Below are 268636 nucleotides of genomic sequence, written 5' to 3'. Positions count from 1 at the left end.
CATTTTATTCGTGCAGGATTCGCTATAATGAAACATCAATTTTAGCTCCTCATTAACTGACCACTACGATTAATATGATATCTGAAACATCACTCCAAATATACCGTATAATTTGGCGAGCCGAAGCGTACGTGACTACATAAAAACCTCTACGGACTCCCGGTACGTCATCAGACTGGAAGAAAGTGTTGCTAAAAATTTCATAATAACCGAGGTGAATATTACGAAACAAATCCGAATCTTTCCGACACTGAGTTCAACTTGGAAGCTCACTGTGGAACCAATTATTTAGGGGGTTAGAATTTGACACGGTGAAAATTTCAAAAATAAACGCTCGAATAAGTCGGGTGGAACTAACCTACGACAATTCATCGCGCTCTTGTCACGATCGGTTTCACGGAGAATCCACTGTGTTACGTGCCGCGAATATACAACGAAGCGAAATCGTCATTTCCTCCATACCTCTTCCTTTTCCTCATTTTTACTGCAATATAGTTTTCTAAGTATAACCGACCTAACCACTCGACGATATCAACAATAATCACGCTCGATGCGTCGCACAGAAAGAGAGAGGTTAGGTGTTTCACAATGCCTCGAGCAGACGTAACGCGCGGTTCGTCATCAATCTCAATTAAAATAATCGTCACTTTATTCTTATCGTCAAATCATTTAATTCTAATTTTAGAAAACGAGTTTCCAGTACCTTGTATCGACGTTTTTTTTCCACTGCTCGGCTAACAGAAAAATGCAACGAGCACACTGCGCATGCATTCGCGCGCCAAATTTATTCATTTATTGGCGCGATCTGCTTTTTTTTTGTCACGGACTTGTCGATGCAACACTACTAATCGTTATTTATTTTTGGGTACTTGACAATCGTTAACGTTTATTTGTATAGATCGTATCAACTGCAAAATCGGAAAAAGTACTGCAATACCTCTTTAGAAATAGATATTTTGAAGTCGCTGCTCGAGTTGTTCGAGTACATATAGGGATGGTGCAGATTCGATGGTCGAAAGTACTCGTGGCGCCTCTAATGTCATAAATTATAAGTTTTTGGGGGTAGCACTTTCAATCACTTTCAATACTTTGATGGAAATACAATCATAATAATGTAATATATATATATAATAATACAATGATAAAAGACCCCCAAAAACTTTCACTTTTCATCTCTATAGTGGCGCGGTAGTCTACTTGCACCATCCCTGTAGCGTGCCTGTAGCTATATGGCCATTGCCCTTTATGATCATAAATCTCAAAGAACCAATGCGTTTGTGAGTGAAAATGTTTTAAAAAAATTCCCTCGACCATTATTATACATAGTTTGGTTTTACTTACCGGTCTGATGTTTGGGATCGAAAAACTTTGCCAATATAATCGTACGGTCGATTCGAACGAACGCTTCATCCGTCCAGTTAGCGTGGTAGTTAGTTTGGGACTGTTGAGTGTTGAGATTTAATGTTAAGAACAATTAATATGCCATCTGGTGTTGGGTTATCAAGGTTATCAACTTAAATTGTGAGTGCACACGGAACACGGACAACTAACACACTCAGTAACTCACATGTCACTCGTAGATGTATCAAAACACTATCGCACCTCGCACCCCTCTCACCCAAGCGCACCCTTTTGCCGCCATTTTCAATTCAGTTACGCCGCCATGACAGATCCCAATCAACAATTTGAGTTTTTAGTAGATACTCTTCAAAACGTACTTTGAAATATTCCGAAATTTCTGTCGTACGATTTTTTCGTAATATTATGACAGTTTTATAACATCTCCGTTCCCATTTCTTCCCAAATTCTCAACTATAGGTAAATCCAATGAAACGTGATGCGGACGTATATACACGAATAATAAATGCATGATCAATAAATTGAAATAAATTATCCCCACGTGTTTGCGGAAACGGTTAAAAATAGATTATTTGAATGAAAAGATTCATCGAGTAAAACGAATAGAAAAAGCATACGTTTAATCGAACTACGTCAGAATTTGCACTAATCGTAATGCGCAAGATGTGTGCGAGACGTTTTCCCGTTCACCGTTCGAAACTGTACTTGCTCGATGTGACGAGAGGAAACGGGTATACTTTGACGTAAAAAGTCGAATGAAAAAAAAAACCACAACAAAGAAAAAAAGGTGAAAAACGCTATCGCGATACGCGAAGATGAGACAAAAAAGATACGTCGGGAATCACTATTCCGTTTATGTGTTCCCTATGCTCGCGCAAGTCAAATCTCGATGAATTATTGGAACGGAGACACGGACGTAAGTATGTATATAGTTTTGAAACGACGCGAAGGCACGCGTCTCCCACCTAGACACTCCTCTCATTCCCACGTGCCAACGAGGATAAAAATCTCATCAAGTCAGACGAATGCACGAGTCTCGTTCTCTCTCTCTCTCTCTCTTCTGTAGTTTCGCCGGTGATCAAGACGTATCTCTTTTGGATAAGACGAAAGACGTCATTCGAGCGAGGCCTAACGTTCTTCTTTCGCTCGTCATTATATTGCTGCCTTTTGCAGCAAATTGAAAAAAAAAAAATATATGAACGAATAAAATAAAACGATAACTCGCGAATTGGCCATCGTACGTATGTACATGACACTTACAAATGGGCGAAACTATTTTTGTCCCAACCAGTCTCAAGGGCGTTCGCTTACCTATACTACATTAACTTCGCCAAAAATTCATCATGGAGTCAACTCGTGTCGAGGAAAATACGAACAACCATTTCTAAAACAATGGAATTCCCTGTGAAATTATTAGAATCGTGTTTCATACTACCTAAACTTCGACACACGTTTCTGAACGATCGAGAAAAATAATGATACTGCCGCGTTCTTTAAACGCAGAGATCTCAAAACGCTTGACAATTTTCGAGGAAAGCTCTTGATTTACCATTCGATATCGGATTTTTTCTATGCAACCATCCCCACTATTCTCCCGTTCCTTTTTCCTATAGTCTCAGACTGGATTTACCTGTAGGAAAAGTGTCGTTTTGCTGTGGGAAATCCGAGTAGAGGGCATCGTAAAACGGTTCACTCGTGTGAGCTTCATTCTCCTTGTACTTTTGCTCTTTCGAGATGTTTGAATTTCGGTACTCCTCAGAGTCTGACGTACTTTTTGTTTTACGTATTCAAACGAAAAATGTGTGCGTGTATTTAGAACGATTTTCATGGAAAAACTTAGCTCGTACTCGAGGCCAATCAAAGTCCAACTTTCAAAATAGTAATGAGAAAGGGGAACGACCGTCATTGAATTCGGACATCGTTGAACTCCATTCATTCGCATTCATATAAAAACCATTGTTTTATCGAACTAAGCAAATAAACTCGTCGTACACTTCGGTGTGCGTTCTTATATCAAATTTATCTTTAAATCGTAATTATTATTAAAATTATATAATTCTTTTGCATCGTCGCATAATAAAAATATATCGTTGATAAATTTGCTCAAGGCACAATTTCATTGTACGAACAATCACTTATTGCATCTGCGATTGATGAAATATTATCAATTTCTGTTTTATAAATATCAGTTATTTCGTAGGGCTTACGTTTTTTCCAAATATCGTCTCAGAAGAGAAAGTAACGCGAAATGATTATTTTGTTTCCCTACGATGTCGTTGAAATTCCTTTCATCCGTGGTGCGGGTACGTCGACTTCGATAATAGCTCCCAATTTAGAGTGGTAAACTCCCACTCGCTCTCAATCTCAGCATACGTATAACTTTTATGGCTCATCTTCCGGTTCGTAAAATCGAATTGTCGCGTTCAAACAGCGGTCGCAAGTTTGTCTTTTCGCGATTCCATCCCTTCGATCAATCCGGTCAATAAATCTTCCATTTCGGTGGCCGCGCGTTTCAGTTCGCAGTTGTCATCCGCACTGAAAGACTCTGCATTTTTTTTTGTAATGGAAAAAAAACGTTAATCGTCTGAGAAAGTACTAAAATGATTTTTGCAAGACATTGAGAATGAAGGTTGGTGTATTTGACAAAAAACAATGAACTTTTGGGGAAAAATTGCATTTGTTAATACGATCGGTCCCCGGAGCCAACGCTTTCCGCCGGCCAATGGAAAAGTCCATCGGAATCTGCTCCGTCACGAAAGTGCCAATCGCGAACGAGGTTTTTTGAGTCTTTCGCAAATCATATTTGATAACGTACCTTCAAGCAAACAATCGTTGGCAACCATGTGCTGAAGTCGGTTGAGTATGTCGTTCAAATCGCCCTGTATATTTTGTAGACTACTGTGCTGCGAATGTTTGTCAGGGCGTTGCAACGAGGAGGGTGTATTATCGCGGAGTATACCGTTCGGTGAAATCGACACAACGTGGGAAGCATCAACATTTTCGACGGATTTTGGAGCATATTTGCTTTTGGCATTTGTTCCACCGTTGGAATTTAGCCATTGCGAGAAACCACTTTCCCCGTGGCTCAAGCTCGTTCTGTTGCCGCCTGTAGAACAAGAAATTATACGTTTCCGATGAATAATCTTTTGACTTCAATTCTAAAGGAGGAAAAAGAATGTTGGTACATCGAAACTGCAGCCCTTCGTACACCGACGAAGCACAAACTTTATTCACGAGTTTAAGCGCACAGTTTTACCTCCGATCCACGTGCTGAGATCGATCCGTGAATTATCGGAGATTCTCGTGCCGACGGGACTCGCGTAAGTTGCTTCTGACTGTGAAAGATTCTCGTTTTGGGATTCGTATTTTTCCCGAATCGTCGAATCATTCTTTCGCGAAATATTATCCTCTTGAGATTCGTCGCAACTTTGACGGACTATCGGGCTGAGTTCGAACTCGAGCATTGGCACACCTTGGAACCTCGAAGCCAATGGATTCACCATCGGCGTACTCTGCACGCGATTCGCCATCTGGCAAGTCGTATTGGTGAAGAGGTACTTCTGTAAAAATGAAAGATTCGTTAACGGCGAGGTTGCAATTTTTAAGTCTTTTTTCAAATAATACAACAACTATATCGATTGCCTTCAATATTTTCAAACGTTGCAATTGAGATTCGATGCTGGAACGATGACGCTGAAGACGCTCAGCTCTACTGCCGCAAATTTCCATCAACTCGAGCTGCAGTTGTCGGTTTTCTTCTTCCAAGTGATTTATGATGCTCTGCAATTCTTTTTGCGGGTCGTTCAATACTTTTCTTCGTACTGTGCTCCTCAAGGACATTGTGTCGAGTGCCTGAGCCTCGTCGCTATTGTGATCCACGAAAAGCGGAAAGGGAACGCAAAACAAACGTGAAAAGGAGTGTCAGAAGAAGGCAGACGAAGAAAGAAGGATAGAAGGACGATAAATATACTTGGATTAGTCATGACATTTTTGTGTATTAAAAAAAACTCGGTTGATCAATTGAATGACGTACTGAATCGCATTCGGAGGCGGTTCGTCGAGATGCATCGCTACGGTCTGCGTCGGACACAGCCTCAGTTTGTTTCGTATCAATTCTATTATAAGTTTCGTCACTTCTCGGCTTGACGTCTATCAGAAATCGAAAAAAGAACCTTTTATTTTTCGAGCTTTTTACATTCTCCTGTGTACTGCTGATATTTTGAGAATATTCTCGTCTCACCTTGGCGCAATATTCTCTAACCGGATGCTTCAATTTGTGTTTGCTCGAAGTTTTACCCAGGAAAAAGCATGCCTGACACTGATGATAGCGCGCGCATCGCAAACACGAAAATCGAGGACCGTGGACTGGAGTCGTTTTACAGGATGAACACTTTATGTTGTGGATTGCTGAAATTCAAGTATGTTTCACCATTCAAGCGTGTCACACCGAGAATGATAACCCAAGTTTGGATTGCGGCTTCCACAATACGTTTCTATACTTCCGTCCCATTTCGGAAACGCCAAATCTTTGAATACTTTTCTATTGCACAATTCCCGAATTTTTTTATGGTCAAGTAGCGTCGAGTTATTAGAGGGAATAGACTCACTGTGTTCCGCAGACTTCATGCGATTGAACGTTGAAATCCATGTGAGTAAAGGTGGATCTTGCATAATCCAGGTTGCGAATTCAACTTCGCTCACACCGAGCGAGCCTCGAGACTAAAAATGAAAAAAACGATTTACGAATACTGCGTTTTGAAGAGAGCAGCAACGTTTCTTCCGAGATTTTTTCTTTTGACTTGTTGATAATGTTGAATGAATTTGATGGAGACCTCAATAAAACAACTGTCGATGCTCGATTGAACGATATGACTCCCATAAGCCACGCTTTCGCCAAGCATCTCGGTGACCTTGCAAATGTTCATCAACAGTGTGTGCAAAGCTGCTTTCGATAAACAGGCGTTATGATCGGCCAACAGTTGATAAAAGTACTCGTATTTGTCCTGCAGTTTGCCACAGCTCATAAGCGTCAATGCGACTTTTACCGAAAACACCAGAACTTTGCCCTTGCGTTCACTAAAAAAAAAAAGCATTGTTTCGTCATTTAAATATTCGTATAAATGTATGACAAAATTGTTGTTACTCTAAGAAATGTTGATCAAGGAAGAAGAATATTTGAAGAATAGAATGTGCTCACGATTTGGACACTGGAGAGATCAGAACAGCATGGCCTCAGGAATCGAAATATTCATTTTTGTTTAATTTTTTCAGGAAATTTTGAATCTTTCCAATCGGTTATTGCATTGTGCAATCGTAAACTCGGTACAGGAAAAAGATTTATTTACGATTTCCTTCGATTAATAACAACGTCGGAAATAGACAACGTATACGAATTTTCTGAATAAGAGTCAGGATGAAATGAAACCTACCTGTCAAATGTATTGAGGATATAATGGACAGCCAATTTCGTAGCGTGATTTACGTCAAAATCGACTTCTGCCTCTTTGTGGGCGGCAAAGTAAATGTCCGAAATGACGTCCTCGATCTCAGTCTCGTCGAGAGTTACCGAATTTTCGGTAAACGACAGTCTATGACGTTCGAAAACGCCCACAATCAATTTCAGTTGTACGTATTTCACTAGAAACAATAACGATCTAACTCTCAAAACTGTTCAAATGTCGAAGCGCATCGTTATGTTGACTTTGGATTCATCAAACACTTTTCTCCAGGGAAATATCCAGCAATAATGTTTGGAGTACAAATTTTGTCTCAATCAATTAACTTTTGGATTATAATGAAAAATATTCCCTGCGACATCTATACTTATTGTCCACGTATTTCAAGGCAACGGCTGAGAACTTTGAAATAATTGTCATAACGACATAAACATACAAATTTCAGTGGTCATCAATTTTTTTTAATGTGTTCTTTCTAAATATCACAACGATGGGATAAAATAATTTGTCTAAGAGCAATAATATTTCTGGAAGTACTGGAAATTAAGACGATAAATATTCATATTCATTAGTCCTTAAATTCCTATGTCTCAAATTCACTTAACATATTCCAACTTCCACTGTAAAAAATAGGGAAACCATAAAAGTATGCAGAAACGAGTAGCAACGTTGAATAAACAATTAATGACGATAGGAATTTTCTGTTACAAGTTTAATCGACGAATGTTTGAAGCCAGAAAAGCCGAGGTTACTTTTTTATTTGCATGAATGTAGTAAAGAATTTTTTTGAAAGAATGGGAAATTGGTAGTTTCATAATTTCTGCCAATACTCACTGTACAATTCTCTATGCAAAATTTGCATTTTTGCAGCAGTTCTGTAAGACGCATATCGAATGGGATTGCACTCTTCGATCGCCCTCATGATATTTTTCATGGCTGGATTTTCGCACTGGGATTGTTTCATTGTTTGACTGAAAAAAAATAATAATTTTAGAAAGAAAATTTTCCGAGTAATGGAGTATGGAAAAACATGACAAAAAAAAATAATAGAAAGTATAATGAAACTGAGAATTACTTGGTATAATAGGACCCTTGCGTATCGGGCCCAGATTGGCTCATCCATTCGTTTGTGCACTCTAAAAAAAAACACTTTTGTATACAATCTACAAAACTAAATATTCACCCTGAGTGAACTCGGAAAAAAAGAATTCACCTTGTGTCATAGTGGATCGTTCTTCGACCGATGAATTTTATAATATTTAGTAATAAAATTCAAAATTAATGAAAAGCGTCCATTTTACAGTGTGGAGGGGGAATAAATTGGCGATTCGACGAGAAGTTCGAGGACCGAATATATCCACGATTTTTGGTTATTCCCATTGGTTAGTGGGCTTAAATTTAAGACCCAACTATGGCCGACGTATGACTCGTTTTTCCGCCAAGATTGGCGCACGGTTACGAAAAATAAACATTTTTTCGTTTATTGTTACGCCTAAATTTCCCAACAAAACTCCGGTGAGTAAGCGTCCTTTCGAATGTCGATCACGTACATTTATTATTCTGTCCGACGGACGTACGTACCCCCTGTCACGGTGGCCGAACACACTGCTCACACCCCAAGATGCCCCACTCACAATCGGTCCCCACAAGTCCCTCGAGTCTTTTACACGCGATCGAATGGGAACCGCCGTGTGGTCGGGGCATCGTTCCAACAGGTGTAACGGTAAACACCATATGCCTCTACTATACCTATGGATTACTACACTATCGTGTATTGTTCGAAGAACACTATAGACCGAAGTCTTCGTAGCTTTCCCATCGTCTTTTCCTCCCTACTACAAGACCCGGGACGACTCAAGTTTTTTCCCCATCCGCTTTCTCTTTCTTTCTCGCTCTATCGATTTCTCCATGAAAGTGAAAAATTTAAAACGTACTTTTTCATAGTTAGAAAATCTTTTTTATCTGTGTATTAAAAAAATCGTTTCAAATAAATTTTCTTTTCATTTTAACGATTATATCGCACTGATGCCTGGCGCTAGTGTCGCAATGGTCGGCCCCCCCAGATTTCATATACACACGCATGAAACATGTGCATTTCGAATTAAATATAATATTTAGACAAAATTTCTCAAGAACGTAGAGAAATTCTAGCCCAAATTCCCAAAATTTCGGGTGTAACGAAAATCGAAAAATTTCGTAACACTTCATTGTTCATCTTTCAACCCCGGTTTTGTATTTTGTGAGAATTCCGTTCCCTGCTGTGTGAACATAAAAGATCGTTTTGGTTTAAATCGATCAAAATTAACATTTGATCCAAAATTGATGAGGAAATAATGAAAATTTAGTCAGGTGATGTTTCTAATTTTATTGATCAATCAACTCCGTTCGGTTCGACGATTTCGTAAAGAGACAGATGCTGAAACTTGAGAACCTCGAGGCCCCAACTGGTCCAATTAGGCAATAAATACCGTGCAAATATTTCCAAACATTTCGGATTCGCCACCAAATATGGTCTCATGATTTCTACAAAGGACAAAAATAAACGAGAACATGATTAGCATTCAAATCAACAATTTTACTAACAGGAATGTTTGGTGGTAAATGCAGACCAAATCGACAGGGTGACATTATGACGGTTAAGGTAACTACTACTGTACTGCATGCTAGTCAAATGGGTGCTAAATTTTCAAAACACTTTTATACCAAGTAAACGTACCGATTAAACGCATTATTAGTGGATTTGTATTACAGCATATTTTATTAACATGTAAAAATATGAAAAACGATAGTTTTACAAAACAATCAACTGATAAATGCAAATTTCCACGATGACACGTTTTCTTGCAATGACTGATTTTATTGCAACAAGTCTCATTTTATTCCTTAACTGATTTTCTACGAATTCACCGTGTAGTTTTTTTTTTAACTTAATCGTTTCACTGTTGCAGCTAATTGTTCATTAAGCGAAGAAACTTTTTCATTTATAATTTCTGAAGGAATGAATTTAAAGAAAAAATCTACGTGGTGAATTCGTAGAGGATCAGCTGAGTTATAAAATGAGACTTAGTGCAATAAAATCGGTTAAAAAATACAGATAATTCTTTGAAAAATACCTGTGAAAATGTGTTGTCATGGAAATTTGCATTTATCAGTTGATAGTTTTGCAAAACTATCATTTTTAATATTTTTTCACGTTAATAAAATATACATGAATGCATATCTATTAACAGTAAATTTAATCGATTCGATAAAATTGGTCTAAAAGCGTTTTGAAAATTTAGCACTCATTTGACTAGCATGCACTGCAGGAGTTACCTTAAACCCAAACAAATCCCCTTCGGTCGTAGGAGCAAAAAAATCATTTCAATATAATTTACACTTACCGTTTATCGGCGGTTTGTGAGAGTGCACGCAACTCGGAACGCTGACAATTAATTTTTTATCAGGAATTTTTGTTTCGTTTCCTAAAATTTTTCGTCCGAAGATCAAAATTTCATAGGGCTGTTTTTCGTTCGTGAAGTTGAACTCACAAACCGTATTTCCCGACTGGGTCACCTTGACAAATATATACCGTTACATACAATCGGAGGAGGGTTTTACATACTATGAGGAAAATATCATCATGAATCATTGCGCTACTCAAAGAATCACTGATCTGTGAAATGAGATTATAACTCACTTTGACCCAGTACCACTTTCCTACGTATACAATTCCCCACGCTGGAAACATCTCATTGAGAATACTGTTTAAATGACTCGGGGCGTTTGTACACCACACAGCGACTATTCCATTTTTTCCTAGCAAATTTTCAATTGGCATTTTTTCCAATTCTTCGTTGTACATCATGCTGTAACTGATGAAACCATTAGAACGTTTTAATCCAATGTATTTCTAACATTAAAATGGTTCAGAAAAACTAAGTTTGATAACCGGTTCAAAAATGATTTCTATTGATGCTGATTTTCATTGTTTTTCATAGTTTTGAATTCCTGTAACGATATCGGTTTTTGTATAAAAACGTGCATAAAGATCGTGATCTTCTTTCTAACGTTCAATGATGTTTGAATGAATGTAAAAAGAAAGCAAGGATTAAAATTAAATTTATATTTCGTATCAACCATCAAACTTAACGCTTTGTCCTAAGATTTGATTGAGAAACAACGAGGCTCTTCATAATTATTTTTGGCAAATTCAAAAAATAGATAAAAGAAATAATTACTTAAATGCTTGCACAGTTTTACCTGGATTCAACAAACTTTTCCTTTTTCCTACGTACGAATTTGTTCCACCATGGAGGATCCATCAATATAAAATCATATTGCTGCTCACAGCCAAGCTTCTCGAATATATCTTTCACGTCGTATGCATAAAAAAAACTTCTTTTGGGAAACACGAATTTCTGATTCCCTGTCTGAACCACGATTGGGTTTTCATTGTCATTGGCTCCATGAAAATTTCCTAATTGAAGCAAAGCACTGCCCGAATAAAAATTGTCTGACACAGTCCGTGCCACTTGATTGTTGTCATATGTGTCGCCTGGATTGAAAACATTTTGCGCAGCAACTAAACATCTCATGCGCATAAATGCATCTCTGACGAAATTCACCTGAAAGTCGCGAAAGTGATTCATTGACATCAGGATAAAATTCTTTCATAATTTACCTGATCCAGATCCTCGGAGGAATTTACCAACTTTTTTCTCTTTTTCACTCTCCCACGCAGTGCACCGTTTTCCGATTTAGCAACTTGATTGTTTCTCAAAAACTGCGAGTTTATAGCAAAAAATCTTTCATCGAATTTCAAATTGCAGGCTTTATCAATATTTATGACATTTTTGTAAATTTCGTTCAAGTATTGAAGATGCGAAAGAATCCATCCATCCTCCGTGCTTAGCAAGATACTCATGTCTCTTTACAACACACTCGTTTTGCCGATTTAATTGACAAAACGTAAACAAGTGAATGAACGATGCCAGATGCCCAGACCGATACTGCCGATACCACAATAAAAATAAGTAAAAATGATTCTTTACTGCGATTTTGTTTACGAAAACAAAACTTTCGGTTTCACCGCAGAAAAGAATAAGCTTCACCCGCCGTACTTTCCAATTATATTACCAATCGTAGGTAACAAGCGACTATCGATAAATTGAAAATGTTCAAGTGCGCGTTCAGCCGCGAGATCCCAGCTCCAGTAATTTCTTCGTTTCATTTTAAAAGTTTCCGACTTCATAGGATTTTCTCAAGTAGAACAATGCCATGGGCAATAAAAATCGATTGTCAAAGCTTGAATTTTATTTATCAACGATTCGTTGTTCATGTGGAGGATAAAATTTTTAGAGGAATAGCTCTTACTATTCGATGATCTTGGTCACAAATCTTTTGATTTACCGAAAAAAATGCTTCTGCATAAGTCAAAACATTTGTCTATTAACTTTTAAATCAGAAAAAAAATAAAGACTTCCGATTGAAATATCACGTGTAGTGACAGGAACAATTTTTGTTGTTTGTATATTTTATAGGCGATTTTCTGTCATCCGCGATTGAGAAATAAATTAAACTAACCAAAAAGTCGATATTTAAAAAATATTTGATGTAACGTATAACGTACAACGGAATTCAAAAAATATCAGAAAAATGTATACATTCTGCGAACGAACAGCCCATATACATATTATATACCGATTACGATCTGCGAAGATTCCTGAAGAGTGAGCACAAGTGTACGTAGTCATGCGGCGAGGAGAAGAGAAAGAAGGACAGGGAGAAGGTTAAGCGATGTTCCAGGCCTTCAGGCACAAGGCACAACAGTGAACAGTCTCGCAACAGCGACGTTGCGGGTCCGTCGGAAGCCCAACGAGTTTTTTTTCTCTAGTCTCCGATCGACACGTACGCAAGGATTCTGTATAATTCTCAACCTCGATTCGGCTCTTCTCATTCGAACTCTTGATTCTACGTGAAGGTTTGTTGATAGATAAAATATTCTTTTTCATTTTTTACCGGAATTTTTTGCGTAATGTTTATCGCGAGAAATGATCGTTGTAATGACCGATCGTAAAATTAAAAACGCCCACCGAAGAATGTTTTTGCAGCTATCTTTTCGAAAGTACTATTCAAAAAAATGAGCTTTCCACTATCTTTGATCCACCAAAAAAATATCAGTAATTCACGCATTTGAAAAAGTGTGGACAAATTTTTACAATAGCACAAAAAAAGGTATGTCGAGGACTCCACGACTTTACCGTTACCTTCTGCGGTCCGTGAAGCCAAAGACTCGTCACCGCGTGTGCCTTATTATTTTCATTCCTGAAGCTTATAACCCGCTCGTTTCACGTCTATACTTCTAAGCGTTGGTATAAAAGTTTCCCGACTCGACTCGAGTTCATTCAACGACCTTGCCGTTTCAGCGTTTGACAATAAATATTCATTGATTCGTAAAAAAAATTTCGTAAGCCTCAAAGCCCGATCATCTCGCGTTTCACGGAACTTAGCTTACTACTTTTTAAAATACTTTTACAACACGCGCTCTATTAGCGTTGTGCAATCATCGGTTTCCGAGAAATCTTTGAATTTCTGGAAACTTATTATTCGGTATTCAAAAAAAATCGCGAGTCGCAGGATTATTGAAGTTATTTATTTCTTAGTGACAGAAACTATTTTTTTCTTCTTGAAATTGCACAGCAGAGAATAAAAAAAAAAAAAGGGAAAAATGGCCGAGTGCCCGAAAACCGTGTTCGTAACCGGCGGAGCCGGTTACATAGGCAGTCACTGCGTCATCGAGCTCCTTCAATCCGGCTACGAGGTAGTAGCGATTGACAACTTCGCAAACAGTGTTTCCGGAGACGACGGCCAATCGGTGGCTCTCTTGAGAGTCGAAAAAATCACGGGAAAAAAAGTGCCGTTTTACAATTGCGATCTTACCGACCGCGATGAGCTCGAAAGAGTTTTTAACAAGGTAAGACTGACTGATAAATTCAATTGTAAGTTTTAAATCGTGAATTTACTTGAAATACAAATGATTTTAGCACAAAATCGACTGCGTCATCCATTTCGCGGCTATCAAAGCTGTCGGAGAGTCGATGCAAGTTCCTCTTCACTATTACCGTAACAACATCATAGGCGCCATCAATTTACTCGAGGTAACAACTCATTTACGCGTAATCAATGACGAAACAACCCACAAATTCCTCATTTATTGTTATTTTTGCTCTGAAAGGTCATGAAAGCCGCCCAATGCTTTCAATTCGTATTCAGCAGTTCGTGCACAGTTTACGGTGAGCCCGAGAATCTCCCGATCGCCGAAGACCATCCGGTTGGTAACATAACTAACGTTTATGGCAGAACAAAGTATTTTATTGAGGAGATGTTGACGGACATCTCGAGAGCGGAAAAAATGTGGAACATCATATTTTTGAGATACTTCAATCCCGTTGGTGCTCATCCGAGTGGTTTGATAGGCGAAGACCCAACGAAAGCCTACACAAATCTCATGCCCTACATCGCTCAAGTAGCACTGAGAAGGAAACCAGAGCTCGTGATATTCGGCGGAGATTATCCGACCGAAGACGGCACGGGTATGCAATCGCAATTGTGCACGCAGCATTGGACAAAAATTCAATACGATAAAGATCATTTTTTTGCCCAGGCATTCGCGACTACATTCACGTGATGGATTTGGCAACCGGGCACGTCGCGGCATTGGCTGCCTTGCGAAAACAACACTCTAGACTCAAAGTCTACAATTTGGGCACAGGGAAAGGCGTATCCGTCCTTCAGCTGGTGAAAACTTTCGAAAAAGTTACGGGTACGAAGGTCCCTTACGTAGTGCGGGAGAGACGAGAAGGTGACATCGTATCGATGTACGCGAATGCGGAATTGGCCGCGAAGGAACTCGGCTGGTCAGCCAAATGCACCGTCGAACAAATGTGTAAGGATCGACGGAAACTCTCCTCGAAATTCTGCCGAAATTTCTGAAATCTGAAAAAAAAACGTTTCATTCTCACTGAAAGATGTTCACTGAATCTCGAAAAAAAAATTCAAACTATTCATTGTTCTCACTTAACGATTTGAACATCTTTTAACAGGTGAAGATTTTTGGAGGTGGCAGACGATGAATCCGAATGGTTACCGCGTGTCTACTAACGGCGATGCGAACCACGATTGAGCAACAAATAACACAGTATTTTATATAACCGATTTGTCAGTACCGTGACCAAAGCCCACACTATTTTGTAAAGATTAAAATATCGTCAAACTCACATACATAAACTCAACAAGTGGACTGGGCCTGAAGTCCTCCCTTAGGGGCTCGCTATTCCACTGCTCGGAAGTTGTATTGTCTGCGGGGAATGTTTTCAATCGTCCAGTAATTAAAGGAACAAATAAATACACATAAAAGAAAATAGAAATCACTTCACACTGCTGTTTGATGTGAATTTCCTAGTTTTATTGAGTCGTGAGCGTTTGCACGAGTTTACGTAACAGATCTTTTTGCTCTGTATCCAAATACGGCCAGAGTTCGCCCTCCAGTTCTAAAAGAGCTTGAATATCGTGCGACTGACATGCGAGCACCAGGGATTGGAGTAACAAAAATTCGTCCTCGCACATATTGGCACCTGCAACAAAATCAGTTTTTTTTTATTGGATATGGAAATTTAATAGAGTCAATATTTGCTTCCTTGGCTCCAGACTCATCGGATAGTATTGTTTTCTGAATGTGAATAGAATCAAAAAGGAACCAAATCTTTTGCTTGAAATACAAAATTCTTGAATTTGAATTACCAACGCTCGAACTTTCTTCAACCCACGCGTATTTTTCGAGAACTTCACCCAACGAAGCCGGTAATCTTTGGGGCGTTGGTTGAAGAATCAGGAGCAAAAGCACCCGATCAACTTCATATTTGTGTAAAATTTTTCGGTAATTTCCTGTTTTGGTACAGGCAACATTGGCCTCAATCAAGTCGACTAATTCTGTGATGACGCTTAATGCCGCACCGTAATCAGCTTGTTTAGTGTAAAAGGTTGCCAGTTTTCCTATTGCCAGTGTCGTCGGTAATATGCTGATCGACTTTCGCAGCTGTTGAGCTCCGGCTGGTGTCGGACCAATCGCTGAGGCTAATTCTATCACAGTACCAGCCGATATCATTCCAAATCCGTGATCGCTCTGAACAGAGGCCACTGAATGACCAAAACAACTGACAGCTGCCTATGCTCATGGGAAAAAAAATGTATTCACTCCAAAAAAGAACTTTATTTTGAAACGTAGAATTTTGACTGATCTTCGAGTACCGATTTGAAAGATAAGCACACATTGTTATTTTCAGATCCATACAAATGTGTCGGTATAGAAAAACCGTACCTGCAAGTTCTCTTGACCAACCGAGGGACATCCTATTCTGTTATTTTTCTCTTCAGCTGTTAGAAATTGTCTCCCGGCTTTCATTAATTCGTTTATTTCAGCTGATGTATTTCCCAGAGTACGGTAACAGCGAGCAACTGCTAGCCAACTTAAACCGGCATACTGCCATAGTTCCTCCTGTTCGCATTGTATGGCAAGCACAGCTGTAACATGTGACATTGAATATTTTTTATTGAAAATAAAATTTGAATCTAAGAAATACTTTTAAAAATTAGAAACAAGTGAAGACCGAATTTTAGAGATCAATCACTGTTCTGGTCTGCAATTCTGTAAAAACGGAATAATTTCGGAAACGTAGGCAGAATTGAAAGTGAGAAGATTCAAATTATGTAGTTGTTTAAATTTTTTTCATATAATCAAAAATGATATTCACCAAACTGTTCAGCAGCTTCAGCTACATTAGGTTTTCTCAAGAACCGTCTGAAAAAATGATGAGCAAAAAAACGAGTCGATTATTATTTGTATAACCAACAAATCGAGATTTTTATTTTTATAAAATTACTTTTTGAGTTTGTTACTTATGACGTGATATTTAGCCAAGAATTCATTCGATTCTCTAGTATCCGATACGTTGTGATCACCCAATGAAATCGGATCCATCTTCAAATGAATTTTAAAGTTAGAATTAAACTTTTGATTATTTTCCCGACATCTTTTCCGAACTGACGTCGCACGTATCGAATCCCAAGAATATTTTCATTATTGTCAAAAGTCAAACACTCCCACTCTCCATCAACACATTTTATAAAGTAAGCGAAGTTATTGATCGTTTGACAAACATGTTAATATTTGGCACTAATTTGATGGTGGTTCATGGTGCACTGTTTGAGTCAGTAACGCAGAAAAGAAAAGATTAATTATAAACAATAGAAATAATTATAGGTTAGGTTAGTGTTTTTCTGCGTGTCTATAACTATATATATGGCACCGCCAGCAGTGCCAGTTGCCGACGGTCAATCTTAACGAAATTTATCCAACGGCCGCAACAGAGTGCAGCATAAGACCGACAAAATTCTATTTGATCGTTATAGTAAGTACAAAACATTTAACATAAAACACTTTCAAACAGTTTTGATTGACTTGATGAATGAAATAAAAATAACATGACAATGAACAATGAAGAAACAAATGAAAAAAAAATCATAATGGTAATTATTATTTTTTTTACAACCTTACAAATCTATTTTACTATACTCAGGCTTTACATAATTCTTTCTCTATTATTACGATCCCCGATATTTGAAGCTAAAATAAATCATGAACGATTTCTTGAAAACAATTCCTTCAAATCTGATATGAGGAATTTTAATATATTTGATAATAAACGTCAGAAATTAGTTGATTAGAAAAATCATTCGGCCAAGTTCTCGGAGGTGTAAGTTGCTTATTTTTTCGCACGAGGTTTTCGCGTGAGCATGCGCACTGTTCCATAAATAAAGATATATGTCATAGGATGTCACGAGTCGTGAGTGCTAAAAATTCATCGTGTGGTACTTACTACATACTAAATTAATTATAATTTTAAATAAAAAAGAAAGACGAGTATTTCGATTATAAAATCATCCATACGGATTCTCGAGTCATCAGAGAGTCTCGTGACTCCGTAATCCAAGTTTCACAAGGGATTGTATCTATGTATTAGAATATTTCTTAATGAGATGAAAATTTGTTGTATCCCGGCAATATGTTTGAGAAGGTTAGCAATAATTCTGCGACACCTCCGCCCTCTAGCCGGGTTCTCCCTCAAATCCCACCCTGTATGTATGCGTGCGTTTTATCATCAATACTGCTCGATCCAAAACTCAAATAACATTTCCAATTTACAGTGTGAACGTGAATACTTCATTGAATTTGTTGGTTGACACCTATCCTTTTCTTCACAGATTGAACAAACCCACAATATTCAATCGACTTTTCATCACAATTTTATAGAAAAAATTTACTTTTTTCGATGATTGCACTACGAGATTCGTATCATATATCCAGCAGTTATTTTAAATCGAAATATATGATAAATAAAATGATATTCTAGATTGAAAAAATATAAGGTTTGAATCTGTTGAGGTTCCTAAAAATATTGGATAATTTTATCGGTGCGTACACAGTTTGAAAAAAAAATGATTGAATTCGGAACGAGAAAATCGAACATATATTTTATATCACCTTCTATGGGATATATATCTATACAAGTGAGGCGGTATCTCGCACGAGGTATGTAGCAGACACGAGCATTTGCCCGAGTCTGGTTCACGCTCAGTTCACGTCCGACCGTCCTTCGGCCGCGGTTCGACACGACAGTGCGTGTCGGTTATCCCTTTCGTCCATCCATTTCCCTCATGGTTCATAGTCACAGCCAGTGGCAAAATTTCCACTGACTGTAACGAAACTTTGAACTACAAGTTTCGAAAAAAAGTTAAGAGAAAAAATATTAGTTAACACGAATGAATAATCATTATGGCTTTACGTGGCAAAATATCAATTGTGTTTGTTATCACCGCGAGTGTTTTAATGTTTCGTGCTGATGCCAGATCATGGGGTAAGTTGAATGAAAATAAAGGAAAAACATTTGGTAGATTTTCCTGGATACTATATTATATATTATAAGACCGGCGGCGCATTCGTACGTGCGGCACATCGATGTGGAACATACACACTAGCTTGAAATACGATGCGCTCGTGGTATCGCTCCATTCAGCCAGTTCTTCGTGTCACGTACGCCACGATACCACATGAAATTTCCTTATTTTCTGTTTACTTTTCCGATCGATGAATGTATTAAATCTTACTTGTGATGAATGAAAAAAATCTCACCGAATCCTTCACTCCCCGTTATGCTTATCATTTCTCGTTTATTCAACACGAAAATAAACGTATTTTACGTAACTAATGTCAATGCATCGCAGAGGTGACCGCCAAAAGAGACGCGCGCGCGTGCGCTCCCACGTTTTCTCCCTGTGTGCGTTGTGTACCCGCGTAACTTTGACTACAATCTCATTTTTTTGCGATTTTTAACTTTCCCTCGAAGCATTTATTGAACTAATTAAAGCTTTAACCTAAAAAATTTTTTTCACCGGCCAATCTTTCTCACCATTTTTTTCCGTTTTATCATCAATTCTATCATTTTTTTTCTTCCTACTCAATCGTTCAGGGAGGCTTTTTCAGCGTTCAATCTTCTATTACGTATGCACTCGCTCAATCTCTATTATTCTATATCGATGACATAATTCTCATTCGTTGCATAAACCGATTAACGAAATATGCTAAATTCGTTAATATTCGGCATAATGCATCGGGATTAATAGGACTTTTTTGTCATTGATATCCGCTGGTACTTTTTTCGATGGCTCGTCGTTGATGAGTCGGAAAAAATGTTCATCTCTCAAGTCCAAAAAAAGTCATGACCGAAGCTCAGCAAAATCGCTCGAAGAAAAAAGTTTTCTCGGCTTTCCAGAATTCCGTTGTTGCGGTGATACTCGATCCACGAACATTCTAAAAACACGACGCTGAAGTTTCCAACGTTGGAGTTCAACGAAATGAACGAAAAAAACGTTTTTAATTCACTAATTATTTATTTCACGAATCGTTGGTGCAGCTTGAAAAACTACGAATCGCAAATTTGGCAGGGAACAAAATAGGAGAATTACTGGAATTATTGGAGAGTTTTTTTCGATCATTTCGTTGGACTCCAACGTTGGAAACTTCAGCGTCATCTAAAAACATTCGTGACATGCTGAGCTTGCACCAAAAAAATTTCAATTCGCTGCCTTCTTCAAGCTGATTTTCTACTGCAAATATTTAACCGTCAATAAATCACTAAAGTTTCTAAATATTAGTATATTTCATTATGTAAATATTAATATATTTCTATTCTAATTCATCAATATTTCAAATCGTTCAAATTTTGCTTGGACAACAATGAAAGAATGGGCTGAACGGCGAAGAAAAATGAATCCTTCGCATCGTGACGAGCGAGCTGTAACATTTTGAGAAACGATGTTCGACAGAACACGGCGCATACATAACCCGAGACAATAATATTCGTCAATCATATATATGTTTTGCGTTTTTCGTGAAAATCAATATTGTGAGAAACTGGATAAATAAGATGACGCTGAAGTTTCCAACGTTGGAGTCCAACGAAATGATCGAAAAAAACTCTCCAATAATTCCAGTAATTCTCCTATTTTGTTCCCTGCCAAATTTGCGATTCGTAGTTTTTCAAGCTGCACCAACGATTCGTGAAATAAATAATTGGTGAATTAAAAACATTTTTTTCGTTCATTTCGTTGGACTCCAACGTTGGAAACTTCAGCGTCGTTAAATAAGATGCGACAGTGTTCCTGTCACAGTCTATGTACAAACGTTTACGAACATTTATTTGAAGTTTGTACAAAAAATACCTTTACCGATCTAAAAAAACGATCTAAAAAAATTCTCCGAAAATTCCAGTAATTCTCCAAGTTCGTTTCCTGTCGAATTTCCAATTCGTAGTTTTTCAACCTCCACTGATACTTCGTGAAATAAAAAATTAGTCAATTGAAAATGTTTTTTCCCTCATTTCGTTGGACTCCAACGTTGCAAACTTCAGCATTGTTACAAAAGGTGCAAATTGGTGATGAAAAATGGTTAATTCGACGAAAAAAACGGGGACGAAATAAAGCGATTGGAATTTTGATTTTTCAATATATTTCTTTCCTTCTGTCAACGTTCCGCTACTATATAAGAACGTTACGAGGTTTGAGAGCTGGTGTCGTATGTCCCGCTCGTTTTATTGGCCCGCGATCATCTTTCGTTGCTGCGTAAACTAAAAAAGAGGCGAGATACGAAATAAAGATCTCAGTGTTAAATGGAATGGAAGTTTAGCGCTACCCGTTTTTCCGAGGTGAAAGTCTGTCGCTGCATAAAACATTCGAGGTGAAGAGGGTCGAGGATGAAGCACGTCGCATTCGCGCGTAATTCATTTCAGAACGTGTGATTTTGCTTCCTCGTCCAACGATCTTGTTTTGTTTTCGTCACCCTCCCCCCTCCCTCTTTCCCTCCCTCGCGCCTACAGCTACACAGCGGCGGCGTCCAGTAACTTCTCTTTCCGTGAGTCACAGCATACCGTAAAAACACCGTTCGTTCCTGTATACGAAATATTTTATTTCTAGAAGTTTTGAAAGGCGAAATTGAACGAGAGAATCATCGAACCCTATCGAATCGCTCGCAATTGCGAAATACACTTGACTCTAATCTTTAGTGCTCTTGTCAGTTGTACAGACGTAAATATAACTATTGACGATATAATTCTGTGCGGAGAAGAAACTTTGTTCGTGATAACTACAAATTGGTTTATCGTCGAACGGACGGGGAGAGAGCGAGCGAGAGAGACTCGTGCGAAAAAATTGAAAAACTGCTCGACCGTGTTTACTCGATGCAGATCTGGTAAGGCGCACATCATTTTTTGCGTAATATCACGTTAACGGTCTCATGCACTTGATAAAAAGGTCAACTTTCGGAAAAGTACGTCTCGTCGCGGATTCGAGTATTGAAAAAATACGAATACAGATAATCGAACTCTGGGAATAACGTAAAAGCCAATTTTCCTCATAACATGTTTACTAAATGAAATCGTCATTTTCACACTCGCCATCAGATTACAAAACGTGCTTTATCGAGACTCTCGCTATCGTGGCCATATTTGCTCACGATTTTTTGTACCGATAATAAATTCGTTTTTTTTCAATCTGACCCTTCCGATAAAAATAAACATTCGAGCGGTGATTACGCAGGATATTTTCTTCGTTTTCTCTCTTCGTAACTTGACCTTTCTATCCTTAAGGAAACGTGCGCAGAGAGTCGCTTACCGCAGTGCGCGTATTTAAAAATACACATTTTTAAACGCATCTGGATTGAAGTGACAAAACCTTAAGTAATAGAAAATGAACTTTGATTTATGTTCGACTCGTCAAACAGTCACGGTTTCGCGGTAACGATTTAACTCGTTTATTTTTCTTCGATACAATCCTCGCCATTGAATCGAGTTGCCGCGAGACGCGATGAAAATTATCAATTTTACGACGAATATCGGAATTGGATAATCAACGTTCCTCGAGATTCTTTCGAAATCGCGATGTACTAATAGTCGGCGAATGATCTTGCAATTTTCATCGTACAAAATGGATTCTCGCCTCGAGAATAATCTTAAATTCATGACTTTTTTATCCTCTGCTTACAGCACTTTGTGAAGTGTCAAAAAAAACGTTGAAAAGATTCGTCGAAGGTATCGCTGTTTTGGGTTCCAGTTAAAATATCGTGTAACGCGGGCTCGCCCACATAAATGTCATTTGCGTCGTCGATTTCCTTCCAAACTTATCGACTACATTCCGTCGTGTCCGAATAAATCCACGAATAAATAAAAGTTTTAAAAGATTATTGATTTACAGATTTGGCGGTGACGATCGGCAAGGAAGTTCAATTTTTCGGAAACAATGGGACCCCGACAGGCCACTTTGGGAATCGTGACGCCATCGATCTCGGTGGAATCGCTTACGACGATTCGTCAAGATTAATGTTCCTGAGTGACACTAGGAATGTGAATTTAACGATATTCACTAAAAAACTGACTGCTGATACGGACTTCGAGACAAGGACGCTGCACACGCGTGAGTTTGAAAAATTCAACGCCATAAAACTGACGGAAAAATTGTTTTTTCGCTCATTTCGTTAATAAAATCGTTGAACAAACGCTTTTTCAGGAGAAAATAGAACATCGATCATCGGAATGGTTTACGATAAAACAACGGAAAATTTGTTTTGGACGGACACGAAAGAACAGGCTGTAATGAGCATGCACGCATCGTCGAATGGATCGAGCCCGAGGGACCCGATCACTGTTCTCAAATTACCGGACAAATTACCACGTGGGATATCCTTGGACGTGTGCAACCGGTCAGTGACACGAATTTTGACTGTCCATCAAAAATGATCAAATTCCATTCAAATTCGAGCTCCCGCACAAAATTTTGATGACAAAAGAATTTTTATGTGATTCGCCTCATTTCCCATTGCTTCGCACTCGATTGAGTTATTTTTATTATTGAATGCGCGGAATCGTATGTGGACGAGAGGAAAATGCAGTTTTTTTTTCCACAAGAACGATAAAAATACGAGCATCCCCATGAAATTAATCGATCGAATGAGTTTTAAAATTGCCTCCTTTTTTTGGGATGTTCCAGACGTCTGTATTGGGCGAACAGCAACATGTCACATCCCAGCATAGAGAGTTCGAACCTGGACGGGAGCAACGCGACGATAGTCGTAAGCAAAAATCTGTACGAGCCGTTGGGAGTTACGGTGGATCATTGGACTGGAAAATTATATTGGATCGATGACGAAGAAGGTGTTTATTACAAAATCGAGAGGAGCAATTTGGACGGGAGTGAACGTGAAATTTTGGTTTACGGACGACACCAGCAACCTTATGACTTGGCGGTGGACCGCGATAAAATTTATTGGACGGATTGGACGTACAGAGCCATTTGGAGTATAAAGAAAAATCCTCACCCCAGTGAACTCCCGAGCGTTTGGGCTTCTTTTCATGCCTTCCATCGAGATGCCGATCCAAAGTGTATCATCGCACGCGACAATCTTGGCCCCATCAATTGTGCTGCCATGCGAAACGAACAGATTAATATTGTTTCGAGTTTGTCCAATTTCGCAGGACAAGAAAACGACAACCTCATCACGAGCACCGAGGAAGTTGACGCTATCAAAGAGTCCGCCTTCAAATGTCTCAACGACGGTGTGCATGATTCCGCTGTTGACAAATGCAACTGCAAACCTGGGTAATTTCCCGCGAGCAAACAAAAATATTACTGTAGGATTATTAGTGGTTATCGTGTGATTTGTTTAAAAAAAAAAAAAAGAAGTTGAATGTCAGCTTGAATGACGAAAAAAGACGTGTCAATTGAAATTATGTTCTGATTCTTTTATATTTTAAGTTCATAAAGAATTATTAATTGTTTTCTTTTTTTGTAACACTCTTTTTGCATTACAGTTTTGACGGTTTGTACTGCGAGAGATCAATGTGCCATAACTATTGCCTCCACGGTGAATGTTTCATAACTTCGAACGGTCAGCCACGCTGCAAATGCGGGCCATCGTTCCAGGGCCCGCGATGCGAGCAAAATGTGTGCCTCGGTCATTGTCTAAACGATGGTTATTGTTCGATTAAAAATGGGGAGCCGTATTGTACTTGTAAAAATTCGAGAGGTCCACGTTGCGAGCAAGTGCACGACGTTGATGAAATTTGTTCGATATTTTGTCTGAGTGGGCTCACTTCGTTGAGCACCATCGATACAAGTTTGTGCAGGTAAGTTTCATTCTCGTCGAACGAAAAATTCGTTCCAGCGATGTACAACTTTGACACGGCTTCATTGATGTATCGTGAATTTTTCGTTCAAATTTTTTACAGCTGCGCGAATGAGACCCAAAACTTAGGGGAATTGAGCACCTACGCCGATAAACTCTGGTGCAAAACGGTGATACTCGGACTATCGACCCTGTCGGGTTTGCTTTTCGTACTGGTCGGGATACTTAGCTTTTATGTACATAAATTCAGACACCAACGACGAATAAGGAAGCACATCGTCGTTAACAAGGCGAGCACGCCTCTTACTGCTCGGCCTCAAATAGCGGGTGATCAATGTGAGATTATGATTGAGAATTGTTGCAACATGAACATTTGTGAAACGGTGAGTAGCTTTTAAATAGATGAACACAAACAGTGTTGAAAATTTCGATTTTCCTGTTTAGACTAAGAGGAAATATGAATATTGTTTTTTTTTTTCATCTATTGCAGCCGTGCTTCGAACCGAAACTGCGAAATACCGACTCCCGAATTCGTAAGAAGGACGAAAAGAACTCTCTGCTGGACAATATGGAGGGAAACTCCTGCTAGCACGAGTCAAATCTTCGTCGAAGAAAATGACGAAAGTCGTTGGGACTTAAACTGGGTGGTTTGGCAGGGAAGCTTTTCTTATGATTCGAGGTCAAGTAGTAACTCGAATCAAGAAAAGAGACACTAGTATTATTGTTAAGTTTGATGGTTATTACGCCAGCGATGAGTGAGGTGAGCGTCCAGTTCACCGAACAAAAATCGTACACACTCTCACACACACACATACACACACACACACTTTTCTATTGCGAAAAAAGAGAGAGAAGATGTAAAAATCGATTGAAAGAACAGCAGTTTCAGGACCAACTTAAGCTTCAGATCCTGAGTGCTGTTTTATTAAAGTCGAAATATGGGCATCGTTCGAAATGGGATCACGAAAAAGTAATCAATTATTTTTGTAGCAGCTTAAAAAAAGGAATCGCACAAGCGGCGAATATTTCGAATAATTGTTCTTTCATAAAGAATATAAATATTTTTTCATCGAATTTTTTTACTCGTTTCTCTATTGAACTATCTCGAAAAGTATTTATTTGGCCTTTCGAGCGATGTTTGTGTTCCAAAAAGTCTTTAAATCGTTTATCGAGCTTCTCGAGTTGTGCCTAATTGTAAAACATTGTTTTTTTTTTTCGTTCTGTTAATCGTGGAAGCTTCGGAATTTTTACGGTTAATGGGCCAATCGTAGAGCAAATTACGCCGTTCATTCGGCCAGTGAGTAGTTGCACAGGCTCTCTATGAATTTAAACATGTAAATCAATCGTGTTCAAGTCCAGGTATGCATACGAACGTACGTTATCTGATCGTCGCTCGCTCTGACTCAAACACATTGGTTTTCATATTCGATTGGTCATTATCTTTTTCTTCGTTGTTAAGATTTAATCTGAAGCGTCCTATTTTTGTTGCCAAAGAGTACACGATATAACATGAGACCGATCATTTTCTTTTTTTTTTTACTTCACCATTCGCTGTAAGTAGATAACATTTTACCCCATTTATTTGTTGTTTTTTTTTTATCGTCGTATAAGTTAGCGTATGAATTGCGAAACATCCAAAATCGAAAATGGTGACGAAGATTTCGAGACAGCGCAATTTCCATTTTGAATCGTATATCGATCATCGATTAGCGAAAAAAAAACTTTATTCTTCACTTCATATGAACTTCCGTTAAACATATCCAACACGACTTTTGAGCCCGGCTAATTAGAGGCTCACACGCAACGCCCATGAAAATACACATCCCCGATTGCTGCGCTGATTTTATTAGTCCTCGTTAACGAAAATAACTGAAGATCGTTCAGCTCGTACATTCCTAACTGTAAATGGAGTTTTTCATCGAAATATTCCAACATTCTTGGGCTTGGGGATAGAATATTATTTCGGGTAGATTCCAGAAATTGAAAAATTCATTAAAAAACTAAGCGCAAATTATTTATCAGCTTTGCAAAATCATTTTTTTCAAATGCCTTTAATCCTTCGAATCGAATCGATGTCGTAACTAGGAATGCACGAGCCGAAACTCTTCGGTTTTCAACGTCTTCGGGACAAAATCGAGGGACAAAAAATGCTTCACTAAACTATACCTAAATACTGAAAATAATTGAATTGCGTCAAATTAGCAATGCAATAAAATGCCGTGAACGAAAAACTCCGATTTTATTGTACATAGAAAAATTTCATCATTCGTCCAACTTTGTATTCTTGTTTGCATTCATTCGCGACGTTTTATTCAGTGGTGATTTGACGTTTGAATTAAAATTCGAGAAGATTATGTACTTGATAAAAGACCGAAAAAAGTGGCGCAATCCCTTGGTAACTTAATGCATTACAATTGGTAGCCAAGAAAAAGTACGAAATAGTAAACTCCACACGGAAAACAGGGAGATGATGACCTTAAATATCGAATCTCTTGGATATGGAAAGAAAAGAAAAAAAAACAAAACAAAACAAGTTGTGTAAAGTGATATAAAAAGGAAAAAACGACTTCAAGGTTTTACAATTCCCATGTATTATGCGTTATTCCTGTACATAGACTATTAAATGAGATAGTGTTTTATTTCTATAGTAGTGTGTAAGGTCATCATGGTAATAAGTTCCGCAGGTTGTTGATCAATTGCAGCTCGTAACACGAAAACAGGGAGAAAAACAAAGTGGATTGATTTTTTAAGTAGTTCAGCTGAAGGATCAATTGTCGAAGATGAACTGTAGGGTTTGATATGCACCAAAGCAGTTAGTAGTATATATAAATATGTAGAGAAAATGAGAAAAAAAGAAAAGAAAAAAAAATCATGCGAGCCCACAGGACAAATACTAAGGATGAAAATCTGGCCTAACGACAGAGTAAGGTGAAAATGAAACTTGCGAATGAGCGCGATGGAGGTGATCAAGACGAAAATAGGACTACGCTCGGTTCTCAAGTTTAACGAAACATTTTTTCCTCGGTGTAATCTGAGAACTAACCAACGACTGCCTTTTTCGAGAGTTCAGCACTGAGCTAAAGGCACACGCTAGCAAATAAAAATGCAGTTCGTTCGGAAATCATGCTTGAACGATTGTTTCTTTTATATTTTTTATTGTCCTCGCTTTGTGTCGGAAAAAAATTCACAAAGATAGGCGCCCCCCTTCGACGTAGTGCGTATAACGAATACGTAATGATAAATTATCATGGAAAACTAATAATCTGTACCAACACACAAGATGAAAGACTTAAAAACGCGCTTTTGCACCCGAAAAAGTGTACCGGATTATTCATTTCTAATATTGTATAAAGTTTTTTGCTATAGATTATTATTATTGATATATATATACGGGAGAAAAAATTAATGGAAAATACCCTTCTCCCACACACTCATCCGCAGAGACGAGATAGTGGATTTATGGTGAAAGGGGTATAGTCCCAAAAAATACAAAAAAAACCAAAACAAAAAATGTCTAAAAACAAAGATTAATCTTGTAATCGGTATATTCGTCGAAAGTGATGAAGCTCGCTGTTTCGCCGAGCATAAAGTGCATTTCGAATACACCGATCTTAAGAATATTCGGTACTTATAAACAAATATATATATAAATATACTTGGGTACATGCAGATATATGCATGTATGTGAATTTACAAACGGACTTGGTACTATAACGTACTGTTCTTGGACGAGTAGTACATGCAGCCAAAAAAACAAACGAAATATATATAAATAAATATAATATCGAGGTGTACTTCCCAGGTAGAAAGTTCAATTCAATTGTTTTCCTGACTTTTTTTTCCCCACCAAAAAAACTCGCACACTTGACTCTGCTGTCGAGTGCGGGATTGAAAACTTGCGGTAATGCATCTGACATACCTCATTCGAGTAGAATTACAATGGATGATATCGTAAATGAAGAACAACTAGTATCAAATTTAATGCAATGTTTATCTGACCTCACACGAACGAATGAATAAAGATGATGTACATTGTATATGATTATCAAATAAAATGGGTCTATATCTTATTAATACATCGGTTTTTTCTTACTATCAATCATATTTCATCTTCGAAACCGGAAAAAACACAAAGGATCCTTGTGAAAATATCGAAGTTAGGAGTGGAATTAGAGCGAAGTTATTATAACGAAGAAAAATTCAACGCTGGCCTCGAGTTCCCACTAATTATCCGCTGCCAATTGCCCCTCCGGTAGTACCACCTTCTCGCCTGGCTTGAACGCTGGCATTCCGAGATACGGACAACTCGCACAGCGGAATGCATCTCCAAGGTAACACTGAAAATTGAGATCGTCGTGACTCGGATACTCTGCGGATTGACCGTTGATTCATTTAGACAGTGATAATCGCGAATCGACATTCTTATCAAGAGCGAACAACCGAATATTAGCATTGGTAAAAAACTGCTTATGATGAAAAGGTTCTGAAAAATTTGCGATTTTTGATAATAATTCTCTTATCCAAAAAACGAAAACCTAGCTTTCAATGATTCACGAACGTCCACGATGACGAGAAATAAATTAAATAAATTTAAATAAATTTTTTATATCGTGTAACTCACGTTTCCACATGATGAATTAGCGGTTTTCGGTTGTGGCTTTCCTCCGTTCAATTCTTCAGCTAATCCGCACGAGCAATCCTTACATGCTTTGCGTTTCCCTGTTGTACCGCACACTGGAATTTTTAACATTAAAAAATTATTGTTTTTGCTAATGGCTAATCGTACGTAGAATAAGAATCAAATTCATTTCCGCGAAATTCCTACTAAGTTTGTTTGTTGTACCCATTTTCAATTCAGAACAGCAACTGGAGTTTTTGTAAAGACTGTAAAACTTGTTGCACCGACTTTACTGAAATGTTTTAGTTGAAAAGAAAACGTACCCAAAAATTTGCCTTGCTCCGCCTTATTTTGACTTTCAGTACATGGAATGATATTATTTTTTGTCTTCCATGAATGCCGATTGCAATTGTACTCAAAAACCTATTTCAGTGAATAATTTTACGAATGTCTGAGACTAGCGATTCAAGTGGATATTTCAAAATTTATGATGTGGCCAAAACATGCATTGGACAAAGATAAATGACTTGGCCAAAATAGAGTGTCTAAAAGCTGTACCCATGCGAGGGTGTACATTGTGAAAATATATTTTCATATTCAAGAAATTCATATTGTTTGAAGTAATTTCCAAAAACGTGTGCATCGCTTTATTTTTTATTCGCTCATTGTTATCGTACCTCTTAGAGAAGCTGCTTCAGGTCTCACTATATCATCTTCTTCCAATAGATTGTCCTCGTCTATCAGATCATCCTCCACTACATCATCAATTTTCCAAACATTCGAAGCTGGTTGGGCAAGGTTCAATTTAACTGACGAGCCAATCTGTAATTTTTCATTCATCAAATCTTCAATTTTATTATCAAAAATCCCAAGAATATTGGATAAATGAATTTCAAAATTTATCACAAAAATTATCATTTTCCTTTTAATTCAGGATACATCAAAGGGTTGGATTAAAAGTAAAGAAGTCAAAATATTAAGGAACAAACCTCAAAGTTAGGTTTCTCAGCGATTATTGTACAAACTCCATCAAGCGGTTGTGGAAAAAGGCCCTCAGTTTTCATGTTCGAAGGAATTGCTTTGGAAGTTGTGCTTTTAATACTGAAACCACCTAATTTCAATTTCGAAATAGAGCTCCCAAACAAGTTGCTAGAGTCATCTTTTTTTCCAAGATCTATTGCTTGATAAAGAACAAGTGCACCTCCTGGTTTTAATATTTTTAACACCTCCGAGACATAATCATCAACATTTGTGAAAGAAAATACTGTATCCAGAGACGATGACTTGAGATTTCCTGAAACATAGTTTGACAAATGACAGTGCAAAATCAAAATAATTACAAGTGCAAATTACCAATACAGTCGCGACTGCTAAAATGTTAAGAGGTTAAAATGAGACAAAGTTAATCGAAATGGAAAATATTCAACTGGCAATCTGAAGCACACTTATATTGATTGAATTCTGAATAATATTTTCACGATCTCAATTACTAAATACCATTTTTAAATTCCGAAGGCCTCACGATTGTAATACGATCAGCTGATCCAATGATGTGGCTAACCTCGTCGAGGAAATCTTTCAGATCGACACTGCTGTTCAAAATGATAGCAACACTATCATCTTTTTTTAATAAATTAATCATATTTGAAAAAATTTTATTATCAATGCTGCTCGAACCAAATGTTTCAACTGTTGAAATTTCGATTTTGGTTAGTTGCACGGAATTGCGTCAGTACGGAATCAGTGATGAATGCGTATTCAAACATCAAATATAAACTGTAAACAAATATGGAGGAGCGGCCAAGAAGTTTCCAAAGGAAGCCGTGGCGCTATGATCAACTGGAAAATGTATTACTGCTTTCTTGAATGACGGAGACAAAAATCGAAATTCAAAAGACTCGAAATTTATTATTTCGAATTCGTCTTTACGTATTTTTCTATATATGTAATAGAATAAAAATCTGAACTTGTTGAAAATGTCAATTCAATAGTTTATTTTGCATTATATTTTTTTCTTTTCTAGTGCACAATCGACGAATCTTTTTTCGTTTTTTCTTCACGTTTTCGGTTGGGCAGTATCACGGTGTTTTATACAAAATCTTAAACTGTTGTTGGAAAGTTGAAACATAAAATATGAAAATATTAATCAGCCTCATTGTCGTATAAAATAATTTAATGTTACATCAATCGTCACGAGTAAGTCTGTACAATTAGGACGAAAGTCCTATTAGGACGAAGAAGCCTTAAGTATATTGATACATCGTTGTTTCCTTTAAGAATTGATGAATGCATTGTCGTATCGTTTTGGTATTCTTCGAACACAAAAATAAATGCCAACGGCGAGCATCAGCAGCACAGGTAAACCAAGTCCAATAGCCATTATCATTATGACCAAATAGGAAAACTGTTCGGCTGGAGGAGTTCCATAGCCAACCAGGAAAGTCCTTGAGAAATAAAAGCAATGAAAAAACATCATTAGCTTTACTTCTGAGAAGGTAATTTTCAATTTTCCCTTCAAGATTTTGGATTATTTCTAATAAACGCTTGTTGCATCTGAATCGTTCAGTAAAAATACAATTTTTTTGGGTTTTATACTCTGAAAATTTCAAGCAAACTTACCATGTTGAATAATTGTTTTTTTTATAAAATCCGTCGCCCTTCATTCCAAGGGATACGTTCATTTTTTCAACTAACAACTGTTCTATTCTTTTTCCGTAATAAGCATGCAGAAGAGAATTTTTAGCAACATTTGCTTTCTTGGTGATGTTGACTAGTAAATAATTCACAATTTCGGTAGACTCGCTCACGTCGCGAGAAGGTCCAGTATAAGAAACCGGTCTCCACTGTAAGTATGCTGAGCTCTGCTCCCCGTTTGGTAACTTAACCAGTGGTGTTCGCAGCTCGATAACCTTTGATGAAATAAAATATTTATTATGAATTCTGACATCAGCACGAAAACCAAATCAGTCTAAAAAAATCCTGATTACCTCAAATATTCCTGGTGTATGTTCGTCGTCCAAGCTTTTTTTAGCATCGACAAACATTCCTGTACGAGTTTCACTTTCACTGACAAGAAGCAGTTCCATAGCGAATCTGCTACTCGTAAACGAGGAATTTGTCTGCAGATTGTTCAATACTATATCAATTTGAGTTGAGTTTTCGGAATGTAACATGTGCGGCATAACATCTGAATGGTCCAGTGTACAAAATCCATTCAGCTGAAAAAAAAGATGAATTTATGAAAAAGATGGTATATATATTAAATAAATCAAGCAAAGGTAATAAAAAATTGTTCACCATTATCTGCACATCGCCTTGTCTTTTTGTATGTGCAAAGAAATCATTGTAGTCATTGCCGTTCATTAGTAACTCAACAAAGTTTGTGTTATTCGATACACCATTGCGAATCCAATTGAACATTTTTGTATCCAAAACATTAATGTTAGCATCATTCATGGTACCCAGTACACCAGTATCATTGACATCGTTGAATTCATAAAACTAAAATTGTTCATAGAAACATGAGTAAATGAATATGGAGAGTAATTGAATGTACGCAAAATGTCAATTATCACATAATACTTCACGAGAATAGTAGAACAAAATTTGTTCTACGAGAATATCTAACGACTCAAACCTTTTGTAAAACAACTCCAAATGTATACTGTGGCTCTTCCGTAAATTGAATTGAATTTGGTTGATTCAAAAGATACTCGTTCCAATTGACGTTCAACTGAGTGGACGGAGATGTTACGGCTAGTAGAAGAGAAGGATTGCCAAAAAAGTCCCATATGTAGTGCAAAGTGTCAGTAGAACCTTCAGCTCGTAAATAAACTGTTGTCACATTTTCCACTATACAAAGATCATTGCATCCAGGGTTGAGAAAAGTTTTCAACTGCAACAATTAATGATCAGCTCTTTATAGATCAATTGATTGAGATTTTTTTCATTAATTTGTTTTCTAAGTGGTTTTCCTACTGACATATAAATTATTCTATTCAAAAGTTTATTATATCATTGGAAAGCCTTCTTTACAATGAAATTGGACAATTGAATAGCATTTACGAAATCAGGGAATTAAATCTCCAACGAAAAAAGAACCATTTGAAAAATTTGAAATTTAATAGCAAAAAGTCACAAGACCAGCATTCAACATCATATATAGTAACAGAAAGGAAAAGCTTCTTCCAAAACCATTCTAAAAATTGCTGATTTTATGACCACTGAAAAAATGTTTGGCATCAAAATAGTAAATTCTGAATTGATATTTTCCCACTTGGCCTTGTCCAATTTCCCGATTGGACTTTTGCCTTTGCCTCGTGGCCTACTGAAGCATGTGTCATTTTCAAACTCTTATCAGGAGAAGCAAAGAGGAAAAAAAAGTGATGGAGCGTGCGACGACGTCCGCGGTTGTCATGGAAACTGAAGGAATCTTTGTGTAATGCTACACAAAGAGTTGACGAAAAGAATAGGCATCATGAGATATCACTTGAATAACAAGTTTTGTAAATGACAGCGATTTATGGTGTTAAGGGGGTTACGTGATAAAATTTTTTCATCTAGAATTAAACAAAATTGCTGATGGCGGAAAACACATACACGTCGCAGCTGCTGACTTTGGACGAGCATCAAGTTACAGGGGGCGTTATGCATTTTAATTTTTTCGAATGATATTAAATTTCACAAAATGCACGTACATTTTTACGATAATTTTTTTTTTCAAAGTTGGTTAAAAATTTTAAAAAACCGTCCATTTCGTGACGTATGAGGTTATCTCCGCTTGTTTATACAAGCAACGCAGATTTAACATATTTTTGACGTACCGTTCTTTGCGTCGCACAGCAGCTACTTATCAATATTAATATAAGGCACAAATTATTTGAAGGAAACATTTTTCCGGTATATTTCTTTATATTTCTGAAATATTTACAATTAACACGAGTAACTATACGACATTGTTAACGTATCAATAACGAATCACAGCTGATTGTGAGAAGCAGAGCAGGCTAAGCACGACTCGCACGAATTCTATAGCCTCGCTAACTACCAACAAAGACATTTCCCCTTCCGAAGTTCCGAACCACTACACGCCTTTCTCCCACCAAGTAGCTAAGCCGTACTAAGGTATATGAATAGCCAGGACCGCCAGGACTAACCCAGAGTGATTTACGTACGTTAATTTCTGTTTTACGATTGTTATCGGTGCTCCTTACAATCTACTTAATATTTGATTGTCAACGACAAATAAAGGTGGTCCAAGAACAATGCAACATTTGTCAACGATTCTTTCGAATAATTTTATTATGTACGAAATTTCCGCGAAACTCGGCTAAGAATAGTTTCATACAAATTTCGGGACTATGACCGTGAGAGTCAATTTTTAAAAATACATTCAAAAGTTCAATTTTGAGAATAGGGATGTTCTTCAAAATTGTATGCATTTGCAATAGAAGTTAATTTATTTTTCGTACCAAAAAAAAGTCTAATCATATGAGAGTAATTGTCAAAGATGAGATTCTTGTCGAATTGTAGGATTTGACAATCTTGGTCCTACAAATTATTTGGCCACTTTAGATGTGTAGTTCTTAGAAAGAAGAAATATTAACGAAACAGGTGATTTATTTCTGTAATTGAATTTATCAAAACAAAACGGACATTCAGGAATTTTGTCAAAAACATTTAATTCAATTAATTTTTTTTTGTAGATACAAACGTTTTTGAGAGCTTAGAGTATTTCATAATCGTAATTAAAAAAAAGGTTTAATCTATAATGTACGTTCTCTCACGATTAATTCACCTCTGTCACTCACATTCGCTTCACTCTCTTAAATAAGTCCTATAAATAATTGTATATAAACACATTTCAGTCGTCTGAGCCTACTGATCTCTTGGCTTTCCTCTGTCTGGGACTTTGTTTTGGCGTTCTGGGCGATTTGTCTGCAATGATAAAATTTGCAAATCGTAATTATTAGTCAAAAATGGCGTATAAATGCAGAAATTGAATAAAAACTTTATTTTTACTCACTGAGTCTGTTGAGCGTATCTTTTGGTAACCAATCAAAATCAACGTTATTAGGATTGGAAGTGCCCATTTCGACGGGTGCTTTCCTCGACGAGGAGGATCGGGATTTTCGTCCAAGAGAAGACAGCAGTTGCTGGCCACAAACAAGAGTCAGGATGACACAAGCAGCGAGGAAAACGTACAAAAATACCGTTTCACCGTCGAGACCTTCGTCCAACTCGACGACTTGGACAGTTTCATTAAACACAGCTTCGCTGAAGGTCAAACCATTCTGAAAATGAACGAATTTACATTGTCAGTCAAATGCTAAACACAAAGAGAAATTGTGTCGACGAAATTAGGATCCAATTTAAAAGGAAATGTTACTCACTGCGTCTCTGTAATTAAGATTGACGTTCAGTCCAAATGGACGTCCTGCAAATGTTTCAGACGGGATGAACGAATATGCCAATGTGGCTTCGTGATTAGGCTTTACAACTTTGTTCACAGCAAGAGTTGAGAAATTCTGTATGTAGAAATTGAAATCCATCGAATAACGGAAAGATGCATCTAACGTTTCTAGGATAAAGTCAGTTTTTCCCTTGTTCATGAAACCAACCAGAATCTCGACCCAATTACCAGCTGGCAATTCTGAAAAATGACAATGTATTCATGATTAATTTTGAATTATTCATTTTAGTTCCAAATTTTTTTAAAACTCCTAACTTTATCATCCAATCGACGACTCTAAGAGTTTAGAATATTTTGTTGTTTCTCATTGTTGTCTGTCATCTATAAAGATATTTGTCAAATATTCTATTGCAAAATTCTTTCACATAACAGCGAGTTCAAATGTTTCTGGTAAAAAGTTCTTGATCTGAAAAAATACCACAAATTGCTTTTTTTTTCACATTTAAAGAATTCTATACACTTCAGGATTTGACAAAAATGTTACAATTTCTTCTTTGACTTTAAAAAAAAATTCAAATAAAAGTTGATTTACATCCAGGAAATCTCAAAGTTGAATATTAAAGATATTTATTAGTATTTTTCTTAAAAAATTGAATATTTACCAAGGGTGGATAACGCCTGATGGATCGGTTTAGTAAAGAGAATCGTTGTATCTGCATCTGCAGATGCGGTTACTGTTTCCTCTTCCAGTTCATCCTCGGACAGAACGCTAGCCTCTTCTCCGTCAACATCATTTATGTCATCACCAATTTCCTCATCCTGTGCATATGCAGCTCCTACAAGACAATGAAATTTTCTTGAATTGAAATGTGTCTTCAAATTGACTAAGCAAAATGGTTTGAATGATTACTGTCGACTGTGGTATGGACAAATCTGGCATTGCTTTTAGTGACTGTTCGGGCTGAACGATTCCGAAAAAATAATTTTAAAAGGAGGGTGAAAGAGTGAAAACTTGTAGGACGGAAGGAAAAAGGTTTTTCAACACAAATTCATTCATAACTTGATCTACTTCGAGCATGCTTAATCCGGTTTGCAGGTCTCCATACTTGGCATATTTGAATCGTAAAATAATGTCTATCACAAATTTTCAAATAATCGATGTTGTTTTACCGTGATTGACGAACGAGAGCAGCGCCGGTACAACCAGAAGAATAAATAAACCGAAGTATTTCATTTTAAATGGATTAAGTAAGCTAGAATCTCACAGTGAAATCGGTCTTAAAAAGACACAGCGAGAGTTTGTCCGTTAGGATGAGATCGAATGAAGTGAAATGCGCTTATGATCCACTGCCGCAACAAACTATAATACAAGAACGCGAACTGCCTTCAACTGAGCATACCGTTGGCAAACTGGCGTTACATTCTAACTTGCTACGTGGAAGGACGGTGCGGCAGTAGTCGTCAAATCGACAACGTGGAACAGCAGAGAAATAAGTCTATGAATACTTTTTCGAATGCAACATAGATACGACGATTCATCGAAGAAAATGTGGTATGATTTTTTATCTTCTTAGTGATACGAATATTTGCTCAAAGAGGGCAACACATTTTTTTCCTGTAGTGTGAGAGAAATATTCTCAAAACCTTTTTTTTCAATGAAAAAAAATGTTTACTTTATCACTATTTTTATTTGAATGTTTACTGATAGTTATAAAATTGTTAAAATATGTTAAAAACTCTATGCATTATTTTCCACGAATCATGGTTTTTTTTAGTAATTACGTAAATATAAACGAGATACCAGCAACTGAGCTATACCACCAACTGGAAAGTTTCGGTATAGTGTGTCAGATTTCAGATTTAAAAATTGTTGTATAAAAAACGTATTTTTGAAGATCCGAAAACACTTTTCATATATCAAAAATCAAGAGTATATTTAAAAATCTGCTGCCAGTATCGCAAGTATACGTGCTCTTGGTGATGGAACACAGCATTGTTAGCAAAGCTGTGTTCGACTGTTGATCGAAGTAATGATCGACTGAGAACTTTCAAAGCGGTTATTGTAGTTAGTTCAAAAAACACCACCAGGTTTTCGACCATTTCCGACGAAATTCAATCATTCTTCGTGTCTTGTTGTTTCTGTCGGAACAGCATCTGTCAAAGTTACTTCAGAAGCTTCGGAAAAATATATACAACGCCAAAATATTAATGTAGTTTTCCGCATTTGACGAATGTGTAAATGGAATAATATAAAATTATAATATAAATCTTTGTGGTACGAAATAGACGTATCGTCCGTTAGTATAAGAAATGTATAAGGGAAGAATGAAACTTAACCTAACATATTAAAAAAAAAAATCAATCCTCCGTAACGTTGCAGAAAAGCAGGCACAAAAAAGCTCGGCCGTAAAAATGGATTTCGAGGATGACTTTTTCTTTGAGGAGGACAAAATGTTTGTTGTTAAGATATTCTCAAATTAATATGTTCAACGTATCGTCCGTTTTTCTGTTTTACAGTCTCGATGTGCTTTATTTTTATTGTTCCGTGCATGCTTCACTCGTGTCTCTCGTTGCACAACAGTCTGACGGATAATAAAATTCTTTCGTCGGATAACGAATCGTCTATGAACTTGTTAGAATTTTCCAACAACGAGATTTCTCGTACGACAACTGAGACGCCTTCCGCCAGTGTGGAACTTCACCAGCTAGCAATGATGGAAGACCGCATGTACGCATGATCAACTTTTCATTACATTTCACAAGTTTTTTTTATTCCATATCATTCTTCCTCTTTTGCTTTATGCAAATTTGTCAATGTTTTGCGCCTCTTGGAAATGCAGACCGGATGTAAGTCTTGTCGCGCAGGAACAAATCACAACTGCACCAAAACAAAATATACAACAAATGTGAGTTTCATCTATAGCTCACTCCGTCTTCTGAAATCCAGAAACAATAGCAAACCAGAAATAATATTTTTTATATCTGTAGATTAGAAAAAGGTAATATTCGTGGATTTTCAAATTTATTGCTGCTGGTAGAAGGTAAATCTAGTTACATGGATAATTTTTCTACGTATCCAAACATTGGATCTTAATGTTTATTATTTTATGCATAACTTTTCCATATTTCATTGACTGTTTTTGTTTGTTCTCCACTGTATACTGACCAACAGTAAATGTGCTTTGAAAAAATTGTGCAAATCGTTTTTTGTTTTATTTTCACGATATCTTCAACTTCATTTTTATCCCAATTTAATCCTTTTGTTTCTTGTGCTTGACTGTATTCGATGTTTTGTTAAAGTTTAAGTGAATTTCTGATTCCAGCGTATGGTAGTTTTGGGTTCAAATAAACCACAGAGAAATCATTTCTGAAATAAGATTTCAAAAATATTCAAGAAATGGTGTCATATTTTCTTTGCGATAAATGTATTTCCAAAATTTGTTTGGTCTCTAATCAGGGGGATGACGATCACGTCTGGGAACGTGGTGGTCAAGAAAGATAGTAGCAACCTGATCGGAATAAGTATCGGTGGCGGTGCGCCCTATTGTCCGTGTCTCTACATAGTACAAGTATTCGACAACACACCAGCTGCTGTCGAAGGAACTTTGCAATCGGGTGATGAGCTTGTGGCTGTTAACGGAGCCTCGGTTCGTGGCAAGACGAAGGTTGAAGTGGCAAAAATGATACAAGCTTGCGAATCACAGGTCAGCATTAATTACAACAAACTCCATGCTGATCCACGACAGGGGAAAACTCTGGATATTGCTCTAAAAAAGGTGTAAAAGTCTTCCAATATTCAAACCTTTGCTGAATTCATAGTGAGTCATCTTTTGAAATGTTATTGTTGCAATAATAATATTGCAGGTGAAGCATCGATTGGTCGAGGGAATGGGGAGTGCTACTGCAGATGCGCTTGGATTGTCACGAGCTATTCTTTGCAACGATGCACTTGTCCAACGACTAATGGCACTTCAGCGTACTGAAAATTTGTACAGGGGTCTCGTGGCTCACGCAAAATCAACGTTGCACGCCTTTTTTGATCTCACCCAAATATACAAGGGTAAGCATATACCTTTTAGAAATTGACATGAAAATGATCGAAAATCTGTCTGTAACGTTTAACAATTGGTTGTGCAGTATTCGGGGACGCATTTGCGTCGATAGGAGTTCGGGAGCCACAGCCACGAGCGAGCGAGGCATTTCGTCAATTTGGTGAGCAACACCGACAAATGGAAAAGTATGGAGTAGTGATGTTGAAAGCGTTGAAGCCAATTCTTAGTGACCTTGGAACTTACCTGCACAAAGCGATACCAGACACTCGTTTGACCATAAGCAAATACGCTGATGCTAAATTCGAGTATTTATCGTACTGTCTCAAGGTCAAAGAGCTCGACGATGAGGAGCAGAGTTACGCGACGCTCCAGGAGCCTCTTTATCGAGTAGAAACCGGAAATTACGAGTATCGTCTTATCTTGCGTTGTAGACAAGAGGCGAGAGCCAAATTTGCCAAATTACGTTCAGACGTGTTAGTCAAACTCGAGTTACTCGACAATAAACACGTCCAAGACGTTGTGTGGCAACTGCAAAAATTCGCTTCTGGTCTGGCCAAATATTATGCTGACACAAGAGACCTCTTGGCTCAAAATACCTTGTTTCCTGTCGAAGTCGATCTTTCGCAAACTGCTTTTCAATACAAAACACCGGGACTTCCCTTGACCGAGGACGGCAACGACGATAATGATGACGTTTATTACACCGATGAAAAACCCAAAGAAACTGAAGACAATCTCTTACTCGATACCAAAGAAAATCCACCCTTGATACCCCAGCTCGTTGACCTGCAATGATCTTTTCTCATCAACGAACAAATCCATCCTGCATAAGCACGAGATCAAACCATCCTCAAGCATACCAAGGTTGATATCATATTTTCTATGCTCCTTGAGACACACTATTCAATAAGGTATTTTACATTAAAATAAAACAACAACAACAACAACAGAAAAAACAATTATGCTAAGTGAAAAAAACGGAAAATCGATCACGTCATTTTGGTGCCAATCAAAAAATGTTCATAAACTTCGAGTCGTCGCTCTGGCTAAACTTTACACTTTTCATGCTAGACAAACTTCCCGAGAAATCATGTTCAAAACATATATCGTTTTTTCATAGTGCTTTGAAATTTTTTTTTATTTTGCCATTGTTCAATAATATAGAATCGACGAACAAGACTATTTCGACTGAAAAATTATGAGCATTTTTTGAGGATGTGAGAAAAATATTGTCTTGCGATATCGAATGGTTGCATAATGCATTTTACAGAATCACAAAAAAGAAAAGATTTTTCAATGCTTGAACTAGACTCGTGATCGAAGTTGAACTAAGAAGAAAGAATAGTCTCAATATTGGGATAAAATATCTCGATATATTTTTCCAAGAGTATCCCTGATCTCGTATAATATTTAAACAAGTACGATTATCCTTGCATAAAAACAAAAATGTTTAGTACGAAACATTCTATATACCAAAGATGAAAACAAAGATTAATATATATTATATCATTATTATTGTCGTTATTAATATTCAATGCGTTGCATTTTACCTCGAATTAATTATGGCATTTATTTGTATGGAAGAATCATATTAAATATAAAATATTGTTAATAAAACATGATTTTACAATATTTTTTTTTTCACTCTCGATAACCTCGTATTCTCACCATTCACTTTTTTTACCTTCAGCTTGTCGCGTAATTCCACATTGCGATGCATGCACTGTAATGTAATATAAGCGTGCCAGCTTTATCCTCGGGCAATTTGATTTCGCAACTATGCGAAATCCAATTTTTCCATTTTTATTTATTTATTTTTTATTTTTATTTATTTATTTTATTTTAATATAGGATTCTTCACTCGTAAAACTACGCGTATTGACAAAAGATTGAACTTCTCGATACCAAAAAAAACGTATCGAGCGGCCTAAAATTTTAAGGCTCTTTTCAATTCCACACTCTCTCTCTCTCTCTCTTTCCCTTTGTTTATATCTAACAAAATACGATCACACGCAAATCGAACTACACGGAAGACGAAACGTTCGAGCGTTTGCTTACATTCCTCGATATTTTTCCCTGCGTGTTCAACTGACGGAGTATCATCGACGCGATGTCATTCGAAATAATTCAACGACATATTCGAATCGACGTAACCGCCGCTTCAGGCCAAAATTATTTCTTTAAAAGCTTCCAGAAACCAAAAAAAGATGAAATAATTCTCGAGATAAATAAAAGTATTTTCACAAAGGAATCCCTGAATTGGTGTTTCAAAGAAAAATGAATAAAAGATTGAAAAACAATTATGAAAATGTACAGCATCGAGAGCGAGCGAGAGCGATTGCGTCTCCCAATGGAGTGTCAATACGCATGTCCGGTGGCGACAGTTCGCGGGTCGAATGTGAAGTGAATTTGGAGATACACGCGCGGAGTTTGCCTACGTGTATATACATATATATATATATATATACATTCGAGCGAGCCGTACACTTTACTCACCAGGTAAAAATACAGTGAAAGCTTTCGTAACTGCGGTATAAACGTTGATGTTCCATGTGGTATTAATTTGTTAACTAATTAATTCTTCGATCGATATTAATCAATGTTAAAAATGATATAAAATAAATTGAGAAGTTTTAGGGTGATGTCACGATACTAAATATTTATCACGTTTACTAACAGAATTTCAGTTCTTAAGTATAGAAAGTGATGTTTTGTGGTATCCAATTGCTACGAAGCTCCCACTGTATTCATATCGTATATATACGGGACCTCGGAGTCGGGCGGCAAAGGCGCATGCATACCATATATATGTACGCTCGTATATACAACACAACATTGGCTATAGACGGTAGATTGCGTTGGTGCCTGGTCACGTCGGGTCAAAACGCTGCTAGAGCCCGCGGTGTATAGATAGTATAGAGAGAATCGAGGAGAGCTCCGGGCTGCTCTCGCTCTTCTCACACATCGTTTTCTTCTTCGAACAATAGAATCTATATAAATATATCTGTAAGTGTACATATTTCCAAACTAATAAAAAATTTAAAAAAAACGTGCAACGAGATAGTGAAATCGGATGAAGAAAAAACAGAATAAAATCGGTATTCGCGCGTACACATCGTTGGTCCATGGGATTTTCGTGACGTTCGCCTCTCGTCGCATACTTGCAGCCAAAGTTCAACCAGGTATTTTATCACTCAATTTATTTATCACGTGTCCCGCGTTCCTCCTTGTTCACTTATTTATCCACGCATTCAAACTTTATCAAAAGAGAGTTGCATATTGGAAGGAGCACACATGAGATCATTTTTTTTACACATCTGAACATTAGTTGGTCTGTCACTGCGAAAAATTCTAAAATATCACTCGCAACTGAAACTTTTTTCCAAATTCCGATACGATGGATCCAAAAATGAATTTCATTTATGTTCAATATTTCTATTCCAATATTTTCTCTGTATAACGGACAAATTTGATGATCATTTTATCTATGTTTGTTTGAAAAAAAAAAAAACAAAAAAACAAAAAAAAAATCGAATTTTTCATGAAAATTCAAATAAAGCGAATGTATTGAAATTTCATAAATTATTTTAATAGAAACGGTTCAACGTTCACGATATAAAATTCGTTTATAACGCACTCGCACGACAGATACAACGGACTCGCGGCAGGATCGTATACATTTTTCTTTTCACTTCGCCCGAGACTTCGTAATCTAATAATAACTTGGTTGTGACATTGTCCTCGGTAAGATAACATGTTTTGCGAGTCTCGCTGTTTTTTTGCCGATGAACGCGATCGCAGCTATTCCCGTTGCACGCATTGTGAATATTTTGCGCGGGAATAAGCCAGACGTGTTCCGGAACGGCGGGTAAATAACCTATAAAGAGGCACCCAGAAGCACCGGAAGGTCTCGAGGACTATTTGCACGGAAACACTAAAATTGGATACAAAAGGCGTGAAAACGTTCAATTGTACGCTAGTTATTGCATCAAAAAAGCGAAGGTTTTGACGTAACGCGCACGCTCGCGATACAGGAAATAAGTATTTCTGAACAAGATCGCGCATGAGGTAACGAACGTTGCAGGAACGCTCGATAGTTATTTAAACTTCCCATTAACGTTCGTTCAACGACTAGCATTATTGAAAAATACTCATTATAGAAAACAAAAAAAAACTTTGAATACTTTTTATTCAAACGGTGGGTTGAAATTTATTCGCGTAAATTATTCTCAGTCGTGTTTTCAATTTTTTCAACAAAATCCGATAACCGAGGATTTTGATTCGCTTGCCGAAATAAGCGAAACGTAGAAATTTCGTGGGAAAAACGACTCTTTGTATATTCTCGTGTAGAACAAGGATACTAAAAAAACAGTGTGCGAGCTAAATTCATCCTTCGAATAAGAAAACGAGTAATTCCGAAAATATAAAACTCTTGTCAAAATAAAATAAATAGGAAAAACAGAAGAGTGCATAATTTCTTGTTTTACGCTGGACTGGTTTGGCTCAAAGCTTTTTGGATGCACCGATGCACACGGAGAATGTATTTTTATACGTTTTTCTTGACGCGGGGCTGAATTCGTGTTATGACGTCACTCTTTTTTTCAACGAGAGAAAAATATTATTCGAGCAAGACCAATAAAAGCAGGCATTTTAGCCTTCATTCTTGAAAATGAGAGGATCGTAAATAATGTACCTCGCGAAACGTAAAATTCTCGAAAAAACGCTCGTTTCGTCTTCGAAGACCACTCACGCGCTGCACGTACCAACGAACAAAGCTGGTAAACAGGAATTTTATGATGCATGTCGAGCTCGTAGGGCCTGTGACGTTTCTGAGGTAGTAAATATTATAAAGCTTGTTTACCGAGGGAGGAGAGCCGTCCAAATCAGGGCCAGTCGATTTTTTTTTTATCAGTTCCGTTCCTGCGGGTTCTTTGTTCGACTCGAATCGACGTGTGAGGCGCGAAGAGCCACGTCTCATTTTTTGTTTATTTTCATATTCCCATACGTCTCTTCATATTTATCTCTCCAGTATTTTCGTTTCAACCAACGATACTATTCTCGCTACTGTTTTATGTGTAAAGCATTCCATTTTCTTATTGTCTCTCTCACCTCTTCGTCCGTTTGCCTCGTTTCCATCACTTTTCTCTCTCTCTCTCTCTCCCTTTCTGTCTCGATCTCTCTTCGTTCGCCTCCGTCTCCGTCTCTTTTTCTCCCTTCTTCTCATACACGCAGCTATAAACGACACTAATAATTGATAATATTATCGATCCAGCAGGCTTGTGGACGCTTCGCTATCTCCACCGAGTGCTTGTGCTGTGTTATGACTGTACAAACGTTGATGCCCTTGTTTCAGAAATGTTCGTGTTCCTTCTTGCCCTCGCATCAGGCAAGAAAGGGTCATCGCTGCATGTTCCTTTCCGAAGCAAATATTCATTATGATTCAACTTTGTGACGCTTCCAAATCACTGTGTTATTCACTTATTCATGATGCCATCGATCTTTTTTGTGTATACACTCGAATATTCATTCTGCTCAAACGACGAATGTCCCACTTGTTGTTAATTCTCGAAAGGTCATTGGCAACTAAAAACATGGAACGACAGTTGGAAGACAGTCGCTCAAATAATATTATTTTCCCCCTTTTTTCAGAGGGATTCGTCATTTTTGTTTATTCGAGAACTTTGTGAAGAGTTTGCGGATATATGAACTTCCGAAAGCTGATAATCAAATTGCGAGCTGAAATTTTTTCATCAGCTGGCCGAAGTACACCCAAGAGTTTGATCGAGCATTAATTGAGCGGTTTAAAAAATCCTCTGAGCTGTCACTTTTGTCCTCGCTAATGCGATTCTAGTTCTCTATAAAACGCATATTTAATGCTCGACCCAATCCCTTCCGTTGTTGCGGCCTTATTTTTGCATTTCATTAGACTCGATCGACTTTTTTCATTCGATCTATACATTTGAAAGCTGAGAAGTACAAAACCATTGTTCGGTGTGACGTGTCGTTCAATAATCTGCGCACGAACACGAGAGGATGAGTTATCGTGGAATTAAGTTCGTGGAGTTAAGTATAAAACAATACGAATTCGCAGTCTTCTCGTTCCTCGCGCGCCCGCATACACGCTTCAAAACAAACCTCAAACTTTCCCCCCTCGAGTCCGAGGAGCCTGAAATTTTCGTAGTTTTCGTTATTTTACTTTTTTTTTTACCCAGGTGGTACAAATAAGCGAGAAATTTCGACTCCCGAGTTTTAACAGATTGCTCGGAACGTTCGCCGTTAACTCCACGAAATTTTGTGATTTCCGAGAAAAAATTATCGATAATACGCTCGAACGAAAATTCGTCCTACCGCGCGAAAGAGGCCGAAAGATAAAAGTACGACGAAGGGGGGGGGGGGGGGGACAACGTGATTCGAACAGTCGCTGTATCAACATGTATGTATCGAAAAACACACAGGAATGTGTGTTCCGTGCGCACGTGTCGATTTCTTCGAAACTCATGCAGTTCTCGTTATCTCCATTGTAATATGGTGACGAGCCGCGCCTCTTTTCTCGCGTATGAACACACCGAATGTTCGGTTAATCCTCGATTTTTACACCTTCGTCAAACACACTTTTCTAGTTTTATGTTATTTTTTCCCCGGGGACATTGCTCGGAGAAAAATTTCTAAGAAAACCGATCGCGCCGATCGATTGGTTGGTCACGCTCGGCACGGTTCGAGGAAACTTGAGACGATTTTGTGAATTTCTCGGACTTCAAATCCATTCCAGTCGGTTCGTATTCGCAATCTTTTAAAAAGTTTTTAATTTCCTGCACACGCGTTTTTTTTTTTTTTTTTTTTTTTTCAATTTTCTTCGTATTTTCGCACGTGACGTGGTGTTCTGTCGAAATGTAAAAATGAGACTAAAAATTGAAATGGAAAAAATACATTCGTGGACTCGAATGATCCGGGCTGACGATAAAACTTGATTCGGTATTATTTGTGTCGAAAAATCCAGCCAACTTGGCAGCGCTTTCTTCCATCCGTCCTCGAGAATAGACGCGACCTTTTTTTTCATCATTTTTTTCGTGGCTTTTTCATAATACAGGTTTTTACGGTTGCATTTAATGACGATGAAATGAGAAATAAAAATATAATTTTGTACGTCGTAATAAGAGGACGGGTAATCATCAATACACATTTACACCTTTTACGCGTTTCTATTTTGTCTTTCGTTTGAACGCGTGACTCAAGCGTTCGCGGTGCTGGAAAGCGATTCACGTTTCGCGTTTCGTCATATCACCCATGACGTATTTCTTTTTTTCCTTCGAAACAGAAGGAAATTACTCGATAATGGAAAATTTCTTGGAATGCCCGAATTTGAAAATAGCTCCCGAGGCATTTCGTCCGTTTCTTCGTGTCGTAAAAAGTCGCATCGAAATTTTGAAAATCGTCGGTTGCAAAGAAAAAACGTTGAGTTTCAGCGACATCGCCGATGTCTTCAGGAATTTCTTTCCACTCGTTTCTAAATAACATCGCGGCTAGACACGTTGGCCTTCGAACTCTGCAAGTCCCACGCGTATACGTTCCAACTGGAAGTGTACAATCTCGCGAGAAGAGCTAGAGAAACCGGATCATCGCGTAAATATTTATCAGCGTTTTATTGAATCGATTGACCAAAAGAAAATTCGCGATTAACCAAAAATTTCTTGTTCGTGGTTCAAATTATGATGAGCGAATAGAGCATTTCAGTTTTTCTAAGTAAATAGGGAATTTCGTTTGGCCTGAAATCCTCCTCATAAAGCGTGGCCAAAGTTTAAACCCGAGCAACATGAAGGTCAACCGTTCCCACACCAATTGAAACTTCCGACCGTCGAAACATGAGCAATAAAAACATACGCATAAGCAATCCGTCACACGACAAAGTATTAGCTGTACACTTTTGTTATGGATAATTCACAACTCGAGTAGACGAGCCTCCAAGTGCTTGAATTCAAGGGTATAATAATCACGTTAAAATGACGCTGTCACTGTCAATTTGAGGATATCGCATTTGTCTCCCGAGCAGTATTCTGCTGTTTCGTATTACAGAAGTTCGAGCAGTAAAGTGCACCAGGGAGCAGAGACACAAAGAATTATCGCGTAAACGAGGCCTGTCAGTCGAACTTTACGTTTGAAAGCCTTGGCCGCTTTTAATACTTACGAATTTTTTCCGATGTTTTTTCTACACGAGAAAAATGGAGATACGCATTCGGACATTTTTTCCATCTGTCATGACCATTCGATCGGGGCAGCCACTTTGGTGAAAAAAACGCAAATTCCCCTCACTGGGATCTTTTGTCATTGAAATTTATTTACCCTCGGCAAAATAATTCAAGTTTCCTGTTGAAAAATAATCTTGTACCTTTTCCGAGCCAGATAAATGATGAATTCACTTTGTGCGCTGAGTGTAAACGGGGAATCGAAGAACTATTTACAATCAGCGACAGCGGCGAGTTTTGGTACTAAACAAGATATGGCGGAAGCGGAGCGAAGAAGTACGGCTCGGAAGAAAATCGTTCATTCATTTTCCCAGTTAATCGTATTTGTCAAGTTTTGTTATATAAAAGACTGGAATTCTGCAAAAAGATTTATGAAAGAGAAGGTGTATACGTGTCGGCAGTAATTCCCTGTACAAACTGCTAAAAGGATTATAACTTTCAATGTCACGGTATGCGACACGATGGTGCGATACTTGAGTTCGGTAAAAGAAAAAAAACGAGACACGCTAAGGTTGATAGTGCAAACGCGGTGCATTGGTACAGCGATCGTCCAATAATTCAAACGGATTTTTTTCCGAAGCCCCTCGCGGTAATCGTGCCGTGCCCTCGTGTATATCGTTCGGTTTGAAGAAAAAATGGGGCTTCCGGCTTAATGCGCGTAATGTATTATAGATTCCGTGACATGAGAGAACCATATTAGAGGGTATCGAAGCAGCCCACGACCTTATTATTGCAATTCACGCGACAGAAAACGAATGAGAAAGAACGATCCTCGCATTCGTATAAACTCCGAGAATTCAACTTTAAGCTAGTTCCCTCACAGCTTAATCCTCAAAATTTAATCACGAAAAGAATAAGATTTAAAATTCCCGGAATAACCTTCGCGCATGCGATGGGAGTAGTGAAAAGTAGCGCCTGCGCCTTCATTTCACATAAACAAAAAAACATGTCGGTACTGCACGCTTTCCGTTGTGTGGAACATGGAACGAGCAGCAGAGGACGGAGGGTTCAGCTTCGCGGGCTCAGCGCAACAAGAGAGCGGAGCTTGACCGCGATACTCGCTTGACGTGCCACTTTGCGTGTCATTTTATTCATTCAATTATTCCTAATGCATCACTTTTTCGCTAAGCCTCAACGTTATCGTCGTAAAAATCGAATCAGATAGTGTACTCGCGAGTTCAAAAGTTTCTCGAGTAAACAAAGAAACACAAGGAGAGTAGGCGCTTGGAACGTTGTCAAGCGGTGTTATATATATATTTACGAAGATTTTCGCGGTGGCGGGAGGGGAGGAGAAGTGACACACTGACTGGAACGCCGTCAGCCGATGTCTATATGTTCCGGACCACTGCAAAGGCCAATATTGCGCGGTAACCAGTTTTCGAGCACTATTTTCGATTGTTGTTATTATTATCGTGGAAAGTCGGGCGAGAAAGTTATTGATTTCCGGCCTTTTTTTTATTCGTGAGGGTACGTTTTATTTACGAGAAGTAATTTTTTACAAATTTTATTGCACAAGGACAAAAGAACGTTGAATTTTTATTGCGTTACAAGGAGCCTGTCCACGCGCAATCATCGCGAACAGCTGATCTTTCTCGGTCCTCGTAAACATTTTGTCCGGGATTGTTTTTTTTATTTTTATTTAAAAAAATTTTTTTTTAAACTAAGAAGTGCGACGATGTTATGAATATTAACTTCTTGGAATACGGATTGACAAGTTCTTTGACCGTATCCGTGTTTCTCGAAATAATTCAACATTTTTCATCGCTGAACGGGATTTAAAAATTTATGGAAGTATTATATTTTCGTTTCCCAGATATTAAAAAACATGAATGAATTCAATGAGGACTGTAGAATATTAATGAATCTGCTTCTCGTTTCATTTAATCGCACACAAAATACCAATAAAATGGAGGAAAATCTTGCATATAAATTCATGGAACTTCGAATCAATCAAATTGTTAATGTTAAGTTAGAATATGCAGTGCGATAATCGAGGGGAACGGTGATGATTTCAAACAATTTAATTTTAAGAGATTTTCCCGTTTTTTGTTGTGAAAAATTATAATTATTGCGGTGGAATATTATCTAAAATAAATATTTTATGTATTTTTCTTCCTGGACCATCTTTTTTCAATATTTCCACCATTAGATAATGCAATATCGAATATTTCGACAAAAGTATTTACTCCATTGTATCACGTTCCCAAAACGGAAAAATCATAATTGGAATTGGAAAACAAGCACAATTTCATTTTCAGTTTTCGTGTGGATACTCGTGTCCGTTGATTGACTATATATCGTGCAATAAATGAAAGTTTGGCAATAATCAATGTGGCACATGTCCCACACTAGATGGCGGTACTTTAAAGCAGCAGCGGCGGGGCGGAGGGGGGGGGGGGGGGGGGCGCGAGAGGAACAGCTGATTTTACATATGGCGCGTGACAGTTCGTCGCTGCGAGGTTAGGCCGAGCGCCCTGCTTTTCGAGTCGAATACAAACGTGCTTTACCATTCTTTCAACAGTGCAAAAAAAAGTAAAGCAATTTTTTTCTATCAATTATTAAGGTTTTTGAATAATTTATATTAATTTGTCGTAAATTTTGGGCTCCAAAGACATCTCGATAAGTCAAAAGCGATATCTTCCTTAACATTGATTTTGGCGCATACAATTTTTTTCGATCGTAAAGTTCCAGACATGTCACTTGGTTTTATGCCAATAATCCAGTGAATCCGGGTAGCAATTTGGAGAAGTTTTTCAAGACAATCGATCCCTTCAGAATGTTTTATAATGTATGAAAAAAAAGTAAACATGCCATGACAAAATATCATTTTTAATCATAATTACTTTGTAGAGGCACCTGAGAAGAGTTTTTGTTGATATCTACTTTGAATTCCCTTGTTTATAATTATTTTTTTCCTAGAGTCAACTCTCTTTTGCTCTCTTTGAGTTGTCGTTCCTCAAATAATATTTGATGGCGTTTATAGTCGTCCAAGGTTTAATGATCAATTTTTACAAATCGTTCTTTCAGCTGAATGAGGCTGATGGAACCCTTGGGTATAGCCCCGGAACTAGTCGAGTTAAGGACACTCACAAGATGGGCAGACGTGCCTGTTCAGCATCGCTACACCGATTACTCAACTTCCCTGGGAGAATTAACGCCCCATGCAGACTGCCCGTTTCCTTGTCGGTCTGCGATCAATCACAAGATTGCATTATGGTGAATCAACTTTTATGATTTGCAAGCCATTCTTTTCTTCTATTATATTAAAAAATTCTTCATCCCATTTTTTTTCTCTATCGATAAACATTTCTACAATTTTTCCAGGACCGGCGACATATCGGTTCTACAAGTAGACGCTGTGGTAAATCCTACGAGCGAAACTATGGATGACAATAGTCTCACGTGCCAAAGAATATTTTCGCGTGCTGGACCAGCTCTTAATCTCGAAATCGATATCGAAATTAAAGGTAACATTTCATTCCCTATCCTTTAGGTTTCCGTGAAATGATTTTTAAATAATTCACAAACTGATGATTTCTTAGCTGATAATGAAAAATATCATGACTTGTGATTCATAATTATTCAAAAATCTCTACTTTTTCTTCACAAATTACTCAAAAAACATTTTGCGAACTGTGCTCATCGCTAAATATTTTTTTGTATATTTTAACCATTAAATTCATGCCAAGTTGCTGTTTTCATTTACAGAATGCAGAACCGGCGAAGTTAGGGTAACGCAGGGCCATAATTTACCTGCTCGTTACATCATTCATACAGTTGGGCCCATTTACAATATAAAGTATCAAACTGCAGCTCAAAATACGTTACATTGTTGCTACAGGTACGTAATTCGGTACCTAGTCTCAATACTCTCTATCAAAATTAATCCTCAACCTGGATTTACATAATCCGTTCAATTGGAAATGATATTTTTTCACAGAAACGTGCTCCAGAAAGCCAGGGAACTCGGACTTCGCAGTATTGCTTTGCCTGTGATTAATTCTGTTCGTCGAAATTATCCACCTGATGCTGGGGCCCATATAGCACTCCGTAAGCATATTTTTCCACTCAATTTTATTACATTCCCCCAAAATGAATGCATTCGAGGACTCATTGGAATCCTGTACCCACAGGAGCTGAGATTTTCTTACAGTGTTTGAAAAGTTATAGTAATGATATTTACCATTGATGGGGTTGTGAAAATAATATGGTTCCAGGTGTTTTCACATAAATCTTTTTCGGTACTATATTCGTATTCGTTAACGTTACTAGAAAATGAAGAGATTTCAATAGTTTTCATTACTTTTTCTCTGTAAAACATAAACCTGACCATAAAACGCCCCGAATTGCTCGTTTTTTTTTAAATTATTGAATCATTTATCGTGCCAACCTTGACAAACATATTTCATTGGTCTTGTAAATGACGGCAGAGGTCGTATTGCATTTGTCGTAAGAACAATTCGGATGGATTGGACAATAACTTTTCCTTTCGAAGAAAAATCTACTGATTGTTCGGAGTCGATATTTCGTTGCATTCTTTTTGTCGTTTATAATTTTTTCTTTACTATTTGTACATTGCTGAGATTCGCAATATTATTTCTATGGGATTAAGGAAGATCATGCGTTACTTGTGATTCAAAAGAGCAACTGAACTTTTTTACTCTTTTGATGATCAAAGAAACGATTAAAATTTATTCTCGCAATTATTAAAATAATGTGTAACTTATTTGTTGAAATTTAGAAATTTTTAATATCAAGCAAAATGTGACAACAGTCATTTTCTACTTATATGCGTATGCTACATCTATATTTTAAATCAGCTGGCTCATGGTGTTCTCAAACCTTCCACCGTTTATGTCGTTATTGCTCGTTAACCTTAATCAACTAAGTGTTTTTCTTTTTCCATTTCCATTTCCCTAAACACATTATATTTTCTTATTCTCGTTTTTGGTTCTTTAAAGTTGGGAGAATCTAATTTCATTAAATCGAAATCGTTGCACAGGGCGAATGTGCCTGCCATAAGAGCCTATGTATAAGGCTTCAAAAAATATGATTTTCGTTAATTGTTTTCTCGACAACTGTACGGTAGATTCTATGATAATTCCGGGAATAGATGCCCGGTGTATATTTCTAGCGTATTCCCAAATTTCTACTCTTTAAGTTGGAATTTTCATTTTTTATTAGATTCGCGTGATCCACCTTAATGAATGTACGAGATTTCTATGAATGAAATAATTTCAAATGGCGAATTACGAAGCTTTTGTTTTCCCATTGATCAGGAACGGTTCGGAGATTTTTGGAGCAGTACAGCGACTCGATCAGTTGCGTTGTTTTCGCTCTGGAGCCCTGTGATCTCGGTATATACCAAGTTTTATTGCCGCTGTATTTTCCACGAACAATGGAGGAGCAGGAAAACGCTTGTTGGCAATTGCCAAGCGACGTCGGCGGTGCAGACGGGGAGCCGCTTTTGCCCGATCGGCAAATTAGAATAATCGACAATCCGCAGCATGCGTTACACGGTAAGCGTATTGGGGAGTCAATGTCAATATTGAATTCGATGGAAAAATTCATAGAAAACAATAAGAAACTATTCGATCGCTTACGTTTTTTTCAACGATCCATTTTTTTTCGACTTTCCACATTTTTTCATCCCCCTTCAATCGTTTTTTTTTCATCGCTTGTATAGGAGACGAAACCGTTGAACTTTCAGGACAGTTGGATACCGCGATCAACGTCGGCGAGCACGCCTTCACTCAGATGCAAGGCGATTTGGATCGGCAAAGACTTTTAGGAGAGAGACCTCTCAGCGATCCTCTTGCAGACATTATGCTCAAACAAATGCAGCAAAAAGAACGGTGAGTTTACGAAAACGAAAAGACGCGAAAAGAGCATCCAGGGATTTGAAAACTTCTCGAATTCACGAATTCTTTCGATGCTGCATGGAACATATTCGATCTTGGCGTTGGGTCACACTGTTCCGATCCCATTTATATATTATTAAAATTCTGCAGCGAACTAAAATATAAATTTACAAAAGTCAATTCAAACGTAACGTTTTTTAAAGGCGGATCAGAATTGGATGCTTTTTATGAAGAAAAACAAAAACATTTTTGTCGCGTATAATTTTCCAAGTAATTTCATTCGTTTCCTTTTCCATTCGTTCGTTACACTGAAACATGAATATTTTTTAGATTGTTTTTTTTTTTTTTTTTTTTATTTCTAATTTTCGTTAAGCACGAAAGGTGAGTCTCATTAGAAACGTTGCACGGGATTTTTCGAGTCGCAATTCCGTTTTGAATTTGAGCTTACGAGGCTCGAGTCGATCCCTGTCGTGACATCTCGTATATTTATAGCAAGTGGGTTAAAACAAATAAAAGATTAATGCTAAATTGAGTTAACGCGGAATGTTGATGCTCTAATTGAGTAAACGATTCGCGTCCCAGCCTACGCAGATGGAACGGAATGACGTGGGAACGGGATTTAGATAATTTCGCAGTCACTTTCAATAGCGATTTCCAGTCATCATTCGGAGAAACGTTTTCATGAAGCCGTGCTCCGATTCCGCTCAGTGATTCAATTTACGTCAATCATTTTTGTAACATGCACAATCTCGTTCATAATGATGTTTCTGTTCAATTATCTCACTAATGAGATAATTGAATATTTAATAGAATGTCGTGTTCGGAATTTAGTACTTTCATGGAGAAACAATTGGATTTCTCTCCTAGGACGACAGCCCCAATTTCTTAGTGATGAAACTCCTTTTTGCTTTCTTTTTTCCAAAGTTTTTTCGAGTTTTCAGCATCGAATACACTCTGATTAGGACTCCATCATACGTCGATCATTTTGTTATGGAAAAACGAAGAGAGTCCTTCAGAATCAAACGTTTTTATTAAGTTCGAGGAACGCTCTGAAGATTGAGGTCGTTTTTGGTCATATTGAAAGGTTTTTCATTTGAAAAAAAACTTAGAATCTTCGAACTTGTGAAAAAAATGGTTCATCAGTGTAGAACTTTAAAATGATTTGGTTTTTTTGTAAAAACGCGTGTTAAAGTCGAAAATTTTGATCAATTTCTCCAGCTGTTATTCCTATAAAATTTTCCACCCACGAATGCATAGTGGCAGCATCCTTAAAATTCTTGCTAAATAAATAAGGAATGGTCGATGGAAAATCGTTTGAACTCGGCAATTTTTATATAACCAGTAAAAGCTGATGACGATTCAGAATCTTCAGTCCCAATGGGCTGATTGGCATAAAATCCAAATGAAAATCGGACTCGGAATCATTCAATCCCATTTAATTGGCATCCAGAATCATACTTTGATCACATTCGATGAATCCCAGTCCCGAAATACTCTCGATCGTAATTTCTTCGCAATGCCAAAACGAAGAGAGTGAAGAGTTTGATGGGCATCGGTCGAGATGGACTTCGTACAGTTCTGGCTTCTGCTGAATTAAAATCTAAGTATAAACTGGCCTGATTATAAATAAAACTTTGTCAATCGCTCGCGTGTCGTAAATCCGGCGAGGATTCGATGAAATATTATGATGAAAAACGTAATAAACAAACGAAGAATTGAATCTAGAATACGATCGACGTCGCGATTCGGAATCCGTGGATCGAGCTATTTTCACCTCGCTGAAAAAACAAAGCAGTCGGACGAAGACCTTAAGGCGTATAAATAAAGAAAAATATGAAAAAAGCAATAATAATCGCGGCGCGTAACACGCGTTTGCCATGTGACGCACGTTCCCCGATAATCTTGGAGTTGGTTGGTCGGGGGATCGACGCAAGCGCGCTTGGCTAAGTTGCGCGCCCTTTCCCCAAACAACGAGAAACCGCGACGACTGCTAGCCACGGGGCGACGAGGTGAATTTTCACGACCGTCGCTGCTGCCGGAGCCGCTAAACGAGCGAGAGTTGTGCGCGCTCTGCTTCTGACATCGGGGATCCGCGGGTACGGCTTTTGAAGCTCGTCAAAAGTAGCGGCGTAGTTCGTTCCGACAGAGCCATCGACGAGTGTGCTCCATTGCAAATAAATCGCTCGAATCGATTTCTCGGGCTGTCGATTCCGGAGATTCGGTGCGGCGACGAAAGCTCTAGAAATTATATTTTTTCTCCGAACCCCCATTTTCATCGCGAGTTTCCTCTTCGAAAAACTCTAAAATCTCTCATTCGCATGTGAGAAGAAAAGTGCAATTTTTCAACACTCGGAAGTCGACGTAGAATCGCGACCGCTCCCCGTTCGCGTTAAAAACAACCCGAATAAGGGTTCGCCTTCGTTCTCCCGCGGTCCTCCAAATCCGGGGGTCAAAGTTACTCCAATTTCTTTGGAAACGCGAAAAAAAGTGACGATCGAAAAAATCTGAATAAATCCTTAAAAATCATAGTCCGAGGGCTGTCACATCGGGCAAGGGACAACGAAAAGAAATGGTGGTGATGATCGACATGATGGACGTGCGCATCATGGACGAGGATGACGACGAGGACCGGTGGGTTGAATCGCCGATTAGAAAAACTGTTATTATATACATTTGTAAGCTCGTACATGTGTAGTGCACAATTTGCACACGGCTCGAGCAGAGGCGTTGTTCATTAAGCGAGTCCTAATCAATGAACGCGAATTGTTTAAGATCGATGGAAAAATTGACTAGCCTATGTTCGTCAAAAAATATGTTTTTTCGTACATTTCAAACTCAGATTGTTTGACCGAACGATCATCCCGTTTTCTCACTCGAATTAACATGAATTGAAGTGAAACGTGGATTTTTCTAGACTCTCCAAGTTTAACGAAATTTGGGGAAGAAAAATGGAAGGAACGAGCTCGAGTCGTCACAGCTGGAACTTTGTTTTGTTTATTTTTGTCCCCGTGATCGAGACGACCTTTGAGGCCAATGCTTTTACGACTGAGAGAGCGAGGAATTAGGGGAAATGCTCGCCGGAGGTCACGTCCTCTGTTTGACAAAGTCGACGTACCTAATAACTCGAAGCTTTTAGACTTATAGCTAATTCAGGCTCTTAGCTCCCTCATATCCGAGCCGCACGGTTCTCAGAGCAAAACGAATATGCGCTTTTCGAGCCGGTGCAAGAAAAAATCCTCCAAACCTTCGTCGTATGCGCGACGGCTTCATAATTCGCGTACTTGACCCAAAAAGATGTTCACTCGAGTACGTGCGTCGTGGGTGATGAGGGCGAACGTGCTTTTCATTTCCTTATTCTCACGCTGATCGATCCCACCGACACGCTTACCTCGTAGGCTTGTGGCAACAATCACGACGAAACTTTGTTACAGATCGATCGATATCGAAGTTGCGCCATCGCAGTTTTGCATTATGAACTTGGCGAATTTTGCTTTTCCGTCCGAACGCGAGTGAGAAGGCTCGGTTCGATTGGGAGTTTGTAAACTTCGATAATCCGACGCTCGACGTAAGGTGGAAACGTTTAAACAGAAAAATGAAACTTCTACGTCGCAACTTCGATGCGCACTGATTTTCGAACAAATGACCATTCGAAGTTTTTTCTAACTCGGGCAAAGTTTCACTCACTTCAACGAGGTCAAATTCAACGGAATACTCGCTTCAATCATTTCATACACTTGCCGAAAGAAGGGGAGGGTGTAGTGAGAGGCGACTGAGGAAAAAGAGCAAAGCCTCTTAAGGTCACAGCCCTGTCTCGTGTAACCCCAATATCTCAAATCTTCGATTCGCTTTTTGAGGACAAGGATACCCACGTGCTCCGTCGTTCCTCTCCAATCAGCCGATTCGTTTCTTCGCTCGTCCTATATTCACAACACTTTTTCAGGAGACTCACAAAACTACCAGAATTTATATTTTTAATCGTGAAATACAGCTTTTTCGATTGTAACGATTCAACGGATTTTTCGGATCATTCCCACTCGGTTTTTCCTCACTCGTTAAAGTGCAATTCGCAAATGATCTTTTGTTCTTCGTTCCTGGGAAGAAACTTATGAGCTACCACGAGGAGTGGACTCTCTTCACTGCCTCAAGCGTCTCGGCATATAATAAATGTGCATGAAACAAGATCGAGGACATTTGACGAGAGAGTGCTAAAAAAAAGCGAGACGACAAAAGCAACGAGTCGGGTAATTGTCCTCCTTCCGGTCAAGGTCGAGATCTCGTGCTCGAGACCGTTATCGGAACGAGTTGTCGACAGTCCTCGCGAGTCTGAATAACAATGATGGATGAATTTGCATCTCAACGCGTGGATTCGATTAACAAGTCATTCGCGACGCCCTTAAAATATTTCTCCCAATGTCCAGCTAAGATGTTTCAATAAAAAAACTTGCGACAGATCGATCAATCGTGCATTTGCATTACTAGTTTCAACTTTTTCATTCCGTTTCTCATTAAAAATCGTAATAATTCAATGTCGTCACAAATGTACTGTAACGTTGTGGAATACAACGTTACGAGGACGAGAACGTAACGTCACAAGTACAAAAAATAATGAAGAAAGCTAACTGTCAATTGTGAGAAAACGTGTTTATTTATTCGTTCTCTTTTTTCTTAGGTACGAGAGGTTATTGAGAAGAGCAAAAACGGAAGATCTGACGGAGGTTTCCGGGATCGGTTGTCTGTATCAGAGTGGTGTGGATCGACAGGGTCGGCCGGTAGTCGTGTTCGTTGGAAAGTGGTTTCCGGCCACAAAAATCAATCTGGACAAGGTGGAGTATTCTCATTTTCAAATCCCAGCACGCGGATACAAGATGCGAAGAAAAATTATAAACATATTCAACAAACACGAACGAGAAAGCGGAGGGCGGAAAACAAAATTTAGCCGCAGTCAGAGAAAGAAAATTCGACGAATGGAGAGGGAGAAGAGAGAGAAAGAAACGGAGGGCGAGAGAGAGAGAGAGAGAGAGAGAGAGAGAGAGAGAGAGAGAGAAGGAAAGAAAAAAGTAAAATGGAAGAGGACATTTTGTATCACGTCGATGACGTAGAGTTTGCTTGTTGGTATAGGCTCGTAGAATGAGGTGAATCTGCAGTTGCGCCAAAGAAGATCGATATTCAACTTGGTACAGAAATAGAGAAGGAAACGAGCACTCGGTCTACCACATCATCATCTCCTGTCTGCTCTTCTTACACATTGTCACTATTTTCAAATCGTTGGAATTCGCATTAAAATCTTTCTTTTTTGCCATTTTATTACGGGAATAATGGGAAGAAATATTGGAAAAATTTTATTAGTAGTTTCGTCAGTCGTGATGCATCAAGCTCGCTGATCAATTCCAGTGGAAAATTGCTTTATTATATGCATTGATCGTGATTCTCGCACACGATTGAATTTATCGTGTTATCTCGATGAGAAAATAATCAGCGAGACTCGATGACAAGGAGTAAATAAGCGTAATTTTCATCCGCGCCTTATCGAGGTTTGTTTTGTAATGATTATTTTTTGAATGTGTCGAGTTCGATTCCGTTGAGAAAAATATGTCGAAACGTTGGAAACGCAAGCGTGAAAATACAAACGAGTTGAATCGCTTCTCATCGTCTCGTTCCGTCGTCTATCTCGTTCGCGTTTAATGGTAATGACTCTGGAGTATAATTAAACTCGCGGAGTTTGTACAACGCGATAACCCCGCACCAAGGACGCCCCACGTGCTCATTATTATATACACCGAGTAACACGATCAAATCTCGCTCAACCTATTCTTTTTCTCATGTCTCGTTTTGCATAATTATGTTTCGCATGTACCTGCGTCGACACTTTATCTCCGCGTATAATGTATCATGTGAAAACAAAATCAATAACGCGAAGAATGAAACTTTAAGCAAAGCCATCATTTTTTTTATCTGCTCAATCGTTGACTCGTTGAGGTCGGTAATGCAAGCTCGAATCGCTTCAATTGTTGAGAAGCTACAAATTTGTTTCTTGTCTTTTCCGTAGACAGAAGGCTTCGATCCGGTCCCACATTTTTCAGGGATCTTTCGAATTTCCGAAATGAAAGTATGTTCAAATCGTCCTTAAAAACTGCTTAACATGGGGCTATCTCTACCTTCGTCCGATAGGATTTCCTCCCTTTAAACACCTCCCTTCCTTCCCGTCATTGAAGTAAGCTAGGAGAAAGTGGGTTATCGTCTCATGCTCTCGGGCAAAGCTCGTCTAGTCCGTTCGTCGCTGTTTCTCCCCACACGTTCGAGGACACGCGAGCTTCGGAATCCCTTCGTCCTTCCATGGATCGATCTTGTTACTACAGAAACGCGCGAGTATGTGGTGTCGGTGTCTCGACGACCCCATTCCCTTTCATTTCTGGCTGATTCATCGATCATAATAAAATAATGGAGGTAGCCATGGACGCAAAAATCATTGTAAAAACTCTGAATCGTGTTTTCTTTATTTTGCTACTTTTTACGAAGTCCGTCACTTGAAATTTCTGTTTTCACACTAATGACATTCGTATTTATTTACAGGCCTTACTCTACTTGATACAATTGCTGGATCCGATCGTCAAAGGTGATTACGTAATCGCTTATTTCCACACCCAGACGACCAGCAATAATTATCCTAGCCTTCAATGGTTGCGCGAAGTTTACAACGTGCTTCCATACAAGTAAGTTACCTCAATCATACAAAGTTTACATTGTAAAGAGAAAAGCACGTAAGACACGATACTGCTGATTGTAAGAAGCTTTACTTTCTCGATTTCGAGTTTGTCACGTGTGCTCTTCATGACTCTTCGTGCATGAAATTGGCAACAATCGTGAGCACGAAACTTGGAAAATAACCGAAGCTGCTTGATTTATGAAACTTTGAGTTAAAATTTTATGTATTTTTTCTTTTACATACCTGTAGATCGAAAAAATAGTCTCGTTCGATAAATGATTTTGTGATGACGATCATTGTTGCCGAAAACTCAAATCTGCTGCATTTTCCCCTGTAAATTTCACATTTCGATCGTAACGAAAAGCTTTGGGATGTGATCATGAGTGCCATCGAGATATTTTGGCATGCTCGTTTCAAGCTGTCATCAGAAGCATTCGAATCGCTCTCGATTGAGCGATGAGCGATTTCACGAAATAACACATCATTTGCCTAATTTGCCATTTAAAAATCATCTTAGTGCAAGCTTAAAGAATAGAAGATATTCAGCTGACCATGCATTCGCTATTTCATTTTCAGATATAAGAAGCACCTCAAGCATTTCTACATTATTCATCCCACTTTTTGGACCAAGGTTGGTATAGTTTTCGTAATTTTTTCTTCTAATTATTCTCAACGCAAAATTGCATTTTAAACACGTTTTTCCAAGAACTCGTTATCTTTATTATCTTCTGATCTTTCCTCTTTTTTTACACGAATCCGCTTGTTTTCTTATCCGATCTAATCCAACAATTGCGAGTGTCTGTTCTCGTGTTTCAAAGGCCATGATAACTGACCAGTACAATGAAATATTAATTACGAAGAACATGTTCTATTTTTTTCGCTTTTGAACGACGAGTTCTTAAAATATATCATCAGCCACGAATTCGGCAGTTTTCACGTAGACCTTTGCTGACTCCACTTTAATTTTATCCTCATTTTTTTTGTTCAACATCTCAGCTCGCTCAGATTCAGTGTCTCGATGTGATGAGATTTCCTACGGTTAAATACGTTAATCAAATAGCTTTACAAGCGACTCCGTTAATTTATTCACGAATAATATATTATTTTCTTGATTCGGTCTCCAGCCTTGATACGTTCGTGAGCAAGTGGCTCATATTCAGATAAATTCGTCTTGCAATTGCCCGGGGTATTTGGTTTAATGACGGAAATCAAAGTCAATATTTTCATTACAAATTAAATAACTCCCGTGTTTTCCTTATCTGTCGTCTCTTGTCGGTCCAAGACAGTTCTTACGTTATTTCAAGTATTCGTTTATCGTGATAAGGAAATAAAAAGACCGAGAATTCATCCGGTACACGATGATTTTGAAAATTCCACCAATTTTCTGCAATGCCTAATAATCGAGGCTTCAATTATTACAACCACTTTTCACAGTCTCTGCAATTTTTTTGTTGTTATAGATGATGACGTGGTGGTTCACCACTTTTATGGCACCTGCGATCAAGCAAAAGTTTCACAATCTACCGGGAGTCGAGTACCTTTACGAGATCATGTCGCCCGAACAACTGGAGATTCCTGCTTACATCACGGAGTACGATATGACGGTAAAATCGTTTTTTTCCCAAATTTGATTCGTCGGTGCTCATGCAACACGAGACATCAGCAGTCAAATTTACATTTTGTTCTTTCCCATGTCTAACTGTTTTTCGTTTTTGTTTCAGATAAATGGTACGAGGTATTATCAGCCTGAACAGAGTGTAGGTGAGCCGTTGACGTAACTATCGAGATTAAACGACGTAGAGCCGGGATCGCTGGAAAAGCAAACCCGGAATATCCCGTGGATCATCGTCTCCATTCTCCTGTCCTTGTTTCGTCTGCGCTCGCCGATTCCCGGTGTCTTTGAAACATCGAAAAACAACGAGCCTCCTCGAGTTTCAGCGGTTGATATATCGTACGTACAGTACGAAAATGAAATGAAATCATCATCGCCAAAAAGAATGAATATCTCGCCAGATTGTAGATTCGACAGCAACGATAAATCCGTCGATTGAAGGTCCATCGGTTCGACACCATCAATGATCCTCCATCGTTGACTATAGTCGATTTCTTCACTGTTTCATTTGTTATTAACTTCAAATGCGTAAGAACAAATTCAAGCGCAGATATTTTTCGTCACTTTCGAACTTTCGAATCGAAACGTGGTGTGAAGACGTTTTCTAAAATTGCGACGTAGTTCTTGACAATTCAGAAACTGACATTAAACGAAATCAAATGCCGGTAATTTTTGATTCCATGGAAACTTTTGAGAACATTTTACGGGTATCAAAACGAAAATATCTGAAAAATGTGAGATCAATTGATGTCAAGCGAATCGACGCTCTTCACGAAGTAGCGAAAAGTATTCTGCGCTCGAGATCGGCCAAGCCGAAAAAAGGGAAGAAAAACAATTGTAACACGATTAGGAGAGCAAAATGAGCTTGAGAGGACAACAGAGGACGGTTACAAAAACTTGTCACGCATCGTGACGAGAAAAGTGGGAGGATTTCATAGTGGATCACGTTGTTAATCAACTAATCACGTTTTTGAAGATAAAAAGCCAGCACGAGAGGAATCTTATGAGAGAATATCGCGTGATTGTATCGCGCTTTTTCTACGCGACACATTAACAATGAATAAACGACTGCCATACATCGGTGATCATGAACAATATTCGTGATTCGCGTCAAATAGGAAACAAAGCGAAAGAACAAACCAACAAATTCAAATATATTAACACAAAGAAGTAACGTTTGTGTGTGTGTAACTCCATATTCCAGTCCAATTGGGAACTCTGACGCTTCGAGACTTCGAGTATCAGGAATTGGTCGGATCACACTAAGGAGAAAGAAAAGAAAAATTGATATAAATTCCGATTGGATATTTCGAATTTCCATGAGTGGTAGAGTGTGCTTATTTCCCAGCGTTATTAAAAACTCGTCAAAATCGCACGTTTTCTAAACGTTGACAAGTATCGTAATCGTTTTTCTTGTTATTTTTTAACGATGATTAGCGCAAGAAAAATTGCTAACGGAGTACTGGGAGTAGAAGAGATTCAAATTTGAATATATAATATAAATATATACATAGATATATATACATAAAACCTAAAACCCCTGAAATGTCCGGCATAAAAGCGTTTGTGAGGTGCCGATTGATCCGTGTTACAGAGAGCCGTCTTTACGATTACTGTACATCGTCGATATTTTAATATTTGAAATTTGCTAAGATAGAAAGAGAGAGAGAGAGAAAGAGAGATTTTGCTGGTCGCGTGATTCTTATAAAAAGATCAAAAAACATGAAGAATCAATTTGTTGAGAACAAATTTATAACAGTGGATATAATTCAGTCTCGTAGTCAACTCGGAAAAATCCGGAAGGACAGCTCCTAGAAAAAGTCAAGTGAATTCGATTTTTATGTAAAAAAAAGACATATTTGAAAAACGCAACTGGTGGAATGTGACCCCGTGTAGATGAGGCATCGTACGTTCTCGAGACTCTCGGATAGACGAACCTCGTCGAATTTGGAGCATTGCAATTTTGGCAATGAGAGAGACTCCCCAAAGTTTATTTAAATTGTACAATTTTTATTCACCCATCGACGAATCTTGAATTATTTTTCTATTATTTTATCATCTTGACTTGCAGTTTTTCTCAAATGCATACATTAATCATGAGTGTTGTATTTTTTACTTATTTTTCGCATGCGAATAATATCGGCTGCGACGTGTTCGGTCTAATAAATGTACAGTTCATACAGCAAGCTAGTAATCGACTTACAAATACATTGCCTACTTTTTAGGGTTTCTTACACTCTCATACTTTTATGTCCATCCGTCTATCAATCTGTCCTACAAGATTTATGAGCTCTAATCCTGGAGATGGACACAATGAAAAATGAACAAAAAGAAAGCTTGAAACAGCATTTCCTTAGTTTTTAAGAGCAGGAAAATAATAATAACCCTAAAAACTCTGTCGCCCTCTTCCTCCTCAATTTTTTAAATGATTTGATGAAGAATCGAAGATAATTCACCAATAAGTTATTTATTTCGTTAAAGAACGTTTTCTAATGGGGAAAGCAAAAGATTTGTGAATCAATCGAGTAAAGTTCGTTTTGGATAGATCACGGGGACAAAAAGCCGTAACATTATCATCTCAAAATGCTATGAAGCCGTTGAATATTTTTCGTATGAAAATAACTGAGCTAAAACAATCTCTAACGTTGCCAAAGTTACAAATGATCGTTAGAAATGAAGATAGAAGAAAATTAGTCGCGCTTAAGTCCAAAGCCAGCGACTATCCGAGACGCTCGTTGGTTCGTAACCCAAAATTAGGCTTTAAAATTCGTAGGTTAGGTGAAGCAATAAGAAATGTGAAGAGTTTTGCGCCACCACTTATTCTTAGAGGCTGCGCCGTTGTTGAACATTTTTGATCAAGCGAATGAGGAGGAAAAAAAGAAGAAGAAAAAGATGGAGGGAAAACTCGAGCGATAGTGTGGCCATAGTCGTCGGAGATGTGCGAGTAAATAAATGAATAAATATATATGTATACACAAATGTGCTTGAAAATGCATGAATACATATATATTTATAAATAAGAGAAAAAGTAATAGAAAAAGTAAAGAAACCTCATGACGGTCCGACAATCAATCGCGGCGCTACTTACCGATTAATTCATAATTATTATATTTTATCATTGCCGACGAGACCGAGAAATTTGTGCCGAATGAAAACGGCGTTTTCGCGCTTCGCGCCAATGTCTAATTACGCGAAAAGAAATTCGTTGAGTAGAAAATTGCGCTCCTGTCGAAGAAACAGACAAACAAATAATAATAAAATTAGTCGATCGATGTACTACGCGTACCTTTTTAGCACGCATCTTTAAGGTCCCTCCCGCCCCCTTCGTGTCTTAGAGAATCTTCGCGATAAAGTAAGATCGTCGAGAGAGAAAGAGTGAGAGAGAGAGAGAGCGCAGTGAAAAATCGATCGACTGTTTAAAACGAACAAACCAAATTATGGAACAAAGTAAAAGTCAATAACATCGTGAATTTTCAGTCAGTCTCGTTTCCCGAGACACGCGTCGCGTAAGATTGTAATATTTCAAATAATCATCATGATCGTTGCAAACATCGTAGTTATTATCACATTTCGATTATTTATCGATGAGCGTCCTACGCTGACCTAATTCTCCGGTTATTAAAACCAATTTATTATTATCGCTGTATTTATTATTTTATAGAAGTAACATTCGTCACGCCGCTTCACATGCTCACAAACGAACCAACTAAACATCCCGCATCTTCATGGTCTCAAAATCTCACATATTCGCGTTTTATTTAATGATAATTTTATTATTCCTACTATTATCACAGTTATTCTTACTGTGTTATTTTATAAATCGCGAGTGGTAGATCATCCTCGATTCGTCCCATATTTCTTCACATTCAACAGCCCCATTTATAGACGTTAAAGCATCGCGAACGTTCCCATTTCTTTTTTTTCCTACGGCAAAGACATTTTGACGTTATTCGATGGAAAAAGAATTTAAAGAGAGAGAATAGGAGAGCGAATGTGTGGAAGAGTGACACAGAGTATAAGAGAGATATTGTTAACTCTCTCATATTGTTGTTATTCTATTATACATATTAGATAGAGAGCGGTTATTGATTGATATGATTATTAAAGACACCATTACCTTATACCAACGACTCGAATCTTTATTTTTGCCCTGAAATCCTGCTCGATTTTCCAATCTCGATTTTGCAAGTTTTCGATGAATTGCTAACACGATTTTTTGAAAATCTTTCAGTTCGATCTTTTTTTCATTCCATGCTTACCTTTCGTCGTGTTCGTTTGACCGTTCAGCCGAAAACTGCGCTTTGGTTTTCAATAAAAATATCGAATATGGACGGATTTTAGTTGTGAACAAATAAATTTCAATTCATCTCAATGTTTTGTCTAACGCGCTACGAGACTTTTCTTGTTTTTCGATCTCCCTGTAAGTTCCCTCCGTTTCGGGGATATTTCCCAGCCCATTTAATTTTCAAACTAGCGTCCATGCGGGAATTCAACTATTGGGGGGCAATAAAACTTCCTTATCGGAGGCACACACTTTCGGCTGAAAACGTGGTGATAAGAAATATTTCGGCGAGAGAATCACACGCCCGATGGCGCCTACGCCTATGTGTTATTACCGAATGTGTGTTCTGTCGCTTTTTTAATCTCGTATGCAGCATTTTTGAGGTACCGGTTGTAAAAATAAATCTATCGAAGTTTATTTCTCTGTCAGTTGGCTCGACGGGTGCACCGTTTGAGCTAAGAGCTCTTTACCAAACTCCAAACTCGTTTGATCCAATTTCGATTGTTCTGTGTGCTTAAGTGTATCGCCATACCGCACAAGTGTTTTTCTGCTCGCTTCTCTCGACGTGTAGAAAGTGGTGTGTTATTCAACTATCGAGTGTTTTATTCCTTCAAGTAATATAATTTCAAAATTTTGGTGGTTCGAATCGTTCCTTGAAAAATTTTCCAAACTTTCAATCTTTTTTACAATTCCATTCAGTTTCATCGAGAATAATGTCTTCCGGAAACCCATTCGAAGATCTCTCTCATTTTTATCCGTGCCTCTGTGAGCGTTCGATCTTTTTCCTAATAATGTTGCATTAAATCGCTTTTTTTTCCATTATTGTCGCGCGAACCCCTCATTCGAGATTTGATCATTAAAATAAAATCGATCGTCCGATTCGAAGAAAATACGAAGAAAGCGTGGGAAAAAAATTGGGCAAAATAATGAGCAAATTCGCCGGCTGTCCGCACCGTGATTATTCGCATTATTGAAAAAGTCATTTGTCACTTTGTGAGAAGAATAACGTCGAGAGTCTTGACCGATAAGATTGTTTATCTCGACAACCGGCAGGACTTTGAGGCGTTACAAAGTGCGATTTATTTCCTCTCGCACCAACTATACAAACGTAAGGTTGAGGAGATTCACCTTGAGAATCGTGAGTCCGAGTAACTTGACATAGCTAACGAGGAATTTTATTATTGCGAAGATTGTTCAGCTCGAGAGCGAATATTTGCATTCGGAGCGACGCTGTTGCAGAGAATTTTCATAAACGCTATGATTGCTCAGGCTGCGAAGAAACGTGAAAGAATACGCAGTCCCGTTTGACCTTCCGTTGCAAGAAATTCGAACTAATCCGTACGATTTTCGTCCGAAGATTGTAATTTTTCATCACTGCAAGTTTCGGAAGGGTCAGAAACGATTGACAACAATCCTCCGATTATTTACTTTTCCGTACGACTATTTCGTCGCGATTCCTCGCAATATTATTAGAATTTTAATAAATCTTCATCAACAATGATAAAACGATGTTGAGCAATCGTTCGAAACATTTTCGCCTAACCAGAGTGGAAAAATGGAATTCGACAAAAGTTTGGAAGGAAAAGTCATTTTTGACTTTTTCCTTCCGACCGAGTTCCTTCGAGTCGTGATCTACGTGCCAGCCAGCTCTTCTTGCCCAATCGATACATTCATTAGAGCCCATCAAATCGACATTATTTCAATAAAGAAGAATAACGAGCAGAAAAGTGATTTTTGCTGTTGGACTGTCGTCGTCGGGATTTCTAGTACTATTGTTATTATTCATTGAGCATCAACACACAAACGTGCGATGAGTAATGGTAGTAATAATAACGAAACGTGGTACGCGCGCATACGAGCGTACGACTATGATTCGTTCAGTCATATCTCGACGTACCGAATGATCTCACGTTTTTTCAACTTCTTTCAACGAGCTCATTTTTTCGACGTCTTTTCGAACACTTTGCAGTGTGCGTCGGCTATTCGTAGAGTCGGTATTTCGAAACGTTTTTGCTCCAGCGTTCGTCCGGGCGTTGGAAGAAAAAAATCGTCAAAATAGATCGTGGATATAAAAACACGTGTGTCGTCGCGGAGCAGCGGAGTATTTACGTTCGCTCGCTTGTGCGTTTTCTAGCGTCAGTGGAAGTGCCTCGGAAAAAATCGTAGCGCTCGGAGTTCTTCACGTCACATCGTTCCGCTGCGTTTTATCGAGGCGTTCAGCCCACGACGAATCATCGATCATGCAGAGTACGAAACGGGCGTTGAAAATTTTCCACTATTCTTTCGGGAACGTCGCAACTCGATTTCGGTTTTCTCGATATTTTCCTTCGCTTCTTCATATTCTGTTGGCGAGACAAGCAAAGTTCTTGTCTTCCTCTCATTCTGGTGAAACGAGCACGCTTCTTTCTTTCATGAAATATGCCTCGATAGAGCGGAGCACGTCGTCGCACGTCAAATTGTTCTTTTATTCCAACTTTACTTTGTGTGGCTTTTCATCACAATCAAGTTCGGAATAAAATTTCTTTGTACGCGATAAAAAAAAAAAAAAAAAAAGCCATTGGGTCGTCGATTTTACTGAAGTTTAAAATCACCTGGTCGATTTCCATTAAATTTGAAAAAACGCATAATTTTGAAGGCATCTTCCGAATTTTCTGCTTCCTCTGAGTTATGGAAATATCGTTGTAGGCCCCGATGCGACGTGGTTCGAGATGGAGTTATTCGGTGTGAAATTCGCACCGCTGAGAGTCCCGATCGAGAGGAGACTGCAGACTTTCGCGGCTGCTGCATGGATCTGCATTCTCACGACTGGCGGCCCGATCGGATACCTCATCACGGCTTATATTCTTATTTTCACAAAATGGCTGCGCTACATTATGCTTATTTACCTGATTTGGGTTTACTACGATCGCGACACTTGTCGAAGGGGCGGAAGAGGGTAAATTGACGTTTCTGATTGATCCTCTCGCAGGCTGTTTCTCCATTGGCACTCGAAGTATCTTTGATTCGTACGTTGTTGAAGGAAAGCGTGGACCAACTGGATGAGGAATTGTGCCTGGTGGCGTTATTACTGCTCGTACTTTCCCATAAAATTGGTCAAGACGGCGGACCTGGATCCAGCCCGAAATTACCTTTTCTGTGCATTTCCTCACGGGATTTTGTCGACCGGAGCTTTCGGGGCTTTCGCGACTGACATTCTAGGCTTCGACGAACTGTTTCCGGGCATGGAGTCGCGGCTGGTCACTCTGGACCTGCATTTCCACGTGCCCTTGTTCCGCGAGTTTGTCTACAGCCTCGGTAAGATTTGACTGACATTGTCGACGGTCCCTGGTATACGAAAAAGGCTTTTTCGCATCGATTGGTTGTGCAGGAGTTTGCAGCTCGAGTGCCGAGAGTCTGAATTACCTGCTGAGCGATCGGAAGACCTCGCCGGTCGACGTCAATTCTTTGGAGGGCGAAGACAAGAAGAGCACCGGGAAAGCAGTCGTCTTGATCGTCGGGGGCGCGGCCGAGTCTCTCAGATGCAAACCGGGACGTTACAACATCATTTTACGGAGACGCAAAGGCTTCGTGAGAATCGCACTGAAAAATGGGTCCGTCCTTGTCCGCAGGCATTCGAACAAATTCGGCCAGAATTCCCTGCAAGTTCTCTCGTTCGTTATTATTTTTTTTTTTTTTACAGATCTCCGATGATTCCTGTCATTTCGTTTGGAGAAACCGATCTCTACGATCAAATCGTCGCGGCCGAAGGATCGATTCTGTCCAGGACACAGCAATTGTTCCGAAAAGTAACCGGAATCGCACCGGTGCTCGCTATCGGACGGGGATTCTTTCAATACACCTTCGGCGTCGTACCGAAAAGAAAACCGGTCACAGTAGTCGGTCAGTTTTCTGCTCCCTCGTCTCCTCACTCCTCGCATTTCATTTCTCCTCCTCAATTGTTCATACAAGTTTAATTATTCGCATTTTTTCCCAGTTGGTTCTCCAATGGAAGTGCCCAAAATTCCGGAACCGACGACCGAACAGATCGAAGAATATCATACGAAGTTCAAAAATAAACTGATCGACTTCTTTGAGACTGAAAAGTACAACTACATCGCAGACCCAGAAGGCATTTCTTTGACAATCGAATGAGACTCAAGTTTTCTGAATAGAGCAAAAATCCTTCTCCGAGGCAATTTTACTTCGACGGAGAGAAAAACTGTCCATGAACGAATCGGAGTCGACAGCTCTTGGAATTCAGCCCCAAAGAACGAGCGAGAGACAGCTAGAGAAGAAGGAGAAGGCGAGAGAGAGAGAGAGAGAGTTATCAAAAGACTTGAGTTTTCTAACTTTCTATTAAGGGCGGGATAAAGTCAATTCGGTGAAAAAAAACTTTAAGAATTTTTTTAGACGCTACAGATAATAGCAAATCTATTTTACTGATTGTGACACAATAATACAATATTTGAACAAGATTTCCTGAATTTGTAAAACTCGAATATCAATAGTTAACTCCATCGTAGCAGAGGCACTTCGGAAAAAAGTTGCCCACCGGTGAACAGTGTAAATCGCAATCTACTGGACCGATCCTTTTGAAATTTTTCATGGTACTTTCTTACACAATTGACCAGGTATCTGCGAGAGCTTTTTTCCGATTTTTCATAATTATTAATTTTACATTGAAAAATAGGCTCATTTTTTAGGCGAAAATCAGTGTTTTCACTTCTAAGTTTCACAAAAAATGCGAAACATCGAGGGAAAAAATCCTCTCGTAGATACCTGGTCAATTGTGCAAGGAAGACCATGCCAAATTTGAAAAGGATCGGTCGAGTAGATTTCGATTTACACTTTTCATCGATCGACAACTTTTTTCTCAAGTGCCCCTGAAGATTTGCTACCATCGAGTTAATCATTGATGTTCAGGTTTTCAATGATGCGACAATCCATAAAATTGATTTGCGTCTACACCTGTAGCGTCTAAAAAAAATTCTTAAAATTGAGTCTTTTTTCCCACCGAATAAGCGTTACCCCGCCCTTAAGTATACAGAAACCCGCCGAAAACGAGGATCCTGAAAGATCGTCGGGAGTCACTGTAAATAATTTCCACATCGAATTTCTCGAAACTGCAGCTCAAAGTAAACTGTTACGCTTATAATTAGAAAAGACCTTTATTAATTTTTTTGTCGTTGCGACAATGTTTTCATGTATCTTTAGCTTCGATTGTTTGGAATCAAACGTCCATAGAATTTTTTCCTTATCTCGTAGCCACAATGATAAAAACAACGCAGTTGCGGTAATCATGTTCGAGTGAAAAGTGAAAAATAAGTTAATTCTCTATTGCATCGATTGACAGTTTGGCCATCAGTAACAGACCCACCGAAGCAGCAGTCCCGAGGCACCAGAAACTCGTACGCAAAACCTGAACAACGACAAAAAAACTCATGAAATTTTCAAACGCGATTGATTTCCCGGCTACAAAATAGTCCAGTACGAAATCATCGGCGATTATTTTTAAACCTGAAAATCATTTGCAATGACTGATCGTTGTTAGAGCGATTCTAATGTTGAAACTGCCACAAAAGGAAAATGAGTTTATCGAACCTTGTCCTGCCACTGCTTGTTGGCGATGCAGTCGCGGAATCCCATACGAGAAAAGTGGATCGTGTTGTAGAGAGGTACCCATCCTTTCGGCCAGAGAGCGTGTAAAAAGGTGTCGATGCCTCGACGCAGCATGAACGTTTTTCGTGTTACGAGATCTCGCATCTGGAAAAGCAATATGAGGATCATCGACAGAAAGTTCATTTAATGAATTTCAAATTCGTCGGAGGGTTCATTACTTCGATGTAATTGTACATGGCCAAGTCGCATATGGCATGTGCATCCTCGCACCGAAGTTTCGAGAACTCAGGAAGGACTTTCTCAGGGTCGGAATCGTATTTTTGCATTAGGTCATCCAGCAGAAGAACGTCTTCGAACGCCTGTTGCAGAACGAACGATTATTTCACGACTCGAAATAAAATTTTCATGAAATATATTGAAGTATTTGGGTGGCTGATTCGGCAAAATGATTTCGTTAAGCAAGACAATTTCGGGTGTTACAACAAAACAAATTTATGCTGAAATGTTACTTTGATGAAGCGGTTGAAATTTTGGTACTCGGACGAAAATTTAGTGCTGCAAAGTAAAAGAATATTTCAATATTTCAAAAAAATCTGGTTTTTCGGGGATCCTTTTTTATTGAGATCGAACGAATGGGTGTTCGTCTTCGGATTTATGGAGACTCCGCAACGTCACTGACCGCGTTCATCCCTTGGGCGTAAAAGGGCACCATGGCATGGGCAGCATCTCCCAAAATCAGAGCTTTCGCGCCGGCGTTGTACGGCTGGCACTGCGAGCAAAAAAATCTGTAATCGCCGGTGTTCGAATCATGATGATAAAAAAAAAGAAGGAAATTTAAAGTTGTTTGATAAAATGTGCAATCAGGTGATCGTGAAACGATATTTACTTTGACGGAAATCAGCGTCTTAGGCTTCGTGGCGAAAAAATTTTCGATAAGAGCCTGCTCGCCTCCTATCAGAGGGAGTGCGTCCAAAAACTCTTTCTTAAAAAATTGGACGAGCTTTTCGGGCGTATCGAGACCGTTGAGAATATCGAGAGGCGCAAATATATTTCCGGTGAAAGTAAAGTCGTCGTTGGGCAGAGCGATCATCATGAAGGAGCCACGTGGCCAGATGTGGAGATGATTGTTGCTCATCGCAAACTATACTCGATTGCGAACAAAAACATTGTTGACGTCATTAAAAAGCAAATTTCAATAAATCCCGAAAAGTCGCGTGTATGATTCGATTTTTGTGAAATTGTCTTCAGGCAAAAGTTCTCCGATCTTTCTTACAAAATTATGTTGTTTCGTCATCGATAAGACGCGACAAAAAGAAAACAGTTCGGAACGATTTTAATGGTTTTTTTTCTTGATGTATAAACACGCTTGATGCTTCTTCCATGGCGACTGACCTCCTGACCCTTCTCGGGATGAAGATCGTCGATAAATTTGGCTGGTATCGTAATTTCAACGTAACCGTGCTCGATGTAAGTTTGGGAAAAATTGAATCCCGCTCTCTTCATCATCGCTTTTCGCACTGCGGAATAGGCTCCGTCAGCACCGATTATGAGTTCGGCTTCGACGTCGATTGTCTCATTAGTGTTAGTGCTATCGCATAGAATTTCATGAAAATTAATCACGTGACGACTTGTCGAGTTCGAGTCGTATTTAAAAACCTCGGAAATATCAGAATTCTTTTTGACTTACTCAACAAATTTCAACTTTCCATTATCGAGGTCTGCATCCACCAACTTCTTGTTGAAATGAAGATCTACGCACGGGTATTCGTCAGCGCCTGTTCTTCGAGTAAAACGGAATCGCAAAATAGGTTTAATTATGCAAATGTAGACTTTGAATTATTCAATACTTCTTGGCCTGTAATTAAACGCCGCTCTCACAAAGCGTTTTCTACACGAGTTTCTGGTCGTAACGAGATACGTTTACAGGGCTCGTAAGCCTTTTTCGCCTCGAAGGCACCGAGCCATTGAAAAGCTTCTGACTTTTTGTCTGCACACTCATTGATAATATTATTTTTACTTTATTGTGAATGAAATCAATAAAAATGAGGCTCTTTTAGAAATTTTGATTCCCGTGTGACAACTTAACGGAGGTAAAAAACGAGATCAAATGGAAAAAAAAAAAAAAAAAAATTGTAAACGAGACTCACCATTCAACAGAACTTGGTTCATGTACTTTCGGCTGACGGAATAAATGCACTGCAGAAACGATTGTTTTTCAAATAAAAAAAAATTAAAATAAAATTAAAAGTATTGTCAATAAAATACTAATTTCCATAGTTTTCACCAACGTTATTTCCAATTTTATCGTAAATCATTTCGCTCAATTTGCCATTGCGATCGTGCAGCATACGGCCTCGCATTGCTATTCCATGGTGATTAACGAGGGTGTCCTCAAGATCAACGAGACGAAGGGCTTCGCGACCGCGCATCGAAAGGGCGAGATCGATGCTCTGTCCTCGAGACTCCTCCACGCGAATGTCTTCGGTATTGAGAAACAAAAATGATTATAAGCTCGCTGACCGCATTGTTTCTTCAAATATTTTTCTGTCGAAATGTTGGAGAAATTGAGCTTTTATACGCACCAGAACGATACTCGTAAACGCGAACACGGTGACCTCGCCTCGTTAGAGCACACGCGGCCAAGCTGCCCGCCTCGTTTCAAACAAAATTTCAACTCGATTATTTTTCATAGTGAAAAATGAAAAAGTGACAAACACGGCGTTTGGAATCATCCGGAAATGAAAAATTTTATTGCGCCAGACGAGACCGAAGCAAAATTCCATTTCGACGTAAAACTATTCTAGCTCAAAATATTTCAATGATTATTTTCAAAATTATGTTTTTTTTTTTTTTTTTTTTTTTTTTTCAATTTATTGAGAATTTTCAGTGCAACCAGCGTAAAAATCCCGTGACGAATCATCGATCGATTCGACATCTTTTTTTGCACCACGGACGAATTTTCGTTAAAATAAACACTGCCCAAGGCCTATGGAGTTTCGAATATTTACCAAGCCACCTCCGACAATCACTATGTCAAGTACTCTCGGTTCTTTTCCCATCGTGTCTCGTCGAATACTGAATATTTCACCGACAAGCCCATTTCGATTGACCGGTCGTATGGTAAGATAAGACGCAGCGAGAGAAACTGAGAGCCCCCAACAACGTATAGGGTTTCGCATGGCGCTGGATCGCTCGAGGAATTCATTATTATTCGAATTATAACTCAGACATGAATGTTTACGCTTTTTTTTTCAGATCTATGCCGAATCGAGTCTGCCTCTTTTTTGAGACGGTCGAAGAGTCTTGATTCCTACACTTTTTCATTGTCGCGGTTTATGAACGAATTTGGGTTGATGGAATGAAAATATTGTTCTCCAAACATTTCATTTGAGAGCTCGAAATGGAATCGAAGAGACGAAAAAGTCTACGAACAAGTGCAACATCGAAAAATGTATAATAATCATTTTATTTTATGATCAATGGTCGATCGTCAGCACTGTTTCGTTATTCAAGTAAGCCTCACGATAACGTGTATTTGTTATCGAAATCGTTGACATCAGGGAAGAGAATTACGAAAATTTCTTAAGATAGTCAGTGCCGAGGTTTCTTATCGTTCGCTCTGTTTCGAGGCTAACATCTGAACTTGTTATCAAATGTGCGAACCACAGAGACACGCGAATTTCGTTTGGTCCTACCAAAGTCAGCATTTACTTTTGCATCAATGATATTGTACATTCAATTGGAAAATTATACATATTACGAGACGCTTCCGCGATATTTATAACGCAAGTAACGGGAGTTAGCCATTTCTATAAAACTCTCCTCTTCCCTTCCACGTTTCGAATTCAACGACCAATTGAATAAAAAAAATTAGTAGCAGCTTAAAAATAGATCAATCGATCTTCTTAGGACTGCAAAATGCGTTCTTTATTTATTTAGGGGTCATTTCGTCGACGTTTTTCGTCGATTATTATTCATTCAGATTTTTTTTTGCTAAACAATATGAAACTTTCGAGTTTCAATTCTGGATATAGGAATATGAGCAAAAATAATCCATCAGCATAGTAATAAAACTTGATATTAAACAATACACATGAGAGAAAGAGGTCGACACGAGGCCCTTTGTCGTTAGAGTTAGTCACTTTTTCGACCACTGCAACGCTCAGTTAATCGATAGATCTCTTAGAGTAAAGTTCATTGAATAAAATATATAATTGCTCTGCTTAAACTTTCTGCCATTTATTTCGAAACCTGCTTCCATAATCCAATACTGGATAGAGAAAGAAAAAACATTTCTATTCGTGTTGAGAAATTACATAATTTTCGTTTGTGCACTACGACCAAAACATTTATTATATTAACTTTTCATAGTATTTTTCATATGTCTCAATTTAGATTCGCACCTGCGTCATTCGATAACGAACATTCAATGAAACAAATGATGGAAGTAAAATATCAATTTTCTGTCGAATAAAGGTTCCTCGGAGTGTTGGTGTTCCTCGGAGAGACCGAGGAACACCATAATCCCGAAACTCGTCCACAGTACCTGAAAAAAAAAAAAAAAAAAAAAAAAACAAGCTTGATAACAGCTCTACCAGACGATAATTACAAAAATTTTCGTAAATAACTGAGGCAAGATTTTCATTCGTTTAACCTTTTTTTGCCACTGGTCTTCAGCGAGACAGTCACGGATACGTGTCCGAGAAAAATGAATTCCGTTGTAGATAGGGACCCATTTTTTCGGCCACAAACCGCTCAAAAAATTGTCGATTTGATAACGTAACATTGATAGTCCGCTTGTAAGTTTCAGTAACTGTAAAATTATGAATCACCGTTTTACAAATAAGTAACAAAACCTGTGACGAAAACGGTTTCAAACTATTCCAATTGTTACTCTTGGCGCTCATTACAAAAAGATGGTTGCGCATAGCCAAGTCAGTTAAAAGATGACAATCGTCGCACCGTGTCTTGGAAAAATCAGGAAGAACCTTCTCCGGATCGGAATCGTATTTTTCCATGAGATCATCCAACAACAGAACGTCTTCGAAACCCTGTTGCAGAATGAGCGAATGTATTTTGCCAGGTTTTTTCTCAATTTTTTTCAATTAACCAAATGTTTTTTCGAGTCTAGTAAAAAACAAGTTATAAAAATTTGTTTTTTTTCTCATTTTGTCCCCATAGAATAACAAAATTGCTTTTTTGCAATTTTCAAGTAAATTATCGCTTCGACAGAAGTGCAATAATAAGTTTTAAGGCTCAAGGAATAACGGTCTCCGAGGCTACTAACCGAGTTCATTCCTTGGGCGTAAAATGGCACCATGGCATGGGCAGCATCGCCTAAAATGAGAGTTTTGGAGCCTATGTGATAGGGCTTGCACTAGGAGCGAAAAATAAATTGTGTTAGTTATGTTCAGGCAAATTGAGTGAATAATAATTCTTACGTGAAAGTTATTTAAAAAAAAAGGAATAAGATGAATTTGGGAGGTTGTATACCTTGAATGAAACGAGTCTCTGTTTCTTCATGGCGGATAAATCGTCCATGAAAACTTGTTGGAGATTCAAAAGGGGAACGATGTCTGGAAATTCGGTCTCGAAAAACGCGATGAGCTTCGTGGGCGTATCGAAACCACGGAGTAAATTTATCGGTGCGCAAACAAATTTGCAGTAAAGGTGAAATCGTCGTTGAACAGAACCATTAGCAAGAAATTATCACACGTCCACACATGAAGATATTCTTTGTTAAGCACATGCTGTATTCGGGTTGATGAAGAACACGAGAAAATGGGTGGTCGTTAATGATAAGCGCTTTTCATTCGGGCCATTTTCTATTATATATTCTTTCGTAGTAACTGACCTTCTGGCTGAATTCGGGATAAGCTTCGTCGATGAACCGTGCTGGTATGTTCATTTGAAACCACCCGTTGTCGATGCACGTTTGGGAAAAATTAAAACCTGATTTCTTCATCATTGTTTTTCTCACTGTCGAGAAAGCACCGTCCGCACCGATTATGAGTTCCGCTTGGACGTCGGATATTTCACGAGTGTCAGTGCTGTTTCAATGAACTGCACCAATGTTTATAGCTCGTCGCCGGAATGTAGCTCAAAATCGTCTCTCAAATAATATCATTATGAGAAAGACTCGAGGCTTTTTAAAAAGAATCTCCACTCACTCGAGAATCTTCAATTTCCCATTATCCATGTCCAATTCAATCAGTTTTTTTCTTGAAGCTAAGTTCCACGCGCGGTTCTTCGTCCGCGGCTGTTTTGCAATCGCAAAACAACTTTAGTTTTCATATAGTTACTTGAATCATTGCTTGCCAAATAATTGAAGAAAATGAATCATAAGTTCTATGCACACTTTGTATTCAAGAGCACATTTTTTTCGTGCATTCGATATTCGACCAGATACAGAATGTGTTTCTAGGAAATTTGAAAGTCCGTAAGAGCTATTTTTTCGTATCCGTACGGAGCATATTATACGATGTACGAAAAGGCTTCGCGAGAACCCCTGCCCTGTAATTGAATCCCAGGATTACGGGACCGTGGCATTTGCTGCTATACGAGCTTCTCGTTGAAACTGAATACGTTTACAGAGTGCACGAACTCTGCAACGAAGCCTACGAGATATTACAATATAAGGTGTGCAAGTAGAAACTCGGCTTTAAGTTGGTTACATAAAACAAAATATTTGAACACATCCAGTTCGTCCGCCATTTCGGATATGTGTATCGTGGCCATTGCACTAGTTATATCAGTCGTTTTCAAGCAGTCATTTCCTGTGTATACATTGTGACGTGACATTTTGCCCCCCACTCGTACGGATTGTGTCGACCAGTGGACCGGGTTTACGGCCCATTCCGACGACCTTTCGACTCGTCGGGTGTTGGTCGGAACCGGAATTTAATTTTGAGAAACCGCCTACATTACCGATCTGAGAGATTTTAGTTATCTTTAGCTACCATTCACCTGCGTGGCAGGAAGAGAGAGAATTTTGTTGTCTATTTTGAGTTTAATTTGACGTTTATGTTTACAGTAAAAGTTTCGTTGTCGTTTTGGGATGTTTGCGGTGTCGCTTCCGCTGCTGGCGTTGCGAATCGTCTTTTATTGTGACGATGCTTTGCTGTTGCTCGACCCGATCTCGTTCGCGAGAAGCACCCTCCCACACCGTCTTCGAGTAACGAGTATCATTCTCGACCAGCGGACGGCTGAGAGGACACGTCGGCATAGGCCACTCGTTGAACGCCGCCCGTGCCGTGGGATTCGGGGGAGTTATCTGGAGCCAAAAGGTGCTGTATTGCCTGGTGGTTTTTGTCGTGGGCCCACCACGGCTTCTAGACGTCCGAAGTCGCGAGGGAGGCCTCCCCTCGGTCTTTCAGAGCTGCCCGCCGGATCCCCGAGAGGAAAGGCACCCGAATCACGGTAGCCCAGTCGGGAGGAATGTTTCGAGTGGACGGGAGAGGCGAGAGCAACAGGAAGGTAAATTATCGACGTGTCGCGCTTCGTAATTTGAATTCCCGCGAAAGCGTGGACTATAAGCCCGTGCTCTAGTTCACGCCTAGCGGGTAAGCGCTGCGGTTCGTGGGCCTAGTGGTGGGGATGGCGCCGAACACGGTGATTCCTTTTCGCTAAAATACACGCGGCTAAGCTACCCACCTAATGTTTTTTCAAAAAATCAACTCAATCATTATTTTTCGCGCGCATGGGTCAATCGTTTCGATTGAAAAATGACTGTTCGTCGCTCATGAAGTATTGTGTATTTACCAAGCGGCCTCCAACAATCACGATGCCAAGCACTCTCGGTTCTTTCGTCATTTTGTCCTGTCAAGCACGCAATTTTCCAGCAACAAATCCTCTTCGGTTCTCTCTTTCCCCGGACGTGTAAAGTGGTATGCGAAGAAGAAAAGTCGCGAACCATGTATGCAAGCAGGTTCTCGCAGCAATCGACACTACGCTTTACGTTAGATAATAACAGTGCGTTAAGGAGTTTCGGTACAGAAGTCAAAATATTAAGAAATTTATCAAATTTGGTGATAATGTTCTTCAACATCAAGTGCGAAAACACAAATTTTTTCAAAATTTTCTTCTACTTAGATATCGAGTAATTACGCATTAAAGCAGATTTCTTATGCCCGGAATATGTATGGAAACGCTATGCTTATACACGTAAACTTTAGTGATCAATTACTCGATAACTGTGTAGAAGAAAAATCTTAAAAAATTTGTATTGGCAAATTTGGCACTAAAGAATATGTTCACCAAATTTTATAAAATTCTAAACTTTTTGAAATTTTTTATGCTTTTAGCATGGTTTAGCATGGCAACATTGTATCGCCTGTACCGAAACTCCTTAAGATAGCTAACGCCGTATCTCTTACCAATCTTCTTACGATATGCAAAGACATTTAAATTTGGCATTTGTGTATGAGTTGTCTTTCGTGACGATAGTACCTTAACGAAGCTCATTCCCAAACACAGAAATGGCTAAGGGGTGTTGGTTTGTTTAAGGAGGGTGGCTAGCGAGGATACAATGTTGCCATGCTAAACCATGTTAAATACATTAAAAATTTCAAAATGATAAGAATTTAATAAAATTTGATGAACATATTCTTTAGTGCCAAATTTGACAATACAAATTTTTCAAGATTTTTCTTCTGTACAGTTATCGAGTAATTGATCACTAAAGTTTACGTGTATAAGCATAGCGTTTCCATACATATTCCGGGCATAAGAAATCTGCTTTAATGCGTAATTACTCGATAACTAAGTAGAAGAAAATTTTGAAAAAATTTGTGTTTTCGCACTTGATGTTGAAGAACATTATCACCAAATTTGATTAATTTTTTATCATTTTGACGAATGTAGCCACCCTCCTTAAATTCGAAACAGCATGACACTTCGCAGCCCCCGGAATCTGGCCTTGGACAGCTCAAAGAATGGTCGTTCAATGGCTCGACTTGTTTTTTTTTTTTTTTTTTTCTTCTTTTCATGTACGGTGCTCCTATCGGCTTGATCCGAAAGTATATTTTTATCAAAAGCCGTTCACATATTCTCTGTTTCGACATTGAATATCGGTTCGAGATGGATAAAGTACTGGAAAACTGCCAGAATGGACACTCGAGACCGCGACACTGTTGAGACTACGCTTTTTTCTTAATTTTACGTCTCTCCATAGATATAGGTACCTGTACTAAGTTACAGCCCTCGTAATCCATGTATACGCTCCCATAAACCGAACGTTACTTTGAATAATACACAAGCTGAACGAATTGAATCATCGAGTAGAGCAGACTTGGAATCGTTTGAGCGAGAATATCCGAAGAGTTGACTCGTCAGCCCTGAAAAATTCACGGATTCGATACGATCGCGAGTACTTTCGACGGAGGACCGCGGCCTCGATCTTTCACGCGGATCACGAATCCGTCTGGAAAGACGAGCAATATTTTTGGGGGTTTTCCAGTAAAAATCTCGCCAGTGTGGCTTTTTCTGAGTAATTCTTTTCGAGCTTTTCATGCAACGAATCTAAAGACTTATTCGCTCTCTGTCGCAGCCACATTGAAATTGAGTGTGCCTCCACGTTGCGCAATCTTCTTTTTTAACCTGCTCGCGTGATCCGGCGAATAATGATTTTCGACAGAAATAGTTGATACTTTGATTTCTAACTTTCCAACGTGTCCTGTTCCCGAGCCCGTTCCCGTGCTCCACGGCACCTTCCCGGCGGACCATTCGCAGGAAGCCTGCCGAAAAGACTGCTGCATGTTTTTCAGCTAAAACGGAGTTGATCAGCGGCATCAGGAACTCCGAAGATTCGTTTTTCTCCTGGCAACTGATCAGAGCTTGAGAGACGGAGAAGGTCGAAGCCTGTCGACGACTGTCCGTTCAAAACCAATGGAGCAGGTAATTATCAAGGTGAAAATTATCATCGACGTTGCTGGATAAAAGACGGGGTAGTTTGGACTCGGTGTTCGCTCGCGGGGCCCGAAGATCTCGAAGCTCGTCGGGTCTCGTCGCATCTCCTTCGGTCTCTCCATCTCGAGCTTTTTTTGCCGAAAGTGCGTGCCCGTGTGTGCGCGTGTCGGTGGAGAGGTTACATCTATCTACGATTACGGACAGACGTTGGTGTGTCGGACGTGGAAAATCAAAAATAACCGTGGCAGTTAGTGCGGCGATGTCGACGACGAACGACGGTTCGACTCGGTGCCGGGAATGTTGGACGGTTAAGAACGGGAATAAACGTGGTGTAATCTCGTGTTTAAAGATGCCCCGATTCTCGCGTATACTGTTAATTGGTTTTCTCGTATTAATAACGGCCAGTTGTTACGGTGGTTACGGTGACGCGGCTGCGAGAACTCGTGCCGATGACGCTAGTGCTAGCCGTGCCGGTTCATCATCATCCTCATCATCGTCGAGCGGAGGTGCACCATCGTCGAGGAGCACAGGGGCATCGGCGGGTGCTCATCATCATCATGGCAAAGAGGCCGAGCCCGTGATCGAAGAAGTCAATGCCAAGCAACTCGAACGCTTGCTCAACGAGAAGGACTTTGTTGCTGTTTATTGGTGTAAGTCCCGATAATAAAACTCTCGTCGAACGATTCGCGAGATATTCGAAGCTGCGAGGCTAGAAGCCCGGAGCGAGCGGTCTTTTAGAGCGGGCAACGCGATTTCTTTGATCGCGCGCGCGCGCGCGCGCGGCGGCGCGATCACACCGAGTGCGACAATAACCGCGAGCTCCGAAAAAAAGCTACTTGTACCGAGCGATTCAAAACTTTTCTCATTTATTTTCTCTTCATTTATCATTCCTCGTGTTTCAAGTACGAACAAGTTCTTCCCCCTCGATCAACTTCTCCGGAGAATAATCGAACATTTCGCTCCCTCGAACGCTTCTTGGACGGTCCCGGAAGGTGCTGGAAACTCTCCAGCATCTCTTTAATTTTTTTCTACTTTCTCATCCGTAATAATGCCCGAGGTTTTCGCAGACACGGTTCATCCATGCTAGTATATCTGTATGATATTTTCGATGACGTAGGATCGTTCTATATACAAGTGCGTGAAGAAGTTAACGCGCTTGGATTACCAACACGTGATGCTGGCAAACGTGAGAGGGAGAGGGTGGTCGTTATTGCGTAATCGGCAGACGAGGACAAACTCTGTTCTCTTCTCGCGAGCGCGGGTAGAGCTTTTCACACCACCATACGGGGGCTGAGAAGAGAGCTTTTGCGTGACGAGTCGATGCCCGACGAACGAGAACCGAATACCCCAAGTTTTTCAGGACGTACAACCGCCTACAGGCTCATTCAAAAACTGATGAATGCTTATTTCCAATTTTCTCGACCCCTTTTCTTCGTAATCGAAGAAATCCTCAGTCTCGTTCACCCATACGATAAACACGTGTGAATGACATGAAAATCAACAATAATAATAATAATAATGCTTTTGCAAGACGCGAGCATCATCTATTTTTTGTTCGTTGGACAAAATTGTCTCAATCTACGCCTGACGTCGATATCAGTTTTACCAAAAACTATATCGATGTTGGTGCAGGGAAAATTCATCCTTTGTAAACGCCATCGAATGTAATAAATTTATACAAAAAGCTTTAACTTCTGACGCATCGTGTAATTTACAGAGTGAAAGATAAATTCAAGATTGCGGCAGTTCTTCCTATATTTGTAGAAATATCTTTCGGATTTAGTACTTTTTGGATGGAACTGTAGACTTGAAACATTCCGAATCACGCTATAGAGCTCCTTTAGTCATGCTGTTACGTTGGAATATTCTGATGTTGTTTAAACTACTGCACTATGAAATCGGATGTTGATGCAACTCCGTCCGTCTGCCTCAATATAATCACTGAATCTCCGGCATAAATAAGCTCTCTCGACTTTGTCGTTTTCTGTGACGAATGTCACGTTCTCGAAAAATTCGTTAGTCGTTATTTTTCCTAGAGAATTTCCCGTGCACGGATTCGAGGAGCTTGAAAAATTGAATATGCCCCGGCGTGGAGAGTCGAAAAGCTTGAGGTTTCGATCGTTTTATAACAGTTGATTTTCGGAGGGCATGAAAACAAATAATTGAACACGATTCGCACGTAAAAGGCATACTGCATTTGCCGTTTCTCCGACGCCATTCGACCGCAATCTTAATAGGTTAATGGGAATTGACAGAGACACGACCCTGAACTCGGATGGTCAAGTTAAAGCGCCCGCTTCCCGTAAAATGTGGGCGCAGTACCACGTAGCACAAACGGGGTCTCCCGGACCCCAACGATCTCGAATTCTCTCGTTCCGATGAACTTATGAAACTTTGGAATACCGGCTGGAAACTGTGCCTCCGTCGAATAGTTAATCGTCGGCAGAAGTTCTGCTGGAAAAACTGGGGCAGAATATTTCGCAAAAGTGGTTCGTTCCAAGGGTCTCGCGGAGTCACAAGCTCCGAAAAATCATCTCTCGCCCGCCGCCGCTGCTTTTCGAAACATTCGGTCCAAGAGGCACTCACCAAAAGTGAGAATGTTGACACAATTTATTTGGAGAATGAGAAAACACCGGAGCCGAAGAACGGAAGAGGACTTCCGGCTTATCCGCAAACGAGTTATGCTACGATTTTTGTGATCGGGGGAGAGAAAGGGTCGAGGTCCCTCAAGGCCGATGTGTCGCTGCATCGACGAGCGAAAAAAAAACGGAGCGAGCAAATATCGCAAAGCCTCGATGACTCTTCACCTCGGATGAAAAATCATTGGTCGTCGAGTAAATTTCAATTTAGACACTACGAGGCGAAGGTGGATGACGGGAGAAGGGGTTAAAGAAATAAGAGAATGAGAGAAAAGAGATTCGGATGAGAGAGCTTCGCGAGTGAGCGCGCGTGTGCATGTGTTAGAAAGAGATTCGGGCGCAACGGTGTGGCGGCCGCAAGGCCGGCCGACCAGGAGGTAGCCGTCGATCGCGACGGCGCTCCCTCGGTGGCCTGTAACGCTTTTAGAATACGTACCAAGTTATTTTGGCACAGTTGCGCGCGCGTCGCCCCGTTCCTGCTTTTTGCCTCTTTTGCTGTATGCTGCCCAGCGCGGCAAGACGACCAAGCCATGAGTTCTTACGCTTTCGCATCGACGGCTCCACGATCTTTTATATCTATTGAAAGAAGCCTGGGAACACCCACAGAAAGCATCACAGCCGGTTCAAGTACGGTTCGTTATCAAAGTCGACGATGAGACGCAAAAATCTATTCTAACGAATGATTCCGGTGACGAGAGATCCGGCCTTGTGCAGTATTCATAAATGTTCGCGTTTTCAGTACGAAAAAGCGGCGATTCATCGATCCAGGTATCAAGGACGCGCGTCACGTTCTCCGGACACATTAACAATCGCACTGAGCGCAGCCTCGACGTTTGTCAAATATCGATGATTTCGTCGGCGTGAAAAAAATCGAGACGAAATGTCCACGCCAATGGTATTTTGCTCTCGCGAAGCTCGTCAGACCGCGTTGGAACGTTGGATGATCGAGTCAGATCGACGGAAAGGGAGAACAAATTGATCACGCGAAACTAGAACGCGTGCGAATAAATACGAGTAAACGAGTTGGCACGACGAGGCATATAATTAAACACATTTTCTATAAAAGAGAAAATCTCGTTTAGGAAAAAAGCTCTTTCGAAAGTAAAAGGCTCCCCTGTAGCTGTACGTATTTATTAATATATACAGATATATTTTAATGCGAAATGCACTTGAGGTTCCGTGGTGCTCAGCGTTAGATGTTCGCCGAGCTCGCTGGTCGATACTATTTCCAGAGTCGAGCTTCTTCTTCTTCTTCTTCTTCTTCTTCTTCTTCTTCTTCTTCTTCTTCTTCTTCTTCCGCAGCCTCTCGTGTAAATTAGCCAGTCGTTGCGTATACAGTATAGTATATAAATGAATATATATCTATATATCAGCTGGTGTGGCCCCTTCCCACAATGTTATATATACGTATTTAGATAGGAACACTTTTCTCATTCTTGCAGCAACGTCATAGGGGACGTCATCCACGGAACTTTTCCCGATATATATTTGACGTAGAGAAAAAAAACGTTGCCGAAACGCTGAGGCTGAAAAAAATGGTTGAAAGATAAAAACGGACGAGCCTCAGGTGTCTCGAATTTCGATCTCGGCGTCTAAAAATCCGGCGATCACCAATTTTTCATGTGATCCATAGCTGTTTTTCTTTTTTTTTTTTTTTTTTTTTTTATGATCTTTTCGAATTTTCGTTGTCGTCGGAGGGAAGAATTACGGTTGTTAAAAGTCTCGCGTTACTCTGTACGGGTACCGGGAGAGTCGAGCTCGCACGAGCGACGTTACACGGACATCACAGTATAAGTGAAGAAAATATACGACAGAGAGCTTTTTCGTGCTCGCGTGTGGGAGCTCGAGAGCACGAGCAAATGCTAAAACTGTTGTGTGCCAGAGTGGGCTACCAGCAGCAGCTACCAAAACGACTCTTTTATTTCTCTCGATTTTCTGTGTTTTCTTTTCCCTCGAGTATATCATTCGTTCAATTGAATCGCCACTGCAACGACTCTATTGCGATCAGCGTCAATGGAAAAGGGGCAGCTGATTGAGAAATCGAGGTAGATTTGTGGGACGTTGATTCGAAGCATCAGCCCAATATCGTGGATAACATTCGTCTTTGTTGAGGAACATTCGTCCAATTGAATTGATTTTTCTGTTTTTTTTCTTCATACTCTCGTTTTATTTTCTGATAAATTACGCCGGGATTTTCATGATTTCCCATTCGATCTCATAACATTGCACAGAATCATAACAATGCGCTATTGCGCGCTCATCTCAGACTCGCGATGGCCACATCGCCGTGAGAAAAGCCAGCGAGCTTTAAACTGCGTAAGCTCGCGATTTGGGACATTGCGTGGGTGGTTCGGGTATCGCGTCGGTACGTTATAACGAACCTGCGAGCGAACATATCTATCACTCTACGTTATACGAAGATATAAGCGTGCATGTCTGTGGCATAAGACCGAGTGAATAGAAGCATCGGACTACGAAGCTGGCAGTCGCTCTCCGTTGGAAAATGCATTCGTGCGTGCATCGATGATACTTTGCCCTCGGGGAGGAGACGTATAATTGCTCGGTTGGCATTAATTATACTCAAGAGAGAAAGACCAAGAGAAAAGCGTCCGGATAGTTTTCGCGGTCAAAGCCAGCGGAGCCTCGATGAATACAACTTGATGCCAGCCGAGAATTTTTCGTGTAAATACAAGTGAAATCGAGCGACTGCTCTTCGCAGGGAGGGAAAATGAATAGAAAATTGATAATTATATTTTCCCCTTTCTTTCCTGACGATCATTCGACAATTTATTCTCAGCGTAATCACACTTTTGTACGCACTCGCGGATTCGTTGGCTCATACCACATTTCACTGGGGCACCTGACAATTGTACCCTCGTTTACACACGCTCGCGATCTGCATAAATTCCGTAGCGTATAAGGTCTCGTAATCGCTGTGGCTGACCGAATCCCAATGATTTCATCGCCACGTCTCGCACACACGTCCGAGGTGATCTTCGTGCGGGGGAGTCGCTCGACGAGGCGAGCTTGCTCCCGTATCCGCCAGTTTCGACATATACGCGTCACAATTTTCGGGTAGAGTGGCCAACAAAAAGAAGCTGAAGAAACGAGCTCGCGGGGCTTTGCGCGAGCACAAAAAAACTCGAATAAGACCCGGTCAGTCAATGCCGTTTAATGACGAGGAACGGAGCACGAATGGATGATCGCGCAGGGGGTTGTCGCGTTCCTTGATACCGAGGTCCGAATATTCCATCAGAATCGCTGATAAATATATATACAACAGTAATGACTTTTAGGTTTACGAATTTATTAAGAATAATAACCTTGAGTTTAACGAATTATACGAAAAGGTAGCGACCCTGATCGACTTTCTCAACTCGTTTCGTTACGAACCATCATCGAAAAATCATTGATTGTGTGTTTGAACGGAAAATTGTTGAAACATGTCTTTTTTTTCATGTTTGGAATCGCTTCTATAGAGATTTTGATCCGTAAAAATTTGAGGGACCGAAGAAACATTTTTCTCCATCGTAAAGTCGTAACAATAAATAGCCTCGAGTGTGCTGGATATCAAGCCTGAGGCATGTGAATAAATGATTCACGATGATCAGATGTGACGAGGGCCGGGATCCACGGATTTCGACTTTTTTTTTAGCCCTCGCAGTTTTATATTTTTCACAAGTTCGAGATGCGTTGTCTGTCCCCGCGTATTTTCAACGCCGGGAGGTTTCGCTTTTTTTTATCTCTTCGCTCTATTCTCGGGGTTCGAATCGCCTAAAACGGTGGCAACGGGCGGCGACACGAACAGAGAGAACATTCGAATTGTTGTTTCTTCCTCGGTTTCGAGGCCGTGAAAAACACACGATTTTCTGCTCTTTTTTATGCTCAACTTCGAGTTTTATTTAATCATTATTGTTTATTAGCTGAGTGAAAATAAAAATGGATAATGCTAGAGCAGGGAAAAAGCAGCATTTCGCTAAAAAGTCTCGAGGATAAATTCCCGTTGAACGAGAAGCTGAAGAAGAGGATTGACGACTCCAGTAGGCCTTCAATCGTCAGGCGTATAAATATATGGAAAGCCAGCGTAGCCCTGAAGCCTAAGAGCTTTTCCCAAATCCACCGCCCACCTCTACATTCTTACGCTCACACTCCTGAAGGCATTTGGAAGACACGGATTCGTTACTGATCTCTAAACTTGTCCCCCTTGTCACAATACCGAAAATTCCCCATGGATAATCGAAAGCTCCAAGAGCTTCGTGTGAAATCTTTATTTCTGTAGAACAACAAGATTTTTGACAGCTATGCAAATAGTTTGTAATGAAACTTCAATATTGCAACAAAAATGCGAACAATAGGAGAGCGCAGCGCCATCGAATTCGTCACCTTCCAATTACTGCCGCTTCTTTTCTGCATAATAACTATCAACGCGTACTTTGCAAACCACACGGGGCTGTTTGAATCGCACTATATTTTGGTATTTCTCGTCACCCCGTCGACTAATTAGATCACGCGGTCTGGTGCGTACACGTCATTCCGAAAAGCCCTCTCGTCTCTAGCGGCGAATAAAGGTCACTGTAATTCACCGAGAGAGAGAGAAAATGGTAAATGGATGTGGGAAATGAGCACAAATTTTCCAAAGCAATGATATTTTTTCAGAGAATTTCGAATTCCCTTTTTCCTCATGATACACAACCTTTTATAAATCTTTTTTAAACATTCACGTTTACATGTTTAACAAGTTACATGTAAACGTGTTTAAACAGCAGTACGATGGAATCGTGAGTAATCTGCTCGCAAAAATATGCTCCCCGTTTATTTACTAATTCCACGTTTTATCGTTCTCTAGCGCACGTGACTTTGGAACTGGAAAACAGCACTTGTATAATTTCACATCATAGACATAGATTTCACATAATTTACAGCCACGTGTGACTCGTGTTCATTAGTGTCACTACGAAAAATAATTGCTGAGGCTTTTTCTTTTAGCGATTGGCAAAAGAATTTATTTCGGACGTGATAAAAGGAGCTCCCGATCGTTAGGTTACCGAGGACCGCGATCGGGAGCAGATCAAAAGCGCTTTCATACTGATTGCTGATTCGGTTTTACAGACGCGAGGAGCTGCACAACATGCGACAAGGTCTTGGCCGAGCTCGAGAAGATCGACGACGATACGGACACTTTTGGAGTCGACTTTGTCAAGATCAACGACAAGAGGCTGGCCAAGCAATATGGGATTAAAAATTTTCCTGCACTCACGTATTTCCGGGAGAAAGAACCGATCATCTATGACGGTGAGATATACAGTCGAGTGAACGATTCTCGATCGTCTTCGTATATCCTTATTCGTTATTCCATCGCGGTAACTTGAAATCTTGAAGGTGAAATTGTGTCACAGTTACGAGACGAGAAAATATACACGATTTTTTTCAAATTTTTTTATTCTCGTACCTTTGTTTGTTTTTCTCCCACACGCGAGTCAACGAATAACATAGGGTCTTGTTGATGAGAATCGCGGGGGCGGTTGGACCAAGTGCGCCAAAAACTTTTATTGGAATCGCGCCGAAACTTACGACCTTGCCAGAGCAATGAGAAAAGCTCGAGGTTCAGGCAATAGCATTTGACCCACAATTCCCTCTCCATTTTGCTGCGTAATCTTCGTTTACTCTCCCATATTCTGTGCACCATATTACAACGAAAAATCGACTCCAATTTTAAAAAATGTTTCTCAATTCATTTATTTAATATATTTTACGTTCTTTTTTATAAATGAATTCCGAAGATTTCTCAGTCCTGTTCAACTCGTTCCGGTTAATTCGTTCGTGTCTTTTTTGTTTCTCCTCTCGAGTTTCTAAAACCGCAGAAGCAGGACGAACCCACCACTCGCTTATTCGTTCACAACATGCCAGTAGCGTTCTCGTCATTCTGTAATTTGTAACACGACCCAACGATGCACATGCGAATATTTCCTCACACATTCGCACATGCAAACAGGATCGTGCAGTATATAACATGAGTTGATGATATTTGTGGGATGTATAAAGTTTCAATGAAACAATTCAGGTGACCTGATGGACGAGGAGAACGTACTGGAGTTCTTAACGAGTCTTGAGGCGATGGACCTGCCCGATCGAATCGAAGAAGTCAACTCGAAAATGATCGACAAAATCGTCGAAGATACAGAATTCGTAGCAGTTCTTTTCTGTAAGTCGTGCAAATCGTTTAGTCGCTAGGATCGTCAAAAGAACGATCCAACGAACGATAATAACAGCAGCATCGCTAATCGGCATTGAACTATATCAAGACTTAAAAATTTAACAATTATCATACAAATTTTAAATATTTAATGACTATTCGATACATTTTTCCATTCACTTTGCTCGTTCGATAAACGCGCAGATAATTTTTTGTTATTTATCGTGCAATTATTGATTTGCTAGATAACTCAATTAATAAATCGTATGAAAACGCTGAAGTTTCATAAGAAAATGAGCGAAAAGATCAATGAAAATGAAAAATAGCTGCAGTATGAATAATTTTAAAGAGTTTTACGGTTCGTAACGCTGCCTAAACGTTTGTTAACTAATAGTGAGGTTCTTTCCAGGTACTTTCTCTCTCTCTCTCTCTCTCTCTCTCTCTCTCTTCCTCCTCCTTTGTCTTTCTTCTCTTGTCTCTTTGTTCTTTATTTTTTTGTTTGTTTCAATCAACAACGTCAAGAGACACGGGACGATAATTTGTAAATGTTGTAAATATCAGTGTAAATGTAAAGTGTTTTAACGTCTGCGTGATAATTTTACGTTGGGCAAATGTTGATTTGTATATTTGCATTTATATGGATATTGCTCAGGATTATGCTCAAGATATGTGGATATTGATCATGATTTTCATGATTTATGCTGGCGTCGAGCAGAGTCTGTGTGATTCATATTCCCGAGAGTGGTATACGTATATGTGCAAATATATATGCAGAACATCACATGTTGTGTTTCTTGGCCAAATGTATGAGCAACATCAGAAGGTTTGATGACCGAAGCCTCGTCCGTGTAGCCATGTAAATTTTTTTTGTGCAAAAATACCTTTTCAAGTGATCGTGAACGAAAAAGATGATACAAACTGTCAGCCCCATCGATTAAACGGTACAAATGACTTGACACAATTTTAGTCACATTTTTCTTCCATTATTTCGAAAATGGCTCGAGCCAATTCTCGTTGCACTCGGAAAAGAAAGCAGCTGATGCAACGGATTTTCGGTTGGATCGAAAATATCGTAGGGAATGAGATGAAATTCGTTGGACGAAAAACAAAAACTTGGCTGACTCGAGCCCCCAGTTTGCAATCGTTGAATCAATCAAACTTCGGTTGGACCAAAAAATTGAATATTCCAGCTACGATTTGTTGATCCAACAACAAAAATTTGCTTTCTCGACAGAGTTTCTCTTCTCAGTGCAGAGTCTACATATTTGATGTGTCGCACCCAGGTGCTCGCCTGCCTGACGCACACTTAAACAAATGCGTAAATAATGATGATAATCGTATTAATAATAACTTGTATCTAATATAGGTGAAACCTTTTTTTTTGTGTGTGTTGGTGTGGATAGGTCCGAACACGGAGCGGTGTACTGGCGCCGGCTCTAGTAAGTACACTCTTACGTCAAATCAAGAACCGCCCTTTTCTAAGCATTTGCAACTTCTTTATTATTATTTTTTTCTTCGCCATTTAATAAGCCGATTTTCAATTTTTCTTCATAGATTCACTTTTTTCTAGATACTATTTTGTAGAAATATTCTTCATCACGAGTGAACGCTGCCCAGTAGAAACAGACGCCCTTTCTCATCCCCAATTCATGGCTCGAACAATCTTCACACTTTTAGTGTCGTATCAAGATATACATGAATTCGAATTTTTTAACTTTTCGATCATTCTTCGAGGTTCGAAATCGAAGATTAACGCTTGGAATCGCTTGCTCAAGAACGTCTCATAGTTTTTTTTTTTTTCAATCGGAGTACTTTTCTGCTGTCAGTAGACGCGACCCTAATCACTTTAACTTCAACATCACTCATCACTACTATTCAGAAACAATAACTTAGCTGCATGATTCGCGTGATAACGATGATTTGTGAAGCTAATCGTGTGTCAACATTGTCAAGTGTTTATTTAGCTTTATTCGTGAAAGCAACTGGAGCTTTGAACTTGGCTGAGATTCGATTTGCGAATAAAATAGTCATTTTGACCGTGACGCCTTTTTCTGCACCGTCAGAAATGAGGATAGGTCTGTAAATGAATCGCGAACTTCGAGGAAAAGCGAAGGCGATTAAAAACCAAAGATTTGACGTTCATTATCGAACGCACAGCTAAAGCTTTTCATTGCTTTCAAATGGGACAGACAAACCGGACTGCAAAAAGTGTGCGAGGGCGCTTCAGGAGCTGGAAAACATCGATGACGAAGCTGATCAACTTGGCATCGGTTTTGTGAAAATTGCCGACGAGGAACTCGCCGAGGAATATAATCTCGGGCCTCTTCCAGCCCTCGTGTATTATCGTCACCAAATTCCAATCATTTACGAGCGTAAGCACACTCTTAGCGATCTTATTTTTCGTATAAATTTATCATTCGTTAAATAAATATTACTCGACAGACGAATTGAGCAAAGAAGAGGACGTCCTGGAGTGGTTGGTCTCGAACAAAAGTACCGGCGACGAGGAGGACGTGATCGAAGATGTGACGGCCAAGACTCTCAACACCCTGATCGGCAACATGGACAATCTCGTTGTACTTTTCTGTACGCAATAAGTCGTTGAAAGATTCTTGTGACTATTCCGTATCCAGCCATTCGCGATAATGAGTTCATTTAAATTGAATGTTGTTAAACAATGCACAGACGATCACGGCGATGACGACTCGATGCAGGTTCTCAACGAGCTCGAGAAGATCGACGACGATTGCGACAAGCACGGAATACAATTCGTGAAGATCGACGACGAAAAAGCAGCCAAAGATTTTGGCATCGATTCCATACCCGCAATAGTTTATTTCGAAAAACAAATACCCAACGTTTACGACGGTAGGCATTTTTTCATACAATTGCGAAAAGTGTGAAGAAAATAATAAACCTTTGAACGGTACTTCGGAAGCGATCTGTTGATTATTCGGGCATTGCGATGTCGATGCATTTCAAAAAGTCAGTCATTAGAATTTATTTTTTTTGGGAAACAGGCGACATCGAGAACGAGGATGAAATCCTGGAATGGTTGCTGGCTCAACTGGAGAAGGATGAGATCGAAGATGTCACGGATGAGATGCTTGACCGTCTTGTCAAAGAAGGAAAAACCATAGCAGTACTTTTCTGTAAGCAATTTCATCATTATTCTAAAGCCATAGAGTAAAATTGATCGCTTTGCTTTCAATAATGGAAAATTACCCGACGATTCAGACGACAACAACGACCGAAAATCTCAGAGGGTGCTCAACGAGCTTGAGAACATTGACGACGAATGCGATCAGCTTGGCGTCATTTTCGTGAAAATCGACAACGCCGAAGAAGCCAAGGAATACGGTATCGAGAAAATGCCTAATTTGATATACTTCGAGAAAGGTATACCAACCCTCTACGAGGGCAATCTCGAGGACGAAGAAAAGGTTCTCAAGTGGCTTGAGCAGCAGCAAAAAAGCGATCAAATCGAAGACATTACCGATGAAATGTTGGACATGGTTATCGAGAAAATGCCCTACGTGGCTGTACTGTTTTGTGAGTATTTTGTTTTTATGCAAAAACCACATTCAAATTAACTGAAATCGTTTGAAATCTTGATTTCTTTTTTCAGACGACAAGAAGCAGAAAAAAAGTCAAAAGATTCTTTCTGAACTGGAAAATATCGACGACGATTGCGATCAGCACGACATCGCGTTCGTCAAGATCGACGACGAAGAGGAAGCAAAGGAGTATGGAATCGACGATTTACCAACGTTGGTATTCTTCGAGCGTGGAATACCACACATTTATGATGGTAATTACAAGTTTTCAGTGTCCCAATAACCCGGAAATCTGCATGCTTCAATCTTTCATGGGACAAAGTTTGTTCGAAGGTTTGAGTGACTCGCTAGAGTTGCTGAAAGCTCATCGAAAGCTGATAATCGTTTTTGCAAGCAATCTTCATTCCCTCGATGCTCTCAGTTTGTCCATTTTTACAATTGTTTCTGTGTCTCGAGAAAAATTGACACAAGCACAATGAAATCATTTGGAAACTCGTGATAATATTCATAACCCTCATTCTTCAGGCGACTTAATCAACGAAGATCAGTTACTCGGTTGGCTACTGCATCAGAAAAAACATCGAGAAATTCCGGAAGTGACGGACGAGATGATGGAAAAATTGATCGAGAAAAGCCAATATCTCGCTGTACTGTTTTGTAAGTAATCCAATGTAAGTCCCTTCGACAAGGTTACTCATACAAAAAGAGGAATGATTTAATGATCCAGGACACCGCATATTTTCATTTACAATTGTAGTCTCGAAAGTAAATTATTCAGCAATTATAGATCGAATTATTTGGTGGACCGATCAAGAACAAAATTAACGATTAAATTATAATTTGCTGCATTATGCGCAGGGTTTTTCCACTTTGAAATCTCTCATCGATTGAATAATAAAAATTCATTGAAATTACAGACGACAAAGAGGACAAACAGAACATGAGAATTCTCAATGAATTGGAGAACATCGATGACGATCTCGAGAAAGAAAACATCGTAATGATTCGACTGGACAACACGGCCGAGGCGAAGGATTACGGCATCGATCACTTGCCCACTCTCGTCTATTTCGAGGACAAAATACCCGCGATCTACGAGGGCGATTTACTCAACGAGGACGAAGTTCTCGAGTGGCTGATCGAGCAGAAAAATTCTGCTACCATCGAGGAAGTGACGGACGAAATTCTGTCTGGTCTGATCGACGAGCACGAATACGTCGTCGTGTATTTCAGTAAGTTTTTTTTTCAACCATGCTTTTCCAGCGATTGCCAAGTTTCTCTATACTTACTTTGGAATCGAACGATTGAAAATTCTTCGTATTCCTTCGACATTGCCAAAAATAAAGCGCTCTTTGCTCCAACTCCATTCAGGTGGCCGCTGTGAGGAAGGTGACGAGTGCGAAACTGTTTTGAAAGAGTTGGAGAACATCGACGACGAGCTTGACGAGACTGGAATAATATTCGTGACGACGGAAGACAACGGTATCGCGAAGAAACACGGAATCAAGAATTTCCCTACCCTCGCGTTCTTCCGCAACAAGGAACCACTGATTTACAAAGGCGACGTGGAGGACGAGGACGAGGTTCTCTCCTGGCTGACGGACGAGAACACTCTCGAGATACCCGGAAAAATCGAGGAGGTTAACGCGAGAATGTTGGAAAATATTTTGGACGAGAACGACCACGTGGTTGTGTTTTTCTGTGAGTAAAACGAATAAGATTCTCAGTGACGTCGGTCTCTCACTGTTGGCTAAATCGCTTGCGACCTGATGATTCCCAGACAAGGAGGGTGACAAGAAGAGTCAAAAGATTCTTCAAGAACTGGAGAACATCGACGACGAGTGCGAAGAGAAGGACATCGATTTCGTGAAAATTTCGGACGATGGAATCGAGAAGGAGTACGATCTCCCGGGGCTCCCAGCGCTCGCTTTCTACCGGCACAAATTCCGCAACATCTACACCGGCGACATGATGCACGAGGACGCGATTCTCGATTGGGTGCTCGAGCTTCGTCGTTCGACGCCGGATGTCATCGAGAGCGTCGACCGGAAAACGCTGCAGGTTCTCATCAACGACGTCGAACATCTTGCCGTATTTTTCTGTGAGTTTTACAAAAGAAAATCTTCCTTCCTTTTTATTCGACCAAAAAATAGAACGATCGAAAATGAGAAAGTCGATTGTGATCCCACTCCTCTGCTCTCGCGGCATGCGAACAAACGGTAAAAACAATTTGATTTTGCACAGACGCCGACGACGAGAAATGCGACACGTGTCGTGAGATTCTCGAGGAATTAGAAACGATCGACGACGACACGGACAAGCACGGTATACAATTCGTTAAATCCAACGATGCGAAGCTCGCCGCTGAAATCGGAATCTTCTCATTCCCGGCTCTTGTCTATTACGAGACCGGTGTCCCCATCATGTATGACGGTAAGAGTCTCGATATTTTCACACACCATTCGTACCGCATTTGCTTCGTTAAATCGTCTATTCATTGCCACAATGAGAGTGTACACCGATCGATGGATAATGAAGGAGTAGAGCTTTAAACGATTTGTTTTTATTGAAATTATCGATCACTCTAGTGTTTCGAGTCAGCTAATTTTTCGTCATTTTTTCATGAGCCCGGAAACGGGAGCATCCCAGAATGCCCCTCGTCTCTCAACATCTTTAATCGATGAAAAAACTTGTTTGATGTACATGAAATGGACAATTCGATGATTTAAAAAGTTCAAACTATCAGTCGGTGATTGTTTCTTCATCTTTTCCAATCGCAAATAATGTATCTTTGCCACTGAGATGGTTCGTCATATGCTATATATATGTGTGCGTGTATCTGACTTTTGTAGGTAATCTTAAGAACGAGGACAAAGTTCTGGAATGGCTAATCGAACAGAAAAGTAAGGAAACATCTAGAATGATGATAATTATAACGGGTGTACTGTTCTTTGTGACTTTAATATCAATCGTGACTGAAAGAACGCCCGCGTACCACAAGTACCAACGAGCACGCGCCGTCGCGATCGTGCCCACGAGTCCGCGATCGATTTGATTTTCATTTGAGTCTGTTCTTTTCTCTTTATTGGCGGAGCAAACAAATTTGCAAATTCGTTATTTATCTGAGCCTAGAAATACTGCACTCTTTTACTCGCTCGCAGCACTAACTTTTCGTTTGATTAACGCGTCGACGATCCGTGAAGAAGAAATCGCGTCTAGAATCGTTCCGAATACGGCCAGATATTTCGATGGGAATTTTGAATTATTTTCCGGTTGTTTTTATCGAAACATTTGTCTATCGATTATTCCCAGCATTTAAAAATTGGTCAATGTTCCTAAATAACCGACATACGCAGCTCATGAGCTGGACAAATGAAATGAGTTGACTTTGAGATACGAGATCGCGGAGATGATTTGACGCGCGGAGCACACACCGATCTTCTCGACGACTCGACTAACCCCAAAAGTCAGCCCAGGTAGCGTTCTCCAGAATACCATAATTTTCCCAAGTCCCGTGTCATTTCTTTCTTAATCGTTCTATTTTTCATTCACTATTTGTCGTGTCGTATTCATTAACCCGCACTCATCTGCATCGTCGTTTTTATTTCATAAAATTATTCCAACTGGTCGCCGCCGAACTGTGAACGTACGATCGGGAGAACCGTTTTTCTCTAATAACGATGAATCGGATTTCCGGTTTGCCTTGAGAATAATAAACTATTTTTATTATTGATTCAACAATTAAAAATTACCGGGTGCAACATTTTTTTCCTCCCGCTCCTTTTTTTGCTGATCAATTTTTTGAATCGAGAACTGGATCGAGGACTGGAAAAAATGAGATTGACAAAATTTGTAATTCGACGGAACTGTCCATCCCATGTGTCAGGCTCAAAAAGAATAGTGAAAATTCTGTTATATCTATATGTGCACAAGTGAATGTAAACGTGACGGATAGCGAGAAAAGGAAGCTCCGCGCGGTGTTGTCTTTCGAGCAGGGCGATGAAGCTCATCGATCAACTCAGAGGCAAAAGGGGCCCACGTTGCGTACGTCCACTTAATCAAGTTAAACGCGTGTAAAACGTCGCGTACAAATTACTTCGACGTCGCGACGCGTTTTCGAGCTTTTGCCATCACTCGCTATCTCTATCTCTCTCGATCTCTCTTTCTCCTCTTTGTCGCTCATTCACTCTCTTGATCTCCTCACCGCCCGAAACAAAACTCATCTCTATTCCATCTCTCGCATGTCTAACACGTTGTCTGCGACAGCTCACGGAACAAGCTTGGCTCGAACTTCTTATATTCGCCATAATTAATAATATACTCGTTAATTTTTTTTTTTATAATAATAATCATAATAATAGTAATATATAATAAATGAGAACGATAGGCACACCTCCAGGCGGCATTTTGGAATCGTCTTAATTATTACACTCTCGGAAAACTATAATTTCGCGCAACATTCGAAGAAATAATAGAAAACGTCCAAATTTTCGTAAAATTAGTATCAAAACATTATGTATTAATAAAATATCATATATATATACATACATACATACATTTATATATGTAAATATATATAATATTTTATTACGAACAGATCACCTGTTAATCATACCGAGTGTCTCTACATACCGTGTATGATGACGACTGCTACTCTTGATACAGGTAATGATGATGATGACGATGAAGATGATGATAATGATAATGATAATGATGATGATGATGATGATGATGATGATGATGATGATGATGATGATGGAGATGAAGATGATGATGAAGATGATGATGATGATGATGATGATGATGATGATGATGATGATGATGATGATGATGAAGATGATAATGATGATGACGATGATGATGATGATGATGATGATGATGATGATGACGATGATGATGATGATGATGATGATGACGATGATGATGATGATGATGATGATGATGATGATGATGATGATGATGATGATGATGACGATGATGATGATGATGATGACGATGATGATGGTGATGATGATGATGATGATGATGATGATGATGATGATGATGATGATGATGATGATGATGATGATGATGATGATGATGATGATGATGATGATGATGATGATGATGATGATGATGATGATGATGATGATGATGATGATGATGATGATGATGATGATGATGATAATGGTGGTGGTGGTGGTGGTGGTAGCAACTTCAAAAATGATAACAAAGCCTTGAAGAAAATTCTCCACAAAGGTAAAAGTGCATCAACGTCTTAACGAGACCCAGGAGGACGGGAATTAAACAATACGAGATAAAACAAAAAAGACGCTAATACGTACGCAAACTAAGGAAAAGAAAGAAACAAAAAATAGCAAGAGTCCAGTGAATCTGTACAATCTGAATGACCATGTGATAACAAATGTCCGGGAGAATGAAAATGGAACGAAAGAGATAACGAGATGTTAAAATATCGCAGAGAGATCGTTGGTGGATGTAGGTATATCCAATATTAGAGAGTTCCAAGATCAACGGGTTCGAGGCATTTGATTTTTTTATTGGTTTTATCAGTGAACGGATTTTCGTCGCGATTTTAACACGTATCAATCATAAATATATATTTATATCAATAGATTTGTATATTTATGTTTATTTACGTGTATTGTATTTATTTCAAATTGCGTGGAATTGGTAGTGAAGTTCGTGAGCAATACCCCACTTAGTGCACATACCGATTAGATACACGCTTCGTTCTCCGTTTTAGTATGCTAGACGATACTTCTAGTATAAACGCGCTCTCGGATTGGCGGCTGGACTGGAGGGCGTACCGCATGAAAATTTCTATTAAAAACCGTTTATTTTTCTTTTTTTTTCTTCTCCCGCTGAATCTATCTTCCGTGTTTTTTGATTTTTTCTTTTTTTTACTTCTCCATATACTCGAGGTGAAATGATACACGACGAAATTATAGCGCTAGCGGGAAAACAATTATTTTTTGCACAATCGCGATGCTTCGGAAGGGATGAGGATTTTCGTGGCTCTCCAACTCGATCCCATCATGAATTTACATGGACATGAACTTTCTCCCACTCACGGTGGACTATTCTTCGAAGGATAACTGTTCTAGAAATCTGATGAGCATGGAGTCTCGAAAAAAAAATTCTGCCAAGAAAAAAATGGTTCGAAGAAAAAATCAACTTCAACGGAGAGGAATTTTTCCACGAGCTTCCTGGTTGACGACGATTAATAAAACGGCACCGACCTCCGTAACGTGTTAATTGTCGATCGATTTTGTATCGTTTTGCCTCGATAAGAGATTTTCTGCAACCCAGTGATTTCACGCCCTAACTCTCGCTTCTAATTCTTTGAGACGTTTTTTTCTTCGTTCTCGTTCCGTCGTTATCCCCGCCTTCTTTTCAATCTCGATCCGTTTTTTTAACGATATTTTTCCTTCTCCGACTAGAGATATGAAATTAGAGATAAAAAAGATCGCGCGGCTGTGTCGCGGATACACATTTTACAGCTTGCTATTGTCGTCACTCACGGACCGCGTTATGCAACTTTACTATCATTCGGTGACGAGATACGATCACTTTTACGATAACCAAAAGTTACGGAACGAAAGTATTTGAGATAAATAGTATCTAACACGATTCGGGCAACGAGATAAATGAATTTCATACGAATGAAGTTTTGCATCGTAAGCTTCGTTGTTGTTCAGCATGAACCGAGAAAATATGTTTTTCATCAAATTTCATTAACTCAGACGGTTTCGTTGATTCGGTTAATTCAACAGAAGAACGCTCGGAACCAGCATGTTTCCGATCAACAACGTTAGGAACTTTATTCGAGAAATTAATTTTTCTCGGTGCCTCGCGGTTAGCATAATCCAAAAGACCATTCGACCCAAGCTTTCTCAAAAACTGCCAAACTGAATTTTCCACGTGAATTAGTCTCTGAAGATCGACAAATACTTGAAAGTCAGCCTAGATTATAGCTTATCGTATTGTTGCTTGAGAAAACTTGAATCGAAACGTTGCAGTTGATTCCCCTTAAAAATGCACGTTTGAATTTTGTGGCCACTGAGGCATTGAAGTTAACTGATTCTGTAGTTCGGGCACGTTTTGAGTTTTTCATTCTCCAACTCTCTCTCTCTCTCTCTCTATCTCTCTATATATATATCTCTCTCTCTTTCTAAAAACTCGGTGAAAATTAGCCTTTTTTCGTCTCAATATTTGGTCTCGGTTAACGGTCAGAGTGACGCTCAAAATGTGGATTAAAATGGAGGGCTGTCGATAATTATTGATAAAAATTCAAAAACAAAAGAAACTTTTTCCACAGAAACGGAGAATAAATTGAATGAAATGTATCGGAAAAGTACTTTCGATCCTGCTGCATAGAATGCTGGCACTGTGATAATAAAAGAGAATCGGAGTATTGAACAAACGAAAAGAAGCGAAAAAGGGCTAATTAGCTGAATGAAAACGAAGAGAAAAAAGCAACAATAATTTTCCCGGATCCCATGTGCGCCTTAACTCGTGCGAGAATCAGCCAAAGTCCAAAAATTAAAAACAACAAAAACAAATTAAAAAAAAAAAAAAACAAAAAAAAAACAAACAAACCAAAAACAAAAACCAAAGAAATAAAAAATACGAAAAATCATAATAAATTGTTATCTGACACGTTGTGTATTTGCTTACCGCAGGCGACGGCTGTTTCTACATCGGGATGGGTGGTAAAAGCGCGAAACCCACGGTTCCCTCCTATGAGCCCTACCAGTGCTGTCCCGCGAAGCCGAACCAAGCAACGAGGGTTGCCAAAGTCAGCCGTGTAACGGCATCGCAAAAGGGTGCAACGGGAGGTGGAAAATTGAGCAACAGCGGTGTAACCTCCAAGTTAAGTACGAGCAAGTCAAACCTCGGAAAAGCATCGTCGGCTAAGACGACATCGAGCTCGTCGAACTTAGTGCCGGCGCTCAAACCGATAAACAAGCTAACGGCTAAGGACAGCAAAAAGATCGCTTCGGTCGTGGACACGAACGGCGTTGGGGGCAAAACGGTAGGGAACAAGGCGAACACCAACACGGCGAACAAAGCCAACAACAACCCTGTTAAATCGTCCAAGGGCAAGAAGGGATTTTTCGGAAGCGGTAAATATTCTCTAACAATAGCAGAAAACGAGAGCGCGCGCGCGAGAGAGAGAGAGAGAGAGAGAGAGAGAATGAAAGAGAAAGCTTTATGAATCCGAGAGACAAACACTTTTATCAATTAAACGCAAACGATGTTTGAAAGAAAATCACTGTGGGACCGACGAGCGGAGAATATTTTGTTCGACGAACAAGAATTTAAGACGGTAGAGAAAACGAAACGAAACTATTGAGACTGAAATAACGAGCGACGATCGTGAGAACGAGCCAATTCAATGACTATCTTCGTCGTTGCGTCATCTCCGTTGTATCGTACTTGCAGTGATTTCGGAACGAACGGAAAGTATGAAAGGCTGAGCGAAAGGGAGCGAAAGAAAGAGAGATGGAGAGAGAGAGAGCGAGAGGGAGGCTGTGCTAGAAAAGTCAATAGAATGTTGGAGAGCGAGTGGAAATTGAAATGCCCTTCGCGATTGTCGGGTGTTGCAGTTGTCGCCGGGATTCCGTACCTAATGAAGGTCTAATTAGCGACGACGATCGATCAACGGATCGTCGGGTCGTGCGACAACCTACGACCGAAGAGGGGTCGCGAGAACTCACGACGTAACACACAAACCCTCCGAACACACGACACTCATGAAAATCTTCTTTTCTATCTGTGTCGACTCGAGGAAGCGTTACTTATTAGGTCTACGAAAAATAAGAAAGTAAAAAATGCGTCGTCATCACCATCGTTGAACAAACAGCAAAGGGGAAAAAACTTTTTAAAAATTTTATACTTTTTTCTTCTGTCATCGTCGTAGCCATCGTTCTCAAAAAAAGCTCCGCGTCCTTTGATCTCGGACGCCCAAACTACTAATTTTAATGACGTTATCACATCTTCGAACACAAGGGAAACGCGTTCACGATTCATTGAAGAAGCTTTAGTCATTTATTTTTATCCTTTATTTATTTATTCAAATATTTATTTATTTATTTAAATATTTATTTATTTATTCATGTTTACGAAATGGTGTGTTTAAAGATACCGAGATTTTTTAAACGCACATGTGTATAAAGAGATATATTTATTATGTATTTATGATCTTCTTCTCATCCGCGCGTCTCCCTGACGAAAAAAAAAAAAAAAAAAAAAAAAAAAACACTTGCATGCCGATTTACAACTTACTATTGCATTTTTTTATGCCTGTCTTAAAGCAAAAAGCATAATTATTCATTTGCAATTATAACGCCGCATATAAAACTTACTGTTGCATTTGTCACGCCTATAATTTAAAAAAAATCACGAATAAACGTTGAACTGCAACATCATCGATCCAAATGTCGTAGTTTATACGCGTTATATTTTAGCAACTTTTAGCAACAACAGTCGTGTTAACTGCGGGGAACTTGGTCAGGAAAATAAATTCATCTATTTTCGAGTTTCGCGACGGAAAAATGGTCGGCTATTTTATCGCGACTAGTTTTCACATTGTTTAAAGCAGGAGTTCAAACACATTAGAAACATGATTGAATTGAAAGAGTAAAAACCAAAGTTTATTGGAGACTTTGCAGAAAAAAAGAAAGGGAAAGAGCTACTCTCTACTTTTTTCGAAAGAAAAAAAAACGTTGTTGAAATAATGAAAAAATCAACGGAAATGTGACTCGTTGATGAGTATTGTTTGAATATATTTTTTGTTGAAATGAGCGAATGATCGAACGGTCAATCGATCGATCGAGTGCAGATGATTGATTGATTGATCGGTGATCCATTGGATAAAATCGTCTGGTACGTAACACGAGAAAACCTTTGATTCATTGTGCCACGTTTGTCCCTGCGAATGCGGCAAAAAATGTACGATTCATTTGTTTCTCAATTAAGGTGTCTCGCAAAACCGCATTTCCGTTTTAGCATTTTTTTTCTCGTCCGCGTGTTTCGTGCCAGGCTGCAATCGTCCGATTCCTCTCTATTATACCCTCTGTCTTCAGCGCGTTTAGCTCTTACACGAAAGAAAATGCGATCTTAGAATTAAGGGTGGATACTAATGCCGGTTGCTTTAGGCATGTTTATCATCGTCATTACTAACTCGTTGTTTCTTCTGTCACTCATTTTCGCTATCAAGTCTGTGAGGAATGATTTTCTCGTTCTCTCATTCTCACCCCCTTCAATCTCTCTCTCTCTCTCTCTCTCTCTCTCTCTCTCTCTCTCTCTCTCCCTGCTGTCAATTAAAATCTGTTTCCGTCTCTAAACTTCATCATGATGAAAATAATACTTTTGTTCTTCTCGCCTCGTTCATTCTCACTAAGGAGCGTACATATTATTTCAGAAAAGCCTCTAATGCCAGCGCCATAAGACGTGCCCCCCAGGCATATAATGAAAACGAAAAAAAGCAAACGCGAAGTAAAGAAAAACCTGAATGTTTAGCTCTCCTAATCCCAGTTTAGGGACGATTAGACGAACTACGTTTATTCTCATCTCGTAATCGTATAACTCATTCATTTCGGGCACGATCGCACGCTTCATTAAAATAAGGCGAAAAGATGTAAGACTCTCACTCCGATATTTATTTGCGAGTGTTCAACGAATCTTCTCGTCCGTTGTACAACTCATTTTCATTGCAAATGCAAATGTATTCATGCACTCGATATATTATTCATGTACAGTGATGTAGAGCAATCTCATGTACGGATAAGAAAACAAAAACGCCAACATTACGATGAAATAAATATATGTTTCCTACTATTCTATCATTCTTTATGCTCCCCCAATCCAATCGGCGTGTAATATCATCAACGAGACAATTTCCCACGAACAATTATATTTGGAGAACGATCATCGAAGCACCGTTTATCTCGATACGATCGTTCGATGCGATTCCTCGAGTAACCGTAAACACGTTTTCATCATTACCAAAGAAACCGACACACACACACGTTTTAATATCATCGTGCTACGATAAACAGAGTGGGAAGTTGAGTTTTAACAGGGTCGTTTACCGGAAACGAGCGCACCCGGACGATTTCATTTTTTGCAGGGGTACGTACCAGAAACGTCAAAATAATTCTACTTGCCTTACTCGTAGCCATTCCAGAACGGTCCCGCCGCCAATATTTCAACAGTGTGGTATCTCAAACGAATATTTTATATATGTATATAATGATGGTAATGTCATCACTGCGGTTTGTACATATCACGTTATTAATCATCATCCTCGGGATCGGACCATGAGAAATCAGCATTTTTATTTTGTACCGTTTACACAAAACAAATGTCAAATTTACGGTCAGCGCAACGACGCTGACGTCGACATTTACATACTTTTGGCCACGAATTGGCGTCGAGACCGTGATTCTCGAAGCTTTTGTAGCTAAGAAAATTACTTAATTGAACATACACTCGATTAATTACAGCCGAAACTAATCGATTGATCGATTAATTAAATTTCTTATAGATTAATGTGCTAACTAATTGTATATACGAAGGCGTAAACAAACTGATAATTAACAGCACGACCTAGAATCGAATCTGATTCGAGTATACAGATAAAAAATATCGAACCTCGCCTGAGCTATGAACTTTCCATCGAAAAGACACCTACTCTTGTATGCGCGTCTGCTAATGATTTTCTTTCCTTTTCATGTCCATCGAAAAACAGGAAATTTACTGGACGAGACCGAAGTCCTCGACTGGATGGTCAAGCAGAGGAATGACGCGAGCATCGAGAAAATCGATCGCGAACTTCTCCTCAAGTACATCGAGACCAAGGAATTTTTGGCTGTTATTTTCTGTGAGTGCTTAAAAAGAAACCGAAAGAGTGGACTCGAAGGTAAAAACCTGGGAATTGGAGTAACATTGCGCAACGACGATTTCAGACAAGGAGGAAGATCCCGAGAGCCCGCGAATCATTCGTCATATCGAGCTCATCGACGACGAGGCTTCCGAGTACGGAATAAAAATCGTTCAAATAAGCGATCGTTTGATGGCGAAGAAGTACGGATTCAGAAATCCACCGGGTATAACGTACTTTCGTAAGGGAAAGTACATAAATTACGACGGTGATATCGACGACGAGGAAGAGATTTTGGACTGGTTAACGAACCCGGAGAACATGGAACTGACCGATCACATAGAGCGTATAAACCGTAAAATGTTTCACAAGATTCGTCAAACCTCGGACTACGTGGCGGTATTTTTCTGTGAGTCTTGCCTAAAGAAATCGCATTTAATGCGGCATTTTTTATACGAAGTATCCGTAAGTAATTAACATGAGGGGGGATTTGATGCTCGCCGTTAGACAGCAAAGATTGTAAGCAGTGCAGTCGCGTCTTGTCGGAAATCGAGCACATCGACGACGAGGCCGACGGGGCTGGCATCAATTTCGTCAAAATCGATGACAAACAATTGGCCAAGGATTACGGAGTCTTCGCGCTTCCGGCGATACTCTTTTTCCGCATGGGCTCCAAAGAGCCGGTCATATACGCAGGTGAATGGTAGTCATCGATCGACAAACCAATGGCTCTTCTGTTTGCTTTATAAACTCGCAATACCCGAGTCGATTCACCGTTTACGCCAATTTTATTTCAAATAACTGTCCCCTTCCTCCTCAGGAGATCTTTACGACGAGGACCAAATTCTCCAGTGGCTGATGACCCAGAAGGATCCATCGGGCGATATGATCGAGGCCCTCGAGGGCGAGGAACTTCTCCACCTTATTCGAGAATCCAAAGGACTCGCCGTTTATTTCTGTAAGTTTTTTATCCTACTTGAAATTTCTGTCGAAGCGATCCGTCCCCGTTCGTTCCGCCGTCGTTGTAATTCGAGTCGTAAAAAAAATGTATTTCATGTAAATTTGTGTTAGCCGATCAATTTTAGGGGCGTTCCGATGCTTTCGGATGAGATTTTTTGCGGTAGGCGGCGTTCGTTAGTTCGATGAAGTTTGGGATTAGGAATCCTCAATGAATGAGAATAATTGAAGAGTTATCGGTGATTAATTTCATTTGGAAATAAAACGTAATTAGAGCGCTTTTGCTTGCCGCATGGTCCTGCTGACAAAATCGGTGTAAAAAATGGAATTCCTATTTTTCTTCGGTCAAAACTCCTCGTCGAAAATTTTCCTTCTTCACTCTCGACCCTCCCGATTCGTTTCTCCCTGCCTTTCCTTCTGCCCAATTACAAGAATTCCAATAATAATAGCGTAAAATAATGTTAATAAGGTTTTTCATTAATTTTCCGATCTCTCGTCCATGTTGACGTTGAAACTAATACTGCCGTAGGGAACAGAACGCTTTGCGACATGTGCCAATCGAAATCGTATCGCAAGCAGATGCGACACAAGCAGGAACAGAAGATGGCAGCGGAAGGAGAAGCGGCTGAAGAAGGCGACGGTACCATTGACAAAAAAGCACTAATCATTGAGAAAAAAGAATTTTTTTATGAACGAAAACCCCGTGGCTGTTTCCAGCAACCCCGAATTATCACTGTGCAGCTTTTTCCTCTATCGTCGCATTCCATTTTTCTCTCACTCACCCAACCTTTGCGCAGCGCTTTATTGCCGAGCACGCTTTACAAGAGAAACATATAATTCAAAATTTTCCATCAAGTCTTTGTTCGCTATTCTCAAACAGCCACGAACAGCCGTACCATGGGACACTGAGGTTCTTCAGCAGCTTCCGGACACGCACGAGACAAATCATATTCTCACTTCACTATTTCTCTTCGCCCTCTCTCTCTCTCTCTCTCTCTCTCTCTCTGTTTCTCTAATTAATGCAAGCAAAACGGCACTAAGAAATAACTTGATCGACTGGCTCCACGGGACGCTTTATCGATTCGTCAAAACTCCTTTCTATTCTTCTATTTTTGTCTACCGAAATATTCCTTCTCAATGATTCATCATTCGGATCTAAAAAAATTCTGAAAAATCGTAATCAGGATGGAAAGGTATATAAAAATTCAATTGGTCTCCGGAGCAAAGCGGAAGCACTATATTTTCGTGCTTTTATTATTTCTCATCAACTAAAAATATCCATTAAATTTGAGTTTCTTTCAGCAAGAAAGTCGAAATTCGACGAAGAATGAGCGAGGTGAGCGTTGATTACAGACGGGCAAATCGGAATAAACAAGACACTTGCGGCTATCGATTTGATTTTCCCTCTTATTTGACAGTGTTGTCGCACCAGTGTACGCGTTTGTTGTTTGGTCTCTCAATACTTATCCAGGCAGGAGACACACACGCACACACACGCGAATGCGTAGCGTAGCGTACGCTTTTTTGTCTTGGCTATATTTATCTCGTTTCCACGATTTATCGTTCATGATTTACAATCCCAAAAAGTGTTTTTCTTCTTCTACTTTTCATCTGTTGGCCCTATTTTTTGTCCGTCTCACTTCTCCCTATTTGTCGCTCGACGACTCGCTCTCTGATTTACGAGCTTTTTCACAGACAGCGACGAGTGCGAACAGTGCGCCGGTATCCTCGAGGAACTGGAGAACATCGACGACGACTGTGATCGACACGGCATCACCTTCGTCAAAACGCAGGTTCGTAAATGCGGAGTTGAAGAAAATGGTTTTTTTTTTATTGAAAAAATCGAGCCAATGGGCGCCGAGTCACGGCAAGCGATGACCCCCGTCTCTTACTCAGGATTACAAAATCGCGGAGGATTACGGAGTTACCGATTTCCCGGTTCTCGTTTATTTCGAAGAGCAAACACCCAACATTTTCGAAGGCGAATTATCCGAGGAGGAGGAAGTGCTGCAATGGCTGATTACCCAGAAAACGGAGGACCGTATCGAGCTCATTTCTCGAGTGATGCTCGAGTCTTCGGTCGAGGATACGCAATATCTCGCGGTCTATTTTTGTAAGTACTCGAACGAATTTTCCGGGCAGTATACTCGGGCGAATAAAAACATTCGACGTTTCATAATCGTTCGCTGTTTGCAGACAAACAAAATTGCCACATTTGCGACGAGCTGCTAGAGGGCCTCGAGAGAATCGACGACGAGTGTGACGTCTTCGGAATTCACATGGTCAAGATCAAGGATCCGCAGCTCGCGAAGAGATACTCGATAAAAACCTTCCCGGCCCTCGTTTATTTCAGGAACGGGAATCCTCTGCTGTTCGAGGGTAAGTTTCCGGAGATATAATATTATGAGATCGATCGATGCACGAATTGGTTCGTAAACGGTGGTTATTCGTTGACGCAGGAGACATTCAGAACGAAGAATCCGTTCTCGAGTGGCTGATCGACGACGACAACCGCGAATTGGCCGACGAGATCGAGTCGGTGAACGACCGGATGCTGGAAAGGCTCCTCGACGAGTCGCCATTCCTCGCTGTTTTTTTCTGTAAGTTGAGCAACTTTGGAATCATTTTTCATTCGGATTCGGACAGCGCTTTCGCGCGGGGAAAGAGAGTGAAAAGGTCATTTCGACGCTTTCAGATGACGAAGATTGTTCCGATTGCAACGAGATAATGGAAGCCCTCGAAAAGATCGACGGAGAGGCCGATCTCTTCGGCATCGATTTCGTCAAAATCTCGAGCCCCGAGTACGCTGAAAAATATGGAATAATCAACGTACCGTCGTTGACTTATTTCCGGAAGAAGACTCCGCTCATATACGACGGTGATTTGACGCAGGAAGACAAAATCCTCCAATGGCTCACGTCTCAAGATGTTTTTGAAATAAAAAACGAGATTGAAGAGGTCAACAAAAAAATGCTCGACAAATTGCTCGACGAGAATGAATTCGTCACCGTTTTTTTCTGTGAGTTCCAGCCCCAAAAACGCTCCAAGCAAACCTTCGTTTTCTTCGGGCTCTCACTCCTTTTTTTTACTTTATCACAGACGAGCACGATAACAAAGAGAGCGAGGAGGTAAGCCAACATCTGGAAAACATCGACGGAGAAACCGACAATCTCGATATCACTTTTGTCAAAATGGCCGATCCTCGGTACGCGAGGAAATGGGGAGTCACCAAATTACCTGCGATCGTTTATTTCCGCAAACGATTCCCCAGTATTTATCGAGGTGAGCTCAACTTCTTTTAACTTTTCTTATCCAGCGCTTTTTCGTCAGAGCTGCACAGCGTAAAAGCTTTCCACAACATTGAAATATATTTTACCTTTAAATTTCTTTCTTTTTTTCTTTCTTTCAAGGTGATTTGCACAAGGAGGAAGAAGTATTGGAATGGTTGCGAAAAAACAGGTTCCGTCAGCCGGAGCTTAATATCTACATGTACATGCTGATCGCGATAACAATATTGTTTTTGATGTACACGGGTTTCCTGCTATCGTGTTTCCGTTCGGATCCAGCCCCAGCACCGGCGCCGCATCCGAAGCAGGCGTGAAAATTTAAAATAATCGAGGAAAAAAAGTAAAAACAACAACAACAACAACAACAAAAGATTCACACAGACCCACACACATGACCGATTTACGGGCTAAAAAGCAAGCTAACAAACACGATCGCTGATAAAATAAACCGAGTGACTCTCTGTTTCGGAAAATTGAAGAATTTTGTTATGTTGCAGGGGGGGGGGGGGGAGGGCGTCGTTGAAAGAAGAGTCGAAAAACTTTGGATATTCGATAAGCTGAAAGTAGATTTTTGAAAAATCCTGATCAACCGACGAACATCAGTCTCAGCTCGTATCCGACGAGAGAAAGCGTCGCGATCGCGCGTTCCAGTAGCGTGGGAAACGTTCGAAAATGAGGAAAAATAAATAATCGTATTGATGGCAAAGCCGTTAATTGACCAAAGTGGCCATAGCACGTGGTCTCTTGTATACACTTGTGCGTCTAATATTAAGGTGGACTACAGTCTCGAACATCGACTCTCGTTGTCTGTTCTTTATTTCTTTTGTTTCTTTCCTTATTTTTCCTTTTTTAAGTAACGAATTCTTAGAGTATTAACGAATGGGACGAAAATTGTGTACAATGACGTATCAAAGAGGCGAACGAAGCCTTCAAAATTGGAGTTTAAGCGCGCCGAGCACCCGGGCCACATTTGTTTCTTCCTACGCTTCGCAATAGCCACGATTCCTTGTTACAAAAACTTGGGCACGAATTATCATCTCGAACACGAATCAAAATTGCAGGATTTTCAACATTTTAAAAATTTCTCTCTTCATTGTTAGCAATTTTTTGCAAAAATAGAGTAAAGCCTCAATTTCACGTTATACGTCCGATCGTTTTAATGCTAAATAATACACATTTTACATTAATATTCATAATAATATAAAATAATATTAATAATGATAATAATAATATTAAAATCAATAGAAATAACGTTGAAAAATCTCAAAGGTCCTTTCTTTCCAAGGATCCACGATATTCCACGCGCTCATTGCCTCGCGGAGTGCTGCGATGCAGTGTTCCTCGAGAGCACGACGAGATAGAGCAAATAAAAGGACGATCGAAATCATCAGAATAAAAATGTGATGAAACGATCAGATTGGAGGATATGGAAAACTGGAAATAAAAAATTGCGTTGGAAATTCTTTCTCCGATACTTATCTTTGGAATACACGTAGCGAAAAAATAGACGAGTAAACAGAATTGCTCTGATGCGTGGAACGAGATTGACCCGATGAAACGTCGACGACACGGACTCGTTATTAAGGCATAAACTGGATGGATAGCTCGACCAAAAATTATATCTGCATGATTGGAATTTCCGTACTTCGTGATGCAACAAAAATCTGAAAGAATTCATCGACATTTGGAAAGCTATGAACAACAATTATCAATAATAATATTGCCCAAAAGTTTGTAACAAATTGTTTAAACAATTAATTATTCAATCATTTTGAGGTGACCTATTGTTTTTTTTTACGAATCAAATGTGTGTATTTTTCCGAATGCTCGCATGAATTTTTTCAGAATTTTCGTGGATCTTTGAAATTTCTTGAAAAAATTTGAATTTTGAATATGTTTTAGAAAACATATTTACCATCAGTTTTGAAAAGTCTCAAGGTTATTGGATCAAAAATGTACAAATAGAGCCACTTGAAAAATTTAAAAAAGGGAATTTCAAAAATCCACGAAAATTTTGAAAAAAATCATGAGCCTTCAGAAAAATGGGCACATTCGATTCGTAAAAGAAAAACAAGGGTTTACTGTAAAATTGTAGAAAAATTATTTATTTAAATAATTTATTAATAACTTTTGGGCAATATTATTATTGATAATTGAAGTGCATAACTTTCCAAATGTTGCTGAATTTTTTCAAATTTTTATTGCATCACGAAGTACGGAAATTCCGATCAGGTACAATTTATCGGCTGGGCTATCCATCCTGTAATATACCTTAAACCGAGTTGTGCCGGAACCAAAATCCATACACATTGTAGAATAATGTGTGCTTGCTTTTTCCTCAAAGCACACACACGTATTTATTATATAATTATCGATAATACAAATATATATATTAATATATATACATATACTTCATACATTATAAATATACATTCATTTATAAATTCACTTTATTTTTCTTGGTGTAACACTCTAAGATTACCTCCATAATAATAAGCCCTCAAGCTGCACACCCATTTCTAGTTCTGTTTCTAAACGCTTTCGTACACGCAGAAAGAAAATTCCAGTAAAAACTACCATGGTGCCATAGGATCCCATAACTTAATTTTATTAATTCTTACGAACATACACGGTAACTTTTTGTGAAGCAAGAACTCGATGAAAATTGATGTGTGGTGCCAGAGCAAATGTATCAGTACACATGTGCACCGATGTATTATCGTAAAAGCGCGAAAAATCGATGCTTGTGTTCGAGTTCCTCAAATTTGATTATGTTCAACTGTAAATTTCGATTGTGAAAACAGCACTAACCATAAAAAAGCGACGTTAATTATTCTACTCAACAGTTCATCATCGAGTCAACATAAATTTTACAAAATGTTTCCTCGGTGAAGTACGTACGAAAAAATAGCACAGTTTAAACCTTTGTCAGAACAATATACGCAATTTAAAAGTTTTTATTCGGAGTGGACTTAGAAATTACAATGTTTTTGGTAAAAATCTCCAAAATGGGCGATATAGAAGCTAACGCTATGGAGTTATAGTAATTTTTACAATTTTCTTTCTCCGTGTGAATGTGCCAGCGCGAATGGAATTCTACTATGTGCCATAGCAAATTTTCAAACATTTCGGCGGATCGACGACACTTGTATTCGAGTTCTTGGAATTTTACTACGCTCAACTGTAAAATAAGCAATGCAGAAATTTTCATTTGGAAATGACAAGAAAATTACAACGTTTTTGATCAAATCCTCCAAAATGGGCGATATAGTAGAACCACAGCATTATGACGGCGTAGTAATTCTTACTATTTTTTTCTCTCCGTGTAGTTAAACTTTGTCGAATTTTGACTAATGATTTTCGAACCTCATGATGTTTTCAAATGATCGTTGTTGAAGCAACTTTTTGACATTCGGAAAGATCGAGAAATGTTCTCTCATGTTTGAACTTGAAGATGTCATCGTTGGAAGACCATTCGATTTATCGGAAAAAATGAAACTCAACGTCCAGGGTCCCCGCTGTGGTTTCAAGGACACCCTATAGAAAGTTCATTCACATTTGGTCTGTGTTTACTTGAATTTGATCTGGAGAGCAATCGAGTTTGAACGCGCGGATGGAGTGTTGAGCTCGTGAAATTATTCCAGGCGCTTGCGCACACCAAAACCCCGAAGAAGTCGTTGAGCGCGATGGGAGATGCACGCAGAAATTCGCCCACATTTATCAGTAGACTTTGCTCTTGTAACGCTGTCGGAGCGGAGGCAGTTTTTCATTGTTTTATTCCCCGATTCCGAGCCCTCGATAGAACACCGAAGAATTTCCATTTGTTCAGGAATTTTTTGCTTCTTGAGATTTTGCGAGCTCTTCAATCCACCGTGGTTACGTTTTGCGTGCGAATAAAAGAGCAGTCATGAAGATCGCTATCGTCGGTGGTGGTGCGGTTGGAATAACGACTGCGTTGCAGTTGAAAGATGAATTTAGGAATTCTGACATCACGGTACACGCCGCGAGCTTCGATGACACTACCAGTCACGTGGCTGCTGGCATTTTCAGGGTCGGTACTTCGTACTCCGGACCTACTGAGGAATTAACGAGGTTTTGTATTACAACGTTTTCTAAAGATAATTAATCAGACTTCAAATCAAAAGTTAAATTGAAAATTATTCATCGACTTTGATCAAACGCTGATTTCGATGACAACTGTAGGAATTTGATAATAAAGTTCGTTTGGAATGAAGGAAAGGCTAAAAACAACTGATTTCTCGTTCAGAACATGGATCAATGATTCGTGGAAGTACTACGACGAAATTCGAAAATCGAGAGAATCAGCGAAAGCCGGTATCGCAAACATGTCTTGTTACATGTTCGCCAATTCCCGGCCACAGGCGGTCAGAGTGAGTGACAATTAATTCAATCGGCGTATGTCATTTTGTTGTTTACTCACTCTCGAACAAGGTCAACGCAGTTTGTTTAAACTACAAACGTTTTTCCCACCAGAACGACTGGATGGAACGACTCTTTCCAGTCTACAGGCTCATTGATGAAACAGAATTCAAGATCGTTGGCGGCGAATGGAAATACGGAGCTTACTTCGAGACCATGATAACGAGATGCGAGTCTTTTTTGCCCTGGGCTAGAAACAAGTCGGTTCGAAACTCAATTTTTCTCATGGAAAACTCTAAATTTTAGTCAAACTGAAAAATAGTTGTCTGAGCCGTGCTCGAACACGCTTTTTTTCAAGGCTCCAAGAAAAGGGCGTGAAATTTGTCGAAAAAGAAATACAATCGTTCGGGGAACTGAGCGACAGTCACAATTTGATAATGAACTGCACTGGGCTTGCCTCGAGAGAACTGTGCAACGACAAACGCGTCGTTCCGATTCGAGGCCAAATTACCAGGGTTCGAATTCCATTAGTTTTGTTAAAGTTTAAATATTTTCAAGAGCAAAATTGACAGAAGTATTTCAGATCAGAGCGCCCTGGATAAAAACCGCCTTCTACGGAGAATTGGACACTTATATTGTGCCAGCATTAGACGGCAGCGTGATTCTCGGTGGGTCCCGAGGGTACGATTCGAACAATAAAGAAGTGTGCTCGTACGAGGCAGCAGCGATTTACGACAGAAGCGTTAAGCTTCTACCCTCGATTAAAAAAGCTCCAATTCTGGGTCACTCGGTGGGTTTGAGACCGCACAGAGAAAATAACGTGAGAGTCGAAATGGAAAAAATGACAAAGGGAAACTCCAATTGCACGGTATATGATGAAATTTCGATGTTCCCGTTCTCTCGTTTGGTATATCAAACTGAGATTCGTTTTCCGCTTTCAGATTGTCCATAATTACGGTCATGGCGGGTATGGCGTTTGCACGGCACCGGGAACCGCGAAGTTCGCAATCAGTCTCGCGAAATCGGCTCACACGGCATCCGGCTCTAAATTGTAACAGAAAATAAATAAATTTATCGTTCTTTCGAGTTAGATGACCGACGAATAATAACTAAATTCGGAATTACTTGCTAGCAAAATCAGCTGGTTTTTAAAAATATTTTCAAACGAAAATATGTTTTTTGAAGATTGAGTATTTTTTGTTTAGTATCAAAATACATGTTTTATTGACGAATTAACACGAGACAGTAATACAACACGAACTAATACTGCACGGCGTTGTAAGATTATTTCATTTTTAACGTCGTTTCGTTTCTGTCCATTTCACCGATTAGTTGAGTCGACAAAAAATTGCCCGGAAATGTGGCATTTCCGTAAGTCGTAATTTCTTCTATTTTTCTTTTTGTTTTGTGTCTTGGTTTCTTAAGTTCTTTGCTGAAATCTTACTCGAAACGGAGCGGAATGAGCGCTCATTCATTTCTTTCCCAGTTTAACATTCTTCCGGGGTGGAGCGCCCCAGCGCAAAGCAGTACTGTCGACCGTCAATCGTGGCCTTTTAAACTGATTGCTTTTTATATGCTCGTCGACGAGTTTCGGTGTTACGCATATAACGTGCTGTCCTTTCCAATATTTCACCATGTTCATGCTTTGCAGCGTGGATATTATATCCGTTTGAGAAATGCTGGTCATTTGACTGTAATTGTTCGTAAAAGAATCGTGAGTCCCACGTTTCGCAGAAGGAAAATCTTTCCACATTCATTTTTCAACCATAATTACCTGAGATCTTTGATACTGAGAGTGCCCCTGAAATCTCGAAGAATCTCGAGGAGTATCCAACTCCAGTAACTTCTGTAAGACAATTTACCAAGATCGCTCAAGGGTTTTTCGGGGCTTCCAACTGTTTGTTCGATTCGACTCAGTTCGTAGCTGAAAGCAATGAGGAGTTTTCCATATCCCTGACGTTGGAAAGGCGGCAGTGTCAGGATGCAGGCGACGTTATTCCCATCCGGAGATTCTTTTTCCTAAGCGAAAATGCATAAAAATGAAAATGAAAACGGCTCCGATAGCTCATCGAACAAGAATCTCTTTGTCATCGTTTTTTTGTGTGTCATATATTGATGCAGAATTTGATATTATGATTAATCAGAGCTCTTACTTTCGAGAAATAGCCAACCACATGTGCACCGTGCTTGTCAACCTCGCATAAAATGTAAAACAAGAATGGCTCAACGTCAAAATACAGGGTTTTGTGATCGAGAAACAACTTTGCCAATAAACACAAATTTTGACAATAAATTTTGTGCTCTCTGCCATCCACTTCCCAAATACTCAGTGTTCCTTTTCGATATATTTCTTTACCAACTGGTTGTCGATGCGTGCACTCGCTCTGAAAAGAATAATCGTCACAACTCAGCGCTTTGAGTTCTTGGCACTAATTTATTTCTTTTTGCTTATAATCTGTAGATGGATTAATTTAACAATGACTCACCATGTGATATCTGTACGTTTTTTCCAGCCTCATATATTTCAAGCAGTATTCACAAATCCAAAGCTTCGGCTGTTTGCCATATTCCTCTGGATAAGGGCTGAAGTACCAAGTGTCTATTTCGTACCTTCCTACGAAAAAACTTTGACACTCGTGAAATTCATTTTTCGAGTATCACTCGTGAAAAATCAAAAATATCATCACACTTACCTATTTGTATTCTGTCGATGTATTTGACTTTTGTGATGGCTTCGTGTTCTTTTTCAAGGGCTGCCGTTGTGGGATCCATCTCGGCGTAAGTCTAGAAATTTTTCATCTCAGTTCAGTTGATGCTGTTGTATTTTGCGTTATTTTTTCAGTGATCTTCAATGGAGGACGAACCTTTTGTATGTGATTTATTTCGTCGTGTCTTCTTTTCTGATTTCTCGTTATTTTTCTGTCTGAAGAGTCAGCGAGCAAATCGCTCGCCGGTCGTTCGCTAGTCTTCCAGCTGCGATCACTCATGTCAAATCTACTTGACATTATTCTGTCTCTCGGTACCCATTCGTCCAGTCTTCTATTGTGTCCTTCATAGTGAACATAGTACTCGTAATGACTCTCAGCCTCATTGTATCTGGTCTGTATTATTTCTGCCGGATCTGGAATGAACATGGTATTTTGACAGATTAAAATCTGAAAAATATTAAACACTTGGAAAAATTTACATTCTGCATTCTTCCGTTTTATCTATGAAAAAGACGGATTGATTTTCAATTTTTTGGATTGATGTCAATTCATCATAATTATATGCGTGTTATGAAACGTTTTAATTTGATGGGACTCTAATTAGAAATTTACAAAATAGTTTCTAGAATATTTCTAATGTATTTATTGCTATTGTAAATGCTAATTAATATGGAAAGGTAAAAACTTAAATAAAAAAAAAATATGATTGGTGATAAAATTGTAAGAAAAAATGACGTATCGTTGACTCATGCGAATAGAATCATGAAATAAGACGATTTGAATTTGGTACGTGAGTCACAAATCGTATAACCTTGATCAGTGATTGGAGCCGATCGTACGACGGAGATTACCGAAGGTACTGTCGCCACTCATACCGGATGCGCTTTGAAGAGCGAAATAGATAGGATGCGGATTGTCGGCAATACTTACGCCAGGAATCGTCCGATCTTCGGACAAGATAGTGCTCGCCTATGTCAAGAGGTAACTCTTCGAGGCTGTCTGCATCATCTCCGGAGCCTTTTCCACCATTCGACAACGTACTATCGCGCTTTTCTTGTTTCACCATCGTATCTTTAGCTCCGGTTGTACAACTCTCTTTGGCTCGTTGCTCGACTTCCGCCATTTTGTCCCAGCAATCGCGCGCGACTGCGTGGCGTGCGTGAAATTTTCACATAACGCCATATTCATATTCCTTTCCTTTCCCCCCGCCGTTCCGCTGCCGCCCCTTATTGACAGAGTCGCGGCGCCCAGCGCCGGCGCGCGAAAATAATTGAAAATTCTCATCGCAGCGCCGTCTGGGAGTGAGAATCTTGAAACATGAGTGGTTAAAAAAGAGATACTATTCCGTTGATTATAACATTGAAAGTGTGGGTTTGATACAAACTTTCGCTGATCAAGAATAATTATTCGAATTTATTTCCGATTGCTTCTCATAAGTGAATAACATTCAGTATTTGCAATCACTTATACTATTTACATAGCATTCCAAATAATAGTCGCCCCTTTTTTTAATTCCTTGTGAAACTTCGGTGAAACAAAAAACAATGAAAAACTGTCATCATTTTTTCAATCTATATTATATGACTTTGTCGATGCATTGAATTCTCTGTTTTTTGAGCAAATGAAAGTATTTCATTTTGTTTATTGCTGAAATTTTTTAAGAAAAAAAAATTTCAGGACTCAAATAATTGTACAAATGTAGAAATGATACAAAGTATGATGAAAGTGGACAAAATGCATTGTTTCGTTTAGCGGTACGTGTAGTGAATTAAATGATTTGTTAAATTCAACTCGAGCTGCATTGCTGCAAAAATTGTCTGATTGAAACAGCACAATATTAACACTTTTGATTTATTTTTTGAAGTTCATTCGAGCTGGAAGAAAATTTAACCAAGACATCTTTGATTATTGTTCGATTTGAGGACTGTTTGTCTCTGAGATTTCACAATTGAGACGATGGAACTTTGATTATCAATGATTGTTACGAAGACTAAATACAACAAAAGGTTCCGTGTATAAATGGTGTTTCACAGGAATAGTGCGCGCAATCTTGTGCTTAAAGTACGATTTTAACAAACAAAAAAATAGCTCCTGGGAAGAAAATCGTAATTTCTCGAGCTACGTTAAAAATTACTCCTACGAGGAGTTCCATGCCCTAAAGTAAGATCCTTTATCAATTTCAACACTCTGATCTTTGGAAGATTCCCAAATGCTAACAGCATATTGTCTTCGAGATTTTGTGTCAATGTCGCTGGTGCGATAAAAATTATATTCCGATAGAAAAACCTCTGATCAAGAGCCGATTTTTTCACCCAAAGGCTGAGGCCTGTAATGACATTCGATTCTTTTTTGTTGTTGTTCCATCAGCCTTTTCATTCTCTCTGTTTTCTTTTGTTCTCTCAGAGCCTCCAAAGGGTCTTTAAATTCTTCTAGCGTCTCTTCCTCCCAGCTCTTTGTGTTATCCTCCCAGACACCCAATTCTTTCGTCGGGGCTATAGCAAATTTTGATGGATCCCAATGAGGCTGCTCGGTTTTCTTCTCTTTGACAAGGATTTTTGTCTGCCTAGTGATCTTTGGTGTCATGTCCTAGATAAAAATAAAATTTAACGAATGAATCAACTCTGAAAAGAAAAACCATTTTTGTGATTTCATTGGAACCGCACAAAATGGTTGGGTTCGTAGTAGACTAGCGTGTCTTGGAAAAGAACACAAATCATACTGAATTCTTTTACAGCGAGATAACATACCTCGAAGAAGTTTTGTTGGGGTTCTTTTTCCTCTGGTTCAGGGGGTTTGGCCACTTGTTGTCTGTATTGTTCTATTTTAGTCTGTATCAAATTTGAAGGTTTGTCAGCTACGACAACTACCAGATTTTCGTCCCATTGATCCCACTGCTCGGTCTCCTGAATATTTAACAAAAATTTTGTCACAACATCGTAGAGAGATGAGTCCAAAATAATAGTCAGTGAAATATCAATTCCTGTTAAAATTCTTACTGTTAATCAGAATGGCCACTAAAGTTTCTTACTGCGATATTTTTTCATTCTGCGACCAAATGAAATATTGCTTACGTGGTTACTTACCGAGCGATTATTTACAACATTGTGTCCAATTCCCACGGCGGAAAGTGGAATAGAATCACACGAAGATCGTCTTCGACGTCTCAAACAACACATCGCACGTCTAAATGCACCGAGCAACAGGACAAAAAGTGCTTGCAGCCTGTTGACCAGAAATTCAAGAGCCATTGTCGTTTTTTCAGCTCTACTGCACTTTGCCACAATCTAACCTCGTTTTATTGTTCAATCAACGAATGTCATGCAGAGTCCACGCATTCACACAACCGGCTGGCCATTATGATGTGGATAAACAAAGCCAGTCGCGATTTAACATCGCGATCATTTTATCGTATTTTTGTTATCCATACTAATCGCGTTATCATCGCAATTTTAGGTGATTAAGGTATATAGCAGGGCGTAAGCGAACACGGTTGGTCACGTTCTTTCCTGTTTTGCACAGTTTTTATTTTTTTTTATACATCGCTCAGTGAAAGTGAGGTTTTGTTGTTTTTTTTCTTAATGTATCTCTATACCAAAGAAGTCTCTACTACCTGACATTACTTCGCGCGGTATCGAGAAATAGTCACATCGTGTGTCGATAACTGATAATTATCGCGAGTTGGCATTCTAACGAGATTTTTGCCGTGACGCTGCCATCGCATACGTATTCTTCGTAAAGAGGTGAGCGAGGTGAGCGTTGAAAAAAAGTAATTTATTCGCTTCTGCACTCCATGGATAAAAACGGAGTACAAAATAGAAACCGCAAAATACTATTGAATCGTCAGTGTATACGAAAAATCGTAAATATATATTTTTTAAAATAGTTTGAATGAGCGAGGTCATAAATATATCCATTTATTTCGTTTCTTACAAAAGTAAATAGATTCGAGCTGAACATCGAATGAGTTCATTTCAATCTGAAAATTCGTTTTTCCGAGCGGAGCTCAGCGTTTTTGGGGTTGATAAATGAACATGTTTCACCAGCCACACTCAGCCAACCTTCGCAAAGTGTTTTTCTCTGATTTCGGAATTTTGAATAGCAGTTTTTCGTGACTGATGGTGAACGACTTCAATCGGGATAAGGACGAGGATTAGTGTGTGTATTTTATTTATTGACCATTAATAATGTTCGTTGAAGTTTGCACGTTTAATGCCCTTGCATATACTTGACAATTACGAAAACAATTGCGTTTGTGACAATACGAGAATGTGTTACCGGGAATGTTTCAAAATATATCGACCGGTTAGAGAACCCAACGTTCAAGTTCGAGCGCATTTATCGCGTTTCGTCGATCTGTCGAAGACACATTTTTCGTACGGACCGCATTTCACTCCACCACAATAAACAGATCCAGCTGCGAAGAAAACATTGAATCGCGCTAATTAAAACGAAAATCGTAACCAAAACTTTAGTGCAATCAAATAAATCAAAATTCAACGTGAAAAAATGTCATTTTATGATCGAAGAAAAAAATTGATCCTCGGACCTCGAAATTCGTGGTGAAATTAATGAATAATTACGATTTTAATTCATATCGTGAATGTGGATTTACGAATAAAAAGAACTTACACGATCCCTTGTACCCTCCGTCGTTACCGGTATTAACCGCGCTAGACTGGGCGCAGGACATGCTTCCACACTTGTTGGGACAGCATTTTTTGTCGAAGCTGCAGTCGTAATCATTCATGCATCTTGGAGTGCACGAGGAAACGGTATTTCTCATGGGGCAATTGCCTGATTTATCTAAGCAACGAAAATATCATTTCAACATTTCTTTTCATCACTTTTCAATATTTTTATCATGAAAAATTCATCACGAATTTTCTTCGCGTCCAACTCACACGATCCCTGAGCTGCTATTTCTCCGATCACCAGAATCGAGCACAAAACTAGGCAAAGTGACGCTGAAAAAGAAACATGAATGAGGAGGCCGACGTGTTGGAGAATTCGCATTCGTTAAATTTGACGCACTTGAGGAAAACGAGGACTGAGTTGTCAGAAGCGTTTACGCGAATTGTCGTTTATTAGATGACAACCGTGAGACTTTCGAACCAACCGAACGCGGTCGAGCACTTGATAAAGTTTTCGAATACAAGGAAAAAATCGAAGTTGTCGCAAATAATTGGAGACGCAAATGAGCCAATACGGGTGATGACATTACTTCGTTCGTAAACTGATGACATTCTAAGCACGATAAAAAAAAAATAAAAACAAGAAGGTCGTTCTGGTACTTTCGAGTTCGAGTCGTTTAATTAATTATTTGTCGACAATCGACTCCCGATTTACATTTATTACTAAGAAAATGAATTTTATGTCGTAATTTCAATAAGTGGCTCAATAAATTCTTTGGCTCTTCGTATTTTTTCAACACCGGAAACATCCACAGTATCGTCACGTACTCTCAACGCGTTAACTCACCGTTCATGACAATGGCCCAGATATTTTCTCTCGTGCGAATAAACACTTGCGGGACGTAGAATCTGCACGTAAATGTCGTGCGCGAAGGCTATGACTCCTCTCACGGTTCTTCTCGATCTTCTCTGCAGCCAGCGTCCAGCGAGTGCCCCCTCCACCGTGTGCGTTGCAAGCGCTACGGCGAAAGGCAAAGTTTTCAACCAGCTACGTATTTTCTCACCGCTCGCTTTATGTACACGGCTCTTCCTATATTTTGTCCATGATTATGTATTCATAAGCACAAATATGAGATAATAAATGAGTGCTCAGAGAAATCGATGCTTCTGAATGGTGTTATGGAACTCGTGGCCAAGTTCTATTTGCATTTGAGCACGTGAACAGGTTTTTTCGATTGTTTGCTTTATACCGTGATTTGAGAATTATTTGAAGTGAAATTTAGGAAACTGACTGAGAGACGAAACGTCGAAAGTAAATATATGAAAACGAAATCGTCGGTCGATACAGGTTTAATAAAGAAAAAATGTTATTTTGGTGCCTTGCATATCGCGATTCGTATTTTTTGCTTTGCATATCCATGCGAATTTGCATTTACGATCTAATAAAGCTCTTTGTATATCGAACGTAAACGAATTACGATAAGATAAGAAATAACGTGTGTGTTACGCATCTGTGCAAATAAATCATCAAACTGTTATTGAAATATAACATGTCCTGTCTATTTTTTTAATCCAAACACTGCACGTAATAAAAAAATACTTACTGCAAAAAACACATACACAGCGAGTAACGTCATTTCGTACGGAGAATTACGAGGATTACGTTTCTGCATTTGTCAGCCTGTCAATACCGCGAATGACCATAATATTTTCATGTGCAAATTATGCCATGCGCGTCGGAAGGGATCGTCTCTGCAAAATGGCCGTTAAGTAACAGTGCGCAAACGTTCTTCTCTTGGACGCTGAACCTGACGAGAGGGAGGGAGCTCGACGCTGCTGATGTTTCGGTGAAAATTAAAATTTTGACGGTTTTTTATCATGATCGGAGTTTTCGGAGAAAAGTCGAAATGATTTTGGAGAATGACGAGCAACCGCGAACGCTTCCAATAATTACGAAAACAATTTTTAGAATTTTGAGCATTTTTTGTTCTTATTTATTGATATTCTCGTCCTCGTTGAAGTACATTCATCATTTAAGTTGAAACTTTATGTAACTGTACATAAAAACGTATATTGTGTGTCCGGTTAGACAAAAGGAATGATTAAAATCATAACAATTTAACGATCGCTCGCTGCAAAGCAGAGTTTCACTGAAATCCTGCTGATACACGCTCGCTTTTGTACGATGAGCAATTATTCTTTAAATACGCGTAAGAAAATGACGCTGGATTTTCATTCGTTTGGACTGACGAGCACGCGCTGTAATCGCTAGCGACCGTGTCACATCATCGATCTTATTTTTTAGAATTCAAAACTATACTTATTTTGGGCGCATGATTTTCATGTCATGACAGATGTGACGCCCGTCAACAAAACTTCGTACAGAAAATTAGCATTGAGCATTTTTCAAATTAGTTGGTAAAAACTACAAAGGGATTGTTGTTGCCGTTCGGCACGTCGTTTGGGGATATTTCTGGTTGCGGATTGTAAGGAATCTCGATCGATTCGATCACTTCGACCGAAGGTTTCTGACACGCGAACGCACCGCAACGGTTCTTACAACACTTGTTCGTGCCTCGGCAATCACTGTCGAAACTGCAAGTCGACGAACACACCCATCTTCCAGTCGGGACCGAGGGACACGATCCAGGTTTTTCTGAAAATCGACGCAGAATCTTCACGTTTGTTTGTCGATAATTTTACATTCCAGTCTAAAACTTTTTTTCGAAAAATCAATTGCACAAGACGGATATTTGATTATAAACTCCGAACATTCCGAGCTAGCGACACGCATATTTATTGTTATGTCGAAAGAGGTTAGGACTGAACTCTGTCGCTGGACGAAAATATACGCGATGCGTTTACACACACAAACACATGACTTATCATATTTTTGGCATCTTACCAAGTCTTGCTTCGTTTCGCATGGTAACCGGTCTCGAGCAAACAGTTCCGCCGCAACTGGTTGGGCAGCACTTGGCAATGCCCTGGCAGTGACCGTCGACGTAGCACGAGCGAGTGCAAGTGTCAACAAACAAAGGTGGCGGGCAAGAGCCGGGTTTTTCCGCGTAGAAATTATTATTGTTGAACTGAGCGTCAGCGAGGACAAAGGCCGTGGCACAAAGGAGATAAACTTCGGCCGCAAACATGTTGGATGTTTCTTTAGGTTTGTTGATTTTTTCGTACGTTATTCAGTCAATCTCGATGTCGACGCGATCGAACGTCGAATTTGTGAGCAAGTTGGCTTCCGTTCTGCTCTTGCATTTATAGGCAACTCTACTTCCACGGCAAACGTGAGAGGAAGAGAATCGAGATTCCAATCCCCTCCAACATTTATTTACGTTTGTACGGGGCGACCGGTTATTTCGTGCCTAAATTCGATCCGAACCTCTTTGCTACGAAAAAATTCGTTTGGGTAAATTAGCGCGACAAATTTGACACGAAAAAACGAGATAATTTGGCCTTATCTAATTATGGAGACTGCGGTCCGGTTGACGGACGTCGTTAACCGCGTAACCGCTAATTAATTTAGTTTTTTCTAGCAGGCCGACGATACCGATATCGCTCGTGTTTTTTTAGTCTTCGCCACCGCCACGAGATTTTTTACTAAGCCTCGGGAATGTGTGGATGAATCGAACGACGAGATGAGTTTCTCGATGCTTGATTTTTCCAAATCAAACGTCCAGGGTGGAGCTTAACTTGTTTCTCTAGTACAATCGTTCGATAACTGACTTAGTCGAAGAAGTAAAAGTTGTCTTCGACTTGCAACGAGACGTTCGATACGACTGAATCCTCGACGATCTCGTGCAGCATTATAAACTAAAACTCTTTTGCATTTCGAAGAGACTGAAATGAACACGGACTCGGCGATGTTCATAAATTCTTGTCATTTATTCCGTAGAAAGAACTTTAACGAATTAGCATAAAATCTGCATTTTCCATTTCTCGTGCTGGTGCACTCGAACAATGTGCACGAACTCGCGAGACAGCGAAGCTGCTTCTTCCTATCGAAGCATTTAGTTCGCGCGAGTTTGACACTTGGGAATCACGCTCAACTTCAGTTCCACACTTTCGCGTTCCCTGCTTCGTCACTTTCGTGCGTGAAAATACTTCGAGTGTCGAGTCTGAGTTAGACGTTTGTTGTCGTCCTACCCTCTCGCTATTCTCCGAAGAATAAGCCTTCTTCGAATCCTCTCGTGCAGGAAGGTATTTTGTCGAGTGTTTAGCGAGTCTGTCATCAATCTTCTTTCCCCGATTCGTGCACTCGAGGACGCCGGGTTTTCTATTACAACATCGTCCAAGATTTGAAAACACTTTTCAGCTCGTTTACAAAATGCCAAAGTCTCGGAAACGATTCGATAATTCTACGCTTTTCAACATTCCGCGCTAGCCTCGCTCTCCGTCAATAGTCTTTTGTTTCGGAATGGACAAACGAGTTCTACGAATTTTTATTCTCAATCGATTCGGAAAAAAAATCTTTTTCAACAGCCACTCATTTTATTCCCAGAGTTGGACAAACACCGACAGATTAATTTTTAAGTATTCCGATTACTTTCGATGCTTTTATTTCGAGGGCGCTTATCCTACATTTGGAGAAGGAAACGCTGAAAAGAAAAAGAGGATCGATTCGTTGGAGGTTAACAAGTTGAGCTCAGTGTGCCTTTACAATCGATCGTTTTATTCCTTCGATTACATACAGCGACGCTACATCAAAGTATTTAGTATTTTCCAACTGTCACGTGCGTATAAAAATACATGCGAAGTATACAACTATATATTTAGGAAAGAGAATAAATGGAGAAATTAAGTGACGTTTCACCGACGTTTATCAGAAGCGTAGAAAATTGATGTTAGCCACGAAGAACGAGAGTTCTGGGACGAACGAATCCTTGGAGAGTTTCGTTCAAAATAAACAGTGACGAGGATGTAAAAATTGTGATTATCGAATACTCGTTTGAAGTTTCGTCGTTATGCTACACGCAGAGCATCGAATTGAGGAGTTGAAAGGACGATTAATTCCGTTTTTATTTATCGTCTGATAATATTAATAATAATACTCTATAATCTTCTTTAAATTTATATATAGACTATGCAGCATTCAACGTTTGACGAGTCACAAAAAAACCACGACGGAAATGGATGTATTCGACGAGACGTCGATCGGGCACAAGGTTGGACGTTTCATCGTTGTATTTTCACGGTCCCTCGTGCGGACAACCGCGAGATTCCTCACTAAAAAATAAATCTATCGAAATACTTGACAGTAATTTAAACGGACGTGCGTAGATTGCAGAGTAGAATGAAAAATGTGTAATTCTATAGAAAACGTATTTAAGGCGATAGACCTTTATCAACAGAGTTGATAATAATTAATGAGGACACAGTTTACAAGGACTGTACAAAATTTTGGAAGTTTTGGTGCTGCCTAGCTTTCGTATTTTTCGTCTGTAATTAGCTCTATCAACTCGCCCGAATCACTATCGCTTTCCAGGATGTACAGTCGGACCAAAAAGTGTTGAGTAGTAAAAAAATCCTTTTCTCTCACCAAACCTTTAATGGCATTGACGCGGACACAGCGGAATTTCAAAAAAAATTTCGACTCGTTTGTTTCAGACAGAAAATCTTTCTGCTCACGTTTTCTTCGGTGTGTTTTTTACTTTGAGGTTGGAATCAATAAAACCTTGAAGAAGATCAATATCACTGACAGAAGGGCTGATTCTTGTGTCCGGCTTTTTGATAGTGACTGTACGACCGAGTTTTGTTTCTTTTTGGCGTTTTTTTTTTTTTTTCCATTCTTAATAAGCGAGTAGTTGACTCAGGCAATATATGTCTCCAATAGAGATATAAATTCTCAACATACTCGGTCAGTCGACAATTCCTCGATGGCGAATCATCGAATACTATTTACACGAGTTTGAAAAACTTTTTCTTCTCATTTGAAAGGCACGGTGCAACGACAAAAATTCACGATAAATGTGGACGAAAAATGGTTAGATTTTCAAAAATTCTACGATACCAGAATATTCACTTATTTCAATTCTAACAAGTTTTTTTTTAAATGTCATTTCAAAATCTTCATATTTTACGACATCTTTATGAAGAACGTTTCCTGAGACCTTTCGCGTCATTTCTCATCATATTTCTGTCCGGCTCCGTGCAGTGAATCACTTTCACGTTCTTTTTCTCTTCCCTTTCGTTCGTTCGTCGATCCGCCATACTATTTACTCGGATTTTTCCGTTTATTTTTTACTCTTTCGTCGGTCAAGAAAGGTCATAAATTCGCGAAGCTCCACGCAGAGAAAATTTCACTAAAAACTACTATGGCGCCGTAGAAGTAGGGTTTTATATCGGTAATATTTATTCGTTCTTACGAACATACATAATAATTTTTTGTCAAGCGACTCGATGAAAATTGTCGAGTGATGTCAAAATAAATACATCGGTACACACGTATACCGGTATATTATCGTACAATCGCGAATGAAATTCTGTTATTCATCATAGTAAATTTCCAAACACTTTGGCGTATGATCGATGCTTGTGTTCGAGCTCCTCAAATTTGACTGCGTTCACCTGTAAATTTAAATTGTGAAAACAGCACTAAGTATAGCAAAACGGCACAATAATTCAACTTGACAGTTTATCATCGAGTCAACACAAATTTTACAACGTTTCCTTGGTGAACTATGTTAGGAAAAAATAGCACAGTTTAAACCTTTGTCACAGCGAAATACGCAGTCGAAAAATTTTCATTCGCAATTGACTTGGAAGTAACAATATTTTTGGTAAAAACCGTGAAAATGAGCGATATAGAAACCCAATAATACCATGGCAGCATAGTAATTCTTACTATTTTTTCTTCCCGTGTGCGGTGAGAAAAAGTGCGAACGAACGAAATTGGGAAAAGCAAACGTCAAAGAAAGTTTCTCGAGGGTGAGAACCGCCGAAGCGAGAAAGGATGCTGGTTTATCGCGCGAGCGAAGATTCGCCGCGCGGTGGGACCGGCGGCGCAGGTATTTTTTGGGGGAGTCCAGCGATGATTTTCGCGACTTCTTGTTCGGTGGGAATGGCAATATTCATGTATTCCGGCAGCCTCGGTGAGTCAGTAACGTCGAAGCCGATTGAATTGTCATTCGCGATCGAATCGGAACGTACGTAATCTTCGGAATTTCCAGCACCGTCGTGTTGCCTCGTTCGGGACGCGTCGTGGTCTTTGTCCTTGGAAGGACTGTCCGAGTGTCGATTCATCTCAGTCGCGTTCGTTTCGTGCGGCTCGGGACTCGTCAGATCGTTGGAAATGGAGTTTTCTTCGATCGTTCGAGCCTCGGAAGCGGTAGATTTCCCGAGATCGTTCACGGGCTCGCTCGGGGGCGAAAAGTTCACGTAGTCGAACGGAATACACATTCCCGGCGGCGGAGGCGGCAGCGGGGTCGTCGAATCTCGGGACTCCCCGGCGGCTTCGCACTTCTCAGACACTTCCGGTATCTCGTTCACTTTGTCAGTTAAATCGAGGTAAATCGGATGGTCGCACGGCGAGCTCGGGGTTTTTGGCTCCAGCGGCAAACCGTTAGCTTGGAAAGCTGCAACAAGGGAGCGCGCTGATGAAAATATTGATAATTGAAGATTTCGAAAAGCAGTAATTTTAACATTTGTCAATCCCACGTCCGTCGGAGCATTTTTTTATTTCATTTTCTCTCGAGTCGACCGAAGCCAATGAAAAATTAGTGAAAAATATAAATAAATGTTTTGACTACTCTCCCGAGCCCGCGAAAAAGCCCGAAAAGCAGATTAAAACAGACTTACAGTGAATCGGAAGTCCCGAGACCGGAAACGCGATGTAATACTCGCTGCCTTCGGGAGGCTGCGAGCCCGGAATCGCTCGACGGTTGTCGTGCTCGTTGTTCGTCGACAGGCATCTCGGCGAAGCCGTATAACGCATCGGGGAATATCTTCCGGTGAAGGGTTTCGGAGCTGGTGGAATTTCGTACGCCATAACTCCGCCCTTGTCCTCCCGCGAGCCTCGCAGAACTCGACGGTCCTCGGGGTCCGAGTGGGTTCCACTGTCCCCGAGACTCGTGCCGCTACAGCCGCTTATTATGCTCATTCGACCCGAGGACGAGGAACCTTCATTGTCGCCAACGAACAGAGCAAAATCTGCGATTAAACTCATTCTTCTAAAAATGAATACGCTTTTGGAGGATTTTCGATTGAATTCTTTTTCACGTACTTGATACACTGTGGAGACTGAGACTGCTCATTGGGCGCCGATCGCCCGAACTCCCGTTCGCACTCTCGGCCTTGCTCGTCGTCGACGATGCGTCTTCACCTTGAACCGATGAGTCCTTTGTGTCTGTGATTAAAAATTCATTGCATTTCAAAATTTGTATGCACATCAAAAGTAAACGTGAAGAAATAAGAATTTCTCGTGCTAATTTAAGGCGAGCAATCCTTTTGGAATTTTGAAATAATCGATTTTTTTTTTTACATATTTCGAAAGTATGATACCCAAAGAATACTGGCGAATGGAAAACTCACAAAATATTGCATATTCGCGGAGTAATCGCATGTAATCAGAAGCCATTGCAATTAATAGTTTTCACGTTTTTAAACTTTACGCGATGATCGTACTTTTGAAAAAAACTGCTCGTAGCTCGAAAAGTTATCGACTAATTTGGATGAAATTTTGGGAGGTTACTTTCAGTAATATTATTGCAAGGATACACTTAAATTTCAAAAAGTAGCGGATGAATAAATCACTTTTTCGGGGTCAAATATGTCGAAAAATTGTTGAAATTTTGAACTTTCAAGTAAAAAGGCTGGCAAATGTTCAATTTTGCGTTTTGTCATCATTTTTTAGATGCATCTTTCCCCTTAACGTGCCAATAAACGAATGACGCGTATTAAATAATTTTCAGGTCAACAGAAAAAGAGTGACAGACAACTGGAGCAGTTTTCGATGTCGCGGGAAACGCGTTTCCGAAGATCCTTAATAACGCCGCCATTTTTCTTCGGCAGCCCAAATAAATATTTTTTTTTAAAACTCGACCGTTATAATAAACTCATGTCCAAATTTGAAAATGATCAGATTATTCTATCCCCTCTAAAAAATTTCCCGCAAAAAACCGATTCTTTGGACTCCTAAAGGACTCGCCTTACAGGGTGTCTAACGACCTGAAAAGTCATGAAAATTCTTAAATGTCATGAAATTACACTCGGACCTGAAAAAATCATAAAATGTCATGAAAAATGACCAAACAACCTGATTTTTGAAGATCTCTGCAACGCTCATTGTCATTGTCGATTTTTTGGTTTTCTTCAACATGATTTCAAAATTCGCGGGGTGGCGACAATGTCTGGTTCGTCAATACTCATCATCGATATAAAAACGAATATCGAATGAACAGTTTGTAAGAAAAAAAGATTCTTTATTTCAAAATAAAATATCATTTCTTTGTTATTTTTATTGAATTTTTTTATAATTAAAAGATGAATAAAAAGTATCAGAACCATAAGAAAAGTCATGAAAAATTCCTGTTCCTTGACTTAAAAAGCCTTAAAAGTCATGAAATTTCTGTTCCGGTCAAAATTAGACACCCTGCCTTAATACAGAATTTCAGGAATGAATCGAGCTTTTGAATTTTGGAGTAATATTTTTTGAGACTTTCGCGTTCACGGTGATTTGGAACTTTCGATTTTTTGAACGATCAAAATATTTCGAGGATACAAAAAGAATGAGCATATGGCGAACCTTTTTTGGTTTTGGTGAAGAATTTTTTGATTCTGTCGAAAGGTGTCGGTGCCTTCATTTCGTCCTTGATTCTCTTTTGTATTCTTTCATACTCGTCCCTCATAGCTGTCAGCTGTCGTTGTTTGTCCTTGAAGCTTTGTTGCACGTCGTTCCGGTTCCGCCAATTATCGACGAGTCTCTCGACCTCGGATATCGTAAAAACGTTGTTTTTAAAATCGTTTATGATCTCGAGGAGTTCGTCCTGGGGACCCGAGGTTTCTCGAGACTTGGAGCCTGAACTGGAGGCCGTTCTCGACAGGCCGGAAGTCGGCGTCGACGCTCCGTCCTCCCGTTTCAACGTCGACGAGTGATTCGTCCCTTGCGAACGCAGAGAGGTCATCGAGCCTGTCAGGGCAACCGGGCACGAGCCGCCCGTTGGACTCGGAGTTTTGGGACCTGAAATCGAATTCCATTGTCTTGGGAAAACGGTGCCTCAACTTCGTCGTCAATCTCAGCCACGAAGAAGGTTTTGCATCCATTTTTCTTATTTCATTCTTTGACAAAACAGTTTCGAGCTCGTATTTTCGATTTTTTTTTTTTTTTTCCAATTTATAAAAAATTATAAAGTTTTGAGAAAAAATATTGACGAGACAGCCGATTCGCCGCATTCGAGAACCAAGTGCAGAGGATTTTAGAATTCGTATTGAAAATCAATATCACGTTCGCCTCAAGAATTATAAGTTTTGAAAATTTATCGATCTTCTTACCGGCAGGATGCATTTTGAGGTAACCCTGCAGAGGAAGGTCGAAACCGTTGCTTTGGGAATTCGATGCCGATGAGGTCGACGCGGTCGGGACCGGGGTCGGGGGTGGCAGAACGGAGTAATTCATCTCGCACGGAGTCGGCGAGGTCGTTGGATTCGGTGGTGGTAATTGCGGTGGTGAGACGAAGTTCATTGACGTCGAAACTGTTATCGGTCGGGCTGCCGGTGGCACCGAATAAGCCTCGCTCAGTGGTCGGGGTCGGCAATAATCTTCTTTGTCGTTTTCGTTCTCACTGCATACGGAATTTCCACAATTTATCGACGGAGCGCTCTCATTGGCTTGAGAAAAGATGGTAGGGAAAAAATGATTTAAAAAATTATCATTTCCTTCGAAGCAATTGTGATTTCCTGATTATCACGAATTTTATAATTCAACGATTTCGTGGAAACATCAGTTTCGCGTTCAACCAAAAGTTTGTCATTTAAAAATTGCTTCAGTTTGATTTTTAATGTAAAAAAATTCAATAGTCAAACCAAACGAACGATTTAACGGCGATTCGTCGAATGAAAACAACTGCTCGAGTGGCTAATTTTCGACTCACCTGCTCCAGGGTTCGAGGTCGATTCGCTGATGACTTTGAGGTAGCTGTACATATTCGTAAACTCGTTCATTTGCTGCGATTGCCAAGTGGAAGAGTCCCCAACGAAACATGCAAATTTTTCACCAACTCGATTAGTTTTTATTATAAAAAAAAAAACCGATTTCTTTGATGATTTTCGGTGAAGGGGAAAAAATTGTACCATGTAGCCACGGAGTTGATGCGCCAATCGCGTGTGATTGGATTGTTCCGCAAGATCAGCAGGTGTCAGCTCAGCAACATTTTTGATGTCGCAGGCGACGTCTCCACCGGGACATTCCAGCAATTGCCATGCGAGTTTTTCGAGGCCGAAACGCGCCGCGAAATGTAGCAAGGTTGGATACTCTTCGGGACCTGTGAAAAAGGAAGCGACTGATGTGAACGAGTTTTGCGCCCAAGGAACGAGCTGATCCACCAAAAATGTGAGTTTCTCAATTACATTACCGATCAATCGTCCTTTCGATCAGCATAACGCGAAAAACCTTGATTCAATACTGTTTCCTCATGGAAAAATCGACCGAAATATGCTTTGGTAAATTCGGACACGAGTCTTACTTGTCTGATTTCTTTGCAGCGGTGCAGCTCCACTCGGAGTTGACAACAGATCGAATCTGGGCGGCAAATTCTTCTGGAATGCATTCACCATCCAATTGTCCAATTGTTCACGGTCTCCGGGGTTGAAACCAAAAGTCTGAAGAAGACAACGCGAAACGAGTGGAAAAGTAACGGAAAAATGACGAATTTATTTCCAACTTTAGTGCTTCGATCACTCGAAGATTTCTCGTTCCAAAATTGAATTATCTTGACGTTTATCAAGGTTAGCATCGATCAATGTGGATTTATTTACCTGGCACATAAATTCAAGAGGATTGTCATGAGCCCTGAGAATCTGATCGAGTTCCCTTAGCCTACTCTCACATTTGACTTGCTTCACACCCTGTGGGCAGCCATTGATCATCACTCGAACTCCAACGAGCATTGAAACCTCGAGGCATCGATCGGGTATGGAGAACTGTAGAACGTAGGCGTTCCTTCGCTTGACGTGTGTGATCTCTATCGCCTCGCCACAACGGTCGACTATCACCGTTACGTTGTCTTCCGGTCTCAGGGGATCGTTCAATATGACCAGAACGCGATTTTGTCCCTGAGGTAAACAAGCGAAATATCGGTGATCAAATCCCTTGACGAAATTGTGATGAACGAATCGTAGTTCGGGACGAAACATGGTCGTTGAAAGGTAAAAATGATTTTAGCAAATCGAGATTGAAATATTGTTGGTCGAAACAAACAACATAATTTAATCGACGGGGGCAACGGAATATTTCTGGCAGTAGACAAAATAATTCGTAAGCTTTTCAAGGTTCAAGGTTCAACGAAGAATTTTGTTTTCCCCCAATAGCGCGTTTGTCGATATCTTTACTCACGAACCATTTTGACTTTTTTCGGATGCACGGAAAAAGTTGTTTTGTCGTTTCTGAGAGCAGGAGCCGGGGTAGTACCGAGGATGGCAACGGCCGCGCCCAAGAATTCTCCGACGAAAGTTTCGTCCTGATCCTTGACGAAGAATTTTCTCCACAAGGCATAATTTATGAGAGCAGATCTGTGGTTATCGGTCAAGTGAGCGTCGTGGACGCCGAGCATCATTGCGAGTACCCTTTCCGGAGACAATTGTCTCGCGAGGTTGGCGGCTTGTTCGGGTCTGGTCGCGACGCGATCGAGCAGCCCCGGACAAACGACCACGATTTGTAATCTCGCTTTGCCTATTTTTTCGTGTATCGACGAGCTCGTTGCGGTCGAGTCCTCGACGGTGACGTGTCTCACGGAAAAAGGCGGTCGTCCCTGCTGCCGGCTTATTTGCTCGAAACAGGCGCTCAAATAGTTCACCCACAACGCCGATGCTTCGCTCTCTTTGCTCGATACGAATACGACGTCATCCCGGTCCTCGTTCACTCCTGCATTCGAATTCGACTCCAATTTCGATTGTGCTCCACCTGTTCGTCCACGAGAACCTGCGAACGTACGAAAATCATGAATTCCAATAGAATTATATCGCTTCGTTACTTTAACAATCGAAGAATATTGTCCGATGGGAAGAGTTTATTGGACAAACGATGAGTTTTTCTCAGTGCGCATCGTATTTCATTGCATAAATGTTGAGTCGCTCAGAAAAATAAAATAAAATCATCATTGAAAATATAAAAAAAAGTATAAATTTATGAAAAGATAATATTATTTCTCGCCGCGTAGAAAAGATCGAAACGACAAGAGCATTAAAATTCAGTATTCAAATTCAAAACAAGTTGAATAAGAATAAAAAGTATTCGGGAGGTCTCCGGTATTTTGTATTTTTTCGTTCAAAGGATCATGACACGCATTTTAAAATCCCCAAGAAATAATATCCTCCGGTCGAACTCGGTTAGCCACGAAATCGTATTGTTGCGGAGTCGCGTGTGCACGGGGCCAGATCAAGAGAGTCATTTTTGTTATGGGAATCTTTCGAGCTCGGACTAACGAGAGGTGATCAGGGCGGACGTGCCACACCCTGTGGGTCACCGTTGCGCCGAGGGTCGTTTAAATGCGGGATAATTGAAACGAGCGACGGGGAGATTAAAAAAGGTACGGCTTTACTGTGCTTAATTGTGGGGCGAGTGTCTCGCCTGTATATTACGAAGCAGCATCGTGCCACGTGAACTGGGTCGTTCAGGGTGGGTTTATGGGGCACAGGGTTGGGCACGTGTAAAAAAATGTAGAATTTAGTTGAGGGAAAGTGGGAGATATAAAAATAGCAAGGTAACATCAACGGTAATTTTATTCTTCGACTTATTCGTTGATCAACAACAAAATCGTGCCAAGAATGTTGATTTTTCTGCTCGAGCCTTTCAAATACGCAGTCGTAAATTTGACTTTTCTCAGTGATATTCCGTCGAAGAGTGACGAAATTATTGCACGAGTTAAACTTTTTGTTTCCTCCGTTACGTTCGCTCGCATTCGGACCGAGGCTTTTGCTCCTGTCGCTCCTGAGCCAGCTGGCTCATGATTCATTCCAGTCGTAGCCATAAATTGGTGGTGCAGCTAACTTTCGCAAATGTGCGAACTGAAATAGAGTGTGGCAGGGAGAAAAAGCGTAAAGTATAAATTTCAAAGAAAATCTAATGGACGGAGCACGCAGCGCGGCGGTGTATCCGGCGGAGAAAATCGAGGACGTGAATTCCTGGGGCGGCTGGATGTTTGTGCGATGTGAAATTAAACATTGGCGCGGGGGCGTGCGCCATTAAAAAAATAATATACCGGGGAGCTCTCTGCCCCGGCGTTCGCGAGACGGAAGGGCGCAAGCGGCGCTCGGTTTTTTAACAGCTCCACTCGCATCTGCGGATGCCCCAATTGAGAACCGCCGACTCCGCCGCTCCGGCCTCCCCCTCGAATTCACAAACTTTCTTTCTCGATTGAAATATCCGAGATAAAACGCGTCAAAATAATTCGTAAACGAGTCAAAGTAACTTCTTGTGCGGTCTTGGAACTAAAAATAAAAATGCTGATCGGCCTGTCGAATAGCTCCAAAACCACCCATTTACCCGTACAAACACGACGCGCTTCTTCCTCTTCTTCTTTCGCATGTCAAAAAACGTCCACACGCGCCTTCCGCTTCTCCTTCGCACGGAAGGCTTACGTTTATTTATTCCTCGTTCATCCAGCCATCTCGTGAGATATCTTCCCATACGCAGACACATTTACTCGCATGGACGGGCCAATCGGGGACGAAAAAATCAAACCCCAAACAGTATTTTTGGTCCCGTTACGTACTTCTGTCGCGAAATCTTTGACAAATTTCACTGCTGCGGCAGCAAATATCTCGACGATGATTCAGCGAGTCGATATTTTTCGATGTTGATGGGAATAACCCAAAAAAATGTCGAAACTCGCTAGTTTTTTCGTCGAACTAATTTCCTCAGGAAAAATTCATTTTCCCCTCGAAATTTGAGCAAAGGCTCGTCGTACGTGTGGGATTCACAATCGCCTGGCGTCTTCGGACTCGTCAGTGAGTCGAAGAAGCGAAGATAACGATAACGCTTGCGCGGCGAGCCACGGGAAAAAGACAACAAAAGCTCCGTTGTTACCAGAGAAATTCTCATCGACGGACTCGCCTGTAGAATATTTACGAGAGCTAAAACGTCGGCCAGCGACAAGGCTGACCCGCGGGGTCAATATTACGCGTGGAGATCAAGTTTTTTTCTGGTTTCCGCTTCTTAATTGGAAGCCGCCGCGTGACAACAGAAGCTTTTTTATTCTCATAAATTTCGTTAAGCGCATCGACGATCGCACTTCCGCCTTTTGTAACAAGTGAATCGAAGTTAGATTTTCCAATCGACGTATTTTCTGATGTTCGATAAATAATAATTAATATACCCGAAAAAGTAAAATCGCGAGGGGGCGACGATCGATCGAGAAATTTGACTAAACTCCGTCTAGAGATCGGAACTCACGAGTTCTGACGCCGGAAAGATCGAGGAAATCCGGTCGGTGGCGTCTCCTCGAGCGCGGCGTGCCAGCACACTCGGCCATCATTTTTCCCGATCCTTAGAAAGTTTGAAATCACCAAAACGAGAAACACTTTTCTTCGGAGATTATTAAAACCGCGCGACTCGATCGGAGCCCTCGGAATTCAACATTTTCTCGTTAAACCGATGAAAATAAAGCGGTGTAAGGAAAGTGGCAAAGACTCGATTGACCGGCCCGTAGAATTCGATGTCCGGCAGCAAAAATCCGACTGTCACCTTTCCTCAGCGTTGAAAGATAGTGGCTTCAAAGTTTCTCTCTCTCTCTCTCTCTCTCTATCTCTCTCGATTTAGCCCCCACAATCCTTCTTCCTTTTTTCTCTCTTTGGATAGGAAGCTCGGAGGGCGCCAATGCCTGCCGGATGACGAGGGAAGTAACGGCCGTTCACCATTGTTTCGAATCAACGTTCGACTACGACGAATTAGGCTCGATGTCCATAAAACTTGCGGACGTTCGTTCCTCCGTACACACATGTATGCGTCCAGCTATCCATATACACGTATGCACAGAAAGCTACGTGACAACAATTTTGAGAGGCTTTGCAGCGTGTTGGATGACGCGAATCAACAAAACGAACGATCCAGCTCGTGAATCTCGTGCTCAAAGCGCAAAGGACGGAAGAGCGTCGAATTCAGGCTCGAAAGACTCGGACTTGCGTCTCTTTGGATATTCAGCGCCTCCTTTCTCAACGCGTAAGCCTTTACGCATGCATATTTATGTGCAAAGTGTCCACATACATTATGTTTAGATGCGTTTTCCACCCGCACGTTCTTCGCCTTTGAAATGAGAATTATACATCTTCTTTCCTCCCCCCTTTGCCCCTGGCACCCTCGCCCCGCTTCTGTGACTCTTCCCGCCGCGGTTTCTTCGCGCTCTATCTAATGCCGCTGGGCTCGCGTGAGAATGCACAAACCCCATGAGCCTTCGCTAATGCGGCAAGAAATACTTTAACACGCGATAATTATATCCTCGAAAGACGAGAGGCTCGTGGATACGAATGGCACTCGGTGATGAGCTTGCATATTTTAGCCTGCTCTCGCGTACAGTTTGCATGGAAAGTATGATTCGTTCGGTGTTCTATCGCTCGCGCATGAGGCAATGACGGCGTCGTGGCATTTTAAAAACGATTAATTTATTTGTTTGGAATTAAAAAGGTGCTCGAAGTCGTCGATTCCCTCGAGCTCAATGAAATTTTGTCGTTCAGCCATTTCGCTTGGTTCGTGACCCGAATAAATTGATCAGTTTTCGCCGATGAAATGTAACGCAAGTTTATTTGAAAATAAGCCGCGATCGAGATCGTATTTACCAAAATATGCGATGCTCCTCTCGGCGTAACGATTCTCCTCCCTCATCCTCATCCTGATCGGAGACAAGGAGACACGAGACTGAAGAGACAAGGCGGCACATACACACTACTTCACCGATGCGATGATCTTGGCTCGAGAATTCGCGAGCCGGCTTAAACTCCGCTCTCTCTCTCTCTCTCTCTCTTTCTCTTTCGTTCTCGCTCCTTTGCTCTAACGAGCTTATGCCAATTCGGCGATTATCTCTCTCTCCAAGTTCCTCAGCTACGCTCTTGGGCTGGGAGCTTCTTAGAACTCCAATACGATGAGGTTTACTCGGTACAACCGAGCGGCTACTGTACCAATAACTATAAAAGATTAGAGGGAGGAGAGAAGAGCGTGTGCGAGAGAGAGAAAGGAGAGAAAAGGAATTCTCATGTGCGTTCTCGCACTCTTTCTTCAAATGGCTCGTTACAGCGCCTCCAATTTAAACGGAACGGGGGAATTAAAACGCGAGACAAAAGTATGCGTGCAGCGCGAGATTTTCGATTAGTCACACATCATTGCAGTTTCCTCTTGAACTGCCGTTTTTTCCCTCGAATTTCAATCGAATTTGTAGAGCACTGAATACGAGGAAACTCGGGTTCACTTCGTCGAGCGATTCGTCATCGCTCGATCACAGAGCTCCATCGTTTTCTTCACCGGCCAAAAAGCACTGATTCGCACGAAAATTCGATGCTTGACGGATTTCGAACCCGTGCCGCGGCCTCGTAGTTGGTGTTAACCGCCCACGCGAGCCACGATGCGCGGAATGAACATCTCGCTCGCGGGCAATGCTTTGAAGCACAAGGATTTGCTCGTTGTCGTTGCGCGCGCACCCACTGAAATGTACGTTTGGAGTGAAACTCCGTTCGGTATTCGTTACAGGGCTTTGCTCTCGACTTCGGGCTCCTTTACCAACTAAACGCGCGAGATTTGCGCTTTGACACAGCCTCGGATCGCTAGCCTCTCGCTGCTTCTCTCCCTACCTCCCTTCCTCTTTTTCTCTCTCTTTTTTTCCGGAGAAAGAGATCCGACGATCCCTCGCATGAATCTTCCTCCACCTTCTCCGCTAACGTCCGCCAGGTCCGCCTCCGTCTCTCGGTCTAAAAGCTCTCCTAACTCCATGTGTGTCATTATATTTTCAGGGCTAATGATCACGTACCCGAATTCGCAGAGCCGACTGTGAATTAATCCCCGACACGAGACTCAGACAGAAATTCTTCTTCTGACGTAACGAGCCGCGTTTACTTGGAAGAATCGCGTCGAATCGATCATCGGTCAATCGCCTGCTCAATTATCTCCTTCGCGAATGATAAGAATAAACTGTAGACGCGTAAACCTCTCGAACTTACGTAATTACGATTTATCAATCGACCAATTAGTTTGTGCTCATTCATATCGACGAAGCAGGGGAATGAGGAATTGAAGCAGAGCTCTGTCGATATTTCAATGAAGACCGGAGTGTTTTGAAGTTTTTTTATCGAGGGACTCGACGACAGTTGACGAATTTGTAATAAAATTGTCTCTGCGTTCTCTTGCGTTTAATTTTCCTCGATGGAAACTGTTCGTCATCGAAAATTTTATAATTTGTCATAAAATAAATGAGCTTTTACTGATAACCATTTTTTTCCAGGGTTTCCCGATGACCAGCCGCTCCCACCTCGTATCAGGAAGCGTCAGATTGCGGTGACCAAACTTAGAGAATCGGTTCCTACTGCTTCGATATCGGCGTCCGTTTGTGTAGGACTCTGTCCAGGTCTTCGAGGAACTCCACTTTTTACACTCACATTCTGCGATAGGATCGACGATAACGTGGGATTTTAAAGACGCTTTATGACTGACGAGTATTTAGTACATTTGTCCCTCGCACAAAACAGCGAAAGTAAAATTGTTCGAGAATAATCGAGGTGCGCAAATAATAGTCTTTCCATTGGGTTTCACGGTCCAAGTTATTCCGAGATTTCTTGGAACTTTACAGCCCGACATCTAGACGACATCGAAGGGCAACAAAACATGGAGGATCTTCGAACGCCTTAATTCGATGCTCTGCGAAATGGATGCGCCAAGATCGAAGCACAAAACGATTCGAAAACGTCATAGGACTCGTCGTATCTTTCCGTGTCTAAAACAGAGAGAGAGTGAGAAAGTGGCGAACAGATTGACAGCTCTTCTCCCCACGCTGCGAGAGCTTAACGCAGAAATTGCTCCTGCCCAATTAGGAAATTACGGAGAGGGAGAAAGAGAGGGACTGAATGAGCGAAGTGAGTCAGTATGATGAGATTCGGTTGTAAGTTGTCGGATAAATGTAGAGGGGAAGAGAAACAGAGTGGAGCAAAAGCATCGTTGACAAATCGCGAGCAACAAAATACAGTAACTGGTACATAGAGATACTATAATCGTGACGTGAACTGAATTAGCAGCACGCATGTCCCTTCCGACACGATGAGTATCCTCCTACACGTTTTATATGCTCGTTGCGCGCACGTTGAATCTTTTGAGAACACTCGACGTCCGAGTATACGCACAGTAATGTGTCACGAATTATAATAACAATGGATTCATTGTGAAGGAAGCCGAAGTGAGATGTTTTTTCTCATTGTTTATACGAGTTTGGACACGTGTATTTTGAATTGAGCTTTCACGGTTAATGATCCAAGAGCACTTTCGAAATTATCGGTTCAATCCCATTTTTTGGGTCTCCCTTCCTTAGTTACAAAAAATGTTATTTCGCGTCGAATATTGCCTCAGTCTCGAGTCCATTGCTTTCGTTGGAAATACTACGTGTCAGTTGATGAATGAATTTGATGGGAATATAAATTGGCTTGAGACTTATGGGGACAGTGGACGAGTCTGGTGGCAACAGGCCTCACGAAAAAAATATATTTTGCTTGGGTTCATAGCTAGGATGAGAGACGAAGAGTGGGAACTAAATGTGAACATTTGCCAATAGAGTCGAACAGGGCGAGGGTAAGTTACTCGCTGGACCAGCGGTTTCGACATTTTGGGATCCTATTTTTTTTCATTTTTGTGTCCTCTTCTTTCTCTCAGATAACGCTCCCCGGAGAGTCCTTTTCACGTTATTATACTTGGTCTTTCATTCGGACGGGTACGAGGAAAATTTCGGAGGCCTGGAACGATGAGAGATTTAAGACGTCAGGGCGTTACGAATGCGTCAAGAAAATATTCATGGGAAGATGAAAAACGCATTTGCATCTTTCGTATTATGCTACCAAAGGAGAGAGGGAGCGGAGAGAGAGACGATCTTTCGTAGACGGTCCAGCTGCAGCATCTCGAGCGTGAACACGTCTTCGCGGAAATCTCATATCGCTCATTCGCGATGACAGAAAAGTTATTCGGCAACCGAGTATAGTATGAATCTCGAGAAAAAGTTAGCACTTGCATGCCACGAGTTGTTGTATCGTTTCGCGCGTGATACAGTCGCGTGAGCAGACCTCCGAAACTCGAGTACTTCGTGATATGGCCGTTCGTCATTTTTATTGAATCTTTCATTTTCATATTTATCTCAGAGAAACGATTACTCTTGGCGCATCAACATTTTGGCGCTGAAAAATGCGTTCTCATATGAAAATTCATTTCTTTTGTATTTTTATTTCAGTCAGGAACGCCTTCGAGTCGGTAATGTGCCTGAAAATCCGAAGAAAAAGATTCCCACTGTTAAAAAGATTGAATGCGTTCCTGAATTCGGGATCGATGCCATCAGTGAAAATGGCGAAGAAGATTTATCCGGGGATATGTTGATGAACGGTCTCGTAAGATGCGTCACTCTCTCATCTAATTGCCAATAATCGATTATTGCGCAGTAACGAACTATGAACTGGAAACTGGATCACATTATGCTCGTACCAACTGCTGTTCGCTTGCACACATTTTCATATTCGAACGACTCCGAGAATCTTCACCGACAATCTTGGGGCGAGGAACATGATAAAAATCGGTTACACAAGAAAATGTGTCACAAATCTCTGCTTTTCTCGCCCCACCGATTTTCCCAGGTACGGATTTTCGTCGATCCTTCGACGGTACACTGTGAGAATAGATAAGAATTCACCTTCGGCTGCTATCAGCCGCATTTTTCACAGCGGATGATCCCCTCACAACGACATAAAAGAAGCATTCTATTCATTTGCTCTTTCAATTTTTTTTTGACAGTTCTACGACTCACAAGCGATTCGATTTTCATCGCTGCACAAGTGCAGTCGTTTTTTTAGATCGATAAGAAAGACCCTTAGCTTTATTTCCACGTGCGCGCAACACCGCCTTGTTTCGGACGAATGGCGAAGCGTAGGCGTCCTTTAATACCGGCTCTTTCTTCTCTCCGTTCCTCTTACTCCCTCTGTAGTCTCGCCAAGGCTTTAAGGGACTGAGATAATAATCCGGGAAACCGTGCGCAGCGGAGAGACCGGTGGATCATGTGCTTGACATTCTCAGACAATGTGGATAATCGTGGATGCAAATTGCCATTAAATCCAACGAGATTATACAATTCGTTATTCTTGCAGCGGCAGAGAGAGCGTTGAATCGAGAGCTCGGAGCTTTCGAGTTGTTTTTCTCCAGCGATGAAAATCTTACGGAATGAAATGAGCTAAAGTTCAGTTCCATCGATCAGCCAATTACCGAGGATTCAAATTTCCAGCTGTTCTCCACTGGTTATTTTGAAAAGTCAAGTCAATGGACCAGAAAATCGAACGAAAAATGCAGCAAGCAGAACCGTAGAGTCGTGGAAAGATTCGTGCAACATTCTTAAGTTTCTCGGGGATAAAAATAATAGCGGGAGAAATGACACCGTGAAAACCGAAATAGTTTCGGGCGAGCCTCCACTTTCTCGTTTCGCATGATCGTACGTTGTACCGTTATACGACGAACATAGAAAAAAAATCATACACGCGCGTAAGAATAACGAGTGATCCTCAAAGATTTTCGAGCGAATAGCTTGACTCAATTTTTTATTTTACAGAGAAAACGCCTCGTCAAAAAATCTTTCATGCGTCATGAAAACGTGACAAACAAACCGAAAACGATGTTCGACTCTAAAAAGTGCTCTCGCACTCAAATTGAGTGCTTTCCCCCTCCAGTTCCATGAAAGAGGGCTACATTTTTCGACATTTTGTTCACAATGCAGCAAACGAATCTGCACGAACAGGAAAAAAGTGGAAATCTTAGCTGCAGTGCACACTCGTCACGACGATCGTAATTTTCATATTATCTTCAATCAATGAATCGAACGTCGAAAAAAAATACACGAACATTCAACAATGAGTCAACAGAGTCATTTATATTTTGGGCTTAAAATAGATTTCATAGAATTTAAATATTCGATAAGTGTTTCGACACTCGATCAATTTGTCACTCCATTATTATTTACATTCGCATCTGTTACGGGAATCGCGCGAGGAAAGAGTGCGAAGAAAGGAAGGCCATTGACTTCCGGTCCTTCGAACGAATCTCGCACACGCCGGACATCGTGTATTGACTAATCAGGTCTCGTTACAAACGGGACGCTTACACACGCGGGTACGCGAATTGCGCAAGATTCTTTCTCTCTCCATCTCGCTTCTGACAGTTCTGCTGTATGATTATCAATGTAGCAAATAGATAAAGTTCTTTGCTCTCGAACCTTGTCATTGTCTACATTGAAATCCTCGTGTTTAAATATCGCCATGGGCTCTCTCATTTCGAATCGTCTCAAAATGGTAAAATTTCGTTTCATCTTTCGTGTCTGTCATGAATTTTTCGAAAATTTTTATTTTTACTTTTTTACTTTTTTTTTTTTTTTTTTTTTTCTATCAAACGGAGTGAAAAAGTCTTCATTCAATTATTTCTTGTCGAAATCGTTCGAGTACTTGCTAATTAGATGGGATTTGAAAAAAATAATATGAGAGAAGAAAATTTGTGTCGATTGAACGTGAAGCGTTCCGCGTTTGATACTGCGGCGTCGTGGATGCACGATTTATGCACGTATTACGAGGCGGAAAGTTATGGCTGAGAGTCCGTTTGCAGGTCAAGCACATTAATGCTTATAGGCGTAGCAGAGAGACGGAAGCTCGTCGGGCGCGTAAGCGATGAACTCGAGGGGGTGGAACCGGAAGTCGTACGGCGACGACGACGTCGACGTCGGCCGTACGACGATCCCGATCGTTTAGCCAGTCACATCAGGAAGTTATCGGTACATTGCAAAGTATAATGAGCATAGGAAAATTGCCGCAAACGTTCTAAATATACTTTACGCTGTTGAAGTTTCTTCTTCCAGGTACCAAAAATCCGGTTGAATTCAACAAATGTTAAATTCGTTGAGCCAATTATTTTTTAACTTTCCCGAAAATGTTTTCGTTTAAACTAGGAAAATTAGACTCGAATATGCGAGTGCTCGAAACACGAACTGCGTCATTGAAATCAGGCTCTGAGAACGTCCGCTCAACCGGAACTCTGCTGATGATAAATATTTTCGTAGATAAAACAGTTCCCGGAACGAACTTACCATCAGCCGCAGTCCGTTTGTCGTGTTGAATTTATCGAGAAATCGTCCCTTCATTTCTACGTGAATTTTCTTCTCCGCCCTTGCGATTACTCGGAGGACTCTAGACGGGGGAAAATTGATTCTTGGGGATCAGCTAATATCACTTTTTATTGCTCCAACTAAAATGGCTAAAACCGGAAATTCGTTTAGGAACAAATCGGTGGGCTCCTATTGAGCGTTTTTCAAGCCTCGGCGTCCCGAACTCCTCATAGTTTTGTCTTCGTAAAAGATTATTAGTTCAGCGATCTCTCGATACCAACAACAAACGACGCAGGACAGAAACAGCATGCAAAACCGGATGCGTCGATCGCTCGCCGCTAGAGCACGAAGCTCCCGGTTACTTTTTATATTTACATATACAAAGAGCCTCGCACGTGGCTACCATGCATACGTGCGTGTGTGTATATAAAAAGGCACAAGTTGGCCCGTGATTTAACCCTTTTGCCAACTCGTGCCGCAGCACGGAAGGAGACCGGAAGTGCCTCGCGCCAGGGGTTTATAAACCCGTGTCGCCACGGCGCGGGTGCGCGAGCGAGAGAGACAGCCGAAAGCGAAATCGTCAATGCGCACGTGCGCTTCTGTGTACGCTCGAGATTATACACACATGCGTACAGAGAAAAAAACCGAGGGAGAAACGAGTCGCAGCTTCCGGTCGCCAAGCACATAAAAGTCACACTCCAAATAATTCATTCACATAATGCCAACGGAAGTCGCCAGCTCTTACTGCAAACAGTATTTTGCGGCATTTCGCAAATAATGTGCTAACCCCCTGACCGAAGCTTGCTGGTAATAGGAAAATATAAACGCAGCGGTTACGAGGATTCTTACGCGAGGAAAGATACTCCGATGACCGTGGCTTTACGAAATGGAGTTTCCTCGAATGAGAACAGGTCGGGAATAAACTCGAAACAATCGGCGAAGGATTTTAGTGCTTGCCATATTTTTCCCCTTTTTCTGAACTCCAACCAAATCAACGCTGATAACACGAGTCTACAAAAAAATATTGCTGTTTGTCCTCAATTTAATTTCATTATTTTGTGCTTAATTATGCACAAAAACGAAGAAAAAATCAAATTTGCTTTTGCGATATTTACAGTGATGTAATACGGATTTTCATGTTTTCATATGAATTTTCATGAATTTTGATAAATTCAAAAACACCCAGGGATAAAAGTGGGGTTCTTACATTCGGACAGTGTCTTCAGATGACACTCGAGTGATGAATAACAATCAGGTGTTTCGTACGAGCAGAGAACATAGATTTACATGGAACAGCAAGGCCTGTGTTCATTTTTGAATAATTTTTCACTTTTTTGTAAGCTAGTTTTATAGTTAAATGAATCAAAATAATCCTACATTCATCTTTGTATGATTTTTTTACCAACTTTTTATTTCGCGAATCATTGAGTGACTACGAATTGCAAATTAGGTAGGTAACAGAATTGGAGAATTACTGGAATTGTTGGAGAACTTTTACAGATCATTTCGTTGGGCTCCAACGTTGCGAACTTCAGTGCCATGGTTTCATTATAAAATGAGCATTGAAATCACTGATTTTCAAATATGATCCAATCTACCAAAATTTCATACTCAAACGTCAACGTCAAATTTCGTGTTGACCCGTGTAGTGCAGCGAGAAAACAGATTTTTTGATCCAACAAAATTTTTCATTGGATCACTTAATCGTGAAGAACAAAATGAAGTTTGTAGGATCGACGCGACGCGTTTTTGTTGTGAAAAATATTAATTTAAGCTAGTCCCCCGAATGGTTCGACTGCCCGTTGAGCCAGCCAATTTCCCCCTGTACGTCGTTCCTCATCAATAAATTTCTTTCCTCACTCTCCCAGATTGATCATATCGCCAATGCATAAAGAATGAAAGCCAAGACCAACTGGATGCACGTAGTTAATTGAAGGAGCTTCGAATCGCGTCGGTCGAAACAGTAGCAAAGAACGCTTCGGAGACGAGGATTATGGGGGGCGCGGAGTTATTCGTGACTCGAAGAGGGAAGCGCCAAAGCGAGACGATGAGCCGTCACTGCTCATCGTCCACCGTCGTAGATCGTAGATCAAATGACGTACATTTTGAACAAGGTCAACGATTGTAGGATTCAATGAACTATGGAAAAACACGGTGCACGCACACGCGTCCTTCCGTATGAACACGATGCAGAAGCTCAATTGAATAAAGAATTGGAACAACATGAGGTTGCGGTGTATCGAGCAGGCGAGGATGGATGTTTACGAGATGATCGAGTGGCACGTAAAATCGTAAATTGTTGAGTACGCGGCGTTCGCTGCGTATTAATTTTCCCGGGGTGGGGCAACGGTAACTCGCCTCCCACTCCTTGCCCCGGCCATTGCATTCGCGCATGATAATAAAAGTGTGTGATCGAGCGTCGGAAAGCATTGAGCAAGAGCCCGAATACTAAATAGTCAACTTCCGGGAGAATCGGGCGAATCTGAGGTAGGACTGCGGAGAGGAGGTCGAGAGAAGGCTGAGCCCCTCGCGCGACGCGTCTCTTATCCGCAGAATCTCCGATGCCCGCTCACACACGAGGGGAGAGGAGTCTACGTGATGGTCGAGCTCTCGTGACCACGATGTGAAAAATCTCCCTCGACACGCTGAATAAAATACGTTTCGAACTATTCATATGTGTGAGAAGAAGGCATAAGCTGCGGAAGAAGAAGTCAAAACCGGCTCGGAATACGGAGCCTCGAACCGGAAGTAATTCAACCTTCGACGAACTTGAAATTCAGAATAAACTTTGTGGGAACGAGTCGGAGGGAACTCCATCAGGTTCAGTACATTTGATTGCTTCCTGCACTCATCGAATCGCTGCATTTTAGAAGAGGAATTGAGGATTCGCCTGGTGGAAAATTAGTTCGGAAACTATTTCTCCGACGTGTCGGCGGCAACGATTTTTCAGGACTTTTGTTGCCAATCTCTATTAATGCTTCTCGTGCGAAAGCATAAATGGAGATGAGCTCGTCGAGCTATCAGCCTTTCGACACTTCATTGATATTCCAAATGAGAATCTCCGTGTTCCCAGCGAAGCAGACCAATTGAAAATATCTGGCTTCGCTGAGATAATCATCGATACCGAGAATAGGCTTTTTCAAACGAACGTCGCGTTTACTAATTGAAAATTGATTTGGCTGGTTGCGTCTGTCAAAGGGTCTCGTGGCCTGTGAATTGTACTGTGAATTGTGTCGTTGCGATAGGAATTCTCGTATAGTTAGTCGAGGATCGGACGCATGCGGGCGTACAACGGCATCGAGGTCTGTACGATTCGTGGGAACTCTGTACTCGCTGGTTAAGAATATTGAGAATATTCGGCATCGAGGTATTTGTGTGTCGAACAATGCGAAGCGTTTGTGCTTGTTGTCTCGACATTCTGTACTGATTCGACAGTTCTGAAGACCCTCGGAGGCTCGAGTTGTATACAAAAACGTGTTATTGGAGATGAACGAGCGAGGAGTCGGTCGTTAAGGCCTTTTGCTCGGGCGATAATGATCGTTTATTTAGTGAAAATTGAACTCACCCTTCCTGGCTGCGTTCCTGTGCTTTCTGCACCTTCGATTCCCCACCGCGTTGTTTCGTCCGACGGAAGCATCGACTTGATCGATGGTCGGTATCGGCGGCGCCATTTCCTCGGGCTCTTTGATGAAGCCTTCCGTTTGGACTCGTATCCTGGTCGAATTGATGGAAAAGCTGGTCGGGGGGTTGTTGGTGCGTGTGATAGGATTGGCGCGATGCTCTTTACCTCCGAGAAAAGTACCGATTGAATGTCGTCTCGGGCCGGTTTCGGGGAGGTTGTGGTGCGGTTGAGACGCGGAAAGATTGTAGTATCGAGCGTCATCGATGCCGAGGAAGACTTCGGCGCTTTCGGAGTCGTCGTCCTCGTCGTCCGGATGCCCGGGGCCGTTTATTCGAAGGTTTCGTTCGATCGTCCGGTTGTTTTCTTCCCCGGGAAGTCCGCAGTAAATCATGTCGTTCGAGAGCAGTTCACTGGCCGATTTCAGCACTCTCCTCGTTGGCCTGTGCCTGCGATCTCTTTCCGAATGGGAGTGGGATCGATGGGGCAGATAAGGCGAGGGTGGTGCGACGTCCGACGGTCTCGGATCGCCTTTCAATATCTGTCGGGTTTTCTCGTTCTCCGCGTTGGCGCTCATCGATCGAAACAAACTGCGAAAGCTCTTCCGGCCGCCGTTGGTGCTCGTGCCGTTACCAAAGTTCGACGCTTTCGTCAGCATTCCGGTCGTTTCCTCGGCCCCGGTCGTCGTCGAACACGATCCGAAACTCCGGTCGCTCTCGTGATGCGTCAACGTGCTCGTCGTCGATCCCGATATCACGCTCGAGGACGACGTCGTCACACCCATGCTCGAATTACCTCCACGCTTCCGAAAAAACGCCGCGAATGTTCGCGGGTTCCCGGCTCCTGGAGCGCTCCCGGATCGACCAGTTGGCCGGGCAACCCTTCCACTCGAATTCCCGATCCGATCCAACGAACTTTTGCCGCTGGTCGCGCCTCCGCCACCCGTCAGCGAGAAGTACGATGGATTGTCTGTAAACATACGGAATTTCGACGCTTCGTTATACAACACGATCTTCAACGGTCTTCTGCGCTTTTTGCCTCCTCACGAGAACAATAAAACATCAACGATTCTCCACTCATATTGATTAAACGATGCTCATCATTCATCCCTTCGAGATTTCACAGTTCAAATATTTTTCAGCAATCTCAATCGCTATCAGTGCGCCGTATTATCGATCGAAGTGAAGTTAAAAAATCACCGCGCGATTCAACACAAATCATAATCGTCATTGATGCAAAACAGTCCCACACTCCGATTGACAAAAAGCCAAGCATTCACGCCTCGAAACGTTCGCGGTTGAGGCATCAGCAAATAAACACGATTGCCTTTCGGTGCCTTCCAGCTTTCGTTTGTCTTCGTAAACCCATTGAAAAATAATGACGTGTTACTAGAGTAAAGACGAATAGTGGGTGCGCTCTCGAGGGCTCGTCGCCGACTGCTCGTCCCGATGGTCAAAGGGCCTCAGAGCGTCGAGATGGGGCACAAACTGCTGCAGGGGTTACCTACAGCGGTACGAGAGCAACATTGGATGGGAATGAGAGATTTAAAAGCCACGAGGGACCGAATACGGAATGAGATGTGTACATTGCCGTATATTTTGTGACGCGCGAGTCCAAGTGTGTTGCGCGCTGCTGATACTGTAGTACTATGCACGTGCAGCTCGAGTGGGGATGGACCGGACGTTGCATTTTTACCCCCACTCTACCCTCGAATGTGCACCGATGTAGCGCTCCGCGAGAACTTGCCGAGGGGAGAGAGGAAGAACAGAGCAGGGAGAGACCGAGAGAGAAGGAGACAAAACATCGAGAGAGATATATCGTGGGAGAGGCAACAACCGGAAATCCACGTCTCCATTATCACTCGATCAATAATAAAACATAATCATGAGGGAGGCAAAAAGGAAACGTTAAGTTTTCGACTGAAATTAGGGTCAGCCAGCGCAAAACATCAACAGCGCTGACGTAACTGAGATTGCAATGAAGAGGGGCATTGGAGATATTAAGAGGATCGACTTGCAGAGCGTTCCGTCGCGTCATTGTCCGCGAATCGTTGTCACTTTACCTGTGCACTGCTCGAAGACTCGAGGAATTACAAGTTTTATTACAAAAAATATTGGTAATTTGACTCTCGGAGCTTCTCTCGGTTTTGTACTGTGCCCCTTCGCCAATCGCTCTTCCATTCGCATTTTTATCTCTCCCTCTCATGAAGTATCTCGTTGCAAAGCATCGTCACCGATGCACCTGGCGTTCGGGCTCTTTGCGTTCGATTACCGGAGAGAGAACGAATCAAAGATCTTTCCTCGAAGCCCCGCCCGAGGATGCCCGTTAACGGCAATTACAAGAATTCGTTTTTAGTATGTACGCCTTTACGCAAGCCTTGCGCGTGTACTCGTTACCTCGAATCACCAGATTCGTTTCTGCTCATACAAAATCGAACAAAAGTTTTACCCCCCGGCCACCCCCCTGACCCCTGAGGCCCCCGTCACAGCTACTTTGGCGAAGCGATTGCGGAGAAGCAAACTCAAAAATCGCCATAATTTTCTACGTGGATTTAAGGTTTTTATTTAACTGTGAGTCGATAAAAACGTAAACAAAATACTTCACCATTTATATCAAGACGATGAAATACTTTTGGCCCTTACTGTATTGTAAATATAAAATAAAAAAAGGGGGATTCGGTCGTCAATGAATGTGACACGGAGTGACAATGGATGGGAATAAGATAGCGGCGCGCTAACGAAAATGCGTGCCTGGAATAACTTCGATGAAGATTTTTATTTCCCGAGAATAGGACGTGTGTGAGAGAGCTTTGACTGCGCCGTGATCCACACAGATTTTGATGTGCATGGAAAATTCTACGAAAAGTGGGACGGTGGGATTTGGTGATGCCATCGATTCGAATCTTCCTCTTCGATGCATTTCGTCGATGTTTTAACAAGGAGAGGATCGAAACGTCCAAAAAACTGAAGGACCAACGATGTCGGTGATGAATGTCAATTGGAAAAATCATGAGTTTTTGTATACTCACCAACAGCCATGATGGTTTCTGATGCTTCAAAGAATTGGAATCATAGCCTGGAACAGAAAATCGATATTTGAGTTAATGAGGCGTTGTTGCAATAAATATATTAAGGCCTTACATTCGTGTAGAATTTTCAAAAAATAAATTTTTTTTTTTTACTGATTATTATTCTTAGTTTCAGGCGTATTTCTGTGAAAGTCGATTGTAAAAATTCGCTGTAGATCGAAAATTATTGTAGAAAACGTCACTGCCCAACGAGAGGGCCTGACAAGCACTTGAAACTCTAAACGCGTTTTTCTCAAAACTCCTTTTTCTGGCACGGTCTGCACGATAACTCGAACAGTTTTTAATATCTTTTGATGCTTTTTTTTTTTAATATTCGAAATTGTTTTCTCTAGTCTGTTGAGTCGGATTTTTGAAATTGTGATTAAAAAAATTTATAAACATAATTAAAGTGTATGACACGAAATGCACACTTTTTTTTAAACTGCCGTAAATTGCTGAATTTTTCGAATTTCAAAAATCCGGCTCGACAGACTATAACTAAAACCTTATTTTCAAAAATCTTTTTAGGTTTTGCAGATCTATCAACATTTCAAGAAGAAATGAGACCGTGGAGCAACTTTTTTTTCATAGTGCTTCGGGAAACGTTCGATGTCGTAATTTTTGAAAAAAAATGAAATAAATCTTTTCACAAAGTTTAAACACTAATAAACGATGTGTAAAAATTATTTTTATTAATTTCTGTTGCCGCATGTCTTCTAAAAAAAGTTTTTCTTTTAGCGCGTGTTTTAGACACTGCTGAACGTATGTAAGACGTTAAGAAAAATATGTCGTGATTCAAGAACGCGGAATAAAAAGTCTTTCGTGTAGTTTCGCTCGATTCGGAAATCACGAGAGGCCGCTATGCGTGCTCGGATTTACCTCAAAACTCGATTTAATTCATGGCATCGTAGATCGCCAACGTGTATATATAAAACTAGTATTTTCTATCTACCTATAGACATGCACTTGAGTGCAACACACGCCGTGTCCCTACTTTCATTCATTGCTTGGAATAGTCGCAAATATTATATTTAGAGGAGTCCTCCTCAGCGGTTTCCCTTCCCCACTCGCTTTCTTGCACTATTTCTCTCCCGTTCTCGCCCTCCTTGCCTTTTCTCTCTCTCTCTTTCTCTTCATATCACTCCCATCTCCTGCTCCAGCTCACGCTCAATGCACGTAAGATTTCTCATGCCAGAATTTATCAAAGTCGACACAAACTAGCTCATTCACATTTCCTACCAACTCGGCTACTGAGCTAATTATTTATGGGGTCGAATTGGCGAAATACTCGAATCAGTAACACGGGGTGGATTGATATTTCGAATTAGAATTTCATTATTTCGCCGTACAGTATGTAGAGAGTAAGACGAACGGAGGGTTGGGTGGAAAAACGTATTTAGAGGTGGATAGAATTGGGCTCGAAATAAAAGAATAAGCGAAAGAGGACTCGAGCGAGAAAATAAATGAGGCGGATTCGGTGTGGATCGAAGGCCGATTAAATTCCTCGGATGTTCGAGTGCGCGATCGCACGTTGGCGGTCGAGGAATGCGTCGAGAAAAGTGCCTCGCGCATTCGGTGTTGATGTATTTGCAGTTACGAAGACTTTTCGTGCCCGAGTGCCGATGCGGCTCTTTATTCCTCGAACACTCGAACACTCGAATAAATAGTATGAGTTTGTGCGAGTTTATACGCAAAGGAAGAACGGCAAGGAGTGTGCGGAGCCTCGAGACTATTTCCGTCGACGTTCCTGCATCGAAAATCCCTCGGAAGAACGTCGCTCCATAGAGCGAGGTGTAAGGGAAAGCGAGCCATGGAGCACGCCGCGCAGGGGAGGTTTATCTCCTCTCAAACGCATTAATGCATTGCACGCATGTTAAATTTTCACGCGTCCGTGTCCCGCAGCCTAATCGAGTCACTCTCCTCAATATATTAGTAAATTCTCTCCGTTTGCTCTTTCCTCTTTCGACGATGCATCTACGATCGTTTGGCCCCGGTATTCTGCATGCCCGTTCAGGGCGAGGCTGATTCCAGCCTCTCTCCTTCCGCTCGAACGAAGATCATAAAGATCGAATTTGGATGAAGGATCCGTGAAGAACGAAATGAAATTCGTTTGCTTCATTCAAGAACTTAATTTATTGGCTCCAATTGTTGCATGTCTCTTTCCCGAAACGTTTTTAATCAATAAAAGTTTTGTTGAACCAACGATTTTCATTTGTCCGCCACGAATCGTTGATGTAGAGTACAGAAAAATAGCTGAAGCAGCCAATGTGTGTTGCGCCATTTCGCCATATTGCTAAATAATTCAAACGGCAGGTCGCACAAAACAATGTTTCTTCGTGACATTCCCTTATATGAGGACGCAATTGCGATAATAGATCGCGTTGTAGACAATATATATGCGGAAAGATATCTCTCGATTGGCGTTGCAAACACACCGTATATAAATACATTGGCAAATATACGCACGAGTCGTTTATACGTATTGATACAAACATGTATAGAATCCGTTTGGTGTCACGTCGAGGTTATACATCGTTAGTAACTCCATTGGGAGTCGGGCGAGAATAGAAAATACGGAATTAGATTCGATTAATTATTCCGCAGGCGCAACCGCTGAACGCTTCGTTGGTCATACGGTGAAGCCGATGGAGGAAATTGCCGCACGAACCTGAGCTCCGTTCCCTCTTCTTTTTCTCGCTTCTCTTATGACCCTTCATTTCTTTCAGTCCTACGTGTGTTTCGGCCAAAATACACATTTCGTAAGCCCTTGTAGCGTGCAAGGCGCTATGAATAACGATAGGAAGGAAGAGACCTTTTGCGAAATTGAAATTTGAGGATTAAGGTCTCTCGGCGGTGGGTTTTAGACGAGGGCGAACGATCCGATGGCTCGAGTCGTCCGGAGTCGTCACGTTCCTCGTCGAATCTGCTGCCGCAGCGTAAAGAAGCACAATTCCGCGAGGAACTTCTTCAGGGAGTTTTGTGACGTCCACGATTGAGAAGGAAAAATCAAGGCTTTTCCGATTTCTTATTAAAAACGTTATGAAACCGACGAGAATGAGAGCGGAAGGGAGAGAAAGAGAGGGTGGCAGAAAAACATGGAAATTGAATTTTCTCCCTTATGCTCGTGGCAATTTCACGAGTTTCACGTTTTAACGAGGCCAGACCGTACAATAACGCGTTCTCGGTGAGTTTTAACATCTCTTTCACTCACGAGCAGGGCGCCGAGTATATCTGTACAAGTTTTAGGAGGGAAGCGAGCGAGGGTGTGCGCAGCACGTGCTACTCTCTACGAGAGATGTCTGGAAACGTTTATAAAGTGCGACTGAAAGGTACCTAGTAGCAGCGGAACATATAATATGTACGTATAAGTATACACACGGGCTGTTAAGGAGGGGAAATGAGCTTGGAAGAGTAGGTACTGAAGGAAGAAGGGTCCCGGGCATCCGGAGGGCTTTTTACGATGGAGAAAAGACCCTGCACGAGTTCCAGAGCGAAACGACCTTATGCGCGCGTGTTTCACGAGGGAATGAGTGAAATTACCTTTTAAAAATTGTTGATTCAATGTTTGTCCGTCAGCCTAGAAGCCCTGAAACTGTGTTTCGGACTCGGTTTTAAAAAAATGGTTTGAAAAACGACGACCTGGAGCTCTGCGCAATGCGCGAGAAGATCGTTTTTTCCATGATCGCGGTACGAGACTTTCTTCGAACTTTTCATCTCGAATATCATATCTAAATCGTTCGAGCATCTTTCATTTCGTTCCGTGGAAGGAGTAATCGTCTGAGCAATTGTCTCGAGAACGTGGCTCCTCAAAGCCGCGATTATTTTTTTATTTTTTTTTAAATTTTTATCATTTCCTCATGAGATTTATTTTTGGCCGCTCCATCAATTACACGACGGCGATATACGTATCTAATACTACGAGGGAACAGCGTCCCTCGAGTATAACACGCCGAATAAGCGAGAGTGCAGAAAGAGGGTTACGAGAGAGCAGGGGAGTCGGAGGGAGGTCGAATATGCACCTGCGTTACGCTCCGTGTTTCCGGTGCAACGCGTGCCCCTACAGACATTGATTGCGCGCGCGCGCTTTTGTCACGGTTCCGTGCCTTCCGTGATTGGGACACGCTGCGCGGCGACCTCCGCGAGTATACGAAACGTCCGAAATTTCGTTATTTCACAACCAACGAATTCGGAAGTTTTTGAATCTTCTAATTTCAGTGAAAAAAAACGGATTATTACAAAATTAAGACTGCTCCAAGCCCGGCAACGCGGTCTGATTGTTCTTCGATTACATAACGAGAACAAGGACGAGAAGTCTTCCGAATTGTTATAGGCGTGATTGTTGGTCGGAGTGAGCGTGACGATTGCGGCCAAAGCAGCTGAGCAGCGGCGAGAGGGGGGAGGCGCTACCATCGACGTAGATACAACGTAATTTCTTCGCGTCTCTAGATGGCCTCTGCGCTGGCACATGCGGTTACCTCGGAGCCGCGATTATGCTCGCGTCCAGGGTCGCGAATCGCCGTCTATCGCGATTGCTAGCCAAAAACAGCTGAACAAAAGCGTCGACTCGTTGATTGGTTGTGCATGAGAATGAAAATAAAATTTTGAACTGCCCGGACTCGAGAATTTATTCTCCAGAATGGCGTTCACGAGAGTCCGTTTATTTTCTGTGGATTCCCAGAGTATTTGGTTGAGAAGTAAAAATGATTTGTAAGAGACGGGAGGAGGGTAAAAAGCCGAGCACTTTTGCCATAACATTCATGGCCAGGGCCATCTGCCACGGATTTTATTATTTCTTCTTTCCTCTCTATTTTTCTCCTCTCGTTCGTGCTCCGCTCGTGGTCCGCGTCTCGTCGAAATATCCTCGCGACGGTAAAGCACAGAACAAGCAAGCCCTGTAGCCTTTGAAAGAGTGAATACGTGTGTTCGAAATGCGCACACATGCGGATGAGAACGAGCGTGTTGCATGCACACATGCAGGGAGCAGAAGAACGTCTGGTTCCGTTCGGCTGTCAGTTTCGGTCTATTTATGTACACCGCGCTCGCTCGTATATGCGTAAGAGAGGGCGCGCTTTCGCGTGTATGCCACCTCTCGATACCCAATGGACCGAGTATTTCTTCTGCTCCTTGTTCATCGATATTTCACACTTAAGGGGGAACGATTTTTCTGCAATTCGCATAAACAAGCGATCGCCCAAACCCGTTCACTCGTTTCGTGTGCCGAATCGCGTTTTTGCAATCGATCTTCAGCGAGTTTAACTAATGAGAAAAACAGTTATACTCACCCCTCGTTTGATCGGCGCGAACAATGAAAATCACTTATTCCACACAAAAGACTCGTGGCCATCACTGCAAGTCGTTTTAACTGGCTCGATCGATCCGCCGATGTCATCCCTTCGCGACAACCCTCGGACAATCGTCTTCTCCCGAACCCGCGAGACCCCTTCGACGCAGGATTTTGACACTGCGGATGAACTTAGTTCTCGTTTTCCACCAAATGCCGCGTGCGTTTCGCAAGAGAAACGGAGTTTTTAGAAGCCCGATTAGTGCATGTCGCTGGTGTACGGTACGGCACGACACGGCACGGTGAACTGACAGCGCGAGGCACAAGCACGAGCTTCGAGCAAGACCAGAAGGCCAACAGCAACAGAGCAGACGGAAGAGAGGAAAGATTCCGTTTGAGTTCGCTGTCTTCTTCTTTCTCCTTCTCTTTCTGGGCTCTCCTCTCTCCTTCTCTCCCTCTCTTTCGCTCTCCGTGCTCTTCTCTCGTGCGTTAGTTTACTGTTTAGCTTCTTCTCTCGGTCGTCCGCAAGCTCTGCCATGTGACGGGTTACTACGCACCGATGCCTGTTTGTCAATCTTTCTCGGTCTCACCGTACCGTCCGAGGTTGGCTTTCGTCCTATTGCTTTCCTCCTGACTCTTCGTAAATCGCGCCAAAGAGCGCGCGGGCCAAGGAGCTTGAAAAATAATAAGACTCGTAGGAGCGGGAGGGAGCGAGAGGGGAGAGGAAAGACGAGTAGGGTTCGGTCGAAGCCGACCCGTGTCTTACTACGTGTATAGCTTCTCGTGAATTTCTCCGTTGCTTTCTGTGCTGCTGGCTACTGGCATACGCGATATTGGCTTCTCGGCCAACCCACCAGCACCCACGCATCTGGCATCCGAAAGATTCAAGGGACGCCCATGCGTGGACCATGATGCCTCGCCTCTCGTTCTCTTCTCGCTCCTTCTCTCCGCTCCCTCATCTTTCCTCTCCTTCGTACGGACTCTTTTGCATCAATAAATCCCTCCATCCAGCTCAATTCTTTCCTCTTGCTCTATTGTGTAGGCAAAATCCAGAGCTAGCTTAAGAAGATAATGATCCGAGGCGTCGATTCAGTCCGCAGAGAACTTTCGTCGTTTCGGAGGGAATTCGACGAGTAGACAAAGCCAGAGGCTCTTTTATAAATTCTCTCGCACATTCGAGTTTTCCCTCCACAGAGCAAGTCCATTCGATCGACACATTTTTTATCACCGGGCGTTGGACCAGCCGACGAGAACTCTCATTACTCATTCGAACTCTTCTCTCATCATTTTCGCCAATTAATCATATTTTTTATATCGCGCCTCCCGATCTACACCTAAAAAGTATCGCCCCTCGGTTCCGTTCTATACCGGTATATGTGCTCCGCGTTCACGGTCATGCCCGCGTGTCTGTCACGCATGTGAATTCGCGACGAGCGAAGCGTAAGTTCATGGGCACTTTGTTTGTGTACGCGTATGCATCGCGCAGCCCCACTGCACATCGCGCTCTAAAGTCTCCCCTCGAAGACTCAATGGACCTTTGAGATGACAGGTTTCCTATGCAGGCTTGATGAATTTACTTGCATCGCATCTTCTAGTGTCCGCAGCAGCAGGTAACTCCACTTGGGTCTCTACTGGTGCGCCCGCAGCTCCTCTGGACTGTGTCCATTTAGCTAACGCAATTACGCGCGGCCGCGCGTCTGCGAAACACGTGTCCTCCATGTGTCCGAGCTCAAACCTCTGTTCGACTCTGAGGAATAATTCGCCCTTGTCCTTCGAGGAAACATGCCCCTTTCTTTGAATAGCAGAGCTCTTGTTACCGGGGTCAAGCTTCCTAATAACTCACGAGAATATGAGCTGCGATAGAAATCCCATGCGAACGTAAAAATCGTAGAATTTTTCTTTGCCTGGAATATTTCCGCTCATTTCCGCGATTGCGTGACAGCGTGACATCGAGAGGGAAACGGAAAGAAAGTTGGGTGTTTGCGGTTGCTGCCATATTTTTGTGCCACTCCGACATTGTCACTGGGAAAGCGTTCGGTTCATTTTATTTTATGAATGGGCTCCATAATTCTTTTTCCCCTTCGTTTTACCGACCGCTCTTCTCGTCAGCGTGGTGACAAACGTTCTCCGCAGATGTCTCTGCAATGATCATCGAGTTTTAAACACGCGAACTAAGTTTTACGAGCGACTGCAACCCAATTGACGATTAGAAGAAAAAATCGTGAACGCTTCGATACACGCGACAAGCCGAGCAGACTAGTTTTTCTACAGAGTCGCTTTTTAGTCGCACTTTATTTACATTCGACGCGATATTACCTGTGGCATGAGTCACCGAGCAGCCCGAATCCGGTCATCGGGATATTTCAGTGTTGTCAAAATAATCGTTTACATTTTTCACGAGAATTTTTCATTGGGAAAGTGTCATGGGAATCAAGTTCAATTTTTATAACGAAATTCGTCGAGCGGTCAGATTTGATAGAAAGTTTTTCGTAACAAATGACACGGTCGAATCGGGCGAACGTGAATAATTGGAAACGATTTTTTGAATGTGCATAAAATATTGGCAAACGTTGATGGATCGATATTTCGGTTCTGCGAGTTTACCTCGAGCATTTTTTTTTCTTTCGAGTATAATGTTTGAGCAGTTTGGCAGACGCGTATAAAGCGAATGAATAATAAATCACGAATGCCGATAGCGGGAAGTAATGAGCCCGCAGTTGCGGTTCAACACAGCGAGCATAACGATAAAGATACAGCAATGTAATGATTTCATCTTGAAGAAAACAGAAAGAGAGAGAGAGACGGAGCGAGATCTTTCCCCCTCTGCTGCGCCCCAAGGCCTCTCATGCTCTCAATAATACTTGTGGAGTGAAAGTCACGTGCTCAGCTGCTTAGCCCAAGAGACCCGTCGACGATCTCGTATCCCCGAGATACTCCGAGTTTCCGGAGCGATTGACAACAGTGCGTTGTTGCATCGCGCTCGACGCTCGTCTCCAAAACTCCAGAAAAACCACGGATCGGCTTCAGAGCTCTTTTTGACCGATTACCAAAAAATTCTCGCTCCGCCAGTGACAACCTTTCCATGAGACTACTTCCCGGAGAATTCACGAGTTCGCGAAGATGTCAAAACTCCCGAGGTCTCGATCGTTTTAAGGTAAATCTCACAAATTAAGTTCTCCATTCGTCTCGAGTTCGATCCAAAAAACAGAGATTCGCTCCCCCGCCCTCGTTTTTTCAACCGCCAAAAAGCAAAGAAACTCAATAAATCCGTAGCTTCGATCTCTCGCTGAATCTCGTGTTCTCCAATGTTTCAACGCTATTGCGATAATTAATTGCAGTCGGGTTTACACGAGTCTTGCGATCGATGAGGATCGCCTCCTCCCGAAGGGAAATTACTGTTAGTGCGCCCACCCTTTTTGCAATCGACCTGTATCTGCATTCGGTAAATATCTATACATTTGTAAGCCCGAACAGGAGGTCTCTGTCTCTTCTTCTCTCGCTCTTACTGTCAATATTCCATAGTTTTTTTGCTCGTGAACATTCCGTACAGTTATATGGTAACATCCACAGATATAACCCGCGAAGCGACTGTATACGCGAGAGCTCTATATACGTACGGTGGAAACTGCGCAGCTACGGATTTAACGACTAAAGCGGAGTGCGCTCGCGCGTTTCTCGCGGATTTCCCGGGGAATCGGGACTTTCCGGGCCTCGAGCAGCGTTTTCCTTCATTTGCCCCGACGCCACGATTGCGTTCGTCACGGCAACAGGTGAAAGGACGACGACCAAAGTTGCTCCGAGGAGCCAGTGTGCGTGCGACAGAGAAGAGGGGGAGAGTACGAGAAAGAGGAAGCAGAAAAAGCGCGAGAATCGAGCAGACGACGCGCGAGCAGACGACCAAACAATAACTCGTCGCTCCCGCTCCAATAATAACGCTTCAGTCTCTGTGAAACTCGTGAATTCGTGGACTATCTTCGACAATCTTTTACTCCGTTTTTCTTCCTTTTTATTCGATTTTCATTCTTTCGTTCAAACACTCCAACGACTGTCAAAATGAGCGTCGAAGATATAATCAACTACAAACCCAGCGACGACGAGGACTATTACGGCCTTCTCGGCTGCGACGAATCGGCATCGGTAAGTTTTTTTTTTTTTTCGACTTTTTAGTCTCCTCTCGTTCTCATTTTTTCACTCACCCTTTTTTCATTATTTTTCCGTGTTATTGAAAATCGGAAAAAGACTCGGTTGAAGATGTCGTGCTCGTAACAGAAATAACATTCGAAACAAAAGTAATTGGCGTCAAATGATAATGACAGCGTTGAATGCTCGTTGGTAAACGCATCGAAAGTATATATTTTAGAACATTTGTAAAATCATCGAATCTTGATAAATATTTGAGATTTGTATTATTATCAATTTTTATGGGTTTTTCCCCATAAAACTGTCGGTATATTTCTTATGCAAAGGGGATCCACATGGTGAAACTTTGAATGAGCCTCGCAAATACAATTATACGTAAACTACTTCCTGCAAAGTTTCAATTGATTTTGTTTCGAAACTTAAAAAAAATCTGACGTAACGCATGTCTCATAGGATTTTCACAGGGTACCCACAATTTCGAAGTTTCGAGATGAAAATATCTAGAGTTCCGTACAAACTGAATTAACACGGAGTTTAACTTCTCTATTCACTTTCCGGAGAAATTGGTCGATGGATCAAATTTTCAGGTTCCGAATATTCTGAAAGAATTTTCAAACGTTCTCTCGTCTCTGGAACTGATCACTGATCAACGGATTCGCATCAATTCTCTGTGATATTCGATTGTCGTTGCAGCCCCTCCGCCTTATTTTATTTCTCCTTCAATAATTTTTTAGTTATTTAAAATACTTTTATTGCTCCGATGTTGATGAAAATTGTAGTACGTTGGAATAGTTTACGATATTTATTTTTGTAACTCTCGTGAATCGTTGAATGTGATATTTTAATGAGCGCGTTGCGAATGATTTTTCTACGTTTGGTATTGAAAAAAGGTCGAGCAAATAACCGCCGAGTACAAAGCTTTGGCCCTTCAATACCATCCGGACAAGAACGAGGGCGATAAAGAGGCCGAAGTGAAGTTCCAGCAATTAAAGGTGAGTTTATATAGTCGACTTCGCAAGGAATATTCTCCTTTTTTCTCAACCGTCGTGAAACTTTCCGATCAATGAATCCGCCCGTTGTCACACTTTTTTTTCGACAAGTAAAACTTTTTTTTTCTCGTAGCACGCTAAAGAGACTCTTTGTGATCCTGAGAAAAGGAGCAACTACGATAAATGGAGACACAGCGGAATATCCGTGAGTTACAAGCATTGGCTCAGCAAGAAGGAGTCCGTGCTTCAGGTGAGCATCGTAATTAATTTTTCTAATTAAACGAACGAGACGACTTTGGATTAAACTGAAAATATTGAGCCTCCACGATATTTTTTAACGAGATTAACCAACTAATTGCCATTCGATAATTAATTAGCTTTGCATTCGTGAATTGTTAAAACATCAAAGGACTACAGTGATATTTTGTAAAACGCATGTGACCAGATTCCTGGGATAGAAAATTACGGTCACTTTATTCCTTTCAATTGATGATGCACGACCATTCCGTAGAATTGATCTCGAATATCGAGCACTGATTTCATTCTCATTCTCACAAAAACAACGGTTCGAGGCTTTCAACATATCGGGCGAAATACCACAAGCTAAAAATGCTCTCGATTTTTCCTCGCATAAAGTCTAGTTTGTAAGTTAACGAGCCGGAACTCCTGTTTTTCCAAATTAACTGCATATTTTCGACATCGGCACAGCAACTTCCTTCGATCGTTCAAGCTTTTTAGAGTACGAAGTAAAAACACTCGAAAATCGACGTTTTTTTGTACTTAAAATAAAAGAGAGTCGATTTGCTTGAAAACGCGAGAGTCGATGGTGGTCAACGAGCGAACAAAAAACTATGCGAAAATGATTTTGCGATAGTCGATGCACTGGAGTACGCCAAAGACGAAGGATCGTATGCTGCCGGACGGGAGCGGTGCTGGTGGTTCGCCAGGTCACGTGAGGGGTCAGCCGGCTGGTAACGCGCACAGGAGAGCGTCGGAGGGCGGTGCCAACATCCATTACGGTGCGCGCCGCGATGTCAATTGGGACTCGCAGGCATCGAGCGAGGTTGTCAACAAGTTTCGCAATTACGAGATTTAAGCGGAGCTTTAGCGTCGACGTATCCCTATAAATCTCACTATAAATTTGTGTACACGCATATCCGCGAAGGAGATTAAAATTCTGTTCGGGGAGGCAACAAAAGCTCGATAAATTGTAAGCCCCGAATAATGCTGGGGAACGATTTAAGAAGAAGAAACAAAAACCTCACATATCCTTGAACTTCGCGCCGGCGTTTTCACACTACTCACAATTACACAGAGACACATGCACAATAAGAAACAGAGGGAAGCAAAAGAGGAGGCGGTTCGGACGAATTATTCCACGAAAAGTGGCCTTTTCTCAATAAGTTTTAAAAACAACAAATGCGTACCAAAAGTCAACTAACCGGTTGATCAGTCTGAGATTCTTTTTCTCTCTCGAAAGTCTCGATATTTTTTTTATCCTCTCTCTTTAGGAACAAAAGCGGAGAACGTTGTCAGAAATTCGTTGCGACGAAAGACCGAAGACGTTACCGAAGAGCGCTTCGAACGCGGGTGAATTTTGGCTCGTTGAAAAATTCACGAAGAGCAAAAAGTGTCAGAGCGGAGGTGAGCATAGCGAGTAAAGATTGGCCTTTCGAGAATATATTGAAAAATATTTTTTTTACAACTTTATCGATCATTTTTTGAACCGAACTTTTTGGAATATTTGCATACCGCATTTCGGGACAATTCATTTTTTCCCGGAGCATTCGGATTAAGAAACAAGACAAAATAACAACAATCATACGAACACAAACATTTTCGGTGCGTGTTATTCGGCGGGAGATTGAAAAGAAAAAACAAAAAAAAAATATATATATATATACATGTGAATGTCTGTAGATATATTTGTGAGCTGATGGAAGAGTGATTCTTTGATAAATTATACGATTCGATCCAGCGATACGCATCCCGATTTATTCCGCAAATGATGTTTTTTTTTGTAAATGCTCCATTCGCTGTTCAGTGTCGCCCAGTAAAAATTCATTTTACTCGATTGAAATTTAGTTACATCAACAGACGAGAAACCACCAATTACCGTTGAGTTCAATAGAGCACAATCAGTGATTAGAAGCTCATTAAGATCCGAATCGAACGTTGCATTAGTTTTTTTAAAGATACATGATTTTGAAGAGGAAATATAAAAAGAATAAAAAAAAACAGTTGTGTCGCAGCTGAACGATAAGAAATCATTCCGAGGGATCGCTGGAAAGGAGAACATTGATCGAGATCAATTATTGTCGTTGTGGTGTTTAAGAGTTTAAACGAGTTGAATATAAAAGAATAAAATATATAAATAATGTGTATGAATATATGTAAACAGACGAAAAAATGACGATTCCTGTCGGAAGCATCGTCCTATTTAATTCACGGAAAAACAAAAAGATACGATAAAAAAAAATGATTCCCGCCGCGAGATGAAATGTGACGGAAGATCGACACGAAGAAATAAATAACAGTAAAAAGACAGATATATCTGATGAACAAAAGGCAAGGGTTATATAAGAAAAATGTACTCGTATAGCTGTGTTATCGTCGTGGGACTCGAAACGTGCTTCGAGCATCACACTCTGATCCCTCAAAACCGCCATAAAGGACTCTCCCACGAGAACTATCCTTTGAAAATGAAACTTGCAAAGACGCGACACTTGCGCTGTAAAGTAGACTACAATTTCCGGCTTAAGACCGAACAAAATGTTATCGTGCATCCTCCGAAATAAAACATATTGACAAGACACCAACGTCATTTGATTTTCCACTCATTTCCACTTTCTCAGTGATTCATTAACTGCTTTATCCGGTACGATGATAAAATATCGTTTGTCGATTATTTTTCACTCGAGCCCGAGTCGGGAATGCGACGATAATAAATTGGAGTGTTTTTTCAGCCTCGCGGTTTCAATCCAAATCAATATTTCAGCTTCATTTGCGAATTTCGTCGCAACGCGAGTTACTCGTTCGAATGAAAAAGACGAATAATTCCGTGGCTAATCGGATCATGGCTTTGTCCTCGCGTCGCAATGAGATTTCACGCCTGCCATTGACATCCGCTATTTTTACGTTCCCGATGACAAATAATAGTGATAAAAAATATGCAAACGTCGCAAAAATCCGTGGACAGGAACTCTCTTGAAAATGCATGAGACGAAAACAAATATAAAGCTTATACACGAAGACACGTTTTACGTGCGAGCACGTTATATTGGAGGGGAATAGAGCCACGGAGTCATATAACCAAAGCACGTGGGGATTACGAGGCGATCGATTCTCATCTGGTCAACACTTCGACCCTTTGGAAAAATTTACGAGGGTTATTTCGTTGCAAAAGTGTTCCACACGCTGCAGTAACATTCCCGCAAATGTGACAACGCGAAATCCTCACCCGATGTCGTCGCATTCGAGTTTCCTATTGATCGTTTAACTTTTTTTCTCGAGAGTGGAAGAAAAGTGGAGATTTTCCGCGACTCTCCAAGCTTCAATACCGTGAAATTCCAAACTATTTCTTCACAGGACGAAGTACTCGTCAACCGGATTGACGTTTGCTTCAATTTTTTGTTCATCGAAACGGATTACTCGATAATTCCTCGGCATGCTTAATGCAGCGTAATGTAATCGCACAGGAATAAACGTTATGCAACAACTCCGCCGTCACGTTTCGTAACGCAACTCGTTACCGTCTTTGTAATTGATCCGAGGGTAACATCGCTCGGTAAACAACAACGATGCGATCTGATTCAGGCGGAAAAAAGTTAAAATCTCCGATTCTCGAGCTGCGAGGAACAGTCGAATGCGTGCGTTCGAATAAAGTTCGTTCGATGTCGATCCAAGCCGAGGATGTGAGAACAATTTGAAAAATTGTCAGCGACCGCAGAATATCCGGATCCTCGTACTTTTTCACTCTCGCACCGTTTCGTTATCTTTCCCACTCGGATGGTGGAAAAGAAGAAAATGGTGTAAAAAAAAGTCTCAGCAAACGTCAATTCGTGCGCCGAAGTCTGCGTGTGGGTCGACGTCGACGAACAAATGATCGAATAATGACTTTTATTAATTTTTTTATTATTTTTTATTTTTATTTATTATTATTATTATTATTATTTATATATTATTTATTATTTATTTTTATTTATTATTTATTATTTATTTATTATTATATTATTTATATTATTATTTATTTATTAAATTAATTTATTAATAAAACAGTTTATTTTGGAGGATCGGAAGCTGTGCAGATAACCGAGGACGAATATTTTCGTCGAATTTTTTTGAGCGAGTTGACACGGACGTGCACGTGTGTCGTTGAGAATTCAGCTTGTGATGCTGGTAGTCTTCTCATAGCCTGTTGCTCGCTGATTGGGAATTGGGGCGCAGCATTATTGTTTTGCGCTTGGCGGGAGGCTCGCATCGTTGAACCGGGTGGTAGTTTTGAAGCAAACGGTCAGAGAGAGAGAGAGAGAGAGAGGGTGGTAGAACGGGATATAAAAAAAAGAGGCAGTCGCTCGTGCTCGTTTTATCGTTTGTTTGTCACGGGGAACGCTTCGGCGGGTGCAGGTCAGTTTCTCCTCCCTCTTTCTCCATTCCTCCCTTGAATTTTTGTCCCCCGCAACTCTGGCAACACAAATACAGAACGTTCCTGCACTTACCTTTCTGCTTTTCACGCTCTCGGAGCTTTACAATGCGAGAAGAGGAAACTTTTGAGAAGCGGAAGTCCCGCATACTTGTGCGCGAGGGGAAAAAGAAATTTCTCTCTTCGTTACAAAGATGTAGCTCTGTCATTGGTTCATATTCATTATTATCGTGGAGTCGAGTCGTCGAAGGAACGGTGAGAGAAAAAGCACGGAGGCAGAGACAGCTTCCGCTTTTATTCGTTGTTCAAGTATCATATAGTTCGTTCCTATGTTTATCGTGAGAAGTGCAACCTACTTTACGCACCCTCGTTCCCCTTTCGCTTGTTCCGTATCGCCGTCTTACTTTTTTGTTTATTCTTCATTGTGCCGTTTCTTCGTTAGGGAGCTGTGTTTGGTGTGGAAGTCCGAAGAATGGAAAGTCCGTTTGTGCCTCGCGGTTAATCATGCGAATTCATTAAAGCTCGATGTAACTTCTGCGATATTGAGTGCGCGAATTAATTGGCGTTTGCAGCTACTCGCCCGCGTTGATTACGTTCAGCTTCAGACTCCGGTGCAGACCGCACCTCGTTATAATCGAACGTTGTGGCGACGCAATACTCCCTCACGGACGCTCTTCGGGCATTTTCTCTCTCTTCGGGGATTCACCCTACTCTCATCCGAGCCTCGGAACACTCGTGTGTGAACGGGAAGTTCACGCCACTGGATACAACACCACCGCTCCGAGGACAACGTCGCAGTTTTGCCAAGAGCTTTGCCAACGAAGTCTCGAACTCGGGGTGTCCGTAAAATCTCTTTTGTTGCTTAATCGTAGTTCGATCGTTCGAATCCGATCGACCAAACTCGTTTCGTTTCGTTCGACTAAAATTATTAAACCTCCATAAAACGACGAAGTCGTTGAACAAAAAAATTGTTGGACCCACCAAGCTTTGTCCATCGAAAGAGACTTGGTTAAATTGAGAAACGTTTTTCGTCCGTCCCCTATCAGCAGGTCAGTCGAAAGCGACCGAATCATTTTTCCTTCAACGTATTCGTAGCTCGGACCAAACTCTTGGAAACTCTTGAGACAGCCTGTATAAAGGCGAGTACACGAGAGTCTCAAGCTGGCACCGGAGATAGGGAGAGAGTTGCAAGCGTCTCAAGTGAGGCTTCGAGGTACATGACAAGCTCCATTCGCCGGGGAGTATAAAGGACTCCGTCGAGTAATCATGAATGTCGAATGCTTGTCCCTCCTGCTTGTGTAGGCTATATGTAAAGGATCGCGTTTCACTCTCTCCCTCATTTCATTTCTTTCCCTCTCATTTTCTAGCTGCACAAACGTCACGTTTTACGACGCATTGTGCTTTTCCATCCTCGATAAAAAAAGCCCTCGCAGGCTAGTCACGTCCGCTGTAAAGTTAAGCTGAAAATTCTCGAGGCATAAATCTGAAAATTGATCCTTTTTGTGGCCTCAAGCCCACGCTAAATTCCACGATCACTCGCTGCTCCATAAGTTATCGACTCGGAACTGGCCAACGCTGCTCGATCGACTGACAATCGATAAAGAGATTGCTGTGTGCTATGAAACTTTCCAAGTCAACTCGTTACGGTAAAATTCTTTTATATTTTCGTTGACAAATGGATTAACGTGGATAAGAAATAGCACGAAATAAGCGATTTCGAGAAACTCGAATCAACGATGTCTTCGTTGATGCCCCATTACGAGTGTAGAAAGCGAAAGATTCGGGTCTACTTTATTCCCGGATAAACAAGCAATTTCAGAATCTCGTAGTCGCGGGGAAACAAAGGTAGAGAGAAGTGTACGACGGTGATACCCAAATTGGATCCAATTATCCGTTCGAGAGAGGTAACGCTTCATCGAACTGTGCTCTGGGGTGGCTTCGCAAAATATATATATATACACATTTGTTTCTATGCTGGATTGGCAGTGGCTCGATGTGTGGGTGATTTCGCGAGGTTGTAATCCGGAGGCAAAAGGGATTCGGCGGTGGTATTAGTGAGGCAAGCTTGCATATAGATGTAGCAGCTTTTTGATCAGACAGAGAATGAGGGAGGTGCGGAGAGACAGGCAGGAAGTTAGTTCGGAGAGTGGGTCAGTTCTGGTGTCAGTATTCAACGAGTTACGGATCGATGCTCGGTAGGACCTCGACAGGGGGGTTGCTCGTCACTGCGTAGGCGTTTGACCCAGTGGGTGTGGCTCACTCCTCTATTTCTGCAATGACCTATCTCCAGTGGTGGAACACTACCAAAGAGTACCATAAAAGTGGTACTAATGTGGCTTGGAAATGGAAGTGGGTCAACGTTGCACTTGAAACAAAATACAGTGGGGTTTGAGCCTCGGTCTCGATTGGTGGGCGAACCAAAGTTTTTATTAACGTGAAAGCACGCTCGTTTGAACTCTTCTTCCTCCTTCGAATTTTACCTCTGCGAGATTGAAACACGTTCCAAGATTCGAAATCAGTTTCGAATCTCCGGACGGTTATACAATCGATCCGGATTCCCTCGCTGCGTTCTTTCGGCGGATTCTACACCCTCGAGATTCCTCTGACACTTGTTGCCTCTCTCCGGCGTTTCAAACCCCCTGAATACACGTGAATTTTATCATTTTCTGCACCATTTTCCTGTGCGGTGCTACTGCTTTTTTCTTCATGTTGCAAATATCAAAACTTGCAATCTCGTGACCCGCAAAGCTTCGGACTACCTTCACAGAAACTCTCGCTCGCCCCTCGCCCTACGTCGCGACAGGAGCCCTCGAACGATGGCGCACATCCGAGGGTCGATTCAAATGGAAAATGAACGTGTACCCTATATCTATGCGTCGCTTGGTCAAAGCGGAGCGTTTCATCTTGTGTGTTTGCAAGCTTCAAAACACTTTCGTCGTCAAAGACCAACCGAACCTCCCTCCCCGGAATTCTATTCGCATGCACCAACATCCTGCAGCGAAGGAAATCCTTGAACTTTATCAACGACGCTGAATCATTGAAATTGTGAATATTAATTTGTTTTTTTTGTCTTCGTATCATACATCATCAGTTTGAATCTAAATGTCAAATCCCCTTTGATTTTCGAAGTATGTAAATTTTTCAATGACGTTGAAAAGTACGAACCTCTCTGCCTTCGGAACCGAAAGCAAAAACAATGTTAAGAGGTTCGATCCACGCTCATTAGCGACACGGAAGCAACAATTCGTGCAGTTTTTCTCTCCGATCACTTTTTCAATTTCATAAAAGTTTTAGTTTTTATTATCTCTCTACAACTGCTAAATATAATAGTTTATTTTTTTTTTTTTTTTTTTTTTTTTTTATAAAATCACTTCGAAGATAACAGCACAAAATAATGAGGGCGAAATGAATCTATATAAATCTCCTTAAATCCACGTTGTGAACGGAAAAAACAAAAATATTATTACTCCTTAACGTTTTTCTTAATTATTCTTTAGCCCTTAAACGTATTAGAAAGTGCGCGGATAACTTTGTAAAACGTGTTACCAGCAGATATCTTAATGATGGTTAATTGTCTCTATCTAAGAGTTTAAGTCACCGATTAACGACGACAAGGAAAAAGACTTTTTTCGGTAGAGTCATCGATAGTTTAGAAGTGCGATGTGACGACGTGCACGAGAATCTGTCGAAAAGGTACGAATTGCTATTTTTTAGTGGAAAAAAAATGGTAAAAGATCACGAACTGTTGTGTTCAGTTATTCCAATTAATTATCGCCCAACGTTCGTGAGAAAAGAACTTATTATTTCTGGATTCGATCGTTTCAGGTTTTGGTGAGATTCGATGGGCAATAAAGAGAGGTATTGGAAGTGTTAAATTCGTCGTACCTCTTTGAGACAATCGTGCGAAAAGCCTGCTTTCCCAATATCGAGTTGTTTCGATGATTGAAAATAGGGCCAAACTGAGATGAGTCAGCAGGTCCAATGAATTTAGTATCAATCAACGATAACAATGGAAGAAATAAATCTCTTGAATTCAGTCGTTCAACGAGTCTGCGAGTATTTTTACACGTTACATGGCAAGAAACGTCGCGCCTGGCACTCTTTGTTTTCTCGTGGCCGGTTAATTTTTTTCATTTTTTTTTTTTCATTCAAAAAAAAAATCATTTTTTTCAACATCACAATCGTACTTTTCGTGGCACGAAAAAAATGTGACGCTTTTGAATTATAATGAATGAATGAAATTCATTAAAGCATTTTGATGCTTTTCGTGTAAATCATAACGCGCGTAAATCTCCGCTTTTTCAAAGTTATTATTATTATTATTTAATAAGTCTTGTTTGTATCCGTAGTTGCGGAATCAATAAATTCATTTGGAACGAACGTCACTCACTTATCAACGCAGAATTCTGCTAAATTTGACGAACTTCCGAGCACTTGATTCACCAAACTGGTGAATTTGTGTTACTTTTTTTTTTACACTTGTCACACTTTCTCTTACACTCGTAAAACCTAATTGGGACTCGTAAATGATATATCGTCCAAGTATACATTATTGTACAAAAACATGTTACCATCTCGCCGATAAATAAAAAGCGAGTTCATTCATTCCTCCAAATGTTCCACAAACGATCCTTTTCATCAATGTTTTTACCTAATTCTCTTATAATTTCCTGTTTTATTCGTCGATTAATAAACCACGAGCGCGGACGATTCGATTCCAGAAGAGCGTTGAGCCTCGGGTCCGGTAAGCTCGTTTTTCGAAATCGTTCGAACGAAGCAACTGCGAAGCGATATGATGGCCGGAGAGGAACGATTTTTTCTTCTTTCTCTTTTCTCTATTCATCACATTTTAATATCTACCGAGATCTGGATCCGGTGCTTGATTCTCGAGAGTGCAAGGCCTCAGGAACTCTTGACCCCGCTCGTGAAGCCATTTATTCGCGACTGTACATGAAAACAAAAATTATATCAATCGTAGAAAAAATAATGAACCGCAGAGAATTTCTCGAAATTCTCTTTCCATGAAATCGTATTTATTTCCGCTATGATCGGTGCTCTCATACCCCATTTGCTTCCCGTTAGAACAGGACACGCCGCGTGTCTTGTTTTGTAATCCCCTTCGCCGTTCGGTTTCAAATTGTACCAAAAAGCTGCACTCCCCTTTTTAGGCCAAAGAGCGATGTTGATTCCGGTAAAAACGGTTCCACCGCCTTGCTCAACGTCGCTCATCTACGGGTACAAAAAAGAAGGGATTTTTTACAGTTTTTTTTTATTGTTTTCTATTTTTTACCGACGACCGACGATAATATATTGTCATCGAATGATTCTGAAACTTACGTAATAAAGAACCGTGGCTATGCGATTTCCAGTGCCGAGACTCTTGAAAGCATTCGTTTCTTCTCTCTGAGCAATATGACAAGACAATTATAACAAAGAGGTCCGGAAAATTGATGAGAAAAGGAAACAAAAATGGATACTCACTCTTGCAAAATCAAAATGCGGTTCGTAGTGGCCCCCTATACCGTAATTAACGACTTGAAGCTCCTCCGCGGTATCAATCGTTAAACTCGTCATGTCTTCAACTCTCTTGCTGACTGCGGCGACATGAGGATGCTCGTGTTCTTGCAACCAGGCGCTTTTGCTTATACGATAATTAGCGATCTCGAGTTCGCCTGTTTTGTAATTCTGTACGGTCGCACGCTTGAACTACAAAAAAGTAATATTCGCTGTTACGAAGAGCATGTAAATAATGATTTTCGTAAAAAATCTATTCGCGTGAAAAGTCGCTCTGTAGTCGACGATGAAAAATGCATGATTTACCCTTGGTTGAGCCATCCGTTTGAGCGTCTCAATCTCGTTATCGTAAATGACGTCGTGATAAATAACGATTCGCGGTGACAGAAAAGCCTCTTCCTCTTTGAACGGTGCGATTTTGAGGAAAGGAATTCCACGATCAACGTAACGACATTTAAGCTCTTTTTGGAGCGAGGGCGATATTGTTATTTCTCCGCGACACAACATTTCGTATCTCTCACGTTCGCTCATCTCCGATATTGTTTTAACTTTTTTCTCGACTACGGTGAACTCGTTGCTCGGCTTGACGTCGTCCTGACCGTCCTCTCCACGCTTCTTTTTCGTTTGGCTCTTCTGTATCTCCTCCTGATAGTAGGCTCGGTTTCCCAGTGCCCTTTGATGGGTTGGTACCAGCTCGAGCAGTTCGTTCGTCATACTTAGTGCTCGGCCTACGTTACCTGTCAATAAAATAATTTGGATCAGTCTTACGAATAGTGAAAACACGAGTCGATCGATAGAGATTCGGAGATAAGTTTTCTACAGATTCGTTGAATATTAAAAATCCTTATTTTTTCCAAAATACTGATAGAAATTTATTGTTTTACTGGAAAAATTCTAATGACGGTCTTGACCGATTTCAGGTAAAAAAACGTCGTTCAATTGTGTGCCAAGATTTGACTTTCAATTCACAAAATTCAATAAAAGTACTGAAACTTTCAATATGACAAAAGGCAGGTGATATATTTATAGTGTAAAGATAGTTACGATACGAAAACGATGAATAAAAATTTCATCTAAAACTTTTTTTTTATTAATACTCGTAGGAAATGGCTTGCGGGGTTCTGCTGTCCGCGTGAAACTGATAAATATCGTAGCGTCAGCCGACACGGTTGGTCAGTCGTCGAGTCGAAGATTAAACTAATTTATAATGCATCAGGAAAGTTTCGTCTGCAGTGAGGATACGCTACACACAGGTTGTTCCAAGCGGAATCGTGAATAATGCAAATCTCTATTCTCCAGTCAATTGAACTATGAGCTCGGTAGCTCGTGACCTTTTTTATCTTTGTTTTTTATCTCGCGGTTTTCATGCTCGTAAAATCGTTTTTCCGGAAACAGAAAAACTTCTGAGCACACGAATCCCATGGTTTTTCAGTGTCGAATGAAAAGAAATGAGAAAAGTTGACGAAAAACTTATGTGGAGCTCGAAGGACCGAGGCAATCGATGTAAACAATTTTTATTTTCGACACTCTTCGCGGTCAGGATCGACCCTGGTCACGAGTTTCAGGGGATTAAAGCTCCTCGATAGTCGTTGCCAACGGAGTTTGTAATACGGCAGCGCGAGAAGAATATTCCCTAGAGCTGGAGCTGAAGTCGGGATTTATCATCGGTCAATGTCTTCGAAGCGATCCCCACGGTTTTTGACTCGGGAGTGATGTTCTTTTATCTTCAGGAGAATGGGGTAATTCGAAGTGAACGAAAATTCGAGCATCCACGGTTGTCTCGAAACGGTTCATTCTCCTTTGGACATTTTCGTCAGATCGATATGAAACGTCGCAAAAGTTCGAGGTCAAACTGCAACGCGATATAGAAAACTCGTACGTATATCGGAATAAGCTCATCAAATATTTGCTGCTCACATTAATTTTCGTTCCGCGTTATATTGACTCAACGATGTTTCCGTCGTAGTAAGAAATTATAATTAGAGAATTGGGGCCTCGAGGAAGCCGAATTTTCGTCCAGTCATCGAATTTCATTTCGCTCGCCACGATTAACATTCCGAAAAAAAATACGATGAAGTTTGTTTCTTCGTCTGCGAGAGAAAGAGCCCAAAGAGACTTTCGCAAACCTTGCATATAAGTAGAAAAAGCGAGATACTCGAGAATATCGGGCTTCGTTGTGGTTGTTCGGTTCTGCTCCTCCTGCAGAAGATCCATTGCCTCTTGCATCCAGAGTACAGTGTGGTAGTAATCGCCATTATTGTACGACTGTCTTCCCAGCTCGAAGCAATCACCAGCTTCAACAAAAATGAGTTAAAAAAAATTAATTGATTTCCCGAGCTCCTGAAAATTTTCCATTTATCCTCGATATCCGAGATGAAATGTATGAGATTTAATCATTGGCTTGTACAGATAAACGCTACGTTTATACCCGAGTTTGAAAAAAGTTTTATTTTTTCGTCAATTAGTCATAAAAGTTGGTCCCTCTCAATCACAACTCGCGATCTTCAGCTGTCACTTGACTGTTAGCTCAGAATAGATAATCGAGAAAAAAATCGATAATCACCACTTAAACCCGTGCTGTATTGGATGCCGTTGAGAACACCCCGCGCCACCTGAGCCGTTTCCAATTTGTAGGTATCCTGAAGCCTCATAAGAGCAACAGCTGCTCCATTCAAATCCTCGTCCGTGGGGAATTTGAGGTCGTTCCTCGAGGTCGTGATATTTAAGACGAAGCTTTTACCGACGTCTTCGTTGATGAGTTCGTCCACACGTTTCCAATCGGTCGTCAAACGTTTTACGAGCAAATACGCGTTTATCGGATTCGACAAATACTGCTGGATATTTTGTGACGCTTCCTCGTGCTCTTTCGAGTAATCCTCGACGTTTCTGCAACGCAAAAAATCTCTTTTAACTACAAATCGATTGGTTTTATCCAGGCATATAAAACTGTTCCGATTGGAGAAGCAACGAGTGTATATTTTCAGGGAGCATCAATATTTTACAAACTACACCAAACGCTTATTCGTTCGTGCAAATTTAACGACCCCTCGAGAGAAAATTCACCGGATTCCGTAGTTTAAGTTTGGCTCAAGTTTAAGTGGCGCCAAAGAAACAATCGATGCTTTTTTTTGTTATCGCTCTCAAGAGAGATTGACCAGGAGTAAGCGTGACAAACGACATTTTCTTCAAAACATTAAAGATAATGTTAAATAGAGCTAAATGTAAACAGAGAGAAACACCAAACTGCTGGGCCGCAACGAAAATCGTCGACTATATTTACCGTTTGTTTATCCGATCGAACCTTTTATCGAGCTCAAAACAAACTCTTTTGTTTCGATAGGCAGAATAACTGTTTTGGCGCGATAACACTTTTCCGAAAGCCTTTGTTCGTGCACAAAAAGCTGGAGAAGGTATAATTGGAACGCAGCTGAACGAGACAGGCATGAAGAGACAATAACACTCGATGTGCCAGTTGCATCGATGCGCGGATGTTGATACGACCAAAAGTAGCAGGGAGACAGAGGTTAGTCGTTTCGGTAGAGGTTACGTTACGTAACACGCGTCCTGCAGAGGGCATTGGTACGTCGCGGGGGGGAAATTTTCGAGCTGAATGTACTGTATAGTCAGTAATTTTGGTGTGCAAATTTCGATGTTTATCTTTGGCTCTATTGAGACAGGAATAAACATCGAGAGGCTCAGTTATTTCAGGGAAAACACGTGCGTGGCTTCTGACGATCTATTTTGACACATCGAAATTCAGTCGAGCGGGAATAAGTTTTTCGTTGTTATGTATTCGACTCAAAGTTTGTGTCAGCATAATAAATATTTTGAGCGAAAATGATGCCGGTGTGGTGTAAAGGGTGTAAAGACACGAAGAGCATCGCGCGAAATGGATAAAATTGGAGCCGTACGATGGCGCGGAGATGGAAGCAAAAACAAAAAATATTTACCTGTGTCAAAGTATTTTTGGAACATGCGGAAGCGACGAGTCAATTTATTTCTGCTCTTTGTCATTGGATGCGTTGTCGTTTGACAATTTTCACAAATACCGGTTCCCACGATCTTTTTCCACACGCTACATTTTTTTTATATGCTCTCTCAACCTTTTTCCATGTTTTTCCGATACAAATAAAAGGCCACGAGGCATTTCCCGAGGCATCCAAAGTTTTTCCGAGCGATCACGTATCAGTTGATTCGAGCGAAAGGAAAAATAAACGAGAGAAAATAACCGAGACAATGAATAATTTATTCGTGTTCGTTTCATTGACAGCTGCAGAAAAAAAATGATCGATCTCCATATTTTGTTGGTAAAAAAGTTGTATTTTCTACACATTTTTAAATTCGTGAGTTATTGCAACTCTTCCATATGTTTTGTGGAGCGCAGGATGCGTAATACAAACATTTTATCGGATTCAATTGTGCGGAAAGTGTGTACCGAAAATGTGTTCATGGAGGTTAGGAAAATGCTAGACGAGCGTACGACAATTCTTATTGAAATATTTGGTCACTACTCAAGGTCAATGAAATTTAATTAAAATTCGATTATTGATATAATTTATTCACGAGTTAATCGATAAAAACGACTTATTATCAATTCCGAAGAACGGACAGTTTGAAAACCATTGGTTAGTAAAGAAGATATCGGCTTTATTGGCATAGCAAATGGAAATGATTGCTGGGCACTGGTACAGAGCAGTGCCGCGATCGATAACTCCGGAATCCGCTAGATGGCAGTGCGATGTCCTAAAAAAAGGAGCGATCTCCCCACCCGGAGAGTGGCGCATGCGCAAAACTGTCCCGAGAGCGACGGTTCTCTCGCGTAGTTTCGCGTCGACGCCCGCTACTCGTGACACGTCGTTGTGCGCCGGCTAGCCGGAGAGAGGAGCGAAGACAAAAATAGGGGGAGAAAGGAGAAAGAAAGTCGAACGGTGCAAGGTTCGCCGACGGAAGTGTTGAACGAGAGAGGTTTGCGGGCGAGATTCGTGCGTGCTTTTCACTTCAGTGTGTTCACGCATTCTATTCTGCGGCAAAAAGAGCCGCTCCGTCTCTCGTAGATAAAACAGAAATAAGAACGATCGCCATTGTTGTGCCATCGAGAGAGCGTCGCGTCGAAGACCTTGGCTTTATACAGTTACATATAAAAAGAAAGAATACGAAGAAAAAAAAAAAAAAAGATAAAAAGAGAGACCGAGAGAAAGAAAGAAGTGAAAGAAGCAACCATATCTTTCGAAGCATCCCCGCTTTCCAATTGGCGGAGGCCAAAACTGTGCCGGAGCGGGGATATCCTGGTTGCGCGCGCACGCAATCTACCCACGTAGGGAGAGACAGGGAGCACAAGAAATATCAGCCGTCTGCACAGTGGCGGGTTTGGAGGGGGTTAAGGGGCAAGGGAGGAGAGTGAAATCTCGCGTTCTCTACCGCGAGGTGGGTTCCCTCTCCGTCGTGCGTTCTCAACAATGGCCGACGGGCCGTGGTTGAACAACGACGAGAGAAATAAACGTGTACAAATGGTAGATTTCAGTGTCGAGCCTGGTGTCTCGGTGTTAAATTATTTTGGGGTCTCTCCCAACAGCATCGTCAGTTACAAGCCAGATAATCCGACTACTTCGAGCTTTTTAAATCAATCGAATCCATCGAGGCTAACGATGACCCGTCCGGTTGAACGTGACGATCATCAGAATTCACAGTATCGGGGCAAATTTTCATCTCGCGTTCATCGGGATTGGGTTAGATCGAAAGATCCATGCGCTTGCGTCACCGAGGAATTGCCGGCGCACGTACGATCGTTGGAAGCCCGACCAAGCAATCTTAATGTACGAACTGGCACTTTACAAACCCCGTACACATGGTCGTGGACTTTCGAGCTGTGGAGCACGGGTAAACCGCTGCGCAATATTGCGCTCGCTATGGACGAGCACGGTGACAATTTCCGTATTAAATCTGTAGCGAGCGAGAGGGGTCAACGATTGGGCACGTGCGACGGTCACGAGTGGTACGACAATACGACGATCGGTGGTATCGTCGCTGCCGCTACGACGAATAAGCGGCTCGTTGCGTCAGAAAACAACGATCCAGCTAACGAATCTTCATCGACTTCCTACCTGTACACGATTGAAATTGTTTTTTGTGCAACATCCTTCGGCACTTATCGGCAACATTTGCTCTTCGGTTTCGGTGATTATCCCATTCTCCGACGTCGGCTGTGCGTCGATTGCGTACGCTTCGAAGATCTCAAGAGACTCACCGAAGCGACCAAATACGTGCTTCAACAAACTTCCCACAGATGGAACAACTCCGAGACAGGTGGCGTTGTACACGCTTTCGAATCGCCCTTCGTTCTCGCCAAAGATCCTCGCGAGGATTTTCTCACCAAGGCTTATCCTTATCCGGCCGAAAACGACTTTATGCTCTCTCACGCGACGCTCAACGAGGATCGTATCAACCCCAACAATTATCGAGGTCGAATGCACGAATTAATAACCGTCGAAGAATTGGCACGACACGAACAAGTCGCCAGATACAACAGAGTCGCACAATTGAAACTGTCATCCTCTTATATACTCTCTTCCGATACCGATGGCTCCACCACGGCCAAATATGCACCACCCGGAGAATTGTTCGCCGAGGTTGGCTAAATTATTTTCATTACAAAATTATATTTCTCGCTTATTTTTCCCCATTAATTCCGCCTCTCGCTGCTCGAGTTTACTTTTATTATCTGCTTCAAAATAAAAATAATAAATGTCTGTATTTTATTAATTTTATCCACAAAGAGAACAACTTGAAGTAATCGCGTTAGATTGATTCAGTACTTTCGGACCTTTCATCTCGTACATCGTAACGAAAGTACGAAAAATAGAAAAAAATTTATCGTCGTAACAATAACTATGGTATTTGTTGAATGTGTTTTCTTTGCACTCAGCTGCCCTTGGGCCGGAGCGTTTCGGAAGACATGAAGAGCGGTCGTTTGTTGTTGCGTGGCTGTACGAGTATTTTGCTGAAGCCATTCGCATCTAGCGAAGGTGGCGGAGGAGGAGAAGAAGGAGGGGGAACCAGTGCGGGAGTACGTGCGGAAGTTTTCCAGGCGCACGTCGAGGACAAATGCAATTACACGATTTACGCACGTTTGTCCAAGTGTTGCGTGGAGCGTTTGAACCTAAAGGTTGACACGCAGGTGAAAATGTACGTACAATTTTTGTTGAGCCGTTTGCCATTTTGCGAGTGGCACAGAGCCGTGGATTGCTTACCGGACACCAGTCTCGTATTTCCGGCCCCGGAATTCGAGTTGTCTTCGAGATTGCCGTCGTTAGTTCATTCCGATAACGAATGGCATCACTTACTCGACACCCGGTTGAATCCGAAACAAGTCGAGGCCGTCACTACCATGGTCGCACCCGTCGAAATAATCTTACCGCCAGTTTTATTGCTCGGGCCTTATGGCACCGGTAAAACCTTCACGATAGCTCAAGCTCTTCTCATCATGCTCATGGATAATCCACGAAACAAAGTCTTACTCTGTACTCAGAGCAACAGCGCGGCTGATCTTTACGTAAAAGAATTTTTTGACACGTGGTACAACGACACCGCCAACGAGAGGCTCAAACCTATGAGGATTTACTACACGAGGCGTCTCAGACACACGGTACGATCCCACTGACCATTTTATTCCAACGTAAATATCGTCGACGATGAATTTTCGTTTATATGTTCGATCCGGAGCCACGATTTGACGTTTGATTTTTCTACCACGTCGAATCGCCGGCTCGATGGCCAATTGTTCGTACACAATTTATCGAATTTCTTTTATTTCGCAGGTGCACCCTCTCGTGCGAAAATACTGTCTAATGGATCAAAACGGTCACTTTCGGGAGCCCACCAAAGAGGACATTGACAGTTGTGGCTTGATAGTAACCACCCTGGCGACTTCGAGTTGTTTAACGACTCTGGACTTCGAGCCAACTCACATCGTCATCGACGAAGCTGCACAAGCGCTCGAGTGCGAAGCCCTCACCGCGCTAGCCCTCGCGACCAAAAAAACACGTCTCATTTTGGCCGGAGATCAAATGCAACTGGCTCCTGAAGTTTACAGTGATCTGGCCGCTGAACGAGGCCTCGGAACTAGCCTCCTCGAACGCATACACACGTTGTATTCGCCCCACCATCCCTGCAGGATACGTCTGTGTCAGAACTATCGATCTCACGCTGATATCGTCAAGCTCACCTCCAGCCTTTTCTACGGCGATGAAATTGAGCCTGGATGCACCACATTGTCCGCACATCCGGCACAGACTCCTCTCATGTTTTACGCCGTTCATGGAATGGAAGTGCAGGTAATTCAACCATCATTTATCGTATAACCGAATCCTGAACGTTGACGAGTCTTTCATCAAGGACTAATCCTAAATAACGAAAGTTTTGTCACAGTTGATCATTCGACTGTGACCCCCCAGCCAAAAGTTTTCATATGAAACAAACTCAAAGGGTCATCGCAAAGACGAGACACACGAAAGATGAAAAACGATACGGAGGGACGAATAAAAGTGTGCTTATTTATTCGACAGGGTGATCATTCGACCGGTTTCTACAACGACCAAGAGGCTGTGGAATTAGCGGAGCGAGTGGTATCATTGAAGCGTTTTTGGCCAACGGAAGAATGGGGTCCGTTCGACGAGGATTCGATCGGTGTATTAGCGCATTACGCGGAGCAAGTAGTCAGGATACGGAACGAATTGAGGAAGCGTCGTTTGTTCAGGGTCTCGGTCGAGAGAGTATTGAACGTGCAGGGTAAACAATTTACCGCGGTATTCATAAGTACGGTGAGAACGACGAGGTGCTGTCGTTTGTCGGCGGAGAGCAACGTGAGCGATTACGGTTTTTTGACGAATCCACGGCTGTTGAACACGGCGATAACGAGAGCAAAGTCATTGGTCGCTGTGGTGGGTGATCCGGTGGCGCTTTTGACGGTAGGCTCGTGTCGAAAGCTCTGGGCCAAATATTTCGAGACTGCGACGATAAAGGGATTTCCAAAGCAGAAGTTACAGCGGTATATGATCATGTGTTTCAAGCCGCAATTGGCGATAGCGCCCCTCAATCCGTTGGCCCGGGAGTTTGTACCGCGGGAGACGAACGCTCCGGCGTTGAACGAGTGGCTCGGTTGTCCACCGAACAGCGAGGCCAACTGTTTATATCGGGCGAACAACGCGTGGTCAACGACGAACACCGAGAGTTCGGAATTCGCCGGGAGATCGCATAGGCGCGTTTAAGACACGTATTTTAAAACGGAATTTTCTTCTCCCAAGGAGCGGCGGGCACGTGTCGTTGGCGCGCGTGTGCGTATGTGCGATTGTGCGTGCGTCTGTGTGCGTGTGTAAAAGTGTGTGTAAGAGCGATATTATTGCGGATGTAAACCGTAATGACGAGCGAGGTTCGGTTGAGCATTCTGTCTTGTGTTTAGCGCGGAATGGAAGCTATAAGAAAAAACGAGTACGATTTAAAAAAATCATTGTGCAGGTTTGTCGTTTTCTTTTTCACAAAAAAAGCATCCAATTTCGTTGCATACGAATCGTCTACATCCGAATATCCGAATATATATATATATATATCGATAGGTTTTTTCCTTTTCATTCCTCTCCTTTTTTTTATATATGAAAAGATATGATAGAAAAGAAATGGAAAAGAAGAAAAAAAATTACTGCAAATTAATGATATAAATATGCAACCGTACTATTCTCCCGATTAACGGGATGAACATCGCCCAGTTGGAGCTACCGACGTCAATGTTGTAAATATAGATAGCGTTCGAGAGTATTGATGAAGGGAACTAAAAAAAAAAATACAAAAAACAAGAAAAAATATACGAGAAATGAGAGATACACGGTTTCGACATTCAATTCTGTCAGTTCATATCCTATAACACCTTATTCGTCATCCCCTAACACTTTATTTTTCAAAAACGTTTATTTTTAACTCGGAATTTCCATTTTTCAACATCATCCAAATATCTTTCATCCGCTCTTCAATGACTCTCGAAACATTATTTTTTCAATCCTCGAATACTGATGGAAGAATGGGACGAAAAAATAGGAGACAAAAAACAAGAGAAAAATTGGAAAAAATATTATTGGATTCGAATCCTTTTGAACGAACGAAACTTTCGGTTTCGCTCTGTTATTGAACCATCATTTTTTGCGGGAAATCGCCTCGAAACTTGCAACCGCGGCGATGGATATTGTACATGGTGATATATTTGAAAAATATAGATATGTATGTATGTATGTATACATGTATATATACTCCCATTATTTTTGTGATTGTTTGTCGCATGCCACTTTTCATGTTGTCACCACATTCTAGAGAGAGAGAGAGAGAGAGAGAGAGAGAGAGAGAGAAGTAGAGTCAGAGGAATCGTGTATAAGAATTTAGACCACTTGTGTGTCTCTCGAATGAATATATTAAAAAGAAAAGTGAAACGAATATGCTTCGTGCGTCAACAGCGTCGTTGCACTCGCTGCTCATTATTTAAGAACCTTTTCAGTTTTTAACATTTTTTCCTATTGTCCTTCTATCCTCAGTCTCATTTAATTAATTTAATCAATCCTTCGATAGGGCAAAAAAGTGCTGTCAGATTGAACAATTTTCGAAATTTTTGAATGAATGAGCACGATGAAATCTAAAATTTGGACTTTAGAATAAACGTGATTTTTTTTTAAACTTGACATTCTTTTCATCGGTGTACTTGACATAAATTATTGAAATTTCTGTAAGATCGCACTAAACCCCAATTTTTTTCGTCTGATGGGACTCGTCGACTCTTGGAGGACTGCGGGCCAACATCTCTCCGTGAAAGTAGAAAGTAAATCAGTAGAACGGACGAAAAACACGTGCGAAAAAAGAGTTCGAATGTTCATTTGATAAGTAAATTCTTCTAAGAGAGAGAGATAATTTAAAGAGTTTTGGATCAAATTGCAGATTCATTCTCTCCGAAAACATCGCAGTTAATTGAAGAAAATTTTTCCAACAACATCAATTTTTATTGAATGAAAAATCGTTTTTTTTTTTTTTTTTCAGTGTAGACGAAAAAGATTGCCGATTTATTTTGACTTTTGAAAGATAAATAAGACTGAAATCAATACGATTTAGAATTTCCTTAATATTTTTAGCCTCGAAAAGGGCTCTGTCCCGAGACGTCTGAAAAGTAATAATTCAAACGTGGAAAGTACGACGAATGTCTTTGTACTCATCTATTTTTCTTCGCTGTCTAAAACATACGAGTATATGCATTGCGGCGCCTGAAAGCGATCCTTCACACTCCCGGTGATCCTGATACACACAGAAAGCTCCCCTGCTCGGAAATTCGCTATAGAAGAGCGGGCGATAGAGGAAAGTCATATACACAGCGTGTACCGCATTTAATCGTCGTATATCGACGAGCCTCGCTTCTAGTCACGTTGACCATTACTCAGTTGATCGTGCTCGGGACGCTGACCGCGTGATAGATACGTCGCTCTTCGTCAACCAAAGATATTCGTCACGTTGTTGCTAGACGAAGAGAGCGAGGGAGGGCAGACTTTTGCTTGATGTATAACATGGTCGAAAGCGTCGTGAGATATGGAACACGCAAACTTACGATTAGGCATAGTTATTGACCGACTGACTGCAGAAACTAACGTGCACGTCGAGTTCATAAATCGAATTTTAAAATCAGCTTCCGATCGGTCCGATGCTTATTTAAAAAACGGCAACTTTCTTCCTTCCCTGGCAAGAATCGAGGTGGATGAATGAGAATCGTAAACGCGTCGGGTTGGTCGTTCGTTCGTGTATCTTCGCGACGAAATAGCCCAGATCGAGTTATGGGAACGGTTTAAGGGGAAAAAGGTTGATTGCGCTCTGAAAATTCGGTCGTCATTCCCGATGAATCGAGCTGCTCAATGATCGCCCGATTCGTTTCTCCTTCCATCCGAAGCTATTCCACTCGTACGACGATTTCGGTATATCCCACGTTGCCGGAGCCGAGACCGACAAATGCAAATATATATGTACGTGCGACACGCTGCCTCTCGCCCGTATCCTCACGCACCATCTCTCGGTTAGCGTTGTTGCTACCGGTAGTAAAAGCCCCTTCCCATTCCCCGCGAATTTCTCCCTCCCTCCCAACGCCCGACAATAGTCCGCTTTTCCCTCTCGTCGCAATAAATTTCATTTCCTCCCACAGCCCTCCCCGAGCTCTCGGGGTTCTATATCAACCTCACCGACGCCGTCCACCTTCCTTCCCTTTCGCCTCGTCCTTCTTCTCTCTTTGACACTCTCCATACCACGCGACTTTGGATCGCAGTCAGCCGCTCTCTCATTCTCCCCTCTTTCTCTTTCCCTCTTTCGCTCTCTCTCTCTCTATTTACCTTTCTCGTGCAATAATTGGAGGAGCAGACCGAACGCTCGTGCACACGCGATCTTCAAAATTCCCGCGTTTTTTATGAGCCCCGATCGAAACGAATGCAACGAAGAAGCTTCAACGGCGCAATGGGCTTTCTCGACCGTCTCATTTTTCTGATTAATTTACTCGCGCTTTTCAACTCGGGAAAGTGTAGTCGGTGGTGCCAAGGAATCCGCCTGAACAAGGCGCGAGCTTGGGGAATTTAGTGAATGCTGGGAAGAAACTCGATCGGAAATCGAGAGGATCAGCGAGGTGCAGGGGTAAAAGTTCTCGTCGTTGCGAATCGTATCGCAAATAATTCTGCCCCGTAACCGCCGTAGGATTCAGTTATTTATCATCGAAATTTCAGAGTCTTTCTCTCTCGAGGGAGAAAACTTGTGGGGTAAACAAGAGAAGGGGGAGAACAAAAGTTGCAATTGCATCCGACCGTAATCTTCGCACATACTAGTCGAGTTCACCTCAACTTTTTGCCCCTCCTGTTGAATCTCTACGAAAGCAGTATATTATGCTATGTAAACGGCTCAGAAAATCCCGCAGCGAGGAAAAAACAGAGAAAAATAAAAGGAAAAGAGGTAAAAAACGGAGGAAACTACCGTTTACCCGGGGAACGGTTGTGGCGAACGAGCCTGCGGTTCTGTTCTCGGTCGTTGGAGCCTTTTTGGATGTGGGCAAAAGAGGGGCCGAAGCTTTTTTTCAAAAACTTTGTATCTCTATATATTTCCGCGTGTGTGTTCGCCAAGGGGAAACAGCAAGACCTCTTCAGACCGCATACGCTTAAAATGGAAATGCACTTGGCGTATAGCGAGCTCACACACGGTGTGCGGACCTCTCGTACATCCCACTCGACCCCTCTACACTCGAACTCTTTAGCCCGCTGAAGGCTTTGCGATCCTGCCTTTTAGCCCCTTCTCTTCCTTCCCCTTCTTTGCCTCTCGACCAATTCTCAGCAAGCTTTGACATAAATAAAGAAAAATGGTATCCGCTTTGATCTCCCGGATGCTGCGAAGATTAACGCGATACGAGATCGCATTTGACTTCGGAAAAGTACGCTCTTTCCGAAACGTCACACTCAAGTTTCTCCTTCACCATGTTTCTTCCTGCTTTACGTGCTATCCAGCATTTTCCAGGAGCGCTAATAGATAGACGCCTACTTCACGTTGCGCGGCTCACATTCACGCATGCATGTCCCTAAATGCGCACACTGCAAGCCGGAGAACAGTTTCGAACTTTAGACAGACTTTGCATCGCAGCAGGATAGTTGGAGGGAATTACTAGCCGCAGGTTTTCCCAGCGTCGTGACTCTTGCGCGGCGCAGAGACTTGTCTGCCGCACGATTGTAATATTCCACCGTGGATTCTGTATCCTCACCGCAAAGGACGCGACGAGAGTGAGGCGCCTGATGGAGATGGAGATGGAGATGAAAACGAGAAAACCCCAATTATCTTTCAAACTTGGCTGTTTTGGATTGGCCTCGTTATTCCCTATTTTCTCCCTTTTACCCAGATGCAAATGGCCCTATTAGTGGTCGAGTCCTTAATGCGAGGTTTATATAAAAATATACTCTACGAACGGTCTCATCACTCTCGTAGACGTAGTCGAATAGCCTTTGACCTTGCAAGAGTGTAAAATATGACGCTGAAGTTTCCAACGTTGGAGTCCAACGAAATGATGGAAAAAAACTCTCCAATAATTCCAGTAATTCTCCTATTTTGTTCCCTGCCAAATTTGCGATTCGTAGTTTTTTAAGCTGCACCAACGATTCGTGAAATAAATAATTGGTGAATTAAAGACATTTTTTTCGTTCATTTCGTTGGACTCCAACGTTGGAAACTTCAGCGTCGTGTGTAAAATCGCTCTTTTGCACCAAAATAAAATGCATTAAAATGTATAAGTTCAAAACGCGTGTGACTGTTGAATAATTAATACAACGCGTCAAAATTTCGAGCGATTTACTGCAATATAATTAAGTACAAATTTGGCTATACAAAGTGGGAATTCGAATTCGTATGGGTCGTAATCCGAGAGTGCTTCGAAACGAGACTCGGTTCGAATGAAAATCTGTTTAATCTGGATTTCATATATAATTGTATTTGCGTCAGGGATTTGAAACGAACGGTGGCTGGTCTTTAAAGTGGATAGTTGAATTAGTTTAATTGACAAATTCTGCGAGTCAAGTATTCAGAGACGTTCGATCGATCCTAGAAATGGTGGCAATCCAGATCGAGTGTTATCGCGAGCAATTATCATCGCAACGCTCCCCTCGTTTCCAACCCCTGTTCAAATTTGAATGCCAAAGCCTCCGCCGCTCCCCGTCTTATTACTCCGATATCTTCCCGAGCACAGGCACCCGGAGAACTTGTTCGATTATTACATCTGGAACGAGCATAATACGTACGAATCTGTTCGATTAGGAATCGCGTCTACGGGGCGTTTGAAGCCAAAGAAAACTCTCTTTTTCGTGTTATTTCACTGGGAACCGGAAATAATTCATTTGCCTCGGTTTTAATGGTCAAACATAAAAAACAAAACGAAAAATCGTGAAAATCCTCAGCCAGGCCGTGACGGGGGGGCCGGGAAACCGAAAGTTTGACGTATCCGGTAGGATGGATCGAGAGAAAAGAGGCGATTTGCGGCATGTCTGGTATTGCCAGCCGGCGCTTGCGGCAGGATCAGTTTCACCGAAGCAACTATTTTCATTGAAACTATTGATAAAAATGTAAAGTGAAGTTATAACTATTTGGGCCGCCGAAGCCGGCGAGCTGTACGAATAAACAAGGGAAGAAATAAAGCTCGGCGAGTAGAGAATCGTTCGAGTGCACTCAGAAGTTCGCGAGAGAGAAACGTGAAATTCTACTTCCACGGCGGAGAAGCAGCGGAACGCTGAGACGGCAAGTGAAGTTGTCCGTGAAGTCGAGTCTTGGCATTTCCTGACGTAAATTCCGCTCGTAATCGAAGACCTCTTATAGACGCTACTTCCGGAAACACGTATACACGTCCCCGCAGCCATGACGCCGGTGTGCATGTGCATGTTACATTACGAAGATAGCAACGCATTGATAAACTTTGACTAACCATTTGGTATTCGGTATACCGATAGAACCTTTGGAAATTCACCAACAACCGCGGCGCATTATCTCTATCACAATGGGACGAAACGTATAGTAACGCTGTAAGCGAATTCGTTGAGAGATATGCAGACCCGCACAATAGGACACGATACCAAGACATTGTTGTGATTTCGCCATCGAAACATTGGCTCTCCGTTCGCCACCAACGTCGCGCAGGGGAGCACAAAATCTTGGAGGGGAAAATTAGGATGCTTGAAAAATCGAATTTCGATCAACATATTTAGTTGGGCGAGCGCGCGATGAAAAAAAAATCTTCCTAAATGCAAGGGCACGTTTGATAGAAAAATCAGAGATTTCCAGTCGTGCGCATGGCGAAATGTCGAATAAATCGATGGACAAACGGAGAAAATAGACACTCGCGGGAGATCTGTGCTGTTTCAATGGGCTCCCAAGTCGTTGGGCCATCACTTTTCATGTAATCTTACGAAGGCGACTGATGTCTGTGGCATTAAGCGGGCTATCTCACCTTCGAAGGGTAGCGAGACGTTGTTCCTGAGCTTTTATGTAGCCGTGGAGTGTATCGATGAGAACGGCCTCGGTTTCGAGCAGTTCTTCCATGTCGGCAAGGGCAGTGTACAGTTCGGCATTGCCTCGATGGAAAAGGAGCGCTGTTAGACCAATGAGCAGTAAACCGAGCCCACCGGTCGAGGACATCGCGCTACGTTGCTTCTCCGAGCGGTTAAGAGCTCTGTAAAATTAAAGAAGAAAGACCATTAGTAAGAAATGGACGTGCGGAAGAAAAAACGCGGAGAAAGAAGCCGAGGGAGAGAAGGAACGGAAGTTGCAGTTCGTTGGATGATTTACAGGGGAACAGAATTTATGGATTATATCGATTATTGGATTTGCAGTAAGGGCGAAGCGAGCAGGATATAGCGAATCTAATCAGGAAAACTTGCGGACACTGGTTACGGGTCAAGGAAGAATCCTATCGAACGTTTTTTTCCTCCCCCTCGTTCCTTCCTCCTCGTTTCCATTTTTCTTGTTTCGCTTTGATCCTTCATATACATTCCCGTCCCTATCGCTCCGCCTTGACTTTACGACTGTTTTTTGCTCTCTTTATTTCAGTTTTTTCTACACGTTCTTATAATTTATGGAGCGTCTCTTCACGGAGGCAGTCCGCTGGTTATTGCCGGAAACTTTCCGCGAGCACGAGTCCGAGAGAGCGGGCTGTTAAAGCCAGCAACGATGAGATGCCTGAGAACTCCAACTTCTCCCGACTTCCGGCGCGGCACACGCGAGCGCTGCTCAACACACTTTTACAAACCAACCCGAAAAGGATCTCTTAATGCTTCCAAGCTCGAGGATCTTTGTCAAAAAGAGCAGTCGCCCGGTACGATTTCTCTTCATTTTAGTGACACTTCGATCCATCGTAGCTCCTCCCGTGGAAACCGGAGGACGAGCGATCGTCACCTTTGTGTGTGCGTTTCGAGGAAAAATTATCGAACTCGGTAGCGAAATAAAAATGTATGGAAATCAGTGGGGCATTAAACATATTTGTTGCCGCAGTTAAGTGTGGCCAACAAATGAACTCCGCAGCAATAATTATTATCGAAAAACCCCGGCAATTATTTCACATTGGTAAATAAGGTTTGCCGATGACTAAACGAGCAATAACCACCAAAATATACGTTCACTTCTATCGAAGCCTGAAATAATTGCTTTCGCAAAGTAATTATTTGTCGCACGGCTATACGCGTCGGTATAACGAGCCGCGTGCGCTCGCGTTGATAAAAAAAACATGAAATATATAATAATTCTCGTGTATTTCCCTCTTCCCCAAAGGTAATTACGGAAAAATCGATGAAAGCATCGTATTTCCGTTTAAAACTAAGAGGAAAAGTGGTGCGGTTCGGTATTATTATTCATCAAGGAAAATAAATGCCGTGTACACGAGTGAAATCGTAAACAATCGTTCTCTCTATCGATACGTTTTATCGACAGTTATCCGCGTCTATATTCATAAGCCCGTTGAAGATTTTTTTCCCACGATATAAAATGTGTTCGACATTTGTTTTGTGCTTCGCGGAGTTTGCATTTCGCGTCACGTACGTTCATGCTGGAAAAAACTTGAGAGCAAAAGCTGGAAAGTAGCCGGTCGACTTTTTCATCATTTAGTAAAATATCATCATTTTTCCACAAAGTCATGCATGGATAAAAAGGAGATTGAGCGACGCGGACATGCAATTTAAGATTTTCACGGGAAAAAACGTGCTTTTAACGACTTATGTACACATTAGCCGCATTGCTCGAAGCGACAGAGGGAAACAGGCTCTGCGGTACGAGGTCCCAGGAGAGCTTCCACGCTTTGATCCTTTCTTTTTGTTCCTCATTGGTTTCCGGGCGTCCGCGTCAGAGAGCTTTCGTACAAAGTTCTGACCGAGCGAATCGGCTCGCAAAGCTTACGAGGGTCTGAGGTACGACGACGCCGAGGACGACGTCGGTGTTCTCTCATCTCGTCCTTTTTTCGCTCCTCCATCTCCGTTTTTTTTTCAACTCCCTTACCTCCGAATCTTTTACAGACCCTAAAGCGCAGAGCGCAGCGTACGGTACTCTATCTCTGCGGGTGTAAAGTTTCTAAGCCGTTTCTTTTAGCACCAAGAGAAACGAGGCAGTGGAAGAAGAAAGCGAGAGGGAGAGGGCGGGCGGGCGGGCGGGCGGCAAAAGCAGTCGTCGACCGTTGCAAATTAAGGAAAAATTTTGTAATCGAGTTGCCGGAAGTAGCGCTCGCGAGAGACCATTCCCGTTTTCTCGAAGACTCGCGAATTAGAGACAGAAAGAGAGAGAGAGAGAGAAAACGTGAAGGGAGAAAAAAGGAAGGGAAAAAGGGAGATGTAGCCACAACTAAACTATCAGCAAGTTTGTGCCGAGGGAAAGAAGAGTTGGTAGCAGGATGAAAAAGTTTTCGCTGTTCGTTGGGATTAAAGTTGCAGCGGCGGGACGGAGGAAAAAGAGGCGAGATTTGTGTCCTGAATTTCATCTTTTTTTTTCAGTTTTCTCACACTCTTTCTCTCTCTCTCTCTCTCCTTCTTTCTTATTCTTATAGTCGCGTGATGGAACGCGTATATAGCTGCAGACCGGAAGAGGAAATGTATAGCTCTACCTGGTCGCCACGACGACCATGGCGACGATTCTGAGCGAACTGACCGAACTAAATGAGGCCGCTCTGCTTGCCTAAGGATTTGTCGCACAGTCACGACTCGCATCTCTCTTTCTCGCATCCTCTCTCATTCTCTTCATCTCTCTCCTCCTCGCTCTCTAGTCATTCGTAATTAATCACATAGCTGTTGCCCGTGTGCACAAGCGCGCGTTCAATTACCATCTCGCTTTAGATTAATTAATGCTAGAGAGAGAGAGAGAGAGAGAGAGAGAGAGAGAAAGATATAAAGAGAGAATCGGGAGAGTGCCAGAGGAAAATGCGGAGTATGGAGCACGAAAGATGTATGGGTTTATGGCTCGTGCATCACCTGGATTACTCTCGCCCCCTTCTGACAGCCGAACGATATATTATATAGATGAGCGTTGATAGCAAACACTCATTTTCTATCAATACGAAATAGCTTTTCATATTTGTATTACCGAGTCGTTACAAATATCCTGGATAAATTATTCCTCCGACGCAAACCGCGCTTGGTATTTGCTTAAGGAAGTTGAGGCAGTACAGTCATTTTTTTACCCAAAAGTTATGACCTGTACCTCTTTAAGGAGGGTGGCTAGACTCGTCAAAATGATAAGAAATTGATCAAATTTGGTGATAATGTTCTTCAACATCAAGTGCGAAGACACCATTTTTTTCAAAATTTTCTTCTGCTTAGTTATCGAGTAATTACGCATTAAAGCAGATTTCTTATGCCCGGAATGTATACCTATATATATGGAAACGCTATGCTTATACACTTGAACTTTAGTGATTAATTACTCGATAACTGTACAGAAGAAAAATCTTAAAAAATTTGTATTGACAAATTTGGCCCTAAAGAATATGTTCACCAAATTTTATTTAATTCTTATCATTTTGAAATTTTTAATGTATTTAACATGGTTTAGCATGGCAACATTGTATCGTCGGTAGCCATCCTCCTTAAAAAGTTAAAGACGGTGACGATCCTAGCCTAAAAAAACTGCACGGGAAACAGATTATTATTAATATAACCTCAGAAAATCTTCTAATGAATCTGAAAAAAATTGACATTATTCAGCAAGCCTTGCTCATGTTGCCAAAAAAATTTCATATTTTTAGCATCATTTTTAACGGAGATATCACTGAATGTGTCTTGACTTCCGCAAGGTACACGTTATTTGGCCCAAATTGATTTTTCTCAGGAACGACGTTCCCAAACTGTCTGAAAATTTGACTGATTTTTTTTACACTTCACTTTATAAGATGCAATCGGTTTAAAAGCGACGACATCATTTTCTTTCTAATGCCTCAACTTCCTTAATTCCTCGCCTCTGTTTAATTTCAATTCGTAACTCTTACGAAATGTTATTCATTGACGAATTGTCTGCGATCGTTTTTTGTGACGAACGATGAAAAAAAATTGTGCCCGGTGCCCACGCTCCCGTCTCGTTCGACGTACTCTCAAAAGAGTCATTTTTGTACGTCAAGTGCGAAAAACACCCAATTACGTTGCGCACGAAGCAGGCGGAGACACTTGACGAAATTATAATAAAAAATATCTTCCAAGCATCAAGTTTGAAACGAAGTTTAGAAATTTAAGGCACGCTTGTGCGACCGATATTCGACGAGTGAAGAAGCGCACCGGTGACATTTTGTTTGTCGTTAATCACGTAAATGTAATACACCGTCACTGAATCGTTATAATTTACATTTTAGCAACGTTCAAACGACATATATACGGATGCACAAACCTCTATATACGGTAAACAGATTATAAGTAGTACATTATACTGTCTACTTCTTGGAAGAGGAAAAGTTTAAGGAGTTTAAACTTGGCGAAGTGTATATATCGAAGTGCAGAGCTTTTGAGAGGCGTAAGAAGATCTCTCGTGAGCCGGAGAGAAGACAAGGCTCGAGAGGGTTATATATAGCGGTTGAAGAGTATAGAAAAGGAAGACTCTTGCGCACCTGGTGAATCGACGATTTATTCCGTCACGCTGCTCGAAAATTTTCCGTCTTTTTCTATTCTGCCTTTTCTCTTTCGAATGCCAAGAAGCAAACACGGAAACGACTGAAACGACGTTGAATCCTATAAATTGCTGGGTATCCGCTCATTGCGATTTTTGTCCAACTGCGACGCTGTTACTTTTTGTATACGCAGTACTGAGGTGTGTACGAGGAAAAATGTCTGGGACGATGGAAGCACTTTGCGAGAGATGAAGAGAAGATCGCCCGTCGCTGCTGGGACTGCTATGAGGGCATTTCGAGAAACACAGCAATGTTGAGACTCGAAGTGCTGGTTATTCAAGCGAGTGGTGAATCGCAAGATTGGTACGCTGCTGTTGAAATCTCCGACTTCGTTTCACAGTCAAGTCCCGAGCTTGAGAAAGCGCGAATGAATGATAACGTTCTTCGCGTGAACAATGCATCGACCATTTACCGGTGAAGATACAATTGACGTTGGATGACAGCTGTCTGCGCAGCTCAATTCGAAAAGAGAAGCAAGTGAATCGTTCTCTCGCGGGCAAAGCCGACGGGAGCAGCTTCTGAGGGAAAACTGGCGCTACTCGAAGAATAGTTCCTCGGGAGCTGTGGAGAACGGATAAAATATAGGAGAGTCGTCGGGGCAAGAAGAAAAGGCGGAGGAGAGAGAATGAGGTGGAGAAAAGTGTGCACTCTCGCTGCAGAAAAAGGACGCGCGCTCCTTTATTTTTGCCTCTCTCGCCCTTGCTCGTGCTCCTTCCCCATTATCCTTTTTCACTGCTATCTCTCTTTCCCGGAAACTTGTGAAAGCGGCGCTAATTAAGCGCCACCTTAAAGAACAGAAAGCCGGGATGGGGGAGAAACGCGAGGGTGGTTTTGAAGGCCTGCGGTGCCAAGAACCGAAGTTCCATGGATTTTCTTCCTACACGGTTTCTACAGCACCCTCGAACAACCCTCCTTCACGACTAACGAGAGCTACGGCCAGCACGTTGCATCTTTGCCCTTTTAGATGATAAAAAAAAAAATGCAAAATTAAATGCTTTTACGAAAATAAAAACCTCGACGAAGCTGTGTCCAAAAGGCTGTTTTGCATGCCTTTGCTCTCATCCCATCTTGCTAAACTTTCGAGTATATTTAAGCAAACGTGAATCAGAGGACACACAATGGCCCTTGATTCTGGCTAATTAGAAGCGAAATGGAATAAAATGCATCGTTCGTTTATCCGGACATATCCATTTTCTATTTTTCAGTTAACTGCAAACACTTTGTTATTCATGATTGTGTAATCAATGTTAACGATGCTTAATTGAGCTGTAATTGCAGGCATTTATAAAACTGGAACAATGCGAATTCCACTTGGATATATTTTGCATTTCCTTTGTGACGAATGAACACCAGAACCGCGGAACGAATCCAATAGAATCAATGCGAATTGAACAAAGTAGAGGTAAACCATTTACTTTTTAGCGAACAACGGGGTTGCTCGTATTCAGCGAATATATCGGCGTAAACATGCGATTTTATACAAATCGAGAAGAATTACTGGGCAACGAGAGCCGAATGAGACGGATAGTTGCCGATTCTAATCCTTCGGCTCGAGAGTTCCAACTGTGGGATTCAGAAATTTTTGTGGTAAAATTTCGAGTATAATTGAAATTTCAAATAGTCAGCAACCTCAAACCTCAAAACGTTCAAATGTGACAAGTATATTTCGTATTTTTATATGAAAGTGCACATTAATCAATAAAATAGTTATTGACAATAAATGTATCGTCTATTTGGTTAGAAATAATTTTAAATAATTTTTTATCAATACATTATCAGGCGACTTAATTTCTATGCGGCTAATAAATACCACAATGGCGCGCCATATATACGTGGCGCTTTACCGGAGAGGTGTCTTCGGACTCTTTGATTCACGGTGGTTTATTGAGTCACGTACTTGATTGGAAAATATTCCACGTCAGAAATCGAAATGATTGGAAAATGTTCAGAATTACGTATCAGAGTAAAATACTTTAATATACTTTCGGTGCTGCAGTTGGCTCGTTCTCTTCTACAGAAGACCTGGAGTTCGACCAGAGTTTGAGTGTAAGACGGGGAACAGTATAAACGCGACTCTAGGTACGGATCGGAATGCAAGTAGTGCTGAAAATTTTGGGCTTTTAATAACAAGGCTCGATACGTATACGTATTTTTGATGCTAAAATGGGTTATTTCCGGTGTCTTGATGAGGTGAAATGCGCTCTTAGTTTGATATCGTTCTAGTTAAGTTGTTGTGAGGAATAATGAAATATTTTCCTCCTATAACGTCGGTCGTGACATTTTCATGAATTTTAACGAAATATATAAGTTTGAATCGAATCGAATGTTCGAAAACGTACAATCCGAAGGCACGATGAAATCAGACAAATTTTATCCAGCATGGATAAGAAGTCTTCAAACTTTAGTCACTGCTCCGGAGCGGTGGTGTATCGAAGTTTTTCGTAGGTTCGCTTCCCCCGGCGGGTTTTTCCAAGCTGTGTTGGTGCAAACAAAATTGACTTATAAATTCTAATTGAAAGGAAGAAATGCATGGAATAAGAATGAAAGGAGAGAAAGAAAGGGAGTCTCGGGTCGGCGGGTGTCTTTCGGCTGGCTTATGGAGAGAGTTGGTTTTATCGAACGATTGAAAATTCTATCAGTGAGTACGCAGCCATTTTCTCGATGGCCTCGTCTCGAAAGGTCCCAAAGGACTTTTCAGGCTTGGCTTGAGCTCGATCTTTATACATATTTATACACATACAGTCATAGTATATATAGAACGTCGTGGGAGTTTCGAACTGGAAAGTATATATTTAAAAGCGTCATGAGCCCACACGAGTTTGTGTACCCCCAGCCCCGCTTACGACCGCTGCTGATCTCGCACCATCCCTCGTCGCGGATAGCCGGAGAGTGTTAACTATAGATATATTGCAGTATTCAGAGCCCACGCTCTTTGGATGATGGCAACGAGCGATATTTTATCGCCGGCGGGTGCGCTGTCGAATCCCGCGTGTAAACACGCCGTGTACCCGTCGAACAAATCATCGGTTACCTTTACGTATAGATGTACATATATTACATAAAGTACAATGTGTGTATACGGAATATATATCTTTCTCCTGCATTGTGCAGAGGCACGGGGGGCGATTGAGTTTTGGCGCTACGGGCGCCATATCGTCGGGATATGTGTATATACTTATGACCGTAAAATACCCTCATAGTTTACGTCCTTATCACATATTTATGACATTATATTTATACGCGCTGAAGCAATAGTTGGAAAGGGTTTTTTTCACTGGATCCAATCGCGCTGGCCGGTTTCATGACCAGCTGACATTATATTGATGGGGGGGCGCGCGCCATGGAGCCTCGGCTACTGGAATATCTTGAAGGACTTTTGAGATACCGAGATGCAGTGTCGAGTGATTCTTAAATTGTACTTTTTCACATATTCAATTGAGCAGGGAAGAACAGATTTTTCGTGGGTGCTTTTTTTATCAAAGTTTTTTATATTTTGCGTACGAGTGGAAGTCGAGATATGAAATGAGCTTCGCACACGTGTACCCCCAGCACGTTGCTTCTTTATCTGTGCTTTGCACCTCGAATACATCAGATATGTTTAAGCATATACACCGAAAGAACAAGGCATCCCAATCGGACCTGTGCGCGTCACGAGAACACAGAGAAATACGTTGTTTCCACCTGTCGATAAGAACAAAGTGTGTAACAGGAGTGAGAGAACGGATGACCGTGTAAGGCACGGGGGATGATCCAGGGGGCGGAGGGGGGTTGGGAAAGAGCTCACGAATACCTGTTCACTGGATAAGGGAGGATTTATCGAACACAGAAACGCTTCCTCTCGTAACGGAACATCCGTAGATTCTCTCCGACTGTCGCTGTCCCTAGCTCCCTCGATATTTATTCTTTCCCGTCCTTGTCTCTTGTACTCTTGTCCCGGACAACACGGTCCGTACCTGCACGTTCGTATCGCTCGGCGTTGTTCAGTAAAAACTCTATTCCTATCTCCCTCGCGAAATAAAAACATTGATCTCTCTTTTTTCATGCATCTTTTATACGATTTCAATCTTTTTCGACGTAAATTGCGACGAGCGTAGGCGCGCTTCAGTCCCCGCAACGTATTTCCAAGCTTTTTTCCTCCCACTTCTCATTGAAATTGAACGGAGGTCCCCGCAATCCGGATTCAAAAATGGAGCGGGAATTCGTCGACTGTAAATCACTCGCACGCTCCGAAATCTTGTTTCGCGTGGACGAGGCCTCTCATTTTTTATTCATCCCTCAGGAGCCCCAGCTTGAGAATGGAAATGTATATATATCTTATCTGTTATGTACATAAAATATACACGCATATGCGTCCATGCATTCACGTGGGAGTCGGCTCCCTCATCGGTACGTATTCACATGCACAGTCCCGCTTAAATTACCAACGGGGTTATTGCGTATACTCCCGATTCACGTGTATATACGTAGCGCGGGGGCTTCTACATGAGAAATAGTGACCTTCGCTATAGGGCATTGTGCGTTAATCAACCGTTAGCTCCAGATCTCCGTGGAGAAGGCCAGCTTTATTAAATACTTGGTGTGTTTAATAAAGAAATGGATTTGATATAGATTATTTTACGAAGAAACGTAACTGCGCGGTATTCGAGTCGAGATTTCATCATTCGAATGAGGTGAACGCGTGTGACTCGTTTCGAGAAACGATTCATTCGATAGCCTCCTGGTGAAGGGGTCATGCGCTGGCTCATTACACGCTCGCGTTCAATGCTTCGTAAATACACTCATTTTGAATGAATACCGCGCTAATCGCTCGCGAGATGCCTCCGAGAGCACAAATATTTTAGCCAGAGGCACGCGCGAATGAAAATCTAATGAAAAAATACTGCGGGGGCAATTTTCTATGGTCATTGATTCGAATGAAACTAAGTGCATATCTCGATCTACAATAACGCGGCCGCGCGGGCGTCCGCGACATAAAATCACCCATGTGTATTACGAGGGTTTATACATTTTCCACATGATGGGCAACGTTTCGTGTTTACTTCAGTGAATATATCCATACATGTATTTATACTCCGGAGCGGCTGGTTTCAATCTGTACTAGTGTCGATTGCACAGTGATTACACTAGCGAAAGGTCCTCAACATGCGGTTTATACTGCATGGTGTACCAAACGAAAGCCCTGCGTCGACGGCCAAACTAGCCGAGGATTTCGCTCGCCGATGAGCCCTCCGAACTTCCCTCGTCGCTCCCTTTCTCTCTGTTTATACGGGACACGAGGTAATTTATTCGGATGCATCATAATTGCGATATCGCATGCATCGCCACCACGATCTACCCCCGCTGGGCTTCAAACCAGTCGTGATTTCGGCGAAAGCACCCCTTTGTGCGAAACATCCATCCATAGCGGAAGTTGGATCCACGATAGACGTAGCTCTACGGGATGTCCGAAATAAAAAAAAATAACGAAATAAACCGAACGAAGAGCAGAACGCTGGGTAAGTGGATCGCAAAAATTCCGAGCCGAAAATCTGTCCACCGAATGAACAAACCCCATTATGAAGGGGACGATTGACAAGGACTTTGGTGTACAGAATTCCGCAATCCGCGTGTCTTTGGCAAACAAGGCGCACGACACCTCGGGCACACTCTATACATCGTTGCACATTTACACGCGCGTACGTCAAAGCGCGGTCGTTCGTATATCAGAGGGAGAAACGGACAAACGTTGGTCGCGATGCAAATAATGGCAGCGTCTGGTAATGAGCTAATACCCAGCAGCGAAGCGCTCAGCTTCCTTGTCACGCACGATTGTCCACCAGCCGGAGCAAAAATTAAATATATAAGTCTCTCCGTTATTTCACCGTGTCAAAGGGACACGCTTTATTTCGGTACGTGCGGACGTTGCAAAAGTTCACAGGTTCAACGATCGATACACGAATATGTTGGATACCGATTCCCAGTATCTCGCTTATACGCGTCATCTAATATGCATGCCTTACGAAGCGATGCTCCGCTGCAACGAACCGAAATAGAAGTAAATTTCGGTTGTCAGGTGAGAACGAGTGCAGAGGTGGGAAAACAGAAAGGGATTTCGCATGCATCGATCGCGCGGTCTGTTTATAAATGACTATTTTCACCGGGAGTTTGACACGTGTTTGCGGGAGAAAGAGCGCGGCGAAATTGACAAGTAACGAAGTCTTTTTGGACAACTGTAATAAACTGGCCGTTCCAGGCAATTTCTCATGCTCTTCAAACGCTTATACTCTGCAACTGAACACACCGCGACTCAGATTTGATGAATCGTTATACGCGTGCTCAAAAAAAAGTCAAACTCGCTTGGATTCGCATAGATTTCTGAGCATATCACGCTTCAGCCGGAATGGCAGAATGTTTTTCAAGCGAAACTCAACGGCAACGTAGCTTCAGTGAGAAAATCCGATCTTCAGCTAACCCCTGAGTTATTTATCAGATAAAAGTCTCGTTTGATGCAGTCTAATATATCAAATATCGAGGATGGAGCAGTTTTTGGCAGGCTGCCTTCATAAATCTTCGATAAACACTTCCGATGCTCGCGGCACACTAGGCTTTCATTCTTTTACCCTTCGTTGCGCCTATTTCGAGCAGGAGAAAGTCGGAGGATCGATCGCGGAGGGTAGTTTTGCAACTTTGAAGCGGGGGAACATGCACCAGCCTCGATTCAGTGCGGCTCGTGCTTCTCCATGGCTCGGATCCTCCTCGTTCGAGGCGAAGAGGGGCGCGAGCGAAAACGTTTCGTTTCCATACGCCTCGGTCCACTAGTCATATACCGCGCATATTTCCGCGAAAGCAGGCTATCCGCGCGGAGTATCTCGCACTTTCGAAGTAGATCTGGCCCGGAAATGCATAAATGTAGAGGTCCGGGTTGCGCCCGAGAGCAGCGAACAAGTCACCACTTTTTTGAGCGAAGGGGAGCTCGAGAAAAAATAAGAAGGGGCTTGAAGAAAGTTGACGGTAGCGAGAGGAAACCCGCACCATTCCAAGATCCCGCGCTCGTACCCTTCCTCAGTTGGTACGCGGTAAGAAGCGGACGAAACCGAATGAATAATGTATTTCACGGCAGCACGAGCGACGAGAGAAATACGAGGGAATGAGGAAGTGCCGGAGAATAGAGGAAGAACCAAAAGAGCGCAAAAGAGAGAGAGAAACAGACACAGGAAAAGAGGAAGATGGCAGGGGGAAGAGCGCGGTGGGGGGTGAGAGAAAGTAAAGGAAAGAGGTAAAGAGAGCGCATATAAGAGACTCGGCTACATTATGCCGAATCGCATGTGTAGCCCACCGAGGCGATGGGTCAGAATTCTCATAATAATAATCATAATAGCGACGGAATGTTACGTCCAAGTATGAAAGTATATCCATGCAGCATGAAGAAGCACGGAGTAACGCATGAATATTATACTCGCTGTATAATATTCTGAGACATTTATCTTCGTTTTCTTCTAATGTAGTACCGGCAGGATATTTTCACAGTGAAAATAACCTATGTAGATGCGGAAAGGTAGCGAAAGGTTATCGCCGGAAACAGGTGGTAGTCATGTAGAACCATAAGCCAGCACGTTCCGGGATTACGTAACTCAAGATTTGTACGAAATTCCATTTTTTTGTTATTTCAAATACCGCGGCACCTCGTCAATAACGCCGTAACAAATAACGCCATCGAATGAACTTATTACAACGTGAAATAAGCGCTCGTACGAAATCAAAGGACGCTGTAGGATTTTGGAATGATTCGAACTGAAAGATAAATAAGCGCGGATTCGAGGCTACACGTAGAAGAGAGCTTCACCTTTGGCTATGATACGAGTTCATAGAGCACCGAAGCATATAGCCGAACACATAGGTACGTGGCAAAATGAGCCAGAGCTAGGGAACCCTCTCCGATCCGAGAGATGACTTACCAGGGTTTCAAATTCGCCTGGAACCTGCCGTGAATCTGGCGAAGCTCTTGGCGAGTTGTGCACCATCCTACTAGAGTAAAAGCAGTCCACCCTTGTTCATCCGTGTATAGCACAAAGGTCGTAATTAATTGGCCTTATGCTAAGGGTATGACCGTGGGTCTTCGTATAGGGCGGATGTAGAACGAGGGAGTTTGCTCCACCCGCACTATATCCACGGGATATCATCTTGGGTTCTTCGCTCAGGCTCCACCCGCGGGAGAAGTTCACCGAAGCTTCTGCTCATAAGGTACCTTTGCCCTGACGTTACAACGTCTCGGTTATCTAACCGAGAAGAACGAAAGTTTCACTCTTCCTCTTTCCTCCGTCCTTCTCCCTCTCCCTCTCCGCCTATTTTCACTTTTCACGGCGTGTATAGGTGGCGTTTGCATAACCCAAATCACCGGGAGCCCTGCGAACGTGATATTGGGCAAATGTATTTTGGTACGTGGCTCGTCTTGGCGAGTTTCCCTACGCTATGAGCAATGTAACACATTTTATTAATACACTCGCGATTAGCTTTACTCGCCTTTGGAAATATTGAAATATTCTGTAAAATCGTACGAGCAGAAACATTGTTTCCGGCACACAATGGATGAGATGGCTGCGTAATTAAATCAAATGATAAACGCGATCCGGAGCGGGCTGCGCGCGATCGACGAAGGAAGCCCCACGATCATTCGACCCCAGAGACGCTCCGTTGAGAGTTGTAATTCTAGATTGGCCACGTAGATGAAATATCCAAGAGCTCATAAAGTCATGAAGATTATGTGCATCAATAGAGGAGTATATTCCTGATAAAACCCCCCCTTAAAGCCTGAATTATACGAAAATTCTACGAGGTTTGCCAAAAAGTTGGCCCTCGTACCGGGAAAGTAAGAGGGAGTTACGGATGAGTTTCACTGAGAGAAGATGGGGCTCGAATCAAATCCCTGCTTCAGTAGAGAGCTGCGAGCCATCTTGAGGCCAAATCTGTGAATATAGTTTCTCATCTTATATTATAAGAGCGGGAGGTGCCAGTACTTCGGTGTATAGCTGCGAAAGTTTTCCGTTACCCTAGACCAGGAGTCAACGCGTGTAAGTGAATCCCCTGTGTCTGGAACAAGCCCTGTTGTCTGACCTTCTCCGTACGTCGCTTCGGAGCAGACTTCGCTGATCCAAGTAACCCAATTAACCTAAGGGAATAACCTTGGGGGTATTCCAAGTGATACACATTCGAGTGGACTCGTGGGTGAAGATGATGATGGAAGATCGAGGGCGTAGTGTACGCGGATACTTGGCTATCTCATCCCGGACATTTGCCTCTCATAAGACTTTCGTATCTTCCGGCTCATGCCCCACTACAGTAAATGAGGTTCGAGCATTGTTCAAAAGCTCTCTGGAATCATGGATTCGTCTTCCGTTTCTCTCTGAAAGCATCAGCGGAAAAAGGTTACGTGAAAGGATTTAGTAACCGCAAGCTGCGAGTCTAACTTTCAACTTCACGAAGGCCCGAGGCTCCTGGGCAAAGGGAAAGCTCCCAACTATATTCCTGGAGAATTAACCTTGCTGGACATAATTTTCAACGTCCGTTGGCTACCTATGGCCGCTCCATTATCTGGGGAATTCAGACTTGCGGAGCTATGCGCGCTTGTTAGTTCTCGCTGGAACTCAGACGCGAGAGTGGAAACGAACTTTCAGCGGGAGTGTCTTATTTTTATTCGGTAGGAATTAAACTGACCGAACAAGAATACTCGCGTTTTAAAATCATTCAAATTCAATTGATAGCAATGAGAACAATGATCGTGAGTAATCGGTCAGCTCTCCAATTATTTCGAGCCGGGAAATGCCTTTGGTACTTTTAGCATTCAGTGACATCAGCTCGTGAATAGTGCAATGTGGTCAACGGTGAAAATGGCTCGATGATTTGTCAGTGAACCGAGATCATCAAAATTCTCGAGGTTAGGGCGCCCATTCTCCGTTGAAATCTCCTCGTAAATCACGTATTCGCATTTTGCACCCTGCGGTTTCTGTTCAAGCGAGAGGAAATTGGCTCTGAGCATTCTAAATCGAGCCGCACCGCTCTGGCTAAGCGTTGTACGCGAGCTGGAATGCATTAGTGTGTCGTGGTCTTCGGATAAGCTACCAAGCCTATCTAGCACGAGTGTAGCACACGTTAACATCGAATATAGAACAAATGTATGATACACATGTAAATATACGTATGGATTCGTGTACACGACGTCGCGCGTCGTCATATACAGAAGCTGGAATTCCGGGGGCACGCAACGCCTCCCTTTTCTTCGGCTATCCTCAACATTCAGTTGTCCGTTGTACCTAATATGGCGTGTGCAGTGCTGGCAGTTGTTACGAAGCGTCGTTCACCACGCGTATAAAGTCCTTTAGCTACTTTGGTAATGTGGGCTAGAAACAAAGTGGCAAGGAGCGTTGCGTAGGAAAAATCACTTGAAATGCGGAGCGTCATTGGTTGGGCGACTATTACCGCAGTAGGCTGGGGCACCTATTTTGGCAGCAGCATTCAAGAATTCCATTTGCCTAAAGAGATTGGGGGATATTGGAAAGTGGAAAAAAATGTTCGGCTCTTTTCCAGCAAGCGCCGCGACATCGCATCGCCCCCGTGTCGCGTGCATTCGCGTAGTTTTCCTTGTCGCCGCGACACCGTCGACCCATTCCTGTCTTGACGGTTTCTCCTTTCGGCTATGCGCGAAGAAACGAAACAGCTCTCACATCCGGAACGGAAGAGTAGCGCTCTCAGCACTATCTCATATATGCGCGACAAGTTTTCTCTGTGACATGTTCCCGAGGAATCGAAAGCTCCTGCTTCTCCGTCACTCCCATCCCGTGTGCGTATACCTCTGCGGGCCTCCATGTGCTCCTTCTGCTCGGCGTAGCGTGGCTGAGATCCAGCAAATCTGTGAGTCGGCGGTGTACCCCCAATGTTGCTTGGGAACAAATGGGGTTTTGACACTCCTTTAGCAAGCGAACAGTGCGAATGCGAATAGCGACGAACACGATTTTACTGCTTTCCGCTTCTTTCCTATTTGTTACTTTTTCGAGCCGTCAACAAGTTTTTTCCACAAACTCTGTAGAAATTGAGGAATTCGAAGCGAGGCATTTCGTCCCGATCAAGAAAGACTTTTTATAAGACTTTTTTCGTTCATTCTCGACGTTAAAATTATCTTTTCGAAACGCGAACCCTCGTTTCGTCCCGTCCTAATATTTTCGATTCTCATTCTCTTTTCCCTCGTTCCGCATTCCCCTCGAACACCGCACGAAACGAGCTTTCGCGGCCCACCGTGCTCCTGCATTCGGTTACGCGTTCTCGTACATGTTATCAAACAATTTTAAGTTGCAATAGCGTTGCTGGATTGTTTTCTCTTCGCTGAATCTTACCCACGAGAAATATTTGTGCTCGTGCACAAAGAGAAGCGAAAGATAAACATACGAACGCCGAGATATAATGGAAAATATTTCATAGAAAATCACGCGGACGGGCGAGCAAAGGGACACCAGACCTTAGGCGTTTGCCTTATTTTCTTCCAAAGTACGATCCGTGCTGCAGTCTCGTTGTTTTATGTACACATCGAAATATTATATTTACGTGGATCGCGTTACAAAAATTGGTTATGTACACACATTCCGAAGACAAGGTGGAAGCGATATCGACTAAAAGTAGCTGTACGTGTCCTCAGCAAATCTAGATATTTATATACATTTTTTTTGTATACAAGTATAAAAATAAGAAACTTTTGAATGCAGTGAGCGGTAAGAGATTTCGAGAAGAGTACTCTTGGCGGAACGTCTCTGCGTAGTGTGTGTCTTCAACAACTGTTCGTTCGCACTGGATCTGAAATAAAAAGGTAAAGACCGTTCCTCTCCCAGCGGAATTCCATGCACTCAGCGATCGAGAGTTCAATGGTTTTGCAGAAACATCAAACATTTTCTTTGTACATTTCGACTGTTTCGAGCCTTGAAATTTGATAATCATCTGATAAATAAAGTTTTCGCGTGTGAGTTCTAAGCAAAGTTGAAAGATTCTTGCAACGATTTTGCAAGGAGCCTAGCCGGGTTGCTGGCTCTTTGTTCCCCATGTATTTTCTTGTCTTGCTCTCGCGTTCGCGGTCTCCTTTTTTTGCTGGTAGTTATTCTTGAAAGCTCAGCAGCAGAGTTCGTAGAAGCACTGGATCGAGGTTGGAGCGCAGGAGTCGCGGTTAAGTTTCCGATCGCGAGTTCTCGATGCCTCAAACCCTTTTCTACGCAGCGAAAGAGCGGTTCCGCACATCCAATTTTTTTTCTCTTTTTCGTATACGCCAAACATCGCTAAGAGCAAAGAATGTGCGCGCGTGTGTGCGCGAGAGAGAGAGAGAGAGAGAGAAAGGGAGAAGGATCAAGAAACTGGAACTTTTTAATCCCGTGGAAACTTTTCTTCTTGCGAGGCCAACCCCCTGTGGCCGCAACCACAGTGTCACAGAGCCACCTCCACGTTCGACCTTTTCTGCGAGTAAAGAGAAAAAAAATGAATAAGGAGCAAGAAGAGAGAGAGAGAGAAAAAGAGCTTCTGCTTTCCGACAGTTGGTGCAAGGCAAAGCTTGAACTCTCGTAGTCTCCTTCGTTGTTTATATATACGTATGTACAATACTGCTTCTACGAGATGTCGGACCCACCAGAGAAAGTCGGCATTACCGGAAGCTTGTAGAAAGCACGAGGGTTGTTTGAGCAAGTTGAAATTGCAGCTAGCAAGAGAGAGAGAGAGAGAGAGAGAGAGAGAAAAAAGAGGAATAACTACGACGACGAAGACGACGACGAAGGCGATACGGCTTAACCTGTTTATGCGAAATAGGAAATAAGTTTAAGTGCGAGCGGGAGCCACTTCTCTCATAGACCACCAGGGGTCTTTTCAAGAAGGGGTGAGTTTTCATAAACTGGAAAGCAGCGGTAATATGAGAAACACGGAAAATCCTCCGTATGAAAGATTAATATTTCAGAGGTAAAATGATGCAAATAATAATAATTATAACTATTTTCATAATAACTCTCCCAATAATAATGAGAGTAATTGAAAAAAATAATAATAATGATGGTATTAAGATGAAACGTGAATATCATGAGACGAGGCGACATGATTTGGAATGCTCTCCCTCGAATTTACGAATAATTTGAAGTCTCGGAGCACAGACACATCGGACACTCTACATTTTAATAATTCTCGCGAGCTCAACAGGAATGAGAATTTTGAATTTCTTCAAATAAAGCACTCTATAAAAAGAAGCATTGTAATATTTTCCATAGAATTTATATACTCAAGAAATAATTGTACGGTTTCGTGTATTTCACATAATAAATTATAAATAATTTTTTAATCGTCAAATTACTATGCGCGACGAAGAATATATGCGTATTTTAATTATAAATTCGATGGCACGTATCTGCTGTTGAAATAAAATTCTCCCAGGCTTCAAGGGTCTCGATTTCAACGATGGAACCAATGCAAAAATAATTAAACAGTGTGATCATAATTGCCCGATCAAATCGTGACGAGATATCTCGCTCGTTGATGACGCACTGGATTGAAAAATTTCGCTTCGTGTCGAAGGTCATGGATTTCGAAGTGGTTTGTTTGAGAAAGGCGAGTAGAGTAGTCGGGAGGAAAATTGAAATTCATGCTCGTTACAGCATGAAATTCGTTTAGATTCTGTAGTTATTAATGGCACATAAAAGCTCGTATTGAATGTCCGTAGTCGCCTAGCTCGCGATAAAAATTTAGAAGTCAATCAATAATTTAAGAGCAATCAGTCACAGCCGCCTCGCTGATCGATCTGTTTTCAATATTTATTTACCGATATAGCGCCCAGTTACTAAACAAACATTGAATATAGTCATAAACGAGTTGCCAGATAAATCATGCCAGACTTTTTCACAGACATGTAATACGTCCTTGATTTTCATCGAAGCTCTTTCCAATTTCTCGCTTTTTCTTTCTCTCCCGCTTTGACGAAACTAGGAGCGCCTCACCAGCGAGGGTGAATACAATTTTAATATTTATGAAGCAATCGCTCCCCGCGCGAGAAGCAGCTTCGTTTACTCGTCAAACTATTTTTATTTATTTATTTCTTTTCTTCCCGCACACACCCAACCCACGTACATCGACACACTTTTTTATCAATCAGCCCTCGAACTCGACGCCTGAATTCTCCATTTGCATCTTGTGCCCATGTTGTACCTCACGAGTACACATCGCTTTTCTCGATCGATTGGACGATATTTAGTCGAAAAGCTTCTATAGCCCAGCGAAAGCGTCGCATCGACGCGCTCGATATTGCGAAAAATCAGAAATCAAGCGTCTTTCTTCCTTCTCGCTTATCGTCGTTATTTCTCTGACTTTGGAAGTGCGCCGGTTCTTCGTAATAATTCATCACGCAGTGAACCAGCTCGTGCAATTGGTGGATGAATGTTCGCTTGCGCGAATAAAGGCTCGATACAGATACGCTTCGACGTGACTGCAGAGCTCGGCCTTGAATATGCACATCGTAATGGGCGAATATTCGTCGAGAGCATGGAACGAAAACAGCGGTGCTGGTCGCATTGATTCTAAGCGCACACCTCCCGACGTTGTATCCTCTGCTGGCTTGTTTTTCCTCCATTTTTATTCTCACTTTGCCCCTTTTTTAATGCAGCCCGAGTGCGCGAAAGGGGTTGGAACTATGAGGGTACAGATGCGAGTCGAGCCGATAAGGTTACACGGCAAAATCGTCGCGCCTCGTTCTCTGACCTCCCACGTTCTCGACTCGTTCGAGCACTCTGCGCGTGTATGTTTTCCTCGGGAGTTTCGTCGGGATCGAGAGAATAAACCAGAAACAAAACCAAACACGGGAGAGGCGAAATGAAACGGGAGAAAGCGAGAAGTGGAAAAAGAGAAGAAAAGTTCGGAATGGAAATCGGGGGAAATATAATATTTATAGGAAAAAACGAGGTCCGATCGCTTGTGTGAACGCTATTTGCATATCCGTATTTACAAATTATTTATGTTTATGCAAAAATATGTATGCATAAATATGAATTTCGCTCGCATTGATTATCTATTTTTCAACGTTTCCGCATCCCGGTTCACTATCGCTGAAATATTTAATTAAAGTCTTAGCAAGCATGCATAAAACTGCGAGGATAAAAAATCTCTTCGGCGCATCTCTGCGTCATACATTCTAATGAGTCTATCAAAGTCTACGCCAGACTCACAAAGTCAAAATCATCCGATCGATGCATTGGTTTTTTTTACGAGCTATATGACAGAGGCGAAAGAGGGTGTGAAGCCTCTGCGAATCAGGGAATCTCGGCGGGTCCTCGGCTTCGGATTATCCTTTCATGAGTAAATATTTCGGCGCGGACATGGGAAAAATCATAGTGTGCAATGAAATATGACAGGGGTTTGAGGGGATAATAAATAATTTGAATTTCAATGTTCGTTTGAATGAACGATGACGACGGATTTTTATTTATCCTCTCGTCCCTCTCGACGTTCGTTCGAAACAGTTGGCATTTCAGCTGATATCAGCAGAACTTCGACTAGCAGCTTTTTGACGAATCGCCGATAGCTGCTTTCGCACGTTATAAAAAAATTTCACTTTTATTCGTAATATTTTCCATCCTCGACTCCGACCAACCGATTTCTCCGAGTTCGTAGGTTCCCCGTCGATTTATAGAGATTCTGTATAATCGAGTAGCGTCGAGGGGGGGGGGGGGGGGAGGAGGAGAAGTTATAAGTACAAGGATAAACGTTAAGGGAAAAAAGTGTGATCGGGGCGGAGATAAACTGTACGCTGTGGGGTTGGTGAACGGATAAAAACCGGAGCGAAGGAGAAGAGAAAAATGGAGAACGAGGTTCATCTATAAAGATCCCGTATAGTTATACACATCGAGAAAATGAAGAGAGAAAGAGAGCGTGCGGTGAAGATTTTCAACTTATGTAAATGTCTCTTCCTCCTGAAGCGTATATTACAGTGTATGATAACACGCGAGGTTGCCCGACGATATTGTCAGGTGAAAACTTATCTATATTCACCCACGGATGAATATAAAAAGTTCGCAGGGTCCAGAGGAGACCGACACGATATGGGGAAGGATACTTTTCACCACTCGAGCGTTTATATTACAAAAAGGACTTTCACCCAAATGCAAACTTTTCCTTTACTTTTTCCTCCCCAATCTCCCCCTCCCCTGATTCGTCAGACTCGTTATACGCTTTTGTGAATTCGCAATTTTCATTGTACATCGCACTACAATGAAAATATATTTTCTAGAGCATTTTGCAGCGCAGAAGAAAAAAATGATACGTAGAGAAGGACAGAAAGGAGTAGAAAGTAGTTGGTATCAGCTGCGATAGGAGACTAACGAGAGCGGAGTTTCGAACTTTTCATTCCTTCATTTTGTATACGTTGCTTTTTTCAACCCACACCTCGAAAAGTCGAGAGCTATGGGATTTTCTGAGTAGAATCAATTACAAATACTTGTATCGTTGACGCAATCAAATTCGTTGCAGAAAATACGTTTTTTAACGGATAATAATTCTGGCCGATCGACAGTCAAATGTTCGTCGGTTTTCAAGTCGTTACTCTGTGTACGAATCCACTCGATATCGAAAACTATGTATGACGAAGCAGTGAAATTTTATTTCACATTTACGCCCTCGGCCCTCGCGCATTTCCGAATTTGATTTCGCTACAGAGCGAAATGTATCTAATTTTCATATTTAATAGCCAACGATAAATTTAATTCGACATGGAACGACATGTATACAAGTGTACGTGATAATCGACGATTTTATGGGAGAGTAGGGAGGTAGAGAGTAAAACGCTGAATCGGAAATGGCTTATCTCGCTGATGAGGCGAGACTCCCAGGGAGAGCGATCCACCAGGAGAGAAAGAGGGCCAAATCGAGGGTGAATTCGTATCGCATGACCACGATGAAATCGGCCACGAGGAAATTGTTGAAGCGAGTTCGTTAAGCGTGTGGAAAGAGAAAAAAACGTAAAACAGAGACCAATAAAAGGAAAAAGAAAGATAAAGAGGGAGAGAGAGGAAGAAGAAAAAATTAGGAAATGCTATGAACAAGAATATGAGGACTGAGAATCGTGTTCTGGATTCAGTCTCAGTCTTGATGCTACTTTGCCAATTTCCCGAGACGTATCTCGCCCCGTTCTTTTCTCGAGGACGAGTACGACAGTTTGAATTCCTAATAAGCGAATTTGTTAAACGGCGTGCAACCGAGTTCATACAGATGGCATCCCGATTTCGAATTCTCTCGCCGACTCTCCTCGCATCCCTTCGCCTTCCTCGATCCCATTCACGCTGGTTGTATGTGTGCGCAGTTAAACGGATGTAGAATCACTTAAAAATTCAACGAATGATTACGAAGCGAGGAGTGCCGGGAGAACGAAGGAAAAAAGTTAAAAAAATGGAATCCGAGAAAGCACGCTGGTGGAGAGCGAACGACGATTATTCAAAGGGAAATTCCCCATTACAGCTCGATTACTCACTCGGCAATCGGCGGAAGTGAAACTCCGGAGCTTTAATTCATTCGGCGAAATGCTTCATTATATTAATTACTGGCTTTACTAATTATCCAATCACCAGGCGTACTCGTGTGTGCAATAACTTTGCATCAACAAAATTTCGAGACCAACGTTTACGAGGCTCTCGAATATCGTTCCAGGTTTATTCCAAACGAGACGGAAGTCGCCCAGTCGGATTCGAAGCTCTCACAACCTTGTTAAAATACTTCTGGGGCTTGATCAAATTTTATGCAACTACTCTTGATTTAATGGGACCTTAACTGGATATTAAATTTTAATAAATAAACATGAAATGTCTCATATATACTGAACCTTTGATCCTTAACGACACACTGCTTCGCTGAGCTTTTTTTCTCTCCTTTATCAACGAGCTCTCCTCGATTCGTGAAACCTTTAGTTTCGTTACACTTTTATTGGGCTATCGATATAAATTTTCCTCAAAAACTTTATACGGTTACAACATCGAGGTAAATTTTGAAATTTATCAGAAGAATAATAACGATGCGCGTAGTCCGATGGAAATGATAAAAAAATGAAACAAAACTGTCGAACACAATAAATAGAGAATCCAATAATTATTCGTTGACGAGAAGATCGTGTGCAATTAAAAAGCCTGGGATACGTTTGTTCTGGAAACAAAAATTGGAAACAAAACCAGCCGCGCTATTCACGTTTTGACAAATATTAGCTTACAGAGTTTTTTTTTCGATATAAAACAACAAGTGAAAAAGCATTTGTACATTTGTTATAAATATTGTCAGCTCAAGGTTCAAAGATAAATACACGCAGTCTCGCGTGTGAAATGTTGATAATTTTTCACCGAGCATGCACGAGCTTGGCATCGTGTTTTCAGGGTGTGAGTGAACGAGACAGAAAGTACAGAGAATGACACTTCAGTAGGGAGAGAAAACGGCTATTCAACTGGGGTTGATGCTGAACACAACATTCCGCGAAGGGTGAGAAACAATGAAAAAAATATGATAAAGAACCGTGGGTGTTTGACAGACCTGAGTCTAGCGAATCTCTCGTGCCTCGTGATAAATAGCAGTGCTTATCAACCTGAGGAACTTGAGAGCATGTTTGCTGTCAGATCGTTCCATTAATTGCACTCGGCGACTCGTGAACCGAGCAAGTTATACAATAAAATCGAATTTCCACGTATATGGGAATGCAATCTTAACGAATCTCTTTTTTGATCATGCAAATTCGAAGGATACACGCGCTCATGATAAATGGAAGAATGTGAAGCTACGTTTTGATCACTTGAGCTGAAAGCTTCTGCATCGATCATTGTAAATATGTTTGTGAGAAAAAGAAATCCGTATTTATAAACGACAAAGGTATAGCACGATGATAAAACGATATGAAGCGTAATGATGAATTGCGACTCGATCGCGATTCGTAATAATGTATTTGCGGAAGAATACGAAGGGATTCTTCGAGAATATTGAACCGTCAATCTTTCTGTTCCCATTTTCATTCGAAATCCCTCAGTGTTGTCTGTCTGTCCATCGATCAGACTCGACTCATTGAACCTGCGAGTGCAACGCTTTTTCATTCTTCCAATCTCCGTCTTCGAGTATAAATATTCGAGAAAATTTGAAATGTATATAAACATATTTAGAATGGAAATGCATGTTTGCGAGGCGGACCGTTCGCGATCGAAGAAAACGGCACGAAAGAATGGCCGGTGAAGGATATTCTTTCTCAAGCTTGACGGTAGATGCGCCTTCGTTATTTATTTCGAAGGTTTCGCGCGCGCGCGCGCGAGAGAGAGAGAGAGAGAGTCTCTGCTTTCTTCGATTCGTTTTTCTCCGAACTATTTTTCCAGTGAAATGGCGTCGAACCGCGAACGAGAACGCGAATCGTCGTGTCGAAGTGGAGCGAGCGCGGAGGCTCGAAGGGTGGTGCGAACAAAGCCAGGAAATGCTGGGGATGTATGCGCGATCGCAGGAGACCGATCGTGGTATCGAGGAGCGAAAAGAACACGAGAGCCTCGATGGAATCGAGGCAATTCTTTTCAGGAACGATGCGCACTGCATGGAGAAGACACGCTTTAGTGTCCTGACGCGCCACGTCCTTCGGGAACAAGGATTCGAGACGACGTCGAGTCGCGGTCGAAGAGGATAGAGAAAGAGAGGAAAATCAGAGGGAGAGGGAGAAGGGGAAGGAGCGAAAGGGGGGTGGTTGAGGATAAGAGGGAGACCGCGAGCAGCGGCGGCGGGGGGGGGGGGGGGGGAGACGAGATACGTTCCATTCCGTCGTATCCTCTCGAGCGACATTCGTTATTACCCCCGAGCTCTCTATCTCTCGACGGGGAAACGCGGACGAGGTCTTCGCGATTGCAAAAGGGTGCACACGAGCGATCCTGGGCTTGAGAGGTTGGCTTTCACGGGCAGCGGGGCACACGAGAGACCACGACTCTGCGATGTGTGCTTCCATTCGTACAGATACGTCCATATCTATAGATAGATAGAAAATGCGAAATATAAGAACGGACACGCGCGCAATATGAGGATACGAGAGAGGAGAAAACCGAGGGCCGGTCCAACCTATTATTCCTGCCTGATTTTCTTACCAGAGTTCACAGTGGCGTGCGGCTACCTCAGGCCTCTCTTCTATACACGCTGAGAGAAAGAAAATGGAGGAATCACAACGTGAAACCTCGACCGGGAAAACCGTACACACAACCGCGGGACCAAGTCTTTGAAACGTATCTTGCTTCAGGGCGCTTGCAACTCGTTCTCCCCGTACCCTCGGAGGACTTGCTTTGTGTTCCAGTGGCTATATGTGTATAGCGAAGAACAGCGAGGTCTCTTGCTTATAGTTTCTATTCTCATCGCTTCTACCTTATACCCTTCCGTGCCAGTGAATCCCCTACAGCGGCCAGATCAACTCATACGGCGTGAATGTTCCCATGTTTTTTTCGTCTCAAGTGGAAAACCATTCATTCTTATTTTTCGCTATTTTTTCTTCCATTTTTTCGTTCAAGCTCGCACGAAGTATTTTATTCGAACTTCGCGGTTCTAATGGTGGCTCAGACGGTCGCGTGTGAATATGTCCGTTGACCGGCGGATCACCGACCGCATTCCTTCGTTGACGAATCAACGAAAATGATTCTCGTTGGAATAGAATAATTGACAGCTGACTTTCAAATGATGAAACAATCCGTCTGTTGCAACACTGCGAATAGTCTAATCTGACAGAGAAAAGTGGAGAATATTATACGGCTCGCAACATATTATTCCGGTACAGAATAATCCTTCTTTCACATGGGACTGTAAAAAATAAATTATTCGTAAGCACTGGTGCAGCATCCCTCGCGAGATAAATGCAGATGGTAATCACTTAATCAGCTTACTAGTTTACTCAAATAGAAAATGAAAAACGAAGGAGATAAGTTGGAGCACCGGAGTACACATTTGGTAGAATTTCGAATAAAACTAGCCTCCGATGTGCACGTAGTACGTGTATGGTGCCAAAGTCTCTTTTATAATCCATGCATGAAGATTTCCCGGGTGAGCTCTTCATATTTTTTGTGTGGTAAAAACGTCTGGGTTTAACGTTGACATTCTGTTGTACATGGATAACAAAAGACTGTAGCATTCCAGCTCTCGCATCCGTGCCACGTATCAGCATCAGCTTAGCTTGCTTTTAGCTTTTGGCTTAACCATACGTACAATTTGCTCCGGTAAATTTGCTGCCGTGGAACCATCCTTTTTTTATTTCATATACGTTCGTTTCCTTCTCTCTTCCAGTTTCCCTCCTTCGCTCGTGCCGTATGCTATCCTTATTAAACCCCTTTCACATCCCTCAACTCTCGTTCCTCCATTTAGCCGAGTTTTTTTTTCCCTTCCTGGATCCCCATCCGGTGCAAAGTCATTTTCCACAAGGCCGATTTTCTAAATGTTCATATTGGTAAGAGCTTCTGGTTCGCAAGTCGGTAAGTCGTTACGTGCGGGACAGTTGGGATTCACGGTTGAAGAGACAAAAGTTGTGATTGTTCGGGTCGGTCAGGCGGGCCGAGCGAACGACGAATGTGTATATAGGGAATTTGAAACAAGAAGGTAAAGAACGAGGGGAAGCGGAATGGTCTTTCGGTATACGGTGCAGGAGCGAGGATTTCTCCTGCGCCGAATATTGCACCGGTCCATTGAAAGTCCTGAGAGCTTTTCCGCGGGTCTTAAGGAATCTGAGAGAAAATCTCGAGGATATAAAGTGCGCGGTTTGTATGGATCGGTCAGCCGCAAAGAGCCGGCAACCTTTCCCGCATATTTTAGCTTTCTAAAGATTTTCCTTTCACGGGGCGAGTGCTTGGGCGAAGAGGACACAGGCTTGTTTAGTCGAGCAAAAGGTCAAGCTGCTTCGCTCTGACGATGATTGCGGAAAGCTCCTTTTTCGCTGCGCGCACGTGAACGTCTTATCGGAACACGTTGCGCCCTCTTCCCTCGCTCTCTTTCACTCTTTCAATCTTCTGTTTCCCGGATCTCTCTTTCATTTGATTCTGTAATCGGTTTTGGACGACCGCGCCACCATCAAAGAGAGTGGATCGCTATATCCTGGCTATTTCCTGGATTATCTGACTGCTTTGAAAATAAAGAAACGCATCCATACTGCTCTTCAGCGTGAGAAGAAAGCGGAAGAGGAAGAAAGAGAAAATGAGTGTATCTAAAGTGGAACGTTTCAGAGGTCTGTGCACCGAGCAGAATGTGACTTGAAAGAACCAAGCCGATTATTCGCGGACATACGAGTATACGTACGAGGATTCGATGCGCACATAAAAACTTGTGCCGTATACAGCGGATAACTATTTACCGATGTTCCAAGTGGAGTTTCGATTCGAGCCTGAGTTTATAGTTTATAGCGACTATAGCTTTTGGCTGCAGCAACGTCCCTTTCCCAAAGAGTGTGGGAAAACGGTCAAAAAAGTGACGCGACGAGCCGAAGGATTTCCCCACACAGGAGATCGTAGATGAACGTGACGATTGTACACATGTGTGTGCACATGTAAAGATCTTAAATTGCTCACGTAAAGTGGAATCGTATTGCTAAACGTCCTGGAAATCTTAGCGATAGACCAAGATCTGGCTGAAGTTGTTGGTGAGGTGACAGATAGTGGTCGTTTTGCAGGCACCATTGGCGATCGGCCATCCCATCTTGGTGTCCCCGGTCAAACACATGCCGGATGCAGAGGGACCCCGAGAACTGCTGATAGCTAGCTAGTTGGCCATTTCTTGCCAAGGCCAAATCACACTGTTCGGATCGGAAAACTGGCCAAGATATACGCCATTGGAAAGAAAAATTTCACGCGAAGAGTTAAGCGCCAGAAGGAGGGAAAAAGATTCCGGAAGTGGCGTCTGCTTCGGACTCTAGGCTCTCTCCGCTTTTCCACATGCCTGCACACTCTCGACAGCCACCTTGGCTCTCTCCATTCTCCAAACCTCCTGTATATATCCAGGACCATACGAAGAATCTTTAACGCTCGAGGTCGCCTGGAGTGGCGATGCCGAACGGTACCGTTGCGCACAAGTCTGCTGGTCCCTTTTACGATCCAGCGGAATCTGCGAGGAATCGAGAGGAGGGGAGGGAAGGATTCGGAGCTTTGAAACCTGGAGCTGTGCTGGTCTTAACTGAGCGTCGGAAGATTCCCCGATCCAGGATTTGGTCGTTCTGGGTTATCGGAAGGGATTATACGTATTACGCTCATACATCGATGGCTCGAGTTCACAAAGGCTTCGGAAATGGAGCTTTCCGACCAAACATACGCCTCTTCGACGCTTCGACCGCTTACATGTCTGGAGATATGAAAGGGATAAAGGTTTTTGGGAATCTCAACGATTGCTGTTACTCGCGCGAGGACTATACCTCCATCCAGTCACCCTCCTCATAGTCGCGCCAAAGTTCCAACCTGTACGAGATTTCTCCACTTTCTTGAAAATATACAGGAGAGAGTGTGTCTCAAACTCCTCAATAGCTTGCACTCCCTTCGTCTCCCTGTGGCTCCCCAACGAACCCCCCCACGTATACATATCTTCGTCGTCTCGTCGCGTTTTCTCTCGAATCTCTGGTCTTTGCGATTCTAGAGCAGCTGATACTCCCCTAGGTATATAGAAAATCTGCACAGCACCGCAGAGTACAAGACCTTCGTTTCACTGTGGGAGTTTCTCCGGCCATCCAGTTCGCATCAATTTTTCAAGTCGCGTATCTCCGAGAGTACACCAATCCCCTTTCGTTCGATGTCCCCTCGTCCTCGCAACTATATACTTTAAAACCTAACTCGATGCGCTATATATACGACGAGAATGAAACCTAAGAAGAAGGGGATACAGAAGAAAGCTCAAGCATATCGACCGAAGATCGAGGTAACACCGGAAACTACGAAAACTGCTCCTCTGTACTTTTCTCAGAAGACTTTCCTTCAGTTTCGAATCGTCTCAAGTAATAAAAATCGCACTCTCAACTCGATCGAATTCTTATCCTTACTCAGCCCCCTCTCTCTCTCTCTCTCTCTCTCTCTTGTTCTCGGTCTCTTACCTCCGATGCGAGTTACTCTATTGGCCTGCATAAGCGATACAATCGAACTTTTCGTAAGCATTTATTTTCTACAATACCGTTCCAAGGAGAGATTTTTATAGAGTAAGTTACCTGGAAACTCTGATGATTATTTGTCAAAAGTTTATGCAAAAATGTTGAGCAGTAGGTATGAAGAAAAATGGTCGGTTATAAGGAAAGGAATGATTTAAGGTAGTTCACGCTCTAAACGATTTTCGTAAGAAAGTCTTGAAATTTACACAGCGTTTAAATGGGTAGTCGACTCACACGCATATCAAATTTTAAAGGGTTCGTCTTTTTGGTTATTGAGATAAACGTGTTTAAATGTAAAGAAAAATACACGTGGTTATAGGGACTGTGCGTAGAAAATCGTTTATCTTTCCATATAACGAACGAACGCTTCTTACGAAGTTTATGAAAAAGTACACAATAACAATGAAAGTTTGGAAAAAAATCGAGACGATTGTCTTACTAGTAATACAGATATATTGCACGGAGAGATTTTTATAGCAAAAATTACTATGTTTTTATAGTAACGTCGATATTATAATAATAATCGCTACAGAGTGTGTCAAATAATGCAAAAGTTTGGGGAAGCACTACCACAGTTCATAGTAAATAACGCGCTGTACTATATCACAAAATGAACACCGAGCGAATTTTGATCAAAAACATAGTAAATAATGAAATGATTTGATGAAAATTTAGGAGATAACATAGCAGTCGTTTCTCTGTGCTATACGAAAAATTGCATAGTTTCGTATTTTCCCTTTTACCGCACTGAATTTTGCTCAATAACATAGCAAAATTCATGGGCCCACCAATTATACGAGGCGTTGCGAGTATAAACATGAAAATGAACCAGTGGCACATAGCAAAATTTCAAACAATTTGTCCAGTCCGATTCACCAATTTTTAACATTTCGTCAAAGACACGAGTGACATTCGGATATCGATACATCGTTCGACGTAAGAATGTCGCAGACCTAAATTTTGCCTGTCGTACATAGTAAAATTTGAGAGAACTGCTTTCGGCATCAAAATTACTATGCGCACTTTGGTGAAATGTAATATAATGGCGATATAGAAGAGCGCTGCTACAAAACATAGCAAATTTTTCTAGCAAATTCATCCGAAATATTCGTATAAAAGTCTCTCCGTGTACGTTAAAGATTTAACGAAATTGATAAAACGAGCACTCGTAACATTTACTTATTTCGGCATTTTGTGTCTTTCTGGCTTGGGCCATTCTTGTCATATAGCCCTCTGTATTTTTATTAACACTTTTTTCTTTATCAATTCTCCTTTGTGTTGTCCCTTTGCGTTCTTTAATGCGATTTTTCATATAAAAAACTATAGTATTTTAGCCAGGAACGAATGAAATTATTATTGGTTCAGTCTTTCAATTATTGGCTCGTAATTTCACTCGCCAAAAGACAAGTTGAAAAAATGTATTTACAGTTTTGAATTAACAACTCTGACATTAATTTAGAGTGATAACATCTTAAATTAGGAAGTAAAAATCGATCCAATCTAGACACACCCATAAAATACGATTCTTCGAGTACGTTCTACCTTAAGAAAACGACAGCCTAAGAATTCGAACAAAAACTAATTAGGTGGAACATTTTGGAGAATCAGGTTAAAGAACATCAGACTACGAGTTGCACATTTTTCTCTACCCCACAACTGCCTTTCATCGCTGGATATGAAGGAAAGGTGCTTCGAATTTTTGTACCTGCAATTTATGGAACGGGGTTGAAAAAAGTCGTATATTCGTATTCAGTGCGGCGTTTCGCGGGACTTTACGATAATCATTGGACGTGTCTCGATCGACGAAATAGGGAAGTTGACGGGGCCATGAAGAGTGCGGGGGTGGGGGGGGGGGGGGGCTGGCGAACGAGATGAGGAGCTGGACCAGTCAGTGCTCTACGTGACTTTCGTCACGCGACTTTTACTCTTTATCTCATTTTGTTTTCTCCCCCCATCTCTTTCCTACTCTCAGTTATATAGAGTTGTTCGAAGCGAGGTTCGAAGCAGGTTTTTTTCCTCTTACATTTCTCATCACGAAAGTTGCACGGAATGAACAGTCACTAAAGCTTTAGTTACTTCGTCTCGACTGTATTCAAAGATTTGAGAAGCGCGAAACACGACGAAACGAACGACATTCACAAAATGCTTGAGAGAGAGGGAAAAAGTGAGAAAGTGGGGGATGGATGGATGCGGAGATGCAGAGAAATACGGAGGAAGCGTAAAGCTCATGGGCTCTTGCGTGGGCGTAAAGATTGGATTAATTTATCGAGTGGAACGTTGCTCTCTCGTGGCACTATGAGTCATACTTGCTCTCCGTTGTTGCACGTGCATGTATATTCATCTTTTCCACGTATTCATCGCCGTCTCGAGCTTTTCCGGGCATCGCTAATAACGAAATGTTAAATGAAGGCGGGAGTGACGGCGAAAAACAACGTTTTAAAATAAACCTTATGCTGAATTCATTCATAAAAAAATGACATTTCAATCTCAATCTAACGAAATACGATGAAAAATTGTGTTCTTTCCACGTTTATTCTTTTACTCTCAGTCCTGAGCAGACTATTCCGTAAACACGCCGCTCCACTGGATCCGAATCATATTGTGGTCGGATTAAAAGTGCCACGCGTATCACAAGAGTCCAGCAAAAGCCCGGAGTGCGGTGTTCTTAGTCAACGCGGACGTTAAAAAATGACTCCGAATATAAAAAGCAGAGAGCAGAAACGATAAGAGGAAAAAAGAGAATAGTAAATACTCCGTACGAGGTACGAGATTCCCGGACGTCAAGAGAAAATTCAACAGTCGTTTCTGTTTTTTCTCCGGCTTTTTTTTTGCCTTCGTCAACGTGACGTAGTGATTGGAGTGAGAGGAAATGAGATAGAGAGAAGGAAGGGAGAGACTTTCGTATCGTATTCTCTGTACATCCACACTGTATGTGCTCGACTTTATCGCTCCTCCAGCTTCACATAAAATAAACATACATACCCCTCTCCATCTTTCTCTTTATTATTGTTGTATATATGAAGAATGAAGAACATATAGAGACGTACCACTTTATATATCATACACGCATAGCAGCTGAGCTCGTTAAAATAACAGCAGGCAAGCAGCGGAGAGAAAGAGCGGGAGAGAAAAAGGCGAAGAGAATAAGGGAGAGAGCGAGTGTGTGAGAGAAAGAGCAAACCGAATACGGCGTTTCCTGGATTTAAGGATGACTATTCGAAAGCCAGCACTCACCCTCAACCCTTGGAATATTATATTATACTCCAGCAAATCTCGGCGTATATCCATAAAGGAAAAGGTTGTAAAAAATTCGGTTGAGAACAGAGATCTCTCGCCAGAGCAAAGGGAAAGTGCATTTTCCTCTACGATTGTGTCTTGATACCGGAATCATCTGATACAAATACGTTGGTTGTTAAATTAGCACATTCGTGAGATGCGTACACCCGAAACAAAAATATTTTTCCTGTTTTTTTATTAGCGATAGTTTACGCCAAAGGAATACTCAGTGCTTTATGATCTGCAATGAAATGCTTTACATCGGCTCTCGCGCGAAAGGAAAATAAAATGCACGACGATGCTTCTCGAAAACGCAACCCCCGCCTCGGAGAAAAACGTTCCCGCACCGGGACCGCGAGCATTAAAAAACGAAATGATCCGTATCACCCGGAAGTGGTTTCATGCAAACGGTACCGCCATGCGCTCCCAGCGATATGCATACATGGAACGACTATTTTTCACTTGAAGGGCTTCACGTGTCGAGGACCAAACGATACGCCGACACGGTCAATGTAAATTTACTACCGAGAATTATAAAGGGAATAATCAGGTGGCTCGCAATAGAGACCGCCGCCTGAATCAACATACCACAGGGATGTTTATTTGTTTGGACTGTTGAGAGTTTCGAATGCCAGCACCGATCTCGATCTCCCTGATCACACCAATCTCGTTATGTACGATGTGCAGCCATTTCAATCGGGCAACATCGATATTCAGCATGATACACTCACGCTCGTCCCCACACAAAAGATTCTCTGTACACATTGTCCGATTCCATTCACTTGTCTATTCATTCTCGTGACTGTGTGTACACAGTGAGAATCATTTTTCCTGTAAATTCAGACGACTCTAATGACTCTCGTCTGTAAACTGCGATTGGATGCCAACCGCTGATTTCTCAACGATTTTTCTTATCGCGAGGCGCGCAAGATCGTGAACGAAATAAGCTTTCTTCCTGGCTAGGCTGGGCCTCCCCATGGTCGAGAGGCGTCTGCGTTTTTTGCGGTTACTCGATTTAATGAAAGTCTACAAAATATGCCAAGACTGCGGATGAACTTTCGTTCAAAATGAAACATTACGGATTTGCTTTCTGTCGAGCGGCCCGCTTCAAGCGTTTCATCTATTCGAGACTTCACAAAAAAATGAGGGAACAGCCAATTACAAGGGAAAATTTGGCTGACAACAAAGTCGGGAGCAATCGCGTCTGAAATGAAGAGCCTGGCAATTCGTCGAGTAGCGCGTACCTGTTCCCTTCAATCATCCCGCGTTGCATAACGAAGCAGCGAGCGATTGGGATGCTGTAACAGATTAGTCATGCATTCCTAAAGGGAGAGAGACCGAGAGGGAGTCCAAGAGAGAGAAAGAGAAAGAGAAAGAGGGGGAGAGATAGGAACAAGGCTTGGTTGCGTGGCTATCTCGTTAGCGAATAGGTCCTCGAGAAAACGGACGAGTGTATGTACAACTGGCGATGGTCGAACGGATGTTGCTTTCTGTGAGGGTTCACGATGGCTGGCGGGCTCTCGTACAAGTGAGGGATGGTATACAGGATGCGAGTACCACGTTGCAAGATTTACGACGCGCTACGGATTTCGGGACGTCCGTGAGGGTGTAGTTTGGAATGAGGGGGTAGCTATTGGGGGTGAAAAGGGATGTGCTTCTCGTTTTCGCTTGTGTACGCGCGATGGTCAAGTTACGCGTTCGCTGTTTCGTACACAGGGTGTCCCGTGAGTAAAACAAGCGATCTCGAGTTACTTTTTTTCTTTAAAGTATCGAGGAAACGTTTTTTCCTGATGCTCTTTAAGGAGGCAACGCTTGTGAAACTTTGGAGAAAATAAGGCGTCGAATCTCGCATGTGAAAAAATCACAATTTCGCTCAGTTTCACTCAGGACGATCCCCTCTGCTGACCATAAAAATTAGAGGATCTTCTTATGGCACACCATCCAAGTTTGCATCGGAGCGGTTCCATCAGGTTCTTCGCGAGGAGGGGGATGCGAGAAGAAAGGGTTTTAATGGTGGAGATGCACTATAGATACGCTGTAGAGAAATGCGGTTCCATTTCTTCAAGAGTCTCGTCATTTTTTATCCGCAAATATAATGCTCTTCACTCATCATTTCTCCATCTTTCCTTCTTACTGTTCTCAATCTTTCTGTGTATCAAGCTGCTCCTCCGTTTTATCCTCACAACAGATAAATTTCATGCTGACACACTCACACGCGCGCTGAATCAAATGCTCGCGAACAAAAGGTCGTAATATCCCGAGGCTCGTAATCCAAACAGATTCCTCTTACGCCCTTGTCCATTTTATGGAAACTCATAGCAGCGCCCTACACGCACGCTCGGGATGAAAGAACGAACGTGACGATGATTGATGAGTCAACTAAACGAGGGGAGTGTAGCGCATCGGGGATCATCGCACGACCAAAACGATGCTGGGACGGAGGGAACTTCTACTTTTTCGGATCTACAATATTTCGAATAAAAACGAGGGTCGGTGAAACGTGGAGAGTTTTTCACGTGCGGAAATAATACCAAGTTACTTTTCCATCGATCGTCCATCGTACTGCGGTCATAATTAATTGACTCCTTCGCGAAATAAAAAAATATACAATCGAAACTTTTTAGTTTGATTAAGGTAGACCAGGCCCGAAGGATCGTATTTTATGGGTGTCTAAATTGGGTCGATTTTTACTTCCTAATTAAAGATATTATCACTTTAAATTAATGTCAGAGTTGTTAATTCAAAACTGTAAATACACTTTTTCAACTTATCTTTTCGCGAGTGAAATTAACCCAAAATTTCATCCGTCCCTGGCTAAAATACTATAGTTTTTTATGTGAGAAATCGCATTAGAGAGCGCAAAGGGACAACACAAAGGGGAATGGATCAAGAAAAAAGTGGTAATAAAAAGACAGAGGGCCATATGACAAGAATGGCCCAAGCGAAAAAGACAGAAAATGCCGAAATAAGCAAATGCGAGGTTACGAGTGCTCATTTTACCAATTTCGTTCAATCTTTAACGTAATATATCTGTATTACTAGTAAGACAATCGTCTCGAATTTTTGCCCAGATCTTCATTTTATACTACATTGTTATTGTGTACTTTTTCATAAACTTCGTGAGAAGCGTTCGTTCGTTATATGGAAAGATAAACGATTTTTTGCGCATGGTTCCTATAATCCGATGTATTTTTTTCATATTTAAACACGTTTATCTAAATAACCAATGAGACGAACCCTTTAAAATTTGATTTGCGTGTGAGTCGACTACCCATTTAAACTCTGTATAATTTTCAAGACTTCCTTAAGAAAATTGTTTCGTGCATGAACTACCTTAAACGGACCGCTGCGAGACGACCATGCAAACGTCAGTTATTTTTGGTGAAAATGTCTCGTGCATCCTTATTATTGTAATCGTGATTAATTCATTTATACTTCACGTGATTCTCCGAACTCATTACGAGCGCACGCTAAAATTAAGACAAATTCGTTGACAATTTTCACCCCGACAAACTGCATTAGCCGAAAGAAGAGTTGGAACATGAAGGCCCAAAGGGCGGCGGGCTGAAAAGGATCGACTCATAACTTCTCGCTCTCTCGCTCTTTCACAAGGGCAAGAGTTATGCGTTTGCGAGAAAATCCCCTCGTACATTATTCACGGATCAAGTCGTCCAACCCTTCGAATCTAAAGAGCTCTCGCTCATGCAATTACTGTACACCGGGATGCAGCAGTTGCGCCTTTTAACCACATGCACGCTTTCACTTGCTTGCGTACGAGCAATATCGAGACAAAGAGACAGCGAGGAGGAACGAGATCGAGAGAAAAGGGCGAATACCACCAACAAACTTTCTCATTCCTACAAAGCAACGTGTGCATCTGTTTCACCATATAACGCTATCGTAATAATTAAATAATTCATGCCCCGAAATACTGTTGATTAAAAAATTCATAAAATTGCAGTTGGAATGATCGCGGAATATTAATTATTCTGATTAAAGTTAGAGCATCGAAAAATGGTGGATTTTAAGAGGAACTGATGCTTCAATAACCCGGAAATCTTATTATTCGTTGTCATTTTCAATTGAAGTTCGATGAATATTTGAAATCTTGTTATCTTCTTCATCATGGAGGTCTTGTACGTCAAATTATAAAGAGAGTGACGAGTTCGAAAGTTGATTGAGGATTTGGGAATGTCGATGTTATTTTTTCCTCGGGTTTTCTCTTTCGCTTGAAGAGGCGAAGGTGAGAGGAACCGAAAGGGATTGAACGAAATTGAAATTCTCGAACGAGAATGTCAGTGAATCTTCGGTCAAAGTAGCGGAGCCTGGAGGATTACCCGACGTATTACGTGGCATGTGTAGAGGGGAAGAGGAAGCGGAGCGTTTTAGACAGAAACTAGAAAAAAGAAAGCGGGCGAATAGTCGGAGATAAAAAAAAGAGAAAATGCGTCCAGGACTTCTCAGGAGCCCTCAGATTTCGCGCTCGGACGCATTTTAACGTCGACAGGTTTCATTCTTCGTTTCGCGATCCAACATGGCGTACTTATCCGCTACACCCGAGTAGGGTTTCAAAAGTAGAGTTGTGAAGTCGAAAGAGGACATGGAACAGGGCCGAGAAAGAGACGGAACAGCGAAAAGAGAGACAGACGAATGGAGGAAATATTCCCATGAGGGTACTAATCCTCCAAGTTGGCTGCCGACAAGGGATAAAAAGGGAGAGAAATCTCGGAGAAAAACCTGAGCTATCCCAGGAATTTCATGGCATGTACAAAAATGTGATGAAAGGGATGATACTCGGCTGGCAAAAAAAAAATAAAACTCGAGACCACTTTCCCGAACACATAGCCTCTCGTTTGCAAGAAAGAAAAAAGATATCTGCTCGTTTCGATACGTGACGCGGAAGTGAGTGTCCGAGAGGAAGCGAGGAATCGCGTAAAAATTCGGAACCACGCGACCAAACGGATATTGATTTTCCATGTTACCGGCCATAGATTCTTGCACCGAAATAAAAATTCAACTGTTTTTCAACTGTAAACATAGAAGTGATTCCATAATTAATAGATTTTTGAAAAATCGAGCGTACCTATCCGCAAGTAATTAATTCTAACACATGGATAAATTTTCCCGCACATTCGATTCGTTAATTAAATTGGAAATTATTCTGCGTGCGCTTAGTGCGCGATTACCGTACGTAGAATTTCTCTATTGAGGCAGAATAAATGGAAGAATTTCAGTGAAAAATTATCGTTTGCAAACAATAGCTGTTCCCGTCCGAAAAAACCAGGTTCGAGCTTCCTGCTGCATATTCGAAGGAACAAAGAGAAGGATTAAATAATGAATGACTGTTAATGAAGAATTATCAACATTATTCTTGTATGCTGAAGAGAGAGCTCGCCTGAACTCGTTGACCGATAAATGAAGAACTCGCGAATTCGTGGCGAAACCTGTGAAATTTATTTGCTTGCCCCAACTCACGCAGTACGGATAAAAATTGTATTCCGCCTCGTTGGAAACGATTTTGGCGAATCCTGATTCCCCTTATATAATTGTAGTGATTTGGGAAACAGAAAACAGCACAGAAGGGGGGATCGTATTCACGTGATCCTGCGAATAACGTCGGAGTAAGTAGAGCTATAATGCAAATAATATCGCGTCAAACTCGAAGGATTATAGTCGAGTTGGTATATATATTTCTGTCGAAATAGGCACTCTCGTTATGCATGCATAGTTAAGATGGTTGAACATAACGGTGAAATGCATGAATGCGTGAGGCGAAAGAGAGGTACGAGAGAGGAAAGAAAATTCATGAGAAATGAAGAATAGTTATGAGATGAGAGTCCCGAGGACTGTGGTGTCTCGTTTCCTCTCGCGTTTCCTCCTCCATTCAGCTCGTGCACGTCTCATTCGTTTCTACACTAGAATTTTTTGGATTTTCGAGCTTTCTTTTTTCTCTTTCAGCAGTGAAAAAAATTGGAGTACGCTTTAACTAGTATAATGGAGCGTATGATCCAACGAGAAGACAGGCATAATCGCTTTAACGAGATTGGACGAGCAAACGGTTTTATGGAAAGGTTTTTGAGGAGAACGCGGATGAAGATAATAGAGAAGTTATATTGCCCTGAGAGAGAGAGAGGGAAAAAGAGAGGGAGGCGGGTATATAATATAAACGGTATGAGAGGACACGTGAGTTTTCCTCCGCGCGTCATACGTTTTGTTCGTCTACCAGCCTCGGGAGCTTTTTTACTTCCCGCCGTATTTTTTCACATTAGCGAAGTGCTTCCCCTACTTCTTGTATTTTTTGATCGTCTGGGAGTGTCCGTTTTTTCGGGTTTTCTTCTTTTTCAACTGTACTCCGAACGATTCGGTTAATTCGTAAAATTTCTTAATTAGTTTATGTTTATTTCCGTCGATTATGGATTTTTCACATCTCGTTAAATTTCTTTCAACGACGCTGAAAGTTGCAACGTTGGAGTCCAACGATATGAAGGAAAAAAAGATTTGTCATTCGCCAATTAGTATTTATTTCGCACGAAGCATCGGTGTAGGTTGAAAAACTACGAATTGCAAATTCGACAGGAAACAAAATTGGAGATTTACTGGAATTATTCGAGAGTTTTTTTTATCGTTTCGTTGGACTCCAACTCGTTGCAAACTCCAGGGTCATTTTCTTCCATAAGATTCTCATCTCCGGAGAAAAAAGCGTTTTGAATCGATTAAAATTCAAAATATTTTAATACTATTGCGATTCATATTAACTCATTTCATTGTCATTATTTTTTTGCACATTTAAAGTCGACGGTAAAACAGCTTGTACTTTGACCTTAATTCGGTCCAAATGAATTTTTTCTGCTTCGCATCTCCCCTCCCCCATATCTTTGGGGCGGAAAACGTCAAAGTAGGCTTATACCGGAACGGGAATAACGGGAGTAAGATAATTCAAACTGGGATTCGCGGTAAGCGGGGCAAATGATATTTCCAGACGCTTCCTATTACGCCCTCGCTGGTTTCTCTCGTGATGGAATTTTCCTTCCTTATTCCTCTGCCGGCACAGATATATTTATCGTTACAGCGATTCTTATGCATATACATATTATGAATATACGTGTCACTTTATGATTTGATGAAATTTTACATGAAGCTCTGAATAAAAGAGGATTTCGTTTAGCCATCATCGTACCACGGTCTCCAATCGCCGTAAAATACTCCAAAAAAGAGTGCTATGCATCACAGAGAATATGTGTTAAGCGAAAAGCCTTAAAAACTAAATTTCGTTAAGCTTAAACCGCGATTGAATAAATTTTCAAATTTTTATCATTTCGTCAGCAAAGACACAAAAATAATATCCATTTCTCAGCACTTATCCTGACTATATTTTCTCCAGCTCAATATTCCCCGGCAAAAGCACGAAAACAATTTGCTTAAACGCCCTCTCGAGGTTATCTCCGTATAGTCGAAACCGCACAACGAGGAACAGAAATAGAAAGGTTTACCATCCGCCACGACAGATGTCAGGAATTCTATCCGCGTCATGAATATAGACGTAAATTAAAGAAAAATTGCCCGTTGAATTATCTCGCTGCCTCTGCTCTATGCATTTCTGAGCCGCTGCATGACATTTTCGAATTTTAATCGTCTTGGCCCGAAGGAACGAAATGCATGCACATACACGTGGGAGAAAAATGGGAGCAGGGAGGAAAATCGTAGTCTCTGTTGGGTGAGACGCCCCTATTAGGCCACGGGCCAGAGGGTGTGTACAAAAGGCGAAAATGTCTGTATATTTACATGTCTATAGTACGCGAGAGTAATAGAAGAAGAGAGAAGCGAATGGGGAGAAAGAGAGAAAAGGGGGCGGTGGAAGATATTCGGCGAGAGAAATGCGAGGGACGACAGAGAAATAGCGAGGGGAGTGGGATCGAGGGGGCTAAAAAAATGCGCGAAAAAGAGTGAGATAAAGTCTCTTTCACTGCGGTAAGGGCTGCGTGTGGGGCTTTGGCAAAGTGTACGCGAACGTGAACAGCGCGGAAGGAAAAAAGAATGAAGCAAGCAGGGACTCTCTCTCGCAAGCCTCGATATTTCACCACTCACGTACAATGTGGTCATTTGCATTTTCCCACGAAATTTCCTTCACTCCAGTGAAACTACCGAATTTCAGAATGAGAGGCGCACCCACTACCGCGGCGTATAATGTTACGGGCGCATAGCTAGACGCGTAAAGAAGTCGACTGCCTCCGAGTTTCTTTGAAAACGCGGATGCTCGAGTAGCCTAATGCAAAAGTATATTCTATTCATTTTCACCTGGTAATCGAGTATTAATTTATTTGTCATTCGTCCAGCAGTGGGCGATTAAAAGTCTCTCGGGTTTGCCGTTTGTGACACACCGTATATGTTTCAACACGGCGAGTCAAAACCCGCATAGAAAGGAAGAAAAAGAAAAGTGTGCGTGCGCGCGTGCATGTGTGTGTTAGCAAAGTGTGAGATAAAGTAGTCAAGATAAAGCGACGCTCGGATGGATCACACGTGGACCACGTTTTAACACAAAGTCCAGCCTTTGCGAACATGAACCAAGAGCGGCAAGGGGGTGGGGGTAAGTAGAAACCCATATAGAATGTCCGTGGACGTACAAATTGTGAGAATTATGGAAATTTCGACGTACCCGACGATTACCCCATGCTCAGAGCCTCGTTCCAGTTCGCTCATGTGCGGAGGGTATACACATGTCTGGTAACTCTATATCTTCGTATGTCTCCACACACGTTTTTTGTGGCGATATTCTCTATGGTATTAAAATAGTTTTCGAGACTAGAGAGAGATACGGTAATCACTTGAGGATCAAAATCAATTTTTTATCCTCGAAGCAATGAGAAACTGTTGAGTGAAGGAGGATCGTTCAATTTCATGACTAAAATTCGATTTGGAAAGTCAAGTATCAAGAATATTGCATGCCTTCGAACTCCTCCTCCCAGATAATGGGGGCTTCCGTTTAACTTATCTACGAAATTATCGCTCTCTCATTCTTACCCCTAAAACTTGGATAAAAAATGGTTCGTTCGACTGAATCCATTTTGTTGGATTAAAATTTGGTCGGTCCGAGTTTTTTTTTTATTAAGCTACGTGAGATTCGATTCCTACGACGAAATGATAGAATTTTACTCCAGATTCAACACGACTGATTCACTAAAGCCGAATGATTTTCGCTCGAGAAATTCCGTGACTTATCTGCTAACGGATCATTTGCTTTGATGAATTCCAACGATCAAATCGACTGAATGGTTATTATTCGGGTGAATAAGTAAATGAATTTCATGATATTTTGTGGCCTCAATTATTTTGTTTTATTTAACAAGTACATCGGTGCCCGCAACAGGCAAAATGTTCGATTGAGAGAGTCGAGAAATTCGTTTCGATTGAAATAAATGTTTTTTCGTAGTGAAAATTAAAGCGCGCATACTCGAGGCTTTTGAGACGAAAAATGGAGTGTATTATTGTGCCTTCGATGACTGAACAGTGACACGGATCTGCACATTCATTCGGGGTGTGTATGCTATTGTAAGAAAAAGAAAAAATTTTAATATAAACGTGAGCGATGCTTGATTATTCTTTCTGAGCTTGTGAACACATGTCAGCACGTCTCTTTCCCATCCATTTCGCATCGGCTTTACTCACCGGTATTACATATATTTTGTGTACGTTTTATATATACTGTGAAATCTTTCATCTCCCGATTTTCTGGGCTCCGAATACATACGAATTCTCTCACGCTGCCTCTCGTTTTTTTCTTTCTCGAAGAGCCTGATTTTTCTCACTGCGATTTTTCCATATCTTTGCTGTGAGAAATATATTCGCGACACGCGTGTTAGGCTATGCTCAGGACAGAGAAAACGAAATGTATGTACTCGCGTCTATATGGGAGAAGGGGATGAAAATGTTTTTATTATTATTATGAAAAGCTGTCGTACGACTCTTGTCGTGAATATAATGTTCACGTTTCGTATTTCTCTTGGGGAGGAGACTTGGGGGATTGGCCAATTTTCGCGAGGAATAAAAAACGGAAAAAACCTCCCGAGATCGCTGTTTTCCATTCTCCTTCTTTCTCTTTTCACATGTGTTTGTTTCGAGAGATAGGGTTGCTTTACATGTAAACCTTTTTACCTTATTTTTTGTCAACGTTTCTCCCTGCATTCCCTTTCCTTCGTCTCTCTCTCTCTCTCTCTATTCTCCCTGCAGCTTCCGGCCGTTCTTGGTTGCCGTTGTCACACACGAGCAGGGGGCAAACAATCCTCCAGCATAGGTGAGATAGTTTTTCGTGTTGCTAATGGTTCTAGCTCCGCTATTTTGCTCCACTATTTTCGTGCTCGCTAAAACGTATGTTTACGTTGTAAAGAACACATATCCTTGTGCTCAATGTAAATTGCAAGTGTATACTACAAGGGCGTGCCGCGCTGAGTGTTCGAACGACCAGCTCCATGTTTTGTCTCAAAACTTTTTTCGACTGATCACACCGGTACTTATTCTCCGTGTGTATTAACGATCACGCTGCTTGTGCAATGAATATTCATTGAAACGAAGGTGACGAAATGGAGAACGAGAGCGCGTGCGAGGGGAGAAACGGAAATAAAATTCCTGAGCAACGTGTTTTTATTTCCGCCTTTCCTTTACGAAAAATCTTTTATATTCGAGGAGACACAATCGTCTCTACGATTCTTCACCATTCTCCTAGACAACTTGGCGCGTCCACCAGATCCTGTCAATTATTTTCGAGTTTGTGAAAAGCTTTTTTTTCGTAAACCCTGACGCAAGAGCCCACGGCAGATGGTGTAGAAACGCTTATTAAGAAATTAACCCGTTACATTACGATGTGCAATGCAGATACGGACGCGCAGATGGATATTTCGAATACATAACGTCATTATTTAACGATCAGTTCAAAATGCTCGAAGGAAAAATCCTGCCTCGCTGGCCATCTTGATTCGAGACCATCGAGTCGCGATCTCGCGCTCATGATCATCTCGTAATGACGCGATGAGATTTTTTTCAAAAAAGTCCCTTTCAGAGGAGGCGGTTTTTCGAAGCTTATTCCACGCAAATATTCCTTTCACCTTCGCTCGTTTCTTGCACATCTCGTCAGAACTTATCGCTTGGGATATATACTTTCCTCTTACGAACCCGAATATTCTTCAAAAAACTGATTTTAAATTACAGTATGTAAAAGTGCATACGAATAGATCGGCGAAATTTCAGGTCAGGTTATCGAACATTTAATGATGAATTAATACTTCAAAAATCGTAAAACTTATAGAGGAGCTTATGGAAATTTTATCATAACCACATTTCTATTCAAGAATTCATATACTAAAAAATTCTAAATTCCTGATACAAATTGTCGCGCGACTCTATGGTCAAATGACTATTTATTAATCGTCGAAATAAAATAGGTTATAAGAAAGGTTTTCTGCATCGAATAAATCTTAGGGCAATTTAAACTGTATTCGTATAAATTTATACAAGATCATATTTAATAATTTATGATTAGAAATATCTTATGAGTGCTTATTTGACTCCGTTTTTCAATATATACATATATATATCGGTTCTCTTCTCACCTGACAGTCGAAAGATATTCTAGCCTCCAAACTGGCCGGCTATCACGAAAGTATATACATTCTTAACGTTGCCAAGTATATCGAGCCACTTTATGGCAGTCGATTTCCTGCCATTTTCTGAGTTTTCATCGAGATTATTTAAAAAATTCTCTTCGAATGAGTAGATGACCCTATATTTTTATGGTCACATTGGAATTTTTATAATTTAATCTTTGAGAAACAATTTTAACATATCTAATCAATAAGGAAACGAATTCTGCAATCATAGTGTTGGCGGGATGGGTTTCTCATAAGATGCCGAGTTATATTTATATTTTTGATCGTAAATTTATTGATATAATCTTCGGTAACCTAGTAAATCCTTTAGCCATATGAAAGTTTATCACGTAAAAAAGATATAATTTGAAAACCACGAGTTCGTCTAATATCGATTGTCGCGCGACTTCTACCTTAATGATGGAAGTTGGAAAAATGACAGAAGCAGAAGCTTTTCCTGCGTATCCGCGACTTCTCAGAGGCTAGGAATCAGTCGAAATTTCGAGTACCCCAATTTGGGTCGCCAAAAAATACGGTCATGCGAAAGGAATACCTCGACGCGAAAAAGACGTTCCTGGTGCTGATTTAACGCACGAGTTTCTCTCCCCGATCGAGCAGTGAGGACATTCGTCGTTTCCCTGCACATTTCCAAGATACTTTTAGTAAGCAATATCTGCAGAATAACGTAGAACGAAGTTCGTGCGTCAACATGAAATCGGGCCGATGATATATAAAACAGTTATAGTTGGCTCGCTCGTCCGGAGAGGCCTCTCTTCACCAGGATCTCCTCCGAACCAGGATGCGAAGACCGGACACACACGGGAAAACCGAGTTCGTCCCTCTAATGGGCGACACGGGACGGTCGCAGCTGCGGCCACAAGTGTGATAAATGGATATACTGAGACACGGGGGGCGGGAAGGACCGCTCGGAGGAAGAGGTGAAGGAGGAAAGGTGCAGGGACAAACCGAATTGTATAGTTCAGTGGTGATGGCGGTACTTCGCTCACGTTGTATGTTGCTTTATTGGAGAGGTTGACCAGTTAGCGGGACGCTCCACTCGAAAGTATGGATAGACGTATCTATCGTACAGTAACAGTGGCCAATAAAGTAGCCAAGAATAAGGTACAGTCATTTTAAAAAATTCGATAACACTAAAAGCTCAACGGTTTCGACCATTTTTATGTTTCTATTTTACCAGCAGGCTCATAAAAAGAGTAAACTGTGCTCAAAACTCGAGGACTGACGAGCGGTCGAACGGTGTACGCGAGTTTCCGGCAAGATATTGTGCGCTCGTTGTTAACGAAGATTCGATAAATCGAAATAGTTTACAACAATTTCAACGCGTTCGATAACCGTGGCAATAACGACGAGCAGCATTGCTGAGATCGTCGCATTACGTCAGTTACGAGGATGCCGTGATAAATTCTCGTCGTAGATATCATCGATACATGCGCATGAAGGATGACCCGACGATACAGCGAAATCCAAAACGCGAATGACGGCGTACAAAATTCCGGATTAGTATCGCGTTCGTCTTTCACAAAAATGTTTACTATTTCATGGCAAAGAATTTTACCTTATTTCTAGAATTTACCGAATCAAAGAAATATTTTTCAAAGTTTAAAACAGTCAAATAAACGCGAGTTTGTTGGAGGTTTTAACGTTTAAACGTCAAGCATTTTCCACAATCAATATTCCATCGACCATTGTACTTCTCGATTTATTTTCAAATTCGATGCAACCAATACCAAGAATTTTCGCACAATTAGCGATATTCGATATTGAATTTTCACATTGATAATCCCATCGGAATATAACGAGCTACGGTAAATGAAGAAAAAAAACAATTCAATGCATGAACCACTCAAAAAAATAGAGTTAAAGGATTATGTTCCGAGCGATTGCAGTTGAATGCTCGTTTATTAAATTTCGATCGTTTGTTCGTATCTAAATGGGAAAATTAAAAAAAAAAACAAAAAATGTCTGTGCGTTCGCAAGTCCCACCGAGTAATTTGATCAATCATCGGAGTTGCCCTTAACCATTTTTGAACAAGATTGTACAGTCTCGGGGCGCATATCGGATAATTCAACGCGTGCATCTAAAGCACTAATGCCAAGTATAGTGTAATAGAACATTCGGTAACTATCTGTATTGATGAAGCACCGAGTGGTATCGGGATATCGATATATAGTAAGTGTAATACATCAGTTTGGCTCATATCGTTGTGAATGTTTGGTCGTATGACAAGTTGTGCGTCGCATAATTGATGAACGATGATCCTTTTCGACGCCTGAAAGATGGTCCGGAGCTTCGAGTATAATGAACGAAAAAAGGTTGTTAAATTTCATAACGAAAAGATAATAAATCGGAATGGAAACTCAGTGACACCAGTGCAATTATGGAGAATATTCCATCGGGACAATTTTCGTTGGTGATTGGTAAAAAAAATAAAAAAAAAAAAAAAAAAACAAAACAAAACAAAAAGAAAATTCATTGAAAACGAGATCGATTATTCCAATTTGGGCAATGTTTGACAATGGCTTGGAATAATCCACATATTGTTTTTCGTGTCCAAAAGAGAGGTTCGATTGAATTGGGAGCGCACGAGGAATGAGTAAAATTGAAGCTTCGAGCTCGACGGAGCACTGCGTTAACAAAGGTCGTAGGTAAACTATTTCGCGAATGTTGAATACATACGCAGAGTTGTATCGTGTCGATTTCAGTCGCTAATGGCAGATTGAGAGAGAAAAAGAGGGAGAGAGCCGGGAGTGCCTTTCAGCAAAAAGCCCTCTCGGCAAAGCATTTTGGCGTCATCCATCCGGGAACAACCAAGAGAGAGAAAAGAAACTGAGAGACATTGATCGAATGGAGAGCGAAAAGAGGGAGAGAGAGAGAGAGAGAGAGAGAGAGAGAGAGAGAGAGAGAGAGAGAGAGAGAGAGAGAGAGAGAGAGAGAGAGAAAGCAAGAGAAATTGGGGGATACTCGCATGAATAATTCTAAATCGAGAGTTACGAGAGAAATAGCTCCGGATTGCTTTCACCTCTTTTATAGTCGAATGTGAAGCTTTCAAAGTAGGATATACTCGATGCCCACATGTTCAATCGTTTTCGTGAATTTCTGAAATAACGACATTTTTTCAAAATACCAGACAAAATACTGAAATTCTCTCCATCGAGTCTCAAGTAACACGGACGTTTGCACAAGAATTTGTATGTATTAGTTATTTATCTACTGAAATTCACAGTTCCACGAGTTCCGCTTCGTGCGAATGTGCATACTTGTACCAGAGAGCAACTCGAGTTTGGAATATATTTTCAAACGATGTCGCTGTGTCCACTTGTTTTTCCAAATCTATTGGAGAAACGAATTTATTTCGGGTTTACATGACTCGTTAATCCAAGAGTGCGATTAGAGTCGGTAAGCCTGAGAATTATTTCGGAGGAAGAAAAATTCGTATTTCTTCCGTATCTATGTGGGTCAGAATGCAGAGACGGTGAATAGTTCTTGTGTTTTCAGGCACTTTGTTGCATTTTATTAAAGCAAGGAATCTTAAGGAACGAGCAGTTACTGCGTTAATTCCTTTTTCGTTTCTCTTCTCGCAAACCCCCCTCCTACGAATTCTCTTTGGTGCATCGACATGGCTTTGCACACTCTATATACACGGATAAATAAAAATATATATGCATAGCGTTGCACGTGGAGGAAAACCACGGAACGTTATCGTGTCTCCGCCTCAATGCATACTCTATAAACATCGGATTTTAGAAATTCCAAAGCTACAGAGGAGCAAATAGAAAGAGAAGCGAAAAGGAGAGAGAGAGAGAGAGAGAGAGAGAGAGAGAGAGAGAGAGAGAGAGAGAGAGAGAGAGAGAGAGAGAGAGAGAGAGAGAGAGAGAGAGAGAGAGAGAGAGAGAGAGAGAGAGAGAGTACAAAGGATTAAAGAGAGGAAGAGAAAGAAGAGAGATGGTTGATGAGAAGCTTGACGACGTTTTGTGCACCGGAACTGTTTCAGCGCTTCTCTGTCGACCATCAATGCATACGTTCGTCTGTAGGACCGCATCCGCATGCGACCAGAAGCTGATAGAACACAGAGAGTACATCTATTTTCTCTTTCTCCTCCACTCTTTGCCCCTTTCTCACTGTCCCCAGCTTCCTTCCTCTCTTTAGTGTGGTGACAACTGTTCAGCTCTTTTGTCTTCCGTGTATACATACGACGTATATATGAACGTATACAGATACGTTCGTGCACTTCTATACTCGGCACGAGAATCCTCCTTTCGTTTACTCTATCACGACCACGCTTTAGCCTATCCAACTCTCTCGTGGTTTCCCTCCCTCACACCGCCACCTTCGTGTATTTATATGAGCCACGTTGCATTCAGAGAAAATACGAATGGTCAACGCTCAACTGCGTTTCGTGTTTACACGCACCCTCGCAAATCCTCGTGGCTTTAACGTATAAAAGTATTTTTCGAACTCATCTCTCCACCTTATTCTCGTTTTTACGTGAAAGCGCTCCATCGATGTACCAACAATGAAGGAATTCATATCAGAAGCCGTAATACTTCATCTTCCATTTAATTTATTACATTTATTCAATAATCATCAATTCATTTCACGCGAATACCTTCGATGATAAATCTACGGAAAATGACAATCGCGTGTTATGAGGTTCGTGTCATTTTCATAATGCTATTAAAAAAATACTTACATGTTCACAATGACGTTGAAGTTTGCAACGTTCGAGTCCAATGAAATGACCTAAAAAAAGTCTCGAACAATTCAACTAAATCTCCAATTTTGTTTCCTGCCGAATTTGCAATTCGTTATTTTTAAACATTCACCAATGATTCGTGAGACAAATCAAAGGATCAAACAAACTTACCTGTAAGTGATGTTCGATCGAAATTATATATAGAGTCTCGTTCGAGATGATTACTCTTTATGTAGTACCGCACCGTTCGCTTTATGATCACAAATTTCAGAGCCTTCTTTTTTACAACTCCTCCTCTCAACCTTCGTTTGTCCCTCGCGTCGTTACATCTTTGTTTTGTCATATCTCTTAGAGTTTTAATTGAAAAATAAAAAATAAACTAAAAAATATGCAACAGATTACTAATATATTCTTGTCAGGGCGGGCAACGATTTAATTTCCTTGTATTGGGAGGGTCGTAATCATCTCGAACGAAACTTTCTATATAATTTCCATCGAGAGCATCACTTACAGGTAAGTTTGTTTGATCGTTATTACGAGTTTCGTTCTCGAGATTACTTTATGTAAATGTTTAGAGTGGCTTACAATATATATATTTTTTAATTTCTTTTTTCCTTTCTTTGCATGATTTATAATTGAACAAAATTTATAAACTTAATCGTTATTTGATTCTTATGCGTTTTTTTACAATTTTTTTTTTCTAAACGACGACCTGCAGTTACTATCGCCTTTACTTTAATGTTTGTGACTCTGAATTGATGTGACCACGTCACGCACAAATAACGTTATGACAAAACAAAGATGTAAAAAAGAGGGCTCTGAAATTTGTGATTATAAAGATTAAAATAATCTCGAGAACGAGACTCTTAATATAATAATAATTGGTCAAAGAGGAATCTTTTTTTCGTTCATTTCGTTGGACTCCAACGTTGCAAACTTCAACGTCGTTGTTTATAATTTTATTCCGATTCGTTATCGCTTTGGAAAATTCTATAAAAATTGATCTCTCTCTCTCTCTCTCTCTCCCTGAACAGTTTCCGCCCATTTCGCTAGCTCATACGAACTTCTCGTTTGAGCGATGTAAATCACATTTTTCATCGAGCCGAGTGAGCGCGTCCGGAAAATGCGCGTCTTTGTCGAAGGCTCGTGGATAGACCGAGAAATTTCTAGAAATGATGAAACATCTGAACGTGGCTCAAGATAAAAATGGATAATTACACACACGAGAGAGACCGATCGTACGGTTTTTATGGGTTTCGAGAGTTCAGATGAGCTCTGTCGAATAAATTAAAGCAGGCGAGATATATCTGTAGAGTTGAACGTGGTCAATGAACCCGAAACCACGTGGTCGCGCCTCCGCGGACGTTCGCGAGAGATAGAGGGTGGAAGGCCCGCGGAGGGAGAAGGGAGAGCGGGGGAACGCAACGTTGGCGAGTGACATCGATCGTAAAACGAGGTCAATCTTCGTGATCTCATTGCTCACAGTAGGAATCGCCAGGACAGTAACGACTGAAAAGATGCTGACTGAACGATCTTCCGTACAATCCGCGATGATGGCAAAGACCTCCCGATCAATAAATTTCCTTTTATTCGTCACCGAACACTCGAACGCCGCAGACACATTCTCGCTCGCGTATAACTGTATTCGTGAGGCCAAAAAATACAGCACAATTCGTTCGAACGAATCGCGTTTCATTCCGGTTGGAGATCGTGGCAGATTCCTTTCGGTCCGCTCCGACGAGGCTCTCAAATTTCAAAAGTCTCCAATATTCGATATATTTTAACGAATAAAAACGTAATCGAACGAATCACCAACGACTTTGTCCCTCGAAAAAACATATTCGGTTCGATAAGAAAGAACAAATGAGAGAATGTTACGAAATTTTTCAACTCCCGGAGTTACAATCATCATTTTTGTATCGTTTCCCTGATCAAAGTCACCAACAGCCAAAGTATGATCTTCGTTAAAGCGTCTTAATAATAGCCACAATATTAATGATCGTTGTTCATCATTAATTTGGCCGAACGTGTAACACGAATGAAGCAATAACGATTGCGTCATTTTTTCTATTAAACTCGAGCCGATAACGAGGTTTGTTATAATTACCTACGATAATTAGATTTCGGAACGAAATTAATCGGTCGAACGATTCCTTCGAACAACTCAATTTGTCCCTGTTGACCGACCGATGTGTACCAAATTATTGTTGTAAATTTCATCAAAATGCTTGATTAATCTTACACGTCTCGAGACACTTAATTTTCGTTGTTTGGCAACATCAAAAAAGTAGCAGCAAGTTCATCATGCGGTAGAAAAATTGTTGTGGTTCATACTCGACCACCCGAAAGAGAGGAGGAGAAAGAGAGAGGGCATCCCTCAAATTGATGTCCTATAGATACGGATTTTATCGAGCGAGTATTGCGATAGGTCAGGTCCTCCAAGTTTCATTTTCTGCACAGCTCCGCGTAGTTCTGAGCAGGAAATTTTTTTTTCTATTTTATTTCTAATCAAGAATTTGTTCGCACGTTGTTCATAAAAAATGAGTGAGCTGAAAGGCAATTCGCTAAACTTTTCATTCGCATGAATCCATTTTAATGATTATTCAAAAGGTCAATCTTTCGGGAAACAAAACATTCGATTCTGCGTATTTCTCCTCGAAGAGTTTGTTATTCAAAGAGTAGGAAAAAATGCATTTTGTAGAAATATCGAAAATTCGTTTCGAGCGGTAACGTTTCGTCCGATATTCTACCGAAAAAGTTTTATTCGACGATGGAAATACTCACATCATAAATTTAGTTCGTATTTAAAAAATACGATATTCCGATCACCATTCGCTGGCGTATCTCATCTACCATTTTATTTTGGCTCGCATTACTTAGGCATTGCGTTGATTAAAATTTGAAAATAAAATGAAAAAAAAAAGTTTTCAAATGGACGCAAATATCAAGTTCTACATCAGGAAAATATTTCAGTGAGAAAAAAATGAAAAAATTGAAGTTCATTAGTCGAGCATAAAAACAGAATTTATCCAGCGTCCATTATACGTTCCAAATATATTTTTCCCGCTACGATAATTGAAACGGAATTTCAACGAGCACCGAATAATTTGAGAAAATTTTATTAGACGATACCGAATTGAATAATAAAAACGTGAAAATGTCCCGGAAGCATTCGATCTCAATATAATAAGAAAGAAAAAAGAATAATCCGCAATGAATAAAAGAGCGTAATTATCGAGTGAAAAATCGTTCTGATATATCTAAATAAAGAAATAAGTGGGTTTACGCAGCTCGGAGCGCGGAGTGGAATAAGAAATTGGCGCGCCGGCCGGCTGACCAATAGGCCACGTTTCTTTCTCGTGACGTAACGCGGCCCCGGGATGTAGCCGTAGCGCGGTCGCCGCATCCGACTGTTCGTCATTAAACACGCTCGTGTATGTACACAGGCGCCATAACACAGAGGACGGTAGCACGCGGAGGAACATTTTCTCGCTGCGTCTCTTTTTATCTCGCTCGATTGTACTCTTGAGCGCGAGGAGTCCGAGAGATGAATTTCTCATTCGGTTTTCTCCGTGTTTCTCGAACACTCTGCATTTTGCGTTAGCGCTAAAGTATTCGTGGGCCAAACTTTCCTTGCAAATCCGCTCAGTTTTTCATTACTCGATTGATTCAAGTCTCTCGCGGGACGAATTGTTATTGTCGATAATCTTAAATCCATCGAACTGTGACTAAAACCCGAAGAAAATTTCAAGTCGAATCGTTGACAGCCATAACCTTGAAATTGACCTACCTTACAGTACTTTTCTGCGACTCGAGACTTCTTTTCGAGCGATCGTCGACACTCTTTTTTTTTCTCAATCCGAGTGATTCACTGAAACGATCAATTGACTCGAAGCTTCCAACTTAATTGTTGACCGCGCACGTTTTTCATCGGTTGACCAATCGATTCAGTCACCTGTCAAACTGACATTTGCGCGTTCAACACGTGCACGCGAACTCGCTCGTCGTTCCCGACAATTCGTTCCCTACGACTCAATAATAAATGCAATATTTTCGGGATACGAGGATCGGAAATGACGTACAAACACCCTCTCGATGTACGCGCCACGAAGTCTCGCGGCAGACTGAATCGGCGCGAGACTGCGGCGCTACACTACTCGGCCGGTCGGCTCTGCGGACACACTTCCAGTCGGATGCTGCGGGAGAGAGCGAGAGAGAGAGAGAGAAAGAGGGAGACAGCGTGCCGGCTGGATGCGTCAGTGTCGCAACGTGCTCTTCTGCTGTCGTTTCTCCCGGATTCTCCCGGTGCGCTACGAAACGCTGCCGCTGATTTTACGACTGCTCCCTTATGTATACCGAGTCTAGGCTAAACGCGTGGCCTCCCTGCTCTCTGTGTGTCAGCCTGAACTTACGACTCGCTCGGAACGAGCTGAGCACAAAGTGCGACATTTCGGGCCCGAAAATTGCCCAACAAAAACATTGTGAGAAAAGGGAAACCAATTAGATCTTTTTCTCCAGCTGCAATGAGCTTGTAAAACAAGATTTTTATGCTTTCTTTCTCGTGCGTTTCGAGCGATGCTTACCCCGACGGATGTTTTTCGAATTGGCATTTCCACGACGAAAGAAAACCGATTTGGAGAACCCTCGGAACATGTCAAATTTTATTGCATTCTGTGCCGTAAATTTTTCGTTAAATTCCGATTAACGAGTCGTTCGAATCAGGTTTAAAGCGTCGTTGTGAAACGTCGCGGGATTGTTTGGCTCGAATGGATATTCGAAATTGAATATTCGACGCTTGACAAACTTTTATTCGCGAGTGTACCAGTCTCACGTTGTATATAGCAATGTGCGGTGGAAAACCACTGTTGGAACGAATCCCAGGTCCCCAGGTGGTAGAGCGACGTGCCATTTCGCACGTTGATTTGTTTTGGAGAATGTTAAAAAATCGAAGACCAAAAAAGCGCTGAGGGAAAGAGGATTGCCTGGAAATTTCGGTAGACTTATTTTTCTATCTCGGTCCGGAGCACCGTTGCTATGAGAATTTCATCAAAATTACGTTTCCTCGTCTCACCTTCGCTCTGTGGTTTTTAAAAATTCCAATATTTTTCACTCTTGTCGATTATAACGAAACTGGAAAAAAAGTGAATGATTTTAAAAACACTTAAAAACACTGAAATACTGAAATGGAAACACTGACAATCGGCATTATTTCCACTATCATTTCTTCTCGTTACAATTTCAATGTCTTTCTGTACCTTTTCTCTGTAACATTTGAAACGATTGTTCGGACAAAGAATTCTCTAAAAGAGGATGCAACGCAGTGACACACACATGCACATGCACGCACGTGGCACATTTCTTTAGCTTCAACGGGGGTCTCGACGGCCTTGATTTATTTTCCGGGTGCTCCTTCCGACTGGTACTCCGCTCCGTGCGGCATCACACACGATGCTCTTGCCCTTTCTCATACTCTCTATATGGATTGCTCTCTTGGATCGCGTTCCTTTTTCTCGTATTCTCGAGAGGTTATCGACTTGAACAGAGAGAAGAGAACTAAATTGGAAAAACGATTTGAGTGTTCGTGGAAAAAACTAATCTTTTACGATCACTTACGAGGAGTGATGAACAATAGTTTTTTATTAGCAAAAACATAAGTGCATGAACGATTAATTATATTGACCTTTTTCCGAACCCTCGTGATCAAATTTCAGGTCACATTGCCTCACGTTTTCAACAGTTATTTCGGTGCTTCTGAGTTATGCGAAGTTGTTCTGGAATGCGAAGCGTCATGAAATGCGTCGCTCTTGTCTCAAGACTACTGATAAATCAACCACTGACGACCGATAAAGCACACGAAGCACAAGGACGAACGTGAGTAAATGGAAATTATGAGAATGTAGAGCGTTGAAAACTGTCGCGAGTATGTCCATGATCGTGCGGACTCATTTTTTTTACAAAGTTGGTCTTCCGGTGAAAAAAGCGTCATAAAACGCCGATAAAAATAATCGAAAGTTCTCAACTCAGCGCCCGTGGTAAGAAAGCCTTTTTCACTTATTTCTTTCTTGTTTTATCAGGGTCCTGACGTTGTTTGTATAAAGTGCTCAATTCGCGTGTTCCCCTTTTCTATTTTTTCTCTCACTTTGAACACACCACGGTGAGATTCTCTCCTTCGAAAAGCACCGAAGGACGTTTTTTTAGCAGCAAGAAGCTCGCCTGCCGCGAGTAGAAAACTCCCGCTGCGGTTACGCACACAACTGCACACATTCGAAAGTTCGAACGGTTGAAAAGTTTTATCATCATCGCTTTTTTCCGCTACTTCTTTGCGCTCCTCTTATTTTTATTTTTTATCATCGTCCGGACTATGCCAACTACTTGAGTAACAAAAAAAAATGGAAAAAAGCGAGTGTCTCGGGACGGAGTCTTCCGTTCGGTTCCTGAACAGAGAAGATACCGAACCTCGTGTTGTGCCCGTACATCGCACTCCTAAAATAAAGAGTATATAAATTAAGCGTTCTCAGCATAAATGCATCGACGGCGAGAAACATCGACGTTCCCGAACGAGCGCATCGACCGTCGATGTCATCACCGAAACTTCGAGAAAGAATATCACGCCATATTGTCGCGAGAGGGGGAAAAACCCCCGAGTCTATAAATTTATCAACTAACCAAAATTCGACGGTCTTTGACGAGAATAAGGTATTACACCTTTTTTTGAAAACTGTTTTAAAATAATCCTGTGATCGTAATAAACCAGTAGAATTTTCATTTCAATTTTATAAGACGAAAAACTATCTTGAAAACTTTTTTTTACTTATGATTTTCAATTTTCGCGCGGAAACGCTAGCCGCCATGTTTTTTCGGTTTGTGACGCCACTCCGTTAGTAAACAATACAATTGCGAAAGACAAAGTAATAAGATTTGGTGTCATTGGTGTCTCGTGCCTGAATGCAATAACACAAGTGAAAAAATGCCACAAAAATTGTGGATTCATCGCCACCATCAACATATTTATCATTGGTAGATTTGTACTATCTGCTTTCACAAAACCGTTTTCCATAATACGATATTAATCAAATGAATGATAAAAGTCCACAAACGTGCATAATAACTTGTAAAATTTCAAAATAACACAGAGCGCACAATAAGAATCTAGATTGTTTACTATCGGAGTGACCTCACGTTGGAATCCAATATGGCGGATGGCGTTTTCGACATTTTAAAAACAGTTGATAAAGACGATTTTTAAAATTGAATTATAAAATTTACATTGCATTTTTATGAATAAATATTGACGTTTCTCGTTTACTTTTTATACGAAATCTATCATAATCATGCATTTTTATATATTTTTTTACATGGTGTAAAATACCCTATTGTAACGATTGGTCTCGAGGAAATATAAAACTTCGATTTTGTAACTTCTTAAATAAACTTATTGTCAACTTGTTGTAAAAGTATCGAGTTGGAGTTCAGCTCTTTTGGCCTAAATCCCTTAAATACTCGTCCTTGATAACTCGTCCCTTCGCGACGGTCTTCGCGGACACAACACTTGTTAGCGATGGTTTACCAGTCATTTGACATAATTGCACTTTGATCTGGGGCGGCAATTCCGCCGGAAACTTACCGAGAGAATTCCAACTTCAACAGCAAACAATTGTTTTGAATGAACTTTTCGAAGAAAAAAGTGTGCACGAGAAAATAGTTCATCCCGAAGAATTCCCCGGATAATCCGGCCGAGATAAGAGCCATTTCGGTGCGGCTGTCCTTCGCAGTGTCTCTGAAGGTCTCGTGCAACAATTGCCCTCACTAAATCGTTTTTTCACTTTGTCAGGACGAGTGTTTCCCGAAACGTACGACAAGCGCGTCTCCCTTCGAAATGGTACGTTCAATAAACGCTCTTTCACCTTCTTCCCGGTTGTTGTGAGAATATAAAGTTTTTCAGAAAACGACTCTTCGCCAAACATCCGACCGAACTTTTCAGCGCCAAGTGCTATTCGCGATAGTTCCTTTTTTTCATAAAATTTTCCCTCGGAGCTTTTCATTCGCAGGAAATATTTATTCGATGCAGTTATGCGGCCAGTTGGTTCATTTAAAAGCCGACAGATTCATCGCGTGACGGTTACATATTTGCGAACAAGTACATCCGTTCGCGAGAGTTATGAATGTAACGTAAATTTGGCCATCGCGCACGCGCGCGTTACCGCCGCGTTAAGGGAGCCAAGTTTGACATAAAATGTCTCGCACGTATAGACATTCATAAAAGTCACGCTCGAGAGCGTCCTCGTTTACCACTTTGAAATTGAACTTTGGATTCGTTCGCGGTTTTCCAGTGGGTTATGAGACGAGCATATAACTCGCGTATTTGTACAACACGCGTATACACTAAAACGATACAGCACGAGCGCGGTGCTGCAGAGATAAAAGCAATGAAGAGAGAATGGAGTAAAAGTGGACGAGAAGATATCTTTTGTGACAGCGGGAGAGCTCGTGCAGAAGAAATGCAGCGTCAAGTGGGCCACGAAATTTTTGTATTTCGTTGTTGCAAAGCGACTGTAATTATACTCGGTGCTGGGAAGACGACTGAACAGAATTTAACTTCCGATCTATTTCCATTGTCAATTGCGCTTTATTACGAGGGAATTATAGTTTTTCTTGTAAAGTAAATTACGTCAAAATGTAAGAAAAATGTAAGAAAAATAGCGCTGTTATCGTTATGACGACATGGCGCTGGTGAGCAGGACAAAACAGAGACGTTCAACGTTGACGGTAATTCAAGAGAAAATGTATACAGTATCTCCGGTAGCGTTGAAAAGAAGCGCGAGGAGCAGTCCAAGGCAGACAGAACAGCGTAAGCGTGCTCGGCAATGAATTTAATTTATTGCAAGTACAGTTTTCACGAAAGCTCTTCCTCTCTTCTCTTCACTCAGTCCGCTCTCCCTCTTTTTATTTTCTCGTTAATGTGTAAAATAGTTTATGATGGCTTGCCAGCGGTTTCTGTGAACAACCGCGGGGTCATTTGTGCTGGTTCGACGCGTTCGCATCCCGACAATGCATACTTTCCGCTACTTCACTGACTAATGCATTACCGGCACACGCGAGTACGTAACAATGTATAAATATGCTTGTTATTATAAAATCCGCGGTTAAGAGTGTTGAATTGTACGAGAATTTCAGTGAATATGAATACATCCGTGCATTATCATTGTTACTATTTTATTCTGCTCTCGCAGTGAAGGTCTGTTTCACGCCTCCGCATATCCCCACGAATTACAGACGAATTCACGAATTCTCGACTGTTTTATATCTCGCAATGGGCGTCGATACTTCTTGTGAAGTTTCTCGAAATTTTACGCCATCCCGAGAGGCACGATTAAACGTTGCATAAAAATTTAGTCACGATGAATTCAGCGTTGATTCGCGGCAGGGAAATAAATTGAGAGAAAATAATTGTGTAGAAACAAATTCGGATAACTCACCCTCGAATTCCACGCGCGTCTACTCCATTTTTCTCATCTTCCTTCTTCGACGCTTCTACATTTTTCTGGTATCTCTGTTGCTCGGTGTGCTCCAATTAATCGCCGTGAAACGTTTGCTTCGAGATACACGCTCGTCGTTAATTGCGATAAAAATTCACCTGCTGTGAAGCATCATTTTTTCGTTCGAACGGCAGTTGAAAAAATGTTGAGAAATGTGTTACGGCGCTTCTCTAATGAAACCGATTAGTTTGTCGGAAAAAAGACGACTTTCAATTATTTCTGGCACCCGGAATTGAGCTTTTTTTCAAAATTGCAATCAATCGGAGATTTTTTGGTCGCAATTATATTTAAAATGTCTTCCGCTGTGGGACCAAGTTATTGATAAAGAAAATCATCCGCCAATCCCGCGCTAACGATTCGACGGTAATTCTCACAGTTTTATTGTTCGTTTGCGAAGATAAAGAAGCAAATAGTTATTGCGATTGTGGTCGATGAGCAGTCTTCTTTCGCCTCGATTCTTAATGAGAAAGTTTAGCGAAAGCGAAAACGCTGCCGAGGAGGAAAAGTGCATTGTGCAACGGAGTCAAGAGTGATGAGCATGAGAGAAAATTTGCTCGGGTTCATCGTCGCGCACGTCAAGTAAGATACTTTGCTTTCATTCCATTCCTCGGGCTCTTTTGCTTTACGATTCGTAATAAATAATGTTGGAAAAAAGGCAGGCGAAACGAGCAGGGAGTTAGTCCGGACGATAAACATAAAAAGGTAAAATAGAGCCGAAGCGAGAGGAGGGTAAGCGGAAAGGAAGAACGGGGCGAGGTGGAGGGCTTGGAGCAGGGAGTGATGAATTAAAGCAACGCTTATTAACGAGCCGCCGTGTATTACGAAAGGTGGAACGGGTGGATGTACGTAGAGGAACGACGGTGGCGCCTCGTTGACCGCGAGTCGCGCTGCATCGCGACGCTTCTCCCCACTCTTACTCCGATTCTCCCTTCCCTGCTCCTCGCCAACTCCGTCGTCTATCTTTCTCTCTCCCTCTTTTCGTGCCTGCTAATTTTCCTGTGCGTTCTCAAAAAATTTCACAATTTTCGCTATTCATTCCGGAAATGTTTCCGCGGTTCAATTTTTTACGAAAACGCTTCCGATTCTGCTGATTTTGAAGGCGCATCGTTTGACCCATAACACGCATTTTTCGCTTGGGAGATATTCCGCTGGTCGACCACGAGCAGCTGGTTACAAAGCTTTGGAAAACACAAACGAAGTGCGCTGATTGAAGCAGCGAAACGACGGATTATGGATCTAAAACGAATTTGGGTAACACATGTGACAGGGGTGGGGATCAAATGTTGGAATGACTAAAATTTCGAACAGCTAAAATCTCGAATTTATAAACTTCGAATGATAATATGGAGACGGATAGATTCGACTAGAGCTTTGAATGCCGAAAATAAATAAAGCAGAAACTGCAAGGTTCGAAGAACGTTTACATCGAAAATAGAATGTAACAATCGCCCATAGGACGATGATTAAAATATCGATTTTTCGAAAATTCGACTATCACTCTTTCGATTCATAAATTACTACAGTCAGCGATACTGTGAAAATTCACAATTTTGAAAATATAATAACGAAATACGAAATATTACTGAGGTCGAAATACTGAAACACCAAAAAGTCGAACAGTCAAAATAGCGAAACGTTAGAAAGTCGATCGATCAAAATAAAGAAATGCAGCGGAGCTCCAAACACACGCGTCTCACTCACTCACTTACTCAGACCGGTGATCTCCCGTTTTAAACATCGCCATTTTGACTTTCGCCTTTTCGAGCCATCGCTATTCTGCATATCCAAGTTTTATAGGCTCGAAAAATTCACTTTCGACTTTTTGCTACTCTATATTCTGGTCTGTCTGTAAAACAATTATTGTCCATTTTCGAAAATATGAACTTTTGACATTCGGATGGTCTGTTAAAATTGCATTCGAAATGAAAACTATCGAAATATATATTTTCGGGTTAATATGAATTCAAAGAAGGAATTTTTGATTAAACGCGCAAAATCTGCTGAATAGTTGATCGGGAATAAGAATTTCGAATAACTTATTTTTCTCCAAACTGATATCACAACTTTTAAAATTTCGAAATATCGACCGTTCTACAATTCAGTTATTCGACATATTGAACCCCACCCATGTGACAGAAGTAGGACAAACATGCGCAGCATTCCAGAAATTTTGCTTAATTTGAAAAAGTGATTATTATATGTTGACAACGATTTCAATTGAATGGAATGTTATCGCGGACCCGAAGAACGCGTACACTAGGGCGGAATTTCATCGCACGATTATAGTTTCGTGCCGTCTCGAGATCTAAAATGAGAACGGAAATATCGAAAATAATATCTCGTATACAACGATGCAAAAAAATTATTTTTCATCTTCGTACGCTCTTTTTCTTATATCTTGCTATTATTAATTTATTAAGGTATTCATTTCGCATGACCGCATTTTTTGGTGGCGCTAATCGGGGTACTCGACATTTTTTTTCAACTTCTATCGTTAACATCTTTTTTAAGGATTCGGTAGCCATTTTGTTTTTATCGTTGCTATGGATTCCTTGCATTTTTTTCTATCTGTGAGACAGTTTGTATCAGGAATTTAGAATTACTTAGTATACATGAATTACTGAATAGAAATCTGGTGATGATGAAATTTCCGTAAGCTCCCGTATAAATTTAACGATTTTTGAAGTTTTTATTCTCCATTGAATGTTCGATAGCCTGACCTGAAATTTCGCCAATCTATTCGCATGCATTTTTATTTAACTGTAATTTAAAATCAATTATTTGTAGAATTATTCGAGTTCGTGAAAGAAATACCTTAATATATTTATACCTGTCTCCGTGATAATTTTACCTGGTAAATTTGATAAATTATACGAAGGTCCGATGGCAAATATAATAATTTTGTCAATTGCCTTGAGCAAGAGTGCGCGTGACAGAGATAGAGATAAATTGAATGGAATCAGTGAGTTTTCGTGTCGCGCCGAGTCGATATTACGATGCCCCTTCGATCTCGGAGCATTTCTCGCTGGTGCAGTGTCTCTCATGACTAATGGGGCTCTGGATCCGCGCCGGAATATCGAAACGGGTCATCTTAATCCTTCGCTCGAGGGACTGGACCGACGACATCGACGCGACTGTGAGCAGGAGACGGCGGGAAGGGTTTGCGGAAATGGGTTTGACCCCGATGGACCTCATACTCCATTGAACTGATCCTCACCATTCTCTTCTTCTCATTGATCTGCTTTCACGAATGATCGATTCGGCTTCGAATAATCGTATCTTGGAAAGGCGATCGTTGGGTGCATAGTTTTGTTCTTCTTTCATTTCAACAAATCGAAGGGCAATCGAATCCTTTTATACGGTCCAACGAAGTACGCTTTCAGAAATATTTGCTTTTTATTTTATTGAAGATATTCCGGTGAAAAAAAAACTGGGAATTTCCGAAGATTTTTTAGAATATTATTTAGAAAATTAGGAAGCGCAGACATGTAAAATCCCTTTATAATTCCACCGCAATGTAAGTTGGCTCAAAGCTATGCTGATGAATCGCATTGATGCGGCTCTTGTCAAGGCATTCGTTGAGCTCACGTGCGAAATAGCTCATTTAAGTTTATGGCCCGCGTTGTCACCAGGCAATGACGTTGTCTCGTGTCCTCGCAATCAGATGCAGCGACGAGAGTTCGATTAACCAGAGAAGGCCGGAGGGCTGTGGAAGCTCGCATTTAGCTGTTCTCTTCATAGTTGAGGAAGTAGGCAAGCCGAGGAAGAGCACGGGAGAGGGAGAAGGACAAGGATAAATTATGGATGCAATGAGCGGATACAGATCGTAGTGGTACATCGCGAGTATATGAACTACATCTTCGTGTATCTCTTGTATGTACACCGAGCTAATTGGGACACTCATTTCGACGAAAACACCAACATTTTCTCCATTTGTCACGATAATAATCGCGCGTCGACGATTTCATGTCAAGCCTCTGGAATATAATCGTTTCGACACTGTTCCAATTTTTTTTTTCAAAGATTTCTTAACGTCCGTTGATAGATTTCTCGAAATAATGTACGAATTATATTTCTAAGTCTCGTTCTCGATGATAGATATATGTAGTCATGCTTGTCATGCTTACTTCACAACGTTTTTTAAGTGAAAACAAGAAAACGAATCCGCCGTGTGCCTTCTGTTTTAAACTCTCAACCAACTTCATATTGTTTTGTTGTGCTGACGCATCAACACGTTTTTTATTTCTTCGCCGTTAGAATATGTCCTCAGACAAAAAGAAACGATCGAGATCACCTTCAGAATCGAGATCAAGATCAAAAAAGAGTCATCGCAGGGACAAAGATGACAGAAGATTCGACAAATTGCAAAACCAGATTTCCAATCTCACGGAAGTGGTGGAGCTGTTGTTGGAATCTAAAAAAGAAGTTCCAGTACAGCCAGCAATTGACGATTATAATAATAAAGAAATTACAGGTAAAGTATACGTATAAATAGTAATCTAAAGACGATCTCAGTTACTCTATCACTCCACACGAGGTTAGAGAGCTATGAGTCCACACGACTCTAGCAGGGGGTTTTGATTGTGAAGTTCAATAAGAACATTGGTCACATCATACACAATAAGTGTCCCTTATAGAATGATCTCTTTATAGTCTTCTTGGTTTTGCGCCTTTATCCTTTCAGCTAAGGATATAGAGGAAAATAATAAGGAAATTATTCCGCAAACGGAAGATGAAACTGAGGAATCGTTACAAAGTCACTCAAGAGATATTGTCTTGAGAGCTTTGGGAGTTGATTTGAGTGAATCTAAGTTTAAAGAGACAAAATATCACCCGGAATTGAAAAATACATGGGGTAAATGGGTGAAGCAAGGTCTTCCTCAGAAAAACAAGACGGAAATCTTGGAACTTTACAATAGGAAAGCAGAATTGCATGTCGAAGCTCCTAAACTCAATTTGGAAATCGTGCCAATGTTGACTGACATCGCTAAAAAGCGAGACCAGCATTTCGTGGATACCCAAAACTGCGTAGGCACAGCCTTGACAGCCTTGGGAGCGGCAGTATCTATGATTATAGATCCTCCGGAAGATGGAATCGATGAAGATATCTTAATCGATTATCTTAGTCATGCTGGTCAAATTATGTCTGACGTATTTTTTCAGCAGTCGGTCGCTCGTAAATCTTTCATCACACCCCAAATGGACAAAAGTATTAAACCGTCTGTGGAAGAAATGGTTTCAGATGAATGGTTATATGGAGACAATCTCGTAGACAAAGTAAAAAATGCCAGAGAGATCGAAAAAGCCTGCGCGCAAATTAAGGACAAGTCCAAAAAAGATAATTTCAAGCCTCAGGGAAACGCCAAATACCCGTCTGCAACTTACAAGCAGACGGGTCAATCACAGAAACGTCGTTTTTTCAAGATAAAGAGGAAATCTTTCCAGAGAACATTTCAAAATTTGTCTCAACACCCATCACAAAACGCAACACAGACCAAAACAAACTCTCAGACGACGAACCAGTCGTCGTACAAGAAATGAATAAGGTACAAAAAATAGCAGGTAGATTATTTCAGTTCCGAGAAAAATGGCAAAATATTACCGACGATAAATTCATATTGAATTGTGTAAAAGGGTATAAAATTCCTTTCATTCAAACACCGATACAAAAACTTATTCCAAAGAATCAAATTTTTTCTAGCAAAGAACAAGAAATAATGGAATCAGAAATTAAAAAGTTATTAGAGAAAGGTGCAATTGAAGAGTGTCTTCCACACAAGGATCAATTTATTTCTCCCTTTTTTCTCGTCCCTAAACAGGACGGGTCTTTTCGATTCATTTTCAACCTGAAAAAATTGAATGAATACATAAATCCTCCACATTTTAAACTGGAGGATATAAAAGTTGCCCTGGGTTTGGTTTCTCGAGACGATTTCATGGGTTCATTGGATTTGAAAGATGCCTATTTTGTAGTGCCAATATTTGAGGAACATAAAAAATTTTTGAGATTCAAATTCAAGGAAAAACTTTTTCAATTTTGCTGTTTGCCTTTTGGACTGTCAATTAGTCCATATATTTTTACAAAAATTATGAAACCCGTAACGAATATATTAAGGACAAAGGGTATATTCACAGTGGTTTATCTGGATGATTTTCTATTCACCAGTAATACAAAAGATGTATGTGAACGAAACATGAGACAAGCCGTTCATTTATTGGAGAGTCTTGGTTTCATCATAAATTTTGAAAAAAGTCATTTAATCGCAAATCAAAGTTGTAAATTTTTAGGGTTTATCATTGACTCTGTAAAGTTTACTTTGAATCTTCCAGATAAAAAGAAAAATCAGATAGTGAACTTATGTAATCACTTTAAAATAGGCAAGAGTTACAAAATCCGAGAATTTGCGAAATTTCTTGGAATTTTAACAGCAGCATGTCCAGCGGTAGCGTATGGCTTAATTCATACCAAAAAATTGGAACGAGAAAAATTTTTAGCTCTAAAATTGAATGGAGGAGATTACGAAGGGAGATTATTCATAAAGGAAAAATTGCGAGACGACATTGATTGGTGGAAAAATAATGCGCTGATTGGATCAAATCCTATTAGAATTCAGAATTTTATACGCGAAATTTTCTCTGATTCATCGTTAACGGGCTGGGGTTCATTTTATGATGGGCAAAGTACCTTTGGTTTTTGGAATGTAGAAGAAGCAGGGAAACACATCAATTTTCTTGAATTACAGGCAGCCTTTTTTACTTTAAAGTGTTTTGCTTCGGATTTGTTTGATTGCGAAGTGTTACTTCGATTGGACAATACCACAGCTATTGCTTATATAAACAAAGCTGGTGGAATTCAATATCCACTTCTCAGTGAACTATCACAGAAAATATGGAGGTGGTGTGAAGACAGAAAAATTTGGATAAAAGCTTCTTACATTCGATCAGCCGATAATGTAGAGGCAGATGCAGCTTCTCGATACACGAATATTGATACGGAGTGGGAACTTGCTCCTGAAGTTTTCACAGAAATCGGAAAGAAGTTTGGTTCTTTCTCGGTTGATTTATTTGCAAGTAGACTCAACAGAAAATGTCTTAGATATTATTCACGATTACCTGATCCAGAAGCAGAAGCTGTGGACGCCTTCACAAGATCGTGGTACAAAGAAAAATTCTATGGTTTCCCTCCTTTTTCTGTGATTCTAAAGACTCTTCGGAAAATCATAAATGATAAAACAGAAGGAGTATTAGTGGTACCATTTTGGTCCACACAACCATGGTATCCTCTCTATACATCGCTTCTCAGTGAACCACCCATCATATTTAAGCCTAACCCGTTTCTTGTTATTTCTCCGTTCAGACAATCCCACCCATTGTCATCCCACCTTTCCCTGGTGGCAGGCAAATTATCCGCTCAGCTTTCTTGAGAAGAGGAATACATGAGGAGTCAGTGGGAACTATGATAAATTCAATCGCTACATCTACCCTTAAACAATACGAAAGTGCGTTGAAAGCATGGTGGAACTACGTCCATATAAACAAGTTGGATATGTTCAATGCTAAATCATCAGATATTATTAATTTCTTAAATAAAAAATTTCAAAGTGAGGTAGGTCATGGCACAATAAACACCTTTCGTTCTGCTATTTCTCTCATTGCGGGATATGATATACACAGGGATGGATTGATTTCTCGATTTTTAAGGGGTGTTTTTAGAGAAAAACCAAGTAAACCCAGATATTCTACCACCTGGGATGTCACTCCGGTGTTAAACCACCTTGAAAAAATTGGTCCTCTCAGTCAATTAAAATTGAAAGAACTAGCAGAGAAAGTGTCATGTCTGATGGCTTTAGCCACAGCTCAAAGGTTACAAACTCTATCAAAAATTAATATAGATAATATCACATTTGATTCAAAGAATCTAAGTATCAAAATAACAGAGAACATAAAAACATCAAAACCGGGGTCTTTTCAACCGGATTTGATATTACCTTTCTTCAAAGACAGACCCGGATTATGCGTAGCATCTGCGGTTATAGAATATTTAAATGTTACGAAGCGGTTAAGAAGTGAAAAATCAAAAAGATTGTTTATCACATCTGTAAAGCCGTATGGCCCAGCTTCATCACAAACTATTGGACATTGGGTGAAATCTGCGCTGTCTAAAGCTGGTATCGATACTAATCAATTTACCGCATACAGTACTAGACATGCAGCAGTGTCTGCTGCTCATAATCGCGGAATAGATATAGCTACTATCAGACGAAGTGCTGGGTGGGCTCCGGGGTCTGAAATATTTTTCAAATTTTATAATAGACCCATCCAGGCACCAAATGATCAATTCGCTCGAACTGTTTTCCAATAATTTTAAGTTGTTCATATGTTGATTATGTTCATAAATACATACTTGTATTTAAAAATTAAAGGAAAAAATTATCACTATAAAAAAGAACTCTGAAGAACTACATATATCTATCATCGAGAACGAGACTTAGAAATATAATTTGAAGATCGAACGAGCCCGCCGAAGGCGGGCGAAGTTCGATCGAAATTATATGAGAAGTCTCGTTCGAAGATGATAGTTTCCCACCCCGGTTCTTCCCTTACAACTTTTCCCTCTATCATCTTCATTGATTGTGTGATAATTTTGAATTCGCACAAAAAACAATATGAAGTTGGTTGAGAGTTTAAAACAGAAGGCACACGGCGGATTCGTTTTCTTGTTTTCACTTAAAAAACGTTGTGAAGTAAGCATGACAAGCATGACTACATATATCTATCATCTTCGAACGAGACTTCTCATATAATTTCGATCGAACTTCGCCCGCCTTCGGCGGGCTCGTTCGATCTTCAAATTATTGAGAAAAAAAAAATAAAAAAAAAAAAAAGGAAACTCGCTCCGCTTTTTTTTTAGACTGACTTTGTTCCTAAAAATCATTTTTAACGGAAAATTCTCAACAAAAGGACGACCTCGATCCCGGTATCGATTCTCGGCATGATCGCGCGGTAAGTGACGTTTTCATGAAAAATGCAATATTTCTTAATAACCCAAGAGCCTCAATTCCCTTGTAATATTATACTTTATTTTATACAGGATAGGTTTCAGCATATTTTCTTATATTATAGTAAATTACTTGTAATGTTGTGTGATTCAATTATTCAATAATAACTCGGAATGCGAGATCGAAAAATATTATAAATAATGGAAGAACGAGCGTGGACAAAATATTGTCATTGAATATATGGTCAAACCCGGGGTATGCAAATATAATTTAGAATTTATGAATTTGATGATAAATAATACATTTGATGGTATCATTCAAATTATATAATACATATCTTTGGATAATACATATCTTTTCTTTCTTTTTGTGGTTTTTGTGAGAAATTGTAATTAGAGAACCTTCTGTTTGGGTTCCAGGCCTGGGCTACGATGATTAACGCGAAGGAACTCAATTCTTGACTGATAATGCTTGTTTCGATCTCGATTGTCGACGACGAACTGCCTAAAATCTCGATCCGTGATTCTCGTCCCGGATGGAGATTCGGCGAGTTGAGGAGTGGGGAAGAAACAGCGAGTCAGGCTCGTTACACCCTTTGCGTAGCGTGCAAAAGTCTCAGAAACATACGTGCAACGTCAGTTTCAATTAATATTATATTCTGGTCACGAGGAATCGATATTATCGAAGGAGAGAATGTGCAGCACCGCATGTTTGATAAAGCTCGCGTCGTCGAGGCGCAGAGCGAGCTTTAAACATTGAGCACTCGGGTACTCTCTCTACATTCGGGTTTGACGAATCCGAGAATTTATAATGCTGAATGTCTCGTCCAACTTTAGCGTTCAACTCGTACAACAGGTCCTCAAATTTTGCTACTCATCAGAAACTAATAGTGACACGCGAAATGAATTAAAATTACTTTATCTCTTCACAATTCTCTGGACGAAACGACGTTCATTATTAACCTGTACCGTTGGAAACTTGCAAATTTAGGGATATTTCAGGTCGTTATAATTAACGGTTTTCTTTCTCTCTCTCTCGCTGTGCAGAAAGGCAGATAAGTATATTTTATTTAATACCAAATGTCGCAAAATGTAGCTTCGTTAATCCGCGCCCTTTCTATTCTCGTTCTGCTGTATCATTCTGTCCGCCGCCCACACACGGATGTACACTCCAAAGGGTGTAATCCACGAACACGAGCTGGGACGGAGAGAGTTATGATGTTCGTTCGGAACGAAATCGGTGTAACGATATAAACCACCTGGCAAATTGGTGGAGCCAAAAATTCCAAATATTTCGTTGAAAAAATGTTTAACGGGAAGCATGCTAAATAAAATAGTTGGCTATTTGTGTCCTAATAACATTGGAGTATGAAACAAACAAATACCTTTAACACTCAGTGCCGTCCCGTTGAAAAATATTGTTCCAATTTATTTTAAAAATTGACCCAATTATCCGGGAATTGAAGGTATTTAGTTTGCTTTTTTGCATGAAAAAAAGTTCAAAAATTGAGAACATTCATAAGGGATAAAAGAAAGAGAAATTTTTTTAACAGTCTGATTGACGTTTGTGAGTAGAAACAGAGAAGCTCGACTCCGAAAGCCTTTCCTAATTGACAGAATCAAGGAGTATCCTTGATGACAAATTGCCCTTAAAGCGAGGAGTGGGTAAATGAAAATTTGAAAAAATAAGGCGAGGCATGGAGAGACGGAGTTGAAAAAAGAAACGATGTAAAAGGTAGGAGAAAAAATGAGGCGCAGGATTGGATGAGAGGTTATTTTGATGTTTTCGAGAGGATTTGAATCGTCTGACAGGTCGAGTATTGCTCGTTCAAAATCGCGGTGTAGCGGTTGGAGAAACATTTTCCCCCGAGTATTTTCGAGCTTGTACAAATTTTAATCTCTAACTGATGTTCTGACAGAACGGAAAGACGAAAAACACGCGAGTGACTGGAAGACGCGAAAAGTTTGGCTACAAAACGGAGAGAAACTAACTAATTGGGCCACGTACGTCTCACAGTTGAAAGGAAGCTTAATTAATACTAGCGCCATCTATAATAATGAGGACGGAAGGCTCGTAACTGTTAAGCTTCACAATCAGCTTATTTCCTCACACTCCATTAATGACTTTCAACATTTACCCGAACTTTCAAACGTATTAAGGTATTGTCACATTAAGAAACATTTTGCGAAATTCTTCCATAACAAATTGGACTTGCACTTGATGCCTGACTGACTATTTCACGATTCACTCCTTTTTATATTATAACGAAAAAGTTAAACGATGAGTCAATCATTCGGGAATTGAATTCTGAGAACTACCGCATTTTCCGTTCAATCGATTTTCATACTTATCATAAAAAACATGTTGAAAAGGAATGCCGATGATCAGAAGAAAACAGTATTTGGATTTGTCCTTGGCACTTTGGTTTCAAAAATAATGAGGCTTCAAGAATTTAGTGGTGACGGTAAAAGCCAGCATAAAAGCAACGCGAGTAAAGAGCAGTGGGTTCACTCACTTATTCCGCGTTAAAATCGATCTGTTAGCTGAATAGAACGGGGACGAAACGACAAGAGATGCTCGGTGGCAGAAGAGCCGCGTCCTAGATTTATGCAGTGAGAATCGGCACAGTTCGGGAAATTTCTCTTCTTCTCTCTCTCTCTCTCTCTCACTCTTCCTCGCGCTCTTTTATTTATCTCGCGGTCTAGCAAACCCACTGTGGCAACTGGCAAATAAACTTAAGGTTTACGCAAGTAATGCAGCTTGTTCGCGAACTCACGCGAGCAAGAACGCCGCTCGAACAGCATATTCGTGACTCGAACAGGTGCAAGACGAGAGAATTAATGTTATCGTATTAGGCACGTATATATATGATCGAGGCAAAGATGCGAAAGATTGTACATTTGTGTGGATTACGTGTGTGTAATATCGTAACAATAGAAATATAAATTATTACAAAAGGGGATCTAGCAATGGGGAAAAAGAAGCAGCGATTTCTGGAATTCCAATCACTTCGTCGATGACGAATAATGCGCGAGTGCTGCGTTTGATCGTTGCGTCCGCGAAGACCGTCGCGAAGGGAGGAGTTATCGAGGATTTAAAGGACCAAGGCCAAACAGAGCTGAACTCCAACTCGACACTTTTACAACAAAAGTTAACAACGAGTTTATTCAAGAAGTTAAAAATTCGAGGTTTTAGTGCCTCGAGACCAATCGTTAAAAATTCTCTTCAAAGACTCGCGATTTTCGGTTAATCGATAATTTCATAGATTCAGGGCTTTTGCCCCTCTCATACGAATATAGCCTCAATTTCCTTCTGGAAGCTTCCATGTTGACATCGAGGGTCGCACACTCGCGGGAGCGTCGATATTTCACCATCGATGCATTTACGCTGCGAGAGCGCTTAATTTATATACTATTTATTTCATGAGTGCGATATACGGGCACATCAGTTATAACGAAATCCTCCACAGGATCTAGGGGATCGATTAAGGTATCGCTAGTTGTATAATTTTGAGCTCTGGGCTGATCTGCAAATAGGACGTGGGTAAACGCATCCTGATTTAACAACGAGATTCATCATTTGATTCATCCACATATATTTAGAGAATACAAAATTTCATCGTGATGGAATGTTCGGAGAACATGCACTATTTGATTAGTAAATCCTATTATGATTAGTCATGTACTTTTGGCCCAATTGTATGGACGAATATTTGAATCGAATGAAAATTCATAAACTCGAGAACGTTCGAGTTAGCGAGGTGATTCGCTCACGTGGACACGAACGACTTTAGGAACTTATTGCAGCCGGATTTCGACCGTAGTCGCCGGGTAAATATCGATCGATTCTTAATTGAGGACTTTCGGGTTGGCGCGAACGCATAAAGCGACAATACCGAGTGGTGGAAAAAATTTGAAGAACGTACGTTTGTCCAGCGAGTAAAATTGTGCCACGCGTCGCGTCGGTTTCGGTATCGTTGTAATCCTTTGGGTGCCGTTCAAGTTACAAAAACAGAAACGTATAACGGAGTTAGGTCAGGTGAACGTCGCAGAAGACTTTTGTTTCTGTGCCAAAAATCGAGGTGGGAAAGGCCGGAGCATTGTCGTCGAGCTGAAAACAATTCTTCTGCCCACTCTACCAGGCGAATCCTCCGCGCCAGATCCTTTTGAAAAGTTTCGTCAGTATACTCGAGTATAGAAACAGGAAGTTACTGCGGTGCCCGGGGGAACGAATACGCCGCGAAAAATGCTTTGCGAGAGTCGAATAATGCAACGATTTTGTCCTCGAGTCTGTTTGGCAGCTTCCTTTGAAACGGCTCCGATGTACAAACACTTGCAAACGTGCGGCAAACTATTCTGCTGACCACTGTCCAGAACCCGGAGAATCGGAGTCAGTCGTCAACGTTCGTCGTCAACGTGTGATGATAAACTGACTCGGTTGATGCTCGCGATTGGATTGAAACGCGAGTCTCTTTCGAAAAATGTCATTTCATTTAGTCATAATAAATAGTTTCTGCGTGAATCATACCTGTAAGAAATGATGGCATAAATTTCACTTCCTCGGAGAAACGTAGGAGTGGTTTCATACTGGAAGTTCTGTTTGACGATGACAAACGTTCCCGTTATTTCTCGTACATCTTCTACGAGCATGTGCGCGGTCATCAATTAGTCATACAGGCCGATAATGAAAGAAAAAGTTCGTCCGAGGTCCGAGCGTCCTTCTTTTTTCTCCGTTTAGACGAAAGTAAAATGTTCGTTTGTTTGATAGAAATTTAATAACTCAAATGAATCCACCAGCGATTCGCTGGCAGTGCCACGGCGGACTTTTTTCCCTCGGAAAACTGATGGGAGCAGGGTCTGCGGAGCAGGGAAAAGAGAAAGCGAGGCTAAAAAATAGGGGTTTTAAGTAATCGAGCGAGTAATATCGCGTGGTTTCGTACCACGGAAAAGTGGCTTTTAAATTTTCCGGTCTTCCTGTACCTTAACCGAGGTAAGGGTCGCGTAGATGAGCTTGTTGGCACATCCGAAAAAAGGGGTGGTTGGACGCGAGCTCGAATTTCCTGCCAATTGGACGGAGCGCTTCTCTAAATTGGTTCTAATTTTCAGAACAGCTTCGGTGGAGACGAAAAAGTAACGGGATCATGGGGCGAGTAACGAGATAAGAGAATTAAAAAAGTTGGCCTCCTTTTTGTCCTAATGATGGAGCAGGAGCGAAGCGAAACGGCAATGAAGACTCGGAATGGAGCTACAGGTGTCGTTTCGTCGGTAGCACACTCAAGAAAGTAACAAGGTCGCGACAGGGGCTGGCCAGAGCTCCGAAGCAACGGGCCCTCAGGGAAATGCTCGACCCTCGCCTTTGCCTTGAAAAAATGTGCCTTCCGAGTGACCTCTCGATATCGTTATTTCATTGATAGCAGCGTTGAACCTTAAGCACAAACGACTTTTGGCAATTTGCCGGTGGTCATTAGCATAAGCTTATGCAGTGAAAAGAAGCTCGAGCGCCCGATGCGCCTGTCTTTGCAGTATCCTTTGATCTGGGATCTTTTGACGAGCCGCTCGAAACTCTTTTTGTAACCGGAAACACGATTTTGCACGCAGCAGGAACGAAACGCAATATTGTAACAAGGTGAAACGTGAATAAGAACTCCATGAGAACATCTGGTGCGGGGAAGGAAACGCTGCGGGGGTCGCGCAAGAAATCGTTGGATACGCGAAAGATAATAAAAAGATGGTATACGAGATTGTTCGTTCAGAGTGATCTCGTGGGAGGACAGTTGGAGGGACGTCGAGATCAGAAAACATCGATAATGATATCCTTTCGAGGCGGATTTTCTCATGGAAATTTGTTCCACTACGATTTCGATTGCTTACAGAAGCCCGAATTCAAATGGCATTTATAAGTGCTTTTTCTGACAGTGAGTTTTGTCTTTTGTTTTTTTTTTTTTTTTTTTTCGATTCGAGACGGAGGGGGCGTGATAATGAAAATAAAAAAAGATTGGAGAATAGGTCCTGCTATAGTTACGCGGAGAAAAAAAGATTTATGTTCATCGAACAATAAAACGATAATAAATGTTCAAGCTCTCGTTTATTATTAAATTCAATTTTGAATGAAATAGTTAAAGTCAACGCGTAATTTTCTGCTGGTGAGCACGCGCGAATAACTGAACGTGAAAAGAGTAATTCAATGTTGGCTTTCAGTAGCTCACATTTCTCACTTTCCTCGAGCACGAGAGAGCCACATCAAACAACCGAACTTCTGGCCTCGGTTAAAAACCTCAAAACCATATTCAATGCTGTAAAAGGAAACGAAGCTCGTTGCTCGTCTTTTTGCCTTGGTCGGGGAAAGCCCATGAAAGATTCGAGTCTCGTTTCCTCATTTTCTTTTCCTAACTGCTTCTTTGGCTTAATAAAAAGCTGTCATGAGACAAGAATTAACGGAAAAAATGACGTTCGCGATAGGTGTGTCCTGAGAAAGATTTCAATGCGAGCTGAGAAGAGAACGGATTTGGTTTTTCCTTCGGTCTATTGAATTTTTCTTCTTTTTGTTAACGTCGCGGTCGTTTTTTTGTACCGAGTGCCTCACGAAGGAAATAAAGAATGTGAGGCAAAGAGACACGTCATTTGCAAGAGTGGGAGAAGCTTTGCGAATCTCTTAATTAAAAACCAAGACACTCGCTGGTTATTCGAACGGAGATGACGGAGAAAGGGGCGAAGAAAAGCGAGAAAAAGGCTATGTATAAAGGCGAAGCGACTAGTTGCCTTGACAGTGCCTCGCAGAGAAACTTGTAAGCTTTCTGGGTTTACTAAAAACGCTCGGAGAGCAGTCAGCTCTGTACCGGCGAGACGTATAAAGACGGCAACACACCCACGCAACGCATACACGAGCTTCGGAACACTCCGAGCCCTTTATACGACTTTGCAAGCGCTTGTACACGCACAAACCCACACCGAAATATATTCTACTACAACTATACATTACCGAGCAGTATATACGTAGGATATTCTGTGGGATCCTATTAAAGTTGCTTTGAAACGAGCACCGCCCTTAAAAAAAGCATGCTCAAGCTATATAACCGTTGCCCTGCTGCCTTTCGATCTCGTCCCACAGGTTCGTGTGTATACAATTACTGGTACGACGAGCACATACGAAAGAAAAGTCGCTTTTGGTCAAAGCCACGCGGACTTTGCCCGATATAACGCGGTAACGAACACACCCCTACTTTGTAAATAGTCGTATGGGTCCTTTCGTACTAAATTAAACATTTAACAATGTTTCAGCCAACACTCGCTGCCTTTTTTGTGCACTGATTTATTCATGATTGCTATATAGAAAGAAAACAAAAAACTGTACGTCCAACCAATTATTTTTCTGCTCGCGAGCTCGAGGTCAAATAATTGTGAGTGGAATAAAAAATCGGTCCGCGGACTCTTGGACCTCTTGCATGAGAATTTTTCATCGCGTTTGAGCACAAACGGTGCGCGGCGGATAATCGTAAAGAATAACGACGAGCGCAAGGAACGAGCACGCGCGATCATTGCGCTTCAGTTGATCATTCTTTTTTTCGGATAGGGAATAAAACGTATGAAGCAGTTGGAAAATGAATGGTCTACTTCGACACGGAATTGCCGGATTGATGGCAAAAGAGCAACAGCGAAGTTTCGTACGTGATCGCACCTCTGGGTACTCCCTTTCCGTATGGTGCGATTTTCAACGTGAATCCTTGCACACATGCGATGTGGCCGACCACAAGTTCGATACACTCGCACTGCCCGGAGTGAACTTTCGACTCGGTCTTTAACGAACCAATAGCTGCACCGAAATACAAAGAGTGTGGCTATAAGTATCGGGCCTGCTAATTGAATTGACCTTTTTAACTTGGTTCCAGGGATTTAACTCGACCCCGCAGCAACCCTGGTGCTTGGATTTATCCAGCAAATGTAAATGTATTTATAGAAGCAACGTGAATTTAAAATACTGTGAAAGTATTGTGAATCGCTGAGAAACAATATTTTCAAAGCAGATTCTCGGCTCTGGAAATATGAAAATTCGCGCGCACTTGAAAAACGTTCGTACAACAGTAGCACCTCAACGAGAGCTGCTAAAACGTCGAATTTTTCATCAACAGATGGATTTCTTCGCGTTTAGAAGAGTATTCATCGAACAGTAAGAAAAATGATGTATTTTCTGTATAAAAGATTCTCGCCCTCTTTATACGATTTTCATCGAAAGCTCAGACCCAAGCCAACACTCACTTGCAAACACATTTATGTGAGCGTACGTGCATTTACGTACGTAAACACAGATAAAAAAGAGACGAGGGAATACTTTATCGTGCATGAATAATGTACCCCCAAGGGAAGCTGACAGACTGCTCCAATATTTAGCAACTATCTGTATGTGCATCGATCTCCATTTTTTCTCCATCCACCTTTGGATCAATATTGATCCACCCTATATTTCCGATGATCCATTCCAGATTTTCTTTTTTCTCGATTCAAGGCCAGAAACGTGAAAGACCGCGTTATCGTTTTAAAACATCCCTGCGAAAACGTACATACCTTCGGGAAAGGAAAAAAAAAGAACAGAAAAAAATTACGATTCATCGAATTTTAAGTGCAGGTGAAGCTGCGTTGTAAATCCTCGAATGGTACGTGATATAAAAAAGCATAAAGTTTTTATCGGTGCTCCCAGCGTAGCGTAGGGCAGCGCTTAACGTGCATATGTATAAAAATTGAGTTGGGTCCGAAGGAACAGCGGAGTCGATCCTCTTTTTGGATTCGCATGTTTCTTTTACCTAGAAAAACATGGTCTAATACCCTGATTTATCGAGAATTGAAATTGCAGCTCAAAGCGCCGTAAAACGTCCGTGCTGCAAAAAACTGTATCGAGAGAATTTTTTTAGGAGCAGCGAAAAAATCGATGCGTCTCTGCACATTAATTGGCACTCTCACTTCATCAGCGAATGACCGACTCGTGCCTTTGCCATTAATATTAAAATGCAACTGGAAACGACGTCTGACGAAGCTGCGATCATGCTCCAGTAATTTTTTTCCTCGTGAAACATAATTACTCTCGCGACCAAACGAAAGGGATAGAGAACGCTTTAAAAGTCAGTCCCACTTTGCTGCCTTGCGCATTCGAGCTAAACGAATTAAAGCTCGCGTGATAATTTCACATTTTAATGTCTCGCATGCGTTTCAACATTCTTTGCGTATGGAAACATTATTTTTTACTCTTTAACAATGTTACTGGACGAAACCCCATCAATCACATTTGATGGGGGCCTGACGAGAGCTTTTCTCGAAAATTCATCAAATGATGTGAGCTTTTTGTGGAAGAAGAATTGGAAGGACGTTATTAAAAATTCGTGTATTCATTTTGCTTCACAGTTTTTGAGAATATTAAATTTCCCGTGGACAAATTACGAAGGGGCGGAAATAGAACATTCTCCGGACAAATTTTATCTGAAGAGCTTCGCTCTTTGTAATTTAATTAAAACGTTTTTCAACGATGCGGAAAGGGGCCACGAGTAGGAAAATTATAATCATAAAACTGCGCAATCGCTCATGACAGGAAATTTTGTTGGCAAAATTTTATCGAAGTTAAAAATCGGCTTTTCATTTGTTGTACAGAAACGATGATAATTTAAACGAGTGTTCGATGGCCATGGAAGCTGAAAAAATTCGCAGCGTTTAATCTCCAAATCAACGTGTTCAATTTATACAAGCTTTTGATTATATCAGTGCAAAACGAGAATAAAAGATTGAACGTGAAAGTGAACCGATGGATCAAAAACTATTCGTCTTGGCTGTCGATCGAAACAACTCCAAAAAAATATTGACTAAAGCACATTTCAAAGGTACGGAAAACGTGCGAAGGAGGATGAAGTCGTCGGGGGTAAATGGAAAATCGTTAAGAGTTCGTTATTCCTGCGTATCGAAGCGTGTGCACGTGTGCAATTTTTCACACCACTAAACAACTGCTCGAACTTTTCACTCACGTTCTACAATTTTCCGGGACTTTATTTATCCTTGTTTCTATCCCCCGAATTACTATTTATCGCTACGCGATTATTAAAGATTACGAAAACCTTTTATGGTTTGTCAGCGAGATTTATCAATGAGAATTCCTCGAATAAATCGTTAATCGTAGCGACAATTCTGGAGGTAATTATAATGAAAAATGAAATTGTCATTAAGCGAGACTTCCTGTGATCATTTCTACCAATCGGCAGCGATTATGCCACCGAAGCTAAAATTCACGGGAAAATATTGGCAATGACCGAAAAATCAAGCGTCGGAATGACTCGATGATTAATGGAAGTATTCCAATTAAATTTGACAACGCATTTACTCATGAAATTCGCAGGATGTGGAAGGCGCACAGTTATTGAAAATCGATCACAAAACGTGATACTTTGATTCCTGAAAATCCGGAGAACTCTCTCGACTCTAGTGAATTCACTCTCTTTCACGATAATGCGAACTGATTAACTCGTAAAATTGTAAAGATCGCTCGAGAAGTTGCTGGTTGAATAATAGAAAGTCGCTGACTTCCGATTATAGTTTCGATGAATAAAAAGGCGTGTTCGTCGTGAAAACGGTCTTTTGTAAAAGTAAATTATAGACCGAGAGAGGAGAGAACACCGAGAGAAAGAGAGCATTACGAGAGTAAAGATAATAATAAAATGGAATAAGATGTGAAAAGCTCCCCGTATTATTATGCATCAATGCGGATCTTTGACTACTTAACTTTCCTCTGAAGATTACTTATAGGACGTCAGTAATAAATGTTCGAGCTCCGTTCCTTTATCCCTTTGTGTCCCTCGACCTCGTTTCATCAAGGTTGACTCAACTCAATTATGGCAACTTTGTAAAAGCGAACAATCGAGGTAGGAATAACTGTGTTGTTCCTTTAAGGTGTAATTTACAATTTCGTACGCGTATACGGAGATGAGAACTGGAGGAAAAGCGCTCAGTTTAAGGAGAAGAGAACAGTCGAACCCGATAAAAACAATTGCAATCATTGAGTATACTCGTCGCTCTCCATCTCCCATTCAAATTTAATCTAAGCGATTCCCGTGAGCGGTTCGATCGACTTTGAGCCAAGTTCTGTCGTCACCGAAACCTAAACGACCCTTTGGTTCGTCTCCCGCGTTGTTATTTGTCCAAAAAGATCGACGAAATGATATCGAAGCATGCAGACGTCCCAGCATCGGAATACCGATCGCCGAGAAGTATTTCGAGAATTGAAATTCACCGGGAACAACTTGCACGCTGCGGTCTTTACTTTAGTGAGGTTAAAATATTGCAACGAGAGTACTTGCTGGCCATATGGGAGTCGGAGGTGAAGCTTGCGGAGAAAAATGTCTGACGTATTAAAATACGATAAATTCTTGGGAGATACGAATACACAGGACGAAGGAGGCTCGTTCCAGCAGCGACGAGGAATAACGTTCTTCAACTGCCGGGCATATTTTCCCGGCAACGGTAAAAAAATACTCCTCGTCATATATCCGATTGACGAAAATTCATCGGGAATCTCACGAGAGCCAACGCTATTTCCCTGCCGGATAGAGGATTCCGTTGGAACGTCATATATTCATGAATAATATGTCACATATTTTCGGAGTATATATTCGCGGCTTTCGGATCCTCCGTTCCATTGAAATTCCTCCTCTTTTATGCTTATATATCCGCGAGTATATCTACGCACGTCTATGCACGTAGTACGTGTATGTGCATCGATATATTCACAGATTTAGGAAGTAGGTGATGCGCAATAAAATCTTGACACGACATGTATGTGTAACTCCATTACGATCGTGGCAGCGCCTCTCGAAAGGTATACGTGAGAATCGTTTGCGATCGGTACTTTCCGATCGGCCCACACACGCACACACACACACACACACACACACCGAGAGCTCAGTGTCAAACGTCTTTGCACTGCGGTGCTGAGCCGAGTGCTGAGCAACTCCACGAGAAACTTTATATTTATAGATGTAGAAAGGTGGTATATACGGATAAGTACGTGACCCCCGCGATCCTCTGACTGGTGGTTACGATGGCCTTTAGACGATTTTACGACGCGTATAGCAACACGAAGCAAGTCCGCTATCCATGCAACAACACACGGACCGAGGCAAAAGCACCGAGAGCCTTTTAGAAGTCAGAGTCCTTGGTAAAACGCGTCTCGAATAAAGTAACGAGGTGGATGTGATCTCGTATGTATATAAGCACACTCCTGCGGCTGCTATTTTCATTAGATGTACCTCTACGAAAAGACATTTGGAAGGTTTCGATGTCGCATGATCGCGTTGGTGAGGGAGCGCGCTCTATAACTCCACGTCGTCCCTCGTCTTCTCGTCCCGTCTCGGGAGAAACTTTTTCTTTCGAGTCGCGCGCGGCTCTTGGAGAGAAGGTTCGTGACTGGACAGCGGCATCCCGCTCGCGCATCACGCGAATGGTCCGTCGCTGTTTGGACTTTACGGCGTGCGAAGCTGTCCGGTGCGGGAGGAAGGAAGCCTCTTCGACGAGTACATGGGAGCGAGCGCGGAGACCGATCGCGATGGAATAACTGTTCGCTAGACGGGGGACAGTTCGCGGCTCACGAATTCTCTCGTCGTTCGCGGTTCGCTCGTGAGATTCTTCAGGTTACACGGAATTATTGAATTATTATCGGTAAAACTTCGGCAACTGGCGACTTTATAATGAAATCGTTCGTCAAGATTTCCCATTACGGTTCATGAAAACGAGAGTATG

At 41.2% G+C, this 268636-nt stretch overlaps 23 protein-coding genes, 4 long non-coding RNA genes and 1 pseudogene across 59 annotated transcripts; 12 read left to right on the top strand and 16 right to left on the bottom strand.

Moving 5' to 3' along the window:
• Positions 1 to 3294: 3294 nt before the first annotated feature.
• Positions 3295 to 9033, bottom strand: LOC122409899 (dystrophin-like). Of its 2 annotated transcripts, XM_043417797.1 has the most exons (13): positions 8397 to 9033; positions 8029 to 8307; positions 7891 to 7951; positions 7650 to 7786; positions 6789 to 6996; positions 6192 to 6435; positions 5967 to 6078; positions 5600 to 5766; positions 5393 to 5508; positions 5002 to 5224; positions 4616 to 4919; positions 4175 to 4465; positions 3295 to 3904 (listed from the first exon to the last, which is right to left on the bottom strand). In XM_043417797.1, the coding sequence occupies exons 2-13, from the start codon at positions 8036 to 8038 to the stop codon at positions 3783 to 3785; spliced, it is 1995 nt and encodes a 664-aa protein (XP_043273732.1). In that variant the 5' UTR covers positions 8039 to 8307; positions 8397 to 9033; the 3' UTR covers positions 3295 to 3782. The 2 variants fall into 2 exon arrangements, with proteins under 2 accessions (XP_043273732.1, XP_043273731.1); XM_043417796.1 differs by having other exon boundaries at positions 8029 to 9033.
• Positions 9034 to 9160: 127 nt separating this feature from the next.
• On the bottom strand, positions 9161 to 11906 carry Mettl4 (Methyltransferase like 4). Of its 2 annotated transcripts, none has more exons than XM_043417809.1 (5): positions 11479 to 11906; positions 11058 to 11422; positions 10495 to 10663; positions 10199 to 10370; positions 9161 to 9338 (listed from the first exon to the last, which is right to left on the bottom strand). In XM_043417809.1, exons 1-5 carry the CDS (start codon positions 11719 to 11721, stop codon positions 9187 to 9189), a joined length of 1101 nt encoding a protein of 366 aa, XP_043273744.1. In that variant the 5' UTR covers positions 11722 to 11906; the 3' UTR covers positions 9161 to 9186. The 2 variants fall into 2 exon arrangements, with proteins under 2 accessions (XP_043273744.1, XP_043273743.1); XM_043417808.1 differs by having other exon boundaries at positions 10495 to 10669; positions 11479 to 11901.
• A 524-nt stretch (positions 11907 to 12430) lies between these two features.
• LOC122409906 (UDP-glucose 4-epimerase-like) lies at positions 12431 to 15226 on the top strand. 2 transcript variants are annotated; one of them, XM_043417811.1, is made up of 6 exons: positions 12431 to 12777; positions 13500 to 13770; positions 13841 to 13954; positions 14032 to 14389; positions 14461 to 14742; positions 14900 to 15226. In XM_043417811.1, exons 2-6 carry the CDS (start codon positions 13525 to 13527, stop codon positions 14977 to 14979), a joined length of 1080 nt encoding a protein of 359 aa, XP_043273746.1. In that variant the 5' UTR covers positions 12431 to 12777; positions 13500 to 13524; the 3' UTR covers positions 14980 to 15226. The 2 variants fall into 2 exon arrangements, with proteins under 2 accessions (XP_043273746.1, XP_043273745.1); XM_043417810.1 differs by having other exon boundaries at positions 12432 to 12777; positions 13497 to 13770.
• A 13-nt stretch (positions 15227 to 15239) lies between these two features.
• On the bottom strand, positions 15240 to 17142 carry LOC122409907 (40-kDa huntingtin-associated protein-like). Its single transcript, XM_043417812.1, has 5 exons — positions 16736 to 17142; positions 16607 to 16653; positions 16174 to 16376; positions 15597 to 16020; positions 15240 to 15430 (listed from the first exon to the last, which is right to left on the bottom strand). Exons 1-5 carry the CDS (start codon positions 16831 to 16833, stop codon positions 15261 to 15263), a joined length of 942 nt encoding a protein of 313 aa, XP_043273747.1. The 5' UTR covers positions 16834 to 17142; the 3' UTR covers positions 15240 to 15260.
• A 1156-nt stretch (positions 17143 to 18298) lies between these two features.
• Positions 18299 to 19564, bottom strand: LOC122409911 (uncharacterized). The gene is made up of 2 exons (XR_006260790.1): positions 19045 to 19564; positions 18299 to 18626 (listed from the first exon to the last, which is right to left on the bottom strand). It is a non-coding gene; the product is annotated as an uncharacterized lncRNA (long non-coding RNA).
• cue (Protein cueball) lies at positions 18621 to 28661 on the top strand. 2 transcript variants are annotated; one of them, XM_043417804.1, is made up of 7 exons: positions 18621 to 18769; positions 22659 to 22877; positions 22971 to 23163; positions 23451 to 24059; positions 24272 to 24586; positions 24689 to 24968; positions 25076 to 28661. In XM_043417804.1, the coding sequence occupies exons 1-7, from the start codon at positions 18688 to 18690 to the stop codon at positions 25172 to 25174; spliced, it is 1797 nt and encodes a 598-aa protein (XP_043273739.1). In that variant the 5' UTR covers positions 18621 to 18687; the 3' UTR covers positions 25175 to 28661. The 2 variants fall into 2 exon arrangements, with proteins under 2 accessions (XP_043273739.1, XP_043273740.1); XM_043417805.1 differs by lacking the exon at positions 18621 to 18769 and adding an exon at positions 22152 to 22495.
• CIAPIN1 (cytokine induced apoptosis inhibitor 1) lies at positions 28558 to 30981 on the bottom strand. Its single transcript, XM_043417815.1, has 5 exons — positions 30701 to 30981; positions 30193 to 30497; positions 29881 to 30025; positions 29207 to 29319; positions 28558 to 28922 (listed from the first exon to the last, which is right to left on the bottom strand). Exons 1-5 carry the CDS (start codon positions 30843 to 30845, stop codon positions 28809 to 28811), a joined length of 822 nt encoding a protein of 273 aa, XP_043273750.1. The 5' UTR covers positions 30846 to 30981; the 3' UTR covers positions 28558 to 28808.
• Positions 30982 to 31173: 192 nt separating this feature from the next.
• Positions 31174 to 34270, bottom strand: LOC122409904 (glycosylated lysosomal membrane protein-like). 2 transcript variants are annotated; one of them, XM_043417806.1, is made up of 6 exons: positions 34027 to 34270; positions 32841 to 33098; positions 32501 to 32704; positions 32191 to 32421; positions 31823 to 32112; positions 31174 to 31647 (listed from the first exon to the last, which is right to left on the bottom strand). In XM_043417806.1, the coding sequence occupies exons 1-6, from the start codon at positions 34093 to 34095 to the stop codon at positions 31476 to 31478; spliced, it is 1224 nt and encodes a 407-aa protein (XP_043273741.1). In that variant the 5' UTR covers positions 34096 to 34270; the 3' UTR covers positions 31174 to 31475. The 2 variants fall into 2 exon arrangements, with proteins under 2 accessions (XP_043273741.1, XP_043273742.1); XM_043417807.1 differs by lacking the exon at positions 34027 to 34270 and adding an exon at positions 33398 to 33534.
• Positions 34271 to 34867: 597 nt separating this feature from the next.
• Positions 34868 to 37079, bottom strand: l(1)G0320 (signal sequence receptor subunit 1 l(1)G0320). Its single transcript, XM_043417814.1, has 5 exons — positions 36786 to 37079; positions 36278 to 36451; positions 35596 to 35855; positions 35229 to 35496; positions 34868 to 35140 (listed from the first exon to the last, which is right to left on the bottom strand). The coding sequence occupies exons 1-5, from the start codon at positions 36847 to 36849 to the stop codon at positions 35067 to 35069; spliced, it is 840 nt and encodes a 279-aa protein (XP_043273749.1). The 5' UTR covers positions 36850 to 37079; the 3' UTR covers positions 34868 to 35066.
• A 659-nt stretch (positions 37080 to 37738) lies between these two features.
• On the top strand, positions 37739 to 41299 carry PICK1 (protein interacting with PRKCA 1). 13 transcript variants are annotated; one of them, XM_043415586.1, is made up of 7 exons: positions 37739 to 37890; positions 37996 to 38068; positions 38197 to 38343; positions 38456 to 38521; positions 39073 to 39391; positions 39480 to 39675; positions 39753 to 41299. In XM_043415586.1, exons 2-7 carry the CDS (start codon positions 38028 to 38030, stop codon positions 40460 to 40462), a joined length of 1479 nt encoding a protein of 492 aa, XP_043271521.1. In that variant the 5' UTR covers positions 37739 to 37890; positions 37996 to 38027; the 3' UTR covers positions 40463 to 41299. The 13 variants fall into 13 exon arrangements, with proteins under 13 accessions (XP_043271521.1, XP_043271526.1, XP_043271520.1 ...); XM_043415587.1 differs by having other exon boundaries at positions 37747 to 37912; XM_043415588.1 differs by having other exon boundaries at positions 37764 to 37850.
• Positions 41300 to 42519: 1220 nt separating this feature from the next.
• Positions 42520 to 66204, top strand: Gdap2 (ganglioside induced differentiation associated protein 2). 6 transcript variants are annotated; one of them, XM_043415575.1, is made up of 12 exons: positions 42520 to 42849; positions 50935 to 51123; positions 51232 to 51374; positions 51616 to 51748; positions 51848 to 51957; positions 53187 to 53426; positions 53594 to 53762; positions 58438 to 58591; positions 60339 to 60478; positions 61048 to 61102; positions 61932 to 62075; positions 62193 to 66204. In XM_043415575.1, the coding sequence occupies exons 2-12, from the start codon at positions 50939 to 50941 to the stop codon at positions 62247 to 62249; spliced, it is 1530 nt and encodes a 509-aa protein (XP_043271510.1). In that variant the 5' UTR covers positions 42520 to 42849; positions 50935 to 50938; the 3' UTR covers positions 62250 to 66204. The 6 variants fall into 6 exon arrangements, with proteins under 6 accessions (XP_043271510.1, XP_043271515.1, XP_043271514.1 ...); XM_043415580.1 differs by having other exon boundaries at positions 42523 to 42849; positions 53618 to 53762; XM_043415579.1 differs by lacking the exon at positions 42520 to 42849 and adding an exon at positions 48167 to 48356.
• A 2040-nt stretch (positions 66205 to 68244) lies between these two features.
• Positions 68245 to 71507, top strand: LOC122409251 (2-acylglycerol O-acyltransferase 2-like). 2 transcript variants are annotated; one of them, XM_043416654.1, is made up of 6 exons: positions 68245 to 68612; positions 69051 to 69300; positions 69385 to 69659; positions 69733 to 69955; positions 70045 to 70244; positions 70339 to 71507. In XM_043416654.1, exons 1-6 carry the CDS (start codon positions 68606 to 68608, stop codon positions 70494 to 70496), a joined length of 1113 nt encoding a protein of 370 aa, XP_043272589.1. In that variant the 5' UTR covers positions 68245 to 68605; the 3' UTR covers positions 70497 to 71507. The 2 variants fall into 2 exon arrangements, with proteins under 2 accessions (XP_043272589.1, XP_043272590.1); XM_043416655.1 differs by lacking the exon at positions 68245 to 68612 and adding an exon at positions 68662 to 68750.
• LOC122409250 (kynurenine 3-monooxygenase-like) lies at positions 71494 to 75094 on the bottom strand. The gene is made up of 11 exons (XM_043416653.1): positions 74972 to 75094; positions 74546 to 74615; positions 74252 to 74442; positions 74111 to 74159; positions 73651 to 73738; positions 73356 to 73551; positions 72850 to 73104; positions 72643 to 72732; positions 72182 to 72322; positions 71946 to 72107; positions 71494 to 71763 (listed from the first exon to the last, which is right to left on the bottom strand). The coding sequence occupies exons 1-11, from the start codon at positions 75020 to 75022 to the stop codon at positions 71671 to 71673; spliced, it is 1386 nt and encodes a 461-aa protein (XP_043272588.1). The 5' UTR covers positions 75023 to 75094; the 3' UTR covers positions 71494 to 71670.
• Positions 75095 to 76188: 1094 nt separating this feature from the next.
• LOC122409662 (kynurenine 3-monooxygenase-like) lies at positions 76189 to 78162 on the bottom strand (annotated as a pseudogene).
• A 3837-nt stretch (positions 78163 to 81999) lies between these two features.
• LOC122408955 (uncharacterized) lies at positions 82000 to 111855 on the top strand. Of its 3 annotated transcripts, XM_043416094.1 has the most exons (27): positions 82000 to 82519; positions 89618 to 89800; positions 90570 to 90710; positions 92105 to 92140; positions 92891 to 93073; positions 93144 to 93287; positions 93387 to 93569; positions 93722 to 93853; positions 93939 to 94253; positions 94330 to 94512; positions 94784 to 94915; positions 95176 to 95490; positions 95630 to 95959; positions 96039 to 96359; positions 96503 to 96691; positions 106017 to 106148; positions 106234 to 106557; positions 106656 to 106844; positions 106969 to 107106; positions 107635 to 107745; positions 108801 to 108898; positions 109002 to 109218; positions 109302 to 109484; positions 109565 to 109705; positions 109801 to 110124; positions 110205 to 110387; positions 110516 to 111855. In XM_043416094.1, the coding sequence occupies exons 1-27, from the start codon at positions 82129 to 82131 to the stop codon at positions 110704 to 110706; spliced, it is 5409 nt and encodes a 1802-aa protein (XP_043272029.1). In that variant the 5' UTR covers positions 82000 to 82128; the 3' UTR covers positions 110707 to 111855. The 3 variants fall into 3 exon arrangements, with proteins under 3 accessions (XP_043272029.1, XP_043272030.1, XP_043272031.1); XM_043416095.1 differs by lacking the exon at positions 92105 to 92140; XM_043416096.1 differs by lacking the exon at positions 107635 to 107745.
• LOC122408956 (uncharacterized) lies at positions 97716 to 105103 on the top strand. 3 transcript variants are annotated; one of them, XM_043416099.1, is made up of 3 exons: positions 97716 to 97734; positions 101944 to 102387; positions 102871 to 105103. In XM_043416099.1, the coding sequence occupies exons 2-3, from the start codon at positions 101967 to 101969 to the stop codon at positions 102903 to 102905; spliced, it is 456 nt and encodes a 151-aa protein (XP_043272034.1). In that variant the 5' UTR covers positions 97716 to 97734; positions 101944 to 101966; the 3' UTR covers positions 102906 to 105103. The 3 variants fall into 3 exon arrangements, with proteins under 3 accessions (XP_043272034.1, XP_043272032.1, XP_043272033.1); XM_043416097.1 differs by lacking the exon at positions 97716 to 97734 and adding an exon at positions 99516 to 99736; XM_043416098.1 differs by lacking the exon at positions 97716 to 97734 and adding an exon at positions 99516 to 99740.
• A 1958-nt stretch (positions 111856 to 113813) lies between the features above and the next one.
• On the top strand, positions 113814 to 116043 carry Daao1 (D-amino acid oxidase 1). Its single transcript, XM_043416697.1, has 6 exons — positions 113814 to 114484; positions 114660 to 114783; positions 114887 to 115032; positions 115131 to 115287; positions 115356 to 115640; positions 115714 to 116043. Exons 1-6 carry the CDS (start codon positions 114300 to 114302, stop codon positions 115825 to 115827), a joined length of 1011 nt encoding a protein of 336 aa, XP_043272632.1. The 5' UTR covers positions 113814 to 114299; the 3' UTR covers positions 115828 to 116043.
• On the bottom strand, positions 115944 to 118649 carry mof (males absent on the first). Its single transcript, XM_043416696.1, has 7 exons — positions 118411 to 118649; positions 117637 to 117893; positions 117466 to 117556; positions 117259 to 117386; positions 116926 to 117156; positions 116547 to 116791; positions 115944 to 116463 (listed from the first exon to the last, which is right to left on the bottom strand). The coding sequence occupies exons 1-7, from the start codon at positions 118601 to 118603 to the stop codon at positions 116244 to 116246; spliced, it is 1365 nt and encodes a 454-aa protein (XP_043272631.1). The 5' UTR covers positions 118604 to 118649; the 3' UTR covers positions 115944 to 116243.
• Positions 118650 to 118873: 224 nt separating this feature from the next.
• LOC122408685 (receptor-binding cancer antigen expressed on SiSo cells) lies at positions 118874 to 121518 on the bottom strand. Its single transcript, XM_043415635.1, has 3 exons — positions 120564 to 121518; positions 120228 to 120383; positions 118874 to 120066 (listed from the first exon to the last, which is right to left on the bottom strand). Exons 1-3 carry the CDS (start codon positions 120726 to 120728, stop codon positions 119773 to 119775), a joined length of 615 nt encoding a protein of 204 aa, XP_043271570.1. The 5' UTR covers positions 120729 to 121518; the 3' UTR covers positions 118874 to 119772.
• A 149-nt stretch (positions 121519 to 121667) lies between these two features.
• Positions 121668 to 123111, bottom strand: LOC122408687 (waprin-Phi2). The gene is made up of 4 exons (XM_043415638.1): positions 122959 to 123111; positions 122382 to 122444; positions 122110 to 122283; positions 121668 to 121894 (listed from the first exon to the last, which is right to left on the bottom strand). Exons 1-4 carry the CDS (start codon positions 122963 to 122965, stop codon positions 121800 to 121802), a joined length of 339 nt encoding a protein of 112 aa, XP_043271573.1. The 5' UTR covers positions 122966 to 123111; the 3' UTR covers positions 121668 to 121799.
• A 962-nt stretch (positions 123112 to 124073) lies between these two features.
• Positions 124074 to 125901, bottom strand: LOC122408686 (waprin-Phi1-like). 2 transcript variants are annotated; one of them, XM_043415637.1, is made up of 3 exons: positions 125668 to 125901; positions 125017 to 125506; positions 124074 to 124767 (listed from the first exon to the last, which is right to left on the bottom strand). In XM_043415637.1, the coding sequence occupies exons 2-3, from the start codon at positions 125258 to 125260 to the stop codon at positions 124523 to 124525; spliced, it is 489 nt and encodes a 162-aa protein (XP_043271572.1). In that variant the 5' UTR covers positions 125261 to 125506; positions 125668 to 125901; the 3' UTR covers positions 124074 to 124522. The 2 variants fall into 2 exon arrangements, with proteins under 2 accessions (XP_043271572.1, XP_043271571.1); XM_043415636.1 differs by having other exon boundaries at positions 125017 to 125901.
• An 867-nt stretch (positions 125902 to 126768) lies between these two features.
• On the bottom strand, positions 126769 to 158217 carry stumps (DBB domain-containing protein stumps). 2 transcript variants are annotated; one of them, XM_043415632.1, is made up of 13 exons: positions 157602 to 158217; positions 152281 to 152327; positions 149199 to 150221; positions 134669 to 135249; positions 134088 to 134384; positions 133796 to 133931; positions 133404 to 133594; positions 133205 to 133277; positions 132606 to 132941; positions 131860 to 132294; positions 130339 to 130461; positions 129915 to 130235; positions 126769 to 129691 (listed from the first exon to the last, which is right to left on the bottom strand). In XM_043415632.1, the coding sequence occupies exons 2-13, from the start codon at positions 152288 to 152290 to the stop codon at positions 129078 to 129080; spliced, it is 4140 nt and encodes a 1379-aa protein (XP_043271567.1). In that variant the 5' UTR covers positions 152291 to 152327; positions 157602 to 158217; the 3' UTR covers positions 126769 to 129077. The 2 variants fall into 2 exon arrangements, with proteins under 2 accessions (XP_043271567.1, XP_043271568.1); XM_043415633.1 differs by lacking the exons at positions 149199 to 150221; positions 152281 to 152327; positions 157602 to 158217 and adding an exon at positions 139101 to 140023.
• LOC122408688 (uncharacterized) lies at positions 132823 to 134118 on the top strand. Of its 2 annotated transcripts, none has more exons than XR_006260515.1 (3): positions 132823 to 132955; positions 133498 to 133662; positions 133815 to 134118. It is a non-coding gene; the product is annotated as an uncharacterized lncRNA (long non-coding RNA). The 2 variants fall into 2 exon arrangements; XR_006260514.1 differs by lacking the exon at positions 132823 to 132955 and having other exon boundaries at positions 133534 to 133662; positions 133815 to 133962; positions 134058 to 134118.
• Positions 134367 to 141552, top strand: LOC122408689 (uncharacterized). The gene is made up of 3 exons (XR_006260516.1): positions 134367 to 134477; positions 140753 to 141026; positions 141098 to 141552. It is a non-coding gene; the product is annotated as an uncharacterized lncRNA (long non-coding RNA).
• Positions 158218 to 160478: 2261 nt separating the features above from the next.
• Positions 160479 to 165544, top strand: jdp (DnaJ domain-containing protein). Of its 2 annotated transcripts, XM_043416683.1 has the most exons (6): positions 160479 to 160754; positions 160939 to 161042; positions 161171 to 161737; positions 162631 to 162732; positions 162863 to 162979; positions 163604 to 165544. In XM_043416683.1, the coding sequence occupies exons 3-6, from the start codon at positions 161654 to 161656 to the stop codon at positions 163823 to 163825; spliced, it is 525 nt and encodes a 174-aa protein (XP_043272618.1). In that variant the 5' UTR covers positions 160479 to 160754; positions 160939 to 161042; positions 161171 to 161653; the 3' UTR covers positions 163826 to 165544. The 2 variants fall into 2 exon arrangements, with proteins under 2 accessions (XP_043272618.1, XP_043272619.1); XM_043416684.1 differs by lacking the exon at positions 160939 to 161042.
• A 4861-nt stretch (positions 165545 to 170405) lies between these two features.
• On the bottom strand, positions 170406 to 241458 carry PH4alphaEFB (prolyl 4-hydroxylase subunit alpha-1). 2 transcript variants are annotated; one of them, XM_043416976.1, is made up of 9 exons: positions 241128 to 241458; positions 188910 to 189131; positions 175449 to 175771; positions 175012 to 175179; positions 173192 to 173622; positions 172853 to 173077; positions 172709 to 172774; positions 172435 to 172600; positions 170406 to 172315 (listed from the first exon to the last, which is right to left on the bottom strand). In XM_043416976.1, exons 2-9 carry the CDS (start codon positions 189095 to 189097, stop codon positions 172221 to 172223), a joined length of 1662 nt encoding a protein of 553 aa, XP_043272911.1. In that variant the 5' UTR covers positions 189098 to 189131; positions 241128 to 241458; the 3' UTR covers positions 170406 to 172220. The 2 variants fall into 2 exon arrangements, with proteins under 2 accessions (XP_043272911.1, XP_043272912.1); XM_043416977.1 differs by lacking the exons at positions 188910 to 189131; positions 241128 to 241458 and adding an exon at positions 176166 to 176374.
• Positions 177717 to 183358, top strand: Helz (Helicase with zinc finger). Its single transcript, XM_043416939.1, has 4 exons — positions 177717 to 179511; positions 179808 to 180527; positions 180700 to 181215; positions 181447 to 183358. Exons 1-4 carry the CDS (start codon positions 178342 to 178344, stop codon positions 182146 to 182148), a joined length of 3108 nt encoding a protein of 1035 aa, XP_043272874.1. The 5' UTR covers positions 177717 to 178341; the 3' UTR covers positions 182149 to 183358.
• Positions 241459 to 242018: 560 nt separating the features above from the next.
• On the bottom strand, positions 242019 to 242864 carry LOC122409419 (uncharacterized). Its single transcript, XR_006260683.1, has 3 exons — positions 242593 to 242864; positions 242409 to 242467; positions 242019 to 242319 (listed from the first exon to the last, which is right to left on the bottom strand). It is a non-coding gene; the product is annotated as an uncharacterized lncRNA (long non-coding RNA).
• Between the last annotated feature and the right edge of the window lie 25772 nt (positions 242865 to 268636).

This window comes from Venturia canescens, chromosome 4, assembly GCF_019457755.1.
Source record: "Venturia canescens isolate UGA chromosome 4, ASM1945775v1, whole genome shotgun sequence".
Lineage (NCBI taxonomy): Eukaryota > Metazoa > Arthropoda > Insecta > Hymenoptera > Ichneumonidae > Venturia > Venturia canescens.
This window is presented reverse-complemented; position numbering and strand designations above follow the sequence as displayed.

Bases quoted from the DNA above. Each gene is read 5' to 3' on its own strand.
- Gdap2 (XM_043415575.1), top strand. From the start codon at position 50,939: ATGAGGCTGATGGAACCCTTGGGTATAGCCCCGGAACTAGTCGAGTTA. The intron at 58,592-60,338 runs GTGGAGTATTCT...ATTTATTTACAG, and splicing joins CAAAAATCAATCTGGACAAG to GCCTTACTCTACTTGATACA. The intron at 61,103-61,931 runs GTTGGTATAGTT...TTGTTGTTATAG, and splicing joins ATCCCACTTTTTGGACCAAG to ATGATGACGTGGTGGTTCAC.
- mof (XM_043416696.1), bottom strand. From the start codon at position 118,603: ATGGCGGAAGTCGAGCAACGAGCCAAAGAGAGTTGTACAACCGGAGCT. The intron at 117,894-118,410 runs GTAAGTATTGCC...TGTTCATTCCAG, and splicing joins AAGATCGGACGATTCCTGGC to ATCCGGCAGAAATAATACAG. The intron at 117,157-117,258 runs GTGAGTCATTGT...TATTCTTTTCAG, and splicing joins AAACGTACAGATATCACATG to AGCGAGTGCACGCATCGACA.
- LOC122409907 (XM_043417812.1), bottom strand. From the start codon at position 16,833: ATGGATCCGATTTCATTGGGTGATCACAACGTATCGGATACTAGAGAA. The intron at 16,377-16,606 runs GTGAATATCATT...CACATGTTACAG, and splicing joins TGAAGCTGCTGAACAGTTTG to CTGTGCTTGCCATACAATGC. The intron at 16,021-16,173 runs GTACGGTTTTTC...CCATGAGCATAG, and splicing joins TTGGTCAAGAGAACTTGCAG to GCAGCTGTCAGTTGTTTTGG.
- LOC122409906 (XM_043417811.1), top strand. From the start codon at position 13,525: ATGGCCGAGTGCCCGAAAACCGTGTTCGTAACCGGCGGAGCCGGTTAC. The intron at 13,955-14,031 runs GTAACAACTCAT...TTGCTCTGAAAG, and splicing joins GCGCCATCAATTTACTCGAG to GTCATGAAAGCCGCCCAATG. The intron at 14,743-14,899 runs GTAAGGATCGAC...ATCTTTTAACAG, and splicing joins ATGCACCGTCGAACAAATGT to GTGAAGATTTTTGGAGGTGG.
- LOC122409250 (XM_043416653.1), bottom strand. From the start codon at position 75,022: ATGGGAAAAGAACCGAGAGTACTTGACATAGTGATTGTCGGAGGTGGC. The intron at 73,552-73,650 runs GTAAGTCAAAAA...TCTATGCGATAG, and splicing joins GGAAAGTTGAAATTTGTTGA to CACTAACACTAATGAGACAA. The intron at 72,323-72,642 runs GTCAGTGACGTT...GTTCTGCAACAG, and splicing joins ACGCCCAAGGGATGAACGCG to GCGTTCGAAGACGTTCTTCT.
- Daao1 (XM_043416697.1), top strand. From the start codon at position 114,300: ATGAAGATCGCTATCGTCGGTGGTGGTGCGGTTGGAATAACGACTGCG. The intron at 114,784-114,886 runs GTGAGTGACAAT...TTTTCCCACCAG, and splicing joins CCCGGCCACAGGCGGTCAGA to AACGACTGGATGGAACGACT. The intron at 115,288-115,355 runs GTTCGAATTCCA...GAAGTATTTCAG, and splicing joins TTCGAGGCCAAATTACCAGG to ATCAGAGCGCCCTGGATAAA.
- Helz (XM_043416939.1), top strand. From the start codon at position 178,342: ATGGCCGACGGGCCGTGGTTGAACAACGACGAGAGAAATAAACGTGTA. The intron at 179,512-179,807 runs GTTGGCTAAATT...CTTTGCACTCAG, and splicing joins CCGGAGAATTGTTCGCCGAG to CTGCCCTTGGGCCGGAGCGT. The intron at 181,216-181,446 runs GTAATTCAACCA...TTTATTCGACAG, and splicing joins TTCATGGAATGGAAGTGCAG to GGTGATCATTCGACCGGTTT.
- LOC122408956 (XM_043416097.1), top strand. From the start codon at position 99,703: ATGTTAAAATATCGCAGAGAGATCGTTGGTGGAT. The intron at 99,737-101,943 runs GTAGGTATATCC...TGCTTACCGCAG, and splicing joins CAGAGAGATCGTTGGTGGAT to GCGACGGCTGTTTCTACATC. The intron at 102,388-102,870 runs GTAAATATTCTC...CGGGTGTTGCAG, and splicing joins GAAGGGATTTTTCGGAAGCG to TTGTCGCCGGGATTCCGTAC.
- Mettl4 (XM_043417808.1), bottom strand. From the start codon at position 11,721: ATGAGTATCTTGCTAAGCACGGAGGATGGATGGATTCTTTCGCATCTT. The intron at 11,423-11,478 runs GTAAATTATGAA...CGCGACTTTCAG, and splicing joins CCTCCGAGGATCTGGATCAG to GTGAATTTCGTCAGAGATGC. The intron at 10,371-10,494 runs GTGAGTTATAAT...ATATTTGTCAAG, and splicing joins GAAAGTGGTACTGGGTCAAA to GTGACCCAGTCGGGAAATAC.
- PICK1 (XM_043415581.1), top strand. The intron at 38,522-39,072 runs GTGAGTTTCATC...GTCTCTAATCAG, and splicing joins AAACAAAATATACAACAAAT to GGGGATGACGATCACGTCTG. The intron at 39,392-39,479 runs GTGTAAAAGTCT...ATAATATTGCAG, and splicing joins TGGATATTGCTCTAAAAAAG to GTGAAGCATCGATTGGTCGA.
- LOC122408955 (XM_043416094.1), top strand. From the start codon at position 82,129: ATGTCGACGACGAACGACGGTTCGACTCGGTGCCGGGAATGTTGGACG. The intron at 93,854-93,938 runs GTAAGCAATTTC...CCGACGATTCAG, and splicing joins AACCATAGCAGTACTTTTCT to ACGACAACAACGACCGAAAA. The intron at 109,706-109,800 runs GTAAGTTGAGCA...CGACGCTTTCAG, and splicing joins ATTCCTCGCTGTTTTTTTCT to ATGACGAAGATTGTTCCGAT.
- jdp (XM_043416684.1), top strand. From the start codon at position 161,654: ATGAGCGTCGAAGATATAATCAACTACAAACCCAGCGACGACGAGGAC. The intron at 161,738-162,630 runs GTAAGTTTTTTT...TATTGAAAAAAG, and splicing joins GCTGCGACGAATCGGCATCG to GTCGAGCAAATAACCGCCGA. The intron at 162,980-163,603 runs GTGAGCATCGTA...ATTTTGCGATAG, and splicing joins AGAAGGAGTCCGTGCTTCAG to TCGATGCACTGGAGTACGCC.
- CIAPIN1 (XM_043417815.1), bottom strand. From the start codon at position 30,845: ATGATTAATTTATTAAAAAAAGATGATAGTGTTGCTATCATTTTGAAC. The intron at 29,320-29,880 runs GTACGATAACAA...TAAAAATTCCAG, and splicing joins TGAAGCAGCTTCTCTAAGAG to TGTGCGGTACAACAGGGAAA. The intron at 28,923-29,206 runs GTGAGTTACACG...CTCAATTTTCAG, and splicing joins CTAATTCATCATGTGGAAAC to TGTTACCTTGGAGATGCATT.
- LOC122409904 (XM_043417806.1), bottom strand. From the start codon at position 34,095: ATGTTTCCTTCAAATAATTTGTGCCTTATATTAATATTGATAAGTAGC. The intron at 32,422-32,500 runs GTGAACAATTTT...CTTTTTTTTCAG, and splicing joins AAGGCGATGTGCAGATAATG to CTGAATGGATTTTGTACACT. The intron at 31,648-31,822 runs GTAAGTTTGCTT...TTATTTCTCAAG, and splicing joins AAAAACAATTATTCAACATG to GACTTTCCTGGTTGGCTATG.
- LOC122409899 (XM_043417796.1), bottom strand. The intron at 7,787-7,890 runs GTAATTCTCAGT...ATTTTTTTTCAG, and splicing joins CAAGGGTCCTATTATACCAA to TCAAACAATGAAACAATCCC. The intron at 5,767-5,966 runs GTGAGTCTATTC...CTTGAATTTCAG, and splicing joins CATGAAGTCTGCGGAACACA to CAATCCACAACATAAAGTGT.
- LOC122408686 (XM_043415636.1), bottom strand. From the start codon at position 125,260: ATGTTTGCGGCCGAAGTTTATCTCCTTTGTGCCACGGCCTTTGTCCTC. The intron at 124,768-125,016 runs GTAAGATGCCAA...GTCGATTTTCAG, and splicing joins GCGAAACGAAGCAAGACTTG to AAAAACCTGGATCGTGTCCC.
- LOC122408685 (XM_043415635.1), bottom strand. From the start codon at position 120,728: ATGGCTCTTGAATTTCTGGTCAACAGGCTGCAAGCACTTTTTGTCCTG. The intron at 120,384-120,563 runs GTAAGTAACCAC...TTAAATATTCAG, and splicing joins ATGTTGTAAATAATCGCTCG to GAGACCGAGCAGTGGGATCA. The intron at 120,067-120,227 runs GTATGTTATCTC...ATTTTTATCTAG, and splicing joins CCCAACAAAACTTCTTCGAG to GACATGACACCAAAGATCAC.
- cue (XM_043417804.1), top strand. From the start codon at position 18,688: ATGGCTTTACGTGGCAAAATATCAATTGTGTTTGTTATCACCGCGAGT. The intron at 24,060-24,271 runs GTAATTTCCCGC...TTTGCATTACAG, and splicing joins AAATGCAACTGCAAACCTGG to TTTTGACGGTTTGTACTGCG. The intron at 24,587-24,688 runs GTAAGTTTCATT...AATTTTTTACAG, and splicing joins ATCGATACAAGTTTGTGCAG to CTGCGCGAATGAGACCCAAA.
- stumps (XM_043415632.1), bottom strand. The intron at 134,385-134,668 runs GTTCGTGAGTAA...TGTTTACCTCAG, and splicing joins ATCCGAAAAAAGTCAAAATG to GGACAAAATCGCGTTCTGGT. The intron at 133,932-134,087 runs GTAAATAAATCC...TGTCTTCTTCAG, and splicing joins CTCTTGAATTTATGTGCCAG to ACTTTTGGTTTCAACCCCGG.
- LOC122408687 (XM_043415638.1), bottom strand. The intron at 122,284-122,381 runs GTGAGTTGGACG...TTCGTTGCTTAG, and splicing joins AATAGCAGCTCAGGGATCGT to ATAAATCAGGCAATTGCCCC. The intron at 121,895-122,109 runs GTAAGTTCTTTT...TTTTCTTCGCAG, and splicing joins CGGAGGGTACAAGGGATCGT to CTGGATCTGTTTATTGTGGT.
- LOC122409251 (XM_043416654.1), top strand. The intron at 69,301-69,384 runs GTAAATTGACGT...ACGTTGTTGAAG, and splicing joins TGTCGAAGGGGCGGAAGAGG to GAAAGCGTGGACCAACTGGA. The intron at 69,660-69,732 runs GTAAGATTTGAC...TTGGTTGTGCAG, and splicing joins CGAGTTTGTCTACAGCCTCG to GAGTTTGCAGCTCGAGTGCC.
- PH4alphaEFB (XM_043416976.1), bottom strand. From the start codon at position 189,097: ATGTCCTCGACCGGTGGGCTCGGTTTACTGCTCATTGGTCTAACAGCG. The intron at 172,775-172,852 runs GTGAGTATCCAT...CATATTGCTCAG, and splicing joins CGCATTTTGATTTTGCAAGA to AGAGAAGAAACGAATGCTTT. The intron at 172,601-172,708 runs GTAAGTTTCAGA...TTGTACCCGTAG, and splicing joins TAGCCACGGTTCTTTATTAC to ATGAGCGACGTTGAGCAAGG.